Raw genomic sequence first — 288,358 nt, forward strand, 5'->3', positions numbered from 1 at the left:
ACAATGGTTTGTAATGCCTGACACATAAACCTTTGAGTCATTGTTTGCAGTAAAGCAGCTCTGAATGAGAAGAATACATGACCAACAATTCCTCCAAGAGCGCTACATCTATGTCAAGGAGACCTGTGTTTTTCTAGAACTTCTCGTCACCCCGGCAACTGATGTTCTCTCGAAAGCTCACTATTTAAAACGGAACATTCTACTTATAGACAGGAATGTAAACTTTGACTGCGAGAACCTTCACTGTCAAAGCCGCAATAATGGCATGCTGAGCACAAAGTGGAAATTCGGACAGTGCTGTTTGATGTGGGTGAGGTTTCAGAAAACATCCTTGTGAAAACTTGGATGAAAAATAAAGAAGAAAAAGAAGTGGTTTTAAATTGTGGCCCAACGACAAAGCAGCAAAAGCCAAGAATAACCAAGCTGTTCCTCACTGGGCCAGACGGGCTGGCAGGCGACAGAAAAGAGGGGCTCTGAGAATCCCCCTGACTACACCCTAACCACCAGCGAGAAAGTATGTGGGTAAAAAGAAACAGACATACAGACAGAAAGTAAGTAAGACAGAAAGTTGATTGGAAAGAGCATGGAGATTCTTGTTGTTTTCCATCATTCTCAGTCCTTAACCACACCACACACGCAGAGGGGCCACAGTAAAGGACAGGGCCCCATCTGAAACACAGCGGTCTCAGCATTGATCTCCTTCAAAGAGCTCATGTTAACTGCTGGAGTTAATGGCTCTCTTCTTACCACACAGCTCTCTCAGGGTATAGATGACAGTTCAGTCTAAAGTTGGGGCCACATTTACCAATGTCTGGCGAATTTTCATGACCATAATCCAGTTATTTCAATCCAATGTGATGCGAAAGTAAACTGTTTTATGTGTGAGACTTCCGATTAATTAGGCGCTATATGTAAATAACTAAGAATATTGCAGTAAACGGTAACACTATTTGTGCAACAAGCCAATGTGCTTATGGTTATGATAATATGTACCTTGTATTGCGCAAAAACATAGAAAGGCCCAAAGCATAGCCTATGCATGTACACTGAAAAAAAAAATGGTGTAGAAACTATTTAAATTGCTAGTAAATGTCACAAATAATTACAAAGAATCGGCAAGTAATGCATAGAAAGACTTTTTCTTGTACGCCAATAATCTGTTTTATTTACAACTTTGAAAAATCAATTTTTTACAGTATACATGAATGCTACCATTTCTTTCATTATGCAAGCTCTATTGTTCTTGCATTTAAAAATGTGCCAGAAGTAACAACCTGACCTCACGGCAATTTATACATATTTGATGAGGTGGCTAATTCATACAAATTCGTATGATTTGTGAAAAATCGTACATATTTTACAAGATGGCAAATTCGTAGGAATCCGTACGAAGGACCCCAACTAACCCCACCCCTCACCAAAATTGTACAAAATTTTACAAATGAGGTTGTACGAATTTGTACGATCTGGTTTAATGGCTCAGACATTTAAGGTAATTATATTGCCTGTTTGAATAATGAACACTTGCGTTGTGATAGATGGCTAAGAATTTTTGTCTGCATTTGCAAACTTGCACATTTCTTCATGAAATGTTATTAAGACCTGCATTTAGTGATTGTTTTATTTATTGATGTGAGGAAAAGTTATGCAGCTCTGAAGCTCCAATATCTATTACATTCTCTGATTATTATAGTCGCCTTAAATTCAGATGATGCCTAGGAAGATTTGTACAACATTTCAAATCTCAATCTCTTATTCCTCTTATATTATTACTAGAGCACAACAGTGATGCATTAATGACTGAGGGCCCCACAAGTGAGCTCCCTGCATGACCAGGCCTGCTGCATGAGGAATGAACTGTGTAGGTGAGGTTATGAAGGTGAGAGTTAGATCAGATCCCGAGCTCTCCAGAGGTGTTAAAGCCCTGAGGGGAGGAGAGGACAATTAAAGACAGGCTCTAGCCTTTCAAAAAAGGAAGGGAGAGAAATAATAGGCGAATGACAGAGTGGGCTAATGTTGCCTTCTGAAACTTTGAACAGTATCATTCTCCTGAAGTTTAGTTTAGTGTAAATAACCTTTGCATCGGCTTGCCAGAAGTGATGTCAGCTCAGGTATCATAACACTGGAGCTGAAGAAGGTCAGATTCACAAAGATTTAAAGTCAAGATGAAACGGCTGTCGCAACCCATTTCATTTCTGTAATCTGACATATTTATGAGTGAAACTTGATATTCAACAACAATACGTTTTTAACCATCAATAATTGGTTGGAGGGGTTTCCACCACATTGAAATGATAGTGGTGGAAATTATATTTTAAACTTTTTTTTTTTGGAATAAGCATTTGCAATAAGCAAGTTTTTTATGTCTCCTAAATATACAGAATTAAATATAATTTTCACACTTTTTAGGGAAATAAACATTTTTGGGGAAAAAACTTTTCTTCTTCTTTTTCTTTTTCCGTTGACATTGCTGTCTCCTTTATAAACAAGTACACTAGCTAAAAAAATACTAGGAAGAAATTGAAATTGTTAGTCGTACTGTATTTTGTTTAAAAAACACAATAAACATAGTTTAGCTTTATTTCACTATTTGTTAAGGTTATCTGTTTTTTTCTATCAATATTACATTTACAATTCATTTTTTAAACTAATATGTATCTTAATTTAAAAACAATTCTTATGTATATTTACACTATTTTACAGTACAGGATATTTTACAGTGCCAAGCAAAAGTTCGGAATAAGTCTCTTATGTTCATCAATTTATTAACATAACATAACATATGTTTTCTATTTGAATAAAAAAAAAAAAAAATGTAAGCCTTCTTTATCCTTCAGAAATCATTCTAATATGCAGATTTTTCACTATGTATGTGTGTGTGTGTAAATATTTCTATATTTTCAATACTCTTTACAAGGGCAAAACAATAAAATCTATAGCTCGAGATATTAAAAGCAGTAAAAATAAAAGATGGTAAGATTTTCCAGGCTATTGTGCCTATAGTTGAAGAGACACTGCTATAGTATGGAGAAAAGTCAATGCATACGCGGCCTCTGTCTTTCTCTTTCATTCTCTCTCTCTTTTGCTCTGTGTTTCTCACTCCCTCTGCGTAGTTTGGCAGTCACAAACAGGCCATGCTTGTGTGGACAAAGCAACTGCTGCACGGCCTGCGGGCTGATCCCATGACCCCTGACGACATGGGAAAGTGTTCCCCTCAGCTGCCGGCCGTGAGGCTCTCCTGAGAAACACGCACTTCACATCAACAACACGGAAGCTTCACTGTAACACATTATTTCTGCCACCTTCTGCAGAGCTGCATGAGAGCGAAATGTCAGAGGACTCATTAGTGATGACTGTATGGGCCCACTGTACCCCGTGAAGGACCAGCCACACTGCATTCAGACGGCCTGTAACGCTGTGTCCTGCCATACTGGCTATTCTGGTCTCCTGTTTTTTTCGCGTGGTTCTCACAGCGGCTGGGGTTGGAGGTATTCGTGGTATCTGGGACCTCCGCAAGCGAAGGGCAGTTTGAGACATGATTGAGCGCAGGCCTGGTGGTTCCCATGTCACAGGGCTGACAGCAGTGTGGGGAGTTTGTCACCGGCTGTGTGCCCTCTGACTGTCTGAGCCCCGCTGTGGCACTGCACTTTCAGCTGCTAACAGAGACAAACACACACATTCAAACAGTAACAAAAATCATTACCACTGTAAATCACATAGCACTGGCAAATAAACCATCAGCTTACAAAATACAAACATTTTAAACTATTTATTTAAAAATCTTGTGTGTCTGTTAATAGTGTCAGAAATTATTCTCTTGAGTCAGCTTAAATTTGATTGAAGCACCCTTGAACAATTATTACTTAGTTTTTTTTATTTATTAATTGATATGTTGGTATTAAAAATAATAAATTATAAAAAATAATAATGATGACTTTTTAATATTATTTTATTTATTAAAATGATATTATAAATATACTGTATTTTCCACACACACACACACCCACAAAGGAAACTGGAATGTTAGCTGGGACATTGTATAGTATTTAATATACTTGTAGTATATTATAGTATATTCATATTATATTATATTATATTATTAGACTAGATTACATTTTATTTACATATTTTTTCATTTATTTATTTTCAACACATTATACATACACTGATATGCATATATTTATATGAATTTATTCATATAGGTTAGTATTGTGCATTCTACTCCAGTGAATATTTCTCAGAGTAGGTTTATTTTTGTCTTTTTATATTCATTTATTAAAACTTTTATTTATATATTCTATGTATACACTGTATAATATATATACACAAAGTTAAATAACAGTAATAAAAAAACACTTGGTAAATGTGCATGAATGAATGAATAAACTAAAATACAATACTACACAAGCTGTAAAACTTTTTAAATCATTTAAGACTTTTTACAGGAATTAGTCAAATTGAGTGAGCACGGCAAGTGTTCAGAGCAGGAATTAGCTGATCCTCCCCCCTCGTCCTCTGACCTTTTGCTCTCCCTTTCCCTCCTTCCTCACACTGCTTGTTTTCTCTCCTTCATTGATCAGATGAGACACACAGATGCACAAGCAGTGAGAGAGACATGCAGACCTGCCATTGTGTCCTAATTGGTAAAGGCAGAGCCATACCTTTCATCAGACATGTGGCACAGGGAGTGCCGGGGCCGGGAGGGCCCTCCACTCTCTCATACGCACAGCTGACTCCAGTTAATATTTCATAGCAAACAAATGGGGACACATTCAAGCCTGACGGGGGGAAATGGGGTGCATGGTGTAAAGGGGTGTAATTACCCCAATTATGCTGCTGTCGGCACTGGGTCAAATGCACAGGCCTGTCACAGATGAGAATGCCCGCCTCCGCACCTTTCTTTACACCCTAATCCTGATCTGTCTTAATCTCAAATCACTGACTTCAATGAGAGAATTGCTTAGTAGGGATATACAATCTGCATTCACATGTATATCACACTCTATTAAAGAGCAGTTCAACTCAAAATATGAAGTCCCCATATTTTAGATTCAGAAGGAATTATTTATTCATCACCATGTCATATATTTATTTATTTATTTGTTTGTTTGTGAAACACAAAAGGCAAATTTTTGTGATTAATTTTTATTATATATTAATTAATTTATTATTTTTAATATTATGAAAGTGAATGGGGACTGGACCTGTCAAGCACCATAAATAACTCTGTACTATATTCCTCTGTATTATACAGTATTCTTCTGAAGCCATAAAATAGATTTTTGTGTGAAACAAACCAAAATTTGAATCATTATTAACTCTAAATGTTGGTGTATACATTAGATCTCTTTGTTCATGAGATCTCTTTGTTCATGCAAGTTCATGAGAAAATGATCAATATCTGGTTCATGAATGAATTGTTATTTTGAATCATATCTTTTCAGTGAATCATTTGATTCAGTTCATAACCAGTCTGAATGGTTCATTCACTAATCAGACTAATCATTTTTAAATTCATGACATTTACTAGCTTATCTGTTATTTTATGATACTTTTATGATGCTTTTGCCTGTTTTTTTGCTTGAAAGCTACATTTTCCCCATTGCAACAAAGCTACATTGCAATTTCATGGAAAAGAGCAGCTAGTACATTCTTCAAAATGTCTTCTTTTGGGCTGCACAGAAGAAAGAAACTCACCAGGTTTGCAACAACATGAGGGTGAATAAATGATGACACTTACCATTTTTGGGTGAATTATTCCATTATGATTTATGATTAATCAGTCTATTATGTTAAAGTATCAGAGTAAGAAGTCATATCTGGAATAGTGTGAGGATGCCCTAAACCGAACTCCAGCAAAAGAGCGCCGTGCGGAATGAAAATAGCAAGCGGAAAGGCAGATGAGAGTGAAGGAGCAGGAACGTTTCTCTTTGATGTAAATGAAAGGCCGGAATGATTGTGATGGGATGAAATTGGTGCTCTGTGGGGAACGCCATAGGGTACACGCTGACTGAATGGGAGCCAGACCGAATACTAGAACAAGATCCTTCAGATAAAAGGGTGGGGTGAGGAGACAGATAAGCGGAGCGGGATGTGTGTGACGATGCATGTTTGTGTTTGTGTCTATGTAACTTAGTTACACTTTGGCAACATTCTAATAGGGAATAGTGATTCATAATTGTTTTCCCAACATTCAAAAATGTTAATTAGAGGGGTTAGCGTTCGAATTAGGGTTAGTCTCAACACACACACCCATTAACTTTTCATGCATCTGAACTTTTCATCTGATGCATATCGCAGACAAAAATTGCACGATTCAGCTGAAATTGTCATTTGCAATCTGAGTAACTTCGTTGTAATCCAGAATTTGCATAGCAGCCAGACAAGCCCTTCTTGTTTAAGAGTATTTTGTTAAGTTTGGTGGGACAGAATTTACACAGATAATCAAAAGTCTGGCTATTTGAGACTAAATTAGGGTCAGCGTATAGCTTTTATAATTAGCTTTATTTAAAAACTGTTACGGCCTGTGGTATGTCCCTATTTAGATAAACATAAAACATGTGTGTGCAAGTGTGGGTTTGCACAACTATAGTTAGGTCACAACATTGTCTTCAGAAGTGAGCTAAATATATGTACTGCATCTAGAATAATAATAAACATAATAAATTATAAATTATATGTAATGTATGACTTATACAGAATTTATTATTATTTTATCAGCTCTAATGTATTAATATGCATATAAGGGGCAGTCGTGGCCTAATGGATAGAGAGTTGGACTTGTAACCTGAAGGATCGTGGGTTCGAGGCTCAGGTCCGGCATGGATTGTAGGTGGGGGAGTGAATAACCAACACTCTCTCCACCCTCAATACCTCGACTGAGGTGAGACCCTTGAGCAAGGCACCGAACTCCCAACTGCTCCCCGGGCGCCGCAGCATTTGCTGCCCACTGCTCCGGGTGTATGTTCACTACTGTGTGTACACTTGTATAGGTTAAATGCAGAGCACAAATTTCGAGTATGGGTCACCATACTTGGCCACGCACTTTCCCCTTTCCCTAACTCATAGGGGGAAGTCCAAAGGTTGGGCCGGCCGGCAGGGATTGTAGGTGGGGGGAGTGAATGTACAACGCTCTCTCCACCCTCAATACCACGACTGAGGTGCCTTTGAGCACCGAACCCCAGACTGCTTCCCGGGCGCCGCAGCATAAATGGCTGCCCACTGCTGGTGTGTGTGCACTTTGGATGGCTTAAATTCCGAGTATGGGTCACCATACTTGGCCGTATGTCACGTCACTTTTATTTGTTTCATATTTATATTACTACAATGCATTATTTAGAATGTACTACATACAATGACAATGACAGTTTGGAACAATTAGGATTCTTTGTATGCTTTTGAAAAAAAAAGTCAGTTATGCTCACCAAGGCTGCATTAATTTGATTAAAAAATACAGTATAATACAACCCGAATTACAGAAATGTTGGGACTTTTTTAAATTTGAATAAAATGAAGACTAAAAGACTTTCAAATCTCATGAGCCAATATTGTATTCACAATAAAACATAGATAACAAATGTTTAAACCGAGAAATTTTAAAATTTTATGCATAAAATGAGCTCATTTCAAATTTGATGCCTGCTACAGGTCTCAAAATAGTTGGGACAGGGGCATGTTTACCATGGTGTAGCATCTCCTCTTCTTTTCACAACAGTTTGAAGACTTCTGGGCATCGAGGTTATGAGTTCCTGGAGTTTTAGTGTTGGAATTTGGTCCCATTCTCGCCTGATATAGGTTTCCAGCAGCTGAAGAGTTTGTGGTTGTCTTTGATGTGTTTTTCATTTAATGATATGCCAAATGTTCTCTATAGGTGAAAGATATGGATTGCAGGCAGGCCAATTCAGCACCCGGACTCTTCTACTACGAAGCCATGCTGTTGTAATACCTGCAGTATGCACTCTTTCACAGATTGGAAAGCCTCTGCCCATCTTTACTTCTGAGAGACTCTGCCTCTCTGATACATCCCTTTTATAGCTAATCATGTTACAGACCTGATGTCAATTAACTTAATTAGTTGCTAGATGTTCTCCCAGCTTAATCTTTTCAAAATGTATTGCTTTTTTAGTCCTTTGTTGCCCCCGTGCCAACTTTTTTGAGACCTGTAGCAGGCATTAAATTTGAAATGAGCTCATTTAGTGGATAAAAGAGTCAAATTTCTCAGTTTAAACATTTGTTATGTTATTTATGTTCTATTGTAAATAAAATATTGGCTCATGTGAATTGAAAGTTTAGTTTTCATTTTATTCAAATTTAAAAAAACATCCCAACATTTCCGGAATTCAGGTTGCAGAAATATTAGTAATAAAAGCAATACAGAAGCAATATTTTGAAATATTACAATTTTAAATGTAATTTATTACTGTGATGCAAAGCTGATTTTGAGCATTATTAATCCAGTTTTCAGTGTGTAATGAGTCCACTGGAGGCAAGTTGAAAAGAACCCAAGTGCAGTTTATTTAAATCCCAAAAGTGACCAAACAATAAACAAAGACTTGACTTGACTTGAAACAAGACTTGACATGGCATGGCGTGGCATGGCATGGCGTGGAGTGAACAGACTTGGCGTAAACGGAAACAAGAACTCACCAATAGAGGTTACAGGGATAATACTCGACAAGAGACAATGGCAACATAAGGGCTATTTATATCAAACAATGAGGGTCACATGACAAGAAACAACCAATGAGAAACAAGACACATGACTAAAGCAACCAATTAGCAAACAGAACTAATATCCACATGACAAGACAATAATCACAACATGACACATACACAAGGCAGAAATACATGAGGGCAAGGGAAGCATGACACTAACAGCACAAAACTAAATTATGTAATAAAAGACATGAAAACATAAACATGAAACAAAACCCAAAACAGACATTACACAGTGTCACATGATCCTTCAGATATCATTCTGATATACTGATATACTTGCTACTCAAGAAACATTTCTTATAATTATCAATGTTAAAAACAACTTACACTATCATTCAAGCAAGTAAGATTAAAATAATAATAAGTAAAATAATAATAATAATAATAATCAGCAAGTATGCATTAAATAGTTCAAAGGTGACAGTAAAACATTTATACTGTTAAAAAATATTTATATTTCAAATAAATTATTTTCTTTTAAACTTTCCTAAAAAAATCTTGAACTGATATAATTTAGAAAAACTAAATACAATTTTTTATTGTATTTTTGATCAAATAAATGTAGCCTTGGTTATCTTAACAGACTTTTTTCAAAAACAGTTTTAAAACTCAGAATAATACGAATACATAAAATATTATAGAATGTTCATATAATAATATTTATTTTATTAATATTTAACTTGCAGGCAGTGCTAGGGTGTTGATGATGGTGTACAGTCCACTGTACAGAATGGTGTTGAGTTGACACTTGTGTGCCTTAAGTGTACATTTGATCCTTCGTGTGCGTGCCTTGGATTTGAGTGTCGGGGCTGTGCAAGTGTTAACGGCACGTGTGTGTGTGTGTGTGTGTGTGTGTGTGTGTGTCTGTGTGCATGTGCACTGCCCTGCTGCATATGACTGGGCCTGAACACTGACGGTCAGGTGGCCAGGCCTGCAGACAGGTGGTCACACACAGGCACTAACTGCGCTGAAGGTCACATTTACAAGACGTGCACTCACACCACAGCATGAGAGAGAGAGAGAGAGAGAGAGAGAGAGAGAGAGTAATGGAGAAATTAAAAAGAGAGAAGGGGGACGAGGGAGTGTGTGTTCGCTCACAGGCTGTCTGTAGATCACTGGCCGCTTGACCGTGTTGAGCACTAATGGAGCTGGCAGGGCGGAATCAATTATTGGCCAGTGTGGATTTTCCCACAGGCTAGAGCTTGGGAAAGCCGGAGAGCTCCTCGGCCAAGACAGCTGGCACAGAGCAGCCACTGGGAAAAGAGCCGGTGCCCCTGAAACAAGGACCTTTCTCTCTGATACATTTGTGACAGACCATTAGTTATGTTTCTTTTCTCTGATACATGCTAAGTAAACTAGCTAAACCTCATCACCTCTGCCGTCTTCAACTCCCTTTGAAACATAAGTTTTAAGTGATTGTGACTAAGTAATTTTGTCATGACTGTACCATGGTACCCACAATTCAACACTACTCCTTACACTGTGCCATCCGGTACAAAGTGAAAAAAGAGAAAAAATGCCAAAAGTAATCAACAGCAACAGAAAATATATTAACTGATGAAGAAACAGTCATTCATGTTTGAGTGACATGGGGTGACATTTTTGACTGGATGTGCTGATTTATTTTAAAATATATTAAAATGCTGTTCACATACAATGGTTTAAATACACTCTTCTATAACGAGCATGTTTTTTTTAATAACATATACATGTTTTTTACACTCATGAAGTAAAAAAAAATCATCTCAAAATACTTGAAAAAAAACAACAAAAAAACAACTGTCCTGATATTATAAAAGGGAAAGTCCTTATTAAAACAATGTTCTTTAAAATGTAAATGTAAAAAAAAAAAAAAAAAAAAAAAAACATTATTCAGTAGTTTGGCATAATCTTTTATTATTAATTCTTAGAAATAAATATGATATTTTATTCTCTTTTTTTTAAAGATGTGGGGGGGGGCAATATTTTTTCACTATCCTCCTGTATATTTATCCTGTTAAAAAAAAAAAAAATATATATATATATATATATACAATTTTGTTTCACTAGAACTGCTTCACTGTTTATAAATATTTTAGAAAACCTCTATCCTCCAATTCATAATCATGTAGGAAAAATAATAATAAATAAATACAAAAACAGGAATTATGTCTGTTAAAAATATATATTACATATAAAATAGATAATCTGACCTTTTAATGACAAGGCAAGGTTAGTTCAGGTTGTAAAATGCCATGTGGACAAAATCATAGTGATAGCCTATATAATTCATATTTGATGATGTTTCTAAACAAGGTGACCTTAACATACAATATGTGTACACTAGCACGCTTTCAAGGTGTTCGAAAAAATGAATATTAAATATTATTTTTACTTAACGGTTGCACCACATGACATGTGATTCAATTCATTCAAGTCATGCAGTTTCAGCTTTTCTTGAAAATGGTACAAAGTTTTGTCCAAACAATATGAAACCAAAATACAACCCGAATTCCGGAAATGTTGGAACGTTTTTTTAAATTAAAACAAAATGAAAACTAAAAGACTTTCAAATCACATGAGCCAATAATTTATTCACAATAGAACATAGATAACATTACAAATGTTTAAACTGAGAAATTCTACACTTTTATCCACTAAATGAGCTCATTTCAAATTTGATGTCAGCTACAGGTCTCAAAAAAGTTGGCACGGGGGCAACAAAGGGCTGAAAAAGTAAGAAATTTTGAAAATATTCAGCTGGGAGAGCATCTAGCAACTAATTAAGTTAATTGAGATCAGGTCTGTAACATGATTAGCTATAAAAGGGATGTCTTAGAAATAGTGCTGTCAAAGGATTAATCGCGATTAATCGCATCCAAAAAAAAAGTTTTTGTTTACATAATAAATGTGTGTGTACTGTATACATTTATTGTATATATATATATATATATATATATAAAGACACAAACATACAGCATATATTTTGAAAATATTTACATGTGTATATTTATATTCATATAAATTATATAATATATAAATATATTTAATATATAAATGTAACATATTGTTCTTAAATATATACATGCATGTGTGTGTATTTATTTATACATAATAAATATGCACAGTACACACACATATATTATGTAAACAAAAATGTATTTTGGATGTGATTAATCGCGATTAATCATTTGACAGCACTACTTAGAGATGCAGAGTCTCTCAGAAGTGAAGATGGGCAGAGCCTATCCAATCTGTGAAAGAGTGAGTAAAAAGATTGTGGAATACTTTTAAAACAATGTTCCTCGACGTCAAATTGCAAAGGCTTTGCAAATCTCACCATCTACAGTGTATAACATCATCAAAAGATTCAGAGAAACTGGAGAAATCTCTGTGCGTAAGGGACAAGGCCGAAGACCTTTGTTGGATGCCTGTGGTCTTCGGGCCCTTAGACGACACTGCATCACTCATCGGCATGATTCTGTCATTGACATTACTAAATGGGCCCAGGAATACTTCCAGAAACCACTGTCGGTAAACACAATCCACTGTGCCATCTGCAGATGCCACACTCTAAAAAATGCTGGGTAAAATATGGACAAACCCAGCGATTGGGTTGTTTTCACCCAGCGGTTGGGTTACTGCCAAGAAGGTTGGGTTAAACATTTAACCAAACTGTTGGTTGAAAACAACCCAATCGCTGGGTTTGTCCATATTTTAACGATTTTTTAGAGTGCCACTTAAGCTCTATCATGCAAAAAGGAAGCCATATGTGAACATGGTCCAGAAGCGCCATCGTGTCCTGTGGGCCAAGGCTCATTTAAAATGGACTGTTTCAAAGTGGAAAACTTTACTATGGTCAGATTCTTGTTGGAAATCAGGGATGCCGTGTCCTCCGGGCTAAAGAGGAGGGAGACCTTCTAGCGTGGTATCAGCGTTCAGTTCAAAAGCCAGCATCTCTGATGGTATGGGGGTGCATAAATGCATACGGTATGGGCAGCTTGCATGTTTTGGAAGGCACTATGAATGCTGAAAGGTATATAAAGGTTTTAAAGCAACGTATGCTCCCCTTCTTTTAGTTCTAAAATTCTTTTAGTTTTCATTTTATTCAAATTTAAAAAACTTCCCAACATTTCCGTAATTCGGGTTGTAAGGTACACTTCTAAAAACTTTTTTAAAATGATTGTTCCTTTATCATGGACTTATTTTTCATTGACACTTATATAATACATACACATATATATATATATATATATATATATATATATATATATATATAAAACAAATTCTAAGCTACAACTGACCAATCAGAACTAAGCATTCCACAGAGCCGTGTAATAATATCAGTGTCAATTTTCTGAAACCTTTTCCATCATTGTTTTTTGAGACCCATCAGCCTTCAAGCAGTGAGAGGCGAGAAGTCTTGAAGTCTTTTAGACTTTTCCGCCCATTCAGACACTGGTCTGGAGCTCATGTGAGTCTCAGCGTCACACCGAGGGCTCTGAATGGCCCTGTGAGGGATCAGGGCCCTCTGAGTGATGTCATGTGTCACTCTACGCATGAGGAGAGGGGACGTGGCGAGCGCTGGGGCCATTGTGCAGCTGAACTGGACCTTAGGGGGGCTTTCAATAGCAACAGGCCAGTGACACAACCCCAGTCCAATGGGTAAACTAGACAGATTGAAAGAAAAGGGGACAAGGGTGGACAGACAGACAGGGAGAGAGATGTGTGTTCATGTGTCAGCGTGCGGAGGGCAGAAGAGGAACTGCAGGGTTTGATTTCACCACTTGGTTTCAATTCATCCGAGACTCCCTCAAGACATGTGACAGTGATGCCAGTCACCCAACCATCATCACACATATAAACACACACATTTCATGTTCACACACACACACACACATACGCAGACATTAGTGACCTACGTACACTTCTGTTCAGACATTTGGGGTTCAGTAAGATTTTTTTAAATTATTATTTAAGTAATACTTTTATTGAGAAAGGATGTATTAAACTGAAAAAATTGACAGTGGAGACATTTAAAATGTTACAAAGATTTATAATCTTTTGAATCTTCTGAATCCTGAAACAAAATGCCTCCAGAAAAATATATTATCAGCAATTATTTTCTTATGGAGGCCTGTTTGAAAAAAAAAAGGTAATTGCAACTGTTTATGTCAGAATTCAGACTTTTTTTTAATCAGAATTGCGAGATCCAAACTCACAGTTGCAAATTATTAAGTCAGTATTGCGTAATGTAAACTCGTATTGCATGATATAAACTTGAAATTGCAAGGAAAAAACACAGAATTTCAATATTTAAACTCGCAATTCTGAGGAAAAAAAGTCACAATTGTGCTATATAAATTTGCAATTCTGAGAAATAGTCAGAACTGTGAGATATATACTCACAATTGTGACTTTTTTCCACAAAATTGCAAGTTCGCATTTCTGACTTTAACACACAATTTGGGAGTTAAGTCTTCAAGTCACCTCCTCAGCGCTCACAGCCAGAGGCTTCTGGAAAGCGCAACAGTGAGTCATTTTCCATCTGCACAACACAAATACGCACACTGTACACACAAAAGTGATAAAATGTAATTACGGCGGTCAAAACTCAAAAACTGAGTGGTCCTCTGATTGTGTGGTGGTAGATGTAATATAAAAGTGTTTCTGGGACTCAGGGTGAGCGATGGAGGAGGTGGAAGACCGTGAGAGAAGCGTATAACGAGTGTATTGTTTGTTTGACATGGTAGGTGGTGATGGTGACTACCTGATGTTTATTTTGAGGGGGCTGGGGATGGGGGTGTGTGTGATTGTGATTGAGAGTTTGTTTATCATAGGGGTGAGGAACGAACCAGACTCTGTGTGTGTATGTTAAGAGGTTGAGAGGAGTCGAAAGACGTGTGACCAGCAATAGAAGACGTGTGTGTGTGTGTGTGTGTGTGTGTGTGTGTGTGTGTGTGTGTGCCCTGAGGTAAAGTGAAACAGACAGGCCCTGACAGAGTACAGGATCCACAGATATCTGACTGACAGATCTGTGAGCGCTGTAACTGAGCCTTTGCTCTAGACGAGACGCTGATGGCAGTGATTTACCACAGAGCACATTTTGTAAGTTACTGGCCAGCAGCAATATATAAAACCTTTCTTTCTTTCTTTCTTTCTTTCTTTCTTTCTTTCTTTCTTTCTTTCTTTCTTTCTTTCTTTCTTTCTTTCTTTCTTTCTTTCTTTCTTTCATTTATTATTATTATTATTATCTAATACAGTAATATATATTTATATTTCTGTATTTTATATATTATTTTTTCAGAAATAATATGTGAAACAAAACAAATTGTATACATATTACAAGCATCATTTTTCTTTTACAAAAGCAAAACTATATAACAAAAGAGAGATAATAAAAGTAAGAAAAAGAGAAAAAAATGAGAAAGAGAGAAAAAAACATGCAACTCTTCTATTTAGCTGTATTGATATCTAATACAGTAATATTTTATTGATTTGCTTTGGCTTTTCTACAGTGACAATTAACTCTTATTATTTTTCTTACGTAGCATAAAAAGGACTTCATACACAAAAGTTTGGGGTCAGTAAGATTTTTTTGAAAGACGTCTCTTATGCTCACCAAGGCTGTATTTAAAACAAAAAACCAAAAACAAAAAAAACAAAACAAAAAAACCCAGAAATGTCTTCTAATTTAGTATATTTTAAACTGTAATTTGACGCAAAGCACATCCATGCATCAAATAATTTCTTTCTTTCACAAAAATATATAATGTATATATATATATATATATATATATATATAATAAATGTAAATATAAATATATTTATTAAAAAATGTATTATATTTTACTCATATGTTAAGTATTCAATCCTTTGCATGGGATTAGGGCTCAATGGCATCAAAAACTCTGGACTAAAGGAAAGTGTGTCCCTTCATAATGAAAGTGAGTCTGTTTGCATGAACTTCACGTTCACTGCATGGAAATGAGCAGCATGGACACTCTTCAAACTTTCTTCTTTCGGGTTCAACGGAACAAAAGCAAGATGTTTGGCACAACCATGTGAACTAGATCCGTGTGAATGCATAAGCCTGTGTAAAACTGACATGTTTTGTACTTCTTATTACCGGAGCTGCTATGAAAACAATCTTCCACCTCTCATATGCTTGCTCAACAACAACAAGCACACCAAACCGAGCCCCTCCACCAAAACACCAGCATCCACTCGTCCCCCCACAGGCCCGGGGGTCCATAATTAACAAGCATTCTTTCAAGGACTCCTGTTATTCAACTCAGTGAAGCAGGCCATTGTTCCACGCACACACACACTCTCTCCCACACTCCTCCACATCTGTTTTTATTTCTTCTCTGCCTGTAAACCTCCACAGACACACACACACGCACACAAACACGCACTCTCTCATCTCCTCTCTCCTCCCGACGGTCCCGGCAGGCAAAATGTCACGAAACCCGACGCCCCCCACCCACCGCGCCTCCCTGCTTCTCTCCTCCCTTCTGCTGTTCCCTCGTTCATGCAGTTGCTGAATATCAGGTATAAGGTGTCAGGATGGTGTGCGCACAGGATGCATCGGGGCATGTGAGCGCGGCTGCTGCTGCCGGCTCCCAGAGTTGACATAGTAAACCAATCCGGGCGAGCCGCTGCGCCGAGGGGCCAGAGGGACTAACAGGGGAAGTGGCTGCCACACACACACACACATACAAACACACAAATGCAGCGCCTGTGGGAGGGAGAGCGCTGGCCGAGCGGCGCTCACACGGAGATTGGGTTACGGCCGAATTAGATCAGAGCTGTGGGAACCAGCACCTTGTCAGGCGCACACACGTACATTCACACACGTGTGCACACAGGGCCGAGCGCTCACATACGCAGTTGTGCTATGAACACAAACACACTCTGACGGATTGTCGCACGCACAAGCATTAAGTTGCGCGGCTGTAGACATAAACACACCTGTATGGTGCACAGATACCAACTGCAGACACATTTATTAGATTGCGTATGTGTGCTTATGTTATCAAAACAGGAGCGTAAAGCAGATTGCAGTTCTTAGTTTCTTAAAGCAGGGCATTGTTTTCTTTTATAACTAGGGTCCGTGGAAAGCTCAGGGGTCCTTAAGGAGAAGGTCCTCAGAAATATTCATAAAAATTATTTAAAAAAATGTAAATATGTCAATTGTAAAATTATATAAATTATATAAAATTTGCATACATATTTTTATATGTACTTAAAACTTTATTTATTTATTTTCTGAAAGAAGAATCAATGTGCACCAAGGCTACATTTATTTGATTAAAAGTACATGAATAAAAATACAAATATTATTAGAATTTAAAAAATATATATATATTTAAATATATTTTATGTAATTTATTTCTGTGATGCAAAGTTGAATTTTCAGCATCATTACTCTAGTCTTCAGTGTCTCGTGATCTTTAAGAAATCATTGTAATATACTTAATTGTTATAAATTGTAATATTGTAAAATGTTATTAATTTTACTGTACTTTTGATCAAACAAATGCAGTGTATATAGTGTATATATTTTAATAACACTTGTCATTTATAATTTAATTGTTGCAAATATAATTATATTGACTTTTTATTTTTTTTACAACAATTAATTTGTAAATGGAAAAAAAATAATTATTTATTATATATTTTATATATATATATATATATATATATATAATTATTATTTATGATTTATTTTAATTATATAATTATTGAAATTATTTTATTAGAATAATAAAAAAAAAACAATACTACAATAAGTTAAGTTAAAACAAGTTTAAATGTATTTAGTATTAACATTTCATTCTGCTTTTTTAAGACTGATCTGTAATTATGGGATTAATCACAATTATTTTTTTCATTTTTTTTCCATGATTAACTAGCAGTAAATCAAGTGATAACCAGTCTTACTTTCTGGATTAAAATGACACCAATCTACCTTTTTTTGTAACTGATTTAAAAAAAAAAATAAGATGACGGTTTATGCAACCGGCCACATATTTGGGAGCCAGTGGCAATAAGAAGCCATGGAAACTGGATTGATTTATGTTGATATACGTGTTGTTTGTGACCAGTGCAGGCACAAGAGTCATCTGAAGTGTGTGTGAGGAGTCGGGCATCCCTCCTGTCCTTGACTTCATGTTGAGTAGGGAAAACAGGGCTGGAATAAAAGGGTATGGGGGAGGAGGCGGTGTGGAATGAGCGAACTTGACAACTTTATTTCCTCCTTTTTCACATGCTAATACCCCCAGTGTGCAAGTGCAGGGGAGCGACGGCTCTTCAAAACTGACCCCCGTGATTCACAATACTGAACATCCTTCCAGCGTGTGAACCGAAGCCGCTTTTGTGACACAGGCCAAGAAATTCCTCCAAAATGAATATATAACAGACAGATCTCTCACATCGCTCACATCTTTTCTCACAAAAGCAGCATAGTCCATGGAAAAGAAATGAAACAGCAGCATTCATGATTCCTCACGAGTAACATGGAAGAGACTCTCCAATATTACTGCTGAACACAGCAAATTCAGTCATTCTCATCAAACTCACAATTAAATAAGACACATTCATACATATATGTTTAAAGCTCGTTTCCAACACATAAGAAAATCATGCTTTGGTAAATCAAAATTATGACATGAAAAGTCCTAATTATGACATCAAAAATTATGAGGTTAAAAGTGGAAATCTTGGAATAAAACTGCTGAAATAATTTTCACTTTTTATGTCATCATTTAAACTGTTTATTTCTATTTGTTTCATAATATTTAAATAAATGATAACATTTTTTAAATTTTAACATAACATTTTGATTTTACCATAAAAAAATTTAGACTTATAATTTTCACTTTTATCTCATAATTTCCACTTTTATTTCATGATATCCACTTTTTAATATCATAATTTTGAGTTAATAGCTCATAATTCATTTTTTTAGTCTCATAATGTATCTCATAACTTCTAAGTTGCTTATTATTGTATAAACTCCATTATGAAATATAAACAGGCAGTTTCATTATAAGTTATATTATACAAATGATATACAGTAGGCCTTCATGGGGCCTCAGAAAGTCTCAGAAAATGGGGTGGTGAATATACAACATTCAAATGATGTACATATTGTGATGCTGCTGTTACAGCTATTGTGTCAATACCAGCATACATAAACAACATGATTGATGTATCGACGATTATTAATCACTGCAATAAATTTCTCTCTCTAGTCTGACCCTTAAAAATGAAATTAATTGGTGTGAGCTAATATGCTAGCAGTTGATTCAGTCATATTAAGTTATATTGACTTGAAATAGTTCATTTAGATCCTAAATAAAGTATATTTTCAACTGAAAATTTTTAACCTTAAAAAATGTACTTCATGTGGTCACATATAAATTATTTTATTATTTAACATCACCGAATCAACCTAAATACACTAGGTAACAGACACACACACACACACACACACACACAAACTACATTTGTTGATCAGATCAGATTTTTTTTTTAAATTTAATTTAATGTTTTTATTTGTAATGTTTTATTAATTACACAAAGGAATCTGCATAGTGCATAAACCCTGAAGTCCCCAAAATCCCAGCCCCCACGAGCCTAAGCGCTCCAGCTGAGATTGTTCTTCAAGTTAACACCTGTGATCCATCCCACCTGCCTCTGACGGCATGGGAGGTCCCGGCGATAATCTCCCCACATACCTTCAAAACTGCCTGAGTCTCAGCCCCGTCCTCTATCTGACCTCATGAGCTCCTGTGAAACTATGCCGTCACAGAGGACACAACCGCATGCAACAGGAGACACAAAAGAGAGGGAAACCGACCTCAAGCATTCACTCCTGCCCTCAATAAACGGCCGCCACAGGCCACCGTCAACAACTGCAGCTGTGACCGCACCATTACCTGCTGCTCTTTAATTTGCCGACCACACTTTAGAATGAAATACGACAGCAGACAATAGCACCAGGACATAGAGAGAGAGAGAAAGAGGGAATGCAACCGGTGCGCTGCTCAGAGGATCAGGTTTCAGACGCTGACGGGCCAAGCCAGAGGGTCGGAGCATGGGAACAGGCAAAAAGAAGGTCCTGTGTCAATAAGGGACAGTGGTCGGGCACAATGGGGCCAGCTTCACACAACAGCACTGACAGACACCCACACAAAAGCAGCCATCCATTCTCACACAGCCAGCAGAATGAGCCAGTGTGTGGTTGCCCAGGGGCATGTTTGAACAGTGCACACACACACACACACACTCACACCATGCATAAACAAACACACACACGCATATACACAAACATTCACTCAGATGAATGAACTTGGGCCAAACAAACACACTTGCAAATATACTCAAAAACTAATTTAGGCCTTTGGGCCCAAAATCAACCAGCCTATCTATCTATCTGTGTATCGATAGATAGATAGATAGATAGATAGATAGATAGATAGATAGATAGATAGATAGATAGATAGATAGATAGATAGATAGATAGATAGATAGATAGATAGAACAATGTAGGCCTATATGATAGATAGGTATAACAATGTATATTGTAGATCTATCTATCTATCTATCTATCTATCTATCTATCTATCTATCTATCTATGAATAAAGAAACGAAACAGAAATTAACTTTATGTATCTGGCAATTGTTTGGAATCTACAAGCTTGTAGCACAGACAATAAGCATAATTAACATTTTCAAAACTATGCAACTCATGGCTTGTCATATATGAAAAGAAGAACTTCCGTTTGAAGGTTGACCTTCATATTGGCTTTTTTTTTTTCTTGATATTTTTAGTTTTATTCTATATAAAGTACAGGTGATTTTAGGGGTACTGAATGATAATGCCATAATTTTGTATAAATAAATAAATAAATAAAGAGAAAATTAACAACAAACTATGGAGAAACGTTGTGAAAGAAAGTAATTGTCTGCCATCTAGTGGACAGAAGTGGGTCTGTATGAAGAGTTAAACTGTCGGACTGTCTTCAGCCTTCTGTCATCATCATTATATAAAACAAAATGTAAACACGTAATGTAAAATCAAGGCATGTTAAATAACAGCAAACAGTTTTGGCAACATGTAGACTACAAAGCTGCAATATAAACTGAGGCAGCCTACAGGTAGACTTATAATGTCTAGCAAATCAATAAATCAAGTGTGTGTGTGTGTGTGTGTGTGTGTGTGCGTCCACGTGCGTGTTTAGTTGCGAAATTGTCGTAACAACTGACACTCCACTGCTACTTTCTTTTTAAATTATTATACACTTAACTAAAATATAGTTCATGATCCATTAGACTTGAAGAAATATTACTTGAAAATCCTAACGTTCTTTTTCTGTGATTTAAATGTAAATAAGTAAAATAATTATAATAATAATAATAAAAGAAAAGTGTCACTAAAAAATAAATTTAACGTAAAGTACAATTTCGAGGAATGTCCACTAGATGGCGGTGTAGTGTGATACAGAAGTGATGACAGCATGAGGAGATGATGGAATATGAAATATAGAATCACATGCTTGTCTCATCAGTCCTGCTGTATCCTGAAGAGGAACATCTTGGGCTCTCACATAAACACCAAATGTTTGGGGGCGTTTCCTATGAAAACTTCCTCTATATGACTGACATCACAATTCAAAAGTATTCACGAGATGATGAACAGTAGTTATGTCATTTTGCCCATGTTTGCACAAATTGTGAAACAAATAAGGAAGTAAATATTATATAAACATATCATTCTGCAGTATCTTAAAGGGGTCATTCATTGGATGCCCATTTTGCACAAACTGATATGATTCTTTAGGGTCTTAATTAAAAGTCTATAACATACTTTGGTTAAAATTTCTCAATAGTAGTGTAAAAAACATCCAGCTAAAATCAGCTCTGTTTTCAGCAAGCTATTTTTTTTAGTCCATGTTGCTTTAAATGCTAATGAGCTCTGCTGACCCTGCCCTTTTCTTCAGTGGAGTGACAAGCAGTACTGTTTACCTTAGCCGCAAAACTGGCTAACTAGCACATTGTTAGGAAAGGCAATTGGCAGATTCATAAAAAACCCTTATACTCACTTCTTCTGTAGGTGAGGCAGGATCACGAATGATTCACGCAAACATAGAGCATTTAGGCAGATTGGGGATCGGCGCATTCACTTCAAAGCGAAAGTAACGTTAATCCTCTGCATCTTCAGCGGCTCAGATGTCGGGAGTAAATGACGACTGCTATATTCATTATTACATCCAACAACAAAATACCTCAATCGCTTAATCTGAGACATCTTGTCTTCCCCTGCACTGGAGTGACACAATGGCGGTCGGACTGTTTACAGCTCACTTAGTCTCAGCCTCAGACGTCACGCCCATGGACGTCTGATGCATATGGCACACTTATCTGGAAAGACTTAAGGAGTTTCGAAGTCTTCATCGGATTGGTTAGATTATACAGGATTTCCGGGAGATGTGCTGCCTGGAAACAAAAATGCTGTAGCGCCAAACCCCCTGACGCAACGAAAAAGCCGTCGTATTTACAATTGTGACAGCGAGCGCTTATCACGTCAACTAAACGCTGGATTTTCAAAAGTATGTGAAATATTCATAATATAAGTTCTTTAAATATTTAAAATAGAATCTTTAAAATATGCCAGAGAGTTTTGCACACTGGTCTGTTATTGTGGCGACATTTCTACTCCCCTAAACATGACGCGGCAGCACAAAACGAAACGTGATTGGTTGCTTTACCTGTCAGTCATATGGCCTTGGCCATTCAAAGCCGCCAAAGTTCCCAGACCTTCAGCCGTCAGTCTAAAGGTCTGGCTACTCAAGACTACAGCTCACTCAGGGCGGTCTAAGGTAAGACCATCTTGCCAATCGTGGGAGGGGCCTGTACAGAACTACGTCATTCTGTCAGGAATCTCAGAGCAGCCTGATTTGAGAAAGGGGATTTAAAAAAAAACACTGGGTGGATTTTTATAATTATAGGATGGTTGTGTACACACACTTCCAACACGCATTGATGTTCAAACAACTGGAAAAGTGAATTTTGCATCTGATGATCCCTTTAAATAGCATTACTGTGAAAGAGTACTGTACATGTACAGTACAGGAAAAACATTAAATACAAATAATGCTAATTCATGTCAATTCACTGTGTGCATATGCAAGTATGAGCACATTTCTTTTAAAAAGAGGGTTGTTTCTGGTGCTCCAAAAACAGTAACGTGTGACAATGTGATTTTTTTGTTTGCACTGTTAGTATCTATGCGTGTAACAACCCATATAAGAAATGCTACTCCACTAATCTTACGGTTTTGAACTTTATCTGCAATATTTTTTCACAAACTTTTCAGGCTCGACAGTGTAAAATCTAACAAAAGTGCACTAGAAATGTGCATATCCACATGTGTTAAATTTGTAGGTCAACGCTGACAAATTCATAAATTACAAGATATGACCGATCACCCTTGAGCACCCTCAAAACGTCCTCTGATTAGTGCAATAAGACAGTACAGCACAGAGAAATATCAAAGTTTTATTTTAAAATTTATAATAGAGGAACAGTAGTACAATTGAAAGAGAAGGAAAATGTATTCATTTGAAATCTTGAAAAAACATAAAAAGAATAACCTGATTTGATTTGTGTTTGAGGTGAGCCCGTGGCCCCATTTGCATCACTGTAAGAGTTGAAAAATACATCTTTGAAACAGCTTTTACAAAATACAGTTGAAAAAAACCTTCATCTGTAGTGTTTTTTTGTTTTTTTTGTCTTATGTCCATATACAGCATAAAGTTAAAGGAGTACATTAATGTGAGTTGAACTGATACACAGACAAAACAAGAAAAACAATAAACCGACATGATGGTGAACGTGCACATGTGAACAGAAAGTGTGAAGTTTGGTGAGAACAGTGATAGCCAGGCCGAGGTTTTAAACCGGTTAACTGCAGCGACGTGCCATCATTTAAATCAACTAATTAAATATCTATATATATATATTTTTCATAATCTTTCATATATATATATATATATATATATATATATATATATATATATATATTTATTATGTATATAAGATCCCTCCCACAGTGATCTGAAGGTAAGCAATACAAACAGGATCTTCTATACAGCTTTTAAAATGCACTTTCATCTCGAGTAAAGGGAAAAATAGACGATTTCTGTATCAGTATAGCACTTCGATATATATCCACTGCATATGAACAGAAACTCCTGCTCCTAGGAATTAACCCACAAACAATAGTTCTTAAAAAATATGTGCTTAAATTGAAAAAAACACAACGGATGAACAAAAACTAAATAAAACATCAAAAGGTAGGACAAATAAAACAATATAAGGGTAAAGTGAATGATTGACTTTAGAATAAAAACATTTAAATCTGACGACATACACAAGCAAGGCTCTACACTAAATATTTACCTGGTTTTCTTATACATTATCTTTAACAATTAAACAACGATTTTGGTAGGACAAATAAAAAATTAACAGTCTTGATTGCATTTTGGAGTCAATACATATATAGCATTAAATAATGAAATGTAAAAAAAAAAATAAAGAAAAAAAGCTCAGTATGGAATAAAACACAACAGTTTCAATATATTTCCATCCAGACCGGCTTTGGGGAAATAAGAAATTATCAAATGCAGAACAGTAAGTGCCCGTCTATGTACTTCCATAGACCTTCCGCTCTACATCAGCACAAGCAAAGTGTTTTCCACTCAGCAGACACACGACAAAGTCCAAATAAACGAAACCGAAATGATCGCAAATGTTACAGGGGACCAAAACGATGTTTGGGAGTCTATTGCAAACCACCTCTTTCCATCTGCATTCTTCAAAAACGGTACACAGGTCGTTCAAGTGATTCAAAGTAAGCTCAGTACCACTAACCAACTCAAGAACATCAGGTCGTTCCATCTGTACAAGTACTGCCAGTAGTTTTAACAACAACAAATGGTTTGTGTGTGTGTGTGTGTGTATGTGCATTTCATAGAAAAGACGTTAAAAACAGAAAAGCATACCTGATAGGCTCCTTAGCACAACAGTGTAAAATACAAAGCTGATTAGTATAACTGAGTTGAGTAGGCTTTACGATTATTAACATCATATATAGCTTGTAGGTCCAGTATTTAAAAACAATAATAATAAAAATAAAAGCGTTACAGCACCAAACGTTTCCATCATTTGGCAAAATTCAAGCTTTAAGTGAATGTCAAAATGCTTATAAAGTGTTACTGTGATGCTGTGATTCAAATAAAGCTAGCAATAGTATATACCCCTTATATTTTAGCATTTTCTATTTTTCGGTTTTTTTCTTTCTTTCTTTTTTATATTTCTCTGCTTTATGTTCTCTCAGCATTTTCAGTAGTTTTGTGTCCTGCAAAAAATCTTGGTGTGCGTTCTGCTTGGCACGATCTAACAGCCCCGTATAACTTAATCATAAATATGGCTGTGGTCAATTAGAGTCACAAAACAGATTTTTGGTTCCAAGATTTGTGCAGGGAAAAGGAAAATATATATACTTGTATATTTAATAAAATTTCATGACAACATTTACCTAGAAAGGAAACACGCACACGAAAAAAAAAAGAAAAAATCTTCCTGTAAGCGGAATATCTATAATGCTCCTTCTTTGTTGAGCTCCTCCTCTGAGCAATATACGATCAGGTCTGTCAGGAAGCGCAGTTATGAACTGAAAATAAGCAGACGTACATAAAAAAAAAAAAAAAAAATCTAATTCTATAATTTTCATAAGACCATAATATCTTTCTTCATAAATTAAATAATTAATATTTCTTTTAATATGATTGGCCTATTATAACTCAAAAACGCTGTACACCCTCTGCCCCTACAAAAGAAAAAAAAAATACATCACAGAAAAACCTGATTTTTTTGTTATATATCATTATACCTCTTTCTCTGACAGGAACAAAGCCCAGACTCTGACACATAGAACAATCTTTAAATATTGGAGTCCCTCTCTAACAAAGCTATATATCTCTTTGACATAACTTCACGTGCAACAAAGAGGTTTGATAGCACTTTGGAATTGTTGATTGTTTCCCAGCTATTTTTTTTCTTTGCATTTTGATTCGTTTCTCTTCCAGGTTATGTCTAATTTAGTCCTTCTCGGGGGTGGCACCCGCATCACCCTCGCAGTTGGATTGGTCAATCTCATTGGGCTCCTCCCCTTCCGCCTCCATGTCCTCATCTCCCTCTCCGGCCTCGTCAAAGTCTTCGTCGCGGGCGAATTCCAGGTCCTGCATGCCCTCCAGACCCTCCTGCGTGCCTTGGTGGGAGTCGGCGCACTCCACGCACACGCCGTAGCGCCGAGAGCCGTGCCGTATGCCCACGCTGGCCGCCAACATGAAGATCTTCTTGCATACCATACACTTGTATTTCTTATCCTTTTTGTGAACCTGCAAACGAATGTCATGAACACGGATATTAGTGAGTGAAGAAAGAGAACATTAGCAAGTATTGCAAGATTATCGCAAAACTTGTCAAGTATGTCTATCATGTCACTCCAAAATCAAAGGACATAAATAACACATTATACTATGCAAGGGAATTATTTAGGAACACAAACATAATTAAGCATTTCCATTGGGGAATTGTCATTAGCGTAATGCAAATAAAATATATGTATAAATAAAATAATATTTTATATTATATACTGTGTATTTTATATTCCAGTATGACATATATAAATGTGTGTAAATATAAAAATAAATGTAAAAAATATATATATAAAAAAGGCAATTTTTGTCCGTGTCAAGTGGCACATTCCACTGTTATCATTTACATGTGTGGAGCATCTCAAAAAGCATCTCATCTCTGTTAAGCGCGATTTTAAAATGAAAGTTTAAACCCTCGTTCTGAGTTTACATGTTTTGATGTCCACATATTGAAGAAATTACAGTGGCTGTAGCATTTCTGTCATAAAGAAATGGCCAAATAAGAAAGATTAAGTGGATATTTGAACTAAATGTTGTTCAGACAATATTAGATCGCGCTGTAAATGTAAAAACAATTGTCAGGCCATTGGCGCCTTCTGCAGGCATTTGTTTTAATGTGTAAAGCACGTTAGCTCTATTGTTTATAATACATTATGTATTTTAACAGTTTTGTTCAATTAAACCATGATAACTTGGTTTTGATCCTTTATTTGAACTGATTATTATTGCCTCATTGCTATTATATATGTATTTTAAGTAATCTTAAAAGCTACTGTTTGCTTGGGTCTATTTTTATTTCCACAAAAAAAATTATAATTATCCGATTATTCAATTAGTCGTCAGAATAATCGACTCATTACTTGATTACCAAAATAATCATTAGTGACAGCTTTATAACAAAGATATTTAAAACGTATGTAATATAAAACAATAGAAATAGATATAATTAATATTAATAGATTTTAAATGTTTATGTATATTATTTATACATTTATACGTGTAATTTCATATAATTATAATGAATTATTATTTAATTATAATGAAATTGTACACTTTATAAACGATATGTATGCTGATTTCTTAAAAAGATTCTTTAGATGTTAGAGTGAAATGTTTTTCTGAGATTCACCCACTATAAACACTTGTGCTTCTGTCTTACCAGGGAATGTCTCTTGACGTGTTCTCGGCGAGTGAACAGCTTCCCGCAGATGTCGCAGCTGAAGGAACGCACGCCCGAGTGGATGATCAGGTGTCTCTTTAGTGTTCGCCGGTGCTTGGCAATGTAGTTACAGTGGGGACACTTCAGCTTATTGAGGGCGTTTTCAGGCGCTTCACCTAGAGGAAACCACACAAACAAACAGATTCTCAGCACTTTTCACACTGGTTCCTGAGATACAAACAATTCAGCATGAGATCTGCCAAGCCAGCAGATGCTGAATTTTCTCCATTCGCGTTATCAGCTCTAATTGTCAGTTTTGAGATATGTGACAAAAAGTGTGCAAAAAGTGGCTTTGTGTGGCTTAGGAGAGAAAATTAGCGTGTATAAGCTCCTGTATGTACCCTCAGTGTCACCTTCGTATATATATACACAACATATATATCCTATAAAAAAAAAAAAAAAAAAGGAAAAACACATTGTACAAGTGTGCTAGTTGCTATGGAAAACACATGCCAGAAGCCATAACTATATTAGTCTAATGCTATTTTCTACTGATAAACAAGCTGTATAAAATGCAAGAACACTTTCCTTCAAGCCACCATTCCGCTCCACAAAGATACATTCAGAAACAGACTAATTGTTTATCGGGGAGAAACTACTGTATAGTGTGTGTAAACTGCAATCTCTGCTTTTCGTTTCTGAAAAGATTAATCCCAACACTCAAGCTCTCTTTGGAGCGGTGTCTTGTGACAATTAGACCGGAGCTGCCTGTACTACAGCATGTGGGATTGGAGGGTGGGATCCAGCTTTGCTTGAGCCAAAATGGGCAAAACAAAGGGTCGTCAAGCAGGTTTCCAAGGGGGTGACGAGAGCCAGATCACCTGGGAATTCAATCGAAGCTCTAAACACCACCTTGCGGACTAAAGAAGGCCCGACAGCAGCTGTGCCGTTCGTTTGAGTTGACAGGCTTGAAATTAAAGTTCAATCTGTTACTACGGGCTTGCTGGTAATTAAAATGGTTAACGATTAACTTGGATTCTCAATGGCCAGGACGGAGTCAGAAGACTGCTCAAAACACGTGTAAATGGCAAGACTCTTCTTGCTGGGAATCTTGCAGTAGGCTGGATGAGACTCGCTAGGCCAGATCTGAGAGACTGGTAGTAAATGGGCTCAAGGTTTTAACCGACCCCACCCTGTAAGTGCTAAGACTGACCTCAACCCCCTAAGGAAATACTGCATTACCTCTTAAGCCTGAAATATACTCAATTACGCAAGTACACGAATGCTTATAGCTAGTAGCTACATATCGATGTTGTCTTTAAAGTGACTAAATGCAAGCACGCAAAGGATGTTTGCAGGTATGAGCATTAACTAAGTAACTACATTTGAAGAAAACAATCCCTCCCTCCGAGCACTGACGTTTGCAACACACTGGTGAGGTATTCAATGTTGCTGTACTTTCCAGCCTTTAAAGGGGCCATCGGATGCCCATTTTCCATAAATTGATATAATTCTTTATGTTCTTAATGACAAGTCTATAACATATTTTGGTTAAAATTTCTCAATGGTAGTGTAAAAAACACACCTTTTTTACCCTATCAAAATCAGCTCTGTTTTCAGCAAGCTGTTTTTAGTCCATTTTGCTTTAATTGCTAATGAGCTCTGCTGACCCCGCCCCTCTCTTCCGTGGAGTGACGAGCAGTACTGTTTACTTTAGCCGCAAAACTGGCATAACTAGCACATTGCTAGGAAAGGCAATTTGCAGATTCATAAAAAACCCTTATACTCACTTCTTCTGGCTAACTACATGGTTCCTACACACTTTCCATTTCAAAAGTCCATACTTTTACAGACTCAAATTTCCAAACCTCTCTGTAGATTTTCAGACCATATTTAAAGGGATACTCCACCCCAAAATGAACATTTTATCATTAACCCCCATGTTGTTCCAAACCCGTAAAAGCTTCGTTCATCTTCGGAACACAATTTAAGATATTTTGGATGAAATCCGGGAGGCTTGTGACTGTCCCATTGACTGCATAGTAAATTACACTGTCAAAGTCTATAAAAGTATGAAAAGCATGATCAGAATAGTCTATCTGCCATCAGTGGTTCAATCTGAATTTAATGAAGCGACGAGAACACTTTTTCTGCGCAAAGAAAACAAACCAACGTCTTTATTCAACAATTTGTCTCCTCTGGTTCAGCGTAGCGCCATTTTGAAGAATATCCGCTGGACGCAAGCAGCTTACTCTCTTGTGTGTCAGCCGCATACCGGATATGCAGTTTTCATTCAAATCAAAGCGTAAACAAACGTAGAAGATGTATCCTTGTGGCGCGGATGACACACAACTGTAATTTTATGAAGCTACGAGAATAATTTGTGTGTACAAAGAAAATAATGACTTTACTAAATTCTTGATGTCAAATGGACTATTTTAACAATGTCCTTACTACCTTTCTGGGTCTTAAACTTGGTAATTCCATTGCTGACTATGAAGGGTTAGAAAGCACTCGATTTCATCAAAAATGTTTTTTTTTTTATATAAGTTTGTGTTCTGAAGATGAACAAAGGTATTATGGGTTTGAAACGACGAGGGTGAATAATTACTGACAGAATTTTCATTTTTGGATGAACTATCCCTTTAAAGCCTGTTCACAAAGACAATAATTATAACGATTGAGACAGTTTTATCAAATTTTCAGCATTTTTTAAAGTATAACACAGTCCATACCTCAACTACAATGACAGCGGAACAATATCGGTGGAATCTCTTTTAGAATATTTTTTTTCCAGCTGATGAACAATATAAACATCAGCAGCCAATCAAAATGCATTCTGCTTTAAAGAGCTTGAGCATTTAAAATGGTTGATGACCATACTTCAATGCACAAAAACCTTATTATAAGCATGCTGGTGTGGACGCTAATATAGTTAGCGATTTTATTGTGAACAGGCCTTTACTGTTCACTCTCCTAAATCAGGGATAAGTCCTTGATAATTTCACACCACTATATGCGTCTATTTGTAAAGATCACGACTTTGTGTAAGGCAGCAACTGTAAATGTGTGTGAGTATGGGTGTGCGGAGGAGATATGATGTGTAAATAAATGGGTGAAGCCCTAACAGTGGATCATTTTACACACTGTGGATTAGCAGGCAGGCGGGCCAAAGCCGTCAGATCCCATTGTAAGTACCTCTGCAGTGGGTCCACTCTGCCTGGGTCAATATTTGGAATGGCAGAGATAGTTGGGCTGCATTAGCTGGATTAGGGTGGGACGGCCCCTGGCAGCGCTGCACCTCGGAAGAGGGAATCGGGGGTAGTGTGTGTGCGCATGTGTGTGTCACTGTTGAAAATAAACAATTAAACCGTTTTGTTTGGAAAGAACTGAAGCATTTATGGTGACGGATCCTGCAGCGTGATGTGTGAGACAGAGCAGACAGGGCTCATCCAAGCGCAACACAATGTTTTATCGAAAAGTCATTTGTCTGTTCACACCAAAAGTGAAAATGATACATGACATGACACCAGTGTTGTTATTGTTAACTAAAACTATTATTATTAATTGAAATAAATATCAAATTAATATATAAATGAAATAAAATATAAGACAAATTAAAACTTTAATTAATGAAACTATTATAACTAAATAAATAAAATTAAGTACTAAAACAAATAAAGTTTGAAGTACTAACATCACTAAAACTGAAATAGATAAAAACTATTATTATTATTAATGATAATAATAATAATAATAATAATAATAATAAATGGAATAAAGCTGAAATAATATGCAAATATTAGACAAAAATATAAAGTTAAAAAACTTAAATTAGAAATGCTGCCTTGGAAACTAAAAGAAACAAGTCTGAAGTACTAAAATTACTCAAACTGAAAGGAATTAAAACAAACTCTTAGTAGTAGTAGTAGTAGTAGTCATATTTATATTAATTGAAATAAAGCTAAAATACATTTTTTCCATCTAATATTTATATTACATTTTTAGTTAAACAACCTAAATGGAAATTAGAAATGCTGTTGTTGTGACAAATAACTGAAAAGTTTAAGTACTAAAATTACTAAAAATTTAAATAAGATTAAATTTAAATAGAAATATTGAAAAATAATAATACTGAAATAAACAAAATCACTAAAACTTAAATTCAAATGAAAATGGAAAATATACTCACTGAGCCTGTACCTTTTCAAAAAAAACTTACTTTTGTATCTTTTAGGTACATTTATGGAACCAATATGGACTTTTGGGGAACAAAGGTGTTCCGTTTGAAAAGGTGGCACCCCAGTGACAGCTTTTGTACATTTATTTCCTGAGAGTGTACAAAAATAAAAGCCAATTGTAATCATTAATAAATGCTATAAAGTAGTCTAGAAGAAATACTAATAAAACAATGTGTGACACAACTGCAGCTAATTAAAATATGTCTAATGTAGAGCTATCTGGATATAAACAGCAAAACAATGATATTTCTCAGTGGGCAGAGCAACCCATAACTTTTTATAATAGAATTATTATAAAATGTAACATGTTTATACACTATCAGTGCTTATAAAAATGTTTTAATGACATATTACAAATTATTTCAAAAGTTTTAATTATTTTATTTCTAGAAGTAATCATACTATATTTACGTAATAAACTGACAGGGTTTAAGCAACAAGCAACATTCCCTTTCACGAAAAAAGCCCAATGTGTGAAAAAGGAAGTGGGTAGTCAACATGGAAGCAAGCACACAGGCGAGTACGTAAGCATACGTAGGCATGTGTAGGCAAACACAGACACACACATGCCTTGGAGGTGTGAGCCGTCAGCTCAGCACATTTAAGTGCCCTCAGGAATATGAGCTAAGTGCATTTGAGGGCGTTTAGGAAGCCTGAGGGTAGAACATTTCCCCTGCTTTACTTCATTATCCTGCATTAGAGTCATAGACGACGTTGTGAGAAAGCCTCTTCTCAGAACCACGTCACTTAAGACATGATACTATACCACGCGCCGCTCTTCTTAATGGGGGCAGAGAGTTTGAAGCATGACAGCTAGGCAGGCTAGAGATTACACAGGTTTTTGTGGTATGAGGCGAAGGGAGGGTAAACTCCCTTAATAAGGGCAGAAGAAAACGGACTGGCCACTCTAATTAAAAAGAGAAGCTAGTCTTGCGGCCTTGAGCTGCACAGGGCCTGAGGACAAGAAATCATGATGCGAGAGACCCTGGTTGACCGACTGCCAAAGCTAAAGGTTTAGACGCGTGTGAGTGTGCACGTGGGTGAGAACGTGCTTTCGTATTATTATTTAGTATTGAGCACATTCTCGCTTGAAAATAAAAGATGTAACAACATATCAGCTAATGTTTTGTACATCAGCTGAGTGGAAAAAAGTTTAGAATTACAATACACAGGAAATCAACCGGTACAGTGTGCAGGCTGTAGAAAAACTGTTACAATTTTGAGTGTATGGAAATTATATAATGTAGAAAAAAAGAAATGTGGATGGGATGGGATGGGGAATATGGAATGTAAGTTTGTATCGTGAAAAGCGGGCATTTTATACCAGATTTGCAGTCAAAAGAACTACATGACTCCTTAAAATCAACAATAAAATCGGACTGATCTATATCATGAATATTGTTTTTTTTAAGCTCAAATAATGTTAAAAATGTAATACATTTCAGGTTATATGTTTCAGTATACATGCAGGATTTGATCAGGCCCTCTAGAAAATTACATACTGTATTCAGCATGCTGTTTTTAATACAGTCCACAACATGTTAGACATTGCATAACCATATTCAAATTAATGAAAACAACCTAAGATCTAATCGCATTCCCAAATATGAGCCACTTTTCTAATCAACTTGAATGGAAATTCACAGTCGAATGTAAACCATTTGCATGCTGAAAATTTGCACAGTATGTACTCAGCATATCAAATTCACAAACAGTGCTAGTAGTACGATAAGTTGCCAATTGGAACATGGCATGACCTCTTCCTCAAGGCTATGTATTCTGCCTCTGACAAACACTGATTATACTACTACCAAAGGCTTCACAATAATGCATATTAGCCTTTGTGTGAGTGTGAGAGAGAGGTGTCAAAAACACCATTGTCATACGTGACAAACCTAATGATAGCACTGAAGTATGCTGATGAGTCTACATAAAAGGGCGGTGACATTATTCAAATAACCAAACTCCCACAACCTCAAAGAGCTCAATAGACACTTCCAGCACACAAGGAAATGAAAACATTTTTCTTTTAAACTTGCTGGGTGTGTTTTTAATGACACATAAATTGGTTATGACTGATGGTTTGAATTGGACTCGGTTTGAAGAGCCATTATGGCACCTGAACAGAAGAGAAAGGCATGATGGGTAACATACCGGCATTCTCTGAGAGGTAGGAGAAGTCCTCTCTGGTGTAGGAGGCAGACGGCTGGATGAACATGCCCTCGTCAAAACCCTCTTCCGGCTCAGGTGGGATGTTGTAGACGAAGCGCTTGGCGGTCTGTTTTTTCCGCCTTCCACTGCCCGGCTCAGAATGCGCCTCTCTCTTGACAGCGACCCCAGTGCCGGGATGTGGCTCGTTCCAGACAAACACTGGCCCCGGACCCTGTGGCTCCGTCTCTGTAGACTCTGACGAGTTCTCTCCACCCCAACCGGAGCTTCCCAAAGCGCAGCCTTCTCCACCGGACACCTCTATGTCACTGGGTTCATCCTTCACTTGCCCACTGGCCTTGATGGACAACTTGGACAGGATGCTGGTGGCCCAGAAGTTGCTGGGCTTCTTGTCGGCACTCTGGCAGTCTTTCGCCACTGTCCGCCGCTTGTTGTAGTCGACCACCACAGAATCAGGGGCTTCCTGCTTGATGCTGATGTTGAGGGCGTCTTTGATGAAGGCGCGACAGGACTGGACCACCTCGGTCATCTGGAGGTAACTCGCCACGGACATCACCTCGATGGCATTCTGGCTGGTGAGCAAGAGGTTGCCGGAGTACAGGAAGTCCAGGATGACAGAGAAGCCCTGCACAGCCGCCACGTCCAAGTGCGTGATGGTAGTCTGGTCGCAGTTCTCGCTCTTCGTCAGGCAGTAGAGGGTCTTGAAGTAGCGGCTCCCAGCGACCAGGATGTTTTTGTGCGCCTTGAACACCTGGTTACCCACTACGATGTTGACATCACAGAGGATGCCGCTCTTGCGCTGCTTGTCCAGCTCCTGCAGCAGCTGGTAGCAGTAGGAGTTCTCATTGGACTTGTTTCTATAGTCCTCCACCTCCAGGCTCTCCGAGTCCTCTGGCCTTTCCATCTCCTAGTGGAGTGACAAAAAAAAATAAAAAATGACAATCAGCATTAGTCTACAGTGTAAACATAAGGTGAAGGGCAGGTGTACGGTGACAACTCTGACTAGAGAACTGGTTGAACAGGCTCAAAAGCTGCAGTGCTGTGGGAACTATAGCGGCGCTACACCCCCCGCTCACAGGATGCGATCTCTGCACCCTTGTTAATGCTCTTTAAGATGAGAAATATTTGGCCATTATCCCATCCCACCATCAGTCTCCATCATCTGCTCTCACAATTAAGAGAGAGAGAGAGAGAGAAAGAGAGAGAACCGTCTGTTACCTACCAATGGGAGTGAATCTACACAATATATTTCTGGATTGCAAAGCAGATGTCCTAATCCATGCAGAAATTTATACCACCCTACATTTTTCCGCCTCCTACCACACAGCTGGATTTTTTGCTGGAGTAATTCAGATTAAATCTATTTCTCAGGGCGGAGGCCTTCCCAGCCCCCCTCCTCCACACTGCTGGGCTTGTCCTGGTAGATGGGGTTATTACTGTAGTCTGATCCAGCTATAGCAGGCCCAACCAGTAGTCAGAGAGCGAGAGAGAGAGAGGGAGAGAGAGCGCAGCCCCATTTCTCCACACAATGCCAGTCCTTTCCTCCAGGCTCATTGTTCACTATTGCTGCTTTAGTGCTACATTGAAGCTTTGTGAAGAAAGCTCTTACAATTCCCTAGCACACTTACTGGGGAAGGTTGCAAAAGACTTAGAAAAACACAGCTGGAATTACAAAACCAGAGCTGGAATAAAATCCTTTCATCTTTCACTCACTCTCATGTTGATTAAAACTTGTATGACTCATTTGAATACACGCACAAAAGAGATATTCTGAAAAAATGTTCAAGCTACTCTTTGCAATATAATGTGTTGGGCAAGTAAGATTTTTTCATGTGTTTAAAAGACGTCTCTTAAAAATAAAGTAAAAACAATAATACTGTGAAATATAATTACAAAATAACTTTTTTAAAATGTAATTTATTCCTGTGATGGCTGAATTTCCAGCATCATTACGGTCCTCAGGGTCACATGATCCTTCAGAAATCATCATAATATGCGGATTTGCTGCTCAATAAACATTTCTTATTATTATCAATGTAGACAACAGCCTGTGCGGTTTAATATTTTTGTGGAAAAGTAATTTAAAAAAAGTATTTGAAATAGAAATTGTTTGTAACATTACGAATGTCCTCACTGTCACTTTTGATCAATTTAATGTGTTCTTACTGAATATAAGTATTAATTTTTGTTTAATATCTATCTTACTGAACCCACACCTCTGAATGATAGTTTATAGTGACCAGGAACTGTTCAACTGCTAAAATTACACCTTAAAAGTAGACCATATGATTTGCAGCGTATTCCAAAGCTTCTAAAATCATATTATAGCTGTGTGTGAGGAACAGAGTAAAATTTAAAGCTAGAGTGTGTATTTTTGGGGGGGTAAACACTGTGACTCAGTGGCACTTTCATAACATTTCCCTGTTCAAGCACCCCGACCAGCAACGCTGACTCAACAGATGGTACGAGTTTGGGATAGGACTATCTGTTTGACAAACAATGGCAGACATGGGCATGTTTGGGAAACCTGTTTGAAAACCGCTTTTTGTGTATTTCTTACATAAAAGAGACATGACAAGCATGAATGAGAGCTGTGGTAAAGAGCGCAATTCTTCCAATTCTCCTTTTGGGTTACACTGACGTATGAAATGATGTGAGGGTGAGCAAAGAATTTCAATTAGAAATTTTCTCTTTTTTTTGTAAACTAATCCTTTAAAATAAAGAAAATAAATGTAGTCTGATTAAATAGCAGCACTGTTGAGTTCAGACAGATCTAGCGAAGAGCAGGTTAGAGAAACAGGGGTGTTAAACAAGAATGAATGTCCGTTTGTGGTGTCACAATGTCCCCACTATTGTTTGCCTCTGTCTATCCAGAGTGAGCCTGACTGTGGGCCAAGCCAAGCTATGAAGAGAGGACAGATGAGGTGGCAGTCGAAAGCGGGTGTCAGGACATGCTAGTTCAGAATTAACCTCTTTTTCTTTCTCTCTCTTTCGTTCTCTCATGTACACTCACACACAGTTCATCCTTTCTCCAGATGTGCCACGTGTAAACGTATGCAAGAGAACAGATGCTATTCGACGATTCCCCCCATTAAACCCTGTCAAAATGAGTCTGTGGTGACAGTTTGACATTTGGCATAGTCTTTTTCTTAATTGAATGTTTGTTATTGTTATTGTCTACAGTTGTGCTGCTAGGTCATTTGTGCCCTCCCTTTGTAAGCCATTTGGCCTGTGCAAACTGTACAACCAAACAACGAAAGGAAAATACATTACTTTTACAATATCTATAAATGCCAAAATTATGATCTCATTCGGTTGATGCTAATTGTGTTTCTCAGACATTTTTTTTTTTTTTTTACTCACAAAACCCTGACATGTTTGGATTTCATTTACACTACTGTTCAAAGGTTGGGGATTAGTAAGATTTTTTTTTAAAGAATTTAATACATTTATTTAGAAAGAATTCATTAAATTCTTTAAAAGTGTCAGTAAAGATAATTTAGAATGTTTCAAAAGATTTACATTTCAAAATGCTGTTCTTTTGACATTTTTATTCACCAAAGAATCCTGAAAAAAAAAAATGCAGCACAGTTTCTGCAAAAATATTAAGCAGCACAACAGTTTTAAACAATGATAATAATAAAAAATGTTCCTTGAGCAGCAAATCAGCATATTAGAATAATTTCTAAGGATCATGTGACACTGAAGACTAGAGTAATGGCTGCTGAAAATTCAGCTTTTCCATCATAAGAAAAAAAAAATGCTTTTAATAAAAAAAACATTATATATATATTTTTATTTTACCGACCCAAATCTTTTAATGGTAGTGTATGTAGAAAAAAATAAATAATAATGTATCATTTGGAATGTGACACATCAAAGAAAATAGGAAACGGTATGTTTTCAGATTCAAACGTGTTGCACACGAAACTTGCTGTGGTTTTCTCTCTCTGGTTTCCAACCCCAGACTTTCATTTTGATGCGAAACGGGAACATTATACAACCACCACCAATACTGCTGCCCTTCTCCTGCGCTGCAGTTGAACAGGCAGTCGCTTAAAGCTCTTCAGGCGATGAGTTGCCAACACCCATTATTCTATTGTACACTTCCAACATGTTCCATTCACCGTAAACCAACAATAGCTCCCCAAAATTTAAACACATAGCCTTCAGCAACAGAGAGCTGTGCCTTTATCACCTACCAGGGCCGCGATGAGAACACACTGTACAAGTGGTACGTTAGGGGGACATTGTGCCTCAGACAACAGGGATGGCGGTTTTGTTTTCCTTGCACATAGTCTTCCTGAGCCATCCCAGCCCCTGAGGCCAGCGCCTGGACCCCTCATCCAGATGCATGAACAATGCAGCAGTGTGCTTGACCCAAGGTGTGGGAGGGGAATGCCAGGATCTGGGCCTCCCAACAAAGAGCAGGGCTCATCGATACAAAATTCCAGGGAATTCTCCCCCACCAGCACAACCACCAGCACCAACAACACAACAGCCCCCCCAATACACACATATCTCACAGCGTCAGACAGTACAGGGGTGGAGACCCTAGTCTTCATTGCGGCTCACTAATAACAGGAACAGAGGGCAAATACTTTGAGGGCGAAGTCTAGTCTGGAGAGTGAGGCAACCCAGATATCCTTCTTTAGGGGTAATCCAATTACAGAAGTTTGATATGGACCAGTGAAGAAATTTATCCCATTATGACGGACAGTTGCGGCACTGAAGAACATAATAGATCACAATTATGAAATTGGCTATTGGAGGATGTGGCCTATAAGAACAGCCTTTCTTTACTCAGACAGCAGACCTCCTAATGTTTCATCCAATTAGGCTACTTTATGACAGATACTATTCTTCTATAATCTCGTGATCTCCATGTCTATAACTCTTATTGCTGAGATGTCAATAACAAAATCCCTCTTAAAAATAATGATTCGTTATTGGCATCAATGATTCCATCAAGAACCTTAAACATCCACGTTCTTAAAAATAAAGGTTTCAAAAGGGAGTTTTTTCAGCGATACTATAGTAGAACCATTTTTAGTTCCAAAAAGAACCTTTCAGTGATCAGTTTTTAAAAGAACCATTTTTGTTCTTATTGTGAAGAACATTTAATAATCTAAAGAAACTTTTTCCATTATGAAGAACCTTTGACATTGAAAGGATCTTCATGGAACCATCGATGCCAATAAGGAACCTAAATAGCATGGAGCCAAAAGGTTCTTTATAGTTGGAAAAGCTTCTATTAAAATATTCTTCACACTATGAAAAAATAGTTATTTTCATAACTGTGAGAGTTTTTTTCGGAAACCCAAAATGGTTCCTCTATGTGGCATCACTGTGAAAAGCCCCTTTTTCACACGACCCTTTATTTTTAAGAGCATAGCACATTTACTCCACATATTACGTAACATACAGTTATACAAAAAAGCTAAGTATTGTAAAAAGGTTGACTGACAGAGGAAAGCGATTGAACAGGAAAGCATAATAGATCTTCTGTAGCGTCTTAACCCTCCTGTTGCTAGGGAGGCGGTGGTAATCTCTCCTCCTCCTTTCCTTCCTAATTAGTGAGGGGTATAAACTGAGTTAGTGGAACACTTTGTGTCACCCCGATTGGACTGGACATTATCATACCACACAATCCTAAGGGATTTTACTGGCAAACCAGTAACACAACATCTGGGCAGCAACAGATAGGATTTAGCACATGAATCAATCATTTTGTGGCTTGATAATGGACAGGGAATCAAATGCATAAAAAAAAAATCAATCAATAACTATTTATCTTAAACGACAAGTCTTGGCATTGTACGGTTCCTTTGGATGCAGAATGTATCAAATATAAATTACATTTCACTATTACAATGCATTATCTCACAAAAGTGTTTCTCAGCTGCTGATACCATATGATTTATTCAAGCCTAATCTTATTCTGTTCGTTGCAGTAGCCTGCACATATCAGGCATTGCTGTCATTACAGGCGACATAATTCACTCTGACCCAATGTAGCAAGTCACACACACTATCTATGGATCTTCGGGAGTCACCTAACACAATGCCTCTAATTTAGGTGCCCTAAGAGGGGAGGGTGAGATGTGCCAGAGGTCACTTTTTACAGCGAGGGGGTTGGGAAGGGGTGTGGCTCCCCAAAGGTAGCAGGGTCAAACCCTTGCCATTGTGTGACCTCTGTAGCGATCAGGTTAGTAACCATGACAACCAGGGTTGATAATTACAGTGCAATGCAGGAAACGAGGACATACATTTTGAGCCACGGTCTCACTTTATGATACTTTTGGTCTTTTTAATAACAAATGTCTAATTCCAAATCATATAAATAAAGAAATATGATAATATAAAACGCGACAACCCATAAAATAGATTTTACGCTTTAAATCACCTAGTCGAGGGTCTTTCAGCTCACCAACTGACAGCGCTGATCCAGTTAGCTCACATATGCTAACCTGCTACCTCCGACCTGAGTCTATCGCTAACAGACCTGTTAGCTCGCTAAACGGCTTTAAAAGCAGCATTCCTGCTCCTAAAAAGCCGGAAAAGCGTCGACATTTGTTAACTACACACCGAACAGCACTGCCCAGGTGGGCTCCGTCGCGTATCCGCGCGTCCCCGTCCCTAGCATACCGCAGTGTGGACGTACCTGTCTGGTCGGGTCATTCCTGCCGTGTTCGGAGGACAGGTGATGTCTCAGCAGCAAGGCCCGCTTGTAATTCCGGCTGCCTTTCACCAGCTCGTCGCTGTTGTTGGTGGCGATGTTATGGCACCAAGAGCAAGACATCAGCCCTGTTTCCTGGCTGAATTTGAGCCAGGGAAACTCCTGCAGCCAGGAGGCTTGGAAGAGCGAGTGTTTCTGGATCAGCAGCGTCTGAGGTCTCATCTCCAGCAGCGGCTTCCTAGCGGCCGCTTCCTCCGCCTCTCCTCCGCTACAGTCTTCCCGGTTCACGCCGTTGCCAGTTGCCCACTTACAGCCCTCAGTTTTCACCATTACGCCTCTGTCATGATCTTTCCCCGCTGTCCAACTGCCGCCTTCCGGGTCGTCGTCCTCCTCGGGCTCCGTGCTGTCGCTCACGGACCCCCCGCCCTCGACTTTCCCCAGCGATGGTCCTTTCGCCCCCAGATCCCTGTCGTCCTCTTGATCAGGTCTGTTCCCGTTCAGATGTCGGTCTTGACAGGCCGGGGCCTCACAGCTGTTGCCGCCGACGGCGCTGGCACCGGTCACGGCTAATCCACCTCCTCGGAAAGCCAGCGACCTGCGGTTTCGCTCTCCGGACATTTTCTTCAAATAAATTACAATCTACACTTTCTCAACAAAACAAAAATCCGATCGTGGCTCTCTTAAAAAAGTATTCCGCATGAAACGAGCCGTTTTTCCGCGCTCCGGCCTCCTGGTGAGAGTATGTAGGTTATGCGGAAATAAATAGGGGTTTTAAAGGCATAATGAATTTGAGGGTTCTGTCTGCGTTCGCGCAGGCCCCGCAGAGGTCGAATGGCAACGACTTCCCCCACAATGCATCTCGGTCAGAGGGAGGAGGAGGGGGGGCTCCTGTTAAAGGAAGATGGGGGTGACGCCAAACAGCCAGGGGTCTTTTGTGTCGATGACTGCACCCATTTTCCGCATGCTTTTTCATCTATAGAAGTACACGTCTCAAACCAGTAAGTGCTTGTATCCCTTTCACGCCTCCCCTGCGCGTGACATTACAGACGTCGCTCCATGTTTGTCGCCCGAGTCGTGATGCTCGGGACAGGTGTGTTCTTCGCGAAGAGCGGTGCATAGGTGTAATTTACAGGTGGTGACGGAGATGGACGGATTGCTTTTTTATATCAATGTCTGGAGTCAGCGCTATGTTTTTGCGAGTGTTTTTTTTTTATTCGTTTAATACAGTTTTAACAAAAATAAATAAATAATAATAATAAAAGAATAAATAACTTCAATAACCTTATTTTATTTGAAAGATGTAATTTTTTTCTGACAAATACATTATTGTATTGGTCTTCAATAAAAAACTAAATAGTTTAACTGATTTACGGTCACTTGTTTTATTGTCACTTAATTTGTATAGCCATTATATTATAATATAATATAACACACACCACACACATGCACACACTTTAAGATGTATAGTTTTTTTTTTTTTTTACAAATCCTAATGTAAATAAGTAAATCCAGAAAGCTGAAAACTTTTAAGTGTCAATTTAATTATGCAGCTGCCCTTATTAACTGCTGCATTGAAAAACGTGCATTTTTAAGTAAATCAGAGGGCAATGTGCATCCTCCATTGATTTGTTCATTTCACTTTTTCGATCACCTTAAATTTTATTACTGATGAAGGAAACTGATGAGTTAAACTACCAATATTATTTTGATAAATTCAATAGACCGCTGTTCTTACAGCACAATGCTAATGCTGAAGACATTTTATACGATCGTTTTTGTTGTAGCCTGTTGTCGAATAGCAACATATGTGGAGTTTAAGAAACGTCCCAAAACACAAGACGAATATTATATAAATTATTTTAAATATACTTTACATTATTAAATGCTGTCACCCAGTGGGTGGCGTAATTTCCTACAGTACCAACATGATAGAGGATTTATAAACCAGCAATAAGCGCCTCATACTGCTTCCTCTGGGCGTGTCTTGTTTGACTGTAGGTCAATTAACAACTTTGAGCCCACCCAGTGAACGTGAAGGGCCAGGTTTATCTCCAGTAATAGCTCTGCTGGCATCCTTTTGTCGAAATTAGAAAGGTAAAATGTGTTTATTAAAAAAAGGCAATTTAATAGGTCTATTAGCTAGTTCTGGCCTGATGAATAAATGTTGTGGCTTCCTCACACTGTTCTTTTTCTTTTCTTTTCTTCTTTAAACACAATAGCAATTTGGTACGTTTTTTATTATTATTATTTTTGCGATATTTAAAATTATTTATTATAACAAATTCCAGTAATCATTGTAATAGGCTACGTGTATTACATTTCGTAGTATTTATGTCAACACAGAGACCAGTGTTTATTTTATAACACATTGAGCACGGGGTAAAAAGTATTTAAAAAAATCTAAATTAGCCAGTTGGTTTTTGAGACTTGCCAAATATAAATTGGAAATATAAATTTGTGTTATTTCTAATAAAACGATTATTTCGATTAGTTTATTTTAGTTCATTTATTTATCGTTTAATGATGATTGTAAATGAGTTTTTCAGTTCATAAAACGCTTCATCATGGGCGCGCCAGGTGGGTCCTCGTGCCCGTCTCTCTGTTTACATCTCTACGAGCTGTGCGTCCTGACGTCACTTACGACCCCACCCCACCTCGCGCAGCAGCCTAGTTGATGCAGTGGCAGCTTTGAGCTTATATTTGCAAGATTGAAGTGGGAACACGGGACCGCAAGGATCAGAATAACTCACAACATAAAGAAGCCGCAAAGACAGGATGGAGGAAGCCGATCAAGGTAGCAGAATTGTTTTGAGAACGTGGCATGACGGCTCAGATTAGAAATGCAACAAAACACAACTTTCAGAAGTTAGCTAGCTTGTTTGTTAGCACAGCCAGCTGCTGGAAGAACAACAGCGGTTGTTTAATTTCTTTAATTTTGATGAACATTGGTAATGTGACAGTCAGGCGGAAGAGACATTTGCAGGGATTGTATTCGGGTTAGAGCACTTTTGCACATTATAATTAGTTCGTTATCTTTTAATTTATGGCGTCTGTTACTGTTAAACTTTTGAAAGTACCAAAACCCGACCATAGTCTGGCATGTTTCAGCTGCAAAATATTTTATGTATTTATTTATGTTTTAGTCAATAAGCCTGTCTGTAAATATGTATTTAACTTGCGTGGTTAACCTGCAGCATCGTTGAACCATATGTTAGCATTAAACACCTGCTGCAAATGTGCTGCTACCATAGAAACCTGTCTTTGCATCTTTTCAATTTTTTTAATCGTGCCAGTTCCATTAATTAATGTAAATTTTTAAGACTTTGGATTTTAATATCTTGCAGATAAACCGTCTTTCTAATTCAAGTTATAACGTATCATACAGTTTATGGAATCACAGGTTTGATAGTTTTCTGCCTCATTCTTATCTTTCTAATGGTTAGCATCTCATGTTTCTTATCCCCTTTGTGTGATCTCATTCATATGTAACATTAGAGTTTAAACCCAGAAATGAGAATTTATGTGTTGATTAGCAGGATCGTATGCATGATACCTGCTCAATATAATGTAAGATTTCTGGCAATGTGGTCCGTTCCTTCAGATGTGATCCGGTCAGCTTGGGTTCCTGTACAGCCACTGCATCATTATAGTCACACTGCATAGTTTTCTGGTGTGTGTTATTTTTCAAATGCCTGGTGTTGATGTTATCATTTGGGAGGAAACACATTGGCCTACATTCTATTACTGATTTAGACAAATATTGTTCTTCCACTACCTTCATGTAACGTTTTTTTTATTTATAATATTGTATATATAAAATGTATAGCTGAATATATTTAATACATACAAATACAATATTATTTTTTATGTATTTAATATATCAAGATATTATTGAAAACATTATCCATCCAAGTTTAGTTTCCCCAATTTATTGTTTATAATCCAGTTTTTTTTAATCAGCTCTGAGGCTTACTAATATAAAGGCAAAATACTTATTGCCTGTAAATATAATTCTATAATTTAATTATTAATATTATACACAATAAAATGCATGTATAATATCCACAATATATGTCGTGTGTGGGGTTGCATGGATGCTGGAGCCTTTCCCAGTGTATCAGTCCATACATATACAAATTCTAAAATACAAACCAAAGTGTTTCTCAAATCTAGCTCATACGAGGATGATCACAAGTCTGTTAATTTAGCAAAAAGCAATATGTTCAGCTTTAAAACATAGCTTTTGTTTAACTATATAACAAAGGCCTGGTAGATAAAACCTTTTGGCAGTCGTTTGTGTTTACATCTTGGAGAAATACCATTGACGTCACTGAATGTCACACCGTGCTTGTTTTCGTAGTCCTTTCTGACCTCCTGACCATCCTATCTTCATCCCGGTCATCTCGTCTCCACCCAGCTCCCTGCATCTGAGCAGCCTGTTCTCTCTCATCCCTCCTGGGCTGCAGTGAGTGGATGAGCAGCCTCCCCAGGAGCCAGACCCTTCCTGTCTGAATCTTCTGTTCTCCTCCCCTCATCTCTCTCACGCAGGGCTGCCATCTGCTCATTCCTCTTTTCTGCGTGCTCATGTCTCTCTGCAGCTGGTGCCCACGGGCCATTGAGCGATCTGACAAGCAGACCTGAGATAACGTTTGTTTGTTTAGCCTAGGTATACTGTCTTTATGATATTATTCTGGATCAAGTGGCAAGAACTCGAGTAAATTTATCTGATTTGCAGAGTGATTTAGTTCTGTTGCATCAGTGAGTGAGTCATCAATGAGAGACCTTTCACCCATAAGTAAAAGGGATGGGTGTAGCCTCATCAAACCTGTGGTTTAGGACATCTGCTCTAACAGTGTGATATTCAGTGTATTGTTGCCTTAGCAGTCATCAGTTGCTCATGTTTGCTCAGGTAGATGTGCACGCTGTTCTCTTTTTGCTGTCATGGCAACATAGGGAAATAAAAATGTCGAAAGACTAACAGAGCTACAGGGAGTAATGAGGAAGCTGCAATCAAATCCTCTATAGCCATTGATGAATTTGTTTTCTGTTGTGGATGTGAACATTGCACATTTTGCTTGAATCAGTTTGGTGGACTATTCAGCAATTCAAGGTTGAAAGTTTACATGACTGCCAAAAGCTTGCAGAGAATTGTTTTGATCTCACTGGTGGAAAATTCCTGTCCTGGTGTTTGTTGGTGCGCTGTAATGTTTAAACTCCAGTCTGCATGTCATGCTGTTAATTCTCCATCTATTTGATGTCAGTTCACTGAAAACATCAGAGCTAAAAGTTGAATGTTAGATTTGTGATGGCTCTGGTCATTTCATGTGAAGTTGAAGTAGCACAGGAAACTTTGTTTTTCCAGTTTAATTTTAAAGATAGTTCAGAACTTGAGATATGTTCTCTTTATCTACATACTTGTCATTATTTTCTCTGTCTTGTTCTGTGCTTGCTGGCGGTTTGCGCACATTTAATAATATCATTCAGTCATCCATTAAATTGATCAATATTGACCTGTTACATTTGATGTATTATTGTCGCAAAACAAATCTATGTGAAATAAATGCCGTGCTTTTGAATTTTCTATTCATCAAAGAATGCTGAAAAAAGATCACTGTTTCAACATAAAATATATAAAGAAATGGATTGGAGATCTATTACATTGATGATAATAATAGGGAATGGATTGGAGAAATGTTGCTGAAAATTTAGCCTTGCCGTCACAGGAATAATTTACTTTTTTAAATATATTTAAGTGGAAAAGAGTTATTTTAAATTGTAAAAATAATAAAAATATTACTTTTTACTATATTTTTGATCAAATAAATTAGTATTTTTTTTTTTTTTTTAAAGTCATTAAAAAAATCTTACTGACCTCCAAAAGTGTAGTTTACTGTGAATTAAAGGACTACTTCAACTACAAATGAAAATTGTCATCACTTACTAACCCTCACATTGTCCCACACCTGACTTTTTCTCTTCTGTCAAACTCACAAAAAGAAAAAAAAAATATGTCCTGGATGCTCTTTTCCATAATAGGGACTAGTGCTGTTGACTGTTTATCTTTATTCTTTAGAAATAAGAAAGCACCTATCAATATGCCTTGTACTCTATATTACCAAGTCCTTTGAAGCCTTGATATGGTAGCTTTGTTGGAGAAACAGACTAAATAGACAGAAATAAACCCACGTTTGTGATTGTTCCTCACACAAGGCTAATGTGAAGCTTTAGTAATGTTTATGGAACAGTATGTTTATGATACTTGGCATATGAATGTGCCTTTTTGGAGCTTGACAGCACCTAGTCACTTTCACTGTATGGAAAATAGCACCAAGAACTCCTTTTGTGTTCAATGTAGAAAAGTAAACCTGAATGTTGACTCTTTAAGACCACTGAACCAATGCATTATTTCAGTTAACTCTAAAATTTGTTGTTGTGGTTGTAATATTAAAAAATATATTCTTTAGTGGAATAAGACACATTTCAGTGATAGACTGTTATCTGATTGTGCAAGATCTTCCAGAAGCATCTGTGTGAGTCTCACAGGTCCCTGTAATCACGTTTCACTCAGTGTTTCATTGTAGCAGTATAGCCGCTTTTCTTACCATTTCTAAAAGATGGTTTAGATTTTTAAATCAGCAAGTTAAGTTATCATAAAACAGAAGAAGAACAGGTTTGCTGTAATTTCAGATGTGCCTTATTTATTGTATTTTTCATAGAGTTGAGAGTTTTGGCCGAGTAAAGGTGTGGACTAACATTGCACTGAGGGGAGAAACTTAAGGCCTCTCCGTGACCCTTCAAAATGAGCCTCTTCTTGGCAATGTGACCAACAGACCATTTTGAACAGCCAGCCTTAAGATTGTATATTTGCAGTAGTGTTGATAAAAGATAAATGCCCTTCACACACAATATCAGTTACGTCTTCCACTAAAATCTCCTTGCATTGTCTACCACTCTATGCTGGGCAGTTACATTTCCTCCATTATATGTCTATCCAGGCCGCTGGAGACGCACTCTGTCCCATGATTCTCATTTCGTCTCAATCACGAGATGCAATGCACTTGGAATAACCCAGTAATTGATTAGACACTCTGGTTTATTAGGTGCTTCAAATGTCCTCTTTGTTTCTTTACTTGGGTGTTTATGTTCTTGAGCTCTGAGTTTAAATGCAAGTCATACAAGATCCAGTTCACAAGGATTCCTGATGTTGAAGAGGCACAAGGCCATTGAAAGGCTTGTCAGACTCTATAGGAGGTCATGGGATTCCATGTCCATCCTATTATTGGCATTGAGAAGCTCATGGGGCCATCTGAATGTTATTGGGCCAAAGGCAGAAGTTACCACGTAACTGGTAAATGTGTTGTTTAACAAAGAATTGAGTTAAAACAAATGTCTGATTATTGCATATTTCCTCTTTTAAACAATACTTCTCATCCGTTGGTTTAAATGGGAAGTTGGGCATCTTCCTTTATAGAATCTCTCTGTTCTATTTCTGCAGTTTGCTATATTTTTTTTACAGACAGACCCTCCTAACATGGAGGTTTACTGTGGGAGTGAGTCACATGATGTGAAACTCTCCCACAATGCAGTGCTCATGATAAAAAGGCTTTGTCTGAACTTGGCAACAGGTGCTGAAGTGTTAATGAAAATTCATTGTATTGGTTTTGTGTGAAAATGATTTGGGATGCAAAGGAACATAAATTACTTTTCGCTGATGGCTGCTGATTGCATTCAAGTCTTTATTTGAACATCTGCATGCTTTTGTTGTGCAATCTAGTCTGGATGGAAGCCAACAAGGACTTTGGAGAAAGACAAATATCCGGGTACTAACCTGCGCGGAGGCGTCAAGGTTCTGCCATCCTAGACGTGTGAGATGAATGTAGTCAGAGTGTTAATTGAGACACGCACGCACGCTTGTGTTTGTCACATGGGCTCTTGTACGCCCATGTGAATACAGCTGAATAGAGTCTCTGTGACTCTCTCATTTTAACCTGATTCTTTGTATCCTTGGTTGTTCTCGCTGATCTCTACTGGAAACAGCAGACCCGTCCCACGTAAGACAGCTACTGTAGTCAGGCAGGGATGTGTAATTCCAGCTCCTCAGGGACAAAGGGTGTGTCATACATGGCATGCGTGTATTTTAAAACCTGAGGAGATGAAGTAGGAATGAGTAAGGATGTTCTTTTGTCTGGTATTTCCGCACCGCTAGTGGCACCAAATGGAATTCCAATAGATATTGTTGGTAGTATATTGCATTGATTTGAGCACGCTTTTTAGTTGACCATTATGTCTCATGATTTTTTTCAGTTGTTTTAATAGCATCTTGATTTAAACTTGATACTAGATTTGGTCCCGCCCCAGAGTGGAAGTGGATATCATTGGTTGAGCCAGTGTTGCTGTGTCAAGCTGCTCAAGCAAACAGAGTCATGTCAAAAGAGTTTACACTCTTTGTAGACGTGAGCTGATAGTGAAATTCTGGCCGATACCAATAAATTTTTACAACAACTATGAACATTTGTACATAGCATATTTGTATCCTTGAGGTTAACAAATACTGAAACTAGTTTTTGTATGTTTCAATAAACTCAATAAATTTTGCATGGCCATTTCCAGTTAAGGATAATACTGGAGGGTATGGCAACGTTTTGAATGGTGCCACGTTTTCCATTTTCATGTAACTGGTTATGATGGAGTGCCTGACAGGGATCATTTAAACAAACATCCACAATTTAATGTCAAATATGAAAAAATAAACAATAATATAAAATATTAATTATAATAACAACAAAAATATTTTACTATAATAATAATAATAATAATAATAAAATATTTTTTATCATTTTAGTCACCATGAAATTTTGTTGAAATTGATGATTCTTATTATTGGAAGATTGCAATGTATATTTTAAATAAATTACCCATGCACATGATTTTTTATTTATTATTTTTTTTAACGTGCTCTTGTAATCTTTAATAAAAAAAAAACATTAATGTCCCCTCCCCCTCACAACGACATCTCTGACGTGTTTACCGGTGCGAGGGGCGGAACACTAATTTTCAACCTGTTTCTAACATGTGATCTATCAAATGACATATTAGTCATAGCAAATGACAACGAGCCAACAGTCCGGCGTTCCAAACATTTTCTGAGGGACAAAACCAAGTCTGTCTGTCTTTTCTCTTTTGAAAAACCATTTCACTTGTGTATTGACCTTACTCTCCAGCGAAACAAACACGTCACCATCTGTAGAATATTGTCTTTGAACTTCTGTTTGTGCGCTAGCTCTTTATATTTCTATGGCATCGCAGGCTAAGAGTAACTTAGCTGGTAAAGTGGATTTATGTATTGTAGAGTTAACAAAAGTTAAAAAAAAAAAAGTTTAAAGCAAATGTCTTAACAAATGTCAGTAGACCAGTAAGATTTTAATACGAGCGGTTCATTGATTAATTCGTGAGATCACTGTGGAAATACAACCGGAAAACAGAAGACAACAAACGCAGTGCTAAAAAGGGGCGGGGCTACATAAGGTCATAAATATGTCATAATAAGGGGGAAAATGGCTACCAATTTTAGTTCATGCTGATTTAAAATAAAATGTGTGTGTTTTGTTTTGTGTAGATGAACTGCAATGCAGATTTTGCCATATGGTTGCTCAGATGACTATAGAGTTCAATGTCTCTGATTCATCTGATCTCTATACATAAGCAATTATTTTTTTTTTTTAAATGCATTAATTCATGATCCTCCACCATTTAACAGGACCTATAAATTGTGCAATATATTGGAGCAGGGATGTAAAATCTTACAGTATAATGGTACTGAAGACCCCTGAGTGTGTGTTGGCCTTTATCATCACTTCTGAATGTCTTGCGCTTGGCTGAATCCATTTCAGTCTGCAATGGTTTGTGCAGCCGGTGTGTATCTGAAGCGCTGTGGAGGCCCTTTGTAATGGATTAATTTGTAATCTAGGCCACCGCAGATTACAGCCTCCTTTCGCAGGCTTTCCCCAGTGACATGTGACCAGGGGACAAATGGATCTTCATTTCCCATGGATGATCAAATGGACGGAGGGCTGAGCATGAGTTAGTCCAGCACAGAAACGGCTGAAGATGATTGCTTTTTTCAGCCATTGAGAACAGTGAAAATGCGGCACTCTTACAGGATTGTCAACAATCCCTATACAAGGACCGCTGAGATTACAGCTGGGAGTGTCGGCTCGCGACGGAAATAGAATGCTCTGGAGAGGTAATTTATTAACGTGCTGCTGTCGTTGTCTCAGGCAGGACATCATGTGATCCCTGCTTGCACTGCAGAATCTGCAACACACACGTATACTTGCAACCGTAGCTAGAAGATGGGACAATCGGCACAGTGATATCCTAACAGGCTCATGGGCAGCATGGAGGAACCTGTAGAGGAGTACAAGTCTCCGTTCAACTTTGAGCAGGGAGTGAACACCAGCTACCTCTACCTGTCACCCGAAGAGAGCTTCACTCCCCCTGGTTCACCGGTACTGCCACTCAGAGGTATCTGTGTTTGTTCAGGTGCTCAGTGGGTGTGTGTGTGTGTGTGTGTGTGTTTAGGTGTGGACTGGTGTTTGTCACAGTATAACAGCGAGAGACAGAGAATGTTATGGAAAGTACGGGAGATAGAGTCCTGCAGGGGCCTCAAATTTAGGCCCTAGCCCGGCCCTAGCCGGAGATGCTCAGGCCCTAGCCCGGCCCACGTCCGACAGTTTATCAGAATTACCGGCCCGAGTCCAACCCGAGCCCGTGTTTTTTTCCCCTCTTCTCCTAAAACAGCTACAGAGTTTATAAATGAAGCATTGAACATTTGTTGAATATAACTTCTGATCAAATTAGACTTTTTTTTGGTAAATTTTATATATTGTATAAAAATATACAAAAACACTATTATACAATAATTGTACAATTAGTAAATAGTTAAGTTCTTTACAAACTATTCTGGCATGACAGTACACAAATAAACCACAACATTAACACTGATATTATAACATTCAACAGATGCATGTGTGTGAGAATGTGAGCATGTGTATGAATGACAGCGTGTAAACTCCACTTCTACTAAACAACACATTTAACATTTTGTTTTTACAAATTATACACTTACAGTTTGTTTCATAGTCCATGAATACAGATCATGCATCACTGTCAATTTTCATGATCTCTTTAGCATAATTGATGTAGTCATGAAGAAGCCCCATCAGATCCTAAAAGATCACCTCTTTTACAACATCCATTTTTTCCAACATCCTCCTTTAAAACCACTGTTGCATCAGTTTAGGGGAAATGTCATTCTCCTCTTTGACCAGCATTCATCCCAGTCACCGCCTGTTCTTCATCAGTGGTCTAAAAAGAGAAAAACATTTGAAAAAAGAAAACATTTAATTATTAAACTATCCATTTTCAGATAGAAGTGCATCCACATCAGTAAGGATAGGTAAATAGTCTGTTTTATAATTTCATCTGCTTTGTGTGGTTGTTTAAAGTCTGTCTACCACAGCGCTCTAGAATGCTATAATGGCAGCACTAGTGTGAGGGCATGTAATATTGTTTAAATAAATATAATGTTTTCAGAAAGCTACTTCTTTACTGAAACATTAAAACAGACATGACATTCACATACCTCACAATCTTCCATGTACGTGAGCTGCTCTTTAAAGGGTTAGTTCACCAAAAAATGAAAATGGCCATAATTTACTCTTCCCCCATGTTGTTCCAGACCCATACAAACTCTGCTAATTTTTGGAACACAAATATTTTATATTCTCTTAATTTTTGTCCTCCATTGCAAGTCTGGGAGACCAATATTTTCTTCTGAACAGACACATTCGCTATCATATAATTTAAGGTTTATTCATATATAAATATTGGAATGGATTACTTCAACAATAACTGTGTTTATGAAGCTTGAAAATACAGGTTATCTAGACTCTCAATGGATTAACAAAAAATTATAAAAGAAAATTAAAAATATATTCATTTGTGTTCTAAAGACAGACAAAAGTCTTATAGGTTTGGAATGACATGAGGGCAAGTAAATTACTTTTTGTGTGAACTGTTCCTTTAAGAAAGCAAGACAAAGAATGATGACTCCAAATCAGACAACTCCAAAGTTGGTTTGAGTTCTGCCATGAAAAAACAGACATCAATGGTTTGCATACAATATGAACACGTAATCACACTGTTGTTTCATCAAAATGTGAAGTAAACAGGCAAGAGACAACAGAAACATTTATTTTCTAAATATAACTTGCATTTAATCTCAAAAGAATGATGCTCTCCAGTCTCTGGCTTTCAACATCTACAAACAAACAAACATTATTTTACCCTTGGTAAAAAAAAAAATGATAACATGGGATTATGAAGTTTACTTGCCTTATCTTTCCCTCTCTTCTGAAGAAGCTGAGAATATCGCGTCCTCACACGAGCAGGCCTCGGTGTCCTTAACTGTCGACGCGGGCATTAACACACAAGCTCAACAAGTCTGAAATATTACATGCAAAACATTACTTTTAACAATTATCACTTCATCAGCCTCAAAATAATTAAGATGGTCTTTATTACATAACGTTGTTTCCTTAAATTAAACTAATGTAGTTAAACTGAATGTAGTTTCCTAAAGTTAATGAACATGTAAATGTGTTGATAACTGTCTATTAACACCTCAAAAGGTGCAGGTAATGTAAAATCTTATGTAAATATGACATAAGACACTCACGGACGTTATATTTAAAGTACCTCTTCCCTTCAGTAAAAAAGGCCGTTAAGACCTCCGTTTCTGAGGCGAAAACCGCGTCCGTGTATTTTTCAATATAAGCTCTTTTCGGACTATTTCCGCCTTTCATGAAACCTCAAAATACTCCCGGACACAAACTATGAATTATGACTTTACATTTTTAATCTTTACTTACCATAACGTCTTTTAGTCGCTTCTCGCTTCTTTCAGGCGGAGAAAATGGTAGCTTCTCGCGCTGATGTCGTCCGATGTTGACGTGACGTGCATGCTCTCTTTCACGTCCGCGTCCCCAACCCAGCGCCGCTGGGTTATGATCAAGACTAATTTTCAACCCAAAATTGGGTTAAAACAAACAACCCAACGTCCTACCCAGCGGCCTCAACCCAGCGTTTGGGTTGGAAAAATAACCCAGCGTTTTTTAGAGTGTATGTTTGATCAATTTAGCCTTCTCATATCATCACGACTTGCCTAAAATAAAATCTATAGATATACTAAAACAGTTCAAGCATATAACAATGTTTAAACGTTAAACCTGCGCTATAATAATAATGTGCGCTAGCCTATACGCTTATGCAGAGAGTGGAAGCTAAAGCGCACTCTGCAGGACATGGAGGCACCAGCCCAAACACTTGGATTGTTTTCAGTGGAAACAAATTAAAATAGCCTACGCCGTAATTTATTTTATTTATTTATTTATTGATAAAGGTAAGAGTACATCATTCGGACCTGTAAAGGGTCTACTTGTATTTGTGCGCACTCACAATACCAACAAAAGGTAGTTCTTTTATAAAACAAAGAAAACAAACGTGATGTGCTTTCTGCCGTCTTGAACAGGAGCGCTTCACAAAAATGAACCGAAACTGAGCGAATACATGCCTCACAGACATGATAAATATATCTATAGAAAGCTTTAAATTATCACTTAACGAAATAAAAAATTTAAAACAAAAACTGTTTTATTATAATCTTAATCATAATCAATAAAGATGCATTTCTCTCTAAAGGTGCATCTAATGAGGAGACGGCGAGTCAGGATCAGCAACTTCATCCTTGCGACACAGACTCCGAAAACATTAGTGTATTAGTAAATAATTCAAATATCTCCTTATTGTTTCCCGCAGACACATTCATGGTTATGTTTGCTGGGGTTTTGCAGCAAGCTTTAGTCTATTGCATGCATTTGAACGCAGAACTATTCCGCTGCGCTGAAGTCACTTGCGCTCTCTGCTGCTGCGGGACACTAAACACCATCGAGCTGATCTCAGTCGCGGCACGATCTCGTGTTGTTTCCACCAGCGCGGCAATTTTTTTTCATCACTAATCGATGGGTCTACAATATAAAAATAAGGATAAACCCAAAACAGGCCCGAGGCCGGCCCGCGTCTGAACTATGACGTGGAAATTGGCCCTAAGCCCGGCCCTAGAGGTGTAAAAAAGTCGGGGCCCGTCGGGCCCGGGCAGAAATGCAGGGTTCTAATGGGAGAGCCCTCTTCCTGTCAAGTTCTGATGTTTTAAAGAAGCTCATCTGTCAGGAACAGATGCAGTTCAAGTGGGCCGCAAGGTTGCAGAATAACACCAGGCTAATGCAGACTCAGAAAGTGCCATCTCTACTAACCATTCACTGTATTATCATTCATTTGTAATATTTCTTTATTATTTACATTTTCCCCCTGAGGTCAACTTAGTAGTTTTTTGTCAGTTTTTAAATTTTTCATGCAATTTCTCTGCCAGTCTGAAAGATCGGACTGAAATAATCAGGGACCTTGTTAAAAATAACATCTAGCTTCGCATTTCTAACATTGGGATCCTGCACAAGGATATGCAGAGCAGTAGGTGCTACACCACCAGTGTAGTAATAGTCAAAACAAAAATAGCATGCACAATTAAATATACAGTAATCACCCGATACAGATAAAAAAATAAATAAAAATAATAATAATAATAACTCCAGTACTGACTGATAACCAGCTTGTTATTGTTATATTGTGTATGTTTTCATATTACATCAAACCCTTTTTATCAAAAGCCTTTAACAAACATTGAATTAACAGGACAACAGGATTTGTCTAAACTGGCAGGTACTGAAACTCTTAACCATTCTGTACAGTAAAACTGTATCTATAAATTATTCAATGGCCAACAGTGTTACTATAATGCACTTAAGATGTTAATCACTAAATGGAAGAGCAGTGAGCTTGGCTAACAAATTATAAATGTGTTTACACAAGGCCCTCAATCTCATTATGCAGACAGAGAGAGAGGTCATTGATCAATCCTGTGTGCCGTCATGGCACATCAGGGTTGGAAATATTTCTTTTATATGGTGATTCGTGAGATGGCAGCCATTCGTAATCTTATTGTCTTATTGTGTCATATTGTCATGTGTGGAGAAATTGATTCAACTAGAGGACAGCTGTGGATGTTGAAATGGGAATTGTTACATTAAAGCTGTGATGAAATCAGGGAAGTCTGAACAAATCTTAAGCGCTTTCATCACACCTTAGCTGTTTGAAAGAATTTAATGCATTTCTTTTTAATGTCCACACTCCACAGTGATTTTTTTTCTTTTTTTCTTTCTTGGTGATCTAGTTTTTCCCACCACTTCAAGTCTTCATACTTGCATTAAAAATGACTCAAAGTGAGGAGAGCGAAATAAAGTATCATGTTTACATCTGCCATTTGTTTTAATATTGTGTTATCCAAAGCAGTTAAATTAACTATTTTTAAATGTGGCTTAAGCATGATATTATTATTATTATTATTATTATTAAGTATCTTTAAATAATAATTACGGTATTAATGTACTGTTTTTAACGTTGATGTTAATTTGAAAAAAAAAACTTAAGCCAGTGTGTCAGATGATTTAATAAAAGCTATTTCTAACATTGAAAAACAGATTCCAAAATATAAAATAAATTATGATCTTGCATTAAAAGGTGTGTGTAATAAGTGGAGCACTGCCTCTGGATTATGCACAGAAATATATTGGAGGAATGAGGCACTTTCTTTCTAACCCACAGTGTAGAAAAATGTTGTGCATTGAACCTGTTTGTTAATACTGTTAAGTAACTTCAGGCACTGGTTGTAGTCATAATTTCCATGCAAGTGATGTCGTATGGATCTTCCTGTTAACCACTCAACTGTTTCAAATGGACTGTTGAACTTGGGTGTCACTGTCAATATTCATTTCCCATTAAGAATGTACGTGACCCACTAGTGTCTGTCCCCTCGTGTGTAACCTGTAGTACTGGCACAGTCAGCAGATGTATCAAAGAAATGTGTTTTGATGGGCAGAAAATGTTGTTTGAAACTAGACATTGTGAAAGAGAACATAGAAGGTGGGAAATCACTTTAATTGTATTCAAACTGCATCTAATTTAAGAACATTCATCCCTTTACCAAAGCAGAACTTACTAAACTCATGTTGTTCATATTAGAAATGTAAACTCATTCAAAATAAGAAAGTAATCAGTTAATGTAATCTGTGTTCAGTGCACATTTATCATTGTATTAGAGGTAGTGTAACAATATATGGGCACGTATGCTATCCTACTCATTTTAAGTGGCAAAAGTCTTGTCAAATGCCAAAGACACTAAAAAAAATATTTTGTTAGGAATTTGTTGTCAAACAAGCTATAAATGATCCTCTCTTCTGTTCCTAATTACCTTTGTGGTAAGTTAAAGTGGGAGGCAAACCTACCAGTTTTTCCAGAAATACCAAGCAAGCTGCTTACAAATGAGTTGCACACCCTCCTCATGTGATGCAACTTTTATGTTTCTTCCTGAAACATGTTTTAAAACTCCCAGTTGCAAGCTAAGACCTGAACCTCTTATTTGACCTCTGCTGAATGTAGGCATAAAATTAGGTCCATAAAATTGACATGAGCAGGAGTTCTTTTTCCCAGCTACCACAGAAAAGGCTGGTTTTGTCAAAGCTCTGGAATCTGTGTTTAACAAAGTGAATGGTCTTATCAGGTTATCCTGTTAATCCAATAATTATGAGATGCGCTATAACACTGATTTTACTGAATAAGAACAAGTACATCAGCTGATAGCATTACAGTATAATATACAGTGCAGTGCCATTCATTCAGGGCTGTCATACTGTTGTCAAGTTAATTGACAGTGTTGAATTTTTGGCCTTTCCTTCTAGTTATCAGCCCACTGAATGGTGACATCCAGGAGTTTTATTATTTATGTTGTATTTCCATAGTATGGTCTGTCAGTGGAGGCATCAAAGTACATCTTCCAGACTTGCGTGAGCCCTTGGGTGGGTGTCCATCATGTGACAAGCACCTTATAAAGTTTTAAAGCTCTTTGACGCATGACTTCTCTCTGACCTCCTCCTCTTCCTTCATGTTTCTCCTTTTCTCTCCTGCTCCTGGCCTGACGTCTGACTCTACATGATCTCTAAATCAGAACTTGAGTCCTTCTCACCACTGAGCTAACAGCACTTACGTTCAGAATGACAGTTCAACTTAATATGAACTAAAACTAGCTTGATGCTAAAGTTTATATCACAAAAGATCAATGGAGTTTGTTTCCAGAACTTTTAACAGGCATCACTAGAAGAAAGCCCATTTCTGTCTCAGAATAAAAAAATAAAAGGGAAATTGCGACCTTTTATACAACTTTTTACTTGTGATCCTAAATTGTAATTGTGATTTCTGGTAAACAAAACTTTTGTCTTTTAAATGTAATTTTATATCTCTCCATGTCATTTTTATTTCTCGTAATTGCGACTTTTACACACAATTGTATGTTTACATCTCACTCTGTGATCTTGTTTCATGGAATTGTAATTTGATATAGTGTTATTTTATTGCTTGTAAACTTGTATAACGTTTTTATTAAAATTGTTGCTGTCACTTTCTGGTAATTGCAACTTTTTTCTTGTAATTGTTATTTTAAATCTCGCAGTGTTACTTGATTTCTCCTAATTCTCAAATGGCCCATTTGTTTACATGGAGAGGGTGGGTAATTTGACCTATACTGCAGCCAACCACCAGGGGGCAATCGAAATGTTTTGGGTTCACCTTTTAGGACGCGTGCAGCACACTTGGTTCAAGCCTTCAACCTTTTTTAAGGCTAGCTATTTTATCAGCATCCTAACTCACCTTAAAATGTTTTACAGTGCATGTTTGTGTTTTTTGTTTTTCTTTGTAGAGCCCAAGAGTCCAGACTTCATCCCAGATGCAGTGAATGCAGTGCCCTGCACGGCCCTATCTGAGGAAGAGCAAGCAGAGCTCTGCAGTGAACTAGCAAAGGTCTGCATATTTAAGTCTTGTTAAATTTCAGATTCCAGCCAAAAATGCTTCATTCAATGGATGAGATTGTCTCAAGAGCAAATGTGGTTTATTCTCAAGGCTGAACTCATTTGAGAGGGAGCAGGCGCAAATCCCGGCAGCGGCAGGTTGCAGCACCACTTCCTGTGGCATCCCCAGATGTTCATGACAGCTGCCACGGTTTTTCTCACTGTTTTTGCTTTTTGCTCTGTAAAAACTACACTGTTCTCAGTTGCGTGCGGTGTTTTTTTTTTTTTAAATGACGATGCAAAGTTCCCACAATTGTATTACGGTATTATTATAAATTTTTATGTAACCGCTATCAAAGTTCGTGCCTGGAGTCATGATAGTTTGTCGACATTTCTGCTGTAAACTACAGTTTTATTTTTAAATAAAAGATTTGATGAGGCATATTATATTCAAGCAAGCAGATGCGACCAGAATATGAACCCAATAAGCTAAATTGCATAAGTATTTTCCCATAAAGAACATACACACAGATAAGGAGTGCCCAGCTGCCGCTAGCCAATACTGTATATACGCACAAACACGCGCGCACACACAAACATTAATTTTTTTATGCATTTAATGTAACACTTTAGTTATTAACTAAAGTGTGTATATATATATATTACATTACACAATCAGTGGCGCCTGCAGGTGTACGGCTGTACGCACTGTGCATACCATGAGCGCTCAGACTGACCTGAGATTTGCCCCCCACCCCTAGAAATTCCCTCTACTGTCCCTTGTCTATCATGGCCTCCTAATAATCCCCATACACTTGATTGGCTCTATCTCTCTCTCCTCTCCACCTGTAGCTGGTGTGTGGTGAGCGCACTGGCGCCGTTGTCCTGTGGCTGCCGTCGCATCATCCAAGTGGATGCTGCACACTGGTGGTGGTTGAGGAGAGACCCCCCCACATGATTGTAAAGCGCTTTGGGTGTACAGCAATACACAATAAAGCGCAATATAAATGCATCATTCATTCATTCAAATTCTTATGAGTAAAATATCTTTGAAGTATATTCCGATTCATATTCACAATTTTGAGCACTTCAGGGTGATTATGAACATGAAATTATCCAGCCATGGCTTCCTGTTTCACAGAAATATAAATAGGAGGGAAAACAAAGTTTTCCTTTAATCATCCATTACAATGAGAAAAACCAAAGAATATATTTCTGATGTGCAGCATAAGATAATTGAGCTTCACAAATTAGTGAAGTGGCTTTAAGAAAAGAGCTAGAGCAGTGAAAATTCCCGTTTCCACCATCAGGGCAATAATTAAGAATTTCCAATCAACATAAAATGTTACGAAACTGCCTGGAAGAGGACGTGTGTCTATATCATCCTAATGCACGGTGAGGAGGAGAGTTTGAGTGGCTAAAGACTCTCCAAGGACCACAGCTGGAGAATTGCAGAAAATAGTTGTCTCGGGGTCAGACAACCTTAAAAAAAAAAAAAAGTCAAACAGCCCCTACATCACCATTTGTTTGGGAGGGTTTCAAGAAAAATTATCCTAGCTCATCCAAAAACAATCTCCAGCATATTCAGTTATCAGACACGACTGGAACTTCAAATGGGACTGGCTTCTATGGTCAGATGAAACTAAAAAATCAGCTGGAGGAATGAAGGAATGGTCTCTGATCTCTTGTCAGGTGTTCTCTAACCTCATCAGCCATTATAGGAGAAAATTTAGAGCTGTTAAACTGGCAAATGGAGGTTTCAAAAAGTATTGAATAAAAGGGTGCCATTAATTGTGGCCAATGTGTATTAGAGAAAAACATTTATTTCATAATGATATTTCCCCCCATTTTAAATTCTTATTTTCCAATGAAATTTTTAAAATAAAAGATCAAAAGATTCAAAACAATGCAGATTAATTTTCACAGCCTTCTTTGGTCATATTTACCAAGGGTGCTGACATTTTTGGCCATGACTGTATACACAGTGCCCTCTAAAAGTATTGGAACAGTAAAGACAAAATTTCTCTGTTGGCTGTGGAGTCAAGACGCAAATATGATTAAAAGATAAATATGAGACAAAACTACAGAATGTCTTTTAGAGTTCATCCCACTCATTGATGTGAGCATAAGTATTGGGACAGTTGAACATAAGGCAGATATAAAAGATTAAAAGCTATTATTTAGTTGCAGATCGCTTGTGCACGATCACAACAGTGAGTCTGTGACCCATAGACATCACCAGACTCTTGGTCTCATCCTTTGAAATACTTTTCTCAGCCTTTAATGCAGCCAATTCCAATTGTTGCTTGTTTTGGGGAGTTTCTGCCTTTACTCTCCTCTTCAGCTGGTGAAATTCATGTTCAATCGGATTTAAATCTGGAGATTGACTTGGGCAATCTAAGACTTTCAATTTCTTTGCCCTTATAAATTCCTTGACTGAACCAGCATTGTGTTTTGGGTCCTTGTCCTGATGCAATATGAAGCACTTCCCAATGAATCTGGTGGCATTTTCTTGAATATTGGTAGGCAAGATGGTTTTGTACCCTTCCAAATTAATTCTGCTACTGTCATCATACATTAAGTCATCAGTAAAGTTGAGAGGGCCTGTTCCAGAGACAGCCATGCATGCCCATGCCACGACACCACCTCCACCATGCTTTACAGATGAGGCTGTATGCTTGGGATCATTGCAGTTCCCTTTTTTTTTTCTCCACATTTTTGCTTTCCCATCACTTTCCCCATTAGGCCACGACGGGTAGTCGTGGCCTAATGGTTAGAGAGTCGGACTCGTAATCCAAAGGTTGCGGGTTCGAGTCTCGGGCCGACAGGGATTGTAGGTGGGGGAGTGAATGTCCAGCGCTCTCTCAACCCTCAATACCACGACTGAGGTGCCCTTGAGCAAGGCACCGAACCCCCAACTGCTCCCCGGGCGCCGCAGCATAAATAGCTGCCCACTGCTCCGGGTGTGTGTTCACGGTATGTGTGTGTTCACGGTGTGTGTGTGTGTGCATGTTGGATGGGTTAAATGCAGAGCACGAATTCCGAGTATGGGTCACCATACTTGGCAGTATGCCACTTCACTTCACTTAGATAAAGGTTCATCTTTGTCTCATCGGTCCATAAACACACTTCCCAAACTCTTCTGGCTCACCTTTGTGCTTTTTTGCAAACTCTAATCTTGCCTTTCTATTTTTGGTGCTGGTCAGAGGTTTGCATCTTGCTGTGTAGCATCTGTAATTCTGTGTCAAAGTCTCCTGAGGACAGTAGATTGTCAGAGCATCACCCCAGCTTTCTGGAAGTTGGTGACTTTACAGACGTGTGTTTTAGGATTCATTTTCACAGCTTTTATGATTTGTCTGTAATCAACTACTGTTGTTTTCTCAGCCGATCAGATCGTTGTTGGTTGCTGGTGTCGCTGGTGGTTTCCAAACTCTTGATTTCTCCATGCCCTTTGTTTTTGCTAGAGCTCTAACTGACTTCCTCCTTTTCTTTTAGCATCCAGATTGCTTGCTTTTCTCTCAAAGTCAGCTCCCTCGTCTTCATCCTAGTTTGTATGTGTCATCATCGAATGCAAGATTCAGAATGCAGAAGTAATGGATATAACTGATACGACACATTCCCTGCTTTTAATATCTGAAGAATGAATGCAACAGGACACAGCTGATCACTTAGAAAGACCTGTGAGGCAACTGTTCCAATACTTATGCTCACATCAGATAGAGGGATGAAACTCTAAAAGTGCTGAACTTCTTAGCTGGTAAAACATCTGTGTTGAATCACCCAATAATAAAATGTGACTTCTGTAGTTTTGTCTCATATTCATCTTTTAATCATATTTGTAAATGTCTTGACTCCACAGCCAACAGAGCAATTTTGTCTTTACTGTTCCAATACTTTTGGAGGGCACTGTATGTATACACTCATACACGAAGCCGGAGGGTACAGAAAGTGCAAGACGGACTCATATAGAAGTAATAACTTACAATTTACCAGGAAATCCCTAATATGGACAAAAGCGTCCAGTTATCACTGTGTTATCTGAAAAAAAGAAAAAAAACTTTTGGAAACGTGAAGACACACGATTGCGACAATATATGGTTTATTTGTGCTTTTTTCAATCATCTACAGGTAATAAAGTATATGAACAATTCAGTGCTACTTGACATATCATTCTGCCTTATATGTGATAAAGATAAAAAAAAAAGTGTTTGTAGTACATTAACAAATCATTTATTGGTTATTATCCAACAGTGTATCTGATTACTAAGCCAATTAAAAGAAAGAAATGAGAAAAAAATAGTTTCCTATATTCCTATATATAGAGTGTGTATATGTATGTATATATATTATATCATATGTGCGTATATACTGTCTAAACAGCTAAGCACTCATGTATATGTTCTTTATGGGATTGGGTTCATATTCTGGTTGCATCTGCTTGCTGGTATATAATATGCTTCATCAAATGTTTTATTTAAAAATAAAATTGTAGTTTACAGCAGAAATGGCAAAAAACGATCGTGACTCCTGGCACAAACTCTGGCAGCTGATACATAAAAATGTAAAATAATAGTAATAACAATAATGAAAAATAACACACCTGTGGGAACTTTGCCTTAATATTTTAAAACACCATCGCTCGCCACTGAGAACAGCATAGTTTTTACCGAGCAAACAGCAGAAATGGCGAGAAATACCGAACTCTGGCAGCTGCCACGAACTCTGGAATCAGCAAGTGGCTCTGCGACCTGCCGCTGCAGACTCATTTTGCAATGCCTTTTCTTTACTATTTCAAAATGCTGTATCTTCTAACTGGACCTTATGTATAAACCCATCAGTGAATTTTTTTGTTTTTTTTAATGAGTTTCACCACACTTAACCATATTTTCCATGTCAGGTGAATTCTTCTATCCTGTTTCCCTACAGGTGGAAGATGAGATCCAGACTCTTTCTCAGGTCCTGGCGGCCAAGGAGAAGCAGGTGGTTGACATCAAGCGGAAATTGGGCATCACTCCACTCAACGAGTTCAAACAGAACCTGAGCAAAGGCTGGCATGAAGTCACCACCTCCACTGCGTACGTGTCCTCACTCACCTCAGGCATCTGTGTGCCATCCGCCACCTCTCGTACTGCTGCAGAGAAGCGGCTCCATCTGTCAATGCTTCTGCTGTGCAATTCACACTTGCCGTTTGGTTGAATTGCATTAAAGACGTGCAGTTGTGAATATGCTTGATTTTACTAGCTCACTCCAGCTGTTAGAATTACATGATCTTGCGTTTTACGGTTATGTTGTATACATTTTCTGTACATATCTGTTCCCCATCTGTGCTGGACAGGTATAAGAAGACCTCAGAGACCCTGTCCCAAGTAGGTCAGAAGGCGACGACAGCGTTCACCAGCGTGGGCTCAGCCATTAGCAGAAAGCTAGAGGACGTGAGGTGAGATGGGAAATTGAACACCTTGTCCAACTTATCATCCTTTGATCAAACTATCCTTTGTACCCTTTTGACCTAGTAACACATCAATGAATACTCACTAATACCTATTAATACTGTCTGTTCCAAACCACTATGGTTACATTCACACAGAGGCAGATTTATTCAACCTTTATTTTACCAGGAATATAAAATCTTTTTTAGATTTAAAATCTATTTTTACCAGAGTGTCTTTACCAAGGTGACACAAAATAAGACACAATTTAACATCACATTCAACTCAAGCAGTAGCTGTAATTATTGGCCATAACATTTGTAATCAGGTAAACCAGATTTCATATTTAAAATAATAGTAAATTCATTCAGTGAATACATTTGTGACTTTTTTTGGTGTTCAAAATAGGGCTTTGTTATATGGAGTGGCTATGAAAATGGGTGAAGATTGCATTTAATAACCAAAGTTACAATTTGGAAGAGTCTCAACTGCATTATCATTGCAGAATTTGGAAGCTGTGTGGTCAGATTTGAGCCAAAACTCCAAATAAATGTTGGGTGGAGATTTTCATCTGAAAGGATGAGTTGCAGGAATTTCCAAAATTCCAAAGTGGTTAGAATACAAAACTAAACACCTAAAGGGATAGTTTACCAAAATAATTACACTTTTGTCATTATTTACTCGCTTTCATGTGATTCCAAACCAATATGACTTTGATTCACAATTGAAGATATTTTAAGGAAACCTGATTTCTGTCCCTCCATTGAAAGTCCATTCCACCTAGACATTTATGCTTTAAAAAGTTCATAAAGACATTGTAAATGTAATCCATATGAATCAAACTATTTAATCCAAGTTTTCAGAAGAGATACAATCACTGGCACCATTAAACCTTGAAGCTCAGATGTGCTTGCTTGAGTTGTCAGAGAAGCATTGGATTAAGCCACTTGAATTATATGGAATACTTGAATCTCTAACTTTTTTGGATATAAATTAAGGTTTTATTAAAAATATCTTCATTTGTGTTCCAAAGATGAAGATCTTACTGGTTTGGAACCTGAGGGTGAATAGATGTTGACTTTAAAGACACAACTGAACATTTTGATATTTGCCATTTATTCTATGTTCATTATTTGACGGTGATACACAATAGTCAGTCTGTAGGACATTTTGAGAGTCAAATGCATTCGTCAATACCAAACACAGACTGTGTGAATGTAGCCATGTGTGATCCCCACTTACACATACACGTGCCTTTAGCATAACACTACTGGACAAAATGGCAAAGGACTGAATTGTACTCCCACGCACAATGGAATTACCAAAATTGAGATAGAATAAAACCATTAACCACAGACACCCACATCATACTCTGAAGTCTAAGGAACTGACATTTGCTCAATTTCACCATCTTACGACACTCTTGCTGCAACGCTGGCAACATTGTTAACTGTTTTCCCTAATGACACCTCTGCCATTTACAGATTACAGTCATTTTCCAATTCTTTTGGGTAAGACTGTTTACAGTGGCTTCAAACAAAAGCCAGTTATTTTGGCTGCTACACCTCTCAGTAGTGTGATGAATGGTTTTATAGTGTGGCATGTACTTAGTGGAAAAAATGGGAGACTAGCACTACCTCTGTTTCAATGCATGCATACCTTTTCTTCTTAAAGCTCTGCTTTAGTGCGTGAATGTACACGTTGAATGGGTATTTGCAATTCAGTTTTTGTTTAAAATAGGTCACCTAAAAACAAAAATTGTCGTCATTTACTCCAAACTTATGTGCCTGTTTTTCTTCAGTTTTTTTTGTCCATACAATAAGAGTCAGTGGAGTCCAAAATGACATTGGATCTCATTGACGTTAATTGCATGGACAAAAAAATGCAAATAATCTTATTTTGTGATTATTAGAAGAACAGTCATACAAGGTTTGGCGTAAATGATAACAACGTTAATATTTGGGTGTACTATACCTGTAACTTAAAAGCATTGTACTTTTGTCATTTTGAGTCCATAAGATAATTTCCCATCAGTCTTATGCTAAGTTTTCTGATTTTCCTCCTGCTTTCGGTCTAAAAAGCAGCATCATCTCTTATTATTTCTCAGCATTCTTTATAGTTTATGTGCTTGTGTCCCACACAAATCTATCGATCTTCTGGCTGTTGCTCTGCTGAACATATCATCCCCTCTGACAGTGATGCAGTCATGCTTAAACCCTGTTTATTCCCTGCTAATTCTCTCACACACCCTATTCATCCAAACTGGGCGTCCCAGTTGTGGTGTGAATCCGTGTCAGTGATACCGGTAATAAAGTCTTAAACCCCTGATGGATTAAAGCCTTATACTCTTACTCAATTTCATACAGCATGAAGGGCTGAGGTGTTTTTTCATGCTGATTATGAACTCATAGACGTGTGTAGGTGCATGGCTTTTTCTCCTCTTCTAATGCGCCTGATACTCACGGCTTTGGCTAACTCCGGTCTGCTCTTCTTTACTGCTGACGGATAGTATACGCTCCATACAGCATTCAGCTAGCATGCCGGTGATGAGGTAAGAATTAGTTCTGATAGACCCACATAAGCCTCTATATTTTACAGGAATACGTGATTTTGATTAGTCAGTTGTGGCATTCTGTGGGCAAATATTGTTGTATAATGACTGATGCTAGTTTTGTGTCTCTCGTTTCACTCTGGTCTCTTTTTTTTTTTTCTTTCATATTTTAAAATAAATACATCTTTAAAAGTTCTTCCAAAAATGAAAATTCTGTCATTTAAGTTCTCACAACCCATTAGACCTTTGTTCATCTTCGGAACACAAATTAAGATATTTTGATGAAATCCGAGAGCTCTCTGCATAGACAGCAACACAACTGACACATTCAAGGCCCAGAAAGGTAGTAAGGACATGGTTAAAATAGTTAGTTAAAAAGTTTATGAAGCTATGAGAATACTTTTTGTGTGCTAAGAAACCACAAACGTATTCTTGTGACTTCATAAAATTACGGTTGACCCCTTATGTCACATGGACAATTTTAATGATGTCTTTACTACTTTTCTGGGCCTTGAATGTTTCAGTTGTGTTGCTGTCTATGGAGGATCAGTAAGCTTATCAAAAATATCTTAATTTGTGTTATGAAGATGAACGAACGTCTTACAGGTTTGAAAAAACCCGAGGGTGAGTAATTAATGACAGAATTTTATTTTTTGTGTGAACTATCCCTTTATTGTTGATTTATTCAATAAGAGATTAATGTCTACAGTTCATTGTATCATCATTATACAATCATTGTTGCTAAGCTAACTATTTAATAAGCATTTTAAAGAAAACAAAACAAGAAATATTTCTCTTCAGTAATGATTAAAATATATTTATAATCGGCATTTGCTAGCTCATTAGGTTTTGGAGCACAGCTATAGCAGATGAATTAACAAATCATTTGATATATACTGACACCCTTTTTTTGCACCATATCGATTTTGAAGTGTGAAGATTCAGTCTGTTTTACATCACGTCTCTTGCAGAAACACACCCACCTTCAAGTCATTTGAGGAGAAAGTGGAAACCTTAAAGGTAAAGCAACACTGATTATATAAACACTGTGCATGTGAGTTGAAAATGCTAGAAACCTAATTTCTGACTTTACAGACCACGATGACGCCATCGACAGGCGATACTGAAGAGGTTTCAGAATCCACACCAGACGGAGAACCATTGGCTGAACAGCCAGAGGGAACATGTCCACCAGATCAAAAAACACACTGAGGATCCACCCTCAAAAGTTCCCCTCTTCTTTCTCCTCCTGTCCCCCTTCTTCCACTCCACAGCTGTACTTCTACTTAGTCACAGTGAGCTTTGTTCTGTGGCCATATTTTTCCACTGGAGTCTGGGTCATCTCCAGACAGGACGTGGTAGTCCTACACTGGAACAGATGTGTCAGAATGTGAGATGCATGTTCACTCAGAGCAATTTATTACTCATTCCACTGCAGCATTGACCTCTGACCCCCAACTTCAGATTTACCTACATGAGAGGCTCTGGCTGTCACTTAAAAGGCCCTAAATGTTTCTTTTTACACTTTTAAAGAAAATATCCTGAAGTCTTTATGTATAGTTTAAATATGTAATTGAATTTTACTTTTTGTTTCTATATATTCTCTGTAACACATCCCGCTACTTAAAATTGCCAACCAAATTGTTCTGTGTATATAGTTCCTTTTTCCATTTTTTAAACAAATGCCAAAAACTCAGAACATGAGTTCTGTCTCTAAGTGTATACGTTAAACTAAAAGATTGTTGCATAGAAAGTATATTGAGTGTATTATTAGCATTAATATCAAATATGATCAAACAGTAGTGATTTTACACTATTACACTTTTTCTATATTTTGGATTCTTGATTTAGCTTTAGAGAGTTTGTAGACTTGAGTGTACGTGCTTTGTGACTAAATTTCTTAGTAGCGTTAGTATAGACGCACCACTGAGATCCCAGTGCCTTCTGTTGCTAAAACTGGGGAGGTTTAATCTCACTTTAAAGTTGTTTCTGATGGCTTTGTAAGTGTTGACCACTGCTGTATTTTTTTTTTACCCAGAAAACAGGACAAACTATGAGTCTCCTAGACTATGACACTTCTTCCCTGTTGTTTGAAACTCTCAACACAGCTAAAAAGCAGTGTTAATGTTGAACATTTAGCCTTAGATCCAATGCAACTCAGTAAGATTTACAAGCACTAATTCTAGTACTGTTTGTGTAGTTCATGGAGCTGCTTACACTGTAGTACCTGCTGTTGTGGCATAATTAAAAAAGTATATTTTTTATTGATATTGTTAGCATAGTGTCGATAAAATCTAATAACATTTATGATAGGATAGGGTAGAGGTCGCTAAAGGCTTTGGAGCGCAGGGGCGATGGTACTTAACTGGCAGATGTGTTCACATATGGTAATATTTCATTATTGCTTCATAACTTGTGTGCATTTCCTTTTTGTGTTTTGCTTTGATTTATACAGAGATAAGAAAATGTTTAATGCTTGCTGCTGCAAAAAAATATTTAATATAAAGACGTTTAAGTTCAACATGTCTGATCAGCTGCTCTAGATCTAGTGTTGATATCTAAAATATATAATACTATGGAATATTGTTAGGAGGTATCCGTTTAAAACAAAGTTTTATGTGTGTTGGGACATAATACATGGTGGGTGGAAATCTCCAGTGGGTCCAAAATTGTTTTAATTTATCCCCCTTCTGCCTCACTCCAATCATACTGTAGCTCAGGTGTTTGTTTCTTCTTTCTTCATCTTTTTAATATGAATGTTGCTTTATACTGAATGTATTTAGAGGGCTTTTGTCTTGGGTTACTAGTGTAGTAGTTGAATCTGCTGTTATGTTCATTTATAATTAGCATCCTGAAAGACTAAAACTACTTTGAGCAAAACATACATACATTTGTTCCTTTGTATGTCTGATGCCTAATAAAGCACATTACATACGGTCTTTGTCCAGCAGTTATTAGTTTAAATGTTGCAGGAAGTCAATGCAGCTGTATAACCGCAACACAACACTAGATGGCACCCTAATGTTTACTTTCTCAAGGTGACTTTTGCACGTCACTATAATTGTTTAATGTTGGAGGAAAAATGGTTTAATGTAACAATTTTTTAGGGCTGTCAGTATTTATTAAATTATTATTTACTGTATGGAAATGAGTCGTATAGATAATTACAAATTGAGAAAACCCCCTAAATGAACAAAATTAAGACATTACATTAAAAGATATGACGACAGTGTGTAAAGCGGCTCTGGAAACGGTATGTTTGTTATTTTCAAGCCAATTTCTGGTCCTCAGGAATGTATTCAATTATGTTCGCACAGGACGTGTCCATGTAGTCTTAACGTGCTAAATTTAGCATTTATACAGTATGTGGGGGTTAAATTCTTAATAAACGTACGGACAAATAATAACTAAAAAATCTATTAGTGTCTCGCGCAAACCGTTTCCCAGTCATTTCCAAACAGTTATATTCATACATAATATCCTAAAGGCTATTTTAATTAGTCTTTGACTTAGAGAGAAAAAAAGTCTACCATACGGTCTGCAAACACTCCAAAACTTGAAAGAATTGTGCTTTTCTTCTCCGTGTAACTAAACACAGTATGACCCAAGGCTAATTGGCTCTTAACAATTCAGTCTGCAACCTATTATAATCAAACCCAGTTCCTGAAATATCACATTACGCCATTTTATAATTAGATTAATAAATACACACCAGCAGACATTGTATAGTAAACAGCTGCCGAAAAAAAATCGTCTTTATTTTTCCATGACCATATGAACACAGGCACCTTGGAAAGGTCCTTTACACCAAAGAAAACAACAACAGCGGCACCGACGAGCACCAGAACATTGTCACCGTAGCACAATTACATATTTACACACAGCTCAGAGTAAAAACTAGTACAGCCAGCAAGTGAGATAGATAATAATAATAACAGTCACCAAGTGTTTCTCCCTCAGGAGGAAGGACATTAAAATCTATTGAATTTTGGGGAAACAAAACGGTGCAATTATCAACAGTATAAGACATTGTACATAAAGCAAGTGCTTTCAGTTAATGTATTGCGATATTTTATATCAAATCCAGATAATGAAAGATCATCAGCTCCCTCAATCCAGACTAGTGCGTGTAAATGCGAGCGGTGTAAAAATATATAATGGGTTATATTTGTCAGGTGTTGCCGCGTAAACCTGTGCACTAAAGCAGAAAATTGCATAATTGTATCCGAGTGAACACAGACAAGACACTCACAATGACAAAATATAGTGGCACGATGCCTTAAAAATATCCTCTAATTAAGGCCCTCGTTTCTGACACCGTTGGGCTACATTTGTTTTCATTCCATTAGAGTTAATTGTTGCCCTCTGAAACCTGCGCCTCGCATCTTTCTGCACTGCATTATGATGGGTTTACAGAGATGAAGAGCTCGAGGAAGCCCGTGAGGTCAAAGCCCCGCGGGATTACACACGTGAGCCCGAGAACGAACGGCGGGAAACATCACTGCGACGCACTCAGCTTCAACTGGCACGCGACGTCTGTATTAAACCCGGGATGAATGTAATTAATGTTGAGAAGGGCCGCTCATTTATCTCATCACCTCAAGTACAGGTCAGTGTGTGTCAGGCGACATCTACATCGCCAATAGACGCGGATTAACAACACTTTAGAGTTTTAATAAGGGGCAGTTCACACCGAACGTGGTTTTGCATTTAAAAACACGCGGGAAGCAGGGCTGAGGAATAGAAAATAACGCATGTACTCGCGGCGCCGTTTTCAATAGTTATGTGCGCTACTTTTAATTTGTTTCCCAGTGTTTCAAAACATTCTTTTACATTTCGTTGGGCCTCGTCACTCCCTTTCACGTTTTTGAACGCCATAACCCGTTTTGTGTGAATGGCCCTTAAATGTGCAGCCACATTTAACTTTAAGGTGAAATTTTGGGGGCAAAATGTCATTAGCAAACCAAGCATTTAGGAATATTATGTGGGGGATGCGTCAGGTGAAAAATGTTCTCTAGCGAATTTTGCAACAGATTCTAGTTTGTTGAACTGTTAACACGGACATTTAACATGTTTACCAATATAAAGCTGCTTGGTTTGGAAATGACCTCTGAGCTATTGACAACAGACCTACTTTGCCCACAAAAATTCACCAAAGTTTCGCAAATGTGAATGCACCTTAACTTTGTCATTTTACGTTCATTTCAAGTGACATTTATACAGAGTGTTTGCTATTTGCTGTGATATATCATCTAATTTGAGAAATAATCTTTGGGTTTTTGTTGAATTTGAACCTTAGTAACAATTTTAACTGTAAGCCTAATCCTCAGTTCGTTAGTGATAATGTCACAAAGTCATATGCATAATATGGTACAATCAAGTCTTTTTGTTTTCCTTTTTTTTGAAAACCTGCCAAATTAAGGGTGTCCCTCTTAAGGATAACAATATTTTCTTTTATAAGCATATAAATATACCATCCATTTATTTATAGCTATTGCATCTACAATAAAATCTGTCCCCCATCAATGACTTTATCCTTCACATTGGCATAGAGACATCAAGTACCTTCTTCAATGAACAGCTTCAATATACATATAGTTAGTGTGCAATAATGAATAATACACAGTTATTGAATATAGTCTAGACATTGCTTACTGGTCAAAATAATAATTTTGGTAAATGGCATGGGTCACCCAAACACACCTCTTTTACTTTTATGGCTTTACAACTCAACTGCTGCATTTTTTTCTGCTAGCAGCGGCATGAAAGATGAAGACATCCTGAGTTTTCCCTTTTTCTCTTTACACAGTAGAATTCCATCATGTGCACAGGGCATCAGATGCCCATTCTTAACAAACAATCCTTGTAAAATCAGGAATGTCAAAAGAACAGACAATGGTACAGAAATGTGTGAACCAAAAATAAAAAGCACAGTTTGGGCTGACTACATTGGTCCTTGAGATGAACTGATCCTCTCTTTTAGATAATTTCGAAGTGCTTATGTAATATCCGTCAGGCATTTGTTATTATTGCCTGTGCTACAATGGTCAGAAGCTGGTTCTTTTATCATCAGCATCTGTTTGTTTTTATGGCAGCCCCCCTCCCCCCTCAATGGGCAATAAAATCACTAGATATGAGCACATGCTGCTAAATATAGTATAGGTCTAAGAAGCCAAACAAATCAGACCCAGTGGAACGACTGCAGAATGTGTCGGTTTCTATCAGCGCTTCGGCCAATCAGAGTCAAGCGCTCTCTCTTAAAGTGATAGTTCACCCAAAAATAAAAATGGTAATTTACTCATTCCCATGCTGTCCTAAATCTGCATGACTTTGTTTTTACCTGGAACACAAAAACATATGTTTTGAAAAATGTTCATGCTGCTTTTTTACATACAAAACAGCTTATAGCAGTGGTTCTCAACATTTAAGGCCCCGTTATCCACACTATTTATTTTTTGGGGGGTTGAACTGTCCCTTTTAAAAATGTGCCCATTGTGTCAGAGCATGTAAATGGGCGACTATGAAAAGATGCTGAAATCACATGATGAAAATTAGTACATTTTCAGAGGAAGTGGACTTTGCATGTCATCCTATAGTAACAGCAGCCTGCCTGCCCTGTGCCTGATTTTACAGATAAAACATCACAAACAACATTCATAAATTCAGATCATATTTTTTGTTTGTTTTCTTCGGCATGCACATGCAGTATTAAAAAATACAGTTAGATCAGCAAATACTTGAAAAAGTGTAAAAATCCAGTGCGACAGTCTTTGAGTTCTTGAGGTTAACATGGTTCTTGATTGACAAAGGTCAGCAGTGAGATAATCCATTCAGAGCGTTGAGCCTACATTCCCATGGTGTCTTTTGGCATCTTATTTTCAAGATGTAAAGTGACTTGTTTAGGATTTTTGGATGGGTTGTTTTTTTATCACAACAAAAAGGCTTGAGACAAACGTTACATTATGCCCTGCTTATTCTCTGAGATCTTTTGAGATAGGGCTGCATGATTAATCAAAATTAAAACCCAAATCATGAAATGGCTTAATCCAATAATCAAATCACAAAGGCTGCGATTTCATTCAATAAATATATGCAATGTGTGTTTCAGACTGAAGTGCAGCACAGTGTTCGTTTGCACATGAACAGCTCATGATCTGGTGTTTTCAGTGTCGCAGTAAACGCTGCTCCACATAAACATCTCTGGATCTACTCTGAGTTTGAGTCGTTTATAACTTGCATTTGTTAAGTCAATATGCAGTCAATATAACTTCATCTTGTAATGACAAACATGCACAGAAAGTTTTTCCCCCACATCATGCAGCCCTACTTTAAGAGACATGATGGAAACATAAATCGTTATCTGGATCCGACTAAGCTTACAATTCATAATGCTAAGGTCTTCTGTGCATGGTCCTATCTGTTAGGCTGAAGTTTTAGTCTCTGACAATAATGGATGATCTCACTGTTTAAGCATCTTGTAAGAAAAACGTTCCCCAGTTCTTAAAACGCAGCCGTATTTAACAAACCCCTGTTTGAAATGTTGATTAAACGTTTCCTGCTGCGTTTCCAAAACCAGAGATGAAAACAACAAGAGAAAAACAACTACGATATTGTAGCTAAAAATAGTTTACAAAGCACAACCGGGAAAAGACACCCCCACCCCCCAAATTCATCAAAAGACTCTTTGAGCAGAAAAAAAGCAAGAGCTAGTCCTCAAATCAGTAAAAAAGAGGGGCCTCCACTCCCACGTTTAAATCCAGACGAAATGAACTCAGACAAGCCGACACCAGAAACATTCCTTTGCTTTTCTGTGCATCTCCACGCACAATCTCAGACCTCACCAAGGCACAGTCAGACTCCTATATATTCTCATACAAATACATTCCTGAAAGCGGTCAGAGGGACTGGCCCCCTCCATGGAAAACAAAACCTCTCAGGGCCCCTTCTCCACCTAGGATAGACATGACCTGATCATATACTACGGGAACCCAGCAGCTATTTATCGGTAGTATGCATTGCAGAATGCCAATACTGTCCAATGACAGCAGAGACTATAAGCCCTCTAAAAGAGAGTAAGTTCCATCCTGATGATGCGGTTTCATAACTAAAAGATTTAAATGTGCAGTCTAGAAATGTTCCTCTCGACTACAGCCTCTTTTTTGCAGACTCAGTCCCGTCAACGGCCTCTACTCGTTCTTGCTGTTTGTGGCTTGACACAAACACATAAGTTATGTAAGTAGACTACTGAGTGGCCCATCTGCCATCTGGCTACAGCCGAGTGGCGGTTTGGAGTTACACAAACGATTCAGTCTACGCAAAGACAGTCAGATTAGGTCAGTCTGACATGGGATATGCACACCCACTCTAAACATCTGCACAGATCCAACACTAAACCAACCAAAGACATATGGGCATCCGATTAACATTGCACTTTCAGATTTTCCTCACATCAATTCCTCACAATCGAAAAGAGATGGTGAGACTATTCAGCATCTTTTAAAGCGGCTAAACTAGCGTGTTAAACTCTGGACCTGGTGAAAGTTCAGAACGGGAAGCATCTTAATCTGTTCCCTAGGATCTGTACACCTGTGTGTTAAAGTAGCTTAGAATATTTATCAAAACAGTTACACATTGAGTAATATAATAGCATTATTAGTTATTGTTGTTAATTACTTATACGGTCGGTTTACACAGAACCAGAGAAGACTACTTAGGCTAAAGACAGCTAACACCTCAGCATCCTGCTGGATCTGAACAAAAAAAGCTTTGTACTGCATTACTATGAGACATGGACCCAAGTAGTTATTCATGAGCAGCACTAGTCCTAAATACTGTTTACCAGGTAGCTTATATAAGTATTGTAGGTACATTATATACTGTTTAACCTGTGTACGATAAAGAAAGTAAATAGTGAAAACACGCCATACTCATGTTGCAGCTTGAAATGCACCGTGTGTGTGTTAAATTTCCTGTTGTACAACAAAACAAAGGCCTGTGCATAAGAAAACTAGCACCCCTAATGAACACGAGTAATGCGCCGTGGCCTAGCTAACAAAATTGCAGCCAATACATAAGCACCATGGTGACAGGTGTGTGAAACATCATTAGAAACCAAATGCACCGTGATCTTAACTTCACATAACAGCTTATCCAAGGCAAAAGCATATTTTTAGGTAACATTTTGAAATATATTCCCACTTCCTAAAAGTCTCATTTGTAGGAAACGTGATGGAAAGTGTTTCCCCAACTATATACTGAATGTAAACAACTTTAGACATCAGCTTGCCCTCTTACGTAAAACGCCTGTGAGATCTCTTTGACCCTTTGGTCTAAAATAGCACCAGGAAGGGACTGGAGGGACAAGCAGCAGCCTCTGAGATGTTCCTCACACCAGAGGAGGGGCCAAAATATGCAGCTATTAATTATTGAAACTCAACTTCATCTCTGGCATGAGATCACAAAGCTTCAATAAGCATTGGAGTAGAATTGGAGTGCTAGAGCCCATGGGTGCTGGTATGCGGCTTAAGCATAGCTGTACTTTCACAAACAGGTTGCATCCAGTCAAACGGAAAGACGCAAGGCCCTGGAGACTTTTCCTTGCAAGATCTGTTGAATCGTGTCAACAGAAAGAAATGCAGAAACAGTCATGAACTCTTGGTCGTTTCTGGATTTTCTTTTTTTCTATTAAGACACTAAACCAGTGGCAGTTTTAAAAAGTGTTGTCTTGGAGATGTTATTTAAATGCATATTCATTTTACATGGATCTTAATTATAGATTCACATTTAAAATGCCTTTAGTTTTTTTCTGTTCATCTAGTATCTGGCTTTATTCACACAGGCAACAAAATTCTGATTTTTTTTTTTTTTTTTTTTGTTGGTGAATCCATTGAGTTTTTTGTAGTCTGAATTTATGAAAGACCACATAAAACAAACTAGATCCAAACCACATCCATTTTTGGCGTGAAATCACATTGAATTAAAATCTACTCAAGTATATCAAGTTTTTTGTATTCTGAACGGCAGAAAACCGCATGAAATCTGATGTTTATGAACCAGATCCAAACCACATCCGTACCAGGTGTGAAATCAGATCATATTTATTTAATGCATCTTGGTGTGAATTGGAATCAGATTCCAAGTAGTCTACTGTACTTTTAGATGTTTGGGAGTCTCTTTTAATTTCTTGGCAGAATGATAGTTATAGCATTCTTAAATAACCCATGTAGAGACATAGGATACTGACTACATTGTACAAACAAATGGATCTAATAATTGAAATCGGATTTGAAACCAAATCTGATTTATGTGCAGTGTGAACAAAGCCATTCTACCAATAAAACCAAGTGTTACGATGGGCATAAAACATTTTGTTTGGGAGGTTTAATACTATATACCTTATCTATATACACATATCGACATTAAGTGAAAGGGAAACAGTGTGAGTGTATACAGACAATGAGTTGATCACAATAAGCATTGTTTGCAGTTTGATGATGAGTTAACTAGCTTGTGTTGATGTTACATAGACGATATCATAAACTGTATCAGAGCCACCAAAATTGCCAACCAAGCTGCCATATTCCTTAAGAGCCAAACCAAGTGTTGACGTCTTGGGACAATTTTTCTGGTCATCCTTTGCAAAGAAGCCCATCGTGAAAAGACGTCCATCCTCCTGTGACCAGTGTTCTGCCGTGTTACACGATACTGTACCAACTACAGTAGAATAACACCACCACATCTGAGTGCTTCCTGCTCCTGTGCTGGAGTAGATGTGGCATTTGCTATTTTTATTACTTCCTACTTGAACCTGTGAGGTCAGGAAAAAGGTGAGCGATAAAGAGCTCTTCACCTTTCAGAGGTAAAATTAAACACTTTGCAGAGTTTTCTTTACTTGGGCATGTTGGTTGACCCTCTCTAGGCAACAGACTGTGGCATGAAACCACCACAGTTCATATATGGCTCTAATACGAATGCAGTTCGTTCCTGCAGATGGAGTCCGATGGGAAGGAGAGGTTACCTGTTCTTGCGATCGCTAACTTTGATGCAAGTCTGTGCCGTTGGGTTTTAATGATCGCAGTCTTTGAACTTCATTCTGTTGAAGTCAGTTACACATAAAGCAAAAAAAAAAAAGAAAGAAAGGAAAATGGCACGTAAAAAAAACCCTTTTTGGTAGCAAGAAGGTATTCCTGTGACAAAAAGCACTGAGTTCTTTGCTGTTAAATCTAACTGCTGGTTTTGCTTTTACTGATCGCATCCCTGAAAGAAATGTCCTATTGGTAAATGCAAATACAAAACCAGAGATATAAAATCCGTCCTTTGTAGGTGCAATTGCTTGTGTCAGCACGGCTGAAAGGGGAATATGAAAGTCCTTCTCTTCCCATATTTATTTTTTTTATTAGATTTTTTTTTTTTTTTTTTGCATTGAGGAATTTCCATTCAGGGGAGCTGTCCAGTCAGCATCCCAAAACAAACCCCTGTGGTGGTACATTCTTGAGAAGACAGGGTTTTCTGGCTGTCCAACCCTTAACCTTTAGTAAAATGGGCAGGAGAAATGAGAAAATGTGCCCTTGGAAAAAGAAACACTTTCTCCAGGTGGGTTTTATAGCACTTACACAGTCTGAAAGAGAGCTTTCTTCTCTTTTAAAAACAGCATTGACAGAGGCTGGTCTTGCCCTGACTGGTCCTTTAGGAACTGACAAGAATGATTTTAAGCAGTATACTGAACACAAACAAAAAGAGATCACAAGTCTTTTTTTTGCAGTGTAAAGCAACTCGCCTCAAAGGGAGAGATGGAAATCTGCAAAGATTGTGAGTGCGTCCGTTGGTTTAGGAGGGAATGCATAAGGGTTTGACCCTCAAAGTCCATGTGGGTTTAAGGTGAAGCAGGGTGGGGCTGTGGTCAGTAAGAAAGAGAAGGGATGTATTTCATTATGCTATGCATGCAAAGGAAGCCCACCCTGTTTTTGTGTGTAAGCCGTCGCAGCTGTTTCAGTCAACAAATCTCTGGCAGGCTTTCTTCCAGCGGCAGGCCGTGCACCACATGTCTCTGTTTTCCATGCCGTACACCTTACGACACTTCTTTCCCTCGCCTCGTGACTTCCTACTGCACAGCACATGACACAAAACACAAAAATGGTTTTACAAAAAAAAATTTCAAATTACAAAAGCAAACATTTTATAACAAATGTGTACTTCCATAATTAAAATTGGATTAAATAATTAGTTGTTGCTAGATCATATTGTGCCTGGAGCTCTAAATCTAAATGTAAAGATAGAGAAAATGAGCATTCATAATTAAATATACAATATCAACCAGTAAGTTTTAAAAGTATCTAATATCTGATAACCAATATGGTACCTTCCAGTATCTGAATATGATCCTACAGCCTATTAACACAACACCACTGGGTTTATGGACTTTTCACATGCTTCTGGCATCATACCAAGTAAGCAGAGAGCAGAACTTATTGATTGTACTTTTCCACACTACTTAAAGAGTTTATGATGTGTGACTAGATTCTGGACACTCATAAAATGTGTAAGAATGTCCCTTACGGGAGCCACACCTCCAGCTTTCATCAAGTCTAGCTATTTTACACAGCTTTTGCTTTACTACGCTCATTTCTTCTGATGTGAAACTCTTAATTTAAGACTGAAAGGAAGTGTAGTTAAGCCTGTACCTGAGTGAGCCTGCGGCTCTGGGGGGAGATGAGAGCACTGCAATGGTCTGAGAGCGCTGCTCCCCAAAGCCCTGCATCCGGCTGTGAGTGGGAGAGGCCTGCAGTCAGACAGAGAGAGAGTTAACATCCCTCACACAAGGCCAAAGACATCATTCATCCATTTCCTGTCATAAAAATGTTAACGCACAATTTATAGAGACACGGAGCATAAAATTCAGCCTGTTCAGCTTGTTTTGTAAGCATTTGTGTATTCGGTTATGTATCAGTGTTGGGATACTGACTCGCATCTCACAGTTGTGTTTGCACATTTGAGTTACCTGACATCAATGAGAGAGAGGCCAAACTGTGGTAGATCAGTAGACGATTATGAAACACAATCGGTCAGGACTCTACTGTGTCTAAAGGGACAGTCTATTGCAAGGCACACTGTAGTTCAGTGTGTGCATGTGTGTGATGGGCACAGGAACGTGTGTGTGTGTGTACTCACAGAGGTGCCAGTAAATGTGACGGGTGGGGACTGCCAGGAGATACTGAAATTGCTGCTGGAGGGGGTGAAGCCAGTGGAGCTGGTGGAGGGGATGGTGACGGGGGCAGTGGCCTGTGGATTGACAGTCACACTGATATACTGTAGTCTCCACGGGCCCGTGATTATGACTGGGCTGTATGTATGTAAATAACCACAAAAAATAGGCTTTCCTTTATTGGTCACCCTGCTATTGGTCAATTAAAAGCTGTGACAGTTCAGTATAGTTTTTACAAACATTGTTTAACAGGGTTATTATTACATTATATTTTATTAATTTCAAGTTTTATTATTTTGTTTTTGTGCTTTGGTTTACAATTTCAGTGTTTAGTTATTCATGCAATTTTGTAAAAATGTAATACAAGTTTTAATTTGTATTTTTTAAAACTGTACATAGTCAAATTTATTCTAAATTGATATATTAAAAAATAGTTCTCAAGTTTCCGTTTACAAAAATAACCTTTTTTCCACATGTTGAGCCATTGTCTTTGTACACTACCATTCAATTTCAGCCAGGATGTATTACATTTTTTAAATATAATAAAGACATTTATAATGTTACAAAAGATTTCTATTTCAAATAAATGCTGTTCTTTGTAACTTCCTATTCATCAAAGACTCAAGAAAATTGTATCATTCATTCATTTCAAAATTGTATCATGGTTCCCACAAAAAATAATTAAGTAAAACAGCTGTTATGGGAATGTTTCTTGAGCAGCAAATCAGCATATATGAATGATTTCTGAAGGATCATGTGACGCTGAAGACTGGAGTAATGATGCTGAAAACTCTGCTTTGCATCACAGGAATGAATTACATTTTAAAATATATTAAAATAGATAACTATTATTTTAAAATGTAATAATATTTCACAGTATTACTATTTCCAATGTATTTTGATTAAATAAATGTAGCCTTGGTGAGCATAAAGAAACTTTCAAAAATATAAAAACAATCCTACTGACCCCAAACTTCTGAATGGTAGTGTACGTGATCCCATTAATAGGAACATAATCTAATCATAATTTTCCTCATGTGTGACCTTTTCATGCTTTATATTGTGATTGAAGGGCATCTTTATGCACAGCTTGACCTGTCGAATCTGTCTTCATATCGAGAGGGCTTTCTGATATTAAATGTTCTGCTTGCTTTCTGAAATTGCAAAAAAATACTAGGTCATATCCGTATTGTATTTGTCTAGTGGTTGTGTTCTGAGAGCATCAGAGTGAATCTCTGAAGTGATGTAATGTTATGTAAGCTCATCGTGATTGGTTGGGTTGTACCTGGTAGGCGTGGTCTGTGTGCACTAGGTAGAGTGCGCTGGGAGCAGAGCGGCTGAGAGGGGTGGTGGTGCTGTTCTCGCTCTTTGCTCCGTTAGTGCCATCCGGCTGTCTCTGGTCCAAACCCGGCAGGGGGGACAGCACAGACGGGGACACAGGAGACAGACTGCTCAAACCGTCCGCCACAGAGTCAGTGTTCAGCTTGATCTCAGTGTAGTAGAAATCCTCCTCTCCGTCACTGCACTCTGAGTCACAGTTCCTCCTGAAGAGAGACAAACCAATTAAACATTTTAATATTGACAATGTGATTTGCTTTCATTTAATGTGCACAACTACTATAACGTATTTACAGTTCTGCGCTAAACTATACAGCACTACACTTTACTGTCATATTCATAGCTTTCAGTCACGTGACCGGCTCAAAGACCTGGAGGGCAAAACATCCATAGAACTGCAGGACGAGCCTGTCAATTTTCCATTTGTTTCACAGCTTAGATCACCTCTCAAAAGAATAAAACAAAGGTATGTGAACAAAATGCAAGTTTTGGGCATTTGCGATCCATATTAGACACCCGTGGCAATATTTCAATCATTAAACAGTGCAACAAAACGTAAAAACACTTAAAGTTCCTTAATATATTTAAAACAGTAATAGTAAAATATCAAATTCAGTCATCTCTATAGTTAATGATGCACAGTTTACATAGGCAAGCAGATGAGACCGGAATAGGAACGCAATCTGCTTAATCCGTCTTTCGGATGAAACGTTAAACCGAGGTCCTGACTCTCTGTGGTCATTAAAAATCCCATGGCACTTCTCGTAAAGAGTAGGGGTGTAACCCCGGTGTCCTGGCCAAATTCCCTCTACTGGCCTTTGTATATCATGGCCTCCTAATAATCCCCATACACTTGATTGGCTCATTGACTCTCTCTCCTCTCCACCTGTAGCTGGTGTGTAGTGAGCGCAGTGTGTAGTTGTGCTGTGGCTGCCGTCGCATCATCCAAGTGGATGCTGCACACTGGTGGTGGTTGAGGAGAGACCCCCCCCCACATGATTGTAAAGTGCTTTGGGTGTACAGCAATACACAAAGCGCTATATAAATGCATCATTCATTCATTCATTCTTAATTGTTCGGTGTTTTCCTTCTAATGGTTTTCTATGGGAAACCATTTAACGTGAAACTTTGCACATTGCGTTTATATTCTGGCTTCATCTGCTTCCCTGTACAAAATATATATCATCAATAAGGTGTTTAGTGAATTTCGCCTTTTAATATCTGCGTTTTACTACATTACTAAATGCAATCTGCGTAAAAATAACTGGCGGTCAGTGGAGCAAAGCTTCGTTTTGCCCTCCAGGTGGGCGTTCCTATAAGGGTATGACGTCATGTGAAAACTATCAATTGTACAGTCATGCAAAGATACTGAAAATAAATTTTAAATAAATTGACTGATTTCATATTTTAATAATTATAATTATGTACAACATTATACTTCACATACCATAATTGGACATATCATACGTGATATGTTGAATGTTTTAACAGTTACTTCAAGCATAACTGTTAGTTTCGCATGTCCTTCTACTGAACCATATTTCTGAAAGATGAGATCTTAGAAACCTTCTGGTATCTTCCAGCAGTACTGACACTTAACGCGGTTTAATTAGACTTCAGCTGAAAGAAACAAACCTTCCTTCACAATCATCTGGCCTTTGCTGTCATTACTTTGTGCCCAGCAGTAATAGTGTAAGTGTGGTGATAATCCTGCTGGAATTAGTCTCATGTTTTGACATTGAATCAGGAGCAGGCTGCAGTCTCTTATCTCTCACTATAGGCTATCCAGAGTTCACTGTGATGGATGTCAGCCAAGAGATGGTGTAACACCATAATAATGTGAACTGGTTTCTGTCTGATGAGAAACGTACTTTGGAAAAGTGTTTTTTTTTTAAGCAATAAATGTGAATGTTAAAGAAATTGTAACTTTTTTTTGTATGCACATGCTGATGTATTGGGTTTATTTTGAGGTGCAAGCATGACTATAAAAATATCTGTGTGGTTACACAGGGAAGTGCACGGAACATGACAAAAATCTGCAATTATTTAAGAATTTTCCCACACTTTATGGATTTAATTTTACATACCGTATACTACCATTTAACAGTTTCGGGTTGGTAAGCCTTTTAAATATTTCTGAAAAAAAAAGTCTCATGTTCACCAAGGGTGCATTTATTTGATCAAAAATACAGAAACATCATGCATTTATTCCTGTGATTCAAAGCTGAATTTTCAGCATCATTACTCCACATTTCAGGGTCACGTGATTCTTCAGAAATCATTCTAATATGCTGATTTGCTACTCAAGAAACATTGTATTATTGAAAACAGTTGTGCTGCTAAATGATTTTTGTGGAAACCACGCTATTTTGTTTTTCAGAATTCTCTGATGAATTGATAGTTCATCAGAACTGACCCAAACATTTGAATGGTACTGTAACAAACACCCCTCTCATTAACAGTGTGTATTAGCGTTAATGCACAAGGCAAATAAAGTGTAGAACGGAGGCATGTTTGTGCTGAAAATGGTTAAAATGTATTGTATTGTTAAGAGACATTTTTGCCACAGGTGCCTTACCCCAGGTGGACAGTTCGAATGTGCCTTTGGATCCCGGCGGCTGTGCTCAAGACCTTCCCACAGTTCTTCCACAGACACTTGAACATCACCTTCATGGAGTTCTGTCAGGGACACAGGTGCACAGTTAGAACACTAATCTACATCAATCAGCAGACCTCTTGTCCCCAGCATTCAGACGCTCACAAAGAACTGACACAGGGGGATGCAAGGGGTGCGAGCGGAGCCCAGAGCCTCAAAAGGACGCCCACCTTGGGCGTCTCTCTTGCTTTATTCCGAGGCTAGTAATTGGTCTGCATTGAGAGTGACACTATAGCACAGTCTTTCAAATCTCGTCTTCTTTCACACAGTGTGTCTGCACTAATTACACAATTGTCATTTAAGAGCTGCTGCTCCCGTGTCAAAACTGCACTCGAGTTGAAAGCACAAGTGAGCATAAGTGAAGATGAAAGTCTTAATACTTCGATCTCTCGACATATGCTATTATGCCAGTGGCATGCGGTACGTTTGTTTACCATTGTTGTGACGCTAATTTAATTTTCACTAGATAGCCATTGTGTTGATCTGGCAAACGAAGCAGCTCCTTCCCGCTTAATCGGTTCGTCATGTCCCTGGATGACAACAGCGCCACAATTCCCTGTGCTATAAACCAGCTACTAATTAATAACACAGTTCAAACTGGCTGGTGTCCTCATGTTGAAGTCAACTCTCTAGAAGGCAGCTGAAGGTCAAAGCAGAAAGCTTTGCCATTTTTCTTCTTTTAGGAAAGGCTCTTTAGAAGACGCTGCCAGGAAAGACACTGAGATATGACTGATTGATGTTGGGAGGCAGCTAATGGATCCAAACCAATTCCTAGAAATTATTCTAAAAGGAACGGCACTTATTCATCAACAGCGTTATTAATTATATAAATGCGACACGGTAGAGATTTTGGGCTATTGTCTCTATCACGATTACACACTCATGTGTTGTGGCTGTGCTACATGGCAACCAAAACGTATTGTTTGCATGTGTTTTTAGCATTTCGGTTTAAAAACAAGTGATTTTAAGCCATTGAAATGCAATCAGCAGTGAAAGTAAATTTCGTTATAAGCGTACATGAAGACTGTGTTCATAGAGCGTGGGAGTATTGAACGGAGTTATTTTTGCCACTTTATAGGCCTTGATCGGTTAAATACACACACGTACACTAAAAAAAAAAAAAAACTAAAATTAAGGCAACCAGCTTCAGCAGATTTTTTAGTTCTCTCAACTTATTTTTGTAGGAGATTCTCAACTTTTTGTTGTATAAACGTAAAACAACAAATTGAGAACTCAAAAATCTGCTGAAGCTGGTTGCCTTAATTTTAAGTTGGCTCAACTTTTCTTTTTTTTTTACAGTGTATGTCAAAATGCCCATCTTTGCAAGTATCCTTGTAGACACAGTTATTTAGGTTTTAAGTGAAAGCAAACAGCTGAGAAAGAAAACATATAACAGTGTATTGAATCCAGGCAGCTCTTAAAGTCACAGCAGTCTAATATTCCTGCTGTCTGTCATTCATGTAAATCAAACAACAAAAGAGAGAGAATTTCTCACGGCTCTTAACTAAGTCACTTTTGTAACTTTAAGAAATATTTAATTTACACAGTGAAGAATATGCAGGGTTTTTATACATTTGATTACTTTATAGCCTACAATGTGTTAGGGCCGAGCGAAATATCGAACACGATGATCATGTGCATCTCGTCAGTAAGCAGGTGATGGAGATTTTGATCATCGCGTTCGATATATCGTCCAGCCCAACTAGCATTTCTTATTTGTTCTACTGTTTTTTTTTTTTTGTCCTATTGCTTGTAATTAGTTTCTTATTCTTATTTAATTGCTGACTGTTTACTTGTCTTCAGTGTGCTTTTGTTTGTTTGTTTTTAATTTAGGTTAGTATTAGTTTTTTGTGATAGTGGCACTGGTGACAGTAATTATGAAATTTCTATAATATCACTTTTTTATATCATGAATATGTTTAATGGTCAGTGTACAATGAACTACTTACCACAGCTTTTAATGGTACACCGTGGCTTTGTAGTTAGTTGGGCTAAGAGACTAAATTTTGATGACAACTTGCAGTGTTACATATCATCGAAGCTGAGAAAAGAACACCACACTGCAGACAACAGGTAAATGACGTTATCGCTGTTTTCCATGTTCGTGGAGTAAATATGTTTTCGTGGCTTTTTAAAAAGGCCGGGTAGCCGGTGTTTCGTGGGCGTTTGGCCAATCAGCGTACACTTATGTCACCGATAGTTCCTAGAACTGTTTTAGACCCTCCTCTGAAGTAGGAGCCTCCAAACGGAGTTCCTAGAACTAAAACCGTTCCTAGTTCCTGCGTTGCGAACACGCCAAAAAGTGGGTAGTTTCACAATTAGTTTGGAAAGGTTCCTGCGGTGCGAAAGGCCCAAATACCACAGAAGCTGAAGCATCATGGTATTTTTGAAGTACCTTAGAGTGACAATGCACATGTTAACATATTGATAAAAACATTTTTCAGTACAACAAAGTACCACAGTTTAACCATTTAATAACATGATAACCATGATTGCACCATGGGAAATTTTTCAGTTACTCAAGGCTCATTTCACCCATCTATTAATATAGCTGTTATTTCTCTCTTGTTAAAAAAAGATAAAGATCTGACTTCCTGTTCTAGTTACCGGCTACTTTCTTTGATAGAGACTGATGTTAAATTATATGCTGAAGTACTATCTCGTCGTCTAGAGAAATTTATGAATAGACTAGTTCATCATGACCAAACATTAAATCTTGCTCCGCTTCGGATACGCAGGTTATATCATATTATTAATTCAAATAATAGTTGGTCCTCCCCTTGCACAGTATTATCTCTAGATGCAATGACAGCTTTTGACCAGCTAGAATGGAACTATTTATGGGCGGTTCTACAGCATCTGGGTCTGGGATTGAGTTTCATAAATATGATAAAAGTTCTGTATGCCAATCCAGCAGCCACTGTTCTCACAGGTGCCGTTCTCTCTAACCCATTCTTTATACATCGAGGTACTCGTCAGGGTTGCCCGCTGTCTCCTCTGTTATTTGCCCTATCCTTAGAACCCTTAGCTCAAGCGGTCCGACAATCTGAAACTATTTCTCCCATAAATATACGGAATACTCATCATCATATTTCTTTGTTTGCTGATGATATCTTATTGTTTTTGGAGAAGCCGTCACATTCTATTCCTCATGTTGAATTTATTTGACAAGTTTGTATCTCTCTCTAGGTTTAAAATTAATTGGAGTAAGTCATGTTTACTTACCCTCAATTCTAAAATTGATTCCATGTCCCTTTTTATATCTATTCAATTGGTTCAAAACTTGGGGATAGATGTTTTTCCTTCCCTGCAGGAAATAGTCTCAAAAAACTATAATGGTATTCTAGCCAAAGCCTCCTCAGATTTGGAAAATTGGTCTCGTCTTCCTACTTCTTTTCAGGCCCGTATATTGGCGATTAAAATGAATGTTCTACCACGTATGAATCTCTTTTCTTCCATGATTCCTCTCGCTCCACCGGTTGGCTACTGGAATAAACTAGATGCATGTGTTTCACGGTATATATGGGATGGGAAACGTCCTCGTATTAAACTGACTGCCTTTCAACGATGTAGATTACATGGAGGTCTTTCTTTCCCTAATTTTAGACTGCATGCTCAAGCCTTTTCCCTCTGCCCTTTAGCAGTTTGGCTTGATCCTGACACTTCTGTGTCTTGGAGAGCAATTGAGTAATCAATTGTTTATCCGTATAAATGGATGCATGTTATTTTTTCAGGTCCCATTGTAACCCATCTCCTCTCCACATGGAGGGATGTTGAAAGACGTTCACAACTAGCTACAAAATGGCATAGGCATTCACCTATTTTCCACAATAACAACCTTTTGTCAGGCAGTACTCCATTTCATTGTCCGCAATGGACTCATAATAAAGTAAACACTCAGGGAGATATCTATGATGATAGTGGTTTAAAATCCTTCCAGAATCTTAACTCAATATAATCTGCCAGGCACCTCCTTTATTATGTATTTGCGTATTAGATCGGCCCAATGGGCGTATGGGGTGCCTTGGAACTCTCAACTGCCTGTTCACCCTTTGCTCAAACTAATCCTTCCTTCTGAGGAATCTCCCTCCTCTGCTTCAGTCATCTATCTCTTTCTTCTTGAGCATTCATACAAACCTTTATCTATTACAACTGTTTGGGCTAAGGATCTTAATGAGGATGTGCATGTTTTATTTTCCGATCAGGTATGGGGTATGTTTAAATTGTCTTCTAAAAACCCTAATCACCAAATGATTCATTGGAAATTGCTGCATAGGGTTTACTTGAATCCAATGAAATTTTTTTATATGAATCTGTCGTCTTCTCCTAAATGTAATCTCTGCTCCTAAGGAGTTTTAGGCACGTTTTTGCATTTTTTTGGGGGAGTGCCCCTCTCGCTCACCTTTTTGGACTCTCACAGGACCTATCATATTTGTTGGGTACTGAGATATGTTCGACTCCGCGCCATTTTTTCATGAATGACTTTTGGGACTTCACCTTGTCTGTCCAACAAAGATATTTACTGTTAGCTGCTCTCACAGCAGCAAAAAATTGCTAGTCAACCGTTGGAATCCTCCTCACACAACGGACAGATGAACCTGGACTGTGTATTTGTTGGACATTATCTCAATGGAACTCTCTACTTCTCGTATACATGGATCTAATGTGAAAACTGTAAATTCATGGCATTCAGCTTTTAATGTTGCATCTTTTCTAAAATCTTTGTAAAAATTATTTTATTGTTATTTGTCTATCTATTAATATGTGTTTATTATTGTTATTTTATTTATTTAAGTCTACCAAGGGGTGTGATGGGCTGGGGTGGGTTTTAAATTTGTACAGCTGCTTTTTGTTTTGTACTACTGTTCCACAAAATACAACTCAATAAATAGTAAAAAAAAAAAAATATATATATATATATATATATATATGTAATAACATAATGAAAAGTTGCTTAATTATTTCTGTATAATATGTCCATGAAATGCATATTCTACATTATAGTAGTGATAATGAAAACGGGGCACTGACAAACACTGGCACTGCTGTTGTCCTGGAATCCTAAGCTGGGGAGACAATAACAGAGATAAAGGAGGCCTATTCATTCCCACAAATGAGGGAAGACTGACAGAATCTGGGATGCACCTGACATGAGCCTGACGAGCTGGAAGATAAAATAGATTGGTGCCTGTGAGCAGCCAACTGCATTGGTAACTTATCTTCGTAAAGACAAGTAAATTGCCTCTCTACACAGCATCATCATGTCTAGTAACGGCACTTCCAAATGAGCCACATCCTAGAGAGGACAGTGTGTTATTAAAAGTGAAGAAATATGTGCCCACGACTTCTCAAATAATCTGTCTGCAAAGCAAATATAAGACCACATATAAATCACTTCTACACACCTCTAAATTCAGGACATAGTCTTGTCACACACAGGAATAAAAAGACAAATTACAAGGTCTGTCAATCAATTAAAATAATCGAATCATGATTCAGGTCTCAAACTGCATATTTCTTCTACTGCATTGAAACACACAGGTGAAATGCACTGAACAAAGAGGTTTTTTGCAGTGGTTTGTGGCTGCAGTTCTTTGATTAGGGTTGGACGATTGTTGTATCATATCTGTTAAATAAATAGCAATTGAAATGCATACTTTGGGTCCTGAAGATTCTGTATATAATTTATATTGTAAATAAACTGGAATTAATCAAATCACTTGAATCACATACAGTAACTTTAGCACCCTTAAAAATACATACATGTACAATTGCCATAAACTTCAAGGGTTGAAAGGCATTAAAGTCATGGTTGAACATTCTGTCATTAACTACTCACCCTCATGTCATTCCAAAGCCGTTAGACCTTTGTTCATCTTTAATCACAAATTATGATATTTTTGATGAAATCTGAGAGTTTTCTGACCCTGCATAGACAGCAACACAACTGCCACGTTCAAAGCCCAAAAAGGCAGTAAGGACATTGATAAAATAGTCCATGTGACATCAGTGAATTAACCGTAATTTTATGAAGCTACGAGAAGACTTTTTGTGCATCACCACACACGTGTGGTACTCTCTTGAACGCGCATCGAATTTTGACATGGAAAGGAAGAAATTGTTGTATAAAGTCGTTATTTTTATTTTCTTTGCACACAAAAAGTGTTCTCATAGCTTCATAAAATTAAGGTTGAACCACTGATGCCACATAGACTATTTTAATGATATCCTTACTACCTTTCTGGGCCTTGAACGTGTCAGTTGCATTGCTAATAATTATAATAATAATACTGTTTTTTTTTTTTTTTACAAATATTCAATATTTGCACAAGCTGTTTTTTGTGCCTATGCAAATCGACCCACTAGTATTCAGCACTCAAATACAAGTCTTTGTCTCTCTTTAAATTGCATTTAAATTTCACTTCAGTGATCACAAACCCTGCCAGAAACATGTACGGCAGGGTGGCTGTGGATTTTTGTGCAGCTTGTCGTAAATCTATTATCCCCCTTTATCCATTATTCCTATAGTAATGTTTAACTAAGTTACGCCTGATGAAATCTCCATAAGTGAAGGTGAGATGACAGCGGCTCACCTTGCGTTTGCGGGGGATGGGTTCATCAAACAGCAAGCTGTTCCCATCATGCTCATCGATGTTGTCATCTGATGGGCCGCTGAGGCTGGGCATCCGAAAGGGTTTGAAGCTGTCAGCGGACAGGGGTGGGGACGGCGTGGATGGGTTGGACTGGTCACTGGGTGCACTCCAACTCCAATATCCACTGCTGCTGTAGCTGGATGGAGTAAAGCCTCCGTCCTTCCATGAGCCGTTCAGACCCTCTGTATGGAGAGACACGGTGAAAGCATAAAGACACATTAAGTGCAGTAATTACCATCATCCAGACATATATACTGCTTTATAATACACTAAACTTTCTATTAAGTGTAATGAGGAGTGAAAAGACATAAATGTCATGTTAGTTTATGAAACTCCCAGTGTGCAGCGGTGCTGTAACATACTGTAATAACAGAGTTAAAGTCCTAATTATATTACATAAAAGCCACAATTATACTACTCATTTAAGCCCTTCAAAAGTTATAACACGTCCTCATGAATGTCTTAAAGGGGCCACATGATGTACAACATGATTGTACTTTTACTTGTTTCCCTTGGACTTTTTTGTTTCTTTCTTTGATTGTGTTTTAGCTCATTGTGAGTCTTGAATCTTCCTCAAAATAATGATTTTTTCTGTGAAAACATACTGATATAGTATTGTTAGGTTAAAATAACTTCGTACCCATCCTTGCATATGCAAAGCGGATAGCCAATCATAACAGAGGCCATTTACATACAGTATAAAGGTCTACATTTATGGCACGTCAACACAAAAGACTATTTTCATGGCAGCATCTAAAAAGTTTCAAGTACAATGGCAAACAAAGTCATTCTTAAAGGTATAGTGTTAAAAACTGTGGGAGGTCAGATAGAGAATATGAATGGCCGTTAAAACTAAATTATGACTGTTTTAGTGCAAGATGCCTTTACTAACATTTAAAAGTACTTCAGGGAATAAAATGCTACTAGAATATGGCCCCTTTAAGTTATTAGTAGATGACAGCTTTGAGACAAGACCGCAAAAGTCAGTCTCATGACAGCTGAACTAGTGCACTATGGTCTCATGTGACAGTTTTTCATGCACATGTGACTGTGAAAACAGGAAATAGCTGAGTGTAGAGCAAGCCATTTCTGCAGCTCAAAGCAGACAGTGTGAAAATTATTTCATGAGGGCTGAGATACGATGTGGTTGTGATCTAAAATGACTTACCGCTAACTTTTACAGGAGGGCTGCGCACCAGAGGACTAGTGGACAGGCTGGTCAACACCATGGCAGCTGTCACTTTATCCATGTCCACTTCCTCCTCTGATTTCCTGTAAAAGCAAGAAATGGTACTTAAATCACCATGAAATCAAAAATGAGAATTCTTATTCTTATAATCCATCCCATCGAACACCTGACGATCACAAGACCACAACAATTAGTAAATGTCAATGATCCAAACAACTGTTAATGCCACCATGGCTCCTGAGATGAACGCAAATTCTAATGTTAACTCTCCTCAGGTATTATAGCCTTCCTTGAGTCAGACTATTACAAACATGTTGCTCTGAGCTTCCATGCCAGCTGCTGCGTTCATTGTTGTGGGATCTCCAAAGCTGCACCGCACAGCGTTCCTATGATGGACAGAACATGAACATCTGTCCTGAAAGATGACTCTCATCACTCACAGATGAAGTGTACATGTCTCTTTATGATAGTATGATGGCGTATGATGATATCTCAACGCGACCCGTTTCTGCAATGGGAACACAGCAGCTGATCTTGCAGCATTTACAGTTTTGTAAACAATAAAAGAAGGCTGCGTGAAAGACAGTGTTTTTATATAGCAAAGGACATCTGTAAAATCTCAAACGGGTATTTTGTGCCAGTGATTGAAGGATGGACGATGAATGCGTTGACGTGTGGAAGGAGTAATAAATCTTCACATGTCAGCTCATTCTCTCCTGGGAGAACCTGAGCCGCCCTGCCAAAGGCGCAGCATGAAATCTCATAAGCGAGAGAGATGGAGAAAGCGAGAGACCTCTGGCTGACAGAGAAGCCCGGGACCTCCATTAGAGATAGGCCTAATTTATGTTTCTCATGTGGCGAGAATGATGTCATTACGGCTTTCGGATAAATCACGGTAGGCTGCCATCCTCTTCCGATGCCGCTTTTTCCAAGACCCTACTATTATAGGTACTTCCTGGTCACCTTGGGAGAGCACATTGGGCTTGATGGAGCTTTCCAGATAATGCCACGCTGGTGCTCCCGGATGGCGGCTAATTAAGAGCTTCAATATCTCTCATCCAATGAAATATTGTAAATTTCAAGAAACACATTAGATCCTGTGTAATTAACATGTAATATATTGCCACTCTTGAACAAAAAGCATCTCTTAAGTCCCAAATCACATGAGTCATTAGTGTCCTTATCAAGCCACAGGAGTGAAGCTGGGTGCACATTTATGAATGGTAATTAAACGAGAAGGTAAGCGATACATACAGCTGCAAAACTTGAATTTGAAAGGAGACAAAGTGGTGTCTTTAGTTGTGCATCCACACTGTTTACATAATTTGCCCACTATGAACTGTTCTACATACACTCTACATGAGGGATGCTTCATCTAGTGATTTCAAAAATAAAAATTGACAAATGTGACCCTGGACCACAAAACCAGTCTTAAGTCGCTGGGGTATATTTGTAGCAATAACCAAAAAAAAATTGTATGGGTCAAAATTATTGATTTTTCTTTTATGCCAAAAATCATTAGGATATTAAGTAAAGATCATGTTCCATGAAGATATTTTGTGCATTTCTTAGCATATATATATATATATATATATATATCTCAAAACTTCATTTTTGATTAGTAATATGCATTGCTGAGAACTTCATTTAGACAACTTTAAAGGCGATTTTCTCAATATTTAGATTTTTTTGCACCCTCAGATTACAGATTTTCAAATAGCTGTATCTCGGCCAAATATTGTCCAATCCTAACACACTGTACATCAATGGAAGGCTTATTTATTCAGCATTCAGGTAATGCATAAATCTCAATTTTGAAAAATTGACACTTGAGACTGGTTTTGTGGTCCAGGGTCACAAATGACAAAATAACAAATGCATTGTGGCCAATGGACATTGGCATGTGATCATTGCATCCAGCTGCCGCTGATCACAGCGCGAGTATAAGATGCAGCAGGTGCACCGCATTAATTTATCCTTTCACTTCGGAGCCGAACGGCAGTGCATCACTGCTGCTCTCCTATCCCGCGAGTGAGAAAGAGCGAGCGAGTGTGGGCGGTGGTTGCGATCTCACAGGAAGAAAAAGCGATTTCCGTGAATATAGTCACACTAGGAGTGTGTGGTGGCCAGCTCCCCTGCGTGCTTCAGCACTGAAAGAGCAAATTTCTCTAAAAGAGCAACACGGGTGATCGCGTCTTTTTAAAGATGTCTTATCACCCGTGCATTTCTGGGTGTGGTTGTTTCCTGGCGCCTCAGGACGGTCACGATCGCTTTGTTTTTTTTCTGCCGCTGGCCCAGAAGCCAGCGGTACCCAAAGCTTCAATAAAAGAGCGGTTTCCTCAGTCTCTGGGTCTCAAGAGGAGGAGCGTTGCAAGCTGTACATCGCGGGTTCGCTTCCCTCCTCCTCTCTCGCCAGCGGGCAGCAGTGGGTTGCCCAAGAGTACCCTTCCTGCCCATTCGTGGAGCCAGGTAAGGGCAGTAGCACTCGAGTCCCTGCTTCAAGTCGTCACATGCCTGTCACAAGCTTCAAGCCGGGTTCCTGTATTTCCTCATCAGGAGGAATCAGGTGAGTGTTACACTGCACACCCAGACCGCGCCCCCTGCCGTCACAGGCCAGGCCAGGCCGGGTCCCTGTGTTCCACCTCGCTGCCCCACCGCGTATAACCGACAAGGCGGTTTTACGCTCCCGTCGCATGTCGCAACTCGCCCACCACCTCCTCCTCTGGAGTCAGAAGCATCTGAGGTCCCTTCGTGCCATCCACATCCCAGGAGTGTCCAATCGGGCAGCCGACGAGCTGTCTCGAGCAGCACTTCCAGGGGAGTGGAGACTCCATCCCCAGGCGGTTCGGAGTTGCGCAGGTGGACCTATTTGCATCTCCAGAAACCACCCACTGCCAGTGGTTCTAATCCCTAACCGAGGCAACGCTCGGCACGGATGCACTGTCACACAGCTGACCCCCGGGGCCTGAGCAAATATGCGTTCCCCCCAGTGAGCCTACTGGCACAGACACTGTGCAAGATGAGAGAGGATGAGGAGCAGTGGCTCCATATTGGCCCAACAGGACCTGGTTCCCGGGAACTCATGCTACTCGCGATAGCCCCTCCCTGGCGATTCCTCTGAAGAAGGATCTGCTTTCTCAGAGAAGGGGCACCCTCTGGCACTCGCATCCGGACCTGTGGAAACTCCACGTGTGGTCCCTGGATGGGACGCGGAGGTTCTAGGTGACCTACCCCAGGAGGTAGCACTCACTATCGCTTCAGCACGTGCACCGTCCACAAGACGGGCCTATGCTCTGAAGTGGAACCTGTTCGTCGAATGGTGTTCCTCTCACCATGAGGACCCCCGGAGATGTTCGATCAGAGCCGTGCTTTCCTTTTTGCAACAAGCGTTGGAGCGTAGGCTGCCCCCCTCCACCCTTAAGGTTTATGTTGCTGCTATTTCCTCTCACCACGACCCCGTAAATGGGAGGTCGGTGGGGAAGCACGATCTGGTTGTCAGGTTTCTTAGTGGGGCCAGGAGGTTAAATCCTCCTAAGCCTCCCTCCCTACTCTCTTGGGATTTGGCATTGGTGCAAAGAGCCCTACACACTGCCCCCTTTGAGCCTTTGCAGTCAGTCGAGTTGAAGTTTCTCTCTATGAAAACCCTACTCCTGACTGCATTGGCCTCGATCAAGAGGGTGGGGGACCTGCAGGCATTTTCGGTCGACGAATCGTGCCTTGAGTTTGGGCCGGCTGACTCTAGTGCAACACTGAGGCCTCGGCCAGGCTATGTGCCCAAGGTTCCTACCACTCCCTTCAGGGACCAGCTAGTGAACCTGCAAGCGCTGCCCCTGGAGGAGGCAGACCCAGCCCTAGCTTTGCTCTGTATGGGCACTGCGACAGTACGTGGATAGAACTCAGAGCTTCAGGACCTCAGAACAGCTCTTTGTCTGTTACGGAGGACAGCAGAAGGGGAAGGCTGTCTCCAAGCAGAGGATGGCCCACTGCATAGTGGATGCCATCACCTTGGCCTATGAAGCACAAGGTGTGCCCTGCCCGCTCAGGTTGCGTGCTCACTCCACTAGGGGTGTCGCATCGTCCTGGGCGCTGGCTTTTGGTGCCTCGCTACCAGACATCTGTAGAGCTGCAGGTTTGGCAACTCCCAACACGTTCGCTAGGTTTTATAGCCTACGTGTCGAACCGGTTTCCTCCTGTGTTCTTACCTCAAATGGGTAGAGGCCCGGCTCAGAGTTGGTTTGCGGGGTGCTTACGCCTAATTCTCCAGAGAGTTCCTTAACCAGGCAAACCCTGTCGAGTCCTCCAGGACTCCGGTGTCCGGACGTGGCGGAGCGTCTGGCGCCAGGCCTTTCAGCCAATGAATTCTTGAAATCTGGTGTGAGGCTAGTGCCCACATGAGTGACCTTCTTGGGATCCCATGTGTGTATTCCACGGTACACTTACTAGGGCCGTGTTTCCCTGGCAGACCACGTTCTGCAGTCTCTAATGATGCAGCCTGAGCCATCTCAGAGACTTCCATGTGCAATAGGGTCTGAATGTCACTTAACCCCCTCTGGGAGGAGGTGACTCCACAGTGTGCCTCTTCCAAGCGGAAGGGCTCGGCTCCTCAGCGAAAGCATGAATTAATGTGGTGCACCTGCTGCTGCTTATACTCATGCTGTGATCAGCGGCAGCTGAACGCAGTGATCGCATGCCAATGTCCATTGGTTGTTTAGTTACACTCAAAGTGGATTGGTCTCTTTGGCGAGATCCCAATTTTGTCGGTCATCCGACGTGACATCTCCGTTCCCTCCTTCAGGGAACAAGGGTTACATACATAACCGAGACGTTACTTTAACTCATAAAAATAATTTAAGCAATTTCAACTTTATGTAAGTTATACTAGATTCAACTTGATTTTTTAAGTCAGTTTAATGTTATTGAAATTCAAGGAGACTAATTTAATTCAATGAACTTAACATTTTAAGTTCTAACTTCTTGGCACTAACCGGCCAGATCTCTGAATGGATTAATGCACGAGTCAAATTTGTACATAAAATTCAAAATCAGAGTCCTTTCCACCAAGAAAAAAACGTATTCAGCACATCTAGACATTAGACATACATAAAGACATCGCAGTGCAACATCAAACAAGGAGACACAGGCAGAATGAACAGCGAACTAACTAAATCGCGGAGGAATTTCAGACGAACAACTCCTGAATGAACTTGAAGCTGTCCTTTGGGCTGTGAAGCAGCAGCATATTCAGCGTGTTGTGGATGAGGTGAGTGAATGCTTGTGTTGTGTAACATGATTTTGGGGAGATTATTATTAATTTTAGCAGAGCAGAGTATTAGTTATGTTCTGGCATAGTTTTCCGAAGTGCGTTTACCTTTCAAGTTTTGCATTTGGTACGGTGGCCACTCTGCTGTGCCGCATTAGCGCTGCAGTTGTAATGTAAACAAATTTGTTTCTCCACCTGTTAAACATCGTTAAAATTTGCAATTTGAGCAATTATGTGTGTATTTTACTGTTAAAGTTCGTACCAGTTGGCTTTGCTGATCAGGCTCTGCATTTTCGCACCCACTGCAAGTTTATCCTAACGTTAGTCAGTCAGGCCTCGCCTCATGCGAGTTGGTATTCGTTACGCAACGGAGTAAAGTAGGCATATTTTTAACATTTTTATCAACGTGCATACAAACTACGATAATATAAGTGAGCTATCTAGAGGTAGACGAAGCCAGAGCTGTTTCTACATTAATTAAACGTCGCCAGATTTGTCAGTAAAATTTACAGTGAGGATCACCATCCATCTTAATTTTTTTAGGCAGCTCAGATTATTAATGGGTTATGACTTTGTTGTGTAGCAAATATCGTTGCTTGTGTGTGTTGTTTACAAGTAAATTTAAGTTAACGTTACATAATTGTTTCTCCCTTACAGGCACATGTTTGTCTGTGAGTCTGAGACCGGATGAAGGGTAAGTTTTGCATTTCTGTACTAAATAAAGTGTATAAACTATATCTTATTAAGATGAGCCAATGTTGAATGACTTTAAAGGATTTTTTTCTCTATTTCATATATCATTAGATGGCTGAGTTCGACTGGTCTCAGGAGCGAGGAAACCTTTATCGCTGTGATCGGAGCTGCAGATCCACCGGTTAGTGTGGTTTGGCCTATTAAAGAGATAGTTCACCCAAAGATGAAAATTCGGTCATTAATTACTCACGATAATGTTGTTCCACACCTGTAAAACCTTCGTTGATTCTCAGAGGACATATGAAAATATTTTTGATGAAATCCGGTGGCTTTCTGTACCCCCATTGGCAGCAACGCAACTACCATGTTCAAGGTCCAGAACGGTTGAAAAGGCATCATTAAAGTAATCCATGTGACTCCAGTGGTTTAACCTCAGTTTTATGAAGAAACGTAAGTGTTTTGTTTGAGCAAAAACATACTTCAATTTATTTCCAAAAATATTGATCTGCAACATACTCACCACAACGAATATGTGTTAACGCAAGAGTTGACATTGTAGCGTGAACAAGCTTTGGACAATATAGTATTGTAAATAAAGTGGTCAAAAATTTTTTTCGCAAACAAAGCACTCACGTTGCTTCATGAAATTGAGGTTATACCACAGGAGTCACATGGATTACTTTAATGATGTCTTTATACCGTTCTGGACCTTGAGAGTCACCTTTGTGAGTTACGTCACTGCCAATGGAGTAGGGGTCGACCGATATGTGTTTTTCAGGGCCGATACCGATTATTACAGACCAAGTAGACCGATGACCGATATATTGAACCGATATATATGTCTGGTGTAAAAATGAAAATGAATGTCAAAATTAAGAATAACAAGGGCTCTGACAAAAACGGCCTTCCCTAGTGTTGGTTGCACTTCTTACTCTTGTATTCCTCCATGCATCCATCTACAATAAGGGTAATATATAAAGAGAGAGTTAAAAGTGGGGCCACTGTATGCTTCATGATTAAGCCTATGAATACTAAATACCAAAGCTAAACAGCTTGGGAAAATGTAAGTATTTGGCTTCAATAATTTACATGTTAGAAATGTATGTGTAATAGCATAACCTCTCATAATTCTTCATTAATTATTTTCGGTTGACTAAATCATAACCTACAAGAGGGGACTATTCAATTCATCATCTAATGCACATCAGTTGATTAATTTAAAAAGCGCAATGTATATAATACGTGTAAATAATTTAATTGTCTTCATAGCTCCATTGTAGAAGTTGTGAAGAAGACCGCAACTATATTAATGAAACTATAACACTAATAGCCTGTCATAGGCTCACTTGGTTCAATAGCCTATTGAAATGTCCCAATTTCCGTCATCATAATCTTGGCCTATGTGACAGTAACTTAATCTTGGCCTATGTGACAGTATCTTAGTCTTGGCCTATGTGACAGTAATTTCCATTAGTTTTCATTTACAGAACAGTGCAAATGAAGGCATAAAACATTAATTTAATTTATCTTTTAATCAAATGAGTTGAACTCTATTTTTTGGCAAACAAATGGGTTTACTATTAAAATTAAAACATGTAAGAAATAGCGTATTGTGTGATTGTTCTTTTAAACAAAACTATTATTACAAAAACAATTATTACAAAAGTTGTAATAATTGTAGTAGCATTAGTAAATAAACCGAACTTTTATTTTGACGGGTTGCCGTCAGGACCTCTTAAGTTTCTGTAGCCTATTTATGATATGACGATCGTTTTACTCAAACGAAACAGTCAAATGCTCATGAAGTAACTCTCAGAGCAGTTCTGGGGATGATGTTCATGTATTTATGTCCTCATTTAGTGACATGGCAGATGCGGAAAACACCGCGAGCGTCGCGCACTTCAGTGTGTGTGTGTCAAAACCGCGCGTCTGTACCTTTCACATATACAGAGACACGCCGAACATGCAGAATTCATATTTAAATAGTCTTTTAGCAGCTTAATGTTTACAGATAGTCCATATCATGAGTCGATTTAAGTGTACTGACCTACTTTTGATTAATTCATCCAAACTTTGACTATTTCCGTGACTCCGCTTTATACAGTAAATTCCATTTATATGACTGGATTCCGCGATTCCCCCTGCGTTTCCCCCATCTCGGAAACCATAAATAGATAATATTGAGGTTTTTACAACTTCAGTGTAGTGGATTGTAATTTATTGCAACTTGAGCAACGTCTGCTGTTGCCTTTGAGAGAGAACTGATGCGTGATGAAGCAGCACCTGTTAGCAAGCGCTTTCGGTGTGAGAGCGCCTTTAGTCTTCCACGTTGATTGGTCGGACTCCTGACTCTCAACAAATCAGATGCGCGGTGGGCGGAGACTGCTCTAGGCCACAGAGTGGTGAGTTCCGACAGGCTGCATCAGAGCCAAATAGCGCGTTTCATAATTAAATAATTTTATCGGCACATCGGTTTTGAAAATGACCGATGCCGATTATTATAAAAATGCTTAATATCGGTGCCAATAATCGGCCAGGTCGATAATCGGTCGACCCCTACAATGGAGTGCCAGAAATCTCTCCGATTTCATCAAAAATATCTTCATTTGTGTTCCGAAGATGAACGAAGGTCTTATGGGTTTGAAATTATATAAGGGTGAGTAATTGATAACTATTTTAATTTTAACATTGTACATGTATCTCCACACAGTTTTTGTTTTGTCTGCTGCCACCTCATCGCTTTCATTTATAGTCGTCCGAAAGCCAAACCACTACCACACCTCTGATTTGACTGGTCATTAACAATCTACCCTGCCGCTTCAGCAGCCCTTGCGGTTTAAAATGTGTATCGTGATTTGTTTAACTTCTCAATTGACTTGAATCATCACATATTTGCATCAGTTTTCAACCGGGTACAAACTTTAAACCAGGTGTCCAAACCCAGTCCTGGAGGGCTGGTGTCCTGCAGAGTTTAGCTACAACTTGCCCCAACTCACCTGCCTTGGGTGCACAGTAAGACCTTAGTTAACTGATTCAGATGTATTTAGTTAAGGATGGAGCAAAAATCTGCAGGACAGTGACCCTCAGCAGGATTTGACACCCCTGCTTTAAACCATCACTTTTTTGTTATTCAAAATATTGAATGTGTTTTTGAATCAAAGTATTTGTGTATATTGAAGTTTCTCAGTGTATAGTGTACAGAATAACTAACTGTTAGTAATGTTTACTTTACCTTTTTTCTGATTTTAAAGGCTCATGGTGAGACACTTCATACACTCAAGAAGGGCATGCAAGCTGGCCTCCTAATAAGAAGACTACGATGGTGCACTGCAGGACACCTTTCTCCTTTTAAATGATTAAGAAAAAAAGGACTGTAATGGACATATGTTTTTCCAAGTTTTTCTCAGTGGTTGTTTCCAATTAGGTATGAGTATATTTTCAACTAATTTTGACAGTTTCTTGGCAGTTTTTTGCTACTCTTGTGACCTTGTTTTATACATATACTGGCATTCACACATAAGCATGCACAGGCAGGTTGTGTACTGTTTTTAATGTAAAAAATCTGATTGTAAACACTGCAAGAAAAAACATTTTTAATGTTTCCAACAAATGTAGTATTTTTTTATCTGTTTAAAATAAAGTCTACATTATCATAACTTGAAAATTAATGTTAAAACTTTGTTAACTTAATGTAGCAAGTTGAAACAGCAAATATTGGAAAGTCAAATTAACTTAAAGCAATTCAGCTTTAGGCAAGATTTAAAATCGTGAGTTGATATGACTTGTGCTTTTAAGTTGATACAAAAGTACAAAGAGTAAAAGTACAGTGACTATAATAAAGCGGATTATTTATTTTTTAGATCAATTTTGCAGCATGTCCTATGTGAACGCCCATAAGAAATATTTCTGATCTGTCTATGGTGGTCATGACCATAAACCAGCCTAATTATACAGGGCTTCTGACTAGTTGATTATGAAAAGATGCAATTTTGCACATCTCTAATCATGGCTTCTTCCCATCATCCCTGGAATATCTCCAACTATGAAGCTGGAAAAACACATTATGGGAGTTACTGTTCTCAAATAGAGAAGAACAGACAAACAGATGCTCTGCTGTGAACCAAGCCAGTGCTGCATCTCATTTGCTGTTGGCTCACTCTCATCTCCCATCTCGGTTGACGTCTTTGGTTTTCTCAATGGGAGCGGGACAATATTATCATGCTCTTTCTGCTCATTTCCAATCAGGCAGGTATAAATTAATGACCATGTTACAGAAATGAGCTTGGGTATGAATTACCCAGATCTAAGAGCCATTAATGCCCGGTAATTCTTCCCGTGGCCACCCTCATTTGCAGGAAGCCAAACGTCAATGGGTTTTTTGGTCATGGGGGTAAATGGGTGAGATGGCCGCCAGCCAGAAGGGGGAGGCAGTTCACAGACATCTGTTGTGATTCAACGGACAGATGTGCCAACTTTTTGTAGCCGTCCAATCTCGCAAGAGAAATGAGAGAGCGGGTGGCTTGAGGAAGGCTATCCTACGTACCTTCAGACATCTGGACCTTTGTGTTTAATCAGTCCATCGAGGAGGCCTGCGCCCATATTGGCAGAAAACTGAAAAGATGTTTCCAGTTTCAAAAAGAACAGTGGTTTAGGGGGATATAATGGAAACTGATTGGATTACAGATTTTTTCTCCAAACCCAATATCAGTTTAATGTGGGCTCATTCTATCTTTGCAACAGTGGCACAAAAACCATTTGGAAAAATGTGTGACTAACTTACCAAAACAATCAAAAACAAATTGCACTCCATTGAGAATTCAGAGAGCATTTCAGCGTCAGTAAACACTGATAACTCAGAAATAACACCGGGGAAGTTAGGGGAATTCCCTGAAAAACCCGAGCACGTACGTAGCTCCTCCCCTGCTGCCCTCCCCTTCCCGTTTGGTTTTGAGAGAGAGCAGGAGGGAGCGGAGAGATGCCTTTGAAGTTGGCTCGAGCTGGGCCGTCCATCGTTTATTACAGTCACTAGTGTATGACGCTCATTTCCTTCTGAATAACGGGCAATAAATCAGATGCCTCAAGCCTCCCGGCATGAGCTCCTGCGTTCTGTTATCACGTAAAAATCTGCATGCGACACGGGACAAATATGTATGAGAGACGTCAAGCCATTATAAACGTTAACCTGCTGTAAACATGTAGCAGTGTGACTGCGACCTCTGACTGTCAGGTACTAATCGGATGCGGTCACAGACCAAGCCCTAGATTAAATAGTGGCAGCATACATGGGCTGCTTTCTTTCAATTTCCTGTGTAATATCATTACAGTGCAGGGCTCGGTGGTTTGACTGTATATATTGATGGTACAAATGTGATGTGCTGTACAGTTTATACTTGCGGCGTGATTTAAAAAAAATACACAAAGCAGAAAACTGTAGTTTGCAAACTGTTGCTGATGGCATCTAATGTAGCCAGATTCATTGACTATAATAGAGCGATTTAGGTTTTGTTCATGGTTACTTGAACAAAACTTGGTGCATCAAAATAGAACTGATGTGTGTGTGGCCACACAGTCACAAGTACATGCATCAGCTATTTTCCAAACATTTAAAACAGATTTGTAATGTAATACTGCCTCAATTTCACTTGTGTTATGTAATGTGAAGCTGTTTTTATACTAATGTGTTGTTAATAATCTTACTGTTTGGGCTGCATTTATTAAAAAAGTATATTTACATCACTAGACTACAGAAAAAAATAGACATTCATGGTTATGTAATATATAGAGTTTATGGGTCCAACAAAGAAATAAAATGTAATATAGTGACACAAAGCTGAATTTTCATCATCATTACATTCCAGTCTTCAGTGTCACATGATCCTTCAGATATCATTCTAGAACAGTTCTGATCATTCTCAACTTTGAAAACATTTCACAAGTTCAAAAGTACATCATTTATTTTATTAACAGCTTTTTTTTGTATGTCTTCACTGTCACCTTTGACCAATCTAATGTCAATCTACATAACTTCCAGGAGCATCTGTGCTTCTGAGGAGGAAATATCTACAAAAATTATTTTTAATCGAATATTTCACAAATATTAAAGGATGCTCAAAAAAATAATTTCTAAAGGATCCTCAAAAAACGTAATTTCTTTGTGACTGAGGAAAGAAAGACATGAACATCTTGGATGACAAGGGGTTAGTAAGTTATCAGGAAAGTTTTATTCTGGAAGTGGACTTATCCTTTAAGTAAATAAAGTATATTTAGTGATTATTTCCTTCTATCATATTGGAAATAGTACTTTCAGGCATTTGTGTGTGCTAATGTATCAGGTGGTCAGTGAACAACAGGTAGTACTTTTACTTCAAGGATGCAGTGGATTGATCAAAAGTGACAGCAAAGACATTCATTATTACAAAGAATCTATTTCTGTATAAAATGCCTCCTAAACAGCAAATTACAAACAAAACAAACAGTGGTTGGTAACTTCAGACAATCTCTGCCTGTCAAAGTTAATCAGCTTTTGGCAAGAATACACAGCAAAAGAGAACAAACAGTATTCTTACAGCTAAAAGTTAGACTATACTCTAAAAAAATAAAGGTTTGTATTGCCATTGATGGTTCCATGAAAAACCTTGAATATGTATGAAATCTTTCAATTGCACAAGGTTCTTTAGATTGTTAAAATCTGATATGTTCTTGTAAGAATTGTTCACTAAAAGGTTGGTTCTTCCATGGCATCGCCGTGAAATCCCCCTTTTGGAACCTTTCCACAAGACCCTGTCAATCCTAGAAACTTCAGAAAACCTCTCGAGTCTGCTTTGTCCAGAGGACTGGGCCAGGATTGTTTCCAGTTTTGATAATAACCGTATCTACTGCACACTCTACCATTCAACTCTTCCTGAAATCTTTCTCTGTCATTGGAAGGCAAACTTGCAAAGCGCTCTGGAGTGAGAGATACACACACATTATCTCTTTTTAAATTGATTAAAGCAAAGATTAATCCATTCATCATCTATTACAGGTCGAGCGTGCCGTCGAACACAGAGGGCACAAACACTTGCACGTTCTTTGTTCTCGATGCCACGCTTGTTTCATCTCGCCCCCTCCGCCTCAGCTCTCCTCATGCCCGCAGGCTGAGCACTCGCGCGGGATATGCTGAATGTGTGGGCTGCGCCAGGCTCAGGGGCCCGAGGGGGGTACTGTCGGTCAACACAGGGGTGCTCGAGGCGCTCCAGAAATCACAGTGGTTGGCATCGGACCAAAGCCAGCCTCCTCTTACCTCACACACACGGTCCAGCTCCCTGTAGTATGGATAAACATTGTGCCTGTGAAGCCTGGCCCGCGGCCAGAAGCAAAGCTTGAGTTGTACAATGATTTCCTTTAATACTGGACAGCCTTGTTTACTTGCTAATCTGCAAACAGACAAAATACAGCACAGTGTTTCGGCTACACTGGCCACTCGTATGCCATTTATAGCCTCCCCTGCCCCCACCTCGCATGCTTGGGTCGAGTTTTTACAGTTCCCTGCAGTGTTCATGAGCGTTCCTCGATGTGAGGAGGGTAAACACGCTCACAAAGAGAGAGATTTCCACATTTCTGCTAAACATGGGCTGTGTAAGAGCTGAGGTTTTTACGGTCAACATCAACCTCAGGATTAGTGCTCTTTTCCACCAGTAGGACCAGATCATGTTTGTCAAAGAAAAGAGATAAGAAGGCTTTATCTGACTATACCAATACCAATAATAATACATTTTAATACTTAAATTACTACAAATAATAATTACAAATAAAACATTTTTTTGTTATAAATAAAAATAAAACAATGTCAATGTCATTTAAAGATGGTCCAACCTGTAATGGCCAAAAACATATGCTATTATATTTAAAATTAAACAATAAATAAAAACATTATTTTTATGAATATTAGAATACCTAATAATCATAATAATGATAATAATAAATTTATTTTCATACATTTAAAATGGTCCAACATGCAGGCTAATAATCAAAAATGCAAAGTATTAAAACATTTACAATTAGCCTATTGTTTTATTATAAGATATTAGAATATTATCATTGTATTAAAACATTGTAGACTAAAGCAAAACCCAAGCAGAATGCATTCACAGCACACATAAGCTTTGCTTCTACGTTGCCAAGACTGCCACGCAAACTGTAAACGGTGCGCACACGCTTAAGAGATGTTCACATATTCATCATGAAATTAGAATAGTGATTAGATAAAATGGTGATTTGGCCTATCATTAATAACATTACAGTCACTTAAATTCAATATTGAAGTATGGATCACAATATGACAAGTACTTGTATTTATCACTTAACTTTTCCTGTATTATAGGTTAAACAAAACAGAAGCTAAACTATTCCAAGTACCCCCTGGAACTGCTTGGCTGTCCCAGGCTGGGAATCAGTGATGAATATTAACCTATATACCTTAAGCCTCAAACATCGTCCCACCTCAGGAGAAATGAATGTGAAATATGGTTGTGTGCATCTATGAGATGTGGCATCAGCGCCCTACTTTTCAGTCTACATCCCACAGTATAGTTCACAGAAAGATGTGACCCACAAAAGCAACCGGCAAAAGACCCACTGTAGACTTTGCGTCACCTCCCCCAGCTGAGAGGCGCCATGACGGAGTACCTGAGCTGCATTCACAAAGCCAGCGCTGTGATGTTTAAGAGCCGCGTCGTGCGGCAGGCATAGCAACTGCTTTGATGGACTCAGGAATTGATGTTTCTGTCTGACCTAATGAGCGATGGGAATACAGAGCTTGTTGCTGCTGCAAGCAATTCATTTAGCCACCCCTTTTGTCAGGAAAAAAGCTAGGTGATAGTGAAAGGAGGCAGCATCCATGTGAAGAAAAAAAAAAAAAAAAAAAAAAAGAGACTTTATAAAGTCTACGGCGGCAACAATGACTGCTGATTACACTTGGTCTTGTTCTATTTCCTGGAAAGTTCTATTCCCTCAAATCAATGCCTGTGTGTTCCTGCTGGCTACCTGCCAGATACAGATGTTGTCTTCAAGTCACGTCGGAATGGTCATATTTATGAGATGGGACGCTATAATGTCGTATTAACCATCTGGAACCTCAGGGGTTTTTTTAAAGGGATAGTCTAACAAAAATTTTAATTCTGCCATCATTAACTCACCTTCATGTCATGTTTTTGTTCCTTCAATGAAAGTCAAAGGGGTTCAGCGTTGTTTTAAACAACTGAAACTTTCTTCAAAATATCTGTCTTTGTACGGTTTTGGGTGAACTGTCCCTTAAGTTAACTTTTGAGCTGAGGGGGTCGGTGTCAATTAGAGAATCATGATAGGAAGTAATTGGTATTGATTATAAGAAGCACACTTTCATAATACATATAGTATCATTTCAAAACTAATTTACAGGAAACCGTGCCTTAGTTCCCTCAGTGATCAAGACATATTGATATAATAAGCCATAATAACGAAGAAGGCCAAACAGTTACACCACTTGAGTGCAAATTCTGTTGATTTTCCACCAAGATAATCTAATAGCTGGCTAAAATAGGACACATTTTATAGACAATTACTTCTTGTAGTGTTGGAAGCATCAGTAAGAACATGTTGAAAGTTACAAACCTTTCATTTCCTGCATTGCACAAGATTGTTTATGACTATGAAGTTACATTATAGCTATCTATGAAGAAACAAATGGGGAAAACAATGTTATAAAGAAAAACTCAACATTTAATGAAAAGTATGAAAAAAAGTATTTCTAGCAAATATAAAAATCCATACTCTACCATTCAAATTTCTCTTTTATAAAGAAGCCTCTCGTGCTCACCAAGGCTGCATTTGTTTGATTTAAAATACAGTAAAAAAAAAAAAATGAAATAGTATTCATTCAAAATGGCTGTTTTCTTTTGTAATAGATTGTAAAATGTAATTTATTCTAGTGATGCAAAGCTGAATTTTCAGCATCATTACTCAAGTCGTCAGTGTCACATGATCCTTAAGAAATCATTCTGCTTATTTGCTGCTAAAGAAAAATGGCCTATTATTAGTATTAATGTTAAAAAACAGTTGTGCTGCTTACCATAATACATTTTTTAGGATTCTTTGATGAATAGAAAGTTAAAAAGAACAACATTTAATAAAATCGAAATGTTTTGTAACATAAATTTAAAACATCCCTGCTTGATAAAAGTATAAATTTATTTTTAGAAAAGAAAAAGAAAAACTTACTGACCCTAGACTTTTAAATACTGCAATTAAAAATAAAATATGGATTTTTTTTTTAATTGTTTTTTTTTTTTTTTGTGGTGGGGCCAGTGAAAATATTAGTGAAAAATAGTAGTACTGGACTTGCCATCAGACAAAAAAAATAAATAAATAAATATAAAACCTTATTAAAACCTTACTAAACAAACACTAAATATGAAAGAGTAATATAAAAACTGCCCAAACTCATCCACTGTCTTCACTAAAATCACAATGAGCATATGAGCAACATCTAAACTCGTAAGTGGTTACTTCCTTGGAGGAAGGCAGCAGTCTTTGGTAACAATAGTGCTACGCACAAAGCAGAGGTTAATAGTACAAATGTCACAATAGGAATTCACTAGTGACAATGTGATTACTATTGAGTGCTGCTAGCCAACAAAACACCTGTGCTTCATCCCGTGAGAGGCATACCTTGTTCCTTCCACATTATAAACTTAAAACAACAGAAAGGACGCCGGCTGCCTACCAAACTTTGATTAATGGTTTATGATGTATCTTTTAAGTCTACGTGTCAAAGGCACAGTGTCCCTATCTCTCGTAGATCGCCATGCCCACCATCCCTCACGCCGGCACGTGACCCAGTCCATCCCCCCGCCAACGTCACCCGCGTTCCCCAGAGAGCCATCACTAAGACCGAGACGTTCCCAATTACACAGTGTGGGGGGTATTGGAGTGCCTCATAAAACTCCATACTTCATGAGATGGGGCTGATGGGTAAGAGTGTGTGTGTGTGTGCATGCATGCGCGGGATGCTGTGGGGGTAGTTGTCTTCCCCTGAACAACATGTCCTAACTGCCTCAGGCCAGGACAAAAACTCTGTCATTTGCGAGCGGGTTATGGACACTTATTAGGGAAGTTATGGTGGTTTCCACAGGTTTAATACCTTGGTGGACTCCACACAAAGCCGCCTAAGGGGTGTAATAAAAATGGCAGGTGCGTGGTTAAGAGTGAGAAGTTGACTGGTTAGAAGCTCAAAGGAACACCGCTTCCATTAATACGTGATCCGTTTACCAACATTATGCATAGAGAGAGCAGAAACCCTCAACCTTCTGCTGCAGAGCCTGTAGAACAATAAATGCTGTACAATAGAAAGTCAGGCTTGAAGTATATTATGTGATATTTGCCAAGGAAGCATCAATATTACTATAGCTAATTTTACAGTAAGATTAGAGATTTGAACAAACCACTAGCAATAAGTATTAAACAGTGCTATTAGTATTGTTATTATCATCTTGTTTATTAATATTTTGAATGAGCTTTTGTGTTTATATTTTGAATCTGAATGTTTAATTTTAGTAGTTATGTAGTTTTATTTTAATTTTTGGGTAAAATATTTTTATTTAGCATTACTTATTATTTCAGTTTTAGTATCTATTTATAAAAATACTTGTATATATTTTATATAGATATACTTATAGAGATATATTATAGATCTAGTTTTAGTTATATCTATTCTTAGTTCTTAATTTTAAATGTATTTCTAAGTTTAAGTTTTTCCTCTAATATTTATATTTTATTTAATCTGTTAATTAACCAAAAATATTTTAAATATTTTTAGTGAAGAATAACACTGCCTTGTCGAAGATAAAAAAATATATAATAATTACAATGATAATAATAATAATCAGCAATTTAACACTTAAATCTAAACCTTTAAAGGTTACAAGTGAATTTGGGCATCACAACCTTGAAATATACGGTGTAAAAAATGGATATTCATTTTGAGATTGTATTTAACAGTGTTAAAATATTAGTGTTTGAGTGTTAGATGATAGAAAAAAATAGAAGTAATTAATAATTGGATATTAAGTAATTAATATCTTATTTCAAATAAACAAACAAACATAAAAAATGTATTTCTAATATGGGCCAATATCTAATATGGTACCAAAATATTGTGTGTCCCTGAAAGCATTCAGAAGACTGGATAGAAAAGCCCTGGAAACTTCTTCATTTACATTCTCGAAATGTAAAAATATGTTGCTATGTATATTGCTTACTAATCTGTATATTGCTTATCATTTTCTTGATTTATCCATGGCAGTCACATTGTGATTTAGCGCGTAATTGAAACAGGTGCATCTCCAAAACGGTAAACAATACTGTAATAGCATGTAAACTAATGTTCCTTTGTTTTGGTGGTGGCATGTTGATTCTGTGCATGCACACTTGGTAAACAGCAGCAGATGCCCTGGTTAAGGTAGAGCCGGTGCCAGGCTACTGTCCTTATGTAAATGTGAAAGCGAGAGGAGGTGTAGCTCAATGCCCTGCACACAACGGTTGATGAGCGGCTCTCTTACTGCGCAGAAAAACACGAGCCACAGAGACAAAGGGGGAGAGCAAGGAGCGAGAGAGCAAGAGTACAAACTGAAAAGAGAAGGTGAGAGAGAAAGACAGCGTCACAGCGAGATGGAGAGGGGCTCGGCCACTCACAACCTGAGAGTTAGGGAAGATCGCAAGGAGGAAGGGGACGGGGCTCTCATTGTTTCTGAGTGGCTGCGGGAGGGCCGCTGCTGTATTTATGACCGTCACGTAGCGCTCCAACCTCGCCGGGAATGACAGCGAGCCGCTGAAAGGGGGGTTACGTTAACCACTGGAGTCTTGAGAGAGCTTCAGCCTCATTTTATCACCGGTGAAACGCATTACGGCAGCTTTTTATGCCAGTGGGCTTTTTTTGTTTGTGTTAATATTCAACAAAAATCTGGAAAATACAACAAGAAAGAGAAAAAGAAATGGTGGAAAAACAAAGGTGATACTGAGGTCAATTTATTCTTTAAGCATTTTTTTCGTAGCTAAAGCAAATGATTACTTGACAGGCTATTGTTAGTTTTGTAATAAAGTTTACTGGTATTGAATTTTGCCAATACGAATATTAAAGTTTGAAAATTGTAACCAAATAATCAGGCAATTGTTTATAATGTAATATATAAGATTTTCATGAACATGTCATTATTGTTAGTTTTGTAATAAAGTTCAGCACTATTTTACATTTGAGTGAGAAGTTTTTGTTATATAATATAATAAATAAAAAGAATAAAAAATAAATAATAATAATAAAGAATAAAAACTTCCCACTCAAATGTAAAATAGCGCTGAACTTAATTAAAAAACTAACAATAATGACGTTTATGAAAAGCTTATACAATTATAAAACACATATACATACATACATATATATATATATATATATATATATATATATATATATATATATATATATATATATATATATATATGTAATAATAATGAAATTGCAGTTTCATCACTACTAAGAAACTGATACTTAATTAGAAATAAAAATCTTTTTTAGAAACGCATTGTACAATACATATTGTTGTATTATATATTTTAATTATGATTTGTTGTTTACTAAAAAGCAACTATTAATATAAAGATGAAAAATAGCTGTTTCACATTGAAAAATAGCTCAACATGTTGAAGCTCAATAATAGCTCAGCAAATTGAAATGTTAAATATCTGTATTATTATTGTATTTAAAAAACAGAAAAAAAATATTTTAAAATGTCTAAGGCATTGTACAGTATATATAATAATATATTATTAAATATTTTAATTGTATATTTTGCTGATAACCAAAAAGCAACTTTTATTAATTTAATAACAGTCGTGGCCTAATGGATTGAAAGTTGGACTTGTAACCCGAAGGTCGTGGCAGGGATTGTAGGTGGATCCGGCATGGATTGTAGGTGGGGGGAGTGAATAACCAAAACGCTCTCCACCCTCAATACCACGAGAGACCCTTGAGCAAGACACTGAACCCCCAACTGCTTCCCGGGCGCCGCAGCATTGGCTGCCCACTGCTCCAGGTGTATGTTCACTACTGTGTGTGTGCACTTGGATGGGTTAAATGCAGAGCACAAATTCCAAGTATGGGTCACCATACTTGGCCACATACCACTTCCCTTTCCATATACATTACAGATAAATAAACTACTAAAGGCTAGCTGATTTAAAAAATATGTTGTTTTGCAGATCCCTAATAGGCAGACAGCTGTGAAGCAAACAAGCAACAGGGTATGTATAAATAACGACTGAAACAAAGCGAGAAAGAGTGCGAGATGGGGGGGGGGGGGGGGGGGGGAGTTGGCGGAGTCGTTTGTGCAGTGTTTCCTGTCACCACATGCTGTGAGGTAGTGCCAAAACCCGATCCCCTCGCTTTCACAGTTCCTCGAGTTACACGAGAGACTTCAACACACACACGAGCCCCCGAGCACAGAGTGCAGGAGCAGCCTCACGGGTTTGGCGGGACCGATCGCCGTCCTTCCAAACAGAGCAAAGTTCAGTGACCGTAAGAGGAGCGCAGCCACTCCCACAGATGCTGCAGAGCCGCCGCTGCTGCCCCTCACGTGACCGCCTTATTGTTTACTCCAGCCACAGGCATTCGGAGGAGACTGGGAAGTCTTTGTACGGAAAAAGAAAAAAAAGGTGGGGGGGGGGCTTGGGTTGAGGGGAGACTTTACCTGTTGTCACAGCCACAAAGAGAAAAAAAGGAACTCAGAGAAAAAAAAGGTCTCTGAGCTGTTATGCTCACATGCTTCTCAGAGCACAAAATGTGAATATCAGCACCAGCAGCTCTTGAGAAGAGCTCAGAATCATAGTATTTCACTCATATTGAAGTGCATTGTTTTAAGTCCTGGCAAAAGTACTTTGGCATCAAGTCGATGCTAAAACAAAAAAAAAATTACCAAGTTACCAATGACAGAGACTGCTGCTTTGAATGCTCACATCTGGATTTGTGCACAAACTCTGTGAAGATCTCTTACCATCTCACTAATGAGGCTGTGCATGCCGATTATGTCTTAAGTGAATGTAAAAGAGATTATAAAACAAATCTATGCATTAGGTCTTGCTGTTTAAACACAGCTTAATTAAACCTGCTCTTGTTGTCACAGTGCACACACGAGGAGGACACAGGAACAGGCAGACGAGGACGTAAACTCTAATTATAGTATTTAATGACGACATCAGGACAAGACATGGCAGGACAAGGCAAGGCTTACAGACAGGAAACACTGGGGGTAACGAGTAGACCAGACGCAATCAAACTGAACAGACAGGACTATAAATACACAGGTAAATCATAGATAATGAGATGAACACGGCTGGACAAGAATTAACTAATGATACATATAACAAGGACAGGAAACAAACCAAATATGGAAACATGAGGCGGGAACATGACACACACGACAGATGACTGACACTGGTCTAATATGTCATTAATTCATCTACAATTTCAAGACAATTACTCACTGTTCTTATTTCATTGTCCATTTTATTGAGCCGTTTACTTGATTAATTGTATGAAGACGTGAAATGGTTTAATTCACTTAGAAATACTTGAAAGTTACATATTACTGAAATGTAAAGAAATTAATGCTATTATTCAGCAAGGATGCATTAAAAAGATCAAAATTGACAGTAAAGTAATTTATGTTGCAAAATATTTATATTTCAAATAAATGCTTAAAATGATATAATAATCATATAAAAGTTTAAAATACATTCTTTTGAATTTTTATATTCCTATTTTGTTTGCACCAAAATATTAAGCAATAATAAAATTAATATAAAATAATACAATTATTATTTTCAAGGTAGCAGACCTAGCCATTTACTGGCTCTCAGACTGCGTAATAGTGAAAAATTTGCTAATATTACAGCGGTGAAATCTCAAACCGGTGAGGTTTTGACTGACCAGAAGAGCATAAATGACACTTTTCATTCCTTCTATTGTGATCTATATAGCTCCAACTCAAAAAGAAGTGTAAGATGTGGGTTCACATTTAATCTAATATTAATCTTCCACATCTGTCAGAATCAGACTCCGAGTCTTTAGATAGGCCTTTATCCCTTATTGAATTAGAATCATCGATTAAAGTTATGAGCAAGGGGAAATCCCCTGGCCTAGGTGGCATACCAGTTGAGTCCCCCTTGACATTCTGGTCCGATTTGGGGCCACTTATGATAGATATGATGCAATATTCGATTGATCAAGGATCCTTTCCAGAATATATGAACATTATATCTCTCCTATTAATAAAAGATAAAGACTCTACTTTAAGTTCTAGTTACCGCCCACTTTCTCTAATTGGTACAGATGTTAAAATTTATGCAAAAGTTTTGTGCCCCCTAGTGCCACCTTGGATGCTTTATGACTAAACTTGTAAATCATGATCAAACAGGGTTTATTAAATCTCGTTCTGCTTCAAATAATCTACGAAGACTACTTCACATAATCTCCTCATCTGAACAATTGATTTCTCCCACTGCTATACTTTCTTTAGATGCAATGAAAGCATTAGACCATTTGGAGTGGAACTATCTGTGGGCAGTGCTAGATCACCTAGGTGTTAGCTCTAACTTTATAAATATGATTAAAATCCTCTATACTACTCCCTCAGCCACCATTCTTACTGGCCAGATAAATTCACAATCATGTCCAATTGGAAGGGGCACCTGCTAGGGTTGTCCTCGGTCACCTTTACTATTTGCTTTCCCTCTAGAACCTCTTGCTCAAGCTGTACGTCAGTCAGAACTTATACTTCCTATATCCATTAAAAACACTTCACATCACGTCTTTATTTGCAGATGATGACATATTGCTATTTTTAGACAATACAGTTCTATAAGTCCCCCATATTTTAAATTTATTCAATCAATTTAGTAATCTATCAGGGTACAAAATTAATTGGACAAAGTCATATCTGCTCCCTCTCAATTTGTGTGTTGGGTCTGCAACATTTTCTGGTTTTATTCCAGTGGTGCATTCTTTCACATACTTCGGTATAGATATCTATCCGTCCTTGCAGGATATGGTCTCCAAAAATTTGAACAAAAACTTGGCTAAAGTCACCTCAGATCTGTCTAATTGGACACATCTTCCTACTTCTAACCATGCAATAATATCTGTTGTTTAAATGATCATCTTTCCTCGCGTTAATTTCTATTCCTCTATGATTCCTTTACCCCACCTGCTGGCTATTGGAAAAAACTCGATTCAGTAATCTCTCAATATATTTGGAATGGTAAACGCCCCCAAATTAAATTATCTACTTTACAGCGTAACAGATCAGATGGTGGCTGTTCCTTTCCAAATTTTAAATTATACGCTGACTCCTTTACTCTTCGTGCACTGTCATCCTGGTTTAAACCAAATGTGTCAACTTCATGGTGGGCCATTGAAGAGTCTCTTGTTTCTCCACACAATATAGAACACTTGGTTTTTGCTGGTGTCTCACTTAGACAATGTAAACTTCGTTTTGGCCCCATCATAACACATTTTATTTCTACTTGGAGAACTGTGACCAGGAAGATAGAGCCAAACTTGGTGGCATCGTCATTCACCTTTGTTCCACAATAATAATTTTTTATCAGGTAGAAACCCATTTTACTGTCCACAACGGATTAAATGTAAAGTAAATTCCTTTGGTGGCATTTATGATGATAAAGGCCTGAAATCATTTCAAGATATCAAGTCTCTCTTCAATCTACCAGGAACATCCTTTTTCATGTATCTTCGTATTAGGTCAGCGCTTCGCACATATGGAGTTCCCTGGGATGCACAATTACCTGTACATCCCCTGCGGAAAGTAATTCCCCCCACTGATAATTCTGTTATTTCTGCTTCAGTTATTTACTCTTTTCTCCTCAAACAATCATACAAACCATTATCCATTACAACTATCTGGTCTAAGGATATCAGTGGTGACTTACTTTATTTTCTGACCAAATTTGGGAGACAATCACATCATCCTCAAAAAACCCAAATCATCAAATGATCCATTGGAAATTACTACACAGACTCTATCTGTCCCCTTTAAATCGCTTCAATATGCATGCGTCACCTAACCCCAAATTGCAATTTATGTCCGCCGGGGACACTCGGTACATATTTACATTTTTTTTGGGGAATGCTCTGAACTTTGTCTTTTCTGGACTCAGCTTGCTCATGACATATCATTTCTATTAGAAAAGGATGTGGTTTTGACTCCAGATCTTTTCTTCTTAAATAATTTTTCTGAATTGGCTCTGTCTCCGCAACAGATAATTATTATTTTTATTATTGATTATTATATTTTTCCTCAAAATAATTGTTCACAAAAAAATAAATAAAAGTACATTTTTAAATACTAAAATAGAAAAGTCATTTAAAAATTTTATAATATTTCACAATATTACTGTATTTTTGATCAAATAAATACAGCATTTGAAAGCATATAAAAAAAAAAAAAACAACTTAGACACCAAACTTTTAAACGTGTACATTCGTTTATCTAATAGCATTTTTGTGTGTGTGTGTGGTACAAAGTTAATATTGATATCAACTCTGTCATTCATATTTGAAAACAATTACATCAAGAGCAGCAGTGGACAAAAAACTAAATGTGAGAACTACAGTATCATAGCACTCTAAAATTATGAGCTTCGAATTATGCATAATAACAGGAAGAGTTTGACAGTAATTGCCTTGAAATGTATTGTTGAAGCTGAATAATTTGTTTACAAGTGCTGCTGAGAAGAGTGCGGCAGCACAGTGGGGAGATGAATTTAGAGATGCTTCTCAGAGAGGGTTTTAACAAGCTGACAGTCAACAGTTATTGTTAGTATGGTAAAGCACCTCTCTGAGAAGTTCTAAATTTATTCAATTTTTAGCTTAAAAATCTGTAGACAACCTCACTAAGTGACCATCCTGAGACATTCCTACGAAAATTGACTGCAGTTGTTCTTGGAAGTCATAACACAAAATCTAATAAAATAATTGTCAAAATGTTGCTCATCAGAAAAAAGAAAGGAAAAAAAGTTTATATTAGTGCACATGGAAAGTTGCCGTGCCACTGTGCAACAGGCATGTTATGAAGCTCCTGAGTCTGAATGATGAATCTAAGAGCTGGCAATAACAATGATACTCTATCCCTTGGGCAATATAATGAAACCTCAGTGCAAAAGCTCTGCAACATCTAATACATATGGTGTTTCAGCAGACATTCTTTAAACATCTGGAACATTCCCTCTCTAGTGCACCGCATTGTTAAAAGACCAGCAAGAGACCAAGAATAGTATGAGCTAACCTCAATTTGAGCAGCGGTTGAGTCCTTTAAAGTGGTTAGTCTTTGCCCACTCCAATGTCTGTGGTCACTAAAGACCTTCCACATGAAAATGTGTTATGTAAGGGTGGGAATTAGGAAACCGTATCAAAGCTTACAGGAATAAATCAAAGTCACAGTCATAACATCTAATCCACACAGTGTTGTTTTGGTTTACGCTCATAATATTGGCTTTATAAGCCCTGAACCTGTGGGAGAGGGATATAGATTTTGCAAACAACCTTTGTAATCACATTAATCATATACAGCATAATGATAAAAGCAGCAGATATGCTTTTTTTCTTTCTCAGTGTAGTTGCATGAGAAGAACATAAATTAATTCCCTTTCCTTTTATATACAAATATATATGACTTTGAGAATAGTCCAATAAACACCATATATATATATATATATATATATATATATATATATATATATATATATATATATATATATATATATATATATATATATATATATATATATATATATATATATATAAAAATAATAATAAATAAATAAAATAAAAAAATCAAACATGACACTTGTAAATATATATATTTATTAGATTTAACATTTGTAGATGGTCTAAAACAAGAGTTGTAAAAATTCTAAAATCTTTTAGAGCTTATGATTTGTTTAAAAAAAAACATATTACACATTAATGAATAAATCAATATTGATTTATTCATTAATGTGTAATATGTTTTTTTTAAACAAATCATAAGCTCTAAAAGATTTTAGAATTTTTACAACTCTTGTTTTAGACCATCTACAAATGTTAAATCTAAAAATAAAGGAAAGGAAAGGGGAAAGGAAAGGAAAGTGGTGTATGGCCATGTATGGTGGCCCATACTTGGAATTTGTGCCCTGTATTTAACCCATCCAAGTGTACACACAGTAGTGAACATACACCCAGAGCAGTGGGCAGCCAATGCTGTGGCGCCCGGGAAGCGGTTGGGGGTTTGATGCCTTGCTCAAAGGTCTCACCTCAGTCAGGGTGGAAAGAGTGTTGGTTATTCACTCCCCCCACCAACAATCCCTGCCGGACCTGAGACTCGAACCCACAACCTTCGGGTTACAAGTCCAACTCTCCACCCATTAGGCCATTGATATAGGCTATTTATAGTTATTTTCAAAGCTTCAATGTACTGTTAAAAAAAAAAAACTAAGTTCTTGTTAAAAACTAATCAAAATTGAAAATATTTTGCTTATAATTTCTGCACAGGAGAGACTTGGTGTTGTTTCCAAACAAAAGGAAATACATCGGTATCGGCATCGGCCAAAAGGAGTTGAAAAATATCGGCATATCTGATATCGGCAAAAATCCAATATTGTGCATCCCTTTTTTAATTTTAATAATTTTAGTCATTGTTATATCAATACATTTTAGCCTAAATGTTTTCTGGGTTTTTTTTGTTTTTTTAAGAGTAAATTTAAGTGAACCCTACATTCTGTCATCATGGCCCTACTAAACATTGTTTAGAAAGACAGGAAGTACCACCTCAAACTCATGCCATTAGTTGTGCTATAAATTGAAAAGTCAAACCTTAAAAACAGAACAATGTTTTGAAAACACCACAGAGCCACATCGTTTATGCTTTTCCAGGAAGTCAACCTAAGAATGGCTTACTGTCTGTACACTCAAATTGGATGGGAGAAAGTTATGTATTTTAACAGTAGAAAAACCATAATCTGTCCTTCTGCTCTGTTCTATTACTCTTTGCCACGGTCACGGTCACATCTGTACCCTAGAGTCTCCCTATTTTCAACTATGACAATTGGTGAGTGCCACCCAAATTAAATTGGGGACAATTATGACACCCCCATGCAGAGAGCTTAATTAGTACATCTCCATTTTAATTAATAAAGGCTTTCAGCTCAACAGAGATCAATAATTTGTGTTACCAACTACACTGTCAAAACTGATAGGTATAATCAGAAATGCATAATGTTACGCAGGTTTATTTTAATAGGACACACTTGAGTAACTCAACATCATGATGCCCCCCTTCCAGAGAATCTTTGCCCCAAACCACAACTCAAACTGAATTAGTTCCTCTCCCAGCGAGCGCACACCTCTCTCTCTCTCTGCGTCTGCTCATTTTCTGGTTAGCGCACGGCAGAGAGGAGCAGCACTATCATTCATTTAAAGACAGATATTATGTTGCTTCTCTAATTTTACATGCAAGTATAGCCGAAATCACAGCACAGCTATTGTCTTTATCTTGTGTATTTGATTTCATCAGACAACGGAGCGATTATCATGATTTTTTTTGTGCAAATTAACATCTTGGAAGTGAGAGCTGGTTATGTTGTCTTAATGGATCATGTTTCAGTCACTATTTCATATTCATTCCGTTGTCTGACAACAGAAACAGTAAAATATACCAATGAAAACAGTTTTATTGAGAATTTAGCTGCATCAAAATACAGTATGTGGGCACAGAGAGGGAAACAAATCTAATAATAAATAATATATGTACATTTTGCATGTTCAGAAGAAGAGCTGCCCTGTCCTGCAAAAACGTAAACCGGTTAGTTTAAGTAAATTGCTCAGTGCAAAGAAAGAGAAGTAATAGGAACATGGTATTTTTTTTTTCATGTGTCTAATAGACATGAACATGTTCTTTGAAAAACATCTATGACCTTTGAAATATGTCAAGTCTTCATGCTCTATGTTGACTGTGGTTTCAATAATAATAAACGTACATTTGCATAAAGCATCCATATTTGTCCATGCCCATGTTGATTAGAGTATTAGAGTATTAAAAACTTGAAAAGTATTAATTTAAGGTACATTTAGAACAAATAAATATATGCGATTAAGTTCCGATTAATCGCGAGTTAACTCATGGCAATCATGCGATTAATCGCAATTTTAAAAAAATTATCGATTGACAGCCCTAATATATATATATATATATATATATATATATATATATATATATATATATATATATATATATATATATATATATATATATATATATATATAAATATTTTAACTATTACTTAAGACTATTCTTTTCAGTCTTTAAAAATGTGGTGATTTCAAAAATATATAATATAATTATAATTAATATAAAAAGTTGTTTTATTTAAATCTTCAGTTATACTTCACAATAAGGATTCATTTGTTAACAATCAACAATGGAAAACTACTGACAGTGAAAAAGCATTTATTAATCTTAGTTAAATATTAGTGTCAACATTTACTACTACATTAATACAATGAAAAGTTGTATTTCTTTATATTATTTAATGGACCTGAGCCAACATGAACTAAAAAAAACTATTTTGTTAACTAATTATAACAAATGTATTGCTCGTTATGCAACTTATATAAACTATGTGACCTTACTGTAAAGTGTTACAGATTTTAAGAATATTTTTTGCCATTTCTTTTAAAATCCCACAAACCCCTCTGTAATGTCATTCTGAAAACCCTGTTTGTAAATCTCCAATAAACACATATACACACATACATACATACATATACATATATATACACACACACACACACACACACATATACTAGGGCTGGGACTCGATTAAAAAAATTAATCTAATTAATTAGAGGCTTTGTAATTAATTAATCGAAATTAATCGCATTTTAATCGCATATAAATATTTGACCTGAGAACAGTGAGAAGTAAGTTTTTTCATATGGATTTTTAAATTTCCCATCCACAGGGCCAACCAAAGCGGTCTCATCAGCTTCTTTGTCCATGTTCACTGTGGTTTGTTTTTGGCTGTTTCTCAATATGCGTTCTTCAGCGATCTTGCGTCCTTGTGTTCTCGTTCTACGTCATCATTAACCGTCGAAGTTCAGTTCCAATTCTCAAGAACGCAAGTATAGAGGATGCATGAAAGTGCCCGGATATGTTCTTGAAACTGAGGATGCATCGAGTGCAGACTTGAGAGAATCGAGCCGTTAGAAATCCCAGAAGACGCTGTGGGTGGCCGGTGTACGGAAGCCTGTAAGCTTTAAACTCGCTCTCACAAATACTTAACGGCTCTTCAAGTTGAAAGTAAACATTTATCGTTTTGTTTTTGTTAATTTTAATAAAGTTATAAGACCCGGAGAAAGTCTGCATTTTTATTGGCATATTAAAATGAATCTTAACAGTAAAACATATAATGCTGTAAAATAAAACAATACAATTATATGAAAGTAATTTCTATAATAGTATGAAATGTTTTAATAAGTTATGACATTTTGTAATATTTATTGTTCATTGGCCGTTTCTTATGCTGAGACTATGCGGTCAGTTAAGCAAGAACGCAGTACATCTCAGTTCTCATAAGTGTGCGTTCTGTGTTCTCGCGTCCTTCCGAGTTCGTTCTTCCAAGGAAGCTTGGCAAGACCGGTCTCCACGAGAACGCAAGTCCGTTCTTTGCGTTCTTGGAATTGAGAAACAGAACGCTAGTTGGTGCTCCAGTATAATCGGTCCACCGAAACTCATCCAGTGAGAAACGCTCCGCGGTGCAAAAATAAGTGCGATTAAAATGCGTTAAAAAAATTTAACGCGTTATTTTTGTGTAATTAATTAATCTAAATTAACGCGTTAAAGTCCCGGCCCTAATATATATATATATACGTATATATATATATATATATATATATATATATACACACACACACACACATCTATATATATATGGGTAGTTTAAAATCAAATCTTAGATACCAAAGTGAAGTCGCAGTATAAAAAAAAATTACTTTAGCAGTGTCATTTTAGTAATATTTATATACTATTATATATTATTTACTAATATATTTTAATTTGATTTTATTTAAATATTTTCAGAATCTCTGTTTGTGAACACTGAATTATTTCAGTGTTTCTATTTTCAAAAGACAAAAAGGAAAAGTCAAAACCCTGATGTTATGATTATTGCCTCTACAGCACATAACATATCAAGTCACACATGCGATCAATTCATCCGTTCACGCTCATCTGCATTGCAGCCTCTTAAAATAATGAGATAACCCATTCCAGAGCCTCCAACAATGATTCAAGCACAGAAGCACTTCATATGATCTCAGTATTGATGTGATCATACTGCTGATAATGCCACAGGCACCCTTAAAACACCTGCAAATTGGCAGCACGCAATGAGAAGCTAAGCTGCAATTACATTTGAAGTAGTCCCTAAACCGCTGACTGATTTACATTGTGATTTACAGTAACGTGACTGTCAGAGTAACACAGCCGGAACATTTGTTTCTACTCCCATGACTGCAGTATAGAAGTGTTAAACTCATAAAATGAGGCGATACTTCATTATTTACAACATTAATAAATGTAAATAGACTTGTTTTGACAGCTTTAAAATTGACAGGCTGGCAAAACATTAGGAATTGCCATTACTGAATGCAGCGTTTTGCACTTGTACACAAATTATAGTAACTAGAAAGGCTGATGGAATCATGCTTTGATCTTTTAAACAAATGACTCTCTTCAGACAGGCATCTTCAGGGAGGTTGGATGTTAATTGGAAGCCATTTCTGATCTGCTGTGTTTGGTATCGAGCTGCGGCAAACACTAGAGCTCTTCTCGTTGGTAACTTCAATCATCTTGTGAGGACAACCCAACAGCCTGTTTTATTGCTTTGAAAGACATAATCCTCTCTTGGCCACTCCCCCTCACTGATATTCAGGGTTTTTAATTAAATCATTAATTTGCATAAAAATTCCAGCACATTTCATTCCAAACCATCACAGGTGGTCCAATTTCCAAAGCCTTGACATGCAAGTGGCCAGTGATTTAAAGCTTCTAATGGAAAAGGCTATTATTGCTTAGCAATGAAAGAGAAACTATTCATGGATGGCCTTTTTGAACACAATTTCCAGATGACTGATTTTATAGTTTGGGCTTAACAACATAGCCTCAACATAAAACATATTTTTGGATGCATTTTGTCATTAAATTAGACCTAATTCTTTCATTTTTAAACAGAAAAAAAATAATAATGTAGTTTTATTGGCTTGAGCAACTAAGGGTGAAATTGTTGCACTATTTTCACAAAGGTTTTTGAGCTAAAAAACACTGTGCTAGTCACTGACCACCTGCTACTGAGTTTAACTAGGTGCATCTGAAGAGGGTAGTCGTTCTCATTTTTTGAGCACAATCAGCCTTTGAGAGCATAATAAACAACCTTTTATATATAAATTATGCAAACTGTGTTATAAAAATTGATTGCATCGTCCACAACCAGATCTAACTTGCAAGATAGAAAACTGTGCAATGAAAACTGTATTTATCATCAATTAACGTGTTTACCTTATTTTGTATGTTGCTGCTTTATTAATATATCTAAAACTATGAAATTAAGTACTTCAAAACCAGTGCTGTCAAAAGATTAATCGCGATTAATCGAATTCAAAATAAATGTTTGTTTACATAATGTGTGTGTACTGTGTATATTTATTATGCAAATATAAACACACATACAGTATATATTTTGAAAATATTTACATGTACATATTCATATAATTTATATTGTATATAAATATTTAATATGTAAATGTAACATTTTTCTTAAATATATACATGCATGGGTGTGTATTTATATATACATAAATATACACAGTACACACACATATACTATGTAAACAAAACCTTTTATTTTGGATGTGATTAATCGCGATTAATCGTTTGACAGTACTAATATATACATGTAAATATTTTCAAAATATATACTGTATGTGTGTTTATTTATTTATATATACATAATAAACATACACAGTACACACACATTTATTATGTAAATAAAAACTTTTATTTCGAATTTAGTTTAATTTTCAATTAATAGCAATTAACAGCGCTATTCAAAACTGAACAATTCCCCCATAAATGTTTAACCCTTTAAAGCCTGATATATGAAATAATACTTTGTTTTTTAAATGAAATAGTTTATTGAAGCCTTTTTTTTTGACAAAATAAAAGTTTGCATATGCGTTAGGGCTGTGCAATTAATCGCAAGCGATTGTCATGCGCATCTCGTCAGTAAAGCCGGTTCCGTGATTGGTAGTAAATCGCCATCACCTGCTTTCAGATGGAGCGACATTTACTACACAGAGCTGAAGTTCACTTATGAACACAATATTGCCTAGCTTGTCAGTGAACTACGGCTCTGTGTAGTAAATGCAAAAACGGCTTTACTGATGAGATGCGCATGACAATAGCATGCGATTAATTGCACATTAATTGCATTTGTTGTTTTAATGCAGATAGGAGAACATGGAGCTCAAAATCAAAGTCCTAAGCAACAATATGCCCTTTGGTCCAGATGCTGATATTTATATGGTCAAAAAGATCAAATTCTGACTGCTTGTAAGGTAAATCAATGAGATATTTATAACAGTATAACAGACTACTTGCATAAAATGTCAGTTTTCCCTACATGTCTCCCAATAATTTGATATTTAAATGTTTAGTTTTATGATCAAAGTTCTACAGTTTATATGGTGGGGGCAATACAATGATGATTGAGAAATGAACAAATCAAGTTCCTTAAAAGCCTGATCATATCTCTGAAGCATTTTAACATGAATTTTCTAAAAACTTATGGATAATCAAGTAAACCTAAATTGCTTCAGTCCAGGAAATGTTCATCTTACTTTGAAGTTCTTCTTAAATTTACTTCATTAAAGTCTTTAAAGATTTCACAGCAAAAAGACACATCAACCACGGCCTGAAGGGGGATGTTTTTACAATTTTACTAAAAGGTCTTTTACTCGCTAAAAAAAAAAAGTATGAAATATCACTCAGATGACAAAAAGGCATGTAGTAGATTATGTACAACAGGTTTCTCAAAGTTTTGATCATGTTGATAAATTAGAGGCCTTAGAAATTTGTGTATCAAATATGAACCAGTATAGGCTTAATATGGTTAAAACTTAATTTGCTATTACATTAAACTTTGCACTTGTACTGCTGATGTATCTGGCTACATGTTATGTCATTCAATTTTTATTGCATGCTTCTAGGAACAGCAAGTTTATACCCTTCATTCACTGACTACTAAAACAACCACATCCCATTTTAACACAGTGGATTCTTTCATTCTTGTAGGATGGCACACACTCAGGCATGTATTTTGTAGCTTGCTGCATGCCGAGCCAATCAGATAGGAATGGAACTACTATTTCAAAACTGTTTCAATCATCGTGAAGTTCATGGAAGTCTGAAAAAAGAAAACAACACGCTGTGTCCAGTCTGATAAGGACCAACACCAGGTGCGGTGTTGTTTGCCGTGAGAGTGCTGGAAAGAATCCAGCATTGCAGAACTCCAACTTTTGCAAAGAGTGACGCTTTTCAGATGGTAATCACATGCTTTCTAAAGTTGCAGCCCAACCACCATCCGCTTTCTGAGGGAACTTGTTTTCTTTGGCAGCCAGTAAAGCTGCTCTACTGAGAAAGCATACTGTTTGACCAGATCAGCCCCCTCCCCAGTTTATCCACCTACCACTCTGACACAGCACATCCCGACACTGGATCAACAGGGCGGTGGGGAGAGGGGGGAAGCTTGTTGTTAAAGAAAAAAGCAACAACAAAGGTTACACCCATATTTCAAGCAATATGGCTGTATGAGAGGTTATAGGAAACCTAGCAATTTGGTTGCATTCATTTCCGTATTTTACCACAGTAATGCAAAAGCTTATTTTCATGAACTCAGGGCATTGAGCTCCAGGTTTATTTGGAGAATCCTCCAGACTGGTTTCCTGACCACTGTTTCTGCTGCAGTCTCCCAAAGGTGAATATAAGCTATATTTCAGGACCCATAAACAATGATTCACGATTACAAATTTCTTATTTTAAATGTTCAAACGTGTAACCTTGATAACACACTTAAAGGGATAGGTCACCCAAAAATGAAAATTACCCCATGATTTATTGATTTACTTACCCTCAAGCCATCCTAGGTGTGTATGAATTTCTTCTTACAGACGAATACAATCGGAGTTATATTAAAAAAATGTCCTGGCTCTTCTAAGCTTTATAATGGCATTGAGTGGTGCTCGAGATTTTGAAGCCCAAAAAGTGCATCCAGCCACCATAAAAAGTGCTCCACACGGCTCCGGGAGGTTAATAGGGCCTTCTGAAGTGAAATCGATCCGTTTGTGTAAGAAACGTATAGAAAAGTCTAATTTAAAATAATTATTTAGTTTTTTTGTGTTGTTTTCCAACCCAGCGTGTCCAAAATTTTCATTTTGGTACATGACTAATGGAAAAGAGTGGGAAGAACATTCTTCAAAGATTTCTGTTCCATAGAAGATAGAAAATAAACAAATTTGGTTCATCTTTTTAAAAGTGAGTAAATAAATACCATGTTCTCTCATTTTTTGGCTGAACTATTCTTTTGAAAAACTAATGTTGCTTTTATACAATTCTACTCACACACACACACCATTATTCATTTCCTGCTCACAATTAGTCTGGTGGAGGCCTGCAACATTAAACGTCAGACAGTTCTTGTTCAAATAGGTTATTTCCTGCCTTAGAAAAAATATAAAGCTGCTGTAGATTTATGTTGTACACTACTAGAAAGAGGAACCAAATTGGTTTCCACATACAGCATTTCTCAATCTTTTAATAAAGCTCTCTTTCAGCAAAGCTGCCGGGGTAAAGAGAGGTCAGTAATCACGTTGGGTCAACTAATATACAAGACAGAGAATGCTTGTGGAGGAACTCTGTAAACAAATATGATGAACTAAGCTATTCAGTATCCAATAATGAACACTAAAACAGCTGACGTGAGATGGAAAACGTGTGGTCCCCTTCACCCCCCCTAGACCTGCAGGTCACCAAACAAACCCCAGCACACTCTCTATTGTACACTGATTGAACACAAACCAAGTGGCTACTTACAAGCTCCAGTCCTGAGATATTAAAGTGTTACTGCATCTAGGTCACTGCTGTTTGCAATCAGCAACTTCAAGAGCGTGTGACCTGGTCTCCAATCACAACCAAGTATTTGGATCACCTTCGTCACAACAATTTAGTCTTAAATGTTCCATTCTCTTGCTTATGTGTCACAATTTCCCATTTAGGTTGACCAGTGACAATCACAATTTCAGAGTAATGACGCCCATACCCACTCCTGAATTTAAACACAAGGCAGTTTAACCTATATCTAACCTTTTTTTGGTCTAAGTGTCCTCTCTGTGTTCATCTACTTAAGTGCATGGCACTCATGTGATTTCATTCAATAGACTCTTAGCCTATGTGATCTTGGTCTTCTCTGGCGCTTTATAAAAATCATTCGTCGCAAGGCTCTATATATTGATTTTGACATGTTGGAAACACTTTACAGTAACAGTGACGCTAATCCTCATGTTACTTTGGCACAAGGGATTGATCAACTATGCAAAAGAAACCAAAGCACACTATCCAGAACTTTGTCTGTGTTTGTCTAAACTGACCGACCCTGCCAACAGAAAGGCACCATAATTATTTTGAGATATTTAAACTCGTGGCTGCTTCATGTCCAAAATTGTGACTAATAGACCTCAGAGCTCAACGTACACGTTTTGAGGTTTGAGTTGTCCAAAAGAAACACAGATAAGAAAATATATGAGCAAACATGGTTACGCGCACTGTGAGACTGAATCAACTGAAGCACACAAATCTAAAAATTGGTTCGATTTTAGCCAGGATATGATCATAATGAATTGCTCGGTCTAGAGGTTCATGATACCATTGAAAAGTCTGGGGTTGGTAAGATTTTTGAAAATGTTTCTGAATCTCTTAGGCTATATTAATTTGATCAAAAATACAGTAAAAACAACAACACTATGAAATATTATTACATTTAAAATAAATTACATGGAAATATATTTTAAAGTGTAATTTATTCCTGTGATGTAAAGCTGAATTTTCAGAAGCCCTTACTCTAGTCTTTAGTGTGATATGATTCACAAATATGAAATGTTTCTTTTTATATATAACTGTGAAGTTGATGTTATTTTATGTCATGTTAATATTTATAATCTGTTCAGAAAACGAATTGTATAGCACGATAACACAACCAGCAGTGCAATCTCTCAAGATGTATAGCAAGACAAACATCATTTGTTGTACAAGGAGGAATAATCGCCATTTTCTATAAGCATTAAAAATAATGAGATTCATAAATGGAGCACCACTGAGGTGATCAATACAACACCTAAGGACATCTGTAGTCAACCTATAGCAAATCAAACATGCAAGGCCAATTAACGCAGACAGAAACCACAAACATCTTTCTCAGCCATAAAATAAATTCATTGCTCAGTGAGACATTTTTTTCCCTGAATGGACGAATAGAATATAAATTGAGCTAAGAGATCAATAATTTGTCAACAAATAATACTGAGTCGATATCAGGCCTCAGTGTAATAATAGAGCTATCGGACAGCAGATGCTTCATGTCAATTGAATTGCCAATATATTTGGGGGATCTAAAACGTCACACTAAAAAGACTGTTTGTTTGCGTGTGTTAAAACTTGCTTCAAATTACTTGTGACAAACAAAGGAATACAGCTGTTACAATGTTTTTGTAGTTCAGCTTGCTGCATGCTAGAGGTGTCAGAAAAAGTTGCAAATGCTGTAAAGCGTTTAGACCACAGGATTCACAAACCACAGACAAGCTTGTATCAATATACTGTGGTGGTCTTCCTTCGCTTAGAAAACATTGTGTAGTGAATATAAAACAGTAAGTCATAAAATTAAAGCACAATTAATGCTGAAAATTCAGCTTGGCCATCTCAGAAATTAATAACATTTTAAAATATATTGAAATAGAGAACACTTATTTTAAATTGTAATATTTCACATTATAATAGTATTTTTGATCAAATAAATGCAGCCTTTGTGAGCATAAGAAACTTCTTTCAAAAACATTACACAATCTTATTGACCCCAATCTTTGTGGTATAAACAGTGGTATATATACTACAATATGCTATTACCAAATTACTTCCATATTTTTGTACTTTTAATATGCATATTGGAGAAAATATTTCAGTAGCTTCTAAAAAAGCAATAAAAAAAAAAGTCCAAATGTCACTTTTGCTCAGAAAAATTCTATAATTAAATAAGACCAGATCAATCCATTTATGAAAAAATCTATGTATGCAACTTTATAGAGAAAGACTGTTAAATAATGCAAAAACCAACATCTCACCTTTACTACAATCTAGTTCTTATTTAGCACATACAGAATGAAAACAAAAATTAAGTAAACAATAACATACATCATTCCTTCAGTTCTCATCTGTGCCTGTAGAGGACGCTCATCCCGCAGTCTTACCTGACTTGTGGTACGTCGATGCTGGAAGAGACCACCTTGCGTTTTTGTTCCAGCAGAGAAACGGAGCGGGTGTGATCTTTCTCCGGCTCCAGCGCCCAACCCGTTCGCTTGTGCTCCAGCACCCGTGGCTCCTCTGTGCTCTCCGGGCTGAGAGAGGGCACCTCTCCTCTCTGCATGCCCCCATTCTGGCCCTGCGTGGGCCCGTCCCGCTGGCCACCATTACAGGTGCTCTGCAGAGAAAAACTAATTTGAGTTTCTTCAGTCTTAACTGTGTTAATGGTCTCTCCAAGTGGCTCCTGTCAATGAAGCCCTATTTACACCTACGGGGACCGTTAATGGTATAGACCCCTGCCGCGAGGCTTGTTTGCTTGCAATCACAGAGCATTAGGCTTTATTTAAGCTGTTGGTAATTAATGCACCAGTCAATACAAACACCTGAACGATGCTTTGGATGGAGAAATCCTATTCGCTCATCTGCAGGCTCATTTGTTTATAAGATCTCTACGCTGCTGACAAAAGAAAAATAAATCCACCTCACTCTGCCATTTCCCCCTTAGCACAACAAGCCACCATCCGTGACCACACTAATGCAAAGACGAGCAGCTTTTCCTCTTGCACGTCTCATCTGCACAGCAGCCGTAGATTTTTCTATTGCACTGTGACTAAAGCTGCGGTACACTAAACCGCATGCTACAGAGAGGGCAAACAGGGGCCAAGACGACGTACATCACTGTATGCACCAGCGGAAAGCATAATCTAACAGTGAGCGGCGTACAATCCAGATTATTATTTTACCGTAACGCGATTAGTTTGACTGAGGAGAGAGTAAACGCCCATCATGCTGGGCTTTGAGCAGCTGTGAGTTTCCACGCTATAATAAAGATAAAAATAAAATGGATGGCTCAATACTGGCCCAAGAATCTCTGCTGATAAGGGCTAAAAACGGTAAATAAAATACAAAACTGAGGATTACCTCACTTGTAGTGAAGTGTGGAAATTTAATACAGTTTCTTTTTATTTATGTGCCAACTGTCATTATTTACTCACGCTCATGTTGTTCCAAACCTGTCTGATTTTGTTTCTTCTGTGGAACACAAAAGGAGAAATTTTGGAGAATGTGCTGGCTGCTCTTTTCCATGCGATAACAATAAATTAGGATTAAGCTTTTAAGATTTAAACCGAAGGATATTAAAGCACCATAAAATGTATTACAAAAATGGTCTATATAACTTATGCATGATATTTCAAATCCTCTGCAGCCAAACAATAGCCTAAGCTTTGGGTGAAAAACCAGTAGGTTATCAGGTATCAGGTTATCAATAGGTTATCATATGAATATCTAGTATGTATATCTAATATATATATATATATATATATACTAGATATTCATATTATTGGTTACAAAATTGGATATGTTGTGAATATAATTGTCCTTAGTTTTCATGCTGGTGTTATCGAACACATTTAAAAATGCTAAACATTTAATACCACTGTAAAATGTAATCTAGCAAATCTCAAAATAAGTATCCATTATACTGTTGTGATGTCTAAATTCACTTCAAGCATTTAAAATGTATGATTTTAGTCTGTGTTTTGTTTTTTTTGTTTTTATTTTAGGCAATACTGTAGAAATGTAATATCTGCCATTCATCGGCTATCTGTATCAGGCAGAATTTTACTACTGGTGCTTCATTGAAAAACAAACTAAAAGATTGAATGCTGACAGAATTTTCATTTTTTGGGGTTAACTCTTTCTTTAAACCTCCCATAGGGCAGGAATAATGCTATTCCATGAACAAGATGAATGCCAGGCTTTGGCGTATTTTCATGAGATTAACAGATTTGTTAAAGCGGTATCATGTTGTGCAAGACTTTCAAGCGTCAAATCAAAACTGCACAGCTGACAAGTTCAAATTTAAATTTCACACACTATTAAGTTTTTCTCTCTCAAGATAAAAACACACACCCTTGCTTTGTGTGCTTGTTTTTCTTTTTTAACAGCAACAGCTTTCTCACTTCATGTGGAGCACAGACTCCAAACTGATCAAATATGGGTCACAATTCATGTGCCAGTCAAACTATTCAAATGAGATCTTATTCTTGCTAAAGAGTTAGAGGATTTTAATCGATTTAAACAGATCTCGACTGATCTAAGAACAGAATTAATTAGATTTGAGAGCAGGATGCACACAGATGAGCACTCAAAATTAATTATCTACAATTTATTTATTTATATTTGAATATTCACGAGAAAAACAAACACACAATGCATGTTCACACGTGAGATGCTGCACTTTAAGGTTTGAGATATCCACTGAAAGGAGCGTCATCTCTTCATAAAACCATAACAAAAATGTTTAAAGCTTGCATCTATTATGACCAAATAATCAACCATTTTATGTGAATAAAATGTAAACCAGCAACAAAGCCTTGGTGCATAAAGAGTTAAACTGTTAGACAGCCCGTGTGTTAATTAAATTTTGATATTAAGCAGTGGAAACAACAGGGGTACGAAAACAACCCAGTCCGCCTTTGTCTGAAAATGCCACACTGTAACGCACTTAACACGAAGCCCCTCCTTACTATGCAAGTCAACAAGTGGCATTCCCCCAAGCCGAATGGCACTCGTTTGGGAATCCAGGCGCCTTGCCAAAGCCCCAGATTCTATGAGCATGACCCTCTGTAGAGCTCCGTTTTGCTGCCGTTATGGAGCAGCTGCTCCAGGACCATTAGCCCCCACTTTAGTTTCACATCCCTACTTGCTTGCATTGTTTACATCTTAACTTTTCCCCCATCATATATCATCAGAGAACATGTCAGCATGTGATGTATAAAATAGTTGCTCGAATAAAAAGTATAATAATAAAATAGTGGCACTGATTAAAAATTAAATGGATGTCTGATTGGGAGTGCAGATTACAAAAACACTGAAGCATATCAGTTGACACACTTGCCAAAAACAAGCACATACAAAAATTAAATCTACACCAGCAAACAAATAAAACGTGTATGCAAATATAGTATGCAAATTAGGTAATCAGGTATTATGTTTATTTGGTTATTTATTGTAATTTATTTCCATGAAAAATCTACAAATCAAAGTATTGCAGTTCTGGCTGTAAAAGAATGAAATAGAGCTGGTGCCGTTCTTGTCATTTTGACCCTCTTTGTTTTGATATGGCACCTGAGGCTGTATAACTTGACTGCAATTAGGTCATTATATAAAAAAATAAAAAAAACTTTGTATTTTTTAATTATGTGCAAGCAACGCACTCAGACTAGTGTGCAATCACGCTAAATATGTCATTTGCTAAATATCAAAAGACATGTTTATAAAAACACGAACACTGCACTGGCACTGAATGTAGACAACACACTAAAAAAGCACCAAGAAAGAGCCGGTTGCAGAGGAGAGATGGAGGCTGTTGTACGCGCGCGCACAGATGCTTCTGCTGGCGCGTGAATGCAGCAGAGCGTGTTTGTTTGCCACTGTCATCCACCCACTAAACTCAGAAAATCAGCGGCTTACACAGCTCTACATGGCTACAGACCTCGACTCAAACGGCCACAAATGAAAAAAAAATAAGTATTAACTTACGACTATAATTAAAAAAAAAATACTTGTTTGTCCATTTGCGGATTAGTCACATTTAATCACGCGATTGTGCGATAGTTTAATTACATCTATTCAGTCAATGTTTGCAGCACCGCTATTTTCCATGTTTCTGTCGCGTTGTGTTCACTGAATGCAATCAACGGCGCGAGATGACCGATTCCCGAACAAATGACTCTTATGAATCGGTTCTTTTTAGTAAAAAAAGATTCACGAATCAGAAGAGTTGAGCTCACGAGCGAGTTAAAGATTTGAGTCATATAGTGAATTCAGAGCCGTCACTGAGTTCACAACTGATTCCCTCGAACACGAGTCATTTTTCGTTTATGTTTATTGTAATACATTAATAAATGATAATAATAAAAAATCTGTATGTTACAAGAAAAATAAGATAACTGTTTAATGAAATACAAATGTAAATCTGATTCGCACTAAAGGGAGAACTAGAATGCAAGATGAGTGACATTTTCCCCCTAAATATTACCAAAAAAAAGCACTTTTATATTAGGCTACATAAACCTACAGACAGGGGTGACATCATTTCAAACACACTGTTATACTAAATAAACCTAGAAAATATCCGAATCATTTTAGCACCTTTTTTCTCCATCACAGCACTGTGATCGTTAAATGATCTCCACTCAGAAAGTTAAAAAGTAAAGATGATATGCAATCAAAGTACATTTTAAATTCATATGCACTTCAATCTTTTGCAATTATGTTCCCATCCAACAATGGAGAGACCAAAAGTGTAAGTTTAATGCACTAACATGGACACCGGCGATTCTGAACGACCATTTGTATAAAGAAATTGCAGAACTTTGCAACCAAAAAGTAATTTGGCCCCAAAATGTTTCATTTGAGGGGCCAACGACTCCCCAGTAGCATCAGCATCATTACAGCAATATATACCCTATTCTCACACATTCAGATGAGAACATCAAACAAACAATCTCTCATTGCACTGTAAACAAGCAGCACAACAACAACAAGCCCAGCTGACCACAAACACAAACCTTCAAGCTCGACTTCAGCGGCGCTTTCGCAGTCATCTGTGCAATCTCTTCCTCGGAGTATTCTGTCAAGCTCCCGTCTTGCATGAGCACCGTGTACACGTTGCGCCGATGACCGGTCGAAGCATCTCTGTTGTCTTGTTTGACAGCCTGGATCACTCCCGTGAGCGGAGCCGCGTCTCCCGTTAAACCCGGCGCGTAAACGCGGCTCCCAATGACCGAGCGCTTCACCAGACGCCGCGTATGCATAGTTGATATATCAATGAAATGCGCAAATAAAAATTACTTCGATATTTGCACGGCAATGTCTCTTTAAAAACAAGAAATATCACGCTGACAAAACCCGAACGGACTGACCGTCATAACGGGCCGAACATGCGAATAATACAACAACATTACAACATATCTGCACCGCATCCACATATTTCACCGGCGCGAGCAGTGAACCCTTACAACATGCAAATGAGCTTCGCTTGATACTCCTCTGTCCGTCTGACCGAAGCACCGACCGGCAACCGATATCTTTCTTCTGTCGACCTGTTTGTTTTGCTTGCCGTTCCCTTAAAACTGACGGATTGTGGTAAAACACGGCGCGGAGTCGCAGTTTTGGATCGATAAACACGATGTATTTTTCACAAAACACACAGCGGGCATGTGAGATAAATCGCCGAGGAGCGGACCGCCAGAAATTTGATTCATATTATAATATAAATGAGCGTCTCCAGTGTCAAGGGTGCTGTTTTAATTGCTAGTTTTCACCCCATATCGCCGTAAATCCGGTTTCGTTTGAGAAAGACTCAATTCCGAACAATCCATCCGGGTTTTGTAGAGCCACTGGCTCTCTACCGGCGGAATGTCGCCTGTAAACAGTGTCGTTCTGATTGGCTGGCGGCACACACGCCTCCACTCGCTCGCGCTCGCTTTCTCCTGCAGTTTCCCTCCAAACACAAGCGACGGGCGCCGCTGCAAAGACTTGGCTGCTGCGATTAAAACAATGACGCACGGATGGAGAGAGGAGAGTAGTTTGAGTAGGTATTATTTAGGTAGGCCGGACAATATACATAACATTAATAACAGTAATGATAATATCCCGTCAAAGCAGGGTTCTAGGCTTCTGTGTGTGTCACCCGGCGAGAATGAATGACAGGCGGCAGGGATTCCCGAGGGACCTCTGCGGCGGGATCTGTCAGTAACCTAGAATAGCTGTTCGTGGAAAATCACACATACCAAAATATATACTTGTCGACTCTGACCACAATGCATATATTTAAATGTGTTTTGTTATGTTGAGGTTGAAGTGTATTTTTGACGTCTTAAAGGGATAGTTCACCCAAAAATGGGGATCTCATCTTCACTTAGTCATCCTCATGTTGTTCCAAACCTGTGTTTCTTTTTTCCATAGAACACAACAGGAGAACAGTATGTCTCACTATTAACATGATGATTATTTCTGGCTGGCTGAACTATCCCTTTAATGCATGCTTAAATGATCTTAAAATCCAAATTTAATAGTGACCTTTAAGAAAATTATACTCTATATCCACCTTATTCTTCAACGCGGAAGTAAGCCGTTTTCTGTGAATGTGCAAGATTTCTGGTTCATTAGCTGCAGTAGGGAAAAAATGAGAAGAATAACAAAGTGCAGTAAATGGTCAAACGGTTTGCACTACAAGCCAGCGTGTTCATAATTAAGATAATACATAAAAATAATATGGAAAGACACACCAATTTGCAATAGCTAGCAGCAAAAAGAGTTGTTTTGCACAGCTAAAAATAGCTGGACGCTCTTACGGGAAAAATAAGGTTTAAACAGGGGCGGACTTAGCGATTTGGGGGCCCTAAGCAAATTTCAGGTACGGGGCCCCAACACAATAATTATATGCTCTTTTACGCCTAATCCTTATTTTGCCCGCAAGCTCTCTCTCATTATAGCTATAACTATTATTTATTATAACTATTACCCCTTCACAACTTAAGTAGCCTAAATAATTAGTCAACCTGATGCTGTTCTAAAGCCATATTAAGCTACCTTATTTTTTTCGGATCACAAAAGAAGACATTATATATAAAAAAAAATGCTTGCACTTGTCCATTTAATGAATTGTAAACTTCTTCAATCTTTTTACAAAAAGGATTCAAATGTCATAAAAATTATCCAGTGCAACTCGTTCCTTATTCCAAGTGTTCTTAAGGCATACGAAAGGGTTTGCTGAGAAACAAATTGAAAATGTAATCTATTAAGCGAAAATCTCCAGTCATTGCATTTGTGCATTTATACGCAAGTTTATAGTTCATTTGCATTTATACTTTATACTTATACCTAGGAAAAGCACACGAGAGAGTCATTTTGAAACATCAAGACAAATAAAATTATGACTTGAAACACAATACTTTCTTTACTGAGGTGAATATCTCTGTGACAGTCAAAACAGCTTAGAATGTGCGCAAAGAGCACTCCGTCTGTAATCACTAAAAGCTGTCATTCACTTCAGTTCATGGCGATCTCACGACGTTCCATTAATAAGCTCTCTGCACTGCACAATGAATCTCTTATTTACGTTGTATCTACACTTTGTCATAAAGTAGCCCCTCACTGCAGAACAAAGATCCAGGGGGCGGCGTTGGATCCACATCTAGGGGGTGGAGATTGGTAGGTTTAGGTATATGTCAGGTGGGAGGAGTTGGATCTAGATCCAACCACGCCCCCTGGATCTTGTGTTCTGCAATGAGGACCATCTCTAATGAGAGGATTCACGACCTTACAGAACTCAGCACCTGACAAAAACTCAGCGTTTTGAGCGGTGAGTGAACATTTGACGCTGTCCATAACACAAACACACACTTGAGCATTTGCCAAGTATGTTTCGCGAATATCAGACGGGGCCCCCTGATTCCCTGGGGCCCTAAGCGGCCGCTTACCTTGCCTATTGGATAAGTCCGCCCCTGGGTGTAAATGTGTGTATTATGTAATCTAGACATTCTACATGTTGTCACCACTCTGCCATTCACAATTGCTCTCCCATGGCGTCATTGGATGTCCATTGGATTTGCTCTTCAGAATCTTGTCTGAAGTAGTAGGTCATTTGGGTGACCATTCATGTGCTTTTCACTTTCTGTTTTCTAAATAATGTGATTTTGGACTAATATTTTGAGATACTGTTTAGGCATATTCGGGCAGAGAAACAAACTTTATCATTCAGACTAAAATTATGACAAATAATATCAATGTAATGTAGGCTACTGTCAGTCACAAACTCACAAACTTGAATACAGTGAAAGTAACAGTATATCCCAGAGACCTCAGATACCAGTCTCTTTCCTTATTTGACCACATACTGAAATAACTTTCAAGCATCCATTTTTTCAAATGTAATGTTTACTAGTTAACTAAACTTTACTAATGTTTAAATTCCACTTTTATGTATTTTACATTTATTCAAAATGACTTAGAGAGGATTCAGACTATACATTTTATCAGCACATGCTAAAATTATGAATTTAAAACATGCAGTAAGAAATGAAGTCTTTTTCCATTGTTGATCAAGTGTTGATCAAGTTTTTTTGTCAAAATAGTAGAAATAATAGCAGTAGGTGTAACATACTGACTCAGATTGTTACGGTATTACAGTTTGTAATTTGCATCAATTACAATTTAGAAGTAATCCACCCATGTGTGCATTATAAGCCTTAATTAAACATTTTTAAAGTAAAGTTGTGACGTATTGTCAAGTATGGTGACCCATACTCGAAATTGGTGCTCTGCGTTTAACCCATCCAAGTGCACACACACAGCAGTGAGTAGTGAACAAATGCACACACACACACACACCGTGAACACACACCCGGAGCAGTGGGCAGCCATGCTGCAGCGCCCGGGGAGCAATTGGGGGTTCGGTGCCTTGCTCAAGGCCACCTCAGTCGTGGTATTGAGGGTGGAGAGAGCGCTGGACATTCACTCCCCCCACCTACAATCCCTGCCGGCCGGGGACTCGAACCCGCAACCTTTTGATTACGAGTCCGACTCTCTAACCATTAGGCCACGACTTCCCCACCTTTACCTTTGTGTATGGTTAAACATAAACATGTGCATGTTGTATATGCTTGTCAGTGTGAGTTCTGAATCGATTGCAGCATTGATCAAAGAACCGCACCTCTCGCATAGTCTCTCAAAATATAATATAATTACTGTGTGCTTGTGGGCATGATTCACTTATAACAAACTGTCTGTAATAACCCCTTAAGGCATGGCTGAAAAGATTTCATCTTTTAACAAACAATTTATCCTTATGAAGTGAAAATAAAAAAAAAACTATTCAATGCCCTTGTTTGCTGCCGCTGCCTTAGAGTACTTGCATTGAAAATGCATGTTGCTTTGACCACAGAATCAATCAATACCTTGCTGTACAGTGAAATTTGTTCTTTAAGTCCCCTAATACCAGTGCACTGACATGATAATAAAACCGCCTTATCGAAGGTTGTTTTTCTACACTTGAGAATTTAGTTTAGTAGGATGTATTGGTAGATTAAATATCAAGAGATTATTGTGCTTTTGTGCACTAAGCCAGTATAAATGTTCTTTCTTGTTTTAAGATTTCCATGATGCAATTATGCTAAAGTATATATCAGTTGGATAAACATGCACACGCATTATTAGTTCAGCATATTGTTTAATAAGCAAATACCACAATACAAAGATTATGATGAAATAAATGTAAAATTAATTCTTATTTACAACTTAATACACAGAATTTGGTTAGAGGGAGAAACCAAATGTTCAATGTGTCACCATGATATTAAATAAAACAAGAAGCTTCTTAATATGGAACCTGTACCAACATGACGGACTATTACAAGCAAACACGGACAACATTTGGACTCCATCCACAGTTCTTAATTAAACCTCACATTTTAAATAGTGCTACAGAACTCCAAATAAATACATATTCCTGTTATTAGCCTTTTAAATGTTAATAAACCTCCTTTAAACTTTCTTTGATTAAAAATGCATCTATAAAACAGCATGTATTCCACTTACTCTTAAAGTTTCATTAGTTCCTCAATACAAACAAACTATAAAAGTTCCACGTGCTGTCATTTGAGAGCTGCTGCCAATTATTACAGAACTATACTTAAACATCGACATAATTTAATAGATCATAATAGTCTTTTGAATATTTACAAGTGTCTCTTGGCATGAAGTTGTCCCATAAAGCGTCTGGATGTGCTATGCTTTTTTGATTATACTGCTACATGAATGTAAAAGCAGCTAAATGCATACCTGATAATAAAGTACATAAGCTGCCAGGCAAAGCTGCGGTGTGGCAGTACCATGATGTCTCTATTCTCCTGTGCTTTTCAGTCTTTTGAAATGTTGCGTACCTATTACATGTAAAATCCAATACAGCTGCATCAATAAAAAAAAAAAAAAAATCACACATACATATTGATAACATAGCTCAATTACATCGCAAATGTCAATAAGTGAACAACTGAAAGGATGTGAACTCACACCAGCAATAGATAATAGCCAACTTTTCATTAATACCCTTTTAGTACACTCATAAATGAGTGTGCTTAACTTTGCGTACCTAAAAGGTCACTTCCTCACCAGAGCCTGTGATTTGACACACTGAATATAAAACATTTTAAACGGCTCAGAATGATGGCAACATTTAAATGTTCCTCTTTTATATTCCGATATGTGTTATGTGAACATCGCTTGCTTTCTACTTGTGAAAGTAAATGCTCCAGCAGTTCTGAATGATTAAAATGAGTGTAGTTCCTTAATGGACTGAGCTGAGAGGTCTACTGTTGACTCAATCTGATTGGTTCTCTTCTCGGTTATACAAGTAAACAACTCTGTTGCTCAACTAGTATCACATGAAAACGGGCAGGCAGAGTGGAGCTCACTGCAGGTGCAGCGTGCAAACGCATGAAAACTACTAGTACACATTATGAATAAAATATTTCTCGCAAGAGCACAGCCATTGGTGTCACTTTGTTTTGAAAAGTGGTGGTCACATTTGTGTTGCTATGTTCTCAATGCAGCAGTTATTCTTGCTTAATATTCATACATGTGTTAATGTTTAATCTTTGGTCTAGCAAAAAATATTCCTTTGTTGATAAGATGTTTCAGGCTCTAATTCGCCCTACTGTAACTCTTTATTTTAATAAACCATAATTACAGCTGTGCATTAGTGGATATCAGTGGGAACGCATTTGTTAGCATTTTGTTTTGTGATTTCACTAGAACGGGAACAAGCCGTGGAAAGCGATTAGAGCCGGTGTGTGTATTGGAGAGCAACTGTCATTGTTGCCCACATCAACTGCCCAGAAAACATTAAAAATATCAAATGCTCTGAAAACTCAGTCATCTCTGTCTTAGATATATCCCTACTGCAAGCTATTTCATAATGTGTGGGGACAAAATTGGCAAAGTGGTGGGAACATATCCGTCATAAATGATGCCAATGAGGGGCACCTTGGGTTTGTGGTACCCAAATATTCACATGAATAGCATAGCAAACAATCTTCTGAGCGACTCTAGAGTGTTTCATTTCCTGTGCTGGGTCACAGGTCTGAATGAACCCTTTCAAAAACAATGCGCTGCATAAATGCTATGCTCAATAACATTAAATAAGGAAAGGTTAAGTGCATTTTACTTGCGATACTACCCCAACATCCACTTCTAAACCTCAGAGAAGTGATTTCGCAGTGTCCACAGTCCCTTACATGGGTGGTCAGAGACGAGAGATGTCCCCGTTGAGACCCAGTTCCCCCACACTCTGATAGTCAGGTTCCACTATCCCATTGCCCTGATGAGCCTCTTCAGATGCTTTAGAGATCTTGATGGTCTCGTACGCAGGGTCTGCATTCTCTGTAATCTCCTCCGGAGGCTGGGAGCCAAGAGCCATTGGGTATTCATCCCCAACCGTGGCGTAAAGATCACTGGATGTCGACTCCGGCACCATTCCCTTGATGTCTCCAATGCTGCTGTAGTCATTCTCAGTTTCCTTTATAGAATTCTTCACTACCTTGGAGTACATGTCTGATAACTGCAATTGGAAATGTAACAATGAAATAAGACATCTTTACTCCACAGACTTGGTTCAGAGCAATATTAATATGCAAATATTATTAATTATTGCAAAGACTTCAAGTTGGTCTTTACAAGATGCTGATGTTGAACCTACCTCACTGTCCGGAGACATGTTGTCCTGAAGCTCTGGAGTTGTCAGCGGGGAGTGTAACTGTTGGACAATGATTGAAACCAGACCATTAATTAAAAACGCTTCATATTTAATCAGTTTAAACATACAGCAGCATAGGAAATGGCTCACTTCAGCTGACACATGCTAGTGTCAAGGACTGATTGATGCAAAAACGAAGCCACTCATTCATTACTTAAGAGTTACTGATTGAAATCAAATGTACAGTTCCTCTCCTAGCAAGAGCAGTTGTATATTTACAAAGAGAATCAATAATGGAGTCATCAATTAACAAAGTAAATCCTACAGAAGATCAATAGCAGACACCTTGGCTGTTGGAGAAGAATATCAGGGATTGAATATCAATGCCTGTTGCAGTCACCTCACTGACAGACAGATTACAGTTAAGCGGGAAATTTGCTATAACCCATTCAAGGTTAATCCTCAGATGTTTAAGTGCCAAAATTTCAAGCCTGTTTTGATGAAGCCATCTCACCCCGTGAACTTGAGGTGTGCTTTGATATGATTGCGCAGAATGTGCATCAGGGACTCGCCAGATGTGCTTTGATATTGGTTTAATTAGCAAAGCAATTAATTTAATAGCCCATCCGTGTGGCTCCGCAAAAAACACCCCTGACCTCATCACAACTAACAAATGTCTCTTACAGTAGGGCTTATCTGCTAATTCACTATTGCCTTTGTCTCTATCCAGCCCTCTATATTAATTAAAGTGTCTCTTCCATTGATTTGCCAATATAAGAAATGAATAATTATCGGAAGCGTTTAAAACGCACTGTAACGATGCATGACATCATTACACACACATACACCCATATATATCTATTTGCATGAAATACATATTAAATAACATATTTATTCATAGTGAAATAAATTAAAATTTAGTGATAATATTTAATATGAAAATAAATGTATGCCATTTAACATTTACTTAACTGTTATATCACTCATGAAAGCAGTCTCATAACAGTTGCATCTAATGCCCTGTCAAAGCTTTCTATCTACATCTATATATCAATATATACTGTATATATGTATACTGGGGAAAAAATAGTTTGATCCCCTGCTGATTTTGTACGTTTACCCACTGACAAAGAAATGATCAGTCTATAATTTTAATGGTGGGTTAATTTTAACAGTGAGAGACAGAATAACAACAAAAAAACAAACAGAAAAATGCATTTCAAAAAAGTTATAAATTAATTTGCATTTTAATGAGTCAAATAAGAATTTGACCCCTTCGCAAAACATGACTTAGTACTTGGTGGTAAAACCCTTGTCAGCAATCACAGAGGTCAGACATTTCTTGTAGTTGGCCACCATGTTTGCACACATCTCAGAAGGGATTTTGTCCCACTCCTCTTTGCAGATCCTCTCCAAGTCATTAAGGTTTCGAGGCTGACGTTTGGCAACTCGAACCTTCAGCTCCCTCCACAGATTTTCAATGAGATTAAGGTCTGGAGGCTGGCTAGGCCACTCCAATGGATTCAATGCCCTGGCCCTGACGGTACATGGCTCCGTCCATCGTCCCTTTGACGCGGTGCAGTTGTCCAGTCCCCTTAGCAGAAAAACACCCCCAAAGCATAATTTTCATAAGTTTCCTCCTCCATGTTTGACGGTGGGGATGGTGTTCTTGAGGTCATAGGCAGCATTCCTCTTCCTCCAAACACGGCGAGTCGAGTTGATGCCAAAGAGCTCGATTTTGGTCTCATCTGACCACAACACTTTAAACCAGTTCTCCTCTGAAGCATTGGCAAACTTCAAACGGGCCTGTACATGTGCTTTCTTGAGCAGGGGGACCTTGCGGGCGCTGCAGGATTTCAGTCCTTCACGGCGTAGTGTGTTACCAATTGTTTTTTGGTGACTATGGGATCATTGACAACATCCTCCAGTATAGTTCTGGGCTGATTCCTCACCATTCTCATGATCATTGAAACTCCACGAGGTGAGATCTTGCATGGAGCCCAAATCCGAGGGATATTGACAGTTATTTTGTGTTTCTACCATATGCCAATAATCACACCAACTGTTGTCACCTTCTCATCAAGCTGCTTGGCGATGGTCTTGTAGCCCATTCCAGCCTTCTGTAGGTCTACAATCTTGTCCCTGACATCCTTGGAGAGCTCTTTGGTCTTGGCCGTGGTGGAGAGTTTGGAATCTGATTGATTGATTGATTGATTGATTGATTGATTGATTGATTGATTGCTTCTGTGGACAGATGTCTTTTATACAAGTAACAAACTGAGACTTTAACAAACTCCCTTTAAGAGAGTGCTCCTAATCTCAACTCCGTACCTGTATAAAAGTCACCTGGGAGCCAGACATTTTGCCGATTGATAGGGGATAAAATGCTTATTTGACTCATTAAAATGCAAATCAATTAATATATTTTTTGAAATGTGTTTTTCTGGAATTTTTTTTGTCTCTCACTGTTCAAATAAACCTACGATTAAAATTATAGACTGATCGTTTCTTTGTCAGTGGGCAAACGTACAAAATCAGCAGGGGATCAAAAAAATTTTTTTCCCCCACTGTATATATACACCAAGACAATTCACTGATATTACTATGAATGGGAGAAAGTGAAATGTGCAATATGGTCGAATAAGTCTACCTTATAAATAAAAGAACCACATGCTGATTGGTAAAGTCATTGCATCATAGCAGTTGTTAGAAGCTCCAGTTCCCATAAAAACAATCTGCACAGGACTGCACATGCACATTTACTATAGACCAACCTGAAGCATATGCTTTTTAATGCTATTTGAGCATAAGACACAACACTTATGGGACAGTTCATGTCAGTTTTTATTGCTGATTTGAAATATGTTATCTACATGTCAGTTTGGCAAGCTATTTCTCAATTCAAGTAGGTAGAAGTTGGTCTTGCACGTCCGAAATAGCTGCCTGGAGGCGTTGCAAATATGGCTGTAGAGTGAACTGACTTTCCTTAAAAGGGACTTTGACTGCACCCACAAACACCTGCGTAGAGACCTGAAGTAAACCAAGCTGAATAAGGTGGAATGCAATGACTAGTGGATCTGTTTGCAGTGCCCTTCTTACTGAACACATGCATTCCCCGATGGCTGAATACCCTGTGAAGTTCACATTAGATCTTACCCTGACTGTGACAGGATGCTGACAGTACGGCCCAGGCGTGAGGCAATGGCCTGTAGTGCTGCGCTCAATGGTGTCGATTAGTATTTGCTTTTACACAGTTGTCAGCATGTGCCCACACATCTTTTGACAAGGAATCCGTGCTAACAATAAAAGTCCTTCCCTTCAGCAGGAGAGTGTTGATGTGCTGAAATGACAGTTTATCAGACAGCTGCCCTCAGTCCGTCACGCTAGCATAGTGACAGTGGCACCAATGCATAATGACACACATGGCACTCCGCTCAAGCCAGGCTTGCGTGCTTCCCTCAAATAACCAAACATACAGTGCAGTCCAGAACATGAACTAATGAGGCGATGTGTCCAATGTGCATGCATGTGTTACAAAATGTGCTTGTCAATTCGGTGCGTCCCACTCCCAGCTTAAACTGAATGATTCTCTTGGTCAAACACAGACTGATGTACCTGTAAACACATGCTTTACCGTCTCATTTATCATGAGGGTGAGCTGTCAGACACTGGACAGCTGGAATGCACTGATCCCTATGCGCATATGTGACTGATAAGATGAATTACTGCAGCCCCATTACATGTCTACATCAGGCCACAGCGAATGGGATTTGGATTGATAGGTGTCATGTTTAAACCAATGGTGTATTAGGAGACACTTTACCCCAAAGGGTGCAAGTAAGCGACTTAGTACCACTGCAAGAGTGCCAGTGCCAAATCCAGTGGCCAATCTGGAATCATTAAACACATTTACAGAAAGGTTGGGCAAAATTGGCTTTGCACTGGCCCGTAAACTCTGCTGGTTTTGAATCAGTAACTATTGACACCAGAAGCCCAAGGGGTGCCAAGTTTTCATAACTCACTTTTGGCAAATCTGATGCAAAACAGAATTTAATTGCTTACTGGTAGCATTCAAATTGGTTCAGTTGGTGAACATCCCATTCCCATGTACTGTACGTTGTGTCGCATCAGACATTTTGTTTCTGAATCCGACTAAAATTATTTTGTTTACACATATAAAATGTGGACACTAATTGCTTGATTGTAATTGATTGAAGGTTACTTTGGAAATGTAATAGGTTACAGATTACCCCTTTTTTAGGTACATACAAGTTACCCTTTTTAAAATGTAATAAGTAGTGTAACTATTTCAATTACTTTATTAAAGTAATGTAACTAATTACCTTTCTAAATTTCTAATGAATGTTTTAAACTGTTCATTTTAAAACATTTAAACCTTACAGGGTTAACTTTACAGTAGTACTCAACACTGATTACTGTCAGATTAAATCCTTCATCACTTGAATTAAGATTAGAATAATTTTGTTTTAAAGCACAGCCACCACAAAATCAGACTTTAACACCTCTTTTCACTTTGCGATCATTCTGAGGTTAAATACAGATTTAAATCATTACAAGAAATGGTTTAATAGCTATTATACTGTTTTTGAAATCAAATCTTTGCATTTATTCATTTAGCTACTGATTACTGTTACATTTATTTTGTAATTAAATTACGTAATTCCATTACATGTAACTAGTTACTACCTAACACTGTGCATTTTGAATGTTAAAGTTTGTTCTCAAATCTTACAAACAGTCTGTGATATGTTATACTTATCTGTGGGCAAGTTATATAGTAACATACTCCATTGTGTCATAATGCACCTCTCAGGTCAGTAGAAGCATGGGTCAGTTTTGGATAGATCTCTGGCTGAGCATGAAATCTAGCACCGTTTTTGGTGGAAAAGACATATAATTGATCTTGAGTACAAGGACAAAGGAAACAGAAATACAGGGCAAAAACACCAAATGAGAACAACAAAAGGAGCGAGAGCGAACATTAGAGCAAAAGAGAGAGATTGACAGAGCGAGAGTGCAAGAGGGAAGTGATGAACAAAGGAGGTGCAGGGCGTCCTCGACTGGTAACAGTAGCGTATAGCTGTAGTGGATGCTTACACCGTGTGCAGACATTGACTGCGGGCGCAACAGCAGCCTGTTTGCTCTCCTCTACAGATGGCTTCATTTGTATGCTACAGGCGCACATACGTATATCACCGTCAACCTAAAAGATTGTAATTAAACTGAAAACATACTGTTCTCTATTATTCTCTTGCAGTCTCTAAGTTTAGCTGGCACTGGAGAATGTTGGTGCAGTTCCTTTTTGGTTTGTTTCTAAGATTATTCTTCTTTGTTCTCGATTATACGTGTCAAAGGGTCGCATCTCTCTGCATGAGATGGAGTAGCTCCTGTTAAAGGAAGTGATTACTGTAGGAGAGCAACTGATGCTGTATTAACTATTTTAACCCTTTAATGAACCTTACAAAAACAGTACTGTGGTGGTACCGGGGTATCAAATGACAATATGTTGGTACTCTAATATGGTACGAAAATGCTACTGGGTGATTGCCATATTCATTTACCATAAGACTTAAATGGTACTCCAGGGGTGTCCAGTCATGCTCCTGGAAGGCTATTAGCTCTAAGTTTCAAACCTAATTAAACACATCTGAGCCAGTCAATAAAGATTTTCACGATAGTGATAAATGATAGTGGTGGATGTAGTACGTATGGACTTCACATAGTGATTTATTCAAATGTAGTACCTATTCTTAAAGGGATAGTTCACCCAAAAATGAAAATTCTGTGATTATTTGCTCACCCTCATGTCGTTCCAAACCTGTAAGACCTCTGTTCGTATTCGGAATTAAGATATTTTTTATTAAATCCAAGATCTTTCTGACCCTGCATAAACAGCAACACAACTACCACATTCAAGGTCCAGAAACATAGTAAGAACATCGTTAAAATAGTCCATGTGACATCAGTGGTTCAACTGTAATTTTATGAAGCTACGAAAAGACTTTTTGTGCTGAAAGAAAACTTAGTTCCCTTGTTTTCTATGCAAGGTCAGAAAGCTTTCGGATTTCATCAAAAAGATCTTAATTTGGTTTTACAGGGTTTGGATCGACATGAGAGTAACATAATCATAACAGTCCTTCTAAAGTATCGGTAGTACTGACTATCAAAATAATCCAGTACCTGTACAGGTTCTGCCAGGCAAAACAAGTGCAGGTATGTTATGCCTTGCGATAATATGGATTCATGCAAGGAAGTGTTCTCTACAGTTTTCTCTACAGGACAACAATGGCACTTTCATAAGAAAGAGAGTTTGGAAGCCCCACCTGTCCATTCGGAATCTGCTGATTCTCATTCTCATCAAGTACTTTGTCTGGTACAGGAGGTGGTTTTTCATCCTCAGGCTCTTCGAAATTCACAATGGCGGCCGAGCGCCTGGCCTCCATGTCAGTGCTGTAGCGGCTCTTCTTGCTGAGGTTGACAGAGGCGTACTCCACACCATTGTGCAGCATGGTGTGGTCTGGTGTAGCGGGGCTTGGGTGGCCATTAAGAAGAGGCGCAGGTGGTTCCTCTGGGCTTAGTGTACCGTTGGGGAGGCCAATGTCCTTGAGTTCTTTCACTGTCTCGTATAGACAATCCTCGACACTGACATCACGGGAGGCGCTGTCCTTCACCACCTCATACGTGCCTTCTCCTGAGGGAGCTTGAGCATCGATGGCTGCTTTGAGGGTATCAGTGGGTGGAATGCTGGGTAATTCACGATCCTGGTGATACTTAGAAGATCTGATCTCTGACTGGCTGGACAGCATGTCTTCTGAAGGCTGGGGACTTGTGTCCATTGTATCTGTTAGTACTGAGGAGAAAGGTAAGCGGAAAGAGTGTGAAAATCTGCTGTAGTGTAGTCGTTTACAGACAGTGTCAATGAGACATTGCTGTAGAACTGTTACCTGTACCACTGGTAAGAGGCCCATTATGAGAGCTGCTGACCGCCAAGTCAGTCCCATGGCTCTCGACTGACTGGCTACATACTTCCTTTTCTGACACCTGCAGAGAAATAGGATATAATATGTTACCTATGCAATATAAATGAAATAAAAACAATTCAATGATGCAATCGCCTTTCAGACTGCAAGCTAAAGCAGAGGGTCTCAACCTTGGGGTCATGAAAACACACAGGGTTGTCAGAGATTAAGGGATCGTGATGAGATACATGCTAGACTTTCGATTATTTCTTATAGTTACAGAGTCAATGATAAAACTGACTGAATGTGAAATGTAATTGGTTACTTGTGAGATGGTAACGTGTATAACTTAATTCTTTGACACTGGTGGGGGTGCAAGAACTTAAATAAAAAAATGGGTCATGGACCAAAAAAGGTTGAGAACCCCTGCTATAAGGAGACCTGAGACAAAGACACTTGGATTGAGCTCTTTGTTTGCATCTTTAAACCATAGCAAAAGCACTATGCAGTGGCACTATGGGACCACCTAGTGGCAGGTCATTGAAATGCCTGTTGCCAGGGTGACGAAGTCCTTCAGATACAGGAGGTTAAAAGCTGAGAGCCACTCAGATTGTCACAGCAAGACAAAGACCCCATTTAACCTGTCAGGCTGTGACAGACACCACCATTTAAACGAAGCCCTCCTCTATATATTGACAGGCAAGATGTACATTATCATGCAAAGGTTAGCCTTCAGATATCCTTCAAAACTATAGAGGTTTACAGTGTTAACAGAGAGATAATGTCAGGCATTTGCTTAATCATGTCACAATCATTAATGCTCACTTTATATAATACAGAGGGTCTCAATCTTGAGGTCACAGCCCCATGTTTGTCGCCAAAGTGATTATCTGCTCAATTATCATAGACAACTAGATTACACTTATATATAAATATGTAGCTCCTCTTAAGCTTAAAATGTAATGTACCAAATATCGGGTACAATGTGACTCTAGAAGCAACGCTGATTAAAACCATGTTTATTTATTATTATTATTACTTTTTTTTTTTTTTTTTTTTTTTACAGTTGATTAAACTACGAATTGCTCCAATTTAAATTCTAATCAATTAATTACTATTATTTCAATGGCATTTTTCCATTTAAAGTTTAGGGACAGTAAAATTTCTCTGTTTTTGAAAAACAAAACGTCCCTTAGTTCACCAAGGCTGCATTTAATTGATCAGAAATACAGCAAAACAGTAATATTGTGAAATGATCCTTCAGAAATTTCTAATATGCAGATTTGCTGCTGGTGACATTTTTTGTAATTATCAGTGTTGAAAACACTGCTGTGCATCACTGCTTAATATTTTTGTGAGACAGTTATATAATATTTTTTTTTTTCTTTTGACTCATTTGATTAATAAAAAGTTCAATTGAACAGTATTTGAAATAGAAATCTTTTGTAGCAATGTAAAAGTCTGCAATTAAATGTTGACTAAAAATGTTTATTTATAAAAAAAAAACTGAACCCAAACTTTTTAATGGTAGTCCATTGTAATAGAAACATTTGTAAAACTTAAAGTTCAAACAAAGTTACATTTCGTTTTAGTTTGAGGCAGTGCAATCTTCTGTACTCAGTTATTTGACAAAGTATCTAAAAGCCTATATGGTTTGGTTTATGCAAGTGATGGTATATCTCTTTTCCAATACGTGGCAAGATGCCACGTTTTTATAGTGTTTAAGACTTTTATAGTGGTACCCACCTCTTTTTCACCATGCTCAAATGATTTGTTAAACTTCTAGTACAGTCAATAACAATTAAACCTGACTAAGTAGTAAAATGTGTTACTTTTAATGTAATCTTCAAGTCATTTAATTACTCCTGCGAAATTCAAAATGAATCGCAAACCTCAAAATGCTGAAAGTCCAGTTTCTGTATGCGTAATCAGCAGTGAGTGTTATTAACAGCATTTGCATGAAGGCCACAGTTAAGATATTTCTACAGCTTTCATGCTGCTGTTAGTGCAGTGCACAGCATGCAAATGCAGAATGCATAGCTAACGATAAAATTGAGGTAAACGCACCCCGATGAACATAATAAACATAAAATCAACATCTGGCTGTGTGGTGGCCTCATGAACTGTGTACATGTGTGCTCCACAAGCCTTTATAATCAGTCAACAAGCCTCATTTAATGACAGTTACAATGAAAGATTCATACGTAAAAGAGTCCCACAGACCCTGCCTGTACAGCTGTTTGTGTATATGCATGTGTGTGTTTTAGCACTCAATTATGCCCTCAGTGGGTCACACTAATCTCCTGACTGCTAAACATCTCCTGAACTCTTGAACTCTGTCCTTGGATGATAATTTCACAGAAAACACTCACTCAGATGCAACAGACCCAGAGAGAAAGGCAACTCATTCATTAAGTTTCTCATCTCCCTGCGGCCAAACAAAAATGTTAATCTGTCTGCTTCATGCTTTCCTCCCACAAACCCCGGGTCGCACAATGACCGTCCATTCTCTCCTCTGTTGTCCCGTCTTTACCAGGCCCCCGAGCACAGTGGTCACACATTCTCATGACTAAAACACTTTAAAGATGGTTCATGTAATCTTGGGACTCTCTGTGATTAAAAATGCCTTGAAATGAAAAACGAGGAACGGCCACAATGAGGCAGCACAGGCTTAAATCCCTTAGATGGAAAGCATCACTGAAGCACATGCTTACCCCATTCATCAGGTTTTCATGGTCTCCTGGCGGCCCCCCTTTTTTCTGCCTGTGGAGTCAGAGGGAGAGAATTACTGAGAAATTTTGATTAAGTCTGTAGATTTGGCTGGGTGCTCTAAATCTATTGTCTGTTGCTTTGTCTTTGTGTGGCAACATTCAATATCATATTCTAAGATGCTAACTAAGCCTTGTTCTAGACGGCAAAGCATTTCAAATAACATTTAATATAGTATTGAATCAAGGATTAAGCTTTATCTGCTCCAAAGGAAACAAAAATACTTACAGTATGTAATTTATTTTTATTATATAAAAATAATCTAAATTAATAATTTAATTAAATATAAATATATTAAAAAAAGAAATTACAACTGATCTTGTCAAGAAATGCATGGCAAATGAATTAATGCCATGACACGTAGGCCTACAAAATATTAGTGACAGACTAATAAATCAGTGACAGATGGATATATTTTTGTTATTTACATTTTTATTTTACCATTTTAAGATAATGACTGAAAATTAAGAAATGAAATCCAAAATATTTAATACCTTTTTAATATTAACAATTAGCATTCAAAGTGCACTTTTTGTTTTTAAATAATTTAGTAAATTTTGAATAAATATTGTGTAAAATAAAGGTTAATTTAATTTCAATATTTTTGACATCTAATTTACAGGTCTAGGTGGACTTTTTGTTTTTTACATTTTCCCTGCCAGTTGGGGGGGGGGGGGGGGGGGGGGGATCCTGCAGAATGGATTTATGGTAAAATGTGGTAAAAGAGCATAACTCTCAAATTAGTATATAAAAACATAATAATTTAGAAAGCATAATTAAATAAAAATAATAATTTAGAAAGCATAATTAAATACAATTTTGTGATTGATGCCATTCTAATTCTTTGGATCTTTCTGAATGTGCAGATTCTATATGAGCCTGCTCATTTGCTGGCAAAAATGTATTTTATATTGGTATTAGCTATTAGCTATCAGCTACTATAGTCTGCTCTATAGTATTAAAATATTAGACATATCAAAGAATAGGAGTGTTTTAATGATACTCACCCCTGGCAGCTCGCACACAGCAGCAGCAGAACAGAGAACAGCAGGAAAGCCGTGAGCGCCGTGAGCGTGCCTACAAGTGCCAGCTCCCCTTTAGCCAGCGCCGCTGCCCCTGCGACCTCTGACCCCACGGCCCCTGACCCCAACATAGCACTCAGCGCAGGAGCCATTATATATCACAATGATGAGTCGCCTTCATCGATCAAATGCACCTCACTGCAGAGGCTGGACACAAAAATGGATAGAGCCATAGAGAAAGAATGGGAGAGGAGAGAAGAATAACACATTGATGTTTGATGCTTATCCAAAAGACCTTTGCACTTCACAGAGTCAGCAAACCAAATCAGAAAAATTTGAAACCTCATTCTTTTTTGTTCCAGATCCTGAGTCAGATTGTTAATATATTTAAGTGTGAAATTCTGTTAAATAATTGAACTGATAATCTCAGATCCAAATGACGTCATGGAACAAACTTACTCCCTAACTATGGTAGAGCTCTTTGTCCACATGAGTTTTACGAATCCTCAGCCACAAGGTGGCAGACATGTGCAGATGCACAATCCTGTCATGTGGTACCGCAGTGAGTTCCTTCAGAACAAATGGCTCTTGGAAGCAAACATGTAGGCTAGTTTCATTTGACAGCGAGCCAGGTTAAACAGAGTCCTGGTCCAGGATGATGTGTGATGGTGGGCCCCACCTCCACAAGCTGAATAGACAGATAACAATCAAATGGCTGGCATCCCAGTGGAGACTGAGGCCCGGGCAGCGCTTCTGATCTTTTGTGTGAGGGGAGATGGACAGCACAGCTGCCTCTGTGTAGCTCTGAAGGGTGAGTCTTTCCTCTCCAATCGCTCGAACTCTCCGATAAGAAACAGCAGAACGAAAGCCACCCAAATCCACAAAGAACATGAAGTTGGCATTCGTTCTGAACAAATCCAAAGTCTTTATTTTCAATGCAAATACTATCGTCCTACTCTTAAAGTGCATTGTTAATGCATACCAGAAGAAGTACTGTAGGTTTGTACGAGATGAAAAAGGCAATTGTGCTACTCGAGAAACTATATGCAAATAGGCATTAACATAGGCGTAGGCATTAACATATTAACCGATTCTAATTCATAAATAATGCCTGTTAAACAGTGCAGAATGTCTCCTTGGCACTAGTTTCAGTAGTGGAGGTATCATTTGAGTACTGAGAGATACATCGATAATCATTTCAACAAATATGAATAAAAATATATTTTTACATATTATATAGTAACACAAAAAATAATTCCTATCTATAAAAGGGATTCACAAACTTTTTTTTATCAGCAAAACCCTTTTGACTTAATATTTACCTCTGAGAATTTAAATTAAATGTGACCATGGACCACAAAACCAGTCATAAGTTGTTGTTTTTTTGCATAAAAAAGAATAAATAAGAATTCCATTGATGTATGGTTTGTTATGAAAGGACAATATTTGGCCAAGATGCAACAATTAGAAAATCTGCAGTCTAAGGGTGCAAAAAAAAAAAAATCTAAATATTGAGAAAATCGCCTTTAGAGTTGTCCAAACGAAGTTCTTAGCGATGCATATTACTAATCAAAAATTAAGTTTTGATATATTTACGGTAGGAAATTTACAAAATATCTCCATGGAACATGATTTTTTTTAATATATCCTAATTATTTTTGGCATAAAAGAAAAATCAATCATTTTGACCCATACAATGTATGGGTTTGCAATTTGGCTATTGCTACAAATATACCCGTGCTACTTATGACTGGTTTTGTTGTCCAGGGTCACAAATAATAATAAGAACACATGTACATGTTCACAGTTCACTGATGCTGGCTAATGGTCACAAGGCATGCAGGTAAGCAAATAAAACGTTTCATTGTTTTAAGTAAGCGTTTCATTTAATAATAATTTTTATTTATTTTGCTGTTTTATTATTAATTTCCTTTTAGTAATATCAGAAAGAATCATTAAAAGTGTAGCATTATCTGCATGCTATTTTAGGAATCCTATTGTGGTCAAATCTTCATTTACCAGCATCTCATGCTAAATTATTTACTCTCTTCCAAATCATAATCTACACCCATGATAGCCTGTGAGTCAAATACTAGCTCTAAGCTTTCTGTATACATCTGAGTAAGATAAAAAAAAAAAAAAAAGGATATTATAAGAAAACATTCCTAACATCATGCATCTTTTAAACTGGATTCAACTGGAAATGACCTACCACAAAACCTCAAGTATGTCAATATACTTGGGGGGAAATCCCCAAAAAGCTGTAAAAAAACAAGCAGATTATTAAAAATCAAGTCGTGTACAATTCTCAGTACCAAAAAAATGACAAACGAGTCCTACCTAAACACTTGTTTGGCTCCGGTGATTGTTGCCTGCAGGGAAACAGAGAGAGGGCGATTAGATTCGGGAAGGGAGCTCTGCACATACTGTAGTGCCAGACAGCACATTGTGCAGAACATCTTGACATGTGCAATCCTGAAATTTTCAGATACTTTTATTCAAACTTACAATATAAATCACAATTGGTTACATAAACATTATATTATAGAGAAACAAACTACACAGAACCCACAGCAAGCAGAAGCAACTCTTCTATGCGATGATAAATTCTGCATTCATGGTCTAATGAAGACAATGGATCATTGGTTCCCAGTAGCAAAGTGCTTATGAGTCTCTCAGCATGAACACATCTCAAGCATCTGCTAAAATGCATGAGAGCACCAGCATCAATTTCCTTCTGAGGAACAAGCACCAAGAACTTTATCTAGATCCTCACAAATGTGCTCCAGAGTAACTATAGCAACTGTGATCTGAAGATAGTTTGTGCAATGATTTCCTTTAATGATTGTATTTCAGGGAGTATAACATTTAGATGAAGAGAGATGTAAACCACAAAACTGGATTTTTACTGCCAAGGGTTGCAATGCATCTTCTAAGGTGATCAGAGGTGTTTAGCAAGATATGATTGCTAGACTGTTTTGGGTTGTTCCTTTTTATAACAAACCTAAATCCAGCATTGCTTATAAAACTATAGTCTAAGAAATATGGGACCCATTCTCACTGAAATGTTAGAATGAAAATTTGAAAAAGCGATTCCTTCACAAGGAATGTAAGGATTGTGTTTCATGCCATATAAAATAAGGCACTGGAAAAGCCATTTGATGGAGGAATGTGTTTGGAAAGGCTGTAGTCCCAGATCAAGATGAGCAACTGTGTCCTTGGCAACACTTTGGGCAAGCCATTGGTCACTTCTTTGCCAGAGTCATTACGGATGAAGATCCAGATCACCAGATCATGTGTAAGAACTGTGTCCATCTGGATCCTTTAGTATATCTGTGCCTATAAATTCACAGCAACTCACAGCGGAAAAAGTGGAAAAAATGGCATACCTACAGATATTTGGCTTAAAGTTACTTTATAGTTACAGACGACCATACCGCAAAGACTTTCCTCCTCAGGGGTCACAGAAAGGGTGGGATTTTGTGGAAAAGCACAGCTGGGTTGCTGCTGAGAACGCATCCGGTAAAAGATTCTCATGCGAACACCAGCGGCATCTCCTGAATAAATAATTGCACTGGAGCAGGAGTAATGCAATAAGGAATTTTGAGGATGCTCTGTTATTATAAGCTTTTCTGCTGACAGAAGCTTTGATAATAACTCATCTCCAGGAGCGCGCTCTAAAAAAAGAACATTGCAATACTGCAGTATTTTGTAACCCCTTATGGACATTGTCGGCATTCTTTGTAGCATACAATGCTGAAATATTTGCAGCAGGAGTCTGTTAGAATAATAAAGCTTTCATAGGAGTCCATCAAGAGGCCATTAGCTTATAAAACACCAACGGTTTCACAGCTTCTCTTTGGCCACGTTAGAGGAGAATGACATATGCCGTGTTCTGGCTCTTTGCAGGAGGGGTGCATGTCGTCTGTTGTTACATTGCACTCACTGTGACAGGAAGCTCAGTCTGCTTCAGGGCACCTTTAAGTGATTTAAAGGAATAGTTCACCCAAAAAAAAAAAGTGTTATCATTACTCACGTGTATGTCGTTTCAGACCCATATAGATTTCTTTGGAACACAAATGGTAAATTTTTTAAATTTTATTTTTTTATACAGTAAACATGAATGGTGTGGAGTTATGAAAAAGCTCTAAAATTACAAAAGGACCAAAAACATCTTGCACTACATTTCAAGTCCTCCATCTGAAATCATGTCAAATAGACCACTGTTCACTGAAAATCTTGACATTTGCCCAAGCTCATGATGAGTTCATGAGAAAAGTAGCAATTTTAGATTTATTAATTAATTGTTCTTTTGAGTCACATCTTTTCAATGAATCATGTGATCCAGTTTACAAATGCAGTCTGAATGATTCCTTTTCAGTGATACAATGATCTGGTGGCAGAAGACTTATCAGGCGGTCAGTATGATTTTTTTTTAAAGAAATTAATACTTTTATTCAGCAGGGACATTCATAATGTTACATAAGATTTCCATTTCAAATGCTGTTCTTCTAAACTTGCTATTCATCAAAGAATCCTGTAAAAAATCATGTTGATCACAATTTACACAAAAATATTAAGCAACTGTTAAGCAAATGATTTCTGAAGCATCATGTGATATGTTAGGAATATTTTCTTAAACCAGACTGACCATAAATCACAACCGGTTACATAAAGCCGACACTGAACACTGCAGTAACGGCTGCTGAAAATTCAGCTTTGCCATCACAGGAATAAATAGGAAACAGATATTTTAAATTGTAATAATATTTCACAATATTAGACTTCTTTCAAAAACATTTTGACCCCAAACTTTTGAACGGTACATGGACTGGGCGATACGACCAAAATGAGTTTGAATATTTTATTTCACGGTAACAATATATATTACAATACAGTTATTTTTGCTTTATATGTCTTTATGATATCAAAATCTTTGATACCATTTTTGATTCCAAATTTAAAAAATCTGTGTTAGTATCACAAAAAAAAAAAAAAACACTCACTGAGGACAAGTAAACAGTCAGTGATTAAATAAGAATAAAAAACTAATTACAAGCAAAAGGACAAAACTACAGTAGATCAAATAAATAAGAAATGCAACATACATTGTATAAAGTCATTTAACTCTATTAAAGGGGTCCTATTATGCTTTTTCACTTTTTGAATTTTAGTCAGTGTGTAGTGTGTATGTTTGGGCATAAAACGATCTACAAAATTACAAATCTCAAAGTCCAGAGATATTTAGTTTTTAAAAAATCCCTTTTCAAGAACTACAACGAACGGCTCGTTTGGACTACAAAGTTGTTTTCCTGTATTTGTGACATCATAAATTGTAAATCCCGCCTACAGAAATTTGAATGGTTGGGGGCTGAGGAGCACTGCACGTTTCAAAATCGAAACCCAGTGCGGGTGTTTTTATATCACTGTAGTGAGAGATTTTCTCTTTTGTTGTTTGATTAACATGAATGACAGACAGCAGAAATATCAGACTGCTGTCACTTTAAGAGCTGCCTGGATCCAATTAGTCTCAGCCTCAGACGTCACGCCCACGGAACGTTGGCTAAACGTCTGATGCATATGGCACACTTTTCTGGAAACACTTCAGGAATGTCCAAGTCGTCATCTGACTGGTTAAATTAAACCGAATTTCCGGGAGACGCGAGTGTCGCGTTTATTTTCGGTCCGCCGGGAAACAAAGATGCCATGGAGCCAAACCCCTTTACGAAAGAAGAAAGCTGTTGTGTTTACAAATGTTACAACAAACGCTTATCAGGGTCAATAGACGCTGGATTTTCAAAACTATGTGAAATATTTAAAGTTTGCGGCTTAGAATCTTTAAAATACATCCGAGAGTTTCACACACCGGTTTGTTATTGTGGCGACATTTCCGACACACCCGAAACGTGATGCTAAACGAAACAAACTTTGATTGGTTGTTTGACATGTCGGTCAAACGGCCTCATGGGCGGGCCTTGGCCAATGAAAGCGGACATCTATTCCAGACTTTCAGCCGTCAGTCTGAAGATATGGCTACGCGAGACTAGGATCCAATATACTGTTACATGTTTTCTTTCTCAGCTATTTGCTTTCATTTAAGACATACTGTGTTTACAAGGATAGTTGAAAAGACAGGCGTTTTGACACACACAAGTGTGTGAATTTAAGGCTTATAAAGCGGCAAAAATAACTTGCTCTGTGAGCACCGACTTCACGTGTGCACACCTCTCTGACAGAGACGCGCACGCATATAGCAAAATGAGTTCTCTTTCGCTGTTGATTGCATTTCAACAGCTTAAAATCACTTGTTTTTAAACCACAATGCTTAAAAATGCATGCAAATGATAAGTTTTCGTGACCACATAGTAGGGCTGGGCGATTAATCGAAAAGTAATCGAAATCGACATTCAGAACCTATAATCGATCAAATTTTTCCAGGTCGATTATTTCGATTACTTTCCCTTTAAAACACTACCGCGTGTGGAGTCACGTGACCCCGCTCCCTTACATTACGTTATTCCGCCGACATGTCGAGCATGAAGAGCTTAATCACTGAGACAACTGAGCAACAAGAGCAGCTTGTACCAAAGAAAAACGCAGTCTCTGTCATTTGGACACATTTTGGCTTCAGTAAGGATGACATCGAACAAAATGAAGTCAGATGTAGACACTGTAGAAAAACAGTTTCGACGTCCAAAGGTAACACCACCAATTTGTTTCAACACTTGGAGCACAATCACGTTACTGAATATGAACAAGAGTTATTTTATTTAGAAGAAATACTGCTTATTTTCTACTTTTAATAAGAAAAACATTGAAAATAATTTATTTTGTTTCCAAAAGTGCAAGTTATTTATTTTTACTTTTTTTATAAGAACAAAGTGACTGTTCGTTTTAGGCAATGTGTGCTTTAATTTCAGTTGTTTAACATTGATGTTCAATAAATAATCATAGATAGTAGATAGTGTGCGTTTCCTTCAATTATTTTAAAATCAAGTAATGCACCCTTCATTCAAAAATCTCTCACTTGTAATATGTGAGCATATTTACTGTACAAAACTTGTCAGTGAACTATGAGGGCAAAAAAATAAAAAATAAATAAAATAATCGTTCATTAATCGTAATCGAGTTAAAATGTTCAATTAATCGAGATTACGTAGTAATCGTTTTTACGTATTAATTAGAGTAGTAGATCAACTAGTAACCGCAATAAAGACGATAGTTCCAAATCTCTACCGCCTGACAAATTTCCACCGGTATATCACCCACCCCTAAACAGTACTATACACAATATTTATGATGCTTTTGTATCCTTTTTGAAGCTTGAAAGCTCTAGTCCCCATTGATTATAACTGAACAGAAAAAATCAATACATGATTAAAAAAACATGTCTCAAATGACATGACAGTTAGTAAATCTTGACATGCAACACTCCAGCTAATGTGCAACAACATTCTTCAGTTTAACAAACTGACCAATATGACAACAATCAGGGCACAGTTTTCCACCCAACCCCCTCCTCATCACCAGACTGAGGCCAATTCATAGTGAGAGAAGAAGAGAAAGCTGACCATCTTGAGTCTGGATGCTACAAGGCCATGTGTCTGGGTGAGAACAGAAGGATGAGCGAAGAGACCAGCCTGTTGTTAAGAGAAAAACTGATCCTCACTGTATCCACATATTCCTATGAGATGAAGACGCCCCCAGGATCAAATAATACCCTTTACAGTCAGCTAATGAACTGTGTAGACCGGTCTTGGGGGCAGATGAACAGGAAGCAATTTCCCTGGGTCAATGGTTTGTCATCTGTGCCTTAGAGAAACCAACTAACCAATCAGCAAGCTCACAGCCAAGCGCAAGCCAGAGGGTTCTTCCAATTAAAATGGCCACGTTTGATCAACTGACTTTGTGTCTCTATGGAAACCGCACTCATCCCATGGGTTAATCAGCTGGCATGGAAATCAATCCCCTGATGGTTTGCATATAAAGAGAACTTGGAGCGGCATGTAGATGCCCCACTAATAACAATCAGTGCGAAGGTCAGATGCCTAGAATTGCTGCATCACTACAGACAGACTTTAAAAACACACATCAAAGGAAGTGAATATTTACTGAACACTTCTACAATCACACAGAGTGAAAGTGTCTGCTTGGATTCATGTACTTATCTGAAATGTGACAGATGTTTAAAGAGGGCACGTTCCTCTCCAAAAGGCCATGAGTTATGAAACCACAGTCTCAGCTTCCTGTGCAGTGTGCATGGAGCAGCTGTGCCTCTCCGTTCTCCCACAGACAGAGTGATGTCCCATTAAAGTCTGTCTCCAGAGACACTGCCATTTCCTACTGCACGTACCACAGGCCTGCCTTGACCTCCCTCAAATCTACACTCAATAACCACACACAGAGATGGAAATGGAATACTGTTTATTGAGTTGTAGCCTATGTAAGTATATACTATACACTGCCTGCTCAAAAAACGAAATGCTAGTTTGCTGGTTTAAGGTGGTCATGCCTGACCAGCTGAAAACTGACTAAACTCCTTCTAAATCCAGCCAAAAGACCAGCTTCACCAGGTTTGGAGATCATCATGTAATAGGCCATTTTAGTTAAAGGCTTTTTTGAACCTCTTAAATAGTACTTAAGTACATATTTATATGTAATTTTATAATTATTTCTATTATCTTTCAAATATGTTTAAAGTTTATTGTTGAATGTACTGACAAGTAGTTACTGCAAGCTTTGTAATTTCTATTGAAATTTGTATTTCATGTATTTAAATATATTTGTAATGACACATTTGTAATTATTAAGTTGTAATTTAGCACATTTGAATATTATTGACTTTAAATGTAATATCCAATAACACATTACTGTTAAATTACTGTATAATCAGGTACTTCGCATGTGCTTTAGTATCTTAGTCAATGCATCAAAATAAATGTATATCTTTAAAGCATGAAAAACGATTATTAAAGCATAATGATTTAAATCGCAAGGGCTTAGTACAATACAAATGAGGAACTAAGCAACTGACCCTTTGCAAAACCCCTACTCCTGCTATGTCTGACAAACCATGCCACTCTCACGCCACACATCATGTTCTCACACAGTGAAAAATACATTCGCAAAGAGAAAACTGACAACGTGCCAGCAGACAAGACAGAGCAGGTTACTTCTGGTATGAAACAAATTCTCAGCTTTCAAATTCTGCCATTTTATTTTAACACATTCAAACAATAAATACCGCTTTGTGGCTTTTTAATGTGTCGTGACAGATCGCTGTAGCGCTTCAGTTCAAGCAGCAAATGAACCTAAATCATCTCTTCCTTTTTACTAGTTATAGCACAAAATAAACATGAATGAACATCAGAAGGTATCTTGTTTCAGTGGAGGAAAGTACATGCAAATACACACCCTTTTTCAAGTTCAAGTTCACCAAAGTTAATCTACTCTCCTGTCTGGTTTGTTCATTGGACAAAATGGAAGATTCAGTGTTACGATCATAGATATTTATAGATGCCACATTCGACCGCTCCAGACACATTGATGCGTTCGCCATATTGGAACGGTCTATGTTGTCACTCACAATAACAGTCAATGAGTTTCAAAATGCAACAACATTGTGCAGCATCTGGTTGTAAAACCGCCTAAATTTAAATTCCTGAAGAAACGGGATAACCTTTCACAGGTAAGAATGCGTTCGTTTGTGTTTTTAATATGTATTAACTCAATTACAGGTTTTTTAATTAAAGTTCCTTTAAATGCCTTGTTAGCTAACGGCTTCGTCTTGTTGTATTGTTCTAGTTTAGCAAAGTATCTTCTGAAGTCTACTGAAGATATAAATATTCATACATGCGTATAACTACAGTTGCAGTGCAGATGCACCGGCAACTTGCTCTCGAGTGTTCACGGACATTCCAATATGGCAGACGGCTTATGTGTAGCGGGCCATAAAAACAGCCGCTAAAAGGGAATCTACATATACATATCTATGGTTAAGATTGGTCAGATTGCCTGTCAATCAAACGGTGAATTTATCATAAGAGCCGCAATATTTACTGTACACAAGTGTCAACTGTCAAGTGTAAGCTATAATACACAGGTGAAACCAGGAACAAGTGCAAACAGGCTTGTACACCTGAACATTGACACACATACACAAACTAGATTAATCATTTTCTACTATTAATCTATTTAAGTGATATTAATGCTCAACTGTATAACTATTAAACCAGGCATGACGTTTATTTTGTAATAAACAGCCTAGACTCAGTGTTAACGTTTCACTAGAAGATCAAACCTGTAAAAAATGTTTGTTTTTGCTGAAAACTGAAACACTAATAATAAAACCCAATCCAGAAAGTGGTTAAAAGCACAGTAAATGACGCAAATGTGGGGAATTCGTGAGGGTTGAAGGGGTGTGTAAGTAAACATGATCCTTTATTTGGGATTTCATGTATTTGGTATATTCCCCTTATTGGTTTTACCCTTTTCTCCTCTCTAATTCCGTCTTTTCTCCCAAGTATCCCGTTTTGATCAAAATAAATGAGCAAAGCCTTGGTTCGCTTGGCTGTCGGGCCAAATCAGCCTGTGTAAAGCTATTCCATTCACTTTCTGCTTTCTCTCACACACAAATACACACACTTTAGTCAACAACATAGGAGAAAAAAAGCAGGCTGTGCCAGTACAAGTAAATGAATTTGACATTGCTTATTTAGTGGAGAAAGAAATCAACTGAAAGCAAAGCACTCTAGGGCAAATTCAGAACAGTTGTGCTATTTTTGCACAAATTGCGTTCAGCACAGACTTTGTGGGTGCATTTGCACGTTACGTGATTTGCTAATCCCTTTAGTGAACCGGACACTAAAGCGTGTGCAAATAAATTACGCTATCAGTGGGCACAATTCATTCTTATTGAATTTCCCCTTCTTTTTATTCAGCATAAACAAAGAGAAATCAAATTTCCCTGTCATTGTGGTGGAGCTAACAAATGCTCAGGTGCTAATCATGCAGAGCCAGAAAATGATCACTGTGCCGCATATAGATGCAGAGATTTGGATCATTATTTTAAAATGCTAAGCACATTCAGCGCTAACAGATGAACAGAGTGACGTGTTGCCACAGTTACAGGGAGCGTCCCAGATTGGTCTCTATCTCATTCCTTAACACATTTAGACCAGAACTGAACCACTGAACTGTGTTGACAACATGCAGCTAAACAATCCCAACACTCGGCAAAAAGAGGCCCCCTTTACTGTAAATATGTGTGTGATAGTCAGAACCTAGTCAAGTGTATTTCCTCACACATGTTAATAAAACTGTACGAGATTTCAAGCAAACATATCTGCAATAAAAAAGCATGTTAAACAATGCCTGCGAGACTTTATCGACATGAGTTATTCATGTATGTATCTACTGTATATCTATGATATTTTGACAGAATTGGTGGTAACATGTTAATTATTGTGAAGGATATTAAACTTATCCAAAGCAAGTTACAATAGATGCAAGGAATATTTTTTAACTATATATGTTCTGCCTGGTATTTGAACCAATGTTGCAAGCACCAAACTATACCAGTTGAGCTTCAGAAACATAATATATATATATATATATATATATATATATATATATATATATATATATATGTATATATATATATATATATATATATATATGTATATATATATATATATATATATATATATGTTTGTTTGTTTTTTTAAATCTGTATACTATTAGAAAGAGAAAGTGAGTGATGTCTATTACTATTACTATATGCAGAATGCCATAATTACTGGCATGTGGTCTTATTTTTCAAATTCTAATTCCAATAACTCTTATTTTATTTTTGTTAAATTTTAAAATAAAAATGAATACAAAATACAAATAAATCAAATTAGAAAATATGTAAAATTACATTTCTAAAATATTATTTTAATTATTTTAATTTTATTTTTTTAAACTGCAAACAATATAAATGTATTAAGACAGAGTGAATGTGCTGATTGATCATTTATAACTATTAAAATTATTGTCAAAACCACAAATAATTACTATTAAAATTATTTAAATGAATTTAAAATTTAAAAGTAAATCAAATTAGAAAATAATTCTAAATAATACTTTCTAAAGATTGTGTGCGCTCAGAACAAACAAAACAAAGGTTCTCAGGTGCGTAGAACAAAAAGAAGAAAGTTTTTAGTCCAATGAGTAGCTGAATTTGTCCGCACACTGCAAAAAAAACAGACCAAAAAAGGTCTACCAAAATCCAATTATTTATTTTTCATATGCAAAAGTGAAAAAGTGACAAAAGTGCAAAATATATTAAAAACAGACCAGAGAGGTCTTTCTAAAATATAATTTTAATTAAATTTAAAACTATACAATATAATAGAAATGTATACAGCAATAGAAATGTATTTTTTCCATGCCAATAAAGCATGCTAAATTGAAACAGAGAGAGAGAGAGAAGGGGGAGGAGAAGAAAAGGTTGTCTTTGTGAGACACTGTTTATTAGATTAACAGGCTGAACATGCCTCTCAATGAGAGACCACATAGATTGATAGAGATGCTGATAACTTTGCTGTCTGACATTGGAGCTCCAGTGAGAGGCATTGCTGTGCAGATAAAGGGATTAGCACACAGTATGAGAATAACTCCTGCCCTGCTCTCCGGCTGCTCTGCAGGGAAGGTACAAGTGTAGCACCTTTGACGAGATTAATCACAATACAGAGCATCAGTGCTGCCACCAGTGAATATCCCATCATAATCATCATTATCATAGTCACATACTGTATTAAAACCTTTGAACCGAGCACATGCACACCCAATCACCAGTCCTGCTTCCACACATCTCAGCCTATCAGAGGAGTTACTGCAGGGTAATGAGGTTTTAATGCAGCACATAAGGAACACACTGGACACATGACATGGGAGTATCATATTTCTTCATAAGGGCTCTCAAGTTCAGCAACAGCAAATTGATTTATTAAAAGCTGTCTGTAAACGCCTAGATTAAACCCCAACCCAGCCCTTTAACATGCACTCTGTCACCACAACTGATGTCTTGTGTGTGATGTTGTGTAGAAAGTGAGATGTGAAACTAGTTCCACCCTTGTAGCAGCAACTAACAATTCCTTCAGTAACCGAATACTCTACCGATGAATCTTATGGTTAATCACTCTGCAAACACTGTATTACGCTATATGTTAAAGAAGGGATAGTTCACCCAAAATTAAAATTATGTCATCATCAAAACTCATACAGGTTGGAACAAGTGGAGGGTGAGTAAATGGTAAATGATAATTTACTTATTTACTTACAAATATTTATTTTTCAGTGGATAAAAGCTAATTATTTATTTTCAGAAACCTCTTCAACGTTGTCTTCATAATATTTTATATAATGAAGCCTTTATGATTTAATAAGGGGGTCCTTTGCATCATATTTGAGGGTTATTTATATCAAAATTCGAAAACCTTAGGCATTTAACGCCGTTTTAAATTAATCCTGGCTTTATACAGTGGGTTAATTTACAAATAAACAATATTTGAGAATCAAGTCGTCAAAGTAACTGAAGAAACGCCTTTCACCCTTCCACCCTTTCTTGTGGTTTTCTTGAGGACAGAGAGGATGTTTGCAAGATTGGGCTGCATCTCTGTGTAATTTATTTGGTGGTGGGGGAGGGGGAGCTCCTCAGAACACCGTCACCCCCTCCACCTGATTTATTTGATTTAGTACACATGGAGTGGGGGTGCTGGTCAAACAAGTGTGTGTCTGTTGCGTGTTTGTGTGTGTAGATGGGAGGTTAGCACATAGCTCTGCTGACGTTTACGCTGACCTTTCCAGCACATCATTTATCAGCAGAGACACCACAGGGTATGAATCCATATTGCTTTTGTTAGAATCTCTCTATCCCATCATGTCCTCAGCTTCCACATTATGTTTCATCAAACAATATAATTTTCATCAGCATGTAAAGGTGGGATATATGGAAGCGGTCTGATCTCAGAGTGAAATGAAGGGTCATTTTAATGACAATGAAGGTTATGATGGGGAAAGTGTACCAACAAGGCCTGGTTAGTATCACACTGCATACTGTTTTAATAATATACTATTTTGAGTCACATCAGATTTAAGAAATTGCCATTTTAATTCATTAGGTCTCATTTTTAGGGCTGTCCTTCTAACACATTTATGTAGTACAAATAACGTTAGTTAATTAATTAAAGGGACAGTTTGCACAAAAAAAAATTAAATTCTGTTATCATTGACTCTTCATGTTGTTACAAACCTGAAGAACTGTCTTTCGTCTGCTGAACAAAAAAGCTGATATTTTGAAACATTTCTCAGTATTTTGTTTGTATACAATAAAAGTCAATGGAGTCCAATGTTGCTTTTGGGTGCCAATTATGAAGAGTTGAAACAGCTGAAAAAACAACAACATTCTTTAAAATATTTTTTTGTGTGTGTTCTAAATGTAATAATATAAGTACATATCATTTTTTTATTCAGTTTGTATTTTTGGGTGAACTGTTTCTCTGCCTTCAAATTGTTTTCATTAAGGGATTTTTCTCTGCAAATATGCATCATTTTGATTAAACAACCAGCATTTTGTGCAATTAATTATTTGATTGACAACCCTAGTATTTTTTTCTCTTATTGGGCCTAATTCTCATTTTAATAAAGTATCTGTTTAAAAGCAGTATTTTATCACAGTAAAACAAAAAACAGCTTTGAATCTGCAATACTGAGCGATTCAGCTGAGATGTCTGCAAACAGAATAGAAATGAACCAATTAAAGCGGCTGCCTGCCCTACAGAGCTCAGTCTGAGCAGGAGAATACATTAGCAAGCTGTGAAGCTGTATCTGCAGACATGTTTGACACATTTAGGTGCTCAGTTGGCTGTAGTCAGTGCCACAGATTTGAAAGCAGCCGATTATCTAGCAGAAAGCAACTATCTGCAGGGAAAGGACTTCACTAACCGTCTCTGCCTCTCTTTAGTGCTGCAGATTGTAAATGCATGTTGATTCAGACTGGTACTATTAGCTACATAAAGCCTGTCTGGAGGCCTTCAGTTTAATTAGGTGTTTGAACAACCTGGTCTACTTGTTAAAATATTAATTTAAATATGAAATATTGCTAAAAGATTTTTTTTAAATTAATAAAGGCATTTCTTCTCATCCTCAAGGCATGTTTAATTTTATTTCCTGTCATGAAAGTAATTAATAAATATACATGCGATGTGTAATTGCATTCTCTTAGGAGCTTCTGCTGCTTTCACATCATGTCAGAATTACCATAATTACACTTTCTGACTTGTAAAAACCATTCATGTTATAATTACAAGTTTGAAACTCTGAATTTATAAAAAGCTCTTTCTTCTCTCACTTGACCATTGTAACTTAATGTAAAAACCACCAAAATGGCAGCAGCTTTAAAAATTAGCGGCATCTACACTGTATATTGTGTTGATAGGTCAATTTATTACAGCCTTTTGTCATCCGCAATAAAGCTGCACTTCCTCATTGCCATAGAAACTAATTTCTGAGTTCAAGGATGTGAACAGCTTTCAGTAGAATCTCAGAGTTGCCATTTCATAATTACAGTAAGTCTGAAAACATGAACACAGCTTTATTACAGTGTTCATAAGGCAGCATTGCATCAATTTTTCTTAACATTCTGGTTAGTGTTTGTTCTGATTCCTAATTACAAATATTTCCCTTCTGAAATTAATTTAGCCTGAAAGGCCTAACATACAGATTTCATTCAGATGTAGAAGTAGGTGTAAGGTCCTTCTTTGTAATTTTTTTACTTAATATATTTAAATAGAGCAAAATAAAGTTCCGAAATCTCCCTGTCACGGACAAAATATTTTTCAAATTCAAAATATGTTGCAGCATTTCATTTACTCGTATAATATAATATTTTGAAATGGTAAGAACTGTGTAATTAAAGGGATAGCTCACCAAAACGTAAAGATTTCTAAAATATTTGGGTTGAAAAATAATATATTTTTCTTTATATAAATAATTATGAGAATAAAGATATGTTAATATATGAGCAATATCACACAAGTGGCAGTGCAACATAGCTGTACATTAGCACAGCTGTGATTCGGCCACAGGTAATAACAACGTGCTGATATACAGCCATATCACACTGCTATGAGTGTGATATTGCATTGATACAACAGTTCAATGGCAAAAGTGTATAAATAAAAAAAGAGACTGATTCAAGGAACGAAAAGCCTGGGTTGTGATCAACAAGCGGGAAGGCTACATCCATACTGCAAATTGCACCTGCGTGGCAGGGTATTTATTTATCATTGGAGACGGATGCACTGTAGACTGATTTCCTTGACTTGATGGGTTTATTTCCCTAGAAAACCCTGCTGCACTAATACATTCCATATACACGTCAGTGCGTGCTGAGGTCAGAGAAAAAAGTAAATAAAAAATACTCGGACATGTCATTTACATAACACACGCTTAGAACAGGCATACGTAGCAACACGTACATAGTAGACTACTTTTAATTTTTGATATCAAGTGAGCACTAGAAACATGAGCCTCTTTGATCGTAGCATTGTCCCTAGCTTGCAGCCACAGATGTCGTCTATTGTTTTTTTTAACGGATGAGATCCTGCAGGAATCCTGAAAAACTTGACTTCAGAACTGGTGCGATTTTCACAGTCCACGACAAGTAGGCATTTTTTTCTTGACGAGAAATTCTCTGGTTAACACACAATTCAGTGGGATGGAATGAAGCCCCCAGTTTCTGACCCCGACATGCGCACTGCAAATTTTCCTGTGACGTGAACTGTGAAAGGGTCTATTGGCTATATCCTTAAGTTTAGAGGATTTGTTGTGGAGAGAAACTAATAACTGTGTTTGTTATGTTTATAAACATTTTTGATTTACCGGCATTTTAGCCTACATCATTTCTGAATAATAGCCTAATAAAATGCGACGCGGATTAGCCTTTGTTTTTTTTCCCTGAAACGCAATTTTATACAAGTAGCATTTTTTTTACAATTTGCAGCAAACATTTTTAAATATCTTAAAAAATACTTTCATGTCTTTAAAGCATTAATAGATTTTTTTCTTTTGTTTAGTAGCCTACATTTAGAAATGAAAAAATCTAGAAAAGATGATGCTGGATTGGCTGTGACTAAGCGCAGCAGGTTAAGATACCATCTCTTTCTTTTTGTGTAAAACACTGTACTTTATTATTATTATTTTAGGCAAAGACAATTTAAAAAATAACTTATTAACCGTTATTCTTTCTACTCGAACCGGTTTTGGAACGGTAATAATACAGAGGAACGCAGGAACGGAAACGTTAAAATATTGATTCTGCTCGGACTGAACCGATGGACTTTTTTTTCGTTTTCAAGCCCTGACTGAGTGTCTTTGAACAACCTGTTGTATGCAAACTACTTCCTTCCACCACGGATTTAAATCTCAGTTTGACAGTTTAACAGCTGAGCCCAAGTCTCCGTTAATAATTTGAAAGCATCACTTTTGTAACGAAGGAACGTTGAGTTTCTTCATTAAAAGCTTATTGCATTACTGTATTAAAAGCTGTGTATTATGTGGTGTACCATGAGAGAGCGATGGATTGAGCGAGTGTGATTACCTGCATCTATTACAGCATTCATTCTTCAGCTCAATCTCATATTCACAATAAAACATTAGTTTGAATGTCCGCTGAGGATAGCGATGTCTTTGTTATACTATCCTTTTCACAGAATATTATTTATTGAATCATAATATTTAATAAACAACACCAACAACAGCCATCATAAAATGTTGCTAGGTAATTCATTCAAAAGTACAAAGGCAGTGCTCTGATATACAGTACAGCATTAAAGTTACATAAAATATAAATGAGACTTTGCCCTCAGCCAAAACTATTTTCTCTGGAACAAAAAATAGATTAATGAGACCAAAGACTGCCCGTTAGATTTACCCAAAATTAATTATATCTCATGTTTAACCACTATAGAGACATCAGAGCTAGAGGTAAATTCCAGAAGATCTGGCCAAGGTGAGGCTGCTCTCAGCGGGTTTATGAGCGTTGAATGGCCGCTGATACTCTGGAGCTCACGTCTCTGAAAACACTGAAGCAAATTTTCAAATAGACATTATCTTTATTAATAAACTGCATATTTTAAGTCTAAACAACTACATTCTCACCTAAAAAACTCTTAAAACTACATTTTGTGACACAAAAAACGTATTATTTATAAAATTATAGTGTACTTGGGCATCTGGCATAACACTCGCCATGAGAAATACTGCAAGTGTAGTGATACAAACTCTGAAACCGCTGGAGTGCTGTTATCTCTAGAATATTGCACCGCTGAAAAAGGTTCTCAGGCAATCAGATTCAAGGACCAGAAAGAACTGTTATATAAAATATAATATAATATTTTTTAGTTCACAGATAGAATATTTTGAATTCAAAATTGAAAGTGTCTCTATTATGAATTTTTGAAAATGACCTTTCATGCAGTGTGTAACACAGCTCTAAGTGAATGAAAACATCCTGCAAAGTTTTAAATCTGAAAGTGCACCGTGTAAGAAAGAGTCAAAAAGCGAAAGAGTCTACTCTGAATCATTGAAATGAGTCGTTTTTAAAATGAATCCCAAGCTGTTTCATGTTGACGTCAACATGAAACATTAGCATATTGCCCGCCCACTCAAACACCGTAACGGATTCCTGTGGATAGCATCATCTCGAGAAGACGCTGTGAGGGTAAATCTGTCTGAACGAAAATGCTGATTCATTCTTTGCCACTAGGCACCGCTTTTGGAGCGGTAAAAATAGAGGTTTGGAAAAATGAATCGTTGAGGGAATCGTTTGGGAGTCGTTGAGCAAATAAGGTAAAAATAAATGCATATTATAAGACAATGAAAGTGTTTTTTGACCTTGCATGCATGTCAACCTGTTGTTGGGGACTCCCAAAACCAAAATATGAACCTTTCATAACCCATAATAGGGGCACTTTAACTAACAGCAATGGCATCATAATAGTTACATAGGAAATTATACATTTGCATTATGTTGCAGAATTTTATTTATTCAGAGCCAAAGTTAAACTAACCTAAACTTACCTAAAACTTTTAAAGTATTTTTAATTTGCTTTGCAAGCATTGGTGCTTTGTTCAGGAAATGCAAATGTAGTTTGTTTTTGTTGGTACATTAGTAACCAGGCTAGTGTTACTCTACTCCACACCTGCGGCTCAAAAGCCCCACGGCTCCTCACATCCTCTTTTAGTGTTTGTACTGAAAGCTGGCTTGAAAGGTTTTGAAAAACCACCTTCCATTAGCGACAATTACATCTCAATTGACTGCCTTAATTTCTCCTATCAGAGCATTAATTCCCTCGATGCTTAAAGCTGAGCAAGTAAGGCTCACATACACACTCGTCCATAAACACCAGCACCCTCCCTCTCCATTCTTCAGCGCTGATATATTGCCCATCATGTCTGTCTGGCTTTCTGCCTGATCACTCTATCAGGATGTAATTTGAGCAGCCGTTCAAAGCCCAAGTCGTTAGCATGAAATATGATGAAGCACCCGAATCCCAGAGCACTGTCCGGCAGCTCGCTTTTCCTATTTGCCTCAATCCTACGGGGTCATTAATAATTCTGTTCAAATGGTTCTATAATGGCTATCATATTTTTTTCCTTATCGTATTTTTTTCCTCACAAGCTGGAAAATCTCATATCCACTGCTGGGCCCTGACCTCAATCCGGTATGGACAATAACCATCTGAGTGACAGGCTGGGTTAAAGCTGGGCTGATGAGAAATCAAGTAAATATTCAATTAGACTTGAGCCTGGTTAAAGGTGAAGGGTGTAATTTCTACTCCACAAGAGTCACCAAACAGAACTAAAAATCATTTAAAGGTGACGTGTTAAAGGAAAAAAATGCATTTATTATTATATAACATATTGAATTATTACAGTTACAGCATTTTTCCACCCTTTCTTTTATAAAGAAAAAAACAAGAGCAAGACATGAATTATGATATAATAAAAATATAAATAGAATTAGGATGAATATTATATAATTTTTAAAAAGTGAAACATTACAAGGATAGTTTACCCAATTAAATATTCTATCATTTTTGGCTTGAGAGATATTATATAATATATATAAATAATTATAAAATATTTAAAATATAATATAATGTAATATAATATTTTTAAAAAGTGGGAAATGTGTAATTAAAGGGACAATTAACTCAAAAATTGAAAAATGATCTCATTTTTGGATAGAGAGATATTGAATTTTCTGAATCTAATCTAATCTAATCTAAAATAATATAATATAATTTTTAAAGGGTGGGAAATATAATTAAAGGGACATAAATCCATTAAAAAAAACCATACCAATAGTTTCTAGGTTCACTCCATAATATTATAATACAATATAATATAATTTTACAATAATATAATATTTTTTTTTGGCTGAATTATCCCTTTAAGAGCACAGTAAGCATTAGGAAGAAATTGCATTTCTTTCCTACACCTGAATATTTTGCTATCCTCTGAGAGCCAATGCAGTATTTCTACCTGTGACAGAAGGCTTTACCCTCATTGCCTGGTGTTCACATACTCAGGACTATATTCTCAGAAATCTCTCTCCAAATATCAGGCTGTTTGAGACTCCCGCTGGAGTTGACAAACAGGATGATGGATTAGTTCCTCTCTGAGCCTTTGCAGTAAACAAACAGTCCATACAGCCCCTCATAATTAAAGAGAGAGTAAATCCAGTCCTAATGCCACACCACCAGGAGGTATTTCTAGGGACTCTTTCAAGGCTAGTGCCTTGGCGCTGGGACCCTCAAGGGCCTTAAATAAATCAGGCAGAGCACAAGGCCACAGGAAACATAAGTTCAGCAGCACAGAAAGAGCTCAGCCTAAAAATACACAAGCATGAGCAATAACAGAGGAATACGGACCGGTGTTCCCCATGGCATTAGAGGAATGCGGCCTTATGGAGATTCCTGACTCCAGAAAGATGTCTCAGATGATGAAATGAGGTTTATGACCTCAGATGTATATATATGTGAGCCAAACGCAAATCTGTAGTGGATTAACACGTCGTTGCATCTGCTTGAACACAGAAACAAGCAATTGTACAAGTGACATGAATAAAAATACACAACCCTGCTGCTTCCGCTTTCCTTCAGAGGCCTTGATACACATCTGTGGCACTCAGGATTGTGGGACGGGTGACGGCATTGTACTTGTGCTTGACATTCCGCTTGGGACAATGAATTTGTAGGTCAATAAGAGATTAGAACAGTGTCTCAGAGCAGGGATGAATGAGGTCTCAAACGGGTCAAACTCTTAGAGCCGCTGTCACCAAAGGAAAGAAACAAGAGACTCTGGTGTAAGCTAAGGTTAAAAAGAGAGAACTACAACTTCCTCTTTTCTTGTGTGGTTTTAAACTGTTTTTGTGGTTTGATTTAAAAGTTTCTGTTTCTCATATTGTCCCTGGCAATAATGAGTAAGAACATTTATGCTTAAAGCAAATAACTATTAAACAAAAACATGGTCATAAGGGACTTCAAGGTGCTTTTTTACCATTACATAGATTATAAGCCTGTTGAATAAGGCAATTATGGCGACTCTCAAGTGAATGAAATGGAGTGTTGCAATTCAGAAAGTGATTCATTCTTTGAAACAGCAACTGAAACAGTAGCTGCTCATCAGGTGCTCAGTGTAGAAACCGTCGATATTATTTACAAAGTCACTGTTATTTCTCCTTTAGTACATTTAAAAAAAGAACAGATGTTAAAGGCTGATGAATAACTTGAAGATTTGCATTTAGTACAAAGAGTCAGACACCATAAAATCCAGAGTTTACGTCAAAAGTAATGTATTAACCTTCTTTTCTTTTAAGTTTAAATTGAACAAAAAGTGAAGCCTGAAAGGTATACCCCACTGCTTTATAAGTGCACAAATCAAGACCATTTGAGGGGTGGTTTTGACAGGAAATCATTACGCTGTCATAAAAACCCAACACCTGCCAACCAGCACTAAATGGGGCGCTTTGATGTGAGCTTCTTTAAGATGAGAGCGAGTGTGCAACAAGAAAAAATGAGGGAGGGAGAACGAGTGGAACTCCCTTCTGCTGAGCATGTTGTCTTTAGACCTTCGGAAATGATCTTAGCTAGAAAACAGACATGAAACTGTCAATAACACTAACCACACCTTTACTAAGCTCAAAAGTGTCTGTGCTGCATTTTAGTATAGACCCAAAGGAAAATGCTATTTCTCTAAAGTTCTTTCATTGCTTAGGAGACTAAATTTCCTCAGGATAAATAAAAATAAACAAGTGAAATGATCTAGTGTGTCTGATCATTCAAAAGTTTGGTTTCAGAAAGATTTTTTTTCTGTTTCTCATTAACTTTCTACTCATCAAAGAATCCTAAAAATGTATCACAATTTCCACAAAACTATTAAGCAGCACAGCTGTTTTTAACATTGATAAATGTTTCTTGAGCAGCAAACCAGCATATTAGAATGATTTCAGAAAGATCACATGACATGCTGAAAATTCAGCTTTGCCATCACAGGAATAAATTACTTTTTAAAATATCTTAAAATAGAAAGCAGTTATTTCACATTGTAATAAAATTTCACAATATTCAAATTTTACTGTATTTTTGATTAAATAAATGCAACCTTAGTGAGCTTCTTTCAAAAACATATTTGAACAGTAGTGTATGCATGCACACAATAACTAGTTGACATTAAACCCAATAAAACAACAGCTAATATTAAACCGCACACTAATAGTTGCCCATTTCAAGGTCTTGCGTCATCTTGAGACGGAGAATCTCTATTTTAAAACCTAGCAAGCTGTCTTGCCGTCTCACTGAATTCATAGACACCTGTCATCTTAGGCAACATGGATATCCTAACTGAAATGAAACTTTGAAACAATCTCTCAAGAATCGCATAAGATTCCTGACTCACAAGTGATTCCAGTACAGTTTGATGCTACAGCATTTACCTAAACAAACAGCGCTTTAATATGCATACAATTCACATCACATAAAAATACTGGCTAAATTCATCAGTTTTCAGTTTGATTTGACTTATTTGAATTGATACTTTTGCTTTTTCAATTAATGTTTTGTCAGATTTGGCTTAAACAAGTTATCTTGAGGCAGCATAATTGTTGCTCACTAGAACAGCGTCTGTTTAACACATTCCATTCTTTGGACAATCTTGTATTTGTCACAGCTGTTCAGACAATCCATCTCTTTCTCTCTCAGTGAGGAGTTGGTTTGTAAAGATGACAGCACACAAAGGACCTTTAATGGAGTTACGACACAGGGCATCAAAGCTGTGATACTAAAATCACTAGTGATGGACTCCGGCTGCCGATGTAATTCTCTCTCCCGTCTGTTCTGCCCTCAGAGGGACGTACTGTTCCATATGACAACCATTTTACCTCTCAGACACACTACATGGTAAATTAAGCTTCAAGTAAAACAGTTTGACTGAGCCTTGAATGGGTATTGCAACACAATGCACCTTGGTGGATTTGACAAGTGGGATTACGCTACCGTTCAAAAGTATGGGGTCAGTTCATTTTGAAAGAAATTAATACTTTTATTCAGCAAGAATGCATTCAATTGATCAAAAGTGGCAGTAGAGACAGTTAGTTACAAAATAATTCTATTTCAAATGAACGCTGTTCTTTTGAAGTAGCAAGTTAGCATATTAGAATGATTTCTGAAGGATCATGTGACACTGCAGACTGGTGTAATGAAGCTGAAAATTAATCTTTGTCATCACAGGAATAAATTACAACGTTAAAAAAAATCTTACCAACCCCAAAACTTTTGACGTTAGTGTGTCACTGTAAAACATATACAGGGCATTTTCTACAGCAATGTACCGTTCTATGTAAATACAGTTAAATACTGTAAATGATGATAAAAATATTAACAGCAAGCTACTGTTCAATCTTAACAGTATTTTTTAGTCTAGTCAGATGGGTGACGTTGTTGCTTGAGCCCGCTCATAACTCATCTGAGCAAACCCACGATGCACCAGCTCCCATCAACAGTCAAGAGGTGTGCACTCACGCAGGTTTTAAATTACTGATCTACAATATTTTATTAACGAGAGAAAGAAGAATAAGAAGCAGAACTAAAGACGATTTTTGTGAGCTGCCAGCATCGAAATGGACGGTGCACCGACTTGCTTTTCTATTCGCCAACTAAGGTAATTGCAATTTTTTTCAAAGTCAGTTTTAGCCTGTGAAATTATTTACACACTGTTATTTCTTTTTATTGAATGTTACCAATAACAGTTCAATTTGCAAACTAATCAAATGTCCGTGGTATATTGAATTTTTTTTGTAAACTCTATGTGATAGATTGGCCTTTATTTTACCATTTGTTGTGCGGTTTATTGAAATGTGCACTAAAGTTATGCTAACCGTTATAGTTATACCATAATCATTGTATTTTGTTGTTACCGTGTGTAGGCTGATACAAATATTTTGTAATGCTTCTGAATATTAACTATTGTTGTTGTCTGCGTCAGTTGCTGGTGACGAAGTCACAAGTGGAGGTTGGATGATCAGTATTGAAGCCAGCTACTGTCTTTAACTTACAAAACCAAGAGAAAGCTACAAAGACACTGGAGTTTGTTCAAAGGTAAATATTGTTAGATTTTTTTGCCCCTCTTCCCAACTTTGTTCAGAAATTGTTGTTCTTTCTTTTTACCTTCCACCCCACTACTCTCTTTCTTTATTTCTCTGAAACACAGTAAGACCCCAATTAATATTTACTTGCCATGCCTAACATCCCATATTTCTCTATTATTACATTTTAGGCACTTCACTGGTGTGAACCATGAGAGGGAAACAAAGGCCAGCCAATTGACGGTGTCAGGGCAAAACAGGGCAAGGTTTGAACTTTGAGTCACATTTGAACACAGCTGAACATTTGAAGTCACATATTCTGCAACCAGAAGTCACAGCATTTTGTTCTGTTCAGTCCAGTCTCACTGGTGAAGTGGAAACAGTATAATTAATAATGCTTTAATAAAAGCATTTTAAATAAATATTTTTAAAATAATTTTAAATAATTAGCTTAGCAGTGTTACAATGTTAAGTTCACATTCTACAGTACTTTAATACATTTTAAGTAATAAAGAGCTTATGAAATTACAGTTGGAATACTAAAATAACAGTGTAATGACAGTATTATACTGTAAAGCTTATATTTTTTACGGCACGGTACTGTAATATTTTTTACACTAATAAACTGTTATTGCAGATTACAGTAGGTACACTGTAAAATTACAGCATTATAGTGGTGAATCTAGCTACCAGTAGTTTACTGTAAACAGTAAACTACTGTCATTTAACAAAGACATTTTTTACAGTGTATGATTACCTTTTCCAACAATTGTAGTTGGCATGTGGAAGTATACTGTATAGACACAGCCCATTTCTATATTCCACATCTGTGTTCAATCACTGCAACAGCAACATGTAGCACGCTATGGGTGGGCACCTATGCTCATTTCTTATTATTCTCCCATAACCCTTAGCTTTACAGCCGTCACAGCTGCCAGCTTTATTTCTTTTAGTGGCGGCGAAAAGAAAACCACAGAGAGACCAAATCAACTCATGTGGCCTGATCATTCCCATGCACATCATAGTTTCAAATATTTCCCTTTTCATGTTAATGTAAACTTGTCTTCTTTGCTAAATGCTAAAGTGGATATGGAAACTTCCTCTAGCCACAAAAAAGAGAAGATCGCTTTGCAGTGCTTGCCAAATATTTTCAAATATATAACATTTCCAGCCTACAATAACATAATATTTCAAATGACAGTTTATTTAGGTAAAAATTTCCCAAAACCCTCCAGCCTTTAGCCGAAATTCTACACTTGGGCAATTTTTCTGGGAGACGAGTACTGTCGGGAATGCTGACTGTGGGATTTAAGGCCAATGGAGACTCTAAGTGCCCATCTGGCAGACGGCAGGCACCTCTTTGCCCACTCCACTGCTCTGCATTAAAATACAGAATGCTCGGGTCATGGCACCAAAAATGCTGCATCCTCCCAAAAATCCCAGCACAGACAGGCTAAGTAATTAGGGAGATCAAAAGAAAAAGCTATAAATAAACAGACAATGGAACAAGCACGTTAGTATAAGACATTAGCAGTTGATGAATCACACTAAAGTATTCTCAAAGTGCAAGTAAAAGAACTTGAAAGCATCTGAGTCACCTTGAAGCAGCACATATTTATTTTACTACCCATATTGACAGGTAACAGTATTCACACAGTCCGCCCAAGCAAAACTGTGTTGCATACAAGAAGGATAGGTGTTTTGGTGTTGAATTCAGCTAAAATATTGTGGAAATACAGTTTATACTTCTTTATCAACATGTACAAATATAAGCTATTATGAAGCAACGGCCAATACTGGAGTAAACTCACCAATTACGTGTCAGGCTTGATGCAAGTTAACTCGCCCATTATGAGTCAGGCTTGATGCAAGTTAAACATGTTGTTTCTATTCAGTAAACCTGACAGAATTCAGATGATTTGAGCACTTTTTGGCAACATTTTGGGGTTTGGGTTCTATTTTAGCTAGATTAATTATCATTTGGATGTTAATGAGCCCCCACTCCCCATACATCAATTAGATTTAGCTATTATGAAGTCTGTAATAATTAAAATGGCCAACTCTCCATAAACAAATTAATATTTTTTCTTGACATTTTTAAAGTAAATATTCAATCAGGTATTGAGTAAATATTTAAAACAAATAGTAACACTTCAGTAAAGGGACCAATTCTCACTATTAGCTAGTTGCGTATTAGCATGCCTATTAATAACATATGGGCTGTTTATTAGTACTTATAAAGCACATATTCTGCATGACCATATTCTACATCCTTAATCCTACCTAATACCCAAAACTGAACAAATACCTTACTAAATATTAATAAGCAGCAAATTAGTAGGCATAGGTCATAGTTAATGGTTTGTTAATAGCAAGAATTACACCTTAAAATAAAGTGTGACTAAATAAATAAATAAATACAATTACTTGTCATTTTTTTGGTATAAATCTGCAGTTCAGTTTTTTACCCGAAACATCATCAGTGTGAAAGCACAAGGCCTAACTTCTGTTACAGTCACACAGTTGCTTCACTTTCACGCTGCTTGAGTATGTGTGAAATGGCGATTATTTCACGTGAAGAGATGGAGAACTCTGTGTGAAGTGAGGAGACAGAGCAAGTGTAATGTGAGAGATATTAGCACCAGTCCAAACCATAAAGGCTCATTCACAGTTTTGGATGGAACATGAATCATCTGTTTTGATGGTCTGTGCCTCTTTCTGGCCTCTCGGCACTCGCTGAGATTCGGTTGCAAAGTCATTCTCCGGAACGTTCTGCAGCAATTATTTCTGCTCAGCGGCTGTTATATGGCAGGAACAGCTGGGGTGGAAGTTTGATGTCTTGGGGTATGTATGTGCGTGTGATTTAGGGTTCTGTTGGCTCACAGTCCCTACCAATGACAAATGAGGGTCAGAATGGAAAAATGACATTTACAGCTTTTACAGGTCTTGCAGAAACCATGGCAAACAGGTTAGCTGAAGATTTACTTGCCTGTGTTCTTTAAGTACTTCTTCTTCACTTACAAACCACAAGTCTACTTCTTATAGTACTGGCAAACTGCCTAGAAGGTGCTGGAGCGATGAAAAGAGACGCTCTCAAATGGCCGGTAACATATTTGGAGGAATGGGATTGAAAATAAGGGGGAAATGAAAGAGAAACTCTTTCAGCCCCATTATCAGGAATCTGTTGAAATCTGAGGGCTACTCGAAGTCAACATGAAATCAAAATGGTCAATCCCTAGTTACTTTCTTAATAGGTGTTCCTGGTCTTATTATTCACAATGCATCTGTGTATATTCTTCCAAGGGCCTATTTTATCTTTGTAATGTAACAACTTGCTCTGTCTCTGAAACGCCTTTGTTGGCACCATTGAGGCCACAGGCTACTGGTTAATGTGACCAATGCAGCTATTTATGCAGCAAAAATGACTTTTTAATGAGTTTTAATGGGTCTTTTATACATTTGTTTTCAGTAAATATCTTTAGATATTTAAATATCTTTTATATCGTTTTAGGGGAAGTCGTGGCCTAATGGTTAGAGAGTCTGACTCGTAATGCAAAGGTTGCGGGTTCGAGTCTTGGGCCGGCAGGGATTGTAGGTGGGGGGAGTGAACTCCAGGGCGTCAGCAACCGTTCAGTGCTCATGAACCCACTGAGAGTGCTTCTGGAATTTACCGCTGGCTCGGATGTCTCTATAGTGGTTAAACATGATACATAATTTTTTTTGGGTAAATCTAATGGGCAGTCTTTGGTCTCATTAATCTATTTACATTTACATTTACATTTATGCATTTAGCAGACGCTTTTATCCAAAGCGACTTACATTGTATTCAAGTTACAGTTTTTACATTTTATCAGCTCTATTATTTGTTGAACGGACATTCAAACTAAAGTTTTATTGTGAATATTAGATTAAGCTGAAGGAATGCTGTATCAGATGCAGGTAATCACAGTCGCTCAGTCCATCTCTCTCTAATACTCTCCTCTACCTGTGATTACCTTTATCTTATTTCAAGGATTATTCCATTTTTTTTTAATGGAAAATAAGACTTTTTTTGTTGTTGTTTTTTTCAGTTTTCTATTTTAGGCAATGTAGGCTTTCTAAAATGGTGTCAATAGTTAAGACAAATTAATAACTAATTGAAAAAGGATTGTTACCAAAGGATCAAAAAGTGAGTCCAGCTGTGTTTTAGGAGGGAGGTAGTTAAACACAATTCCCTCCACCCTCACATTTAGGGGGACATGCCACTTTCAAAACTCCACTCAATTCCTGATAAATAAAAATCAATCCCCATCCCACTTTTTTTTTCTCACTGAAAACTAACAGTTGTGTAAGACGCAACATGTCTCTTACTAAATAACCCTCAGGTCTCTCTCAGTCATCTCCTGATGTGTTATTATCGTTGGGATTTCCCCTCCGTCCATCCTGAATCACCCTCAGCACAACAATTTGCTTCTTTTTTTTACTTGGTCTTGATTTCTTCCTGCTACCACCATTTGTTTTTCATTTGCTACATATTCAAAAAAAGCCCTGAGTCATACACGTCCCCCTCCCCACATTCTTCCCTTCTCTGCCTCTAAATGTTTCTTTTAAATTACCTGTCAAATATCAGCCTTTACATGTGGTATTGTGGATTTTATGAAATCCAGTAACATCCTGATTTGAAGTTCTCATTATATTAGGACAAACAGTTCTCAGGTTTTCTTCTGCTTTTTTGTCTATTCTGCATGAGCATTTGCTTCCTCTCTACTTGACTGATGTGCTCAGCCCTCAGCTAGGTCTCTCAGTAAATTTTCTTGTGGTTTAGTCATAGGATGCCACTAGTAAAAGGGTTTACTAAACCTGGTGTGGAAGAGCCTGACTGGCCTGCATTAAACCTGAACCTCTAAAAGATCAAAAGTCAGACATTTAAATATGAGCTCAAAGATTTTTCATGAAATAATCTGCGATATATGCAACCCACATGAATTTTAGGTTATACATTTTATTTTTAACAAATATTTTGTATTATTTTCCAGTTAAAATATCTAAAAATCGTTCTGGATACTACTATAGGAGTATTTCATATCATGTCATTGGCAATTTTACTAAATTCACTTTCTGATCATTTTCTTCTGGGAACAACTGCTCAGAATCAGGACAATCTGAATGATATTGTAAGACTTTAAGCATTAATCAACACAACAAACAAACAAACATTTATCTATATATACATTTACACATATATGCATATACATATTACATAAAGAAAATGTATATTGTTTTGAGAAGGTGTAGATTTTTTTTTACTGCAAAACAAGACAAAACTTACTGAATTATGATAGGATGCTATTCAAGTTTTACTAAAGCATTCAGTATATCTCAACTTCAGCTTCTTCTAAATGATCATCTTCAAGCATAAAACAGTGGAATATGAGAAACCGGTTCAGTGCTGGAGTTTTCCTGCAGTGAAACTCTCAAACTGCATTTTATAGCAGCTCTGACACAATGATTAAAGATAACAGCCAGACAGACCACAGCAACTAGTCTTAAAAGAGTCTGGTCTGATAAAAGATGGCTTATTATTTCAAATCCAGCAACATGAGCGGGGCAACTGCAGCTCTATGTATTTATGAGAGAGGGCTGCTCCATTAAGCCAATCGCTGACAAACACTGGTATCATTTGGACAGATTATCCTGCCATACAAGCATACGGGACCCAGAGAGAGATTAATTCAAGAGCGTCATAGAGTATTACTCATTCATATAATCACATTGGTATGAATTAGCATAATCCCCAGCACTATTCCTTTAGCATGACCAGTAATTATTTTGGTGAGCAGACACTATGAAGGCATGAAAAACGGAGGCCATTATCATTGTAATAATGTCTGAAGACCAAAGCCTGTCACACTAATCAGCACTCGCACATGAAAACACAATGAAGGACCCTTTTCCCTGGAGGGTTAGCCCTCTGTTCACAAACCTTGGACATTAGAAACCTCAAGACTAAAAAGTGGGTCTGGGAACATGCTTCAGATAATAATACAACTCTTTAAGAAAGCATTCCTTCAGTTCGTAGCCAAACCAATGCATAACAGTGCTGTCAGTCAGATAATGTTTCAAAGGGGGGGTCTTATGCCAAAGCCTGATTCACAATAGAGCCCCAAAGCTATTGTCCGACACTAAGCACATTTCCATATTTTCTCGGCCTGGCAAACCATCAACCGCTGGTTTTTCCACTGCTTACAAACACTTTCTTTGAATAGAGTTAATGTCCTACTTGCTTTGACGGAAAACAACCCCAGAGATGGGCACAGTGGCAAGAAATAATGAAATAACATGGGTAATGGCCCTAATCGCATCATTTTACCATGCTGTTGTGCTCCCATTACTGATTTGCTTTGACATACACTGCTGAAAGCAAAGAGATTAGGGAAATGCAATGATGTGGCCTATTCATATTACAGGACCATTATCAGAGCGAGTGACGTTATTGTGCTGTCCGGTTTCATCCTGGTAAGGATTCAGTCTAAACAGAACTAGAAAGAAATTTCAGCCATCACTGACACATTACCAATCAATAAATAGCATAATTATGCTTAATTTTGTCTAAATTATGAGCTGGCATCACATGCATCCTTTCTTAAAAAGGCAATCCCAGAATGCACTGCAATGGCGGACAGATAGTGAAGATATCACATACTTCTGTTTCTGTTCTGGTATTGTTAAAGTCAGTTCACTCTGCAGCCATCTTGGTGACACTCTCAAACTGATGTTTTCTATGTAGGTAACAGGCATACAAGTATAGATTTCACCTACAGTATTGTTCAAAAGTTTAGGATTGGTAAAACTTTGTTAATGTTTTTGAAAGAATCTCTTCTGTTCACAAAGACTGCATCAAAAATACAGTAAAAACTAATATCCTGTGTCACATGATCCGTCAGAAATCATTGTTATATCCTGATGTGATGCAAAAGAAACATTTCTTATCATCATCAATGCTGAAAACAGTTGTGCTGCTTAATATTTTTTGTGAAAACCATGCTACATTTTTTCAGGATTCTTTCATTAACAAAGTGTAATAGAACAGCATTTATTTATTATAAATGTCTATACTGTCACTTATAAACAATTTAATGCGTACTTGCCTTTTGGTCTAAAAAAAAAACTAAAATATCTAACTGAACCCAAACTTTTGAATTGTAGTAAAAAAATAAAGTCACCTAATCGCTTTGTCAGTTTAAAATATTTCAAATGACCAAAAAATGAAACCAGTGAAAGTACAGTGATATCATAAACATTTCTTCTAAATATATTTCTTCTTTACTCTAAAAGATTAAAAAGGTATTGTCCTTTTAAATAAAAGGTGGGACCTCTGCTTAATGCGCTAATGCCAAAATCGAATGTAATAAATTATGAGCAATACAGAGGAGCAATGTTTGTGTCATAAAACTGAGCCAAAATGAAAAAACTTCCTGTCTGTGCAGAACTTTCCAAATCAGTCACCTGTGAGGTTGTGTTTTGGTTAGGAAGCTGCAAGAGTAGACAGAATGAGTGTGCACTAGGCTTTAGAACAGAGCTGTCTATGACAACAAGTAAAACAAAACCGATGCGGATAAAGACTTCACACTTATGACCACTATCTTATGTAATTTACCACAGCTCTCATTCATACACATGTATTCTATTTTGTTTATCGTGTCCTGGTCACACATGCACTAAAACATCTCACAGTCTCACTGACCACTGGAGAATACTTCTAGTTTCAATTCTACAAGTCATTTCTGAAATACTAAACAGCTCAACTACTCGTACTGCCCAGTGCAACCTTGATGCACCAATTCCAGCAAAGGTATTCGCCCAGCCGACCGCACTATTGCCAAACTCTCATTAATTTCCCGTTCTCAAAACCACTTTTGATGCAATGTCGCTCCAAGCCAAAGTGCCCAGTCATAAAAACACACAGTAGTTCTTTGAAGTTGTCTGGGCACAGAGGTGGCTAGAGCAGCTCTCGGTTAGCTAGCCATTGTTTTTATTAATATGCCCTCTGTTGATAACGGCACATTTCCGAAAGGAAGAGAAAAGGGGAGGGACCACTGGAACCAGTTGAGCCCTTACAATCTGACTTTGCTGCAGTTGGAATTGAACTGCTGGTTCGTTTGGCCAGAGGAGAACTGGCCCCCCGACTGAACCTGGTTTCTCCCAAGGTTTTTTTTCTCCATTCTGTCACTGATGGAGTTTTGGTTCCTTGCCGCTGTCGCCTCTGGCTTGCTTAGTTGGGGACACTTCATTTCCAGCGATATCGTCGACCTGATTGCAAAGACACTATTTAAACTGAACTGAGCTGGATGATGACATCACTGAATTCAATAATGAAATGCCTTTAACTGAAAATCTTTTTTTTTTATCTTTTCATTTTACATTATTGACACACTGTTTTCCTTTTTTGATATTGTGTAGTTGCTTTGACACAATTTACATTGTTAAAAGCGCTATATAAATAAAGGTGACTAGTCTGTGTGGAGGTTATTACAATATAACATTTCAGATACGGTCCCTCCACCCATGCAGGATGGCGGACCACCAGATCACAGCAATCAGGAAGTTTACATCTCCTGTGACAAAGAAGTGAACTGAGCACAAATCATGAAAATAAGGTTGCCAGCCGTCATGCGTGATACAAAACTGTCAGTATTTAAAAATAACTGTGTGTTGTGTAAAATCCATACATGACAGTTTGTCCCATATTTCAGCATCTTATACCCAAATATATGAGGTAGCTTCAGTATTTATCGCACTTGATTTGTTTTTGCTCACTATCATCCAAAAATTGTGTCGCGATCCTGGAATTTCTAACTTTGATACAATATTTTGACCAAAAAAATAGCGCTATTCAGTATTATTTTCGATTACCTGTAACTTTTACCTTTAACTTTAAGAGCATAAAATTTGAACAGTATCTAAGATCATTTATACTTTTGACTATATTCAAACTCATACTCTGCTTTCTGAGGTTCCTCAGGCCTGATAGCTCTGAGGGGATTTTATAAAATGATAATAATGTAATAATAATACATATTTCATAATATTTTTTATTATTATTTTTGGAATATCAATTTTTTTTGCAATAGTAAAATAACTTTTTAAAGTACTTTCTTCACTTGCAAGAGTTAAACTCTTGAGCTTTTGAAACTACAGAGAGACATTTAAGTTTTTGCCAACAGCTTTAAAAATGCTTTTCATTACAAATCTCATGAAATGTTATAATCATCTGTCCACAAAGATTATGAAAAATTACGAAATGATTTGTGAAAAAGTGTAACTGGTGCATTCTGCGCATGCTGGATCTCTACACATGTAGTGAAGTTTGCAGAATTCACTGTGAACCAAGTTTCAGTTTAGTTTAGTTGCACAAAAATAAACTATATGCAATAAAAAAATAAATAAATACAATCCATATACTATGCGAGGAGTGTCACGTTCACCGGGAACGAGGAGACAAGGAAACCGTCCAACAAACAGTATTTATTAATCCAATCGCTTGAACACAGAGAACGTCGGAGACATGAAGCACAAACATGACATATAACAGCGGAGGTGAAGACAGGGAAACACAGGGCTTATAAACAGGGAGAAAACTAGATAATTAATCAAACACAGCTGGAAACTAATCAGGGAAACTAAATAGGAACAGGAAAACCAAATATGGGCACGAGAGGAAGGGAAACACAACACACAGGGAGACAGGGCTGACAAGGAGAGGTGGAAAACCCAACAGGGCTTATTTAGAGCCTCTAAACAAAAATGAAAACAAAAACAACCTATGAAATTAAGGAATGAGCAAAATTACAATAACAAATATATAAATCTAAATGTAAAACCGAGCTGCTCTGAAACACTGAAAACACTGGATCAAGAGCTGCTCGAGTGTAAACGATCGCAGTGCCACTCTTCGCTGTGTGTGTCAACAGAAAGTGTAAAACAGAGAGCAACTACTGTAGTGTAGCACCTACTGGTGTATCAGCACTGCAGAAAATGACTATTTAAACAGTTTCAAATATTCATCAATATGCATCGAAAATCTGTCAGAGTTAAAAATTAGAGTTGAGATTAGAAAAGCATTTGTGCTGCTGAGCCACTTACAGTAAAGTAACTGAATTATAATTTGTATAAGATACTGTTACTGTAGGCCATAAATGGTTTACTTAATTCTCAAATGGCATATGTCGGATAAAAAAATGGGGAAAAATTGATTTTTCTCTGCTGATGCTGGCAACCCTACTCACAAACCTCGCTCGACAAATAAGCGTGAATGGTTTGTCATTGCAGTTTTCCTTCATTCGCGTTCCTGCCATTTCAGCAGCACATCAGAAACCTGACTTCACACATTTCTCTTCAACAACACAAACATTGTCTGCTTGTGGCCAGTGAGTAAATATGCCTCCCCTCATTTCTTCTGAAGATGACTAAACAGTGAAACATTTGTATGGCTCGGTCATAAGCCACAGCCCGCAGGACAGACGCTGTAATCTTTTGATCACAGTATCCACATGACCATCACACCTGAAATGTTTTTCATTTCTCATAAACAGATCGGCATCGTTCTGAGGCTGCAGTGTTCTGTACGGCTGAATGGTTAGAGGCAGAGAGGCTGAAACCCCTCTGTGTGCCATATAAACCCATGGGCAGAATGCCAAACTAACCCTGCTCTACAGCTCTTCAGACGTCCCCACAGACACAACATTCAGTCGAAAACTCTCTCCGTGAAATCAGTCATAAACAGGAAGGTAGACACTACATAATTGAATGACAATCCATAAACAGTTGTACTACATGAGCCTCATTGGGCTGATCCTTTACTACACAGAAAAAAACTCATTTGCAAATGTGTAATTTTAACTAAAGGATGCCATGTGAACAAGTTGTCAGTAAAACTACTAATTTAAGTCTCGCAAACCTTAAGTAAACAAAGCTTGCTTCATTTCAAGATGATCATAGGTTACAGCTCAGTAGGCATGTTGATTCAGTAAAGGATTTGTCAGAGTTTGAGCCTTTTTAAACTATTCAATAAAAGAACAAGACTTTTGAATCAGACACTTGTTGTACTGTGTGTTTTTGTAAAGTAAACAGAAATATGTGCTTTCTTGCTATTATTTTGAAGTACGTGTTTTTTTTTTTATCTCCTGCACTTGCACTCAGAACTTTTGTAAAATAGGATTTATTTAGCCATGATGTTGTACAACAGATATTATAATCATTCCCATAACATACATTTTAAATCATTATGTACCCTATGCATGCTGTAAATGTTATTTTCTACAGAAGGACTACAACTACCACAAGTTTGTGTATTGATATATTTGATGAAACAGACAAACGCTGTAGTTCTTCTGTAGAAACTTGTCAGCAACTTACATTTTAAAGCACACAATGGTTTTGATACAATATCTGATGCATGATTGTGTGTCATTTATGATGCAGAACAAAATGTGTAAGTAACAATAACCACAACTCCTGTTTTACTCATGAATTCTAAATACACTATTCTAAATACCCCATGAGAAATTCACCAAGGGGATCTTACAAATTGATTATCCAAAAGCGTTATTAATTATACAATATGATGTTGTACAGTAGGCCTATAAATCTTGAATGATTCCTGTTTGTTTATATTGCCTATATTATATTCCATCTTGTGAATACAAAATGTTAATCATAACAGCAAGCATATAATCCATGATTGCCTGTGGCTTTGTAATACAGCTGACTGAAGTCATGAGTGGTTGTGACATTATTCTAATAGTCCAGTTATCTGCAGCATGACCACCCACTAGGGGACCGAGGCAAATGACACGCAGGGTGAGCTTGATGTGGCACATTATGTACGCTCTCCAGAAGCCTTTTGATTTCCCAGCACCACTCTGATAATTTGGTTTAATTAAATTTGCTCTGTTTACGTGAAAGAGTCAGAGACTTCCTCAGCAGGAAGCAATTTCTATTTGAGCGGCATAGAGCGAGTGAGTGCAGTCAACAAAACAACAATCAAACATACCTCCCTGTTATCCTGAGAAAATTGCAATTGCCCCCTCGTTCAATAACAGTGTGCGACAAGATCAGACAAGCCCTGTTATGTCTGAGACTGGCCAAACATGTCTGATGACAATTAACGCTGTCAGCTTCACGTAAAAAACAGATGGAAGTGGAGAATCGGCATTCCAGAGTTACAACTTATCGACACAACATGCAAGGGAAATTGGTCAAATCCATTTGGTGATTCAGGAGTGAAACGACTAACTACAGCGGCTTTCCATAATTTAATGTTTTATGTGTCATTAATGAGTTTTAGATTGCTGTGTCATGCAGACATTGCAGTTCTTCTCATGGAAAAACTTGCAAAGTCTCTCTAGTAGTAATGTATGTTACACACCTACACTGGAAATTTGTACAAAAAGTCACAATGGCCTTACATTTCGAGAATGAAACACTTTTGCTATTTCACAATCTAGAAAATAAAATTATATCTAGACAACATTGCACTACAATATTACATGACAAACAGCAATAACCATCACTTATTAAAACATGTTTAATAAATGTTTCACTATATTAAGCCAGTTAGGTTTGCTGTGCAGGGTGATTCTTCAATTAGAAGCACTTTTGACTTTAAATCTAGAAAAAAACTACTTTTCAGAAACACTTCCTGAAATAAAGATTTGATGCAGTGTCATTTCAAATACAAATCTGATTCCACAGTATCACAACTTACACTAAAAATGTGTGATTGTAATGAAAATTACATGTGTGTTAATGACAGTTTCAGTTTTGTAGAAGCAAACAAGTTTTAAATTTTACAATTTTAAATGTGCATAATTAAAAAGAATTTGAAGAAAAACACTTAAATACTAATCGATTGGGCAATCTAATAAAGCTGCTCTGAGATCATGATGTAAAAATCTTAAAAGCAGTGATATTTCCCACGTTCGAACTGTCACTCTGCTGCCCTAATCACTTCTCATTTCCTATCAGAACTAAATGTAAGTGTTTTTGGAGAAACTCAATAGTTCTCTAAAATGCTTGCCATGATGGTAAGCAACAGCAGTTTTTGGTACTGTGATTTTTCCCAAGAAAAAAGTTCAGAAAATGAAAAAAGTACATTTCTTTTACACTTTTTATGAATATAATGGAAGCTAAACCCTTTCAACACTTTTAAAAGTGATCAAAACAACACACAAAATAGCTGAAATCGACTTAGAACTAGAATGATTTTTTTTTTATCCTCATAGTGCACAGGAAAGCCCCCCTAATTAAGAATAACCCAGTTAATGTGAAACTATGAATATACTTTCATTTATTCAGTGCATGAATACTCATCCTCTGTGCATTACTATAGGGTAATTTAGGAAGCAAAACTGTTTCATCAAAACATTTCATCAAGGATATCTTGTAACTCGAGGAATCATTTCAGTCCTTGTTGGTATGCTGTTCTCAGAAACATTATCATCAGGAAGCTGATGATAGTTTTTTGAATAAGCCTTTATCATTTGCATAGTCGTGTGTACAGTTGTGTCAAAGCAACTTTAGTATTAAATAACATTTGTCTGCCATGATGAATTTGCCATGAGCTTTTTACAGCCCTGACCAAATCTGTTTGACAGCAAACAACATTAACCAACAGTTCTCGCATGATATATGAATGAACAAAACATACGTTATTTTAAGAGAATTTCTAAGTGTTTCAGTGTGCAAACATTTTCTCGATACTTTCATGTGCGAAACGCTGAATTCTAATGCTTCCTGTTTCCTCGACTACAAATATACTTGGGTCTCTGACATTCCCATCACTGAGTATGTTCTCTACTCTCACTGAATCAAAGCAGCTCAGATGTTTGCATCCTGGTTCTTTGTTACTTAATGATCATTAGCAGAACAACTGGTTTAATTTAATTTACTCACAATGAACATCACATCTCATCTCCTGCTGTGTATCTTAGCAACGAGCGCTGAACAATAACATTAAAGGAATAGTTCACCTAAAAATGAACATTTGCTGAAAATGTACTAATCTTCAGGTCATCTAAGCTGTAGATGAGTTTGTTTCTTCATCAGAACAGGTTTGGAGAAATTTAGCATTACAGCACTTGCTCAACAATGGATCATCTGCAGTGAATGGGTGCCGTCAGCATGAGAGTCCAAACACCTGATAAAAACATCACAATAATCCACAAGTAACCCACACGACTCCAGTCCATCAATTAACATCTTGTGAAGTGAAAAGCTGCATGTTTTTTAAGAATTCATCATTAAGGCATTTTAACTTTAAATTCTCACTTCTGGCCAAACCAGTCCATAATCCATAATAACGCTTCCTCCAGTGAAAATGTTCATCCAATGTTGTCTTCTCACATCAAAATCCACCCACATATTTTTTTTCGACTGTTTTCGCTTTCTCTTCTGATTCAAATGAGAAAACTTTCTCACTGGAGAAAGCAATGGATAGAGGATTCACATTATAGAAACAACAGTTTGAAGTTGAAAACGTTTTAATGATGGATTTGTTTCTCACACATATTAATTGAACTGGAGTTGTGTGGATTACTTGTGGATGACTGTGATGTTTTTAATCAGCTGTTGGACTCTCGTTCTGACGGCACCCATTCACTGCAGAGGAGCAAGTGATGTACTGCTGAATTTCTCCAGATCTATTCAGATGAAGAAATAAACTCATCTATATCTTAGATGACCTGATTGCAGAAATTGTTTAGCAATTATTCATTCTTAGGTGAACAATTCCTTTAAGCTTAATGATAATGTACAGAATATCCATTTACGCATTGGGGATTATATTCCATTAGATCACGGTATCCCCATTGTATCCCAAAAGCCCCATTTGACAGGATTTAGCACAACCCCCAACAAAATAGAGCCACAGCTGTAGAAACATCCATGAATCCAATCAAATGTTTCTCAATAGCAAAAACAGCTTCAGACTTCACAGCTCAAACTAGTTCTGTTCCATTTAAGATTCAAACCCTTTGAGGGAAACTTCACTCTCTTTTACTCCCACCTTTTCTTTTGACATTTATGAGCAAAATTCCATGAAGCACCAGAGCCATGCTAACCGACATATCCTGACTTCAAAAGCCTTTTTTCCACTTGTGCTCATTTGCATCGGTTTTGAGAAACAGCTCCCAGGCCAGAACAGAGTCCAAAGTTCCAACAATTAAAATGTTTCTGACATTGCTTTGTTGTACCAAAGCATGAAATCTGAATTCTGCTATACAATAATCAGTCGGGGGAACCTCCAGTGTAAAGGACAGGTGCAGACAGAGAGTAAAACCTGCCACTGCTGCAGAGCTGAGAATGCCAGCAGTGGAACAGAGCCTGAAGCTACGCTCAGCCAACCAGGAAAACACTATCTGTCTAATAAACATGTGAGGCAGGGCTTCTGTCCTGAGTGTTTGACCTCAATCCAACTGTTTTTGTGTCTAGATTCTTCTTAGATGCTGGGAAACTGATGGATTTAAACAATTCATTGTGATCCTACTTAAACCTGCTACGCTGTCTGCATTCATAGCTGTCGTTCCGCTTATATGTCGCAATGGGCTTTATTTTGTGCTGAGAGGGTACATTTACAGTTCACTGATATTTACATACTTGCTGACTTGCAGATAACCATCTGCTAGATAATCTATGTAATGATGAGTTATGTGTGATATGTGTTTAGCCTTTGTTATCTCGTGGGCATTACCTTTAGCACTATTCTGATCAGGATATTTAAAGGTTAAAGATCAGTTGTATAAAGTGAGCATCAAAAAGATCTCTCTACTTGTTTAAGATAAAGTGGAAGAAGACTAAAATGTCCAGAGCTTGTTTCCTTAGCAAAGGTATTCAGATATTTTTGACATTTTATTTACACAAGTTACTTATTACTTATTACACAAATTAAAGGTCTTCATCTGCCTTTTGATCAAATCATAAAAGTATAAATACAGTATGGCGTGATTCTCAGTTGTTTTGACTAGGCTAAATAATGACTTGAATATACTTCTGTTGAACAATAACCATGTTCAAAGTCATTTTGACACTTTGTGGGGCTTTATATATATATATATATATATATATTTATTTATTTTTTGGAGGGGGGCTTTTCTAATTTTCTTTAATAGTTTTTTTAAGTTTGGTATATTCTTTTATAATTCTTTAAAATTATTTAAACATCTATAAATGTCAATATCGTGTTGGATTTTTAATTCCATATTTTATTACCTTTTTTGCCACATTCTGCTCACATAAAACTAAGCAACTCTACAGGATTAATAATAATAACAATAATAATAAAATAAGATTTAAAAAATAATTTAACAATAATTTTAGAAATTACAGTCTAAAAATGTTATGATATAAAACAGTTTTTTATAATTACTTTGAAAAACATGAAAACTTGTTTGAAACATACACTCATGTATTGAAAGGTATTTAGTACTTTAGTACTATTTAGAGACATTAAATCAAAATGATAATAAAAAAGTATATTCATCCAGTAGGCTCGTCTCATCTCAAATATGAACAAATGATTTTATATGCATAGGTAAGAGAATATTTAATGTATGGAACTATGCACTGTCTTTAGATTATTGTTTATATGTTGGATTAATTCTTGTTTAAGGTAAATCACATGTTAGCTGTGTTTAAATATTCCACGTCTCTTATACAACTGAGAAATCAACAGATGACTCGCGTCTATGTAATAACATGTTTAAAACTCTGATACCTAATTATCCAGACTTACTCACACCATCAATACCATTGCGTTACATTCCACTTTTCCCTCAGTCGGTATGCTGGGAATTTGTCGTGTAAATAAGCAGCACTCAGATACAGTGTCCGTCTGTCCTCTCTCACGCGCGCCACACAAAATACATGAAAGAAGTTCACAGTCCTAACGGGCTCATTCTCATTATAGATATTTCTCTCTCCGCGCAACTTTTCCAGTCATGCAATGTTGGGGTGGGCTGATATCAAAGGACCACTTACCTCAGACGACCATCCGTGGATCAGCTGTATCTCCGCTCTCGAGTTTATATGTTCAGCGCGGACTCGCAGCAGCACTCAAACAACATGCCGTATTTACAAACGACCACAGAGGACAGTGCCAGCGAGGCTGAGCTGCAGTGCGCACTGCGATGTGTACCACACATACACCATACCGGTTCCGTGCTGCTGTGACTCTGTGGCCGCGGTCCTCCGCTACAGATGCAGAGGGGTGGAGAGACAGATCCCAGCGGCGCAGTGTATCACGGGAGCTGTAGTTCTGCTCGGATGTGGCTACCGCAACAAAGCAGCAACAATGTGTGTTTAGGTGGCTGCTTTCAGGTTGTGCTGTGTGGATGGCATGTGAAAATTAAGAAATAGGGCTATCTTTTAAAAATAACAATATTTTATGTTTTAAGGTGTTTTAGAGCAGGGATCGTTAACCCTTCTCAGCATTTTTTCAAAATAAGTGGTGCATTTTACAGGAATAATTGACCCAATGGAGAAAATTTGCTTAAAAGTTACTCAACCTTGGGCCTTCTGAGAAGCAGTTGGCTTATGTGAATTTGGAGAAGTTTTGCATCACATAACTTGCTCAACAATGATTTCTTACGGGTGCCATCAGAATGAGAGTCCAAACAGCTGATGAAAAACATCACAATAATCCATTAAAACTGTTGCTTCTAGGTAAAATATGAGTTCATAATCCATAATAACACTTCCTGCAGTGAGAAAGTCATCCCCATATTTGTATGGAACCTGTTTAGTGCATGTTTCTCTCCTGATTGAGATTAAACAACTTTTTCACTGCATGCAATATTATGGATAAAGGGTTCATATTTTGGTCAGAAGAAACAGTTAAAAACATCTTGATGGATTTGTTTCTTACAAACAGATGTTAATCAATGGACTAGAGTCATGTGAATTACTGTGATGTTTTTATCAGCTGTTTGGACTCTCATTCTGATGGCACCCATTCATTGGTGAGCAAATGATGTACTGCTACATTTCTCCAAATCTGTTCTGATGAAGAAACAAACTCATCTACATCTTAGATGACGTGAGGGTGAGTAATTTTTCAGCAAATTTAGATTTTTGGGTTAACCATTTGTTTAAATTAGTTATATTAATGTATTTTCATTAGTGCCGTCAAAGGATTAGTCGCAATTAATCGCATCCATAATAAAAGTTTTTGTTAACATAATATATGTATGTGTGCTGTGTTATTATGTATATACTATGTATGTATATGCATACTCATGCATGTATATATTTCAGATTTTTTTTATGTTTATATATTAAGTATATTTATTTATAATATAAATTATATGAATGGAATATATAGATATGTAAATACATATAAATATTTTCCAAATATATACTGTGTGTATTCATATATACATAATAAAAATACATATATTATGCAAACAAAAACTTTTATTTTGTACGTGATTAATCGCGATTAATCGGTTGACAGCACTAATTTTCATACTTAATTATGATGCTTACTGAAATGCCATTAAAATAATCGTTATTGATATATAGTCAAAGTCATTTATTTGTACATTACATTTTAACTTGACTTAAAATATATTTATGTGAGAAGTACAGAGAAACATTTACCTGAACATTATCTTTTACTTAATATTGTAACTTAAAATTGTAGTTTGTTGCAAATTGTGTTTTATATGCTAAATAAACAATATATTTGAACCATTCAAAATGAATATGTATAGAATCGCAGGATAGTACAGGATTATCGGATAATAATAACAAATATAATAGTAATAATAATAATAATACATTGTTCATTCAGTGCAAATGCAATGCTTGGTGTCTGACTTCCTGGGGAGCATCCAAAATTATACTTAGAACAAGAAGCAATGACAGCAATACCAAAATAACTTTTAACATGCATTATAACAACCCCTCCCTTGAGTGTTCAGCCTTATTGTTTCTGCTTCAGTGCTTGTAGCTTTCTTAATTTTGGATTAAATGGTGGCAGGAGTATTCATTCTCATTGTTTCAGTAAGGAAAAGAGAAACTTGTTTTTAGAAAGGGCTTGATAGGAAGTTCACCCCTCAAGCTCATGTCTAAATATAGTCCTAATGTGCGACCACAACTGTGCATTTAAGTTGTTCAGGAAAAAACCCTTTGGTCATCCGAAGCATGAGAGCTGGCCTTAGTTCATATGTGAGTGACAAAACATTTTTGGCACCATCAGAAATAGCCGACTTGTTACTTCCTCAAAAGTGACATTGATTTTTTGACTCAGTGCTGATGATACATGCACATTTCTCACTAGTGTGCACAGTTATTTAGCTGTAGAAGTGTCACAGTAATAAATAGTCCTAAAGCAGAGGCACAAATGTTGATATTGTGAATTATATTTATATTGGTCTGTATATAAAAGTATACTAATATATGTACCAAAATTATCTCTGTTAAATTTGTTTTTGAAATACTGTTCATTTAACTATTAAAACTGATCAGCGAACACTCATAGTCACATGAGCATATTAATAATGTTCATAACTTCAGTTTTGAAGGCTTATACAGCTTATGTCTGTATTCTGAAATTGATCTCAGCTCAGATGTTCTTCAGCGTGATACAACTTTAACTACCCATCTGTGTCAGAAATAGCTACAAGTATTTTGTTGCGCTTGTCAGATTGAGTATTCAAACTCCTTATATAAATAATTTGAGGACAGGCAGGGCATTCAATTTCAAACCTTTCATGTTTCTGTTCTTACAAAATCTTAAATAAAGGGAGTGTACAAAATGTCACAATATGCGTATGTTTTTTAAAAAGGCAATTATCGATGACACATAGTTGCCAAAGGCTGTAGGGTGTAAGTTATGGAAATCATCTAACTATGGGCAGTTTGTTTGATTTTTGATATAATGACATGATTTCTTCTTGAAAGTGCATTTTAACAAATTAACATTGATGACTGTCCACAGATTATGCATGGGTGTGTGAAGGAAGATATAGCATGATGTATCTATGGCAATAAACTGAATGAACTCAACAGAAAATGATGTGTAACCTTGGAGTGGCTCACTAAATAATACACTATCCACCTGCGCCATCTACTGGATGTGTTTCATGTTTCGTCACTAATAAAAAAATACACATAACGTGTAAAATACTCATAACGTTGAATGTTTTTTTTTTCGGTATTTATTTGCAACTGTTTTTATTTCAGTACACTAATAACAATGAATGCCAGAGATTGAGATAATTTAATTAAATAAATTTAAAGCATTTGATGTAACAGACACAGCTGTTTTTAAAGTACAGTTACTTAATTAAAATTATATTTAAAATAATATTTTATCAATTAATTATTTTTTTATAAATATTGACATAATATGAGAATGAACGAATTAATAATGTTCTGCTTGGGGCAAAAAACAATTGCTTCGATGAAAATAATATGAAATATTTTTATAAATATTGACAATCTAAGAATGAATGAATGAATAAATAAATTGCTTATTTTTTTAATTACGTGAAAACATGGGCTCATAGTCTTTTTGAGCTTAAAATTGTTTGTATGTTGCTTTGAGAAAAAATTCATTTCGGTGAATATATAAAATATGAAATATTTTATAAATATTATCATAATATAAGAATTTTAAATAAATAAATAAATAAATGTGAAAGAGCACGGGCTAATAGTCTTTTTCACTTAAAATTGTATGTTCTGCATGGGGGGAGGGATCAATTGTCTCGGTGGAAAAAAAACCCTTTAAAACAATGTTTTCTTTTTTTATTGCATTTTTATTTATTTTAATATCGCACTTTTTTTAACGCTTTCATATTTCACGTTGACATATGACGTCAACAGCAGGTGAAAGGTCATGTGGGGAAAGATGGCGGCGTCCAGGGGAGCAGTAATGTTAAAGACGGTTAAGAAAATGATTGTACAGTTTTGCCCATTTGAATCTAATGTCCGCTCCACAAGGTAAGAATAATGTATATACCTCGATTTACTTTAAGTGTAGAACAGCTCTGTCTGGTAAGGTAAATCTTGTGCACGAGCATGACTTCAGGAGCCGTGCTGTCCTCCTGGAATAGCGGTCATGGGAACGGAGTATATGATGCAAATTATACTTATTTAGATATGTTTTGGATGTGTTTCTCAGTTCATAGACATTTAATTTTAGCGTTCACAGCAGCACTCGCCACTGCTGGACTGTTCTCAACGCTCGACATTTAACACCGGAGGAGCAAAATGCACTAACGTTAGCAATAGCATACGCAGATATGTGCGATAATACGCAGTTTGATTGTTAAACGTTCTATGAACGTGTTTATGACACTTCGAATTAATGGCATAGTAGGTCTTGATGCTTGCCCAGCTTTCACTACTTAGTATTTTCTATTGTGAAATGTGTGGCGCCGCTCTCAGTCTAAAGGCGGTAATTGCAGCAGGCTGTCAAACTGTTTTGAACTTGTACAACTAACTTATCATGATCGGTGCTGTTCTTGCAGCATACCTACTGTGCACAGTTGACAAATTGTATTGAAAATGATATATGCTTTTCGCATATACCGTGATGAAGTCACGTTACATACTAATGTTTGATATGCTTATCATGGAAAAGGTTTTACTTAATACTATGGAAAATATATTGCATACAGTTTATACTGTAATTGTGTGTGTGTAGGCTATTCTAAACGTGCATAATATCTGAAGCAGGATCCATAACAATTCCAAATTTACTTTTCTGGATCTGAATAGTAAATTAGTGTGCAATTATGTCAGTAAAATCATCTGTCGTTAAATTGTTTTAAAAGCTGTCCTAAATATGACCCTGGACCTCCAAACCAGTCTTAAGTGTCAATTTTTCGAAATTGAGATTTATACATAAGCTGAATAAATAAGCTTTCCATTGATTTATGGTATGTTACGATATAGGACAATATTTGGCCGAGATAAAACTATTTGAAAATCTGGAATCTGAGGGTGCAAAAAAAAATCTAAATATTGAGAAAATCACCTTTAAAGTTGTCCAAATGAAGTCTTAGCAATGCATATTACTAATTTAAAGTTTTGATATATTTACGGTAAGAAATTTACAAAATATCTTCATGGAACATGATCTTTACTTAATATCCTAATGATTTTTGGCATTAAAAAAAATTATTAATAATAATAATTATAATTTTGACCCATACTATGTATTTTTGGCTATTGCTACAAATATACCCGTGCTATTTATGACAGCTTTTGTGGTCCAGGGTCACAAATGACTCTTTAATCAGTTTTTGATGACAATGACATTTATTGTGAGCTGTCACGGCAGTGGTTCTTATCCCTCATTCCTCAAGTGTTTGTTGCATGAATGAAATGTTAATTTATGAAGGTATAATTAAAAGCATAAAGCCATCACATCTCTTGCATATCTTTGGTCTGCTTCCTTCCTGCAGAGAGTTTCTCATTGTGGTCGGGTCTGAAAAAGCCAGAGCCACAAATATGAACTGTGAAGTTATCACAGAAGTAAAGCATAACCGATCAGAGCCTACGATTGACATCACATTTTGTGAGTGACTGAACTGTAACTCCAATATTGCAAAGGAGCGTACGGCATAGTGTCATTGTATAATGCATGTCATTGTGGTCTTTTGTAGTGGATGGAGAGAGGCTGCTGATGAAGGGATCCAAACTAACCACACAAGAATTGCTCTCAGCCTTACAGGCCCGATGCAGTGCTAAAGACCCTCAAGCTAAAGCAGGAGACAAAAAGTAGTTTAGTTTTTGTATTTATATGTCTGTGGATGTGTAATAAAATTGTTATCTGCCATGTCTTTGAGTTGACTCTCACTTTGTCCTCTACAGTTTTGGTTGGACTTTTGAAGTAAATCAACAAGCCTCTATATTCAGACACAGGGAAGCTTATGCACTATGCCACTATGACATATGTGGAAAAGGTTATTTTTCCATCACATATGATCCAGGTAATTAATGCATGACATTTAGTGCAAGAATTTCTGAGAGGTACAGATATGTTATTCAACACATATTAGGCCTTTTAAAGAACAGGTTGTCGGGTGTGACGTGGAAAATTATAAATAAAGAACTTATGTATGAATAAGTACAGCGTTTCCTTTACTCAAGAAATGCTGTCTATAAAGGCTAATGTTTTTGTGTGTATAAAGAGCAGAGCATTTGCTGTCTAGTTGTAGCCAATACGCTTTTGTACGTTTTAAATATCATAGCTGTTCGTCTTTTATATCGTGAGATTTTGGTCAAATGTATTAACAACAAGAGAAACCGGGCACCCATATATAAACTTTATAACCTGCAAACTGGTGAAAACGTGATGCTATTAATGATGGACACAAAACAGATCTCTCACTCGCTCGTCAAAAACCTCATTAACTCCATTTGAGTATGATTTTCAGAAATTAAGTGCAAGTGTCTGATCATATATAAAGCCAAAATACCAACTCTGATGAAGCAATGTTGAATTACTGTATAATTAATTAATTCATATAATTAAAAAAATTACATTTTTATTACCTTTATTATGTTTAGTGGTGTGCCGTGGGATTTTTTACATATCAAAATTGTGCCGTGGCAGAAAAAAGGTTGGGAAACACAGTATACAGGCTACACTAGACAGCATTCAGTAAATAGCATGTTAGTAGGCTATTTCATTCTAAATGTAACCAAAGTGTTTGAAGCAGGACATTGTAATAGACCTACTCAGTTTAGACTTGGTTTTCATGTTCTATCTCCAAATGAAAATATGCCTGTGAATTAGCATATATTAACATATTCCTACAACATTTCGAAGGTTAAGAGTTGTTTTGTCTATATTAGGGATTGTAAACAAGTTATTACGTAGTTATTAAAGTTAAAATACGTGTTGTATGTGCAGTCAGCCACTGTGAGGAAAAGGTCTCTTTAGTCAGGAAAGGTTTTGGTCGTACACTTCATTCTAAAAATATTCAGTCTATTCATGTACGTGATCTTTGTGATTGCTGTCCTCTGACCCAGTAAATGTTATTTGACCGTTTTTGTGGTCAGAAAAACGCGAACCGTTCCCCAGTTCCGAGTTGCGTTTGCAGGCGGGACGCTGGATCATCTGATTGGCTAGTGTCAACACGCACGTGCTGGAGGGGCTGTTGAAAAAGCCCGCAGTCATTCGATCAGATCAGATCAGAATAAATCTGAGCTTTGAGCTGTTGCTTGAGTGACAGGGAACATCATCATATTCATCATCCGGAAAAATGGTTGACAAATTCGTGGGAACATGGAAGATGACCACCAGTGATAACTTTGACGAGTACATGAAGGCTCTAGGTATGATTCATAATTTAGTAGCTTGCAAATATTTCCAGTTTGCTAAATGCAAAAGAAAAGTTATTTTTTCTAGTTTTAAAATATGCATTGAATATCATATGTTAAAATAAACATATGTTGATTGTCGTTACTATAAAGGTGTTTCGTGAATGAAAGAAGTGCATTTCTTTTTTTCAGGTGTGGGTTTCGCTACTCGTCAGGTGGGAAACCGGACCAAGCCCAACTTGGTGTTGTGTGTGGATGATCAGGGGCTCATATGCATGAAGTCGCAGAGCACCTTCAAAACTACTGAGATCAAATTTAAACTCAATGAGTCATTCGAGGAGATCACCGCGGATGATAGAAAGACTGCGGTTTGTAATGGAATAGGCGGAATATTTGCGGTGGTGTGAAGCTGTTTATCGTATGAAGTTAACGGGCTCTTCTCTCTCTTTATCTGCAGACTGTTGTGACTCTTGAGAACGGAAAACTTGTGCAGAAACAGACCTGGGATGGCAAAGAGTCGACGATAGAGAGGGAGGTGACCGATGGGAAATTAGTAGCTGTAAGGATGCTCTTTTATTTATGAAAAACATGTTACTATCAATATTATAACACAAATGTCATTACATTATATAATGCAATATAATATAAGATAATTGCTAATGCAGTTTCAAAATGGTTGTTGAACTATGTATATTCACAATATTCTCAGGAATATACAAATTGAAAATAATTCTATAAAATTACACTTTTGTAATAAAATTAAACATTATTGTTAAATATAATATTGTATTATATTTTACATTTAGAATAATAATTATTATTAGCTTTGGTTATCATATTTCCATTTATCATCATTCAGGGAAAACTGGAAATATATATTTTTTTAAATGGTGATATCTGGGGGCAGAAATGTAATGGAAGCCACTATATTGCATATACTAAAGTATTTCTTCTACTAGAATTAGCTCTTTGTTAGTGCAATACCTAATGGAAATACACTGGTCCAAAAATAAATCAATAAATAAATAAACAAAAAAGTGGGGACGGATGTTTAACTGAATGTGAATATGACTTATTTTTTATTTTAAATGGATTTTTCAAATGTAATAATTTTAAAGCTTGTAGAGTAGTCCAATATAAATGGGAATAGTTTAGAATAATGCAAAGTAATGATGGTTAACAACAATTTTTCTGTTATAAATTCTGGCCAAATGTACAGAATAGTTTGTTTTCCCATTATTTGAGTGCTTTCTCTATTAATTTTATAACCATATTTTTATTTTGGCAGAAATGCATAATGGGTGATGTGGTGGCTGTGAGGACATATGTGAAGGAGGCATGAGGTTATCCAATCTGGATTTGAAGATGCCAGGCTCAGTTCCATGAGCAAAAAGACAAAGTGAAATGTTATTTCTCTACTGAAAATCTCCTATTTTTGACACCAAAGCAAATGCGTGCTGACCATTTTAAAATGCATTTATTATCAGTCTTTATGGTGCTTTGAATAAAGTTGTTTTTATTTGCCTTCAGCTGAGTTGTGGTTTGTTGATCCCTGCTGTTTTAACATAGGCTTAGTCAAAATGCATGTGTCAACAGTTTCCAAAAATCTAGGCCAGTGATTTAACGTTCACAGTAAGGTGTGTATACTATGAAAGATATCACATAATACAAGGTGTGAGATGATTAGGCAGAAACCTTCTAACGAATAATATGATGAGGTTCTGAACAGTTAAATATGTCACATCTATAAAAACATCCAAGAAATCCCTAAATTAACCACTTTCCCTTCAGTTTGCCTGCTAGCATAGTCTGCATCTTTTGGAACCCTTACATATTTGTTAACATTTCTTAAAACCTGATAAAGTGTTAATAACGGTTTAATTATTCGCATTTCGTAAGATCTTGGCTATTAATCAAAAGGATAAAGCCCTCCTTAAGAAGCAACAACACAGAAAGTATTTTCTCACAGCATTAAATTATGTAGAGTCTGTTACTTCATGATGTTTCTGGCCATTGTTAATCTCTGGAGATTAATAAACAAGTTTGTGATATCTCTATACTGTACTATCTATTTTAAAAGCTTCTCTCTGAAACATTCTTCTCTAAAAATGAGAGTTAACATCTTGGTGAACTGATCATGTGATTTATCTTCATTAAACTATTGAAAATAGTTCTTGCGTGCCCATGTCTTTGTAGCCCTTCACCTCAGTAGAATGAAGACAACAAGAGAGTTAAACTACTGTTACAGTGGACTGTGTTCAAGGGTACAGAGGATATGTATTTCTTTCCTCCTTTTAGTAGAACATTTCCCTTTTTGAACATAGTTTTAGCATGTGTAACGAAACTGGAACACAGCGAGTCCCTGGAGTCATTCCTACTGACCTACACAAATAGCAGAGAATGTTCCACCAGTGGCTACTTTCCCAGGACAGGAAAGTGTAGAGATGCACTGATTGTAATTGACTGCAAAAACAGCTGAAACAGGTGGGTTATGGGCCAGCTCTCTCTGTACAGCCTATTCAATAACAACAATGCTTTTTCCTATTATCCAACCTGTACAAAGTTTAAAAGGTGGAAGGTTGTACTGGGAATGTGTGCATGTAGATTTTATCATGATTTATTTTTCAAGTAAATTAATCACATTCTAATTCTAACACAGCGTTTCCTATCTCATTTGACTTGGGTTTGGCCTGATGTGCTCTCATTGCACATGCTGAGATCAGAAGAGCTGAGCATATGGAATGATTTACTTCATAAAATATGTTTATTATCATACTAAAGGAGCCAAAGCTCAGGGAAGTTAGATTACAAGCCATAGGTTTCATGTTTGTTATTACAGAATTAAGGGAAAGGTGCTGTTACCTCAGTTGAGTTGTAAGATTAAGACATTAACAAGACAATATACCTTTTTGTGTTGAAATAAAGAGTCAGAAAATTGTCTTAGTTTCGCATTGTTTGATGATTATTAAAACATGGGGAAAATATCTTGACAAAATATATTTTAAAAGTCATTGAAATCAGTTAGATTTATTTGCTAACGTTATGTGGAAATTATTGCACCGTCCAGCAGTCAGATATCCTAATATTCGCTGTAGTCATGCCAACATTAGGTCTATCATCCCGCTCTTCAAATAGTTTCGCATAGCCAGACCTTCAGAATGATGGCTGAAGGTCTGGAATCCATGGCAGCTTTTGGCTAAGGCATGTCACACAACCAATCGCAGTTCGTTTCGTTCAGCGTCCCATTTCAAGGCGTGGAAATGTCGCATCTATAACAGACCGGTGTGTAAAACTCTCGGACGTATTTGAAAGATTCTTTGCCGCGAACTGTAAATATTTCACATACTTTTGAAAATCCAGCATTTAGTTATAAGCGCCTGATATGCGCTCGTCGTCACAGTTGTAAACTCGACGGCTTTCTTCTTTCGTGAGGTGGTTTGGTGCCACGGCCTCTTTATTCTCAGGCAGAACGTTAAAGAACGCAACACACACATCTCCCGGAAATCCTATATAATTCAACCAATCCGATGATGACTTTGAAACTCCTGAAGTGTTTCCACTTTTGTGTGCCATATGCATCAGACGTTCAGGCAGCGGTCCGTGGGCATGACGTCTGAGGCTGAGACTACTCTTCCACAGACCTGAAACCGACGATACTTTCATGTCTCTCGTATCTTAGTTATGTGGACTCACTTTCTCTTGTTTCTCTTACAAACGCAACTAGTGCCATCTTTCATTTATTTGTTGTTAGGATGATAACTTAATTGATGATAATGATAATTTTTTAAAAGTGAAATGTTTAGCAGCCAGCACTGGCCAATAACAAAATGATTAAGATGGCCAATCAAATCAAAGAAGGAAGGGAATTCCAGCCATCAGTTTTTTGGCGCATTGCTTACCATTTGTATAGTGTATCAAAACAATGGTTAATTTGTGGTTGCGTGGTTTAACTAGTAACCATGTTTTTTTTTTTTTGGTTTAATTTGTAGTAAAACCATGGTTAATTTTCGTAAGGGAAATTGAATCCACCATTTTGTCAGACATCCAATCAAACAGGAGACTAAATTAACTTCGACTTGAAAAATGTAAAATTGTTTATTGACATCTTTCCGCAGTTGGAATGAAATACCTTCATCCATTCATGTTTATTTCGTGCTTTAACTAATATGAAAAGGTGATCGTTTATGTGCCGCTTGAACTGAGGCACTACAGCGATCCATCAAGAGCCACAAAACGGTATTTATCATTTAAAAAAATGACACATTTTAAAAGTTGAAACTTTGTTTCATGACAGAATTAGGTGTCAAATTCCTCCTGGAGGGCCACAGTCCTGCAGAGTTTAGCTTCAGCCTGCTCCAACACAACTACCTAGTTTTTAAGTAATCCTGAAGACCTTGATTATCTGGTTGAGGTGTGTTTAATTAGAGTTGGAACTAAAAGGTGCATTCACACCATGCTGTAATTACCATAATTATGAGTTTCCATTTAGTAAAAAGCAGTCACAGGGGTTGATAGTACTGCCATAGAAATACATTTTGAGACCAAATACATGAACAACTCTGAATAGAACGTCATGTGTTGTCCTCTCGAATTACGGCAAAACTACAGCAAAACTTACGGCAGAACAGTGGCCCTCCAGGAACTGAAGGTATGTTAACACGACAACAATGAAATACTAAAAACAGAAAAGTTTTTCCTTAGTATTTTTGAATAGTTTCATGTGCAGATGACAGTGTTATGAGAATGATCCCCGGATCTGCGAAAACGACTAAAAATGCTGTATTATACAGGTGTGTTCAAGCCATATTGTAATTACCATGATTAAGAGATACCAACTTGTAAAAAGCGTTCACGTCCTTGTAGAACTTGGAATTACAAATTGTGGACTAGAGATTTTGTGAGAGCTACATCTTATACCACCTGACCACCTCAGATTCATTAGGTGCTGTTTAGCCATTGATAGTGCGACAGTTCCAAGTCCAAGGTTGTGAACAGCTCCAGGTAGAACGTTACATGTTGTCATCTCGAAATTACAGTAATAACACTTATACACAAAAAATCTCAGTATTCTGTAAAAAAAAAAGGTTGCATCACTTGCATATGCTTCGTTAAATATAGAGCTGTTTTACTCAAGATACCTTCAAAAGAGATAATGAAGAGTAGCCTATCATAACCGATGTTCATCACATATGCAGTTTTTTGGTTTGATCAGGTGACGTTTGTAACACTCCAAAATAAGTCAAAGGAGTAAAGGAAAAGACCAAAAGGTTCCTGACTGGACAAGATAATTTATTTGGGCATCAATAGCCAAGGAGACTCAAGCACACAACATTAATAAATGAATATGGCACTTTTATTCTTATACAATAATACCTCAAAAGGGAAAAGCAGCAGGTTAAGATGGTCATATAGGTCTATACTTGAATTAATAGTGTATTTGACAAATCACAAATTACCTAAAATAAGTAAGCAATCAACGAGCAGAAAGGTATTCAGCAGAGGGTTTCAACACCTTAAAATTAGTAAATGTGCCTGCCAATTATACACAATTTCATTACACAGCAAACACCAAAAGTACAAAAATCCATAAGTGCATCTGTTAAATCACACACTTCAATTCACACCAAAAGATCACTCAATATGTGCCAAAACCACTCTCGCTAACTACTTAGCCGTTGTCAATATAAAACAATAACCTGCCCTAATACCCCATACGCGCACACACACTCAAAATGACAAACACACATACAAACGCTGGAGGACCGGTAACAATTAATCAATCACATTAAACCAGGACTCCCCGGTGAATAAGACACTTCATATATATATTAGGGCCGGGACTCGATTAAAAAAATTAATCTAATTAATTAGAGGCTTTGTAATTAATTAATCGAAATTAATCGCATTTTAAATTAATCGCATTTTAAATCGCATTTTATTTAATCGCATATAAATATTTGACCTGAGAACAGTGAGAAGTACGTTTTTTTATATGGATTTTTAAATTTCCCATCCACAGGGCCAACCAAAGCGGTCTCATCAGCTTCTTTGTCCATGTTCACTGTGGTTTGTTTTTGGCTGTTTCTCAATATGCGTTCTTCAGCGATCTTGCGTCCTTGTGTTCTCGTTCTACGTCATCATTAACCGCCGAAGTTCAGTTCCAATTCTCAAGAATGCAAGTATAGAGGATGCATGAAAGTGCCCGGATATGTTCTTGAAACTGAGGATGCATCGATTGCAGACTTGAGAGAATCCAGCCGTTAGAAATCCCAGAAAACACTGTGGGTGGCCGGTGTACGGAAGCCTGTAAGCTTTAAAGTCGCTCTCACAAATACTTAACGGCTCTTCAAGTTGAAAGTAAACATTTATCGTTTTGTTTTGGTTAATTTTAATAAAGTTATAAGACCCGGAGAAAGTCTGCATTTTTATTGGCATATTAAAATGAATCTTAACAGTAAAACATATAATGCTGTAAAATAAAACAATACAATTATATGAAAGTAATATCTATAATAGTATGAAATGTTTTAATAAGTTATGACATTTTGTAATATTTATTGTTCATTGGCCGTTTCTTATGCTGAGACTATGCGGTCAGTTAAGCAGGAATGCTGTACATCTCAATTCTCATAAGTGTGCGTTCTGTGTTCTCGCGTCCTTCCGAGTTCATTCTTCCAAGGAAGCTTGGCAAGACTGCTGCTACTAATAACCCCTTTTCCTTTTTCAGTGACTTTCAGCTTCCATAGCAGACGTTAGCGTGAGCACGCCTCCGCTAGCAGCACAGACCTATCCACAGCCCTTGACTCACCCCACTCCCAACCCCTTCCCGTACCCATGGCCCGCAGCCCCAGCGTCAATCTCTAGCGTGAGCATGCCTCCGCTAGCAGCGCAGACCCATCCACAGCCCTTGCCGCAGGCTAAACTCCCATCTGACCTACTTTGTTGATGACTCTAAAAGCCCCGCCACATGGTTCTGGTTCCAAAAAACACCAAGTCCGTTCTACTGCCATCCGGCATCCCAGCAGATCATTACTCCTGCCACTCCTTCCTTAGTTACTACTTACTTAGCTACCACAATCGCCCCAAAAAAAAAAGAAAAAAAAAAAGGCCTCTCCCAGCCTCAGATCCAGGCACTCGGCCGTCAGAGGCCTTCAAAACCTACATTTGGTCAGATCACTTTGATTTCAAAGAAGCTCACCAAACCCTCATCAGCCGACCCCCTTTAACGCCAGTCCATCCCTGTTCACTCGACCTTCAGACCCACCATAGCCACCCCTTTTAACATCACCAAATCCACCCATAGCAGCTCATCTCCACATCAACCATCCCAGCAGCTTCCGCAGGAGCCTTATCTCTATTTCCCCACTGCTGCAGCAGTGCTCACTTCCGCAGGTGCCGTATCTGTATTTCCCCACTGCCGCAGATGTGCCTGCTCCCACAGGAGCCTTTTCTGTTTTTTTCCCCACTGCCGCAGCAGTGACTGCTCCCGCAGGAGCCTTTTCTGTATTTCCCTACTGCCGCAACAGTGCCTACTCCCGCAAGAGCCTTATCTGTATTTCCCCACTACCACAGCAGTGCCCACTTCCGCAGAAGCTGCTTTCTCTTTTCAGATGCTGCAGCAGTGCCCGCATACGCAGAAGCCTTTATCTCTCTCGTTCCCACTGCCATAGCGGTGTCTACTCCCGCAGGAGCCAAACTCTCTTCTCTAAGGCCACAGCAGTGCCGTTACTCCAAGCGACGTCCAGTACCCCACCAAACTTATGCTCTGCAAATATTGGGGGGGTTATCAATGCACCTCTCTGGCTGCTGTCCCATGCTTATTGCATCTTTGGGGGGAGCGCTCTGGGTTCAGGCTAAATGCCGAGCTCAGACCCCTCTTCCCGGACAGGGGGAGTACCCCAGGCTTGGGAGTAATTACTGAGCTCGGAGCCCTCTCCCTGGACAGCACGCCAAATACGCATAACCTTTACTCAGTTTATTATATGTAAGTGTGAACTCGTGAATTTGCAATTTCATAGTTTACACAGAGATAATGATATTGTTTTTATACATTTGCACTTTGAAACCTGTTCTCAAAAGTTTGCATTTTCAACCCCGAAAACTGTAAATGAATGGCCAAAACACATCAAATGTTTTACGCCATTAATTTAATTCATAACTGATTGTAACGTGACAAGAAACATTCGTCATTTTCAACATATCAGTTATACGAATAAGAGTAAATGAGTATAAAATAGTGCAAAGATTTGCACTAAAAAACAATTGTTCTCTCACTGTTCTTCTTTTAAAAAAAATGTATTCCCTTAATCAATTTAAATCCTTTACTAATTTAAATCCTTTAAACAAAAAAGGCCATTACAACCCCCTCCCCCCCACACACACACACACACAAAAAACTGGTCCCTCTCCAATATTCAAAACATAGGCTGTGCTGCGTTTGAAATTGAATACCGTATGTAAAATATTTGCTTTGCAGTTTAAATCAGTATCAGTTTTTTTGTCTACACATTGATTTGTTTAATTTGGTGAGTAGCGATGTAACAATGTACAGTAAGCCAGTCATCAACTGGCTAGAGGCGCAGATCTTGTGCAAGTCTGTGTATTGCATTATGGGTGTGCATTGCTTGCGGGATGTGTCAGTATTGTGTGTCGGATTCACAGGGGTCCTGTCTTAGTCTGATGACCTGCAGACTGTTTTGCTTGTGCAGATAACACTGCAGGAATTAAATCATATCCTTTGAGTAACATCTGGAAAGCTGCACCGCAGGACAGGGATCGCACCCTTCCGCTAACTGTCCTTACACTGGAACAGACAATGCTGTTGTACAGCCGTACAGTGCCTCAAACTGCAATAAAACAGTTTCTTCTGTTATTCACATATTAATAGAGCCTCTTTTGCATGCAGTCAATGTTATAAAACCTAAAGAGATAATAGTCATTGCATTTCTGGCATGTTTATGTTCTATAGTTTATCAGTGTTACTCTTCCTGAGGCCTACCATGACCTCTGTGTTTAAATTGGTCAATGCATGCCTGCACAACAGTAGCTGATATGTTGTTGCAAAATGCTTTGATTTGCAAATCAATCTGACGACATAGCCGCTGAAAGGGTTTTGGGTTCACTTCGGTTGCCTGGTGGGAATCAGGGTTGCTATGTGTCAGTTGAGTTAGGGCTGATATCAGCAGGGGCTTCTGGGAAGCCTGTTGCTATGCAACTAGCTCATTGGGCTCCAGCTCCAGCATAAAGAGCTACAATGGTCACTGAAGGAGGGACGTCTGTGGCCAAAGAATCCATTTATTATTACATACTTGCAAGAAACTAGGCTGAAAGGTTGGAGTGCATACAGAGCCGGCGCCAGGGCACCTCAGAGCCGGGGGGGTTGGGGGGGGGGGGGGGGGGGGTGATTGCACGCTCTGTGTCTCATTGTTTCACAGGGCGTGCAATCTGTGATCGCTTGCAGTTGCTGACGCTCGCTAAAGCGTGCAATCGCTTTCTTATGTGCGCTGTTTTATCGGTACTTTCGCTTTCAAAATCGATCGCGTTCAGCAAGGCGGGGGGAGGATGAAAAGGGGGGGGGGGGGGGGCGGGGGGGCACAGTAACTCGTTTGGCGCCGACCCTGAGTGCATAGCTGACCTCATGCTCATAGCAGTCTTGAGAAATGGCTGCAAATGCAAGGAATCTTTCTCTTATAGTCCAGCAATAAATGAATGACACAATTAAATGGAGAAAGAGTGAATGGTAATTGTGAGACATAACATTTATGACATTATTCTGATCATGATGAAAAAGTTGATTAAGGATTTAAGGCTTAAATAGACAAAAGAAATCTATAATTATTTTATTACCCTTTTGTGTGTGTCTGTGTGTGTGTGTGTGTGTGTGTGTGTGTGTGTGTGTGTGTATATATATATATATATATATATATATATATATACAGGTACATCTAAAAAAAATTAGAATATCGTGAAAAAGGTCAATATTTTTTGTCACTCATTTCAGAAAGTGAAACCCATGTATTATATAGATTCATTACACATAGAGTGAAATATTTCAAGCTTTTATTTCTTGAAATATTGATGATTATGGCTTACAGATATTGAAAACCCAAAATTCAGTGTCTCAGAAAATTTGAATATTACATAGGATCAATAAAAAAATGATATTTTAAACAGAAATGTCAGGCTTCTGAAAAGTATGTTCATTTCTATGCACTCAATACTTGGTAGGGCCTCCTTTTGCATGAATTACTGCATCAGTGTGGCGTGGCATGGAAGCAATCAGCCCATGGCACTGCTCATGTGAAATGGAAGCCCAGGTTGCTGTGGCAACATGGATTCTGTGCCTCTCCACCAGAGGAAAGAGTACAAAAATATTTTACTCAAGTAAAAGTACCATTACATTAAGTCAATTTTACTTAAGTACAAGTAAAAGTACCAGTCTAAAAATCTAAAGTAAAAAGTAGCTCATTTAAAATTTACTTGGGATTGGCCAAGGGTGTCAAACGTCTACACAGTATAGATATAACCCTAATTAAACACATCTGATCCAGCTAATCTAATCATTTAGGCTTATTTGAAAATTACATGGTATGTGTGTTGGAGCAGGGTTGGAACTAAACTCTGCAGGGCTGCGGCCCTCCAGGAACTGAGTTTGACACCCCTGGGACAGGCCTATAAATCTCAAACTAGTTGTTTTTAATTAAAGGAATCAGTTATTTAGAATAATAAGACATTTGGGCTGTTACCAGGCAAATTAAATCAGTATCAACAAAATTCATCTTTGCAATGCAGAGGAAACACAGAAGCTTCATCTGAAGTGGCATTTAGACGTATTTACATACTGTTTAATGCAGGACATGAATGCATTTAACCTGCAGTTACAAATGCAGAAATAATGTTTTGATATATAAGACATAAAATGTTGAATACTCATTTGAAATTATAAAAATCAAAAGATACTTTAAATGTGAAATTAAAACCGCCAGTAGGTGTCAGCAAGTCGCTGGTAATAAGTGAGTCATTGCGACTGAACCGAATCATTTAAACAGTCGATTCATTCAGGAACGAAACACCTTCATGTTGCTCAGAGAGCAAAACAGTGTGTGGCTGTGTTTGGGATTATTTTTGTTGTTGAAATAGAACAAAAACAGGCAATATGGTGTCTAAAACGCAAGTCTCTTAATTAACTTCTTGTTTATTGAACAAGATAAAAATAAATAAAAATAAAGAGATTTAAATAATCTCTTTATTAAAGAGATTAAAGAAAAAAATATATATGTATGTGTAATCATGGAGATTTTTGGAGAAAAAACGGCACTCTTCGTGTGATATTGATTTACTATATGAAATTATATAAATATACATTTTCTGGCCCTATATCTTCAATTTTGTGATCATTTCAAATGCATTTTAACAGACTGAATCACGCAGTGAAAGAGTGCGCGCGCACTAGCTTAATCTAGACTTCACACATGCAGGAGTGTTTTGTTTGGTTTTTGGCAACATACTGATAATGTCAAATCGCACTTCGTTAAAACAACAATTACGATATTATCGCAGACTATATATAAAGCACACCCTGCACCGCTGCCTTTTTGGCTAATTTGTGCAAAACCTTTTGCTAAACTGGCAAAGCTTCATTTTAACCACCAATGCATGATGCAAGTATTTACCTTACGTTACTTCTACATGCGAAGGGTTGATGTCGAGATTTTAAAAGCTGCTAGTTTGGTCTCCCTAGGCAAACACAACTTACACACTGCATCATAGAGCATAAACATGGCCAGGGGTTCACTTCATTTCCTTCTAGTTCAACTTCAGCAGAATACGAGGGGTTTGGTTTTCAGCTGGGTCTTGTTCGTCTGCATCTTTCTTGTGATTTTAGTGCCAGTTTGTTCTCCTGCCCATTATATATGCAGGGAGCCATTTTTATTTTTAATTTTTTTTTACTCATTAGGCTAATTAATGTGTTTTAAAATGTAGCAAAGTACAATACTTCAAACAAAATATACTTAAGTAAAAGTAAAATTACAGATTTAAAAAAATACTTTAAAAAGTAGAAGTATACAAAAAAGCTACTCAATTACAGTAACGCGAGTAAATGTAATTTGTTACTTTCCAAATCTGCTCTCCACTCTTCCTCCAGACTCTGGGACCTTGATTTCCAAATGAAATGCAAAATTTACTTTCATCTGAAAAGAGGACTTTGGATCACTGAGCAGCAGTCCAGTTCTTTTTCTCCACAGCCCAGGTAAGACGCTTCTGACGTTGTCTCTGGTTCAGAAGTGGCTTGGTAGCCCTTTTCCTGAAGACGTCTGAGCGTGGTGACTCTTGATGCACTGACTCCAGCTTCAGTCCACTCCTTGTGAAGCTCTCCCATGTGTTTGAATCAGCTTTGCTTGACAGTATTCTCAAGCTTGCAGTCATCCCTGTTGCTTGTGCATCTTTTCCTGCCCAAATTCTTCCTTCCAGTCAACTTTGCATTTAATATGCTTTGATACAGCACACTGTAAACAGCCACACCTTTCAGTAATGACCCTCTGTGACTTACCCTCTTTGTGGAGGGCGTCAGTGTTCATCTTCTGGATCATTGCCAAGTCAGCAGTCTTCTACATTATTGTGGTTTCAAAGAACAAGAAACTGAAATGTAAATATTCTAATATATTGAGATACTGATTTTTGACTTTCATGAGCTGTAAGCTCTAATCATCAAAATTAAAACAAAGAAAAACTTTTGAAATGTTTTACTTCACATGCAATGAATCTAAAATATATGAAAGTTTCACTTTTTGAAAAAATTAACTTTTTCACGATATTAATTTTTTTTTTAGATGTACCTGTGTATATACACTCACCTAAAGGATTATTAGGAACACCTGTTCAATTTCTCATTAATGCAATTATCTAATCAACCAATCACATGGCAGTTGCTTCAATGCATTTAGGGGTGTGGTCCTGGTCAAGACAATCTCCTGAAGTCCAAACTGAATGTCAGAATGGGAAAGAAAGGTGATTTAAGCCATTTTGAGCGTGGCATGGTTGTTGGTGCCAGACGGGCCGGTCTGAGTATTTCACAATCTGCTCAGTTACTGGGATTTTCACGCACAACCATTTCTAGGGTTTACAAAGAATGGTGTGAAAAGGGAAAAACATCCAGTATGCGGCAGTCCTGGGGGACGAAAAAGCCTTGTTGATGCTAGAGGTCAGAGGAGAATGGGCCGACTGATTCAAGCTGATAGAAGAGCAACTTTGACTGAAATAACCACTCGTTACAACCGAGGTATGCAGCAAAGCATTTGTGAAGCCACAACACGCACAACCTTGAGGCGTATGGGCTACAACAGCAGAAGACCCCACCGGGTACCACTCATCTCCACTACAAATAGGAAAAAGAGGCTACAATTTGCACAAGCTCACCAAAATTGGACGGTTGAAGACTGGAAAAATGTTGCCTGATCTGATGAGTCTCGATTTCTGTTGAGACATTCAGATGGTAGAGTCAGAATTTGGCGTAAACAGAATGAGAACATGGATCCATCATGCCTTGTTACCACTGTGCAGGCTGGTGGTGGTGGTGTAATGGTGTGGGGGATGTTTTCTTGGCACACTTTAGGCCAATTGGGCATTGTTTAAATGCCACGGCCTACCTGAGCATTGTTTCTGACCATGTCCATCCCTTTATGACCATCATGTACCCATCCTCTGATGGCTACTTCCAGCAGGATAATGCACCATGTCACAAAGCTCGAATCATTTCAAATTGGTTTCTTGAACATGACAATGAGTTCACTGTACTAAAATGGCCCCCACAGTCACCAGATCTCAACCCAATAGAGCATCTTTGGGATGTGGTGGAACGGGAGCTTCGTGCCCTGGATGTGCATCCCACAAATCTCCATTAACTGCAAGATGCTATCCTATCAATATGGGCCAACATTTCTAAAGAATGCTTTCAGCACCTTGTTGAATCAATGCCACGTAGAATTAAGGCAGTTCTGAAGGCGAAAGGGGGTCAAACACAGTATTAGTATGGTGTTCCTAATAATCCTTTAGGTGAGTGTATATATATAATATGGAACACAAAATTAGATATTTTGCACAATATATGCAATGTATGAACTGAACCAAAATAAAAATCTATGGTAATTCACTCTCCTTTTGCATTCCATGGGAAAAAATTAATAAAGTTTTGCACTAGAATATGGTTGAGAATACTAAACCAAACTAAATGAGATTGTGTGTTAATAGCAAGATATATAATTTAGGAAATTATGTTTGATGAAAAGAATTGAAGATTTAATGCTTAGAAGTTTAACACAAAATTAGATATTTTGAACAAAATATGAACTGTGTTTGCATAAAAATACAAAAATTGATGGTAATTCACTATGGAAAATCTCCTTATGTGTAAAATTAAATGGAACAATAAAATTATACAGTTTTACAATGGAATATGAAACTAAACTAATCTAAATAAAAAGTTATAAACTAATCTAACTAAACAAACAAACATTTAGAAAACTGAATTAAATGAAAAAAAATGAAAATGGGTCGCTGCCTCTTTTACAAATTGCTGTTTTTATTTTTAAAGTATGTTTTTAATCAAATCAAAAAAGTTTTTAATTTCAGTAATATTTTATATTAATCTGTTTATATCTTGATATTGTCTTCTATGTTATATTTCCTTTTGGACTCAAAGGGAAAGATTTCTTGCTTTTGCCTTCATTGCTCAAGACTGATAAAGTATGAGGTCAGCTGTGTTTAAGAACACTCCAACCTGTCCAAACTATCCCTTTAACCTTGATAAGGTGGGAAGCGCCATGAAGAGTGTTTCAGCTGAGTTCCTTCCTCCTCTGGATTCAGTGAGGACATGTGATCTGTAATCCCAGGCAGAGCCCTGCTCAGTATGGAACCTCTATAGAACATCAAAAAAGGGGCCAGTCAAAACAGTCACAGATGTTCATCCTACATGACCGTAGAGGGGTTTCTCAAGGGCACAATGGTAACAGAACACAATTGGTGAATTCATAATCTATGTGTTGACTTTAAAATTAGGCTTCCTCATCACAATTTCTGTCCAGCATGCCAAATTCAGATCTATTATATTTAATGCTCGATGGAAACTTGAGGACTGTGCTTTTGTGTGTGTGTGTATTTGAATTTGTGGTCCAGCAGCAATTTTCTGGAACACTGTGAATCTTCTCATTTGGGACCAGATAAAGCACGGAAGGAAGATCTTTGGAATTCTGTTTAGAATCAGCTCAGATAAGAGAATGTGCATGTAGGAGTTAAATCTCACTCCCATTCTCCATCTCACTATAAGGCTGTGAATATGTTACGGCACACAGAACAGACCTTAAAATCCTTTACAATAAAACAATTATTTTCTTTTCTTTTATTTTCTTTTTCATAAAACCCTTGAGGTTTGCAAACCACAAAAATGGGATGTCTAAATAGTTTAAAACCTTGATTTGTGCGATTTTGGATCAAATGCATTTTTGACAAATGCAATAAACAAGAAGAAACTTAAGTAGAAAAAGTGTATGTTTCCCATAAATCAAAGAACAATATTGATAATTTTTCCAAACATTAATTTGGAATAGGATAACAAGGTTATGGCTGAGACTTACATATGCAGCAAACACTATAGTGTACAAATCCAAATGATGTTATATCATGGCTTTCACAATTTAGTGGATCTTTTAAGGAACAAATTTGGGAATGTGGGGAAAATCATATTGTAACACACTGAAAAAGTGGCACTTGCCATTTTTATTTTAAAGAACTATCTTACCCTTGAATTTAGTTTCATTAGTGTAGCATAATATATTTAGGTTGATTCAGTAGTTAAATAACATTTTTGATTTGAATAAAATCAATTAAATTAGATATTACTATGAAGCATATTTTAAAAATGAGAACATACAAAGAGTTTATTTGCAAAAACAGATAACTACATTTTTATTACTTTTCATACATCATGTTTTTATTGTGTTTTATTGTGTAAGATAGCTGTATTGTGTTAGTTATTATTTATTCGAAACAACCCAACTGCAGTTTGATTGATATCAATTGGAATGCAAGATTAAAAAACATGATTTTTGAACATTTTTAAAAATCTGTTTTTGCAAATGAAAAGATAACTCTTCATATATATTTTTCACTACAAAATAAGTACAATAAATTGAATATAAATTCAACAGATTATGCCTCAGTCAAGAAGGTCCTCTAAGGTGTAACAGGCCAACACACTCTCAATTCATTGTTATTTTACACTTTGATGAATCAAATTCATATGTATTTTTACAATTTGTTTTTATGGCCTACTGACAGTTCGGTTTATGAGTGATTTAGCTGGACCTTCATGCTCTCTCTCTCTAAAATCATACATTTCAAATCACATTGTTCTCCAAACCCTTTTCGTCAGTGTCTTTGTTTCCAGCTGATCAATTTCAATACATGTCAAACAATGAAAAAGTACTTTTTCCTGCAGGAGAGGAGCAAAGGGATTTGATGTTTGAGCATCATAAGTAATATCTTGTGTATAATCCTAGTTTATATGAAAAGAGATATGTGAATGAATGCGTTTTTATTTTTAAGAGCATGAGTCTGGAGAACAATAGATCTGTGAACACCCTTTAATTACTTTCAAACACGTACTTCCACGCTCTGCAGGGGGAGATAACAGAGGTTTGTGATAGCTCTGAGGAAACGGAAACAATAAGTCATTCACTGACCTTTCTTCTTACAGCTTGTAAACAAACCACTTACGAATGTACTTGTATTTAACCCCTGAAACCTCAAGGATTGAGATTTATTTGAAACACCAAACAGGATTTGGGGTAATTTAGTTGAAGTTCATGAAGCTATCCCCACCAAGTCACACCTCCGATCAATCCTATTTCAAGAATGACAAATTTAACCCATTGCGGTTGTTGCTCAATGCTCAACATTGTCTAAATGTGGAATACAAAGCAACTTTGAAGTGATGGCCACTTATAGGCTTTGTCTTCACACAGCTGCAAGTATAGCAAACAAACATTTTCAATGGGTCAGAAGTTCTGGAATGCTTTATGTCTTTTCCCACGGCTAACGTTTGATCTAGAAAAGCTGAGGGGGAAGTGGCTCATGTGATCAGACAGACAGGGCCACATATAGGGCTGAGAGGTTCTCTGAATGGGTCACAAAAAGGGAGGAGGTGGGAGGTATATGAGCTCTGACCGCATGACGCCAGGCCTCTCACATCAGTGCTCACCTCTGATATGTTGGGAAGTTGACATAATTAACTTAATGGGGTCTCTGCGTCAACAAATGGTCACAAATCTTATGAAAAAAAGGATTTGCGTGCTCTTAGTATTCAGTTAAGGTACAAAAGTACGTAAGCAATTAACGAAAAAGGAAGTAGTAAAGGAACCTGTTTTTTTTAGTTGTTTAGATTCGTTTTCCTCTTTTTTTGATACATGGTGAGATGTCATAAAACACTTCTGAGTCATAATAATCGAGTGACTGTTGTACTTTTAAATAAAACAAAAGAAAAACCAAAACAAAGGGGGGAAAAACAAAATCAATTCAAAACTAAAAAAGAAAATATAAACATAAAAAAACCCACCGAATTTTCGTACTTTTAAACAAAACCTAACAGAAGATAAATACAAATGATAAGTGAAGTGACATTCAGCCAAGTATGGTGACCCATACTCGGAATTCGTGCTCTGCATTTAACCCATCCAACGTGCACACACACATACCATGAACACACACACACAGCAGTGAACACACACACACCGTGAACATACACCCGGAGCAGTGGGCAGCCATTTATGCTGCGGCGCCCGGGGAGCAGTTGGGGGTTCGGTGCCTTGCTCAAGGGCACCTCAGTCGTGGTATTGAGGGTGGAGAAAGTGCTGGACATTCACTCCCCCCACCTACAATCCCTGCTGGCCCGAGACTCGAACCCGCAACCTTCGGATTACAAGTCCGACTCTCTAACCATTAGGCCACGACTTCCCCTATAATAAATAAGATAAATGAATACATGTCATTTTGGATGGATGGATGGATGGTCACACCATCAGACCATTTATAATGAAATGTAAAAGCTTACGGATATGTTATGCATCCACCCCTATACCAAGATTTAACAAAAGTGTTTATCGGGACTTACTTTGTCTTTTTAAAAAAATGTTATGGATCATTCCTGTAATTCAGTTACATTTCAACTTTTTTTTTTCAGATTTAGACACCTTTTTCTCAACCCCGTAACGGTTTAAAATTGGTTTAAAAGGATTTTACACAGAACTTATGAAACAAACATCTATCATAGTGCTCATGTGTCCCGCATAACAATTTAACGATAACAAATGTAACGTTCTTCATAATTTTCACATTTTTATAGGACTGAAGCTAAAAACAGAAAAATTGTGTGTCTACGGTCTCTTTATTTTTGTAAAAAATATTTTTAATTTAGAAGTTTAACTAAAAACTATTTTTTGTTGTTTTAGTCCATTTGAGATGGTAAGAAAAGCTTTCATTCTTATCTACCTTCCCTATTTTTTCCCCCCAAAATATTAATGTGACATGGTGTGACGGGGTTGAAGACAGTAACACATATGAAGGGATACATTGCCTTCCATTTTATTTTTCGGTTTTGTTTCTCTCTCATATTGCCCCCTTCTTTCTGGGTCAACATATCTGCATGGCCAACATGATCTTTCTGCTGTAAATGTGTGTGCAATTTCTGATGTACAATATAGTCAAAGTTTAAGTGACATATACATAAAATATTCTATTTATAACAAAAAAATTAGTTGTCATGATCAGTGTTGGGGAAAGTTACTCTTAAAAGTAATGCATTACAATATTGCGTTACTCCCTAAAAAAGTAACTAATTACATAACTTAGATACTTTTTATGGAATGTAATGCGTTACGTTACTTTTGCGTTACTTTTTCAATATGAGCAGGGCTTGATTGTTTGTTTTTAATATAAGAAGTTCTATTTATAGCAAATGTAAAAGCCCTTTCACACCAAAAAGTGTAATGAATAAACTTCAGGCTGAAGGAAAAGTTAATTCACATCTGTACAGTAGAACGCAGAAGAAGAAGGTTCAACACTCTTCAGCAATAAAAAAACTAATGAAGCACAATTGTTAGTTTATCTATTTTAATTCATTTTGATGAATACTAAATCAGTTTTTTTAGGAGTGAGATGAATTAATGCGCGTTCACATTTAGTCTAGAACTACAGTAACATCATGTTCACACAGCGCACACAACGCCTCTGTACTTCCGGTTTCTCCCAACATGGGGACAGGAGACTTGTCAGTCTATAAATGGGAAAACAAAGTAACTGGTGTTACTTTTTTGAAAAAGTAACTCAGATATTTTCTTGTAAATTAAAAAGTAATGCGTTACTTTACTAGTTACTTGAAAAAAGTAATCTGATTACGTAACTTGCGTTACTTGTAATGCGTTACCCCCAACACTGGTCATGATTTTGATAATATTTACTGAAACAATGTCTATTTCATTTTTGTTATTATTATTAAAATTATTAATAAATGAAGTAAATAACTCAACCCTGTCACAAGTTTACAACCCCGTAACAATGAGAAATACATATATTTGTGACAGGGTTGAGTGTAGGAGAGTAGACCATATATGGTACAAATAAAATAAGTGCATTTGGATTCAAATAAAATATTGAAAAACAATCATTTTAAATCTTAATTGTATGTGACGGGGTTGAGTTGTTAAGCTTGACAATACCCTCCTCGACTATTATACGCCTCAAAAATATCAATAAAAGGTATGATACTACTGACCCTTTTCTGCACCACTATTAAAGGGACCTGAATGATGTCATTTCTGGTAAATTATGTCACATATGAGTGGAGTCTAAATTATTATGGGTGTAGAATGGGTAGTGTGACGGAGTTGAGGGACATAACTCTAAAGGCTTTTTTTTTTTTTTTTTTTTTTTGAGAAAGATGTTTTTCACAAGAAACGAACACAAATAAATGCTTATACATTATTGCCAAAAATCATAGACACTGTGCACATTTTGTACAAACAAAAAGTACAAACTCAGTGAACTGCTTCAGGGACATGACAAAATGGTTGGGTTAAGACAGATTTAAGGTATTATTTTAAGCTAAAAATATTCAAATGCAATAATGTTTTTATTTATTCATTATAATGGGCATACCTAAGTATTGTGAAAAGCTTCTAACAGTTCATTTTGGTGACATTTTGTTTTTTCCTCTGGGGGACTGAAATATTACCGAATCCCAGGAATGACCCTTATACAGTGATATTGAACATTTCTAAAGTCTAAATATCATGTGTACATCTTTGAGGTTAAATCTCGGGGTGAGTGCATCACATGATTTCCTGAACTCTGAGTCAGCGTGCTGTCATCATATTTTCCTCTTAAGGTCTCTTAACATCAATGCTGAAATCAGGGAATTTAGACTACAAAGAGTAAGACCAGGTCAAAAAAGCAAAGATGTAGGCATATCACTGCAGGATGAAGGACCTTAGCCTTGAAATCATTTAGGCTACTCATGTTTTGGCCATTATGCCAAAATATAATATGCATATGCATTTTATTTCAATTAAAATAAATTATTTAAATGAAAGTAAATACTTTTAGTGAGTTTTGAGTCTGCAGCTGGATTGAGAGGGTTTGTGTTGCTCTTACAGTATATGCAGGAAAGTTTAATTCCTCTACGTTTCCTCTACAGGCTGACGCGGCTTGTAATGGTAGGGGTTTCTTGCAATCAACCATGAAATGATGCACCAAAATTGGCATTTAACATTTAAAAGTTCCTTAATTGCGCAGGTCGTTTGTTAACGTGTATGAGACAGAGGTCAGGTTTTGAGTCACTTATTGCTTCCACCCGCCCTGGACAGACATTGCACAGCCTCCTGACACAATCGCAAAAGTAACAAAGTTCAAGTATAAGACAATAAAGTCAAGTGTTTTGGTGTTCTCTTCTGCGTTTGTGATTTAATTTAGAATACTTTAACCCTTGCTTCATGATTCTTTGCTTCATGCCGTGCAGATACTATGATTATCTGTGTATGGACAGCAGACACACACATTTACACACCTCGCTCGTAATCCTCAGCTGGTGGCGAGTTCCATGTAGGTCAGCGTTTGCTAGACACAGCTTTTATTTGTCCCTGATTATTTCTGCGCAAGTCACCTCACGTCCTGTCAGTGGTGATCATCCTCACATGGGCTGATTTTGTTCCGCCTGGGGGCCTCCATTCAGGGCCCAGCACAGTCACTAGGCTGGCCAGACCTTACTCGCAGGCCCAGGGCAGCCCAGTCAGCAAATACAGCACCAATAGAGAATGAGAGCAACACAGAGACATAGATACATCACAGTTTTTTTAACAGCTGGCCACCACAACAAGCATCCAGGGACAAAACAGGGTTGTTTCCGGCGGACAGTTTTTGAAGCCTTTGACTCTTTTGCACTGACATGCAGATGTCTAAATAAGCACAGTTAATTTCAGTGAGATAGTACAACTGCTATCATGCAGAAACTGAATTTGGGACAGCTCCCATGTGCTCACTCACGTGTTTAGAATACATTCCTCCTCTCTACTTCATGGTCCTCTCCTTCCGTTTAAAATAAAGAATGTTTAAGTTTGAAAATCTGTGTCGTTATGCATATGTTGGTCTCTATTAGAACATACTAAGCTTAATTGAATTTTATTGAGAATAAATCAGTTCATTACCAAAATCATGTGAAAGACACTGTCGCCATCTAGTGATGAGTCTCGGCAAGTTTCACTTAAAAAAAAAAAAAATCTACAATGGTATTCAAGGAATAATGTGTAGAGTTTTTATCAAGAAAATTAAAATGTATATACATTTAAATGTATAAACAAAATTGTCAATATAAGGAATTATTTAATAAAATTACAAACATTCCATATAGTCTCGATTATTACGAGGACATCAACGCTGCACGGACAATATTTGTAAAATAATATATATATATATATATATATAGAGAGAGAGAGAGAGAGAGAGAGAGAGAGAGAGTGAGAGCACTTTTACAACATTTGCAGATAAAAATAATTATTTTAATAATTTCTACTTGTTTTACCACTGTATTAATGTTTCAGATAAATCACTTTTGTAGTGCAATAGTAATAATAATAATAATAATAGCTACATGAAAATAAACAACTGGCTTTGAATGTGTATCGTCAATGATAATTATGGAAATTTGACTGGATAATTGTAGCAATTATTTAATAACATTTTTTTAAAGAATTAATGTAATAGTTTGAAATTGCATGACTGCTATATTAATATTTTAAATAACGAGTTTTAGATTTAGATTCAAAACTGTCCATCTTTGATTATGTCTTACATTATAATTAACTTAATAATATTCGCAGGCAACATCATTGCATATCACAGGGGTGCATAACAGTTCATTTTCACCTTACACTGTTAGTGTCTTTTGTACCAGACACGTATTTTTGCTATGATATTATTATGGAAACTGTCTTAGTCACAGGACAAGGTCGTTGAAACGAAAATGTCCAGTTATAAACCATTGTCCATATGTACTGGCATAGTGGTATAGTCCGGCTTCAGTGAGCAGTTGTCATGGCCGCTGCCTGAGCCGATTAGCCTCTTTAATAAGTGGAAGTCTAATAAGACTTATAAAAGCAGGAAACATGGCGGCGAAGAATAGTGCGGAAGAAACAGTCAAAAACTGTCAGGGGTCCGATGACAATGACAACATGCCAACGACTGAATACTGCCAGCGGCTGCAGCAGTGGATGTGGCGCTATTACAGTGGCTATGTGAGCTGGCAGAGCTGGGTGCTCCTGTCCGCGCCGCTCTTCCCTCCGCCCGCGTGTGCCGCGACGCCCGCTGACATCGCCGCTTGGTGTAACCAGATGAGCAGCCCAGCATCCCCTGCCACATCCAGCAGCGCAGAGAGAGCACCAGCACAGCCGGCAGGTAGCTGTGTCAATCCACTGCTCCGAGGAGATGGAGGAATTAGCTTTTTCCCTACACACGTTAACAAACAATAATGAAGAATTGGATTAAATTAACTTACTTTTATGTACCTTTAGTATTATGTATCTACATAATAGCCCATTATTATGTACTTTTTAATATTATCCTGTTCCCACATTAAAGCTTCTGTGAAATGACACCTGTTCACCAGCTACTGAGTACCTAGAGAGGCCAACATTAATTTACATGTCACATATCTTTTAGTGAAAGAATTACTAGTCATTTTCCTTTTTGCATAATTCTGTAGGTCACCATCAAATGTGACTCTGGACCACAAAACCAGTCATAAGGGTCAATTTTTTGAAAATAAATCAGCTTTCCATTGATGTATGGTTTGTTAGGATCGGACAATATTTGGCTGAGATAAAACTATTTGAAAATCTGGAATCTGAGGGTGCAGAACAATCCAAATATTGAGAAAATTGCCTTTAAAGTTGTCCAAATTAAGTTCTTAACAATGCATATTACTAATTAAAAATTAAGTTTTGATTTAGGGTAAATGTACCTATTAATACTGGTTACTATTACTAATACTATTAAGATACTGGTTTCAGTACAAAAGTTGTCAAAATAAAATATTAATCTCACACAAAAATATTAAATTTGATTTTAAATAACAAAAACATTTCAATTAAGATATACATCATTAAATTCAAAAAGTCTGGCTTGTTCCCATTAAGCTGTTTTATTAAAAATTCCTTTTTTTTGAAGGTACAAAGTCAATCACACAAAAAAGCAGAACACTAAAATCAAGCAACAAGGCATTCAAGTCGATCAGTTATATATTCATAATGAAGTGTCATTAAAGCACAACATCTATACTAGTCCACGTTCAGCTAAGTAACATTCAAAAATCAAATAAAACAAACCAATAAAACATTTAATTCGTGGGGATGAACACAGAAACTAGGCTCGTTCTGAAACCTCTATTTAAATGGATGTCAACTTATCTATAGTCTCTTCAGGCTGGAATACACTACACGATTGTCCACAGATTTACAGTCTGGAGAAGGTGATGCTAGATGCCAAAGGTCAGAGCCAGTCTGCAGATCGGAGTTGACAGAATCCATAGAAAATCGATTAACTTAACGTGACGACCATCAGTTAATATTTAAAATCTGTTTATGAAGTATTTACATAGATGTTCAATGTGGAAGAGCTTAAAGAGAGCACACTGAGCTTAATGGGAGCTGCAACAATTTTGAATAAATGTCATGTAATATTTATTAAAATGACAGGATTTTGCTAAATAAATAGTTTAGGTCATGTTATATTAGTTACATTAGTGCATATATATTTTAATATGAACAACTATTATTAACAATATCTATAAAATTACACTTTTTCTTATTGATGTCTCACTGAAGCTGTGTGATTTTCATAGTAGTGCACCCTTTAAGCTCACCTTAAAATATTATGAAATCGTTAAAAATTACAGCACTGTAAAACCACAGACCAGCAATAAACTGTCAATTGATAATATTATGGATGCAAAAGTACAATCCAGTAATGCCTGTGAATAAATATGTTAGCGTAGCACACAATCTTATACAGCTAGTCAGCTAACGGTGTTCTGTAGCATCGGTGCTTTGTTGCTAAAACTATCTTTTGGATGTAATGTAATTATTTCCCACATCCAAGTTCCAGGTTATAATATGCAAAAGTCTGAACATTAATCTCTTAATTTTACAAAAAGTAGTGAAACTTACCCAAAATAAAGGCTTAAACATCTAAAAAATGCACATTTAAGGGGCTCCTCTTTTGGTGAAAGTTTTTAGACCGCTTTCAAAATGGCCGCCAGACAGAGTGAACACATGGAGACTCCTATCTCAGTGTGCCATGATCTGATTGACTTGAAATTATAGGAGGTGTATAGTAACAAACATATCAATTGGTTAAGATATCAAGTAGGATAATAAATGATTTTTTTCTTTTTATAATCTGATCTCAAAAATGGAAGTGTGCTTAATAGGTACGTTTACCATATTTACAGTAAAAATCTATAATGGTTTAATATTTTTTTTTTATTAAAGAAAAATCTATAATTTTGACCCATACTATGTATTGTTGGCTATTGCTACAAATATACCCGTGCTACTTATGACTGGATTTGTGGTCCAGGGTCACAAATGTAAGCAAATTTGTGACACTGATGTGAATTCTGTAGATCTGATTTTCTTATTATTTGTTGAAGCACTGAAGGTGCAAACTTGAGAATGCACACTTAGGTTCTAACTTCATGGTCCTATCTTCATCTTGTGTTCTTCCAGGTAGAGAGTACACCATCCCCTCCCCGCTCCATCGATTTTTGGCAGAAACTGTGGATTTCTTCATTCTCTTCTGTGTTAAGGCAACCATAGTGTTGTGGATTATGCATCTCAATGGAATGAGGTGATTTGAGAAGGTGTTCCGAACAAAAATGAAGCATCCCTCTTGAATCATTCCTACACTGAACAGCCATAGGTGTATTACTATTTTGCCTATAATATCACAGTTTCCACAAAATATTAAGTGGCATGCATGTTTTAAACATTGATAGGAAACGTTTCTTGAGCAGCAAAACAGCATATTTGAATGATTTGTGAAAGACTACTGCAGTAATGATGCTGAAAATTCAGCTTTACCATCACAGGAATAAATTATATTTTAAAGTATATTAAAATAGAAAACAGTCATTTTAATTTTTAATGAACTTTTTGGTGACCTAAAGAGACTTCTTTCATAAACATTAAAAAATCTTACTGACTCCCTACTTTTGAACTCCCTACTATATGTATTGCATGACAATTAATATGTCTTTGATCTTCTAAACAGAGATATTTCCAAATTCATGATGCAGTTTATCGTGGAGGAGATTGATGAGAACACGTCACTGGAGGACCTGCAGAAGATGATGGTCGTGGCTTTAGCATACAGAGTCCTAGTGTGTGTCTATGAAGTGAGTGAGCATCTTTTGTCTTTCATGTTGTGAAAGTCACAGTTACAAGCCTTGTCTCTCAATCTGTTTTTAATTTACATTTTAAAATTGTTTAATCAGCCTTGACATATTTTCACTTTGGAACAGCATTTGGTAGAAAAACTCTGTAGTCTAAAAGTGGTTGGAATGAGTTAGTTAGTTTTTAAACAGCTCACATGTTCCTTCAGTCTGTGCTCTGTCTTCATCTGCAGATCATCTGTATTTGGGGAGCTGGAGGTGCCACTCCGGGAAAGTTCCTGCTGGGGCTTCGAGTCGTCACATGTGACACGACAGTCCTAGTGCAGCCCAATCGGGTTTTGGTGGTACCGGCGTCCAGTGTCAGCTTATCTGCGTGAGTTATGCGTATATTTATATAATGTGGTGGCCATCAAACCCCTGGGTTTTTGCCAGAAATAGCCCTGATAAAATAATAATAAGAAAATATATATATTTTTTTAAATATATACGTGTGTGTTTTTTTATATATATATATATATATATATATACAGTTGGGCAAAAAAGTATTTAGTCAGCCACCAATTGTGCAAGTTCTCCCACTTAAAAAGATGAGAGGCCTGTAATTTTCATCATAGGTACACTTCAACTATGAGAGACAGAACGGGGGGGAAAGAATCCACTTAAAAAAATCCTCTTTTTAAGTGGGAGAACTTGCACAATTGGTGGCTGACTAAATACTTTTTTGCCCAACTGTATATATATATATATATATATGCATGTATATATTAGTGCTGTCAAACGATTAATCGCATCCAAAATAAAAGGTTTTGTTTACATTATATATGTGTATATATACATATATGTATTTATATATATATATTTTTAATTTTTTTTGCAGCTCCACAGTACGGGCTTTAAACAAAAACTTCTCCATCGCCTTCCTGTTTCCAATCTTTATCATGTTACTATTTTTCCAGCACAACAGAACTGTTTATGATGTTGTGGCTGGAACGATCGTGGTTCGGAGGAGAAGAGCCAGATGACCAGTCTGTGTGTGTCAAAATCATGTGAAAACTGCCCCTGTCAAGGATCAAGTGCTTACAAATGTTCTCAGTAGTTTTTTCGAATAATATCCATATAGTATTTCCTGCAGGTTTACACTAATGATCCATGTACAAAGTCTGATCACATAGCTATTGTTTACAGCACTGAGAAATATCTGCTTTCACAGAAAAGTTACTGATCCCTCAACAGACAGTATTTCATGTTGAATGATGAGTGATATCAAGCTCAAGACACGTGTTTTATGTGGACATGCTTGGAAATTTTATCCGTGTGGAATTTTTCACTCTAAACACCAGCTTAATCCATAAGGTTTTCATAACTTCTCCTCAGATTCAAGCTTTATGGCCCAGACGAGTCTGTTATTAATCTTACTAAAGGCAGGGAAGTGAGCTTGGCATTGGAGTATCCTTCCACACATGCACACAGACGTCCGGAATGTTCCATTCCTGTTGTCAATTCAGTCAGTGGCTGATATGCCTCACTACATTTCTCAGGGTTTCTTAAAAACCTGTTTTATGTGGCATATGTTTCAGTTCTGATCTTTTATATGTAAAGTGTTAAGTGTTGTATTTTGAAAATTAACATTATTCAGCATGCCAAACAGATCAGCTGTTCTGATTTATCATTGTGCATGGTTCATAAAAATATATTCAAATTCTTTAAGACGAGGTTTGATAATCAACAGCAGTGTATTTACCACTTCTTTATGTATTTTACTCACAAATAATGTTAAATCCAACTGGCATATGGCTAAATTAAATCAACCTCTCTGGGATACATTATCTTTCTCATGTCATAAGTAATGTTTAGATACTAGTATATTTTTCATTAATATTTTGAATTAGTTTTTATTTTTTGACATTTTATAGTTTCGTTTTAATTTTAGAGTTTCAGTAAATTTGTTGTTTATTTTTGTCATTTTATTAATTGTTTATTTATTTATTTTTTAAAACATGTCTGTAGTTTTTAATTAATTTTTATTTCAGCTTTAGTTATTTTAATACATCAAGTTAAACAAAATGAAAATTAAAAACCTTGCCTTGACAACTAGCTGGAATAAAGTTTATTATTATTATTTCAAGTAAATAAAGTAAAAAAAAGTTTTTAGTTAATTATAAAAAGAATGATAAAATAGATTAAGTATGAACATATGCATAATAAAAAAAAAAGATAAAAAAATCTTGATAACCACTAGGTGGTGATATTTGTTCGTAAACGCAAGCTTGAACCCTCATGAATCACAGTGGCGAGTTCTTCGAAATGCAAAGCAAATGTCCTTTGGCATGGTTCAGTTACACAGTTACATTCCATGGATAGTGACAGTCTGCACGTTCTCACAAGCAGAAAATGGTTCCAAATTGATCACATGCCAATCAGGCAGCAAAATTGCACTGTTCTGGAAAGAATGACTCACCGTCGATTTAGAACTTTGAAATAAATATTACACCCATAACCATAAGGCCTGTTTTTTGTCTTTGTGTTGTTTGCCCTTTCTGGTCTCTCCGGAGGTCTTGGAGTCCCTGGGGCAGTTCCTCATAATCAAAACCTGGTGGACCAAATGAAGAAAACAGACACAAGGGTTGTCTTAGGACATGGCTGTACACGCCAACTTGCACTCACACACACTTACTGATAAAGCAAGGCTTTGGCATGGTTTTGAACAAACACCATGAGATGATACACATTCTTCTGAAAATACATTATGAATGTAGTTTTGTTCAGGGGGTTCTTTTGATACACACCAGTTCTTAAAAGGTGCCATTAGTGATTATTTCCTCAAAATGATGTATACATAAAGGATAAATATTTACACTCACATGAGAGGGTACTTCACTCAAATAATCTTATAAAAATCTGGTTTACTTTACTTGAAGTAGGTCACCTCGTGTAGGCAGCCATTTTGAAATCACATGATCAGATAGTGCTCACTTTATCTTAAAAAACCGACTCTCTCCCTTATTATTAGACACCTTCACTTACAAAATAAATGAATCAGGATTAGCTGCTTTAGCACATTTTTACAACTGAATCAATAACACTAAACTTTTGCACAATGGCGCATCCACACCACTAGGTGTCAGTATAAGTCTTGGCCAATGCTACATAAAGACGACTAAGTGCATCTGTAACAGAAACTCAAGAACATAGACAAACACAACATGGTTTTACATACTTTCCCAGTTAAAAATAAAATCTTAACAAAAAAATATTAATGTGACTGAAAGCATATGGTGTTCGGTTTTTCATTTAATAGAGTATCTCACTCTCTTTTTGTGTGGTTTGCCAGCTTTCCACAGAGAAAACATATCTTTAATCACCCACAGCCCCACCCATTTGTCTGCCCGTCATCTCTAATATGAATTTTACTGGGTTGCACATCTGGTTTGGCTGTCCAGCAGCGCTTGGCAAAGGTCACTGGGTTCACAGCTGCTGGCTCTTCCCACATCCTCTTCAGCCGGGATTCTGGTAAAGCCGTCCCCATGGATAGTGCTTCACCCTGCTGAGAGGAATGATTGGCGGGCTCAAGACAACTTGATATGGTTGTTTTGTTTGCCACTGAGCCGCAGCCTGGAACTGACAGCATGCTGAAATTATTAGTTGCATTAGTCTTGATTTCCAATGTGAAAATCACACAATTTTAAATTGTGCCACTGGAGCATCATCTGAGTGGTTAAGGCGTTGGACTTAAAGCCCAGTGGGGTTTCCCGTGCATATTTGAACTTTGCTTATAGAATATGATTATCATGAATGTGTTTTGGTTTTCTGTGATTCGTCAGCTGTAATTGTAATGATTTAAAAACATCAAACCGGCTCTGAGGAGTTTTATTATTATTTATTATATATACACAACCATTCAGAAGCTTGGGGTTTGTAAAGATTTGTCTTTGAAGTCTCTTCAAAATCAGATGCTCACCAGGGCTGCATTTATTTGATTAAAAAAAATGCAGTAAAAACCGTAGGCTAATATTGTGAAATATTATTACAATTTAAAATAACTGTTAATTTAAAAGGCAATTTATTTCTGTGATGCAATGCTTAGTTTTCAGCAGCCATTACTCCAGTCATAAATCATTTTGTATTTTATGCTAAATTTACTGATTTGCTGCTTAAGAAACATTTCTTAATATAAACGGTGTTGAATGTTGAGCTGCTTCATATTTTTGTGGAAACCTTGATATAATTTATATGAGCATTCTTTGATAAATAGAATGTTTTTTGAACATGTTCTTTTTGACACATTATAAATGCATTTACTGTCACTTTTGATCAATTTAATGGGTCCTTGCTGAATAAAAGTATTAATTTCTTCTTTAAAAAAAAAAAAAAAAGTTAGTTTCACATAAATTGAAAACCGTTTATATATATATATATATATATATATATATATATATATATATATATATATTGCTTCATAATAAAAAGGCCCTGTTGACAAGTAGCAACAAAAATCTGACATCTGACATCATTAAATGACCTACTGTATAAGGCAATATTTATAATAAATATTTGAAAAATAATTTTGTATCTGATGGTGCTGTACCTGTATTTGAATGCACAAACAAAGCAAATGCACTCAAACATATCTCTGAATAAACATAAACTTTCATGTCTCAGTTTTGCGTTCTGTTTTATCCCAGTACTCAAAAATCTGTGTTTTTACATATGACCCACTACCTGTGAAACAAAATTCTCTTTGCACATTCATATAGTACACCTGAAATCATGGCCTCATTAAAATGTCTCTATTTGTGCCTTGTGTATCGTGTGCTGCTCTCTGTGAATCAGGAGAGACGAGCGCTGCGGTGAGGTGACTAATTAGGGAACTTCACAGCGAGAGGAGGTGGTGAGGATGCTTGTGACAATAACAAGCCCCGTCGACAGGAAGGAACTCTCTTGAGCTGATTCCACAGCGATCTATAGCACTGAAAGCACAGCGGAGTATTAATGCCTCGACTTAATGAGGCCTGTTTAGAGAGTAATATAGAACAACCAACATTGTTTACAACAGGTTACATTTGGCTGACCTATTTCTTCTGATTCAAAAAGTTCAGGAAGCATTGGTTTTAATCACAATATTATTGACATCCAAAGTGCACAACTGCTGGAACAGAGCACAAGGTTGCTTAAAAGTTATTAAACTCAGTTTAATTGAGTGTTTTGTTTTCATAAAGATTTATTTAATAATGATTTTTCTGTTGCATAGAAATGTGTGTGATATGTACAGAATGTGCATATACAAATATGCATATACATATACTTTACATAATAAATGACATACAGGAGTGTAAAGTACTGTAAATAAAAATTAATCATATTTCTTCCTTCAATGACATTTAGGCCTTTAAAGCATAAAATATTTCACAAGTAATCATGACCTAGGTCTAAATCTAGGTCTTATGAAAAATATTTTTTCTATCATTCAGAGCAAACATGCCAATGCATAAATGCGACCCTTGAAAGCTGAATGAATAAGTTTTATGATTTGTTAGGATGGGGCAATATTTGGCCGAGATACAATTATTGGAAAATCTGGAATCTGAGAGTGCAAAAAAAATCTAAATATTGAGAAAATCACCTTTAAAGTTGTCCAAATTAAGTTCTTAGCAATGCATATTACTAATCAAAAAGTTTTGATATATTTACAGTAGGAAATTTACTAAATATCTTACTTAATATCATAATTATTTTTGGCATAAAATAAAAATCAGTTTTGACCCATACAATGTATTGTTGGCTATTGCTGCAAATATATCCGTGCTACTTATGACTGGTTTTGTGGTCCAGGGTCACAAATATTAGTTTTTTTACTTTTTGGCCACAGAAACAGTCTGTGAAGAGATATTTCACAGGCTTTGACCTAAAACACATTTTAATTATAACCATCAAAGCAAAGCTGAGTTTTCAGCAGTCATTACTGCAATCTTCAGTGTCACATTTGTTATCATTATAAATGTTGAAAACAGTTGCTTAATATTTTTGTGGAAACCGTAATACATTTTTGTCAGGATTCTTTGTTGAATAGAAAGTTCAGAAGAAGCATATTTTAATATAATTATAAATGTCCTTGCTAAGTAAAAATATGAATGGCTCTCTCTCAATAAATAAATAAATAAACCTTACTTTCTCCAAACTTTTGAACAGTAGTGTACATTTATATACACAATATACTAGTTTCATTGTTAAATGGCGCTCCTCCAAAAACCCATAATGAAATGCACAGTACCAGGCAAAGAGGCTGCATTCATTCTGGTTCACCACCACTGGCTACTACCAACCAACCAATGACCAATCAATATACAACAAACACAGTAGAGTCAAAAGTTTCCTCTGGTATCAGAACTGTGGCAAAACACCAAGCTTAATGATTGAACTACACAGCATAGTCATTTTGGGGATAATCCATGGATTTTCCACTTCCTTTCAGAATGGAAAATTGTGTCCCTGTCTTCTCTGCTCCGCGTAGAGTCTTTAAATAGCCTCCATTAATCCTTATGCATTCATAATCACCAGCTCTCTGCCATTTTTATCACTCTAAGAGATGAAGCCAAAGCCATAAATTACAAGCGGACCATCTTGCAGATCCCTGCACTTCCCTTTCCAAACTGAAAGGCAGAGTTATTAAGATGAGGTCTAATCGGGTTTCCTACAGTGGGACAGAAGGAGAATTAGAGTGTCTTTCAAATAGGAGTCACACTGTGTATGAAAGAACACACTGCTGCTGCATGCTGATACCACTGTGGTGGAGTTTGAACCGAGTGACCTTATTTAGTGTGACTCTGGGTTTTCCAAACTGGCGAGAGTCAGTACTATCCTCAGACACATGTGGTGTGCTAAACAGCTTTACTCAAGTTTGATATTCACTCGCATTCTAAGCAGGCATCTTACACCGCGCATTTGCTGCAGACGTGAAGATGCACCACTCCTCTGTGATAGTCATGCACAAGTCAGGCTTCGCTGAGGTCCCGCTGAGATCCAGAGATCTCTGTGACGTTTCTAAGAGGAGGCTCTGCAGTTGTTGTCTACTACACAATGAGATACGTAAAGGTTTTTAGCTGTAATTGAGTCTTGAGTGGGCCAAATGCAAAGTGAAAGGAGAATGATTGTATATTCTGTGTGATGTTTAGAAATGGAATTTTACTAAAGCCTGGAGTTACATAAGACACTTTTTCAACACTATCTGCTCTATAAAGGCCACAAATCCAGTGTTGACACAAACTTGTCATTTGTAACATGTTGTTGTAACATGAATAGTTCACCCAAAAATGAAAATTTGCTAAAAATCAGTACATCACTTGCTCACCAATGGATCCTCTGCAGTGAATGGGTGCCGTCAGAACAAGAGTCTAAATGGCTGATAAAAACATCACAATATTCCACAAGTAATCTACATGACTCCAGTTCATTGATTAATGTCATGTGAAGTGAAAACTGTGCATTTGTAAGAAACAAATCCATTATTAAGAGCATTTTAACTTTTAACCATTGCTTCCGGCTAAAATATGAGTCCACAGCAATACTTCCTCCAAAAAGTCCAAAATCCACCAACACATTTGTTTAGAACTATTTTTTGCTTGTAAACAGTGCTTGATCTGTGCACATTTCTTTCTTGATTCAGATGAGACAACTTTCTGACTGGAGAATGCAATATATGGGTATTATTGGACTCATTCTGACGGCACCCATTCACTGCAGAGGATCCACTGGTGACTAGGCTAAAATGGCACAACTTAAATCTAATATATTTACTATGTCTAATGTACAGAGCTGATTTCGTTAACAGCCTGTAAAACACTTGCATTGGTTGATTAAATTAGGCTAATTGTAATAAAAAACCTCTACACCTTACCTTATTCATATATGTAATGAGATAAATTCTCATTTATTACTATCAATTTTAAACTACCCAAGACACCTTTTTGATTTATCAAATTTAAAGGGGACAATTAGATTTTGTTATTGTTAAAGTCAAAACACATTTTTTAAATTTATAATTGTCATTTCATTTTCTAAAGATGTTATTATAAAAGTCACAACACATTGTTATAATTTCTAATTGTCATTTAATTTTCTAAAGATGTGTTGTTCCACTTATCATCAATTGTTAATATTTGAATGATAGGATTGACAGTTCTCCATATGCAGTAGGCTGCACATATGATAAATAGAGATTGCTTGCTTTGATGGATTATAACAAGTAACATGGCATTGACATTCAGGCCTTGTACATCAACAAAACTTCATATGAAGTGTGTCCAGGTCCTCTACATATTTAAAGATGAATAAACAGACATCTCTTGCTTCATTAGGTATTTTTATATTTATTATTTTACAAAAATAGTTACATTTAAAATTTTACAAACAATATATGTTCCATAAGAGATAAGTTCCAACTATCATAAATGAACAGCTGAATGATCAGATAAACAGTTCTTGGAATGCAGTACACATACATACATAAGCTACACAGAGAGATTCCTTGCCTTGTTAGTTTATTCACAGAAACATGGCATGGACTTTCAAGCCTTGTTCAGCAAGAAAATTTGATATGAATGTGTCCAGCTCCTCCGGATACTCAAACAATCAGAATACTGTATTGTACAGATGTGCTATATATAAATTATGCAAGGGAATGTGGATAGATGTATGATATATTAAATCAAAGTATGGATAGTTTGGTATTGCACATGTTTTATTGCACAGTGGGGAGAACATTTAACTGTTTGTGAGGTAGATGTCCTGAGGGAAGAAACTGTTTCTGTGTCTGGTCGTTCTGGTGCTCAGAGCTCTGTAGCGTCGACCAGACGGTAACAGTTCAAAGAGGGCGTGTGCTGGATGTGAGGGGTCCAGAGTGATTTTGCCAGCCCTTTTGGTCACTCTGGATAAGTACAGTTCTTGGAGAGTGGGGAGGGTTGTACCAATGATTAGCTCAGCAGTCCGGACTACTCTCCGTAGTCTTCTGAGGTCAGATTTGGTAGCTGAGCTGAACCAGACAGTTATTGAAGTGCGGAGGACGGATTCAGTGATGGCGGACTAGAACCTTTTCAGTAAGTCCTGTGGCAGGTTCAACTTCCTCAGCTGGCGAAGGAAGTATAGCCTCTGCTGGGCATGTTTAACAATGGAGTCAATGTGATTGTCCCACTTCAGGTCATAAAAAGACATCTCTTGCTCCATCTGATTCGACCCCAGGAAGTCTTTGATGGCATTTTGTTGATTTTTACTGTTCATCTGGAGTAAGGCAAGCCCTTTCACCTCCCCACAGAATAACTCACGGTGACTCTGTATCCAGCACAACACTGGGCCAATGTCTCTTACAAACTTCCACTTTATGTCCTCTTGGCACTCCTGTTAAAAATATAGAATACGTGTGTGTTGGTCCACTAAATATTTGTCATATTAAATAGTATTTACCTCATCATTTTGCATACAAGAATATTTATGATTTTAAACCACAAAAATCAATCACTAGTATCTAGAAATGCTCCCACCGTTCCTCTATACTTTTCTTTACTGTTGAAATAGCAGCAGGAACCCCTCATCCCAGCAGAACTGCTCTGCATCAGGCTAGGACCAAAAATGCGTAGAATGCTGTAAAACATGACAAACAAATATTGACAATCATTGTGACCTTTCCATTAATAAAGAATAATACAAATATAATTTGTCACAAACACAGAGTTATCCAGCAATTCATAGTGAAATTATGTGGTTGCTCAACCAAGTTACTGTGCAAGGGTACTGTGATCAGTGTATATCATTAAAAATATCATATGTACTGTATGTGAGTGAGTGTTTAGTGAGTGTTTTGTGTGTGTGTGTGTGTGTGTGTGTGTGTTTGTGAATGTGCATTTTTTTTATAATACATAACATTCTTACCTACTCATATACACACTCTATCCCTCTTACATATGTATTTACCTCTCCCCACACACATTATATTTTTAATAACACTGATCACAGAACCCTTGCACAGTATCTTGGTTGAGGAACCACATCATTTCACTTTCTTGCTGGATAACACACTCTCTCTCTCTCTCTCTCTCTCTCTCACACACACACACACACACACACACATATTTTTATATCGACAAGTGAGGCTATACATCGTTATGCCAGTAGGCGACAAGTGACTGTATTTAAGTGTTAAGTATAGTGAATCACTGAGTTGTTCATTCAAACGATTCAAGACATTCTGTTGATTCTTCGATTCTGCTGTGGCTTTGTTTGGAAATTATACAAAATACTAGACAAACATAACTGGCAATACTGTGTCTAAAATGTAAGTTGCTCAATATTAACTTCTTGTTTATTGAACTATAAAAGCATATATTGTATAAAAGCAGTATCACACGCGCTGTTGTTAATCGGAATATCAGCAGGGCTGCGATTATCTGCAGCATTCGCCATGAGCAGTATTAAAAAAAATATTTTTCAAATTTGCCCATACAGATCACAAGGTGCTTGCTCGCAAACCTGATATTTTGTGATAGATTTGACATGTTTAAGTTTACATTACAAATAATGTTTACATTTTAAATCAGGTGAGCCCATAGATACTTGATGTACTCTATAGAGGCTAGCTATAGTGTGTAGTCTAAATGAAAATGTATAGGCTATCTGCTTCTTCATGACTCACAAGAACCCAAACATGACTCCAGCACAGAGATAAAAGAGATTCTCAGTTTGGACTGTACTTTTCTGGGTGGGAGATGTAAGGATAAGCCAAACTCATAAGGCCCCCTGTGGAACTGGGTCCTCAAGAACCTTGTAAAACTTCAGAAATATGTTCTTTTATCTACTAGCCTGCAGTATTCATAATGCTAATCAGCCAATAGAGAACAGATGGTAACTGGAGGTAGATTTGTAGCTCTGAGGCAGCCCAAGCACATTCTGTCTGATGCTAACTAAGGTCAGCTGGCTTGACACATACACAGGGATATTATCTGCTTATAGTATGCATAAGTAGTAGGTACTGCTGTTTGTTTAAAAGGATAGCCCTCTGTTAGAGTTCTGGAAAGACGCCAAACATGCCAATCAATGCAAAGGCCTCATAAAGCAGACATATTGGTTTGTCCTTTCAGGTCATAACCTCAGAATGCTTCTAATAGTTTAACAGTTGCATATCAAAAAACCAACAAGTGGCGCCATTCAGATGGTTTGGGCCTACAGATATTTTATTGCTAACACATTGACCCGTCCAGATCACTGAAAAATAGTTTGAATTTGTGTCCAGTTATATATATAATTTTTAATACAATTTTTTATAAAAACAAACAAACAATGGTTTTAAACAAATTCTAACAAAAATATTGCTTCATGCTAAAAGAATGTCAATTGTGTAAGGAAAAAAAATAAAAGTTGTAATTTGTTACATTGCTTCTGGAGTAAATTTGTTGTTTTAATGTTAAATAGTTTTAATATTTGATACATATAATTTAAATACATATAAAAGTTAACATTAACACACACACATATATATAGGCCTATATATTATATACATTTAAAATGTAATATTTATATACACATTTAAAATTACATTTTGTTTCATTTTAGACAAATTACAAATTTATTTCCAAACTTTTTTATTGCCATTTTTTTCAGGACAGTATGAATAATATTTACACCAAGTATTTATAATTTATTTATTTTTTCAATTGAGTGTTAATACAGCTGCAATCAAGTTTGTCCTACTGTATATAACATTTCAGCTATGAGTGACAAAATGTAAAGCACCATTTCATTACATATTTAGTCAATTAGCATCCTCACACTGGTGGATATATTCTCTTTGCATATGATAACAGTTTTTCATAAGCACCAGATCCAATTTTCCCTCAGCTTAGTGGATGTCTTCCATTATGTCTGATCTAGAGTCTTTGAAAATGTCTTTGAGAGGAGATGTGAGGCATTAGGGGGCTGGCTGTGGAAGAACGAAGGCTCAGTGGATCTCTGTTGAAACTATTTAGAAGTGTTTCAGGGTTTGATGTAGCACGTCTTGCAGTTGTCTGAATAAATGAGTGAGCTTATGCCCATAACAGGGCTTCAGCTGTCAGGCCCCGTGGCAACAGCCATAAGGTGCCCACTGAAACGGGCCTGAAATGGGCTTGAGGGCTGTCTGGCGTTCTTTCATTCCTTCGCAGATGTTTTTCACAGTCTGAGTGAGATTAGTATGAAACAGACAAAAGAACAGCAGGATAGTCAAAACAGAGGAAAAACCCTTCACATTGTGTAATGTGTAAAGTGACAGAACAGCCTCTGCTAAATCTAAAGAATTTAGACTCGTTGAATAGGTGTCCAACTGTGTGTTTTCAACAGTCTGCAGTGACCGTGTATGTCAGCACTGCCCAGAACACCAGATGCCATTGATTTACTATCTTCCTCACGGCTCCTGGAGCAGAAACCTCATTGGCTGTCTGCATCTCCAGTGTCAGAGGCTCCTCCGCCAATCAGAGGACCTGTAGGCCACACATATCTGAAGTAGTAATAATGTGGAATGTGCTGCCTCAACATGTGCTGTCAGCTGTAAAGTGTAGTACTAACAGCACTTGCTGGAGGGAGCGTAGAGAGAGGGGAGAGAGAGCGTGGGAGGAAGAGGGCAAAAAAAAAAAAAAAAATGAGTGAGGGGAAGAACTAAACACTCGATGACAGGGCTACAGTTTATGTAGTGAGGCTGTAGACTCAGTCAATTCAATGCATACACATGCACAAAGCAAAGAACACAGCAAAAATTCATTCTAGACCGTTTGTCTGTCCATCCATCCATCTATCCATCTATCTATCTGTTGTTCATCTATCATCTGTCTGTCTGTCTGTATCTGTATTTCTATCTGCCTGTCCATTCATCTGTTCACCTGTCTTTCTATCTATTTGTCTGTCTGGTTGGCCATACAAACATCTGTTCATTTGTTCAGTTTTGTTGTTGTTTACGTGTTTGCTTGTGGTTGTGAGTCGATGGAAAATTCCAATTGTGTGTTTGGAGAGTTTTATGCAGTTGTGTGTTTTTAGTGTTTTCACCATCAGTGATATTGATGTAACTCATTTAGGGCACCTGGTGCTCTGGCTAGATGAGACACGCCGACGGTAGACAGTGACCTAACTCAGAATGCTCTGTGTCACAGGTTTAACCACATGTGTACAAGGCAGAAAACAGACCGGTATTTCAGTCTGGATTTCTGTTTTTACCTGTTGCAGTAGCTTTATATGTGTGTATTTAAACAATCAATGTATGTCTGAGATTTAGCATTGGGTTTATGTATATGTGTGCGGGTGTGTGGTAACTGGTATCATATTACTGGAACAAGCTCAGCTACCGATAATCTTGTTTACACAGCCATTAGAGCCCCTCACTCAGAGCTCTCTGCTGGCTTGGCTGGCCTCTCCTTCACTCCCTATAAAAGTATGGGCTGCAGCCCAACTTCTCGTGGTTGTGTCTCTCTGCACAAACACAACGCTCTCTGTGTGGGAAAAGACAAGTGCTGGTCACTCACAGGCCATGTTTCCAGGCACAAAACCCCCTCTGTAAGGCTTAAGTGACCCTGGGAATTACTAAACATCACAGCAGAGACTGCTTGAAATCTCCCCACCTGTGTAACACTTGTAGAACTTCCCCGTTGCAAAACCCAAAATAAGATGGCATAACAGTTAACATGCTAGCTGATTTCTATCTGGTCTAAAATGAATTTAATTAATTATACAAATAATGTAACTATTTGGATGAATTAATTGAACTATTTTTAAATAATTTAATTACATTAAATGTAATTAAAATTTTTGATACATGGTAAACTCACAAATGCAGCTCAGTAGCAATAACACTGTCACTTTGTGTAACTAAAATTAAAACCATAAAAATCTTCAATTTAATGGCATATTTAAAATACAAACTAGCAAAAATGACAAAAACACAAGTTTATTAAGACTTAAAAAAAAGTGTATTAAAATTAAATTAAAATAAAAAAAATATTAACAAAAAATATAATTTATACAAAAATAACTCTGGATCATGCCAAGAAATGTAATGCCATTAAACATTAAATTGAGTAAATGATACCAGTTAGTACATTAAGTACAATTATGGCAGCACTAAAAATACTAAAACTAAAATAACAATAAAGTATGAATCTTGGGGAGGCAAAAACAAAACTGATACATGCGGACAACAAATGGAAATAAAACAATTAAAATTCAGGACTATAATAACTTGGGGCAGTCAATAACCACTTTGGACTAGTTAATGACCAACTTAAGCAGGATTTTCCAGCAAGTTTATTTAATCTGTATTAATATCTTTCTGTGCTGCTGTGTACAACCTGTTTTAGCTGAGATCAGGCACCTGCTTACCTCTCATTGCCTAGTTCTGCTGCTGACAGGCCAGACAGACAGGCGGCGTGTGCTTTTGCTTATAGTGTAGCATGTGCCCCTGGTCTTCAGGCATGCGACCCAGCCTCAGGGAGACAGTTACTGCTGGTTTTCCCCAGGACAAGTGCCCACAATGGGGCCTCAGCAAGCGGTGTACCTAGTCCACCCAGATGAGGTATGTACTGTATGCAGAGATGCCTGTGGCTCATACCTCCAAAATAATCACCAGCAGTAGGAGTAGGGGGTTAAAGAGACACGCTTCACATGCACAACATACATTATTGCAGCTGACCTTCAGTAGCTCCGGCTGTGTGCTCACACATTCCTGTGTGTAACTCACTATATGTTTTGAATGTTTGAGTAACTCGTCTATGTGTATGTATACAGTGGGGTCCAAAAGTCTGAGACCTCTAATAAAAAAAGCTTTTGTTTTTTCTGATTATATACATTCTTTTTCATTAAAATTCATTAACAATGCTTAAAGGGGCCCTATTTATGCTCTTTTACAAAGTCTTGATTTTGTTTTGGGGGTGTACTAGAACATGCTTGCATTATTTTTCACATAATTTACATCATTACAATACCTTTCTCTCCAGCCTGACACAAACGGCTCGACACATTTTAGACGGCATTTCAGTATTGCCCCTTGCCAGAACAGCAAGTTCGTCAATATTGCCATATCAGTTCAGACCTCGAGAATATTGAACAAGAGGATCGTGCAGAACCTTTGCACGTACGGATATTGCAAGACATATTAAAGTGAACATCAGAATCTATGCAATTTTTTTCCTGCTTACACAGTCATGGGCCATCTGTGCCACATGGGAGAAAAAAAAAAAAAAGGAATTGGGTCACTTGAACCATGCAGTAAAAATGCAGCCATAGAGGCAACCGGAGAAGTAAGCGGCTTGGGAATGACAAGAGAAGCCGCCTGCCCCAGAAGAGCTTCTATGGACAAGACAAGACCGACTGGAACTGTTCTTAAGGACACAAGACTTTCAAACATGGCCTCAAGGGACATGACTTGACTCTGGTCAGGGACTGGGAGCCAGCACTGGACTCTGGTCAGGGACTGGGAGCAAACTCCGGGGCAGAAGTGAACTGTGGCCGGCAGGTTTGAGAGAGCCGCAGCCAGCAGGCTTGACATACTCACAGTCCTCAAGGTGATCTCGCCAAATTCCCACGCTTACTCTCTGCGGGCTAGGGCAGAATGGCAAGCTGCAACTTCCATGCCACGGGGGAGAAAAAAACAATAAAACAAAATGAGGAGAATGGGCGCCGCTTACTGTATTTTTTTTTTTTGGTCCGGTATTCTGTCATGGTTGCCTTCTGTGACAAAACAAAGAACACTGAGATGAGGATAACTCAAAATAAACAGTCTTTAAGCCACAATCCAACAGGGGTAACACAAGGCAGGGAGAGACTCACAGGAACACAACATCGACCTTAATACCAGACAGGGAACATAGGCAAACACAGGGCTTAAGTAATAAGAACTAAACAAGATAATTAAATAAATACAGCTGGACACAAATGAACTAATAATGAAACAATAAAGAAAGGAACAGGAACATAACCAAATATGGGCATACACGAGGATGAACTTAAGGCATGGGGAGCACAAAGACAGAAAACACAAACAGACAGTCCTATGGCGTGACAGTATTATAATGAAACTACTAAATAGTTCTGGGTAGTTATATTTCACTCAACTGTTGTTTACAATTTACTATATGGCTGGCTTAAAATGAACCCAAAATAGCTTGTAAATTAAAAATCAGACACATAATCACTAGAGGCACCAGTAATAATCAAAAGATCAACATGTATTAATAAGCAATTAGAAATATTTAATTATTATTTATACAACTTATTAATAATTGTTCATACATTAATGAATGCTATTTTTCAACCTATTTTGGGTTCATTTTAAGCAGGAAATATAGTAATTTTTAAGCAATATTTGAGTTAAATAAACATACCCAGAAGGTGGGCTGTGTTAAATTAAAAATTTAACACAGCCATGGGTCAAAACCCAAAAGCTGGGTTTGTCCATATTCCACCCAGCGCTGGATGGATTTTAACCCAGCATTTTTTAGTGTATGTGTATACATATATATGTTTTGAATTTGATAACCCACAGCTTTATGACTGTACTGATGCTGCCCACCGCTTTCCTCACAACAAGACCTAGTGTTCCTGTCCCCGGAGCCGTGCAGCACAAGACGATACTGTATACTTGAAACGAGATACGGCCACAGATGGTACAAAAACAGCCTAATCTGTGAGGGTTTTTAAAAATAGCCCAGCAAAGATGGACTGAGGGATCACACAAATAATACACCCTAGCAGAGGCCAGCCATCTGTGTGTGGCTGGATGAGTCGTTGTGGGCATGTTGTCTTGTCTCTGTAACCCCGGCTCAGCGACATGCAGCAGAAGTCATTTGAAGGATGCAGTAGTAACTCTGACTCATGGCTCCCAGCTGTAATGAGAGAAACTGCACCTTAATAGTGTACAGTTACCAATAATAGCTCTGCACACATCACATATTTATCTTGTGGGGATGCTGGGACTGCCTGCTCTGACATAGAGGAAATAGATCCAAAATCTTGTCTCAGTTTTAATCCCCCCTTAAACTGATTTAATAAATTAATATAATTTATTATTGTAATAAATGAATATGTTTTATTACTAAATTACTTGGTCCTACTGTATGGGTTATTATAGGCATCTTTCTACACATCAACAAAAATCCAGTCATTTTAATTTTCCAGTAAACAGTAAGTTTTTTTAACATTATATTTTTTCTTAATTTGTCATGATTTGTTCCCATAATTTCTTAATGAAAGCCTTTTTCTTTACTCTTTTTCTATATTTTTATAATATAAAGTATTATATGTTTTATATATATTAAATTTTCATTTTTAGTTTTATTGGAAAGCTGTGTCCCCTATGCAGTTACATGATTATTTATTTATTTCCTTTTTTCTCACATTTTCTGACGAAATGTTAGTGTAAAGGAAAAAGAGTGACAAATAATTGCAATCTTGGTCAGTCTCTATGTATTGCATCATTATTACATTAAACAAACATGCAAAATAAATAAGTAAACAATTTAGAAAACCAAATATGGTTATATGATTGTTATTTTTTTATTTATTTTTTTCTCTTTTTTTTAACCGACCTTCAATATTTATCCATTCATTTTCTTGTTAAATCAGTTGTTGGTTATAACATGAAATATCTGTCTCTCTCTATCTCTCGATTTTTTTTTTATTATTATTAGATTTTATTATGTTCTATTATGTTAGTGGCCTAATGTTAGTCGGACTTGTAATCCAAAGGTTATGAGTTTGAGTCTCAGGTCCGGCGGGGATTGTAGGTGGGGGGAGTGAATGTCCAGCGCTCTCTCCTCCTTCAATACCACGACTGAGGTGCCCTTGAGCAAGGTACCGAACCCCCAACTGCTCCCTGGGTGCCACAGCATAAATGGCTGCCCACTGCTCCGGGTGTGTGTTCACGGTGTGTGTGTGCACTTTGGATGGGTTAAATGCAGAGCACAAATTCCGAGTATGGGTCACCATACTTGGCCACATGCCACGTCACTTTCACTTAACCATTGCTGATCAAACATACAGTAAAAATCTGCATTTCCTGCAGTCTTTTCTATAGTCTTATTTTCACTATATGTTTATGTACAGTATCAAAAGAGCAAAAGAGCTCGGACATTCTGCAAAATATCTTTGTTTACAACTTTTGTTTTACACGAGTAATGGGGGTTTGCAATGACATGAAGGTTTTTTGTGGACTGTCCCTTTAACTGGTGCAGATCATGCAGAGATGTATGTCTAGAAGCACTAGATTTCGTAGTGTAGCTCAGCAGAGGTGATTACACACCACTAAAAATAGTCATGGCAGTGTTGTCTAACGCGAGCTCCAAAGCTCATTCAGGATAATGACAAACGCTACGGCTTACACTCTGCATATTTAGATTAATGTGGCTTTGAAATCACTTTCAGTCACGTCTTTGGAGATATAATCACCAACACTGTCACACCAATACTGTAGATGACTAGAACTGCACTACAAGAAACCATTAAAAACACACTGAACTGAAGCACAAACCGCAGCGCCACAGGAGGGCCTGTTGGACCGCAGCCTACACTTTGTCTTAAAGCCCGGCGACAGGAACGATAGCAGCTTGGTTTGCTTAATGAGGGCTGTTTTTCCTCACAGAGCATTATTCAGAAGACGCTGTTATTCGCCTCGAGAGTGACGGGTGAAATGAAGGAGGGGGTTTTGGGAGAGAGAGAGAGAGAGTGTGGTGTAAGGTGAGTGTGAGGTGAACGGCTGACTGGGCATAAGCACGCGGCAGAATGTTTGGAGTCTCAGGGGGCGAAGGGAAAGCAACTGGTGAGAGCAGACCTGACAGGGGCTTGAAAGAATCTGTAGTTGTTCAGATGGCATTCACACGCACATTAACTGTACGTCTCAGGGGAGCGATACAGTAATGTGTGTGTGTAAGTGAGCACGTCTGTGTGTGACCTCTGCGAAGACCGTGTCAGTCCACATCCCTTCATTGCACTCAGCTGTAGGTCCAAGCTTTGTTTATTCTCTGTTCTCCGTCTCACAGATGCTTCATTCTCATGATGGGCCTCCAGAAAACTCAGTGAGAACATGTGGATCCTTTTGCACAGAAAGAGCCATTTGTGTGTAAAAATGACTTTAACAGTGACCTCATGGCAACTTTTACTGTGTTGTTTACTTTTTAAGTACAAACATAATTATTTTCATACTTATTTTTTCATCATGATCTGTCCGCACAGTTTAGATTTATAAAATAAATATATGGAAATAAAAGCTTTAAAAAAATAAATAATAATAAAAATAAAATTTAGGTTTTATGCTATTTTTTACATTATGGTCTGGCGCCACAATTCTACGATGAATATATGGAAATAAAAGCTAATATACAGTTAGGTCCATATATATTTGGACACAGGCACAATTTTTATTATTTTAGCTGCTGGCCAAAACATATTCAAGTTATAATGAATATGGGCTTAAAGTGCACACTCCGAGCTTAATTTTGAGGGTATTCACATCAAAATAGGAGGAAATGTTAAAGAATTACAGCTCTTTAATATGTACCTTCCAAGTAATTTGACAATTGACTCAAAAGCTGTTTCATGGACAGATGTGGGCTATTCCTTTGTTATTCCTTTGGAGTTGATTCTAAGTGAGCCATTTGCATTTGGAAACTGTTGCTGTGAACTCACATCAACCCACAAGGAGCTCTCCATGTAAGTGAAACAGATGATTGTTAGTCTTCAAAAACAAAACAAATCCATTAGAAGTGGCCAAATCAACAGTTTGGTACATTCTGAGAAAAAAAGAATGCACTAGTGAGCTCAGCAAAATAAAAAGGCCTGGACGTCCACCAAGGACAACAGTGGTGAATGATCAGAGGATCCTCTCCTTGGTAAAGAAAAATCCTTTCACAACATCCAGCCTAGAGAAGAACACTCTCCAGGAGGTAGGTGTGCGTCACTGTCAAAGTCTACAATCAAGAGAAGACTTAATGAGAGCAAATACAGAGGGTTCACCACAAGGTGCAAACAAGGCCAGATTAGACTTTGCCAAAAACATCTAAAAAAGTCAGACCACTTCTGGTAAAGCATTCTTTAAACGGCTGAAATTAAGATGAACCTGTACCAGAATGACAGGACGAAAAAATTATGGAGAAGGCTTGGAACAGCTCATGATCCAAAGCATACAACATCATCTGTGAAACATGGCGGAGCAGTGTGATGGCACGAGCATGCATGGCTTCCAGTGGCACTGGGTTACTGGTGTTTAGTGATGACGTGACAGAAGACAGAAGCAGCCGGATGAATTCTGAAGTGTACAGGGATATACTCTCTGCCCAGATTCAGTCAAATAGAGCAAAGTTGATTGGGCGGCGATTCATAGTACAAGCGGATGATGGCCCAAAACATACAGCAAAAACAACACAGGAGTTGGCCAAGTCAATGGCCAAGTCAATCTACTGATCTCAACCCGATTGAGGATCCATTTCACTTGCTGAAGACAAAACTAAAAGCAGAAAGAGCCACAAACAAACAACAACTGAAGTCAGCTGCAGTAAAGGCCTGGCAAAGCATCACAAAGGAGGAAACCCAATCTCTGGTGATGTCCATGACTTCCAGACTCAAGGCAGTCATTGCCTGCAAATGATTCTAAACAAAATATCAAAAATGTACATGTTATATGATCATATTTATTTGTCCAATTACATTTGAGTCTCTGAAAATGGGGGGGACTGTGTATACAAATGGTTGTAACTCCTAAGAATTTTATGTTATATTTTTATTCAACCCCTTGAATTAACTTCAATTTCATCTTGATTGTTTCATTTTAATTCTATTCTGGTGGCATACAGAGCCGAAATTATGTGTCAGTTTCCTAATATATATGGACCCAACTGTATATACAGTACAAATAACTATAAGAAATATTAATTATTACACTTTTTATTATCAGTGTTTGACATTTAAAATCGTAAATTATACTTTAAAAATCACCTTTCTTGCATTGAAAAACCACTCAGCCCAGGTAATCACACTGGATTCAATCTGCCTCTCGTTTATTTACCTATTGTTCAACAAACATCTGTTTAAAGCACTTACAAACTCCCTGAAGAGAACCAGCTGTAGGTTAAACCAGTCACTCAACCAGACGGTGAGCAGTCACATTATGTAACTCGCCAGAGGGCAGGAAAAAGACATGCATTGTAAGCACAAACACACACATTCTTTATCTATTAGCTGTTACGAGTAATAAAGTGTGTGTCTACATTATGTGTCAAGTTCAGGTTGCGAGGGCAGGGCTGCAGGAACTCAGAGGAGGCTTGATTTATTGTGCTGGATTATGTGAGACTGGGCTACAACTGGCAGTCTGCCATAGGGGGAGCCCTTGACCTAGAAACTGGGCAACAAAAAAACAAGTTAAAGAAAACTGAACTCAGTGACAACTGAAACAAAAGCTCCATAACCCTTTAGAAGCATGAAAGCTCGGAGACTGATTGTGCTGTTTATCAGTGAACCTCTTATATGGTTGACAGTGCTGGTTCACTAAGTTTCATGTGTTGCTGGCTTCCTTTGAAATATGTTGTTCAGTGTAGTGCATAGATCTGAATTCAAAGACCTACCAAGATTGCAGGCACTCACACACTGTTGTTTCCCACAGATTAAAGCTCATATAGCAATTTCCTTTGGTGACTGTGGATGAGAATGTGATGCAGGAACTACAGACTGAACACAATGACCTCAGGTATGTTTGGCCTCAACCATTCAGGATGTGTAGACCACTTACTGCTGCCAATATGTGACTGTGAGATCCAAGGGCTTTACATATATGAGAGAAAACTTCAGAATGAGTCAGTGAAGACTTTCATTACATTGCGTTTCATTACAAATTGGCTTAATTAAAGCAATAAATGAAAATAAATATGATTAAAAAAGTACATAGTTTTATTTTTATTACTTTAAGACTTTAAAAAAGTTGTAATAAAAATATAATTAAATAAGAATATTAAAATATGCAATTTTATTAACACTTCCCCTCTTATCCTCTGTCCTCTCTCCATAATACCGTACAAATTGGCTTAATTTAAGCAATAAATAGAAAATATTAAAAATAAAAATAATACATGAAAATTATATATATATATATATATATATATATATATATATTAGTGCTGTCAATCAATTAAAAAAACTAATTAATCGCAATTTGTTCTGAAATTAATCGCGATTAATCCCACCTAACATTAAAGTTTTTATACTTTTATATTGCAATAATTTCATATTCAACCTTCAAATTAATTTACAAACAACATACAGTATATTTTTAAGATTTGTTTAATGGCATCTTTTTTTATGCCTGAAGGCCAGTATCACTGATACCAATTAATACTGATTTCCCTATATATATATATATATATATATATATATATATATATATATATAAACGAATATTTAACCATTGACTATAGCCATTCAACATTACATTAAGAGCTTTCAATTTTAACATTTATTAGACTTTAAAAATAACTTCTAATTTAAGTGAATTTAAAATAATCTTCACATAAACACATTATAATAAATGTCATATTTATCTACCTGTGCCCCTCAGCAGAAATATATAGTTATAAAACACTAAATTCTAGACTAAATACAGATGAATCTATAAAACTAGAAACGTTATTGATTTCCTCTTTTTTTCTTGATGAACAGTCATCATAGCAGCTGGTTATTTTGTTATTTTGGCTACTATTTCTTTAAGAACTGCCATTACTGAACATGACGCGGTTCTGACGCGCATCGTATTTTCTCTTCTGACCGACTTCAGGTCGGACCCATTTCAGTCTCTACTAATGAGCTGAGGGAGACAGTGCTAGGATGCTCCAGGACAGTTTTGAAAACCATTTCGGAGACATGTTCTTAATAACTCATCATAACATATTACATGCATGCACAGTTTTATGGCAGCTTTAATCGCCTTTTTGCTAACTTCATGACTTAACTGATCACGACATTGCATGCTTGTATAGTTTCTTTCGCGATCTGATATGAAATGATACAGGCTATGCGCGCGCTGGCACCTTTGTGCGTGTATTTACTCGCGCCTGCCGCTGAAGTGAAGTTGAAGCGCGCAGGCTCCGCCCCTGCGTTAACGGCATTAAATCATTTTAACTGTTAAACTGAAAAAAATAATCATCTGCGTTAACGCGCTAATTTTGACAGCACTATATATATATATATATATATATATATATATATATATATATATATATATATATGTAAATACAGTGCCCTCCAAAAGTTTTGGAACAGTAAGGCCAATTCCTTTATTTTCGCTGTAGACTGTAAACATTTGGGTTTGACATCAAAAGATGAATATGAGATGAGAGATTAACATTTCAGCTTTTATTTACAGGTATTTTCATCTGGATCTGATGCACAATTTAGAAGATAGCATCTTTTGTTTGAACCCACCCAAGCATGCTTTGTCAGACAGGTTCTATTTAAGTGATTTCTTGATTCAACAGGTCTGGCAGTACTCAGGCCAGGGTTTAGCTAAATTTACATTTCTAAAAACTTAGCTTTCTAAAATAATGTGGTTAATCACAGTTCTTTCATGATTTAACAGGAGGGGGCAATTCATTTTTCACGTAGGGCCAGGTAGGTTTGGACAGCTTTTTTCCCTTAATAAATTAAATCATAATTTAAAAACTGCATTATCTTTGTGTAATATAAAAATTAGTTTGATGATTTGAATCATTTAAGTGAGACAAATATGCAAAAAAATAAAAAACAGGAAGGGGGCAAAAACCTTTTCACGGCACTATATATATACAGGTCCTTCTCAAAAAATTAGCATATTGTGATAAAGTTCATTATTTTCTGTAATGTACTGATAAACATTAGACTTTCATATATTTTAGATTCATTACAACACAACTGAAGTAGTTCAAGCCTTTTATTGTTTTAATATTGATGATTTTGGCATACAGCTCATGAAAACTCAAAATTCCTATCTCAAAAAATTAGCATATCATGAAAAGGTTCTCTAAATGAGCTATTAACCTAATCATCTGAATCAACTAATTAACTCTAAACACCTGCAAAAGATTCCTGAGGCTTTTAAAAACTCCCAGCCTGGTTCATTACTCAAAACTGCAATCATGGGTAAGACTGCCGACCTGACTGCTGTCCAGAAGGCCATCATTGACACCCTCAAGCAAGAGGGTAAGACACAGAAAGAAATTTCTGAACGAATAGGCTGTTCCCAGAGTGCTGTATCAAGGCACCTCAGTGGGAAGTCTGTGGGAAGGAAAAAGTGTGGCAGAAAACGCAGCACGACGAGAAGAGGTGACCGGACCCTGAGGAAGATTGTGGAGAAGGACCGATTCCAGACCTTGGGGGACCTGCGGAAGCAGTGGACTGAGTCTGGAGTAGAAACATCCAGAGCCACCGTGTACAGGCGTGTGCAGGAAATGGGCTACAGGTGCCACATTCCCCAGGTCAAGCCACTTTTGAACCAGAAACAGCGGCAGAAGCGCCTGACCTGGGCTACAGAGAAGCAGCACTGGACTGTTGCTCAGTGGTCCAAAGTACTTTTTTCGGATGAAAGCAAATTTTGCATGTCATTCGGAAATCAAGGTGCCAGAGTCTGGAGGAAGACTGGGGAGAGGGAAATGCCAAAATGCCTGCAGTCCAGTGTCAAGTACCCACAGTCAGTGATGGTCTGGGGTGCCATGTCAGCTGCTGGTGTTGGTCCACTGTGTTTTATCAAGGGCAGGGTCAATGCAGCTAGCTATCAGGAGATTTTGGAGCACTTCATGCTTCCATCTGCTGAAAAGCTTTATGGAGATGAAGATTTCATTTTTCAGCACGACCTGGCACCTGCTCACAGTGCCAAAACCACTGGTAAATGGTTTACTGACCATGGTATTACTGTGCTCAATTGGCCTGCCAACTCTCCTGACCTGAACCCCATAGAGAATCTGTGGGATATTGTGAAGAGAAAGTTGAGAGACGCAAGACCCAACACTCTGGATGAGCTTAAGGCCGCTATCGAAGCATCCTGGGCCTCCATAACACCTCAGCAGTGCCACAGGCTGATTGCCTCCATGCCACGCCGCATTGAAGCAGTCATTTCTGCAAAAGGATTCCCGACCAAGTATTGAGTGCATAACTGAACATAATGGCCATTCTTTTATTGGTCGGATGAAATGTGCTAATTTTTTGAGATAGGAATTTTGGGTTTTCATGAGCTGTATGCCAAAATCATCAATATTAAAACAATAAAAGGCTTGAACTACTTCAGTTGTGTTGTAATGAATCTAAAATATATGAAAGTCTAATGTTTATCAGTACATTACAGAAAATAATTAACTTTATCACAATATGCTATTTTTTTGAGAAGGACCTGTATACACACACACACACACACACACACGTGTGTGTGTGTGTGTGTGTGTGTATATATACTGTATGCCTAATTTTATTCTATGTATTTATGTACATTTTTATTTTTATATTTATAATTATTTTTTATTATTTTTATAATTTATAATATAAAATTATACTTCTATAGTTTTTTTATTCTATATATATAGCCATAATAAAAATATATAAATAATAATACATTTTATATATATATATATATATATATATATATGCAATAAATATTTAATAAAATATACGATAAACTGAAATAATAGAACAGAAGGTATTTGGAAGGCACATATCTACATAGAAGGTATTTGGCTTAGGTAAGGGAAACAGTTCTCCAGAAATGGTTTTACATGTCCATTTACAAACCTAGGGTTTGTCCCTAGAATGGTCTGTTATTACCTTATTTGGAAGGGTCATGAGTGTTGAGCTCTGCTCTGATTGGCTGTTTAACAGCGCAACACAGCAAACAGATCTCTACTGTCTGGTGTGAAGCATGGAGAGTAATTTACATGTACAGAACTCTTATTATTCAACTATGCCAAGGTAAAGTTTTCCATTCTATGGCACCTTTAAAGTATATAAAACAAGCTGTTCCAGTCATTTAAAATGACAGAAGTACTCATGAAGGGAAAAAAAGTGGTAAATGTGTCCTTAAGAAGATCTTCTGAGACAGTTATCTGTCTAGTTGTACACAGCGTCTTTATGAAACTGCTTCTTTCTCACAGACAGAACTCTGTGGTCACGAGGGACTTACGCACTCATACCTGAACACGCTTCAGTGATGCTAACATCAAATGATGGATTGAGGCCATCGGGTCTGTGTGCCATTCCATCACTGATAGGAATGAAAGATTAAGGTAAAAAATGTGATGCTGCGATAGACAGACTTCGCACTTTTTCATAGCGAACGTTCACTCAGTCAGGTAGTCAAAATACTGTGTCAAATGAGCGTCATCTAATTAGTAATTAGCTCTTGAAAAAAAAAATCTGAAAAGAAAGAAGACGCTGAGTTTCTGATGTTGCTGATGTGTTTGCCTGTCCTTGTTGTAGCAATGAGTGAGCTCTTCCTTGACACAAGAAATCGATGTGACTGGCATTGATTCTGTGCAGTTAAACACTAGAGACACATCACCTGTCCAAACTCATGTCTGCTAGATTGGTGGAAGAACACTTGCACTTTCACTCCAAATGTTTTATAATTGTCATTCCAAACATCTATCACTTACATTCTTATGAAAGTCAATAGGGATTAGTTTTGTTTTGAACTCGTACTGACTTGCATTGTATGGACAAAAACAGTTGAAACATTCAATTAGTGAATAATAGACTAATTATATGATGCTTTTATGGGGAACTATTCATCTGTATCAGTGATTCTCAATCCTTTTGACTCCCAAGTCTCCCAAAAGACAATATATCAATAACAAACTTCAGCTGGTGTCATTTCTTATGACAAAGCTGCTCAGTTTCAACTTTTGATTTACATAAACTGGGAGTGGCAGTATATCAAAATAGTAATAAATATTATTTATTCCCAACCATAATCCCAATAACTGAATGTTCATTGTTTTTTTACATGACTTTTCTAGTTTCTAATCACAAATACTTGGTCCTAAACTTTTTGTGAAATGTTTACTCACAAATAGTAATTCCTTCTTGATAATATAGAAAATATTTGAGTCATTCTACTTTAAAATTTAATGTTTAATTCAATGTATTATGTGCCGTTTCTTTGTAATTAATTGTGCAATTTCTGAGTGAAAATTTTCTACATATTTTTTTTTCACTGTATTATTTTTGCTTAAATCAGCTTATTTTAAATCTTGTTTTATTCTATTTTAAATCATTTTAAGCCATGTTGTGGAAATCTAGTGAGTCCTCTAGTGAGTCACAGCCCCTGGTTAAGAACCACTACAGACACATAAATCTGTATTTATAACTGATTTCAGGATATCTGTTTTGTTCCATGTAATGCATGTATGCAACTTGCTTATCCATTGATATCTTCACTTTCCCACCGCTACACATCAGATCATCTCATAGACCCCATTGACTCATGGCCACCTCACTGCCGTTTACAGCAGCCAGTGCGAAAGCTGATTCCCATTTTGTTCTCTGCTTGCCGCTATTTCTCTCATACATAATTCAGCCACCCCCAGATCGACCCCTCTTTCATAGGAACAGACTCTGCATGCTGTAGTGTGCTGATGTCCCTCAGCAGTGAGCGAGTGTATATGCATGTGTGTGTGTGATTGAGTAAGTGACAGGGGGTTAATGTGTCTTCAGGGCTGCTCTCTCCATATGTCAATATTTAACCAGCGGCTCTCTCTCTCTCTCATTCCCTTTAGATTTTTTTACTCACTTTTTGTGGCTCTCTCTCTCTCATTCCCTTTAGATTTTTTTACTCACTTTTTGTGGCTAACATTATCAGACTTAGCATAGAACTAACTAGGAGATTAAAGTTAGCATAAAATCAAAACTGATGCCTGGTATTACAGTGCATGATTCATCAGTGCTAAACATAATACTTTGCTCTGTCTCTGAAATGAATTCCCTTTCTAGCTGATGGCACCAAGCCCTATGTTATCAGATTGGACACTGTTAACCGATCGTTTTGATTGCGATTGACTGCAAACCAGGGGGTCATGGTCTCAGCCTCAGGCATGACACCCTTGGAGCAGCCACAGCAGGGCTGGACAAAATTCAGAACTGAAGAACTGGCACCCTTTAGATTTATTAATGTGAATTTGAATTGATTTTGCCACGCCCACATGAAATTAAACTGGATTTTGAATTGGAATAGCATTCTGGGAAATTAAGTGTTTTTTCACCCTGGTTTATATGTCAATATGTCCTATATGTTTATATGTCCTCTAAGGCCTATAACATTTTCAAACTTCATTTTTTTTCAAACAAGGCTGTCAAACTAATATAACATCATATTTGAGGCCTAAACCATGCAAAAATATGCAAGTTGGTGCAGTTTCTGGTATTTATATGGCCTACTAGACATAAACTTACATAACTTATTACATACACTTACATAAAAATCATATAAATTTCAGTTGTCACTCTATACCCTGCAATAATTTGTCTCAGTAAGATGATATTTAAATGTTTAGTTGTATTTGTAGTATTTATCATGGGGGGACAGAATATAATTCAATGTAATACAATGATGATTGAGAGGTGTTGAACATGAATGTTCAGATGTTGAATCAACATTCATCAAAACCATAATGTTTCATATCTGATATATTTTAACATGAATTTTCTAAAACAGTGATGAATGGGTAATCAAATAAACATAAGTTACTTCAGTCCAGTAAGTGTTCATCTTGAAATATTACTAACAATGTAAAAGTTATTATTAAATTTACTTTATTAAAATCAATAAAGATTTCACAGCAGAAAGACACATGAACCACGATCCAAAGGGGGGAATTTTTACAATTATACTAAAAGGCCTTTTACTTGTTTAAAAAAAGCAGAAGACACATAGTAGATCAAGTACAACAGGTTTTTCAAAGTTTTGATCATGTTCATAATTTTGAGCCATAATAAATTTGTGTGTCAAATATGATACAGTAGGCTTTATAGGGTTGAATAATCACTACATTTGATTGACAGGCTTAGTGGTCTCAGACCTTTGAAAGATACTCAGTTTTGTTTAAGCCACATATTAGCAAGTAATATCCAAGATATGCAAGAACAGAAATATATATTCTGAATTGTTTTCTGAGTTATGAAAATGTGGTACTTATTATGGGTTTTGATTGCCATTTCATGTTGATTTTAACATTCATTAACCTGTATTTAAAAGGCTTTGGTAAATCAATGCATCCAGTTTGCATACATTAATATGCATGTGACGTCTTTACTTATTAAAATCCTAAAGATACTGTATACATTAAGTCACCGTAATGTGAAACAGTCAAAATTAACACATACAGCTGTAACAAATTATTACCCACTAAAGTCACACATAACTTCTGCTTCAGGAACTATAGATCCTGAAGATGCATCAGTGTTATCTGTCTTACTGTTAGAATGGCAAGCTTCCTCAGCCATTCTCATTTCCATGTGCATGTGTTTTCAGGGGCCATCTGAAGAGCCCCTCATAGTCTCAAAGGAGAGAGAAAGCTACAAAGGGGGTTTCAGTCTGTAGCTCTGTTTCTCTCTCATTCCCGCATTGTGTTGCTGAATGTGGTATGATAAGTGGAAGATGAGTTACCTTTGATCTGTTGGGTTATGCATTATTCAGATGTTGTCGCTTGCTCACTCTATCGGGCTGCGTGACGGAGAGGGGCAAGATTTCTCCCTGAGTCAGCATGTTCTCATGGATTTTCCAACCACTAATTAAGGCTAAACTTTCTAAAGATCACATTAGGCATTCCAAGATTAACGTTAATAGATCTTTGTCCAACAAGTTGATTAAATAAGCATGATTTGAAACTCTCCATGTCTAATCTGGGAACTATTTCTTTTGTTGCTTCATGTGTAGCTTCAAAATCAAGGCATTCAAAAAACCCAGAAAACCGAATGTATGTTCCATGACAAAGCGTACAGATCTACACCACATGGAATGCTAAGAATGATGAGGATGTGAAATGCTAATGTGAAACAGCATGCCATGCTGAGGTTTACACTACACAGTCATCTGATAAATATCCACTGGAGAATTCCCGGCTCTGTCTGTGCCTGCCTGCCTGCTCGTCTCACACCAGTGACTGAATACCTCATAAATCACTATAACAGTGATTCCCAGCCATTCATTTTGCTTGTTAAACCTATAAATCGAAATGATGACATATTTGAAATCCATACTTTATGGAAGCTGGTTTCCGCCATGAAAATAGAATTGGCAATGGCAACTTTTCATCTCACAAATCTCACTTTTATTTTTCACAATTCTGACTTTTTTTCTCAGAATTACAAGTTTATATCTCACAATTTTGACCTTTTTCTCTGAACTCTGAGTTTACGTCATACAATTTAGATTTGTTTGTGAGTCTCTCTCATAATCTTGACTATTTTCCTTTTTTTTAATTGTTTATCTCTCAATTTTTTTTTTCCTATAAAAATTTTGAGTTTATATTGTGACTTTTCTCATAATCTTTGTTGCAGATTTTTTTTTTTTTACTCCATTGTGGAAACAAGCTTCGTAATACTTTTATTCAGCAAGTATGCATTAAGACAATCGATATTGACAAATAAAGATATTTATAATGTTACAAAAGTTTTATATTTCAAATAAATGCTTTGAACTTTCTATTCAGCAAAGAATCCTGAAAACAAATGTATTTTGACTTCCACAACAATATTAAGCAGCACAACTGTCTTCAACGTTGATAATAATAAATTAATAATAAATGTTTCTTGAGCATCAAATCAGTATATTAGAATGATTTCTGAAGGATCATGTGAAAACTGATGGCTGCTGAAAATTTTGCTTTGTTATCACAGGAATACATTTCTTTTGAAAATATTTTAAAATAAAAAACAGTTGTTTTGAAATGTAAAAATATTTCACAATTTAAAGCTGCAGTCCGTAACTTGTTTTTGGTAAAAAATAATCCGAAATCAGTATTTGAGCAAGTACATAACCAGCGTTCAAAACAATCGCCTTACTGGTACGGGTAGGTTTTCGCGGGAAATTCGAGCATGGCACTGCGTCATTACGTCACGTCTGTAAACATAAAGAAGTTGTCCCGACTAGTAGGCTCATGTGAGGATTCTGCAGGTGCCAGATCATTTATAGTCTTTTCTCACAGCAGCTAGAATAATGAAATGTATCATTTTGATGGCAGATTGTAATCTCAGTTGGGCAGAACAAACGTGGCAGACTTGTTACTTACTTGTTCAGATGGCAATATACTGTGAAAATTCTGATTTGAGTCATATATTCCAAGACGTAGCCTAGAGTCTGGGATTACTAAATACACGATTCATACCGGTGTGGTGACTGACAGCTACACATTCACCTCAAAACATATATTGAGGTTATAAAGATAATTCCGCACCTGGCTGCAATACCAGGTTTTCAACAAAGATGGCGACAAAGAGGCAAAACTTACGGACTGCAGCTTTAACACAATATTATATCATTATATATATATTTCTCATGATATTAACACATAACATTTAGTTGTCTCGTCCAACGCAAAAATCTCGTGGGACCTCTAACACACCTATCCCAAAAACATTGTAAACAAAACACAAAACAATTCTGTGATACGCATTTATTTGTTATGTGTAAACAATAAAGTGATAAATATTGACATAACTTATGTTTTATTAATGTATGTATGCTTAGCTTTTTTTTTTTGGTTTGTTTTTACAAACCCGATTCCAAAAAAGTTGGGACACTGTACAAATTGTGAATAAAAACAGAATGCAATGATGTGGAAGTTTCAAATTTCAATATTTTATTCAGAGTACAACATAGATGACATATCAAATGTTTAAACTAAGAAAATGTATAATTTTAAGGGAAAAATAAGTTTATTTTAAATGTCATGGCATCAACACATCTCAAAAAAGTTGGGACAAGGCCATGTTTACCACTGTGTGGCATCCCCTCTTCTTTTTATAACAGTCTGCAAACGTCTGGGGACTGAGGAGACAAGTTGCTCAGGTTTAGGAATAGGAATGTTGTCCCCTTCTTGTCTAATACAGGCTTCTAGTTGCTCAACTGTCTTAGGTCTTCTTTGTCGCATCTTCCTCTTTATGATGCGCCAAATGTTTTCTATGGGTGAAAGATCTGGACTGCAGGCTGGCCATTTCAGTACCCGGATCCTCCTTCTACGCAGCCATGATGTTGTAATTGATGCAGTATGTGGTCTGGCATTGTCATGTAAGAAAATGCAAGGTCTTCCCTGAAAGAGACAATGTCTGGATGGGAGCATATGTTGTTCTAGAACTTGGATATACCTTTCAGCATTGATGGTGCCTTTCCAGATGTGTAAGCTGGCCATGCCACACGCACTCATGCAACCCCATACCATCAGAGATGCAGGCTTCTGAACTGAGCGCTGATAACAACTTGGGTTGTCCTTGTCCTCTTTAGTCCGGATGACAAGGCGTCCCAATTTTCCAAAAAGAACTTCAAATTTTGATTCGTCTGACCACAGAACAGTTTTCCACTTTGCCACAGTCCATTTTAAATAAGCCTTAGCCCAGAGAAAATGCCTGCGCTTCTGGATCATGCTTAGATATGGCTTCTTTTTTGACCTATAGAGTTTTAGCCGGCAACGGCGAATGGCACGGTGGATTGTGTTCACCGACAATGTTTTCTGGAAGTATTCCTGAGCCGATGTTGTGATTTCCATTGCAGTAGCATTCCTGTATGTGATGCAGTGCCGTATAAGGGCCCGAAGATCACGGGCATCCAGTATGGTTTTCCGGCCTTGACCCTTACGCACAGAGATTGTTCCAGATTCTCTGAATCTTTGGATGATATTATGCACTGTAGATGATGATAACTTCAAACTCTTTGAATTTTTTCTCTGAGAAACTCCTTTCTGATATTGCTCCACTATTTTTCACCGCAGCATTGGGGGAATTGGTGATCCTCTTGCCATCTTGACTTCTGAGAGACACTGCCACTCTGAGAGGCTCTTTTTATACCCAATCATGTTGTCAATTGACCTAATAAGTTGCAAATTGGTCCTCCAGCTGTTCCTTATATGTACATTTAACTTTTCCGCCCTCTTATTGCTACCTGTCCCAACTTTTTTGGAATGTGTAGCTCTCATGAAATCAAAAATGAGCCAATATTTGGCATGACATTTCAAAATGTCTCACTTTCAACATTTGATATGTTATCAATATTCTATTGTGAATAAAATATAAGTTTATGAGATTTGTAAATTATTGCATTCCTTTTTTATTCGTAATTTGTACAGTGTCCCATCTTTTTTGGAATCGGGTTTGTACTTTTCGATCCTAACGAAAAGTCCTATGGTTTCCTCTGACAAACATGACTTCTGTCTCACTTAAACTTTTACACAACAGTACAGCATATTTGTCAAACTGCTGGGAAACCCTGAACAATAATGTGTGTGTGTGTGTGCGTAGACAACCCTTTATATAAAAAAACTATAAAACCTAAAAATTTATTACAAACACAAACAGATGCCATAATACAGTGTCAAGATAACAAATGCACAACTAAATCCACACATTAATATTATATAATATGTTTTTTATTCAGTATGACTTAAATAAAACTTGTTTATACAGGTGGATCAAGTGTTTATACTAAAGATCAGAGGAGAGGTTGTTCTGGCTGTAGATGTAAAGATGTTGCTCAAGATAAATCCCTTAGCACTCTTTATTTGTTGAGTTCACTTAAGTGTAAAATAAACTTAGAGAAGAGTGTGCAATAGCAAACACCCACACATGCATTTGTTCACATGTCTACAGCTTACAATTACTTACAGTATGTTGAACAAGTACAGAGATCATCCACACAGACGTTCTCTGAAGTCCAGCACATATGGATGCGCTGCACTGTGCAAAATGCAGAAGGGGTTTGGTTTAATTTGGGATGCATTATCCACTATCACAGCAAGACAATATCACATTCAATAAATTATTATTACAGTGGAAACTCATAAAGTGCTCAGAGAGAGATATGAGTGAGGGCTGATAAGGGAACATTTCCCTGTCAGGTTTGTACAACAGATGAGTCCAATTTAGAGAGACTTGTGTGGGCAGTTTCTGTTTGCTAAAAGCTCAAGCTGAACATCTTCTAATATAACGTTCTCTCAACATACCGTAGAAAGAAAAGTGATTCCTTTTCATCCTTCAAGTATTGCTGGGGCTATCGTGAAAAACATCAATCACTGTTTTTATGCCATATTATTATTATTATGTGTAATAAGTGATGATCATTATTCAAGTGTTGTTTGCCAAAGTATGAGCAATTACTATCGGTCATAACTTAGTATTAAATTATAAAACTTATTCTGTAAGTTTTTTGTTACAGACATTAATGTGTGCCATTACTTTTGGTTCAATAACGGGACAGTATTTTTTATTTTTTTATTTTTGGCCAGATTACTAATTTATTTAAAAAATAAATAAATAAAATGCAATTGATACACACACTGACTTGAATACAACTCTTCTATAATGAGCATGTTTTAAATGAATTAATATTTATTTTGATATTTTTTTTGGAGACACGTTCCAAAATAACAGGGTGATACAAATGTCCTGATATCATAATAAAAAAAAACTCTTTAAAATAAATAAATTATTGAATAGAAAACTGTATTAAATATAATGCAATAGATCAATATAGAACAAATATACAAATACAATACAATACAAATATAATACAATATCAGATCAATAACTTTGATCTGCTATTATCTATTTATTTCTAGAAAATATTAACATTTAAATAATTATTTATTTTAATTAAAAATAAATTAACAATTGAATTTCAATTTGTCTGCCAAATCAAAGACATTGACCAAAAACCAAAAACTGATATATATGAATTAGTAGTTCATGATATTTGTTTTAAAAAATACCTTCTTTTTTTTTTCTTTTTTTTTCAAAATTAAAAAAAAGAAAATATTATATAATTTGTCAAAATCTCCAGTTCTAACAAATAGATTTTGTTATTTTTTGTAGAAATCCCTCACGTTTCACAACTGAAAAAAAAAGAAAAAAAAGCGAGTTAGAAAATCTATATTTTTATAGACCTTGCACAACAACAAATCTTACTCTGTGACCAGTAGAGGGCAGAAGTCTTGATCGAGAAACAAGCCTATTCCCTTTGCCATAGTCTGCTGAAAGCACACATTCTTCTTCACACAACCCAAACTCTTTGCAACTTCAAGACAGCTGTGGCTGCGAGAATACAGCAGAAATAAAGTATGGGAATCAACATGTCCTTCCATCATAGTGAATACAACTTGACAAGATGCCTACCGAGCGTGACTGTTCTTGCAGGCGGAGATGACTGGCATAAAGTGTGTGGCTGATATACAGATGAACATCTGACATGCCAGGGGAAGGAGGAGTGCTGTGCATGCTGTGCTGTGGATTTGACAGGCAGATAGTCTTAGTGCTTGGGTGTGGTGCGAAAACAGGTACAGACAACTCAGTCTGTCAGCATTCAGAGAAAGTGAAATGTTCAAATGCAGCCGCAATTGCATCCCTCATTTTCACTTTGAATAAAGCTGCATGTGTTTTCTGGCAGGCGTTGTATGATGGTGTGATCTGGCATGTGGATGTGGGTTGGAGAAACAGTGGCTGATCATTAGGGCACTAAGTGTAAACAGCAGCAGGCCCACAGGAGAAGCCTAACGTGGCCTCCTCACAGAAGATCAATAGCCCATCCACAGAGCGGAACACACACACACAACATATCCTTAGCAACAGTCTTTGAGATTCACCATATCTTCCATTAAAAATTAGAATTCTGTCATTATTTACTTATTGGTTATTTACTAGTGAAAGTAAAAAGGAACTGTCAAGCTCCACAGTGACAAGAAAACAAAGGTCGTTCGTTCATATGTGTCACAAGATGCCTTGGAATGCATCGTGATTTATAGTCCATTTCAGCGCTTAAATTTCGACTTAAATTTCAGTGTGTTTCTCTCAAAAAGTTACAGTTTGGCTTCAGAAGACTTGGAATATAGGGCTTGAGTAGCATGTACCAAAAGCAGTAGTTTAGTAATGCTGCTTTTTGTCATTTTGAGACACAGTTATGAATACAGTTCTCCTACACTTTCATGGTATTGAAAACAGCGGCCATGATATTCTTCAGGAATTCACTTTCGAGTTCCATTGAAGAAAGTCAGTCATAAAGGTTTGTTCATGAGGGTGACTAAATGCAATGTTGCTTTTGTTAAGTAAAACCGATACTATTAGCAATATTTAGCAATATAAACAAATAAAGCTGAAATCAAATAAAACCTAAATATATGAAATAATTGAAAAAATTTAACTTAAAAAGTTGAAATGGAAATTAGACTAAAACTGAAATAAAATAAATGGAAACTAAAAAGAAATACATGTAAAAACACGTAACAATATTACTAAAACTTAAACTAAAATTCAAATTAAAACTGGAAATTAAATATAAATAAATATAAAATAAAAGATATTTCAAAACTTTATATTATATACTGTTAAATACTAGAATATAAAAACACATATTTAAGAAGGTAAAGATGTATGTGTTATTTCAAGTGAAGTATTTTCAAATACAATTGATCATGTCCTCAAAGTGTTTACATTTTAATGCCATGCCATCATCCAGGGCTATTTTCATGGCGACAAAACATTATGACTAATAAATCTGTGGTGTCTCTCCCTCTCTTTTTATAAACATTTTTAGGAAAAGCACTGTTATAATTCTTAAAGGTCCGGTCATTTTGTCAATGTTTTCAAATGTTGTATTACAGATAAATGTAAGTCATGTAAAACTTCTTGACCAGATGCTGTGTGCTGAGACTCTTAAATAATAGGCAAGATATGCTGATGTATTCCAGGGTGGAGGATGGGTATGTTATAGTTTCCATAGAAACATAGCCGCAAACTCTTGTGGAAAGTCCCTTCCCAAACGCTGACCACAATGTGTCTGCGTATGTGAGTGCATGCGTTTAACATTTAGTCTAATTCTATTCCCCCCATAATGGGGTGTATGAGTATTCTCAAAGAAAATATTACCATTGTCATTTAAACTTACCCGGGTGTGTCTTGTTCAAAATGAACAATAATCATGCATATCTCACTCCATGTAAATGGTGTTTTCTGGTTGAAACAGAATGTTCTACTCATAGCAAGCAGAACAGAAAATTAGTTTCATAAGGCTATTTACATGAAGTAACTGTGGCCACTGGACTGCAAACTTACTCTCAGAACCAGAAAATAAACTAAAACAAAATAAACTGCTTCTTGGTTTTGGCTAGAAGGGATACAGAAACTAACAATTAAATGACATTTTCTACCTATTATATAATATTTTATTAACGGCTACACCAACCCTAAACCTACCCCTTGCAATAATGCAAAAACAGTCATTATTGTTGTACAGTGTGACAAAAAATACGCTATATTGATGTGTATATGCCCAGTAGTGTGTATACCATCTAGCCTTAACCCTGCCTTGCTCTTGGCTAATTGGGGAATTTGTGGCCTAATGGATAGAGAGTTGGACTTGTAACCTGAAGGTCCGAGTCTCAGGTCCGGCAGGGATTGTAGGTGGGGGGAGTGAATGTCCAGCGCTCTCTCCACCCTCAATACCACGACTGAGGTGCCCTTGAGCAAGGCACCGAACCCCCAACTGCTCCCCGGGCGCCGCAGCATAAATGGCTGCCCACTGCTCAGGGTGTGTGTGTTCACTGCTGTGTGTGTGCACTTTTGATGGGTTAAATGCAGAGCACGGATTCCGAGTATGGGCACAATGGTCAATGCGATATCTATAGAGATCTAGCTTTATTTGATATACATATTTATTATACACATTGGTAACAGTTTTACCATTTACTGTACTAGGTGTTTACCTATAATGGTTAGTGAATTGAATAATACACATTTTTCCCCTCCAAACCAAACCAATCCAAGCCCTGCCCCCCGCCTGATTCTGAAGATTTCATTGGTCAATCACAACTCTAAAACAAATAGTAAACCCTAACCTAATGGCTTTGTTAGCACATTCTGATAGCAGCCTATTACTATTTGTTGTGATCAAATACATCCATGATATTTCATAACCCTGAACTTAATCCTTGAACTTTTCTTGACAGAATTATTTGACAAATGACCTATTCGGCTGCGGGCTGAACTGGTTTGAGGAAAAAAAATTATGTGGATGATTCAGATATCTATATAATAATAAAAGGCCGCAGATGTGGCCACAAGCATGCTGACATTTGTAATATCTTTTGCTGATGTGATATTGCTTTCATAAAACAAGAAATTCATATTAAGTAACTTATATTTGTCTATTTCATACATTTCTTTAATAAATATCGCTGGCAGAGTTCCAAAAGAAGCCACTGCGTCTATTTTTTCATGTTTATGCACAGTCTAAAACCCGGTGTGGATCAGTCAACGAGTGGAGCGGAGTAACACAGCTTCATAGCGTTCTATAATCACCGGGCTCTGAATCCACTCCGGGATTTCCATTTCCTAGTGTTTCTGTTCTGAGCTAATGATACAAACTGTGCAGTTTCCCAGCGTTGCTGCACTAAATAGCAGCACTCCCTGAACGCTGCGGTGTATATATCAGATTAGAGAAACTAACTGACATGCAATATTAAACTTTAAAACACACCATTTGTTTATGGAGCCACAAACGTCATTATGTTTTTCTATACTTTTAATGGAGCAGTCTTCAATCCTTTCTCTTTAACTGGGCCGGCCAACTGCTCCATATTTGGATTACACATTCACACACACTCTTACGCACGCCTCCACACACTCACTCCCTCCGTCACACACTCACACACTCACTCACTCACTCACTCACTGGAGGAGGGGGCACGGAGCGATAGAGCTCGGCTGCAGCAGACATCATTGTACGAGCGGAGGGGAGACGATTCCACCGGCAGTGCGCGAGAACGCACGGAGAGCCTCGCGCTTCCCTGCCCGTTATAACGTACAGTAAGTCCGTGCATCTAATTTACCAGCACAAAACTGTCTTTTGGATTTGCTTGCGATCTTGGAAAAATGTCTGGGAACTAAAGGACGCAGGAGGAACAGAGTGTGACGTTTATTTAAAAAGCTTTGTAAATATTTACTGTGACAATTGCACTAATTATTATGTCAACATGTCTGCGGTCGACCGGGCGAGATGTTCAAGATGTGCTGTTTGTCATCTCGATTAAAAATTTGTCATCTCGAAAAAAACTACTTTGAAGTAGCGCACGGGAAGCGGGGCGGTTACTTGCGAGCTGTAAGCCCGAGCAGGGAGCGCTCTCGCCGGGGCTGAGTAACTGCGCCACCCCGCCTCCTTCCAATGCTCCAGATAGACTTATAAACATCAATTTATCTGCGGGTTATTGATCAGTCAGCTGTACTTATTTAAACAAACTGTCACTCGTCCTAGCTGTGCGCACTTCTGCTGAGTCAACATTGTTATTGGAAGCCTTCTGATGTGAAAACACAATCGCGGAAGTGTTAGTCTGTACTTCAACCCGTTTAATCCACGGCGACGCGGTTTATGCAAGTGCATTTATCGCCCGTGTATGTTTAATTGGGAATAGCACGTACAAGTAGGCTACAACACTTTTGTCTCCGCTTCACTGTCACCGTATTTTAATAGACACCGGTTGTGTTCCAAACCTAGCGAGCGCACCGTAGCGCATGGTTCCTAAAACGCGGTGTGATTTGTTCGGCGCGTTCCGAACTGACTCTAGTAATGCTGTCTAGGTAGGCAGCCTCACTAGGCGTTGAGACGCAGCCATTGAGTGTATCCCGTCGTGATGTTACTCGGTTCATCCCGGCTGGTTATGTAATAAGCTGTTGCTGTGTATATTTCATGTGTTTGCAGGGCTGATGGAGCTTCATGCATTGTGACCGACATGCAGTGCCAGGTTTTGTTGCTTTATTAAATAAACCGTGCAATTTAGCGTTATGTAAACAGTTGGTCAAGACAGCACTAAGTAGGTCTTTCGTTAGAATAACATTATATTAGATACTATACTGTACTATGTGATCTGTACATTAATACACTAAGCAGCATATAGACTTGAGGTTTTGCACAGTTTACAACAGTAATGTAGTCTACTGGACTGTACCAAACTATATTGTGCAATGTATATAGCCTTAACCATTTTACATTTGCAAAGATTTATTGCATGTGTCATATAACAGTTACGGTATATGTTACACTTTATACTGTACAGTGTACTCTAATGCAGTATACTACGATATGTTGCACTGTACGATGAAAAGCATTGTTTTGACTTTTGATCTGAGCTGATTGTGAACAGATGTATGGGGCAGTTGCATATACTATACTATATATACCACTATACTTTATTGCACATATGACAGTACAGCATATATTATACTTTACTATAGTAGACTATAATACTGTACTAAGTATTCTACACTATACTGTGATATATAACTTTCATTTTTAACTTAATTTCATTTTATTTAATTGTGTGCACGTTTATAATGGTTAATGCACATACTGTACTATACAATACTAGTCTACTATAATATGTACTATACCATGCTATGTATAGCTTTTGCTTTTAAATGGACTTCATTGTGCACAGGTTTATGGTTTATGACAGGTGCAGCATATTCTAATCTATATTATTCTATGCAAACTTTCATTTTTTAATGTAGTGCATTATGTGCAGTTTTACAGCAAATGTGAAGCAAAAAAAAAATTCCATGTGAAAACATTGTTACTCCCAAATGGCAGTTTGAACAGAAAATATTGCCCTTGATTCAGTTTTCAGAGGAGATTTAATTCACTTTTAAACTTTGCATGCCATAAAGGGGCAAAGATAGAAGACAGACATAGTGAGAAATGAAATTTACTGCGTGAGACATTCTTGCGTTGAATGTTGAAAGACCAGTATGTTCAAATAAATAAAGGAGGATTATTTGCAGGGTCACTGTGCTACAGTTTCAACTTCTGCCGAGAATTGCCTCCGCATGCTCTGTTTTCATGCTTATTATTAGTGTACATTTCCTAGGCTCCTGGATGATTAAGAAATCCTAGCACTTTTAAAGAAAATCCTATTGTTTCGGAGAGCGTGTGGATTAGTGTTTCCCCTTTTTTGTGCAGTTGTAATACATTTCAAACAGTATGGGCTGCCCTTTGCAACCTGGGACTAAGCTGTCTTCTCTGATTATGCAGTTAATGCTTTTTTCAGAGGGATTTGTGTGGCGGTGAATTGCTCAGTGCTATAACTCAGTAAGCAAATCTCTGTTTGATGGCCCCAGTACCACTTACTTTTAAATGTTGATGAGTAGTAATTAAGACACAGAGTATGGCCTAATCACAAGTGCTCTAGTGCGTCTGCTCATTTGTTCGGTTTTACACATACACCTGCCACTTGTGAAGTGCTCGTTCTTGTTTCCCCTTAGTATCTGCGCTGTTCAAACTACCACAGTGTCAATGGGGTTGAGTTTGCTGAACCCAGATGCAGGCAGGGCTAACTTGACACACTCGAGTGCCAGTGAAATATGGAGGGACACACCTCCACCTGTAGACAGTGCTTACATAATGCCGCTGTGATTGACAGTGACAATATCAGCCAATGGGTGAGTAGAGCCAGCTGGACCAGAAATTAGTTTACAACTTGGAGGGGTGGAGCTTAAGTGAACCTGGTTTCACCCTTTGCTGGAAAATGAGTGTCAAGTTAGGCCTATCCAGGCAAGCTCTTAAAGTACACGCCCTCACAGGTATGCATGCATGAAAGACATGGGCTACATTGTTCTGCAGCATATAAGGCAAATTAATGTTATGCCAGTTCTGTCTTTGAGCTATAAGTTTGTTGGCTATAGCTGCTTTTTTGTGATTACACCTTGAATCTAATACTGTGTATGTGGATGTGTTTGCACCTGGTATTGAAATCTGTCTCGGGTCATTTGATCGCAAGTGGCCATCTGTTGCTGTTTATTCATCTTGTATGTTCCATATATACTTTTGGAATTTTAATCTGACCACATGTGATGTTTTGAGCAGAATGCTTTTCATTATCTTAGGGATAGTTCACACCCAAAAAGGTCATCTGTCATCGTTTACTCACCTTATATGACTTTCCTTGTTCTACATAACACAAAAGAAGATATCTGAATAATGTTTGAGCTGTTTTTATTTATACAGCGTCCAAAATTTAAAATCTCCAAATAGGAGTTCAGTGGTTTAGTTTAAGTTTATTTCATTCCTCTACCTACATTTTTGCTAAACTTCAAAAACGTACCTATACAATTCACTTCAGTTGCCACTTTCCAACTGAAATGAACACTAGCAGCAGTAAAACACTTATTCCTTTTCACACTCATTTTTATTACAGAGGCAGATTATTGATTAATAAAGACTTATTCTTGCATGGTTCTAAACTCAAAAGGCTTTTTCCTTAGTGCATGATTTGTGAGCTAATGCATTTTGATATTTGCATCATATAACCTACTCCATATGTACTGTCTGGCTTTTCTGACATAGTAAACTTGCTCAGTATACAGCATTCCAATTGCGATCGGAGGAGTGGACAGGTATGAGTCAAACAAAAGTCATGATAAAAGAGCACAAAGACTTGGAAATGCAGAATAAAATGTCATTTTTGCTTCAGTTAATAAATGCTTATCTCACATTTGCTCTTGTTTACACTATTGACTAGGTTTAGGGTAGGGTTTAGTTGGGTTAGACATTTCACCTGAAGATCCAGTTATGACATTTTGATTAAAAATTACGAGATAAAAAAAAAAGGTAAGATGCATGGATGAATTGTTAACAGTAAGAAAGTAGATAGGGTGAATTTCAATTAATTTAATTCAAAATACTTGTTTTAGTGCACTGGTTGATTGACAGGTTAGTAGGCGGTCCATCACTGCTCTCCATGATGCCTCAGAACAGATTAGCATTTACACTACAAATGCAATGTAGTCGCGTGTTTTCGACTACCTCTGAATGTGATGTGAGGGATCCGATTTACACCTGTATTTTTCTCTGTCCATTTGTGATCGGATGCGAGGACCAGTGTAAAGTGAGTCTACAGAAGTTCAACGTCCTTTCACAGTGTCAAAGTCTCACAGTAGGGAAAGAGTATGTGGTGGGGAGAAAGGAGGCAGAGAATGAGAGGGGAACGGGATCGATTGAGCAATGCTGTTTCCAGACCTTTATAGCCCTTTTATTTAATCTCTCAGCTCTATTCATTTGCTCTCCCTCCATGGGCGCAGTACACATCCCCAACCTGCTTTTGTACTCCAGCGCTCAAGAGCTTTTTTTGATATTGAGATGAAAAACATTCCTTTCTCCAATGAGTGGATGTCAGCATGCAGGCTGCTCGTCTTCCTCTAGACTCCCCGTGACGGCTTTATGTATAGCCTGAATTGAAGCTTTTTATTTTTCAGCTGAACAATGCGATGAACGTGAACGTGCTTGAAACTGTTCATTGTTCAGTGAATGTGATTTTAGATTTTTTTTTTTTTTTATTCTTTTTGTCAAAGTGTGGCACTTCAGGATCATCAATAAATCTCTTCATCCATCTAGAAGCATAGTTAAAAATAAAGCACTTACATGAATAAATCACATTCAAGTCTCCAGAATTCATGACATATCCAGGCTCTGCAGCTTGGAGAGTAACATACTGTACGCGCATGTGGTTTCTGGACAGCCGGGAGTCATTTAGAAGCCTTTTAAAATTGTGTTTAATGGCCTTATGTGGCCTTCGAGTCGGAAATATCGTGATTTTGAGTTGAACTTAAAAAACACATGAATGGCCATGCAAAATCAATTTAAGAGTGGGGAAATTCTCAATGATACCTGGTCCCTGCAATATCTAAGATGTCAGAAGGCAGTATTATTGCAGTATTGAAATAGGGCTGCATGATTATTTTTTCAACCAGATGACTTGGAAAGAATTGATCTTTCAGATTTATTGGGCTGTTTTTTTATGAAGTGTATCTGCATAAAAAAATTTAACTACTACTTTTCACTCTGAAGACGTTTTTTTGGTTGATCAATTTGGGAAAACGTGAAAAATTTGGGTGTATATTCGTAAAAAGATCCAACTCAAAACTCAAAGCCATATTGCGATATTGATCAATACGTCGATGTGTTTTGATGAATCATGCAGCCTTAGATTAAAATAAAGGATTTTACTTATTCCAGTGGTTTATATCAGCAATATTAATGTGTTTGATCAACAAATATAAAGTTCATGACTCAGATTGTGGGTGCTTTATGCAAATGAATCTATTATTTTTCATATACCATGCATACATAAATCAAAGGCTGTGTGAAAGTGATGCAGGAATATTTAATTATGCTTTACCACTTGTACAAGCTTATCAGGTTGTCCCTTGTTTATTTGTTTGATTTTCCGTATTTTGTATTCTGTAACGCGTTGCGATAATATCTGCCTACCTCGGAAGTAGCAGCTTACCAGGTGTCCATAAAAGCAGCATCCGTGCTTGTCAGTCAGCAAATCTGAGGCTTTCTAGTGAAGATAGGTTCAGATATAGAAGGAATCGATAGCTGAAGTTCTGAATGGCAGAGTGTGAATAGTGTAGCGGCTCTGTGTCCGTGTGGGGATCGATGACCCCTCTATGGCCTGCTGTCCTCTGGCGTCGGTATCTGTATGTTTGCTGCTCCCTCTGGGCATATCCAGACACTAGAGCCACTATTGATGCCACCCTTTCACCATGAAAGCAACAAAGAACAGCAAAGCTTCACGCTCATGTGCAGCTGGTTTAGAACACGATAAAAATCCTCTTAAAGCTCGTCGTGGAAAAGGCCTGTTTCTGAAAGCCTTAAATAGCATCTGTTTTTGGAGCCTCCTTAAAGGGATAGTTCACCAGAAATGAAAATTTGGTTATCATTTATTCATCTTTATGTCAGTCCAAACTTGTGTAGACATTTAGGAGAATAAAGACTCTTCCAGTATTTTGCAATTCTTCTGAAGCTTACTGTGGTGAATAAATTGAAGATTTTACATCCTTATTGACCAAAAATCTTCCTTGACCACTGTTGTTTGTTACCATTCGTTTTCAGTGAATGGAAAAAGGCAGCTTTATAATTCTGCTAAACATCTAATTTTATGTTTTATAAACATTATAAAGGGTTGGGACAACACAAAGGCTAACAAATTATTTGACTTGACAATTTTCATTTATTGAAGAAATATTCCTTTCAGTTTTCAGTTTTGCAGTTCATGATTGTGCAGGAGGTTGATGGTTCGTAATATAACAGCCCTCAGGAAATCGACAGTCTAAAAGCCTTATTCTCAACATAAATAGCAAAAGAATTATGTATAATTGAGTTATTGAGGTACCGCACAAAGCTAGACCTCTGTGCAATATTAGTGTACATTCATGTGTCTCAACCTTTTTATACCCACAGTTGGCCTTCATTTATATTTATTGGCATTCGCTATGTAGTTTGGCACTAGAACTGGCTTATTTGTAATGAGGAACTTGGTAGGGAAAAATTACCCACCTATTTTTAGGCTCCTTACTGTCAGTCTCATGTTTCATGTCACTAGTAATTCTTTTAGTATGAAAATGACTAAATAATAGAGCATTATGTGGCTGAATACCTCATCTCTCTTTCTCTGTTCCTTTCCATCTGATATGTATTACATTTTGAAACTGCAATAAATTTAGCTTGTTTTGAACTGTTTTGCATATAGTTCATAAACAAAGGGCAGCTGGAACCATTTGACCTGCTTGTAATAAGCCCTGAGGCAGAGAACACACAAATGAAGACAATTCTCGTGGAGCAAAGATGCCATCCTTTCTGATGCAACTACTCAAATAAATAGGACCACCAAGTGTTCTTTAACCGCAACGCATACTTTCTCACCGCCCTCACATTTCATGCAGTACAGGGAGGGATTGCAGATTAAAATTCCTTGGAGTGACAAGCTTGATCATCAGAAGGGAAAGAGAAGGAATTGAGGTAGAGATTCCACAGGGGTTGTATTCTTCTTAATAAAGAAGTAAAGAAGAAATTTCTTAAGTTAAACTCCAAAGATGCGCGAAATTCCACAGGTAAAATAGAGTAATCTCAATAGGAATCCATATGACTGTGAATTTTGTGCGAGGGAAAAATTTCCCAGCATGGATTTCACATTGGGTGCAAGTTTGTTAAATGTGAAAAACTCGAATTCGCTGTGTTTACCGATATAAAGCTGTGTGGTTTGGAAGTGACCTCTGAGTAAATGCATCACTACACTATTGACAATGGACCTTAGTTTCGCTAATATGACGGTGCCATAAGAAGTTTGTAAGAATGCTCCTTACAGTGCAATTCTAGGAGCTAAAATGTACCTGAAATTTTTATGCGTTTTTTTTAAATGGTTATATTTAAAAAGCTTTCTCAAGACAGAACACTCTGTTGCATTTATTTGTCATCCGTTTTTGTATTTGTGTGTGCATGCTGAAACAGTGTAAAAAAAATCATGAAACATGATTGGACAAGTTGGAGTTTATCAAAACTTAACTATTTGCAATTATTTTAAGCACATTATTTTCAGCAATTCAAATTCTTTTGTATTAAGAATGTTTTCTTTTTTTCTTAAGATTGTTCTAAATAATATTCTTAACTTAAAGGGGACCTATTATGCAAAAATCACTTTTATAAGGTGTTTGAACACAGTTGTGTGGCTGCAGTGTGTGAAAACAAGCAGCCTATAATGTTAAAAATCCACCAACTCATTTTTTTATAAAACCAATAAATCATAAACAGTCTCTCAGAACGAGCTGTTTCAGATTCTCCCTCTGTTCATGTCACCGAGGAGAATTTGTGACGCTCTCTGCCCTATTAGCATAAAAACAGCCCTGAGTGAGAAGCTGCAGTCTGCCATTACTGGAGAGAGATACACTGTCAGCACCAAAGAGGCTTTACAAGTGTTGTGGTTTGGGATGCACAAATGAACATAGGAGTCACCATAATCTCCCTTCATCTGAGCCGAGGACACTGTGGTTAAATTTCATTTTCGAAAGAAATATCCCAGAAAAAATCAGTAACGTCCAACGCTTCGTGTGCGAACGTCAGCTGCAAAGTAAGTATCATGCGTTTGTTTTCCAAACTGCCCTTCTGAAAGAGCTTCTTGGCACTCTGTAAGGCTTATTGTTAAAGCTATCATTGTCTCTGTGTGTTTTCACTGATGCTGTCTTCAAGTGCTACCAGAGTGATCGTGAATAGGAATGTGGTAGTTAAAAGTAGCATATGAAAGCAATGTGAGTCGATCGCTTGAAGTTGTCGAGCTCATAATCAGAAGTGGGACTTATAAAGTTTGTGATAGCATGAGACCAGCTATGTTGTTATTTTGATCCCACCGTGCTCCCCGTCTGTAATTCATAAACGCTAATTTATTATGCACAATATAATCAGATGACAGACTTTGAAACTGAGTAGTTTTCTGTAAAGATAACAGGCTTGTATTAATAGTGGAATGTTTATTTGCAAAGGCTAGCACTGCTAATGCAGACTCGGAGCTGGAGCTCCGCCCTCTTCTCCAGGAACAACATCTCACTCGCATTTAAAGCAACATACTCAAATCAGTGCGTTTTGGCTCATACCCTGAAAGTGGCAATTTTAACAAGCTGTAAAAAATTATCTGTGGTGTATATTGAGCTAAAACTTCACATATACGCTCTGGGGACATCAGAGACGTATTTTACATCTTGTAAAAAGGGCCATAAGTCCCCTTTAATTGTGAAGTTAGAAAATAGCAGTTAAGAAGAACTGCATTCTTATGAATATTACATGAATCCGGCCGACTGAGGTGGGAATACCGGAAGATGTCTCCACCTTGCCAGGTGAGAGGGATGTAGTGGGACCTGCCAAGCATCATGGGTCTCACAGCGGGTATCAAGAATCAAGCACAAAGGAGGATATGCACCGAGAGAGGAATTCAATAACAGGAAAACTGCATGGATGCAAACAATCTGTGGAATACCGAAATCCACCCTTACCACTGTTATGTTTGGCATGATATAGTCTTTCCTTATTATGCACCCTGTATTATTCAGGTGATGTGAAGTCCCTAGCAACTGCTCACCTTGGTGAATTTGGTGGAAAGAACGCAAGGCTTTTGGGCAGGGTGTAGGGACTTTACTACAAGCTGTACTTAGTGCAGTTACAGTACGTTGAAGGAATTTCCTGAAGTTAACGCTGGCCTTGAATAGACAAAGTGTGGTTTTGACAAAGGGGAGACGCATCAGAGAAAATCCAGGCTGACGCAAAGCAAAATATTGCGTGCTGAGATAAAACAAGCGAACGGCCGTCCCAGTTCCATCCCATTTCCCCTCGTAAGTGATGTCATTGGAGCGGTGGAGACATGCCAGTGTTTTGAGGGAGAGGCGCTCCCCTCCTCTCGTGGAGTTATCCCGTAAAATCTTTCCAGAGAGACTCTCAGAGGAGGCAGCCAGACAAGCATTCCTCCTCTCACATCTCTACTGCTCCATTTTTTTCTTTGTCTTTTTCCATCAATCCCTCCAACAGTGTGAGTCAGCCAGAGGTACTTAAAACATAAATTCTCAACGTGGGCACATTGAGAACAATTGAGTGTGTTCATTAGCATCATACAGCACTCAAATCATTTGGAGAAGATCACAGATCTCATGAGTCTTATTTAATGGCTGTTAGTTGTATCATAAAAGTATAATCTGTCTGTTTTTCATTGGCTAATGCTTTGATTAGTGGTGCTTTTTATTAGAAGGCGATCTTACTTTTGCCCATGCTTAAATCAAAATTTACACTATTGAGTTTGTTAGCGCACATTGCTAGTCTTGAGGTGAACAGTTAATCCGTGCAAGTTAATCCTCTGAAAACAAGTGTTTGTTTTGGTAATCTTCAATCAAAATGTGAAAATTTGCTTCCGCTGTGAAATGGCATTGCTTCTCTGATGATGTCAGTTTGACGGCTTGGGCAAAGTTTCCTTAACCTCTTCCCTTAAACCATTAGTTTGCTGCAAGCAAGAGAGATGGAGAGGATCTGCTAAACTAAAAATCTGTCCTCTATTTAATATTCCATTTCAGTTTGAAATACGTCACAATACTGAAGTAAAGTCAGTAGCAAATTCAGAATCATGCAGCCTTTAAGGTTAGGAACCTGAATAAAATTATTAAACTTCACTTGTAACATGTTCATGCCACATACGTAGTAGGCCTATCTCAAATCATTCTTTATTGATGAGCAGTGTGTTATTCATTTTCTAAGCAATCTGACTTTTTTTTTTTTTTCTAGCAGATAATAAAACGGGTGAAAAAAAAGTAGGGTTACACTGATATTAAAGTATTGGTACTTTATTAAAGGTCAACTAACCATTAGATGACTAAAAAGTAAGTTTAAGAAACATGAAAAATTTTAAATCCAATAATGGCCAATAAATATCCATATATAAAGGAAAACATCTCTAATATCATCTAGTATGTTGTACATCCATAAAATAATCACTTCAAGGAGGGACGCCAAATATCATATCATAGAAATTTGAGGGTGGGCTCTCTTGACAGTAAGCAACCAACCAGCTAAGCAATCTAGATTAAGGCCTGTTCACACCAAGGACGATAACTATAAAGATAACGATAAAGATATAGTTCTAAAAACTATATTCAGAAACAATATTGTTGGAATCACTTTCAGAACGATTTTGTTCCAGGCGATGAACGATACAAACACTGACACCCAATCAGAATCAATACTGCCATAACAAGCTCGAGAATTTAAAGTGGCAGACGCATGTGCGCTTTGAATAAACGGACGATATGCTAATATCTTTATCTTTATAGTTATCTTTATAGTTATCGTTCTTGGTGTGAACAGGGCTTTAAACCTTAGCATTGTGGCTGCAACTTTTGCACATGCAAAATGTAATAATCTAGTGGCTCACATTTTTAATCTTAGCTAAAAAGCCTGTCAATGATAATTTTGAAGGTTCTTGCTAGATAGGCCGCCTCTTGCACAATCAACAGCTGTCAGCGTGGTGAAGCAGCCTTGGGATGAGGAGGTTTGCAGGTTGAATGAGCAGCAGGCAGTGGACTGATGAGGCCTGACACAGATGAATGAGGTTAATCTGAAGGCCACCGTGTAAAGCGGTATCCCAGGTGTCAGCAGTGACTGAGAATATTTACCATAAGCTACTGCACATCAAATCAAAATATCTATTTGTTTGCTGTTCTGTTCTCGCAATGGTTACCCAACCGAAACTGCCATCTCGAAAATCATACAGAGAAGGAAGGGGGTTGCTGTAGTACATGGCATGAGGATGTGCGGCTGTCTGATGAGTCTTGTTCCTGAAATGTCAGCTGTCTGTGCCATCTGCAGATCAACACTTGTTTCTTAATGCAGATTCAAAGAAGTCAGCTTGTCCCAGCATGCAAGTTCCATTGATGCACTCTGTTTTAAGGGCATCATGGAAATCCATATTGAGCGTAATAAATAGTCAATGTGCTTTAGCCAGGACTGAAAAGAGAACTTTCCTATACATGAGACAAAAGGCATCATATCGGCTACAAAGAACGATTGAGGGCTTTTGGTTTGCGTCTGAAGTTCTGTTTTCCAGAGAAAGAGGTGGGGTATGCAAAATAGATACTACAGCCTTGGCTCTGTTAAACATTTCATGTCACGTCCGGAATTGCTATTTATTTACCCTTCACAGTTGGAGATGAGAAGGCAAGCAGGCGCGAGGGAGGGGAACCAGGGGGAACTCTTCTTCAGCAGTCTGAATGCAACCGTCTCATGAGAAAACACAATCTACTAACAGAAAACATTCCCTAGTTAACTTCATAAAGCTCTCTCTTTCAGTGGTGGGAAGATTCATATGCTGTAACATATATCTATAGAAAGCCTGGAAAGAACCAGTGTTCTTATAAACAGGGTTATTAAATATAAATTTAATTTAATTTTTTTTTTTTATTTCAGCTAGTTACCAAGGGAAAATTTCTTGTTTTCAGACGTGACATAATTGCTTTATGATGAACAGATTTAATTTAAGCTTTTGTTCACATCTAAACATTGACTGATGCAAATACATAGAGTACATCTAATATGGTAAACAGAAGCTCATAGTTATGCTTCCTTGACATGCCAGAATATGGTTTGTTCTTGTGCGTTAAGCATGTACTGACTTTTTGATGCTTGGAAGTTTTGTGTGCTTGAAATTTTACTAGATGGAAAAATTGAAAAATACCTTAATTTGTGTTTCGAAGATGAATGGTAGTCATATGGGATTGAAACAACAGAGTGAGTAAATAACAGAATTTTAAATTTTGGGTGAGCTTTTCCTTTAAATTTGAAGTTTAAGGGCCAGATTTACCTAACAGCTTGTGCCAGTGTAAACAATCTTTTGGCGCTAAATAGTACTGTCAGGATTTACTAAAGACGTGCAGTGAATAGTTGGCGCTGAAAAGGTGTGTACACAGTTATTTTTGCGTCTGACCTTATTGAATATGCATTCGTAGGAGTTTCCCTTTCAGACTCAAAATTTATGAGTGGAGAGTTAAAATGAATCACGCAACGTGATTTACTAATGTTTGCACACGTCAAAATAACTGGTATTTGCGACATTTAACGCCACAAAAAAAGTATGTCTTAAAATTATTTTGCGCCTCTGTTGTAAGTGCATCACCCACACCAGGTGAGCATCAGCTCTGCTTATTTGTGACTATGCTAATTTGCGCTGCACTTGGTATATTGCATTGTAACTGAGATGTTGCGTCTGTGTTCTTTAATTTGCACGTTGTCAGTAAATCACACCCAGAAATTTCCACACCCATCGGCACTGTTTTGGAATTGCCCTCTTGCACTAATTGGCCCTGTTTAGTAAATCTGGCCCTAAATTTCTTACCGAAAATTTTACAAAACTTTTTAAAAATAAAAAAAGAGATTTTGTCATAATGTGCATTATAAAGTCACAAAATAAGAAAAAAGTTACAATTGTGAGATATAAAGTCAAAATAACCTTTCATTTTTGTTTAAAGCAGAAGTTGAAATGGGGGGTCTGGATCCACACTGACCATGATTTTGCCAAGTAGGACGTGTTTGTCAATCTGTTGGCCCTGAAATAGCATTCTTACCAACCAGATTAAATGGTTATTATGGGCTTGGGTCTTCCACCACATTTTTGTCAGCATTGATTTTAGGGGTAGATAATGTTAAGGGTTTGGTTTGGGGTAAGCGAGGCATATGTTTACATATTCCAGGACCAACAAATTATGTTGATCTGAGAGCTTTTCCTACTTGGCAAAATCAAGCTCACCCTGGATCCAACTAGTTAGGCTAATGTAACATTACAAGGCCGTACCAAGCTTTCAGTACGACCTTTAGCTTAAACACTACATAAATGCATGAAGATGTTCTGGTATGACTGAATGTAGCACCAGCCATGCATGTCACGGTACATGTTTCTAAACCAAGCCAGTCTGATACCTACCCACATTCAGTGTGATTGTGATTCTAGTAAATGTCAGTCTATGATGCATAACCAGCTGTCAGAGGATTTCTAGTTGACACTGCCTGAAGAGTTGTAACTTTGCGTGTCCGTTAACTTGATTTGACTGGAGACTATGCTGTGGCCGGGGTCATTATTGTGAGGACGGTCCTCTAGCTGAGCATGCTTGTGTTATTCTGGAGATTACATCAGGAAAGGCATACCAGAAAGGGGCTGAGGGCTTCTTCTTTTTCCTGTTGGGAAATGATTTGATTCATGTGGCCTGTGTTCTCAGCAACCTATTCATACTAGTTACCTCAATGTTGAAGTGCAAGCCGAGCTGTTTCTGGTGTTTCCTCTCAGTCGCCAACATTGCATGGGTAAAATATGGGGTGTGCTGTGGAACACAGAAAAGCACTGTATTTTTTGGGCTTTGAGCAACTTCACAGAGGAGGCAGTACTTGACAGGAACCCACCCTTAGAGAAACATTATATGGTAGACTTGCAATTTCAAGGATAGTCTACTTTGTGCACAAAGGCATTCTTTCCCATTCGCCGCCGAGCCTTCAAACTTTCAAGTCCAAAGACAAGGGAACGTAACTGTTTCCAAATAGTTTTCTCTGTGAAAAACTTTGGCAGATGATGTCCCATAGCCCTCGCTCTATCTGCTCAGACGTTGCTAGATTAGCAGGTTTCATTGAATTCTCACAGTCTGTTTGCCAAGTGTAGCACGTGATCGTTCCATCAATAGTAATATTTCTCAATCCTGCCTGTTCTAGCTTAGAAAGCGTTGGACTTGTTGTTGTGGTTGTCAGTGGTGATGTTTAATCTCTTAAGCCTGAGGGCAGATTTTTTAATACATTGTAAAGGAATTACACATTGTTACACCAACTTCCCATAGTTACTCCAATTTCCCAAATCTCAGAGGATAATTCAGACCTTTCAGTAAGCATTCTGTATTCATTTTTTGGAAAGAGGATTTTTTTCTTGTTTGGTGTGGTAAAAAAATCATTCAGCTTTTAGAGGAACCGCATCTCATTTGCCAAGTTACAGACCCTTTAAATTGTGAATTGGGCAACTAAAGATTCTTGCTGGTTATTGAGGATAGCTACCTAAAGTTTTACAGTAGTTATACTGTTATCTAGAGATATCTAAAGAATAGCATCAAGACAATGACCCCACTTTCCATTTAAAGCAGAAATGACAAAAAGAAACATGCTTAAAATATTTGCATAATTGTTCCTGTTTATTTTTCATAATCATTTGTTCTCATATGAGCAATTTAACTGTATCTGTTTTGAAAAAACAACTTTGCATAAATATAATAAAATATACAACAAAATTAATAATAGTAGTAATAATAATAATTATAATAATGCAAATTATCCTTTGAAGCAAAACAACTTTGCATAAATGTAATGTGATAAATAATAAATAATAATTATTATTCATAATTCATGTCATGTTTTTACGTTGTTTTCAAATAATTGTGTTAATATTGTATCAAAGCCAAAATAGGCTAATACAATAATTCATATTCATTGTAGTTTAGATGGCAAACAACTTTGCATAAAAATAATGTAATGAAAATAAAAAATATATATAAATAGAAATATAATTGTATTGTTGTATATTATTATTATTATTATTATTATTAATAATACTTTCCATGTTTTTTATTTTGTTTTAATATTTTTTATTGTTGTCAAAGCTGAAATACATCATTATTATTCATAATACATGCCATTTAATTTTCTAATTTATGATATTGTTTTAAAAAGCTAAAAAAACAGTAATTAAAATTAGGGCCGGGACTTTAACGCGTTAATTTAGATTAATTAATTACACAAAAATAACGCGTTAAATTTTTTTAACGCATTTTAATCGCACTTATTTTTGCACCGCGGAACGTTTCTCACTGGATGAGTTTCGGCGGACCGATTATACTGGAGCACCAACTAGCGTTCAGAATTCCAAGAACGGAAAGAACGGACTTGCGTTCTCGTGGAGACCGGTCTTGCCAAGCTTCCTTGGAAGCATAGATATATATACTGACTAGATGTCACCTCTGACGCTGCTGTCCATAGGAACGATGCGTCAGCGCGGCCGCCATCTTGGGTCGGGGGAAGCCGCGTCTACTCTGCATTAGTTAACATTGGCAGAGAACTATCAACGATTAAAATCACCTTAATTTGCTTAATTTTCAACCGATTTTCAAGCCGTTTGGTTTATTATAAATGTCAGACATATATTTATGATAGAACATAGATTAATTATTTTACTTATATGATATAAGTAAAATAATTAATCTATGTTCTATCATAAATATGTGATATATCATATACAATACAATACTTAGACACACCTACATAACTAATTAATTTGTTCTACAATGCACAAAACAATTACAAGGATGCTGATCGTGATATGAAAAAAACATGAATAATATAAAGTATATATAAAATATAAATAAATAATAGAGCAAAATTTAAATTAATAAAGGCACGAGTTAAACAAACAAAGCGGGAAAAAAACAATTATGGACTTCCTGACCAACAGACCTCAGAATGTTAGGATGGGGAACCTAACATCTGCATCTAAGCAGAAATTAAATCATCATAAATCGTCCAAATCTCAAATGATTTTTCTTAGTTTTTTGGTTTGTTACAACTGACAGACATGTATTTATGATCGAGTCCAGAGAAAATTTAAGCTTTTGATATTAATCTACTTCAAAACTAGGTGTAAGTTTATTATTCTTCCACTTCAGTGAACTTAAAATTAACTATTACTTACCTTAGCCTAGTCTACTGCACACAAAATGGCTACAATGGTGTGATATCCATACTTAAAAATTCATGTTAATTAAAACATTTGAATTGTACTGGTTTATTTTGTACATCAGCAAGCCGCAATACAATGACCCAGCGTAAAATGGTTATATAACACAAAAACAAACATAACGTGCGTACGTAGTGTGAAAACATCTTCCAGTATTTACAACAGCTTATTAAATGATTAGGCTACAGTATAAAACAGGTTAACCATTCTTTGAAAACATCCAGTTCATGAAAATATCTACTACAGCACAAAAGTCCGGCTTGATCTGAATGCCGAGAAACTTTGGCGCTTCCTTCAGATCCCCGACCCAAGATGGCGGCGATGTTGACGTATGCTTAGAGGCCCAAGGCGACATCTAGTCAGTATATATATCTATGCCTTGGAAGAACGAACTCGGAAGGACGCGAGAACACAGAACGCACACTTATGAGAACTGAGATGTACTGCGTTCTTGCTTAACTGACGCATAGTCTCAGCATAAGCAGCGACCAATGAACAATAAATATTACAAAATGTCATAACTTATTAAAACATTTCATACTATTATAGATATTACTTTCATATAATTGTATTGTTTTATTTTAGAGCGTTATATGTTTTACTGTTAAGATTCATTTTAATATGCCAATAAAAATGCAGACTTTCTCCGGGTCTTATAACTTTTATTAAAATTAACTAAAACAAAACGATAAATATTTACTTTCAACTTGAAGAGCCGTTAAGTATTTGTGAGAGCGACTTTAAAGCTTACAGGCTTCCGTACACCGGCCACCCACAGCGTTTTCTGGGATTTCTAAAGGCTGATTCTCTCAAGTCTGCACTCGATGCATCCTCAGTTTCAAGAACATATTCTTGAAACTGTTTTCATGCATCCTCTGTACTTGCGTTCTTGAGAATCGGAACTGAACTTTGACGGTTAATGATGACGTAGAACGAGAACACAAGGATGCAAGATCGCTGAAGAACGCATATTGAGAAACAGACAAAAACAAACCACAGTGAACATGCACAAAGAAGCTGATGAGACCGCTTTGGTTGGCCCTGTGGATGGGAAATTTAAAAATCCATATAAAAAAACTTACTTCTCACTGTTCTCAGGTCAAATATTTATATGCGATTAAAATGCGATTAATTTCGATTAATTAATTACAAAGCCTCTAATTAATTAGATTAATTTTTTTAATCGAGTCCCGGCCCTAATTAAAATGTATTCTGTACACCTGTTATCACACACAAACAAAAAGTGAGTGAAGTGACATTCAGCCAAGTATGGTGACCCATACTCGGAATTCGTGCTCTGCATTTAACCCATCCAACGTGCACACACACAGCAGTGAACACACACACACACACAGTGAACACACACCCGGAGCAGTGGGCAGCCATTTATGCTGCGGCGCCCGGGGAGCAGTTGGGGGTTCGGTGCCTTGCTCAAGGGCACCTCAGTCGTGGTATTGAGGGTGGAGAGAGCGCTGGACATTCACTCCCCCCACCTACAATCCCTGTCGGCCCGAGACTCGAACCCGCAACCTTCGGATTACAAGTCTGACTCTCTAACCATTAGGCCACGACTTCCCAAAAATAAAAAAAATAAATAAAAGAAAGAAGATAATTTGTGTTGTATAAGAGTTAACTAATTGCTGTGTTTCAAGACATGACAGCTCTCCACTCTCGCTCGGTTTATTCTTGTTTTTTCACAGCAGTTTAATCATGTTAACTAATCACCAGGGGTCAGATGATAGTATTTCTGTTTCTGATAAGAAGTTTTTCCATTAAATGGGTCAGTTGAAAAGACATGAAGAACTGCAGTCTAATCTGGGAATTCCTCTTAAGGGCTTTTCGGTAACCACTGCTGCGTTACTTAAAATTATGCAGCGTTTCTCTTATAGTTAATTAAAACACCCCAGATCTTTCCCTCAATTACTTATCAATTATCCCGGTGCTTCTCTGTGGTTCTGCAGGGCTGACTGGGCTGTTCCCCCAGGTGATGTGGATTTGAATGGGACGGTATAATGAAGCGGAGCTGTGTTGGTGTGTTTATGCGTATGAGAGTGGGGAGGGGAGGGGGGGGGGGGGGTCTTTTTATTTCTACCACTGCAGTAGTTTTCATTTTTTTTCTTGTCATCATCTGCCCCACTTTCTGTCTTTCATCTTCAGAATGGACTGTCAAGGAGATGTATGTTTGTGTGGGAGTGTGTCACCTTGTGTTTTTATGTGTGTGTGTGTGGGTAAGATGCATTTACATGCTTTTATTTTACATTGTGTGTGAAATGGGTGTGTATGCTGCGGTTTATAGAGTGTACTCAGGGAAGAGCTATTTCAGGCCTCTTGTGCTCTTGTATTTGAATCTGTAAACGTGTTGTGTGGGCTGGAAACTGAACGTTATGAGCTGCAACCGATATGGTGTATGGAAACTAGTGGGGTCATTGGTGAAACTCCAGCCGGGGTTCTCCAGCCCTGATCTCTGGCACCGCTCAGGAGTCTTATATCTGTTTACCATGAGGTCGACTGCTCAGTTGAGATGCATACAGGGTCCAAAATTAACTTTTTGCCAAATCAGTCCATGGTGATTGAACATATTTTCAACAAATTAAACATAAATATATGTTTTAGGGGCCATGAAACGATATATGTGACCCTGGACCACAAAACCAGTCTTAAGTCGCTGGGATATATTTATAGCAATAGCAAAAAATACATTATATGGGTCAAAATTATTGATTTTTCTTTGATATTTCATGAAGATATTTTGTAAATGTCCTACTGTAAATATATAAAAACTTAATTTTTAATTAGTAATATGCATTGCTAAGAACTTCATCTGGACATCTTTAAAGGTGTTTTTCCTCAATATCTTGTTTTTTTTGCACCCTCAGATTCCAGATTTTCAAATAGTTGTATATCGGCCAAATATTGTCTAATCCTAACAATCCTAACAAATTGTCTAATCCGTACATCAGTGGAAAGCTTATTTATTCAGCTTTCAGACGATGTATAAATCTCAGTTTTGATTGACCCTTATGACTGGTTTTGTGGTCCATGGTCACACATAAAATGTTTGGGGGTCAATTCATTCAATTCTATTAAATGTTTCCAAAAAGAAATTAGTACATTTATTTAGCAAAAATGCATTAAATTGACCAAAGTTGAGAGTAAAGATGTTAATCATTTTCTATTTTAAATCTATATTCTATTTAAATGACTTATTAAAGAATCCGTATACAAAAATGTTCCACTAAAATATTAAAGGGCTCATATGATGCTTTTTTAAAGATCATTATTTTGTGTATTTGGTGTAACAGAATATGTTGACATGCTTTAATGTTCAAAAAACACATAATTTTTTCAAATACTGTACATTATTGTAGGTCCTCTATGCCCCAGCTCTCTCAAATGCTTCGTTTTCTACAAAGTCCCTCCTTCCGACAAGCGCAGCCTGCTCTGATTGGCCAGCTGACCCAGTGCATTGTGATTGGACGAACACCACAAGCTCTTGTCGGAAATGTAACGCCCCTTTCCATAATCGCGAGATTTAGCTTTCAAAATAAATGTAAAGAAAGTTAATAATGTCCTTAGTTTTACCATCAGTTCAAGCCGAGAGGGGAACAGAGTCGCGTGACCGACACAGTGATGATGCTCCTATGTGTTTGCAGTACACAAGGCGCGGTTGTGTGACCATGTCTCCCTCTCTCACATCACACACACACGATGCACAAAACTCTGCATTTGAGCAGTCAATAGCAGATACTTAAATTAATAACAAAACATGCATATAGTCGCTGATTCAGAAGCGCCAGATTGTCATAGCAAAGTCAGAATTACCTCCTCTCCTAGGTTCACGAAACGGTCGTCCATAAAATGTGTTCTGGGTTGTGCTGTTCTGTTGTAAGTAATCTTAATGATTCTTAAATGCATCTATTTTCGGAAGGTCAAATAAAGTGCTTTTGCTTTCGCCTAGAAACACACATTGTCTCCCTGACACGGCTGCATCAACACTGCTGCGGTTACTGAAACCATGCTTTCTTTCTTTGCGTGAACATTTTGCATTATGCAAATATTTCCACATCGTGACGTAGACTTGAGAAAGCGTGTTTGAATGAGCCATTTTAGGGGGGGGGTGGCAGAGTCTTAACTTTGATAAAGAATATCTCTTTGGTTTTGAGACTTTAGTCTTTGCAACTTCAGGGATTTTATCTATGCACAATCAGCTTGTAACACTCTAAAGAGAAAGGGAAGCTTGAAATCGCATCATATGACCCTTTAAGCAGCACAACTGTTTTTGACAGTGATCATAAGTGTTTCTTGAGCAGCAAATCAGCATATTTGAATGATTTCTGAAGGATCACATGACAGTGAAGTAATGACTGCTTAAAATACAGCTTTGCATCACAGGATTAAATTACATTCTAATACATACACTCTTAAAATTAAAAGTGCTTCACGATGCAATAGAAGAACCTTTTTTGTATAAATGGTTCCATAAAGAACCTTAAACATCTGAAGTTTCACAAAAGGTTCTTTGTGGCGAAAAATGGTTCTTCAGATTACAAAAAGGTAAGAAAGAGGTGGTTCTTTAAAGAACCTTTGACTGAATGGTTCTTTGTGGAACCAAAAATGGTTCTTCTATGGCATCGCTGTGAAGAACCTTTTAGGCACCTTCATTGTCAAGAGTGTATTAAAACAGAAATCTCTAATAATATTTCACAATATTTTTGTTTTTATTGAATTTTTGATCAACTAAATGCAGCATAAGAGACCTCTTTCAAAAACATAAAAAAATCATACTGACCCCAAACCTTTGAACGGTAGTGTTTAATTAATTCACTGATTCATTCGATTAATAAATATTTTTTTGGTATGTTGTAATTTCAGCCATGAATTATTTTGTTGCATGTAATTCCTAGAAAAGCTGGAGGCAGTTTTATCAACTTGCCAAGCCATTTGTTTCCACATATTTTATGCAATTTTTCAATATTCCTTGGATGAGAATATTATTAATTACTACTACAAACCACCAATATTATTACGCTACAGTAGACATCTCTGTTCTTTCTTCAGGATGTCATTGCTTTCCAAAGACACACACATAAACACAGCTCTCTGGGTTTTCAGCAGTGACTATTGTTGATCAAATGGGGTCTGCGTTCCCCCTCCTGGGATTTGGGAAATTTTTCAGGCTGGCCTGGCACCAGAAGGCTTCACATATCAGCAGATATCCAGACCCAGTGTGTGTTAAGTAACAGCAGCAAGAAGCTCTCTAGTGCAAGTGTGTGTTTGTGTGTCTCTCCATCTTTAAGCAGGGTCATTGCGCAGAGACTAGACATGAGGACACCTGACGTGTCTGCTGTACACATACACACACTTTTTGTGTCTAGTTTTAAAGGACAGCAACCATATCGACAAATAAAAATCTACTTAACAACAAACAGACTATGAAAAAGCATTTCCACCCCAGGCGTGCAGGTCTCAAATACCCTTGCTGATAAAAATCACAAGGTGGGTCACATGACGTGCATGTTCAGGTCACTGGGTAGCTCTTTGAAAAATAGCTCCGCTTTGTAAAACAGGTTTTGTCTGCAGAATCAGTCGTATCATGTGTTGTACGTCCCACTGCCAATGAGACTACTGTTATGTAAGAGTCTTCATTGAAAGTGACAGAAAAAGGTTTTCCGAAAGGTTTTGTGACCTTTTATCCGGTTGTTCCGAGGCTGTATGTTAACAAACTGTTTGTAGGGGAGCATGGGAAGGCTAAAAGGTTTTGCTGTCTGTGGTGAAATCTCGTGGTGGTTTGGATTGAATTGGCAGGTCCCCGCTGACCTTGCACATGTGCGCGGTCACACACACACACACACACACACACACACACACACACACACACACACACACGCGCGTACGTGGTAGGGGTGTCGTGCGATTGACTGTCTGCGCTGGATTGCTGGGCTTGGGGTGTTTCATTCGCACTCCAGCTCTGTTTGTGCTGCTTTCATGGATCTCCAACTTACGTAAAGCACATGCTTGTGTTCATCCTTTATGTTCTGCAAAAGAGGGCGGGAGGGACAACTTTTGCTTAGAAAAAAGTATTACAGTGGGATTTAAAAAAAAATGATATTTCCATGCCTTTTTTTGCCCATTTTTCACACTATTAAAAATGTTCTTTGAATGTTTTCATGTCTGATAACCCATAAATGGCCCATATTAAAAATCTATAAATCTATTAAAATTAAACACTAAAACTATAGTGTTTGTAGACAACATATTTTTAGCCATGCAAAATGTTATTTTTTTTTATA

At 37.3% G+C, this 288,358-nt stretch overlaps 8 protein-coding genes across 19 annotated transcripts in view; 5 read left to right on the forward strand and 3 right to left on the reverse strand.

Moving 5' to 3' along the window:
• Positions 1-25,078: 25,078 nt before the first annotated feature.
• Positions 25,079-41,579, reverse strand: LOC306846881 (zinc finger and BTB domain-containing protein 10-like). Its single transcript, XM_079380564.1, has 4 exons — positions 40,442-41,579; positions 33,763-34,684; positions 27,368-27,543; positions 25,079-26,169 (listed from the first exon to the last, which is right to left on the reverse strand). The coding sequence occupies exons 1-4, from the start codon at positions 41,072-41,074 to the stop codon at positions 25,870-25,872; spliced, it is 2,031 nt and encodes a 676-aa protein (XP_079236690.1). The 5' UTR covers positions 41,075-41,579; the 3' UTR covers positions 25,079-25,869.
• Positions 41,580-43,103: 1,524 nt separating this feature from the next.
• LOC306846882 (tumor protein D52-like) lies at positions 43,104-69,386 on the forward strand. 4 transcript variants are annotated; one of them, XM_079380567.1, is made up of 8 exons: positions 43,104-43,250; positions 58,380-58,480; positions 63,394-63,542; positions 63,803-63,904; positions 65,381-65,407; positions 66,406-66,447; positions 67,419-67,467; positions 67,543-69,386. In XM_079380567.1, exons 1-8 carry the CDS (start codon positions 43,232-43,234, stop codon positions 67,657-67,659), a joined length of 606 nt encoding a protein of 201 aa, XP_079236693.1. In that variant the 5' UTR covers positions 43,104-43,231; the 3' UTR covers positions 67,660-69,386. The 4 variants fall into 4 exon arrangements, with proteins under 4 accessions (XP_079236693.1, XP_079236694.1, XP_079236691.1 ...); XM_079380565.1 differs by lacking the exon at positions 43,104-43,250 and adding an exon at positions 50,473-50,980; XM_079380568.1 differs by lacking the exon at positions 65,381-65,407.
• Positions 69,387-76,323: 6,937 nt separating this feature from the next.
• LOC306846839 (zinc finger protein 704-like) lies at positions 76,324-134,594 on the reverse strand. 5 transcript variants are annotated; one of them, XM_079380472.1, is made up of 9 exons: positions 133,754-134,594; positions 129,125-129,354; positions 91,464-91,567; positions 90,236-90,477; positions 83,565-83,665; positions 80,934-81,192; positions 79,615-79,725; positions 79,128-79,225; positions 76,324-78,550 (listed from the first exon to the last, which is right to left on the reverse strand). In XM_079380472.1, the coding sequence occupies exons 1-9, from the start codon at positions 133,997-133,999 to the stop codon at positions 78,436-78,438; spliced, it is 1,506 nt and encodes a 501-aa protein (XP_079236598.1). In that variant the 5' UTR covers positions 134,000-134,594; the 3' UTR covers positions 76,324-78,435. The 5 variants fall into 5 exon arrangements, with proteins under 5 accessions (XP_079236598.1, XP_079236601.1, XP_079236602.1 ...); XM_079380475.1 differs by having other exon boundaries at positions 79,615-79,786; positions 133,754-134,580; XM_079380473.1 differs by having other exon boundaries at positions 76,330-78,547; positions 133,754-134,580.
• Positions 134,595-138,402: 3,808 nt separating this feature from the next.
• On the reverse strand, positions 138,403-193,632 carry LOC306846846 (phosphoprotein associated with glycosphingolipid-enriched microdomains 1-like). Of its 4 annotated transcripts, none has more exons than XM_079380497.1 (9): positions 193,416-193,632; positions 154,052-154,083; positions 153,924-153,972; positions 151,697-151,918; positions 150,635-150,683; positions 147,906-148,002; positions 147,285-147,811; positions 140,944-141,000; positions 138,403-140,805 (listed from the first exon to the last, which is right to left on the reverse strand). In XM_079380497.1, exons 4-9 carry the CDS (start codon positions 151,861-151,863, stop codon positions 140,491-140,493), a joined length of 1,212 nt encoding a protein of 403 aa, XP_079236623.1. In that variant the 5' UTR covers positions 151,864-151,918; positions 153,924-153,972; positions 154,052-154,083; positions 193,416-193,632; the 3' UTR covers positions 138,403-140,490. The 4 variants fall into 4 exon arrangements, with proteins under 4 accessions (XP_079236623.1, XP_079236626.1, XP_079236624.1 ...); XM_079380500.1 differs by having other exon boundaries at positions 147,912-148,002; positions 193,416-193,605; XM_079380498.1 differs by lacking the exon at positions 153,924-153,972 and having other exon boundaries at positions 193,416-193,605.
• Positions 193,633-197,274: 3,642 nt separating this feature from the next.
• LOC306847323 (large ribosomal subunit protein mL53-like) lies at positions 197,275-199,513 on the forward strand. Its single transcript, XM_079381214.1, has 3 exons — positions 197,275-197,384; positions 198,854-198,966; positions 199,055-199,513. Exons 1-3 carry the CDS (start codon positions 197,281-197,283, stop codon positions 199,171-199,173), a joined length of 336 nt encoding a protein of 111 aa, XP_079237340.1. The 5' UTR covers positions 197,275-197,280; the 3' UTR covers positions 199,174-199,513.
• An 846-nt stretch (positions 199,514-200,359) lies between these two features.
• On the forward strand, positions 200,360-202,246 carry LOC306847324 (fatty acid-binding protein, adipocyte-like). The gene is made up of 4 exons (XM_079381215.1): positions 200,360-200,732; positions 200,910-201,085; positions 201,175-201,276; positions 202,006-202,246. The coding sequence occupies exons 1-4, from the start codon at positions 200,660-200,662 to the stop codon at positions 202,057-202,059; spliced, it is 405 nt and encodes a 134-aa protein (XP_079237341.1). The 5' UTR covers positions 200,360-200,659; the 3' UTR covers positions 202,060-202,246.
• Positions 202,247-223,290: 21,044 nt separating this feature from the next.
• On the forward strand, positions 223,291-229,208 carry LOC306846899 (protein FAM8A1-like). The gene is made up of 5 exons (XM_079380589.1): positions 223,291-223,712; positions 226,043-226,163; positions 226,587-226,710; positions 226,941-227,080; positions 227,585-229,208. Exons 1-5 carry the CDS (start codon positions 223,424-223,426, stop codon positions 227,727-227,729), a joined length of 819 nt encoding a protein of 272 aa, XP_079236715.1. The 5' UTR covers positions 223,291-223,423; the 3' UTR covers positions 227,730-229,208.
• Positions 229,209-265,612: 36,404 nt separating this feature from the next.
• LOC306846754 (ataxin-1-like) overlaps positions 265,613-288,358 on the forward strand; it is a 105,546-nt gene continuing 82,800 nt past the window's right edge. Inside the window, exons 1-2 of one of the 2 annotated variants that reach the window (XM_079380345.1) lie at positions 265,691-265,764; positions 284,030-284,052. The gene's annotated coding sequence lies outside the window, so the exon portion shown is untranslated. Of the gene's footprint in view, positions 265,765-284,029; positions 284,053-288,358 lie in introns of both variants that reach the window. The other variant, XM_079380344.1, reaches the window with a different exon arrangement.

This window comes from Barbus barbus (assembly GCF_936440315.1).
Source record: "Barbus barbus genome assembly, chromosome: 27".
NCBI classification, from domain to species: Eukaryota; Metazoa; Chordata; class Actinopteri; order Cypriniformes; family Cyprinidae; genus Barbus; species Barbus barbus.

Bases quoted from the DNA above. Each gene is read 5' to 3' on its own strand.
- LOC306846882 (XM_079380565.1), top strand. From the start codon at position 50,845: ATGGGCAGCATGGAGGAACCTGTAGAGGAGTACAAGTCTCCGTTCAAC. The intron at 63,905-65,380 runs GTGAGATGGGAA...TGCCATTTACAG, and splicing joins AGAAAGCTAGAGGACGTGAG to ATTACAGTCATTTTCCAATT. The intron at 65,408-66,405 runs GTAAGACTGTTT...GCTGACGGATAG, and splicing joins TCATTTTCCAATTCTTTTGG to TATACGCTCCATACAGCATT.
- LOC306847324 (XM_079381215.1), top strand. From the start codon at position 200,660: ATGGTTGACAAATTCGTGGGAACATGGAAGATGACCACCAGTGATAAC. The intron at 200,733-200,909 runs GTATGATTCATA...TCTTTTTTTCAG, and splicing joins CGAGTACATGAAGGCTCTAG to GTGTGGGTTTCGCTACTCGT. The intron at 201,277-202,005 runs GTAAGGATGCTC...TTATTTTGGCAG, and splicing joins CCGATGGGAAATTAGTAGCT to AAATGCATAATGGGTGATGT.
- LOC306846846 (XM_079380497.1), bottom strand. From the start codon at position 151,863: ATGGCTCCTGCGCTGAGTGCTATGTTGGGGTCAGGGGCCGTGGGGTCA. The intron at 150,684-151,696 runs GTGAGTATCATT...CTGACTCCACAG, and splicing joins CTGTGTGCGAGCTGCCAGGG to GCAGAAAAAAGGGGGGCCGC. The intron at 141,001-147,284 runs GTGGGGCTTCCA...ATTGTCCAACAG, and splicing joins AGCAGATTCCGAATGGACAG to TTACACTCCCCGCTGACAAC.
- LOC306846839 (XM_079380472.1), bottom strand. From the start codon at position 133,999: ATGCATACGCGGCGTCTGGTGAAGCGCTCGGTCATTGGGAGCCGCGTT. The intron at 91,568-129,124 runs GTAAGACTGCGG...TTGCTTTTACAG, and splicing joins ATCGACGTACCACAAGTCAG to GAAATCAGAGGAGGAAGTGG. The intron at 79,226-79,614 runs GTGAGTACACAC...GTCTGACTGCAG, and splicing joins TCACATTTACTGGCACCTCT to GCCTCTCCCACTCACAGCCG.
- LOC306847323 (XM_079381214.1), top strand. From the start codon at position 197,281: ATGTGGGGAAAGATGGCGGCGTCCAGGGGAGCAGTAATGTTAAAGACG. The intron at 197,385-198,853 runs GTAAGAATAATG...TCCTTCCTGCAG, and splicing joins TCTAATGTCCGCTCCACAAG to AGAGTTTCTCATTGTGGTCG. The intron at 198,967-199,054 runs GTGAGTGACTGA...GGTCTTTTGTAG, and splicing joins TACGATTGACATCACATTTT to TGGATGGAGAGAGGCTGCTG.
- LOC306846899 (XM_079380589.1), top strand. From the start codon at position 223,424: ATGGCGGCGAAGAATAGTGCGGAAGAAACAGTCAAAAACTGTCAGGGG. The intron at 223,713-226,042 runs GTAGCTGTGTCA...GTGTTCTTCCAG, and splicing joins AGCACCAGCACAGCCGGCAG to GTAGAGAGTACACCATCCCC. The intron at 226,164-226,586 runs GTGATTTGAGAA...TCTTCTAAACAG, and splicing joins ATGCATCTCAATGGAATGAG to AGATATTTCCAAATTCATGA.
- LOC306846881 (XM_079380564.1), bottom strand. From the start codon at position 41,074: ATGTCCGGAGAGCGAAACCGCAGGTCGCTGGCTTTCCGAGGAGGTGGA. The intron at 34,685-40,441 runs GTACGTCCACAC...TCACTCCACTAG, and splicing joins GGAATGACCCGACCAGACAG to GAGATGGAAAGGCCAGAGGA. The intron at 27,544-33,762 runs GTATGTTACCCA...GGTTTCCTCTAG, and splicing joins CTACCTCTCAGAGAATGCCG to GTGAAGCGCCTGAAAACGCC.